Source organism: Urocampus carinirostris, chromosome 3, assembly GCF_059441175.1.
Source record: "Urocampus carinirostris isolate Australia breed hairy pipefish chromosome 3, RoL_Ucar_1.0, whole genome shotgun sequence".
NCBI lineage: Eukaryota > Metazoa > Chordata > Actinopteri > Syngnathiformes > Syngnathidae > Urocampus > Urocampus carinirostris.
This window is the reverse complement of record NC_142351.1, coordinates 44,692,419-44,980,776: the sequence shown is the minus strand read 5'-3', so window position 1 is coordinate 44,980,776 and position 288,358 is coordinate 44,692,419. Positions and strand designations below refer to the sequence as shown.

The 288,358-nt window shown below is 39.5% G+C and overlaps 2 protein-coding genes and 5 pseudogenes across 6 annotated transcripts in view; 3 read left to right on the top strand and 4 right to left on the bottom strand.

The window, feature by feature from the left end:
- The window catches only part of pex14 (peroxisomal biogenesis factor 14), a 114,123-nt gene extending 81,431 nt beyond the window's left edge, over positions 1-32,692 (top strand). For all 3 annotated transcript variants that reach the window (XM_088332027.1, XM_088332028.1, XM_088332026.1), the window contains 4 exons: positions 1,415-1,517; positions 10,304-10,401; positions 28,207-28,298; positions 32,170-32,692. In XM_088332027.1, coding sequence (XP_088188153.1) covers positions 1,415-1,517; positions 10,304-10,401; positions 28,207-28,298; positions 32,170-32,569 — 693 coding nt within the window. In that variant the 3' untranslated portion in view covers positions 32,570-32,692. The remainder of the gene's footprint in view (positions 1-1,414; positions 1,518-10,303; positions 10,402-28,206; positions 28,299-32,169) is intronic.
- Positions 32,693-79,365: 46,673 nt separating this feature from the next.
- Positions 79,366-232,201, bottom strand: casz1 (castor zinc finger 1). 3 transcript variants are annotated; one of them, XM_088332025.1, is made up of 19 exons: positions 232,012-232,201; positions 143,703-144,272; positions 135,424-136,324; positions 132,226-132,291; positions 124,179-124,275; positions 119,224-119,388; positions 114,947-115,119; positions 113,092-113,957; positions 103,511-103,634; positions 100,932-100,995; positions 98,251-98,414; positions 96,694-96,816; positions 95,258-95,578; positions 93,325-93,523; positions 90,874-91,045; positions 85,355-85,503; positions 83,721-83,958; positions 82,538-82,924; positions 79,366-80,918 (listed from the first exon to the last, which is right to left on the bottom strand). In XM_088332025.1, the coding sequence occupies exons 1-19, from the start codon at positions 232,058-232,060 to the stop codon at positions 79,720-79,722; spliced, it is 6,027 nt and encodes a 2,008-aa protein (XP_088188151.1). In that variant the 5' UTR covers positions 232,061-232,201; the 3' UTR covers positions 79,366-79,719. The 3 variants fall into 3 exon arrangements, with proteins under 3 accessions (XP_088188151.1, XP_088188149.1, XP_088188150.1); XM_088332023.1 differs by lacking the exon at positions 232,012-232,201 and adding an exon at positions 179,301-179,425; XM_088332024.1 differs by lacking the exon at positions 232,012-232,201 and adding an exon at positions 179,301-179,425 and having other exon boundaries at positions 124,185-124,275.
- LOC148369825 (U2 spliceosomal RNA) lies at positions 106,966-107,257 on the bottom strand (annotated as a pseudogene).
- Positions 107,494-107,610, bottom strand: LOC148369824 (U2 spliceosomal RNA; annotated as a pseudogene).
- LOC148369823 (U2 spliceosomal RNA) lies at positions 108,063-108,182 on the bottom strand (annotated as a pseudogene).
- LOC148369822 (U2 spliceosomal RNA) lies at positions 166,627-166,748 on the top strand (annotated as a pseudogene).
- Positions 232,202-264,076: 31,875 nt separating the features above from the next.
- Positions 264,077-264,168, top strand: LOC148369820 (U2 spliceosomal RNA; annotated as a pseudogene).
- Positions 264,169-288,358: the final 24,190 nt, after the last annotated feature.

Here is a 288,358-nt window from a genome sequence, read left to right as displayed (position 1 = left end):
AATCATAACCACCCGGCTGCTAGGATGGTTGTTCACAATTGCAAAACATTGGCTGTAACAAATATACCCAGATCGCGGTGGGGAGAGTGTTGAATCCTATCCACTTGATCACTCTGGAGAATGACGGCACACTACTACACATAAATAAATAAATAAATAAATAAATAAATAAATAAATAAATAAATACATAAATAAATAAATATATAGATATAGATAGATATAGATATATATAGATATATATATATATATATATATATATATAGAGAGAGAGAGAGAGAGAGAGAGAGAGAGAGAGAGAGAAAACGAACAGAAAGTGGTTAAAAATCGGTGTAAAAATCTTTCACTTTTTGTCAGCTCCAGACAGGCATTGTAAGTGAAATATGTCTAAAAATGGTGCGGCCATTTGTTTATTTATATGTTTCAGGATGACTTACCACAATGTCTTGCTCTTTATTAATTTCAGAATGACTGAAATACTTGCCATAATCCCTTTCTCTATTCAGTTCAGAATCTCGTGCGAGCAATTAAAACTTTGCGAGGAAGTGATCCGATACTGGATTTCAGTGGTACCTGGGACCGGTTTTAAATCACAATATTCTCGTGGCCCAGCCCAATAGTAAAATCAATAATTTGGAACCGTGACTAAAAATACTGCAATGATGAGATAAAACCAAATCCCTTTTCATGTTCTGTCTGTTTCCCTAGTTGTCTACTTGATAGAATCTGGCACGCACCCTGCAGAAATTTGGGTTTGATTCCCATTGCACCCAATGTTATGCAGTTATTGAGTCCAATTGATCAATTTATGCAAAAATACGGCATTTTTTTAACTTTTGTGCAACCCTAGCCATACTTTTGTTTCCATCGTCAGGTGCGCTGTATACATAAAAAAATGTCACTAGAAAATCTTTTTTGGGGTGAGCCTCATAATTTTGTGTGCCTTATAGTGCGTAGAATGTGGTACATTGTTACATTGGCTTTGACTTATTGTTACTATCATTATTATGGTAGCCTGATTAAAAATATGTATCTGATTATCATCTACCGAGTTGTTAAACCTCAAATAAAGTGGAATGAATCTAAATCTCAAGTAATTGACTACATTAAATCAAATCGTCTAACTTGAATATGTTAGCAGTTTGATAGATTACTAAAATGTTCAAGCAATCACAACAACAGCTGTGAAGCCATTTTCTAATCTACTAATGGCCTCAACACCTGATACTTGAATCACTTGCTTGGACACGGAAATGTGCACTTAATCAGCTCCAGTTTACACAATGATGCACTAGTCCAATAAAACAATGTCTTTGACCCTCCACGGCCACATCTTGGTGCCACTGCCTCCTCCTCATCTTTCTTCCACCTCCCACTAGAGAGAACTCTAATATTGCGGCACGCTTTTAATTGCAGAAATACATCCTTCCTCTCATTACGGACAGGCGAGAGGACAAGAAGCATCTGCAGAAGATGGAGAGCAACATCGCAGCAATGAGTGGCACGCTGACACAGACAGGTGAAGATTAATATCTTCATCACTTTCTCCCTCCTTAACATTTTCCCTCATTTATCTGTTGCCGAAATTGGGAGGCCCTGCGTGTTTTTAACAAATGATGCCGCTGTCATTTCGCTTTAATTTGAAATTGCTTGTTTACTGTCAGGCTCGAGCTCAATTAATTACGTTTCGCTGAAAAGCTCTTAACCTCAGAATATTAATGAGCAGTCGCGAAATGACAACTTTTCTTTACCCTCCCTCGCCCCTTTTCACTCATCCCCCACTTTCCATCCTGTTCCGACGCTGCGCCGACCCTATCCAGTGCCTTACTGTCATAGTTGTCAAAGTTCATTTTAATTCGGCGCAGGGGTGTCAAACATACAGCCTGCGGGATCGGATCAGGCCCATCAACAGATGTAATTCGGTGTTCTGCCGAAATGTCCTACTATAGTTTGACTTGAAAGCAGTTTTTTTTCTTTATAATCAAATGAACCCAGCAACAGTGAAACTTAGAACTGTTGCTTTTATTGATGATATAAAACAAGGGTTGGCATGCATACATACACTGCATGATTACTGTAGTCAACAAACACCATGCTAGAACGCTACTCGAGAAAAACACCCCAGGCTTAAAGTTACATCAGAAGACCGTATTTTGAAACAGTAAAAGAGTAAATGAGACGAAATAAAATCGAAAATCGTAAGTACTCCCCGCTTTTAACTGATGACATCATCGCTTCCAAAAGCGCACATTTCCCGGGAAATCGTTAAAAGCGCACCGTGCTTTGATAGGAAATCTCGATGGTATGAAGGAATTTCGGAACACCGGCCCAAAAGACAATGCAAAGACAAGCATAAGAGAAAAATTGAAGACCTGTGCGCCATCAGAGCATCACCCTGCATTGAGACGTGAATATGTTTTGGGTGGCATTCATGAGAATGGAAAGGCAAAAGAGTAATAGTCCTTACGTAGACTATGTTCCGGTCCGGAGCCTTCGCTTTAAAATTGCTGGTCTACTAGTGATCCCAAGAGCCAAGACGAGAACTGCAGGTTCAAGAGCGTTCTCCATTTGGGCCCCGGTGCTGTGGAATGCTCTTCCCCCTTCTGATCTGCAACCTCAGTGGAACTGTTTAATCCAAGGCTTAAAAAACACTTCTATAGTTTATGAATGACCTATATTTCATGTTGACAATATCTGTGTATTATTTGTTATTGCAACATCCATTGCAGCCTGGTCATCCTGGAAGGGGAATTACCTCATGTGCGGTTCCTTCTCAAGGTTTCTTCAGTTTCCTCATGTTGAGGTTTTTGAGTTTTTCCTTGTCCTCATGTATGTTTGAGATCAGGGGATGGTGTAATAATAGTCTGTGGTTTGCAATCATCTGTGGTCTGTGCAGCCCTTTGAGATTGGTTGTGATTGAGGGCTACACAAATAAACATGACTTGACTTGACCAGACTAAAAAAATGCTCTGTGAGCAAACCAAAAGTGCAAAGTCGACTTTCTTTTGGCCTTGTAACTGTCTTCAAGACATTATGTTGAAATTTAATGTTGTTCTGGTCAGCTGAGATTGACGTCACGTTTTAGTCCCCGGGACCGTGTATTGAAACCTCGACAGAGGTGGTACAAAAAACGGTGGTGCCAGGGATCAAAAACCAGGTACTTTTTCATAATGTAAACCTTAAAAAGGCGAGGGGAGGCTAGCTGGAACGGTGTAGTGGAAAAGTGCCATTGAGACGCTTGCAGACTGTTCCTTCCCCAAGGCCATCACCACCCTAAACAGGCACCCAAAACTGAAATTATAATTTTTTTTGATGCTGCTTAATGTTTTTTATTTCTAATGTAATGTAATCTAAATCTAAACTACTTCATAAATCTCGATGTGTGTGCATGGGTCTTGTGTGTGTGCGTGTGTTTGTATCAAATGTATAGGTACAGAAACAGCCTTACTTATTTTTGTGAAAATGTACAGTTGTACTTTAGACCCCTGCGACTGTCTTTACTTAGGTTTTGTGTCAATGCCCCCCCAATAAATACCACCAAAATCTATAAACATTTGCTTTTGTAAAGCAGCATGTGGCTCTTTGGTGTTCCCCATTGGCTCCGTGGCACTCTTTCAACAAACTGCAGCCCCATCAACCCTGCATAAGTAGAAGGGTCATTTTGCTTATATTTGCCTATTTATCCTGACATTTTTTGATTTTATTTTCTCTTTAAAGTTTTTATTACATGTTTACTCGAGGGTGCAAGGTCTAATCTCGTTGCATAGTATGGTTCAAAACATTGACATCGGTGATAAAACAAATCAATTCAATCCAATGTTTAAGGAAACACTCTTTCAATAGTTATTTGATTTTAAAGAAAAGTCACAGACAAGCTGATTAAGGCAATACGTTTGATGTCTTTCTCATCGCAAAATTTGCTACTGAATATGTTTTTACTTCCCATGATTGAAAATGATCAGTTATCACATGTGAAAATCAAACAAGTTCTCAAATTCAGGTCAACATTTTTGTCAAAAAAAATTAAAAGCAGAAAAGGACGTTAAAATTATTAAAACCATCATTTAAATCGTTTGTTTTTAAATTACTGTTTGTGGGCCATTTTAGTCACTTTCTCGTTTGCATGTGTTATACATTAAATAGACTAGATAGATGGATAGATAGATACTTTATTCATTCCCGTAGGGAAATTCACACTTCCAGCAGTGTAAACAAATTAAAGTTTTTCTGACAATTTTCTATACAGATAGATGTAAAGTTAATAAACACTGCAAAACATTGACCATGTTTTACTACTACGTAGCACCTAAGGTAAAATGAGTTTGACACCCCTGATTTGTTTTGCCCGCGCTTGTGGCGTTTGGCTGCAGCATGGCACTGTTTGGTGACTGGGCCTACTGTAGTGTGGTAGGTGATAAACCACACAGTGACAGGTGCAGCTCCCATATTGGACAGGTGAAGAATCTCAAGCTAGCTGTCAGACACATAGAGGGGAGATAGAGGGAAAGACACCCCCTTGCTCTTTGTCAACATCAATCTGAATCCTGCATGGTGTGATGAAAATTATCTTGGTTTCAAGCTCCTTTTACATTGATAGTATCTACTCATCATAAATTAAAATATAATGTTATACTATAAAATGTATTTACAGTGGTACCTCTTTATACGAGCACGTCTTAACAATAGAATGACGATATACGCGTTTCATTGGGAACAAAAATCTTGTTCCACACACAACAGAAAATACAAGTCGCCAGCATTCCCACAGGCTACCACTAGAGACCTCTTGAGACTGCTTACCACTGCTAAAGTCAAGTCATGTCTATTTGTATAGCCCTTCATCACAAGAAGTCAAGAAGAGGGCTGCACAGATAACCATTACAACATCCCGTGATATAAAACCAAAAGGCAAACGAAAACATTGTGTTGTGAAAAATGTTATTTGCGATCTGTTTAAAAGTTACAGTGAGTTCAAGTGACTATAAAAGCTGACACTCATCAACAGTCTCTTGATCTCTTAACTGTCCATCTAAGCCTATTCCTCCTGTTACAATGATTGCAATTCCCTTTATGAAATGAAATGATCTGCATTTATATAGCGCTTTTCAAGTCAAGACTTTCCAAAGCGCTTTACAGTGTGCTTCACATTTCCCAATAGCGGCCAAGCAGCCATGTAAGCCTAACCTACTTATTGGGGGTATTAGGGGTTCAGTGTCTTACCCAAGGACACTTCGACATGTAACACGGAGGAGCCGGGATTCAAACTGCGATCTCTTGATTCCAAGACGAGCGCTCTACCTCCTGAGCCACTGCCAGCCCAGCGATAATAAAAATGACAAACACTAACAGCTATTTACTTACTACATAGGGTACTGCGACATTAGTGGCAATCTACGATGACGTGGTTGTCTGCAACCAGTGACAGAGGGAAATATTAGAGCCGGAATGGGCAAGATAAGATCGGTCATCTATAAAACTTTTTTTAAATTTTTTGTTTTAAACTTCACGTTCAAAAGATGCTATACAGCATACACAATTTTAAATCTTTAAAAAAAAAAAACGGGGGAAAATGTAGAACTTGACATGTATGCGTTCTCAGTCATTGCAATGCAACAAGTAGATAGATAGATAGATAGATAGATAGATAGATAGATAGATACTTTATTCATCCCCGGAGGGAAATTCACATTTCCAGCAGCATCCCTGAGCTGAGAACAATACAATAATAACGCAAAAAGAATACAATATACAAATACCCAGTGTGACGTGCAAAGTACGCAAGTTTCATACCATTATACTGCGAGTGAACACTGTATTAATACTACTACTACTAATAATAATATTCAGTGAAATCTTTAAATATGAGGTTATTTAGACTTGCTCATGAAACAAGCTCATTTTTTTATTTTCAAACGATTAAATTGGGACTTGCTGATGCTGGCACTAAGCGGTCTTGGCCATCGAGTGACAGCCTCTGGTAATTCTTGTATCTTGGATTCTCCCTTGTGTGTTAAACAAGATCTTTGCTCCAAATACATCTCGTATCGAAATTCTTTTGTCTTGAGCAGTTTTACAAAGAAGTATGACTGTATTGTGCTATTTGAATATGATATGGATGACTAATGGTGTAAATTGTTACCAAAAAGACAACTAATCTTTAATTAAAGGTAGGGTAGCAACTAACGACTATTTCAATAGTCAACTAGTCACAAACTTTTGAAACGTTCAGTCGAATAATCGTATAATTAGCATATTTTTGTTAGATTAAGCATGAAGTTGATTCATCATAAGGCAAATTATAATAAATACAAAAAAGGTACTATGAAAAAAAATACATATCTTATTAAACATACTCTCATATACCCATAGATAAACCTGTGTACATTTTTTAGGGACAAGCAAATAAAAAATGCATTGAAACGTTTTTTTTCCCCAAAAAGCAAAAAGAGGAACATTAGAAGCAGTAGAACAGTAAAAAAACAAAGAAATACAATTTCCATTTTGTGAAGTACATTCAGCCAAGCGTAAAGTCTATAACAAGCATATTTCGCTATTCTCAACAGTTTGAAATCAAACGGTTTGACTAACCGATATTTTTAATTTTTAATATTTTAACAACTTGTGTTTCTTCTTCAGTCTGTGTGCATTTAATTACAAATATGTTTTTTAGGCACAGTCTAGCATAATGCTCTAGCTTTTTAATAGGGAACTATACGCGTATAAAATGTACAATGCATGTCATCAAAACCGTATTGGCTTGAATGTTACTTGAATCTTTTTGAGGTGAGTCAAACTCTGTTTTGTTCTACTGTCTGGTGTGCTCTTTAAATGTTGGTGCATCACTGATCTACTGCTACGATATGCAAGGTCTGATTTGCAAACTTTGCTAGTTGTCTTTTTATTTGCTGTATCCTGGCTAAATTGCTCCAAATATTATAAGTACGCATAGTTGATATTGAGAGTGCCATTTCTGTATCTTTGTTACTGCTTTGAACAGATGTTATTGCACATAAGCACCTCTAACTGGAGATCACATTCATGTAGAGATGCCTCACTCTGTTGGAAAAAACGTGACTGGCGACAATAGTCGATAAAGAAATTAATTATTGACTATTTTCACCATTGATTTTGTCAACAACGTTGCCTAACCATTACCCTAGCCCTAATTAAAAGAGAGATAAATACCCTATAACGTTTAACTCAGAAAATAAAAAAATATGTATTTTTTTCAATATGTTATTGATCATGCATTGGCCTTCCTCAAATTGCTCAGAAAAAGAATCAACCCAGTCGACTAGTACAAAAATCTAAATATAATGGCTGCACAATATTCATTAATTTACCTATTTTTGAGGAAATTACTTAAGGGCATCAAACCTCCGTCATAGACTTTCTAGACTGGTTTGCAGGCTGGGGGCGTCGTTGATGTCATGCACTTTCTGGACATTTTCAACATCTTACCTAATGTTTACTATTATGTGTACAGTAATGCTAATTGTAATTCACCCTGGTCAATCCTGTAAGGGGGATTGCCACATGTAGGGTCCTTTCTCAAGGTTTCTCTTTTCTCCTCACACTGAGGTCTTTGAGTTGTTCCTTGCCCGCGTGCTGGTTTAGGATCGGGTAATTGTGTAATTTTGTAATTGTAATCCTGTGCAGTCCTTTGAGACATTTTTGTGATTAAGGGCTATATAAATAAATGTGACTTGACTTGACTTGACTTAAGCAGGCCATAGTGTTCAACAGCCAGCCAGTTTGTCTTGCACAATTAATGTACACTACTCACACTGACTCCCTTCCTGAATGGTGTCTCGCTCTGGCCTGAACTGAACTGAATAATAGCGACCGGGCATCTCACAGCTGCCGACTGCTTGACCCTCACTTTTCATGAGAGTTCTTTTTTTTATCAAGTTCACCAAGTTGGTGCATCTACTTGACAGCTGAGGCCTTGAATCACATCATGATCTCCCTGCAACTTCACATTGACAATGAATGAATGGATCTTGGAACAACTTCAGTGCACCGAGGCTGTAATGGAATTGTGTGGCTGTTTGGGCACTGTGCGTCTTTGGGCACCATATTGGTGACCAGCTGGCCATTAAGAAATACAGGCCTGGACATATGTAGTGTACTTTATATTGAGGTATTTACTGAATAATTTACTGAATAGACAATATGAACCCACCACACACCAGCTGCAAGTCTCGCATATCATCGTGTCTCATCTTTCTGTTGCACGCAAACAGGAAAAAGCCACAGACAGAGACACATACACACACACGTCGAAGCCACAGCTGCCTTCTGATTCATGCTTTGCCAAAGTCATTGACTTCATTATATTTGGCTTGATATCTGTGATGACTGGGGATAAGAAGTTATGCATTTTTGTCGGTACAAAGGAGTCAAAGCTTGGATCTGTGACAGGTTGGCTCCAGTTGTTTAAAAACTGGGCCAATGGTAGTTCAGAAGTCAGCAACTCGGGCTGGTGGACTGACCTACTCATATGGAAAAGTCATTTTGAGGTTAGTTATCATTAGAAAGCAATTTTTAGTGACACATTTTATATAGATGACTGTCGTCTTTGGTCTTTATAGCAACCCTCGTTAAGTTTGGTCACATTCAGGTTCCCAAAATAAATGACCTATTTAATGATAGGTTTTCTGGCCCCGGCTCTCGTGCTCAAACTTTTGTCCCATTCTGCAAACATAGAAAGATCAAACATGCCTGTGAGCACTCCCTGTATATTAAAAGGGACCGCACCCATTTTAAATACAAGTGTTGCCTATTTGATAGCACAAATGTTGGGCTTTTGCCGGTTTTCAACCTCAGAAAATGAGTCAAGGTTTTGTCCACATGGTTTGTTCGGTTGCTTAAAATCTTTGAGAACACTTTAATTTTACTGTTGTGTTTACAAGGATTGATAAGTGCTTGAAACGTTGGTGAAGTGCTTGTAACTGTGTGAAATTGTTTATCACAAGTCAGCATAGAAATGAGTCTGACACTGCTCTCTGGTGGCTTTGCTTTGCCATTGTATTTCTTCCCTCTGGATTAGCAGTAGCTAGCATTAAATTGCATGGCATTGTTTCATGAAGCGTCATTCCCCCATGAAATCGTTTTGTCTCGAGCAGTTTTTATATGGCGGTATGACTCTATTGTGCTTTTAGAATATGATATTGATGACTAAAATGATGTAAATGCTTACCAAAAAACAACTAATCTTGAACTGGCCCAAGGGTACAGGTGCATGATATTCCAAAACAGGGCACTATGAGTAACAATGCAAGGATTACATATCAATTATCGATATCTATTATGGGCCGTAAAAAATGAACTTCCTGCAACTGAAAATACATGTTACTGTCATTTTTACAAAACAATAGACAGAGGAAGATTCGTCTCAAAACAAATATATTCACAACTTACTCAGTATCTAAAATTCATATGTCTTGATAAATACACACACACATACAATTGAAAATCGCATTTGTAAATTGCAGATATATTTGTGTCCCTGCAAAATATGATTCACACCGGATCTATTCTTTTGATAGTATTGAAGAAATTGGGAAAATTGGCTTTAAAGTCTTAAAAATTCCTCACTTTGGCTATGAAAAGGTGTACAAACCTTGTGTCCACGCTTGCATTTACATGTTGCTTTGCTTCCCATTCTGCCGGCTGCAGATCAGGCTTTTAAGCATTGGGCTGACAACCTCAGCGGAGGGCCGCCACAATAGCTGTTGATGTTAATCCCATTAGGCCTGATTTAACACTTTACACGCCCATGATTTATATGAATGTTTATTGGTTTTCTATAATATAATCAGCTCAGGGAAACTTAATGCATTGTTTGGTAATACATGCGTGACTGGAAGCAGGGGGCAACAAACTGCGCCCACTGTTATTTGAAATCATACACCCGCATCCAACACCGACACTTGGTCTAATTCGATCTTCAAAGTCAATGGAAAAAAGGGAAACAATATTTATTTGGATTAGGATGCACATTTTGTCTGTAAGCCTCTTCCTAAATGAGAGCCTTGTTTTTTTCCTTTGTTGATCGTTTGAGGATTCAAGATGAATTAGATGACAAGCGTCTGGGTGCATAATGGAAGGTTAGAGGCTCTTATTTGATTTAAGTTCAGACACTAGGATTAATATCTTCATCCCAAGTCCACCCGCTTCTCACCCGCTACCACTACTGTTTATTTTTCAAATAGCATTGGACTTTTGCCTTTAATTAAAACTCTTGGAAGACAGTTTTTATTTATCATCTATAATAAATATATTTATTCCTGTTTTTACCAGCTAATCATCTACAACAGACAATGACTTCTCTGCAAGAGCTCCTAGTCCAACAGCAGCAGAAATTCCATGAGCTCTCCAAGGAACTGTCTACAGCAGAGGTAGCTCTTGTTTTAATGTTGTCATCACCATCTGAGCATGTTTCAATTATCACTAACAATTAAAAATAAATGAATTCATTCATAATTAAATATAATTTAAACCTAGTTTTTTGCTCTTAATTATATTGTGATTAACTCACATATTTTTGCATGTGCCAACAGCAATGAAATTTCCTTTCCTATGATAACAATTATTTAATGTACTCTATTTTACGGAATATAGGGTGCACTTAAAAAACCCAGTTTGGCCAGAAAATGAACGTTTTCTCTTATAAACCTGTGCGTCCTGCATAGTGCATACAGATACGATTGAAAATGCATACAGTAGAAAAAGGTGTGCCTGGCCATACAAGGTTTTACATACAAGAATTTACTGTATCATACAGCATTCAAGCAATGATTGTGCAATGATTAATTTAATTGATAAACATCGCTGACGTAAATCGCAAAACATTTTATGCAATGGTTATCAAACCCGAGTAGTGGCGGTCAGAGTGCAAACAATTTCCCACTATACCAAGAGTGGTACAGATGACCTACGACAAGGTTTTCAAATTTATCTTATCACACTATTTTTACCTACGAAGACAGGAACCCTGATATGCAACTTCTTTACCATCATTGGGGCGGCAGTAGCTCAGGAGGTAGAGCGCTCGATCAAGGGATCCCAGTTCGAATCCCGGCTTGTCCGTGTTACATGTCGAAGTGTCCTTGGGTAAGACACTGAACCCCCAATACCCCCAATAAGCAGGTTAGCGTCTTATATGGCTGCAATACAAGGCTGCTATTGGGAAATGTGAAGCACACTGTAAAGCGCTTTGGGAAGTCATTGACTTGAAAAGCGCTATATAAATGCAGATCATTTCAGATCATTTCATTTCATCACAGGTCAAAAAAATGGATAAAACTATGTCTTTGAACAAAATACTATGCAAGCTCTTTTACGACCGTATACATATTGAACCGAGAGGTTATTGATGCAAGAAGAAATGGAAAGACTGTTTAACTTAGCAGAATGCACTATACAAATCAGTGTTGCTGGCACCAAGAGTACAAATAGTGCGAATAATGGATAAATAAATAAATAAAATAAATAAATAAAATAAATATTACTTTTTCGTAAGTCATTCATACCACTGTTAGTCTGGTCGTAGAGTGTCAGCACTTTCACCGCCACTACTCGGGTTTGATTCCCGTTGCATGCAATGGTTTGATTCCCGTTGCATGCAATGGTTTGTGATTTTGGGCGAGGCACCTTTCGACTAGATAATCATTGCATTAATATTTAGCGTAACTGCACATAGAGCACAATGTTATACACAGAGTAGCTCTTACTGTAGTCTTAATTTGATATGCCTTATAGCCTTGAGCACCTTATATATGAAAACAATATGACAAATGATTATTTTGGGGCGGCAGCGCAGTGGTTAGTGCGTGTGCGGCACAGTTCTGATGTCATGAGATCGAACCTCCTGTGTGGAGTTTGCATGTTCTCCCCGTGCTTGCGTGGGTTTCCTCCGGGCACTCCGTTTTCGCCCACATTCAAAAAACATGCATGTTTGGTTGATTGGCCGGTCCAAATTGACCCTAGGTGTGTATGAGCGAGCAAATAGTCTGTCCCTGTATGCCCTGCGACTGTCTGGCAACCAGTTTGGGGTGTCGCCTGCCCACTGCCCGAAGATGTCTGGGATGGGCTCCAGCACCCTCGCGACCCTACTGAGAATAAGCGGTCCAGATAATGGATGGATGGATGGATTATTTTGGGATGTGCCCTATAGTGCAGACATGGTATTTTTTATCAAGTAAAGGAAATCTTAACAAGTCCGAGACACGGTAAAAAAGCACACGACACTGGTTTTGCTGCTATCTCCAAATTACTTTGTGTAATGATTGTATGACAGGAAATGACTTTAAAATTGCAAAGGAGCCCAGTCAAGGTGGTCCAATGAACTCTTCGTCACATTTATGAGAACAAGGAGCGAACACATTCCTCTATGCTTCCCTGCACTAAATAGTCCTTTGCTGCCCTTTCTCATAACTGCCATAGACCGACAGACAGACAGCCTTATTATACTGTTTACCATCAGAACTAAAGCTCCGCAACACACGTAGGGTTCATCTCATTAAGGGGCCATAATGTTAAGCCATACTGTCGTTTGTCTTTGCCTTGATACTTATAGACAGTGTTGGTAATCTTTTTGGAATTTTAAGTGTTTAGATGAAGTGGCTGTGTTCTAAAAAGTGATTTGCTGGCATGAAATGTTGATCTGTTTTTATAACATGTCTCATAAATTAGTTTATGATCTCTGGGCTCTAAAAAGTGTCTTGGAAGTAGACAATCTTAGACAATGTTTTATGTCCACAGATTGGTAAGCACATGGCTAGCATCTGGATTTCGAGGAGAAACATATGGGGACACATCTGTTTTAGCTCAAATGAGAGGGAAAAAGTAGAAGTGCTCACTTTGTGCCATTTCATGTATTTTCGCTGTCATGAGAAAACACTTACCTCGGAAATATATTTTTTTCAGGATGATTACATAACACTATTTTTGTCAAAAAAATGTCGTTTTTAAAATATATATGTTTTGGTCTTGTACCCTGTGTCCCTTCGACCCCCTTCCATAAAATCTATAATTTTCATGTATGTGTACTGCGCTCAAGGAAAACATTCAGATAGCTTACTTACTATGTTTTTTTTTTATTGTGCATTTGTTTTATTTATCAAGATAATCATCATAATTCTTGAAAAATCTCTTTTGCATTTTCAGTTTTTTAATGTTGTGGTTAGAATAAGGCAAATAATCTATTACTTTTTTCATTCTGATTGTTTCAAAACTAATTGTATTTAATTCATTGATACATATAAAATCTAAAATTAAATATAACATCTACGTACATGTAGACTCGGTGCGGCGGATGGGTGGTTAGCGCGCAGCCCCATGGTGCGTAGGTCCAGAGTTCGATTTCAGCTACGGCCGCTCCCAGTGTAGAGTTTGCATGTTCTCCCCGTGCCTGCATGGGTTTCCTCTGGGCACTCTGGTTTCCACCCACATCCTAAAAACATGCATGTCAGGTAAACTGGCCAGTCTAAATTGTCCCTAGGTGTGAATGTGCGAGTGAGTGGTCTATCTCTGTGTGCCCTGTGACTGGCTGGCAACCAGTTCGGCGTGTCCCGTGCCCACTGCCTGAAGATAGCTGTGATGGGCTCCACCACCACCCGAGACCTTGGTGAGGATATTGGTGCAGAAGAAGGATGGATGGATGGATTTACATATAGATGTTTGCATGCATAGTTATACATAAATATAAATGAGAAAAATTGGGCTGGCATAAATTATCTTGTTTTCCCTCTATTAACTAGGTATAACATTTGGGACTATGATTCAATTTTTTTTAGCTGCCGAAACAACAAATCTTTTTTTTTTTCTTTCCTGGCCCAAATTGTCCAGTTCATTTGCTGCAACCACCTTGTTGGAGAGCTTGTAAAAAGTGCATTTTGCAGAAAAATACTGATTCAAAAACACTGTTTCCAATGTAAATCTAAAATTTGCCTTGCGATGGCATCGGTAGACTTGTTGGCCATGGAGAAAATTTGGTAATAGTTTTTTAGGTTTAGGACTTGAAGATGAGAAACACATGTTATTGTCTGTGAGCTATTTCTTATTCACCGTTTGTGGTTTTAAGGGTTTGCTTAACCATAGTGCTTAAAGTGCGCCACGCTTAGCAATTACACCTCTCAACACGGAAATGTGACGTTGAGCCAAAACACATGAAGCTTTCAGTTTCCTATGCTGCTAAGTAAAAATTTCTTGTAGTCTGGAAACCACTCATTTGTAGTGTAGTGACCCTAAACTGTAAGAGGAAAAAAGGGGGGAGTTGAAAACTCTTCTTCTGTACACATATGTTTCGGCCAGATTTAAATGATGTAGTGCAAGTGTTTAACTTCTATTTCAAATATGGGTCATAACAGAATAAAGAAATAACATAAATGCATGTAATGGAAATGGGGCCTATTTCAAATGTGGATTATAATCCAATATGGATTGAATGCCTGCCAATGTGCCTGCAGCACAGGCAAACATGTTGGATGGTGTGTTCACCCCAGCATGCACGTGTTTGTTTCATTCATTTTGACATCTGTTTCTCCAGTTTGTTATTAACTCATTAAATGCTGTAACATATAGATACTTTTTCAGAAGCTTTGACCCTGACAGTTAAAACCTTTTTGTTGTTGTTTTATTTTTAAAAAGCTATGATAAAAGGTTTGGCGCTGCTCAGGATGAATCAAGCCTCTGGCAATGATTTTAGTGTGATAATTCACCATTAGATGGCAGGAGTGGCTTTGATCATATTTTCGTCCACACATCAAGGAAGCCCTTACTTACTAGTGTTTACTTTTTCCGGCAAAATGAGTGTGTGTACGCGGCCACATATGCCGGATAGGTGTAATGAAGCGGTGTGGTGATATTCGCAAGATCTGAACAGATGGGCAACTGAGTTTCAACAAAGCTTTTTCCTTTCAACACCTCATGACTAAGTACCATTTTTAACGTCGAGTCACAGAGGGATGGCGTTTCGAGCACGCCTGAGGGAACGCGATCGCTATGTCGATCAAAATTGTCTGATTAATTCACAAGAAAAATCAGAGGATCAAAATTCCTTGCAAAGTTCATGCATAGTTCATGCTCATGCATCAGTTCAGTCTTTTTGCAATAAAATGTTATTTTGCAGGCAAAGTTTAAAGTATAAAGGGTTTGACACAGCTCACCAGTAAGTATCAAGCCTCTTGGAGTTATTTCAGTATGAAAAAAAAGTCACCATTAGATGGTAGGCATGGCTTTGATCAGCTTTTTGTCTACACATAAAGGAAGGCCCAGTTCTATGTGTTGCTTCCTGTATCCAGTGATTGAGAGTGTGTAGGCAGCCCACAGTAGGTGTAGTGAAGTAGTGTGATGAAATATATGGATGAATACAGACAGACGCTTCAACAGAGCTTCATCTTTTTGAAAAAGATGACAAAATCCCTTCGTCATTATCGGGGCACAGAGGGGTTATGTTTTTTTTTTTGGGGGGTGATAAGGTCACCGGAAACATTGGGGGATGAAACGTTCTTGTATCATAGATGCATAAGTTCAGTGTTCTTGCAGTTAAATGTTATTTTGCAAGCAAAGTGCCCTTGTGCTTATGGAAAGCCTTGATTTGCTATTAGAGGTATTGAAAATACAGTAAAAAGCGCCGAAGTGAAAGTCAAGTCAAGTCATTTTTATTTGTATAGCCCTAAATCACGAAGAGTCTCAAAGGGCTTCACAGATTATTACACTATATTACACAGACTATTTCTCAGCCGACGAGAAGAGTAGGTTATTCATATGCTATGGAGTACAAGTGAGTTTTAAGTTTAGAGTTAAACATTTCCACTGAGGTTGCAGATCGGATCTCAGGGGGAAGAGCATTCCACAGCACCGGTGCCCGGATGGAGAACGCTCTCGAACCAGCAGAACACTTTTTTGCTCTTGGGATCACCAGAAGACCGGCACTCTCAGATCGTAGGCTTCGGACCGTGACACAGGGGCAAATCAGATCTGAAAGATAAGAGGGAGCAAGTCCATGTATGATTTTGTATAATACTAAGAGAACCTTGAAATCACATCTATGGCTAACTGGGAGCCAATGCAGGTTAGCCAAAATCGGTGTTATGTGATCGTACTTTTTTGTCCTAGTTAAAAGCCTCGCTGCAGCATTTTGTACCAGCTGAAGAGACTTGATTCTAGACTTCGGGAGACCAGAGAGTAGTGCATTACAGTAATCGAGACGGGAGGTAACAAATGCATGAATTATAATTTCCGCATCAGACTGAGACAGTATTGAACGGATTTTAGCAATATTACGAAGATGGAAGAAAGCGATACTAGTAATTTTCTTTACATGCATTTCAAAGGATAGATCAGGGTCAAATATGACACCTAAATTTTTAACTGAGTCATTCTGTGTGATGTGACATTTGTCAATGTTCACAGCAGTTTTTGAGAATAAGTCACGGCATTTAGATGGACCAATGACTAACATTTCGGTCTTTTCAGAGTTAAGACGCAAGAAATTGAGTGACATCCACTCTTTTATCTCAATGAGGCAGGCCTCCAAATTTCCACAGTTTAGTGTGGGAGATTCCTCCAACGGAAGATATAGTTGAGTGTCGTCTGCGTAGCAGTGGAAGCTGATATTGTACTTGCGAATAATATCACCTAATGGAAGCATGTAAATGCTGAAAAGAAGGGGGCCAAGCACTGAACCCTGCGGAACACCGCAGGTAACATTAAAGGGCTCAGATGTCATTTCACCATATTTAACACAGTGCGTCCTATCTGAGAGGTAGGATCTGAACCACGAGAGGACGGTTCCTGAGAGACCAATCAATTTTTCCAACCGTTCTAGTAGGAAATTGTGGTGCACTGTGTCAAAAGCAACACTAAGATCCAGCAGCAGCAAAAGTGATGAAGCGCCAGAATCCATTGCCAGTAGGAGATCATTTGTTACCTTGATCAGAGCTGTCTCAGTAGAGTGGTTAGCCCTGAATCCTGATTGCATGGATTCAAAAAGGTTATTCTCGGATATGAAAACATTCAGCTGCTGTGCCACTACTTTTTCAAGTACTTTAGAGAGGAAAGGTAGGTTTGACACAGGTCTATGATTACTTAAGATTTCTGGATCAACGTTGGGTCGTTTCAGTGTGGGTTTAATAACGGCGGACTTAAAAGCTGCTGGAACTACACCTGAGGAGAGTGATATGTTTATAATATTTAGAACTGAAGGTCCAAGGACGCCAAAAAGACTTTTAATAAGTGAACCTGGAAGCGGGTCGACTGGCAAGTTGTCGGTTTGGCCGCATTCACTACCTGTTTGAGATCATCAAGTGACAGTTCACTAAAACCGGACAATTTCCCAGGACAGCCACCCTGTCGTGCATCTGTAGATTTCAGCCCTTTAATATGTGTGGTATTAATAATTTCTTTAGCAATTTCTTCCTGTATGCATTGAATCTTCTTAGTAAAGAAGACCATTAAGTCATGAGCAGAGTGCGTCGAACTATCTGCGATAGTCTGTTGCCTTGTAAGCGATGCTACAGTGTCAAAAAGGGCTTTGGGATTGTTCTTTTGAGACGCAATCACCTTCGAAAGGTAGGCCGATTTTGCAGAGGCAAGGGCCGCTTTATACTTTAACAAGCTGTCACACCAGGTTTGATGGAAAACCTCAAGCTTGGTAGCGCGCCATTTTCTTTCCAATTTCCTGCATTCTTGTTTAAGGGTTCTAGTTTCATCAGTAAACCAAGGCGTGCATCTTTTAGGACGTGATTTTAGCTTTATGGGCGCTATTGAATCCAGGACACTAGTCAGGGTGGTATTGAACTCATTCATGAGTGAGTCAATCGAGCCATTGTATGAAGGAAAGGACGCAACTGCTCCAGGAAGGAGTTCAAAGAGCTCAGAAACTGTGCCAGTGCTTATATTGCGTCCGCTAAATCCTTCAGCTTTTTTAACACTACATTTAGCTAGCACCTCAAATGTAACTAAATAATGATCCGAGATAACGGTAGTACACGGTAACACCATAATGTTTGAGGTTTAAACTCCTTGAGTCAGAATCAAGTCTAGCGTGTTCCCATCTTTATGGGTTGGCAAATCAACCAGTTGATTAAAACCAATTGCATCAATTAGAGACCTAAACGGAATAGTAAGTGAACTGAGTGGGGAGTTCATATGAATGTTAAAGTCCCCCATAATTATAATTTTGTCTGCATAGGTTACTAGTTCAGACAAAAGTTCAGCAAATTCGTCTAAGAAAGTTGTGTATGGCCCAGGTGCGCGATAGATAGTTATTACATAAATTGACAATAGAGAGGACCGCATCACAAGAGCCTCAAACGCCTTGTAATTATTAGAGGTACGAGGATTAAATTTGAGCGATTTTTCAGAAATGAGTGCGACACCGCCACCCTTTTTCAACGTGCGTGCTACATGGCTACTCGCGTAGTGAGGGGGTGAAGCATAATTTAGCGCTAAATACTCATCCTGGCGTAACCAAGTTTCACAAAGACCCATACAGTTAAGTTTATAATCACGAATAATGTTATCAACAAGTAAAGCTTTAGGAGCAAGCGATCTAATATTTAAAAGACCAAATTTTAGCTTTGCTGAATCATTTGACTTAGCTGAAGTCTTTGTAGTCTTTGTAGAGATCTTCAAAAGATGCCGCTGTTGTGGCTGTTCGTGTGCGCTGAGTGTAAAGCTTCGGTTGTCCGGCGAGGAAAGAATGGTGGAATTAGTTACATCCTCGCGTCCTTCTTGCCCCTTAGACTTCGCACGCTTCACACATCTACCTGCACGGCAACCACGCTTCTGTTTTCTGTCCTTACGGCGCCGTTGTTGTCGTTTATTAGGAGGAATAGCTGTCCACAAGGATGCCGGATCTCTTTGAAGTTCGCTCGGTATATCATAGGCGGTATAAAAAGTGCCCGAAAAGTCGAAATTTAGACGCCCACCCAACCGAATAAGTTTGTCCCTACTGTAAGTATTTTTGGCCACACATGTGTCCAAAAGTGAAAGTAAAAAAGACAAGTGAACGGCAATAAATAGAAGATTAGCTGGAGAGCAACTAGCCGCATGCATGCATCCATGCGCCGACAACTGCATACTTTCACAAAAAGCTGTTTTTCTTGGAAACGAGTGTTTTCAAGAACTTCAGCAATGGTCCACTGTTGTTTACTAAACAAAGGTAGAGCTAGAAACATACATTTTTTTTCCTAATGAAAGATGCGGGTTCAAATGTTCTTTTCATTATGCCCAATGCCTAATTGGCTACAAAACAAAATGTTATGTTGGCCTTCAAAAATTAGTTAAAATGCAAAAAATGGCTGCCACCCGCTCTCTCATTTGAGAGAAATGTCTGGCATTAAATGAGTTGATCGAGAAAATATTTGTTTTGCAACTTTTTGAGAACACCTCAAACAACGCACCCCACCTTTAATTACAAGGCAGGGTATTAAATTGAAATTGGTCAGTTAAAGCAGCAGTGCAAATTCAGCTTCTCTGTACATCACGGCATGGCATATTTTTGCTCTGTCTTGGTTCATTTTGGTTTATTCCAACATCCTAACTGGAAGTATAGACTTGCCTCTGGATAATTCATCCCCAATGCTAAACATACTGCTATATTTCTGCCCCATTATCATTACAAATCAGCCTGTTAACCATGTTTGCCCCGCTGTCTCAACTCACTGATCGCTCTCTTTATTAGTGGCCACAGCGTTGAAGATTAGTAACTGCCTCCTAGCTTCTGCCAGACTAACTGCCAGTGGGAAATAGCATAAATAAAATCAATTGATTTGTATCAGTGTTTCCACTCAAAAACTCTCCTCAATGGACTTCTTTCTGAAACTAATTCCATCATGAATATACATGCGTTGCTCGAAAATGTAGTGTCTGCCGGCAGAGAAACGCTGCATTCATTTGCTGTCAGACACTCTTAAATACAGCTTGTTAAGGATATTTTTGCTCATGGTCCATAGGCATTTATCTTCATTTAGTTAAATGAGCATTTATTGTCAAGTGCTGCTGCAGTTGATGTCTTATTTTGTGTGGAATACATTCCATTTAATCGACTCTCTAACTGTTCTGTATGGAGTAAAAACGTTGTTTTCAGAATCTTGGTTAATTATTAAATGTAGAACTTGAGGGATGGTAATCCGTTTTATATAGTGTTACATAGTACAGGCGTTTTTTATGTGTGTCTTCCTGCCCGTACAGTCACGAATGTCAATCTGGTATATCGGCCTTTCAGGGAGGATGGCTGGAATTCAAAAATCTAATTTGTTTATTGTCATCACTGTGATGAAGTCACAAATTGGTCAATTGCTTGTTTGTCTTGACCAGCGAAAACATGTGCAGGAGTTACAAAAAAGTTAATAATGTTATTGTTTATAAGTTTCTAATTTATACATTTTATATATATTTATATATATATATATATATATATATATATATATATGTGTGTGTATATTATATAATATAGGCGACATGGAGAGGATGGGTGGTTAGTCCCACTGTGTGGAGGTCCCAGGTTCAATTCCAGCTACCGCAGCCTTTTTCATAACTTCTGTCTAGGTGTTTTCACTAGTCAAGACAAACAAGCATTTAGCCAATTTGTGAATAGAATATGCAAATGAACTTTTTAAATTCCAGACATCTTCCTGGAACACAAAAGAAGGGCTTAGCGACTGTATGGGCAAATTTTTAGTAAACACACAAATGTTTTGAATACACGTGTCAATATGTATGACTGGGGGGGAGGGGGTTCAGTTGTGACCATGTTTAGGTCAACATCTTTTTGTATTATCCAGGTTTGTACTGGATGTGTCTGTAGGTCTAAGTTAATAAATGTGGAAACAATAGTTTTCCTAGTACATTAGTAGTCCAGGTCACCATCATTTTCAAAGTACATGTGCTCGTCATCCTGGAAAATTCGTGAATTTTAATGTTGTGTTTTTAGGAATTAAAAAAGCTTACATTTTAGGTGAAGTGCTTGTAAATGATTGAAATTGTTTTTCAACATGTCTTTTATTTGTGAGGACTCGGGAGCAGGAGCTTCTCTCTTGCTGATTTGACGGGTGGATACTTTTTTAAAAAAAGTCAGCAAGAGAGAAACACGGCCCATCTCGAACCCAGACGTAATGGTTGATATTTAAGGCTCGACCCGACCTGAAATTTGGCTCGGGCTTGATATTTTACATCTAGTGCAAGGTTTATTTAGCAATTATGGACATTTATTATAGGCCATGCAAAAAAAATAATGTCACGTTTCCCATTGGGAAGGTCTAATGGGAAATAATTCTTGCAACTGAAAAAGTAAGCTCCATATTACTGTCATTTTACCCAAGACCTACATGGGGAGAGATTTGTTTCAAAAATATTTACACATATATTGTTCAGATCCGCAAATATATTTGCGAATTACTCAAGATCTAAAAGTTGTATGTTTTAATAAATGCACACGCAAGGTCAAAAATTGCTTATGTAGATAGCACATTTATTTGTGGCTTGGCAAAATGTATGATTCACACTGGTTTTCTTTCAATGGTATTGGAGAAATTGGAAAATTGGCTTAGAAAGATTTTTAAAAAAGGGCTTGAATCTTTATGATCTGGAGTATTTCATTGTTGATGCCACAAAATGGATCGCTGATAATTATCTTGATCAGCAGTTTAAGTAAACATCAGATCTTATGGGCTTTTGCGGCGCATGAGAGATGTCAGCACTTGAGGTTTAGCTCACTTTCTATTTCGACGGACATTGATACGCCTAACACTTAGCCTGCAGCAAAGCACTTTACACGGAAGTTGCACACAATATGTGCGTATATATGCTAACATAATGTATCTCAAAGCTGAAATTCAGCACGGGCTCACCATTTGATTAGTTTTCTTTGGATTTAATAAGACATGTCAGAGATAATGTTGCTCGACGGCCTCGATGTAAGATAATACATGTTATGTATGTAACGAGATGTTAACGGTTTCATTGCGATGTGTATTTTTTTTTTATTTTTCATGCAACTTGATACAATACACATTGTTCATAGTTTGAGCATTTTTTTAATATGTAGATCACTCTGTGTTCTTCTACGCTGAAAACTAGCCAATTTCTTCTTTTTTAAAAATGGCAAAAGTGGTCCTAAGTCATCTGGCTGTATTTTAAATATTTACTCCAGGGGGACTCTGAAATTATTTTGTTTTATTCCTAATTAGCTAATTAGTTTTTGCTCCCTGTGCAACTTTAAGTCTTTCCCCCCATTCTCTCTGCTTATTATGAAAAGCTGAAAAGTAAAGGGGATCTAATCATAAGTTTTCTTAGTGCTGTCATCATTGGGGATGCTGTTGAGCTGTATTGTATTATTTTGTTATAACCAGGTGGGAATTATTAGGAGTGGGGTTAAAATAAACTCAATGAAGTATGTATTTATTTTAATTGTAAACATTTTATTGATTTTTTATTTATTTATGTTATGTGTGTATATATATATATATATATATATAATATACATTTTTTTTTAACGAAATGCAAAGTCCTTTACCGGACAAAAAGCTTTTAGGTGTTTAATCTTTCACAAAAGCAGAGGCTGTATTTGCCCAAGACACATGGCAAGTGGTGCCCCTAAAACCCTGGCAGTTAAGGGATCCGTGAAACCCTTAAATGTTTGCACAAATTGGTCTTAAAATGTAGTTTGACCTTCAAATATCAAGAGTCAACCAACAGGTTCACATGATTCAAACACCCTCTGCCCCAAATAGTCCAAAAAATTGACTTAATCCCGAGTTTGTAATTTAAGCTACCGCAGCAGAGAGATTAACTTATAAAAGTCTCTTCCCACACCAGCCACTACCCTTTTCACCTGTTGCCCTCTGCTAGGCGCTACAGGTCCCTTAAAACAAGGACTAAAAGGCTTGTACAGTTTCTTCCCTAGGTTCATCACCACCCTAAGCAAGCGCGCAAAACTGTGAAAATATGTCTTGCGGCTTATTTTTGTTACTGTTGAATGTTATTGCACTACTTTTCATTGTGCTACTGTTGAAATGCACTATTCTCTCAGGCTTATGTTATAACTTGGTCCAGTCTTTAAGCAGTAATTTGTAAATATTTTTGTCTTCTATTTATTCTGATAGTTTTATCTTATTTCTCTTGAAAGGTGCGGTGCGTCATTTAAGGTGGCGTTAAAAAGATGATAGTGTGATATGTTCCCTAAGAAGTATGTGTTAATTATGCCCAACTGAGTTCAAAGAGCCTTAACAAAATATTAGGACGCAAGAAAAGGGGCAGACGGATTTCCTGCTGGTTTCTATTTTTTTGTTAGTATACCCTGACAATGGTAAAATTAAGAAAATAACGGTTTCAAATAGAATCTATACACTTACCCAAGCCCCCAAAATGATAAAGAACAAAGAGTTAATTCGTTCTTAAGGAATGAGCTTACTGTGGCTGCGATTGTGACTTTAAGCCAAAAGATGGCGGCAGATATTAGCAAAATTTCATGTTGCGGAAACAATCTCTAAAGTCTTTGTTAAATGTTTACCCTGGAGTGCCATGTCTAATCTCGTTGCTCACAATATTTCACTATCTTGATGTTAATGACAATGAAGAAAATTTAATTCTATAGTGGCCAAAATCGAAGAAAAAAATTATTCTTTTGGAAACATATTTCATCCTTGTCTTGGACACATTTTTAGTGTTCACAATAGCAGCAAGGCCAAATTGCCTTAAAAATAAAATGTATCAAAACAATTGTCATATTGATCACCTAGCCCACTTTGGAAGTCATAACACAATTAGATGTTTCAATGAACAGTGCATTACCTACTGATACCTTTGGGATAAAAGGTGTTAGGATAGTTCTGATAAGGTGATGACTGTAATAAGAATGTTTTCACTTAACTCCCATTGCAACACTCTTAAAGCGTGTCACCTTATCTGCAAGGTTTTGTAGGTGATAACCAAAACCACTGAGAAAATCCCTCTAGGCTCCTCCTTTTCTTTGGCCCTTTCACTTTCCCACATCACGGCTCAGTAAATGAGTTCATGTGATCCCTTTCAGATGTGATTTAATTAATTTCTCTTAGATTAAATTACAAGAGATAGAATCCAAATTATCACTCTTCCTGATAGGAGGTCTGCAATTCCTAACAAGCGTCCTCTGGTGAGTTAGAAGGAGCTTAATTACGGTTGTAGTCCGGTTTTCCCCTGACTTTGCTCCTTCTCGCTCGATCAGTATGTAATCGCTTCTTGCTAACATGTAATTCTTTCTTGTTGGAACCAACCATGTGCAGTGAGGTTCATGTCTGGTGAGGCTGTCAGATTTCCATATAAATTAACATACAGTATAGTTTATTCATCATTGATTGGCAACCTTTAACATGTTTTGTTTAAAAAAACAGCATTTTCTTCCTAAACAATATACAAACTGTAGCATAGAGAAAATAAATCCGATTTTTATGATCTTACCTTCACTTATAAATGAAGTCAATAAGCCGCTCGTTTTCAATAAAGCACAGTTAACTATCTTGTCTCCTGCTTTGATTTAAAGTCCCATTTGTGAAAACTCGTAGGTTCAATTTGTAATGCATTTATTAGATAAAGGTCGAGCAACGTGTTGAAGATATCCAGATGCTGCACTTAAATTGGTGCTAGCTTGCGCCAAATCAAAATCACTGTTTGTGGTCCCACTGTCTCCTGACACAAGGCATGCAGTTCTCCTATTGCCTCTACTGGGGGTAGGATCTGTACAGGTGCTTGACATCTTTGTAAATGCTGGAATTGTAATGTTGTCTTTTCAAGGATTGAAATGTACATGATTTCGGGTGAAGTGCTTGTAAATGCTTGACATTGTTGCCTTGTTTCCGAACAAATCTGCTTAAAAATTACGCCAACACTACTCTCCGGTGGGTTCACTTTGCCATTACATTTCTTCTTCCTTCTGGATAAATGGCAGCTGGAGTTAGTTTGTTCACCTGCAGAATGGGTCCAGCTTAGACCTAAGATTTATGGCCCGAGCCCGAGCCCGAACCCGAACCCGAGGCAATTTCGGGCCGGGTCGGGCCTGAAATGTCAGTCATACGGTCGGGTCGGGTTCGGTCCTGCTTTTTTTTTTTTTTTTTTTTTTTTTTTTTTTTTTTTTTTTTTTTTTAATTAATTAATAATTTGAAATATATGTTCATTAAAAATATATACTTAAACTATGTATGGCCACTAGACCAAGGAATACTTGTTATAAAATAAATAATTTGGATAAAACGGAGAAGGAGCTGTAATTGCTATTTTTCCGACTCCTATGCAAATTCCTCCCCCCCTCCGATTTTAAATGAAAAAAACAACAATTTGTTTACACCGCGGGATCCAATGCAACCAGGGTTCCGTTCACAATAAAAAAGACATTACATACGGATATTATAGTAAATCAAATAAATATTATTTGTGTACAATTAGTTGTGATTGCGGAAATCATAGCGTACAGCAGACATGGGGACTTGAGACTTAGTGACTTGGACTCGAGTCGACTCGAGTCGCTGTTTTTATGACTTGTGACTTGACTTGGACTTGGCAATCTAAGACTCGGGACTTGACTTGTGACTTGACTTGCCCAAGAAAAAAATACTTGGGACTTACTTGGGACTTGAAGGTGAAGACTTGAGACTTACTTGAGACTTGCACATGTGTGACTTGGTCCCATGTCTGGCGTACAGTGACGTTGGTGACTTTTCCATCCGCATTAACAAACGCATTTTGTAAAATACGATCGCGCTTTATTGTTTAAATAAACGCGTTATATAGACTAGGATCTCCCAATTATTATAATTAGCTCACTTTATTTTGTTTTAAAGCGTATTATATAGAATACGATCGCTTTTGTCGGAAGCGTACATTGACGTTGGTGACATTTTCATCCGCGTTAAAAAACGCAATTTGTAGAATAAAATCACGCTTTATTGTTTAAATAAACGAAAGGATCTCCCAATTATTATAATTAGCTCGCTTTATTGTTTTAATAAGCGTTTTATATAGAATACGATCGGGGGGGGGGAGGAATTTGCATAGGAGTCGGAAAAGGGCACAACACGTCAACACCCCCCCTCAATGAAAGTGCCGCGCTAAAATCTTAAGGACGTACTGCTGCTGTGGATTATGGCCCAATGATCAAGTCGTCAAAATGACGGACGCCCTTAAACGTTTTCGCTACCTCTAAAAAAAAACCGTGAATGACAGATTGTCGCTTAATGTAACATCTGCAGTGCAGACACAGAAATATAAAAGATGTAAATGTTTATACAGTTTTATTTAACTTAGGCCTAGATGTTGTAACAAAAGGCAGAGTTTAATTTCTTATCATAAATCACCCCTCCTTATAAATAAAATATGTAATTTCGGCCCCATTCGGGCCGGGCCAGCAAATCCAGTTAATTAGTCGGGCTCGGTCCGGGTCGGGTTTAATACCCCTCGGGCCTGCGTCGGGCTCGGGTGCTTTTTTTTGGCCCGATCTTACCTCTAGTCCAGCTACAACATCTTGACAGCCGCAGGTACCTGGAACTGCCCTTAGGTCCTGTGTCTATCTCCAGGATAGCCCGCTGTACTTGTTTGGAGTCAAGTCCGATCTTCTACAGGAAAATGCGCATGGATGTGGCAGGGAGGCCCGTAGCGCCAACCTCAATTGGGCCGAGGATGGCATGCCACCCAATAATGATTGACTCATTTCCTAAAACTTAGCCTTTAATGCCCTGTGGTTGGAAGCGTGTGAGCTTTAGTGGCACTGGGGCCTGCTTGTTGGTGTGGCTTCTCTGTAGTTAGACCCACTTCGCGACGTCATGAAGTTTTTGTCGTGACTCCACCAGTAGCGCCTATCTGCCAGAGCTTTTGGGCAGCTGGTCAGAATGTGTTTCAATGTGCAGAGGCTATTTCCACACTAACTGCAGGGTGCCTCTTGCTCCTTGCCCCAGATCTTCAAATTGCTTAGTGTGGGTAGGAGATCAGCCACAGTACGCAATGGAAAGTTCAGTTTGCCTCGGTCACTGTTTCAGACCTCCTTCCAAGACACTGTCTCGAACCCCCAAACTTTTGCTTTTGCTGCCATTGACTTGGTGGCCTTGAATTCTTCTATGACATAGGAGCATGGTAACTGAAGTCCTGGTGACCTACTGTAGACGTTCACTGAGCAGAAGGTTGGCAGAGCAGTCAGCCTTTTGCAAACCTGCTAGAGACTCTCTCCATTGCTTCAACTCTGGTCATGGGGACTTAGTTGAGCAGAAATGGCCACTGAAGTAGCAGATTCCTGTTTACTCTCCAAGCCACTCCTTGAGCTGGCCTGTGGTGTCTTCAACGGTCCCCTAGCTCCTCCCCAGGCATCAGATTCACTCAACCTGAATGGTTTGACTCTTTGGCTCATGGATGCTGAAAGTGTTGTTTGACACATTTGGCTTAAATGGTGTTTCTGGATTTATCAGGCTGGAACTGGATGAACACCAGCTTGATGACCTCTGGTGGTACTTGCTAATGTCGCAATACCGTGTGGATAAATAAGCTGGTGTGGCACATTTGGGTACACCTTGGCGAGATCCAGCCAAACCACTGAGAGAGACGTATTGTTACTCTTTGCCTCCTTAGTTATCTGGCTGAATACTTCCATGTGCTCCAGGCAGCCAGAGTAACCAGGTATTCCTTTCTGGAAACTTTCATTGATGCCACCATTGACAAGTAAGTATGAGAAGCACCTTCTGGCAATGATTGCCCAGAAGACCTTTTCCCTCAATGTCCAATTGGGAAATCTCTCTAAACTGGTAAGGCCTGATGAAGCCTTATAAATGAAAAGTTCCTGCTTCATTTTCCACAGTGTGCGCAGGAGTGTGACCTTTTTCCTTAGCAACTGTGGGCAATTCTTATAACACTTCACAGATGGACCAGAGATCTAACGACTTTTAATCTATAAAATAACACAAAATAAAACCGTTGTGGGATTGTTTGTTCAAAGCCATGCTTTGGAATGGTTGCCAGGGTAACGGATGACCGACAGGACAATACGGTCACTGAGGACTTTTGTGTCTGCTATGTTTGTCTACCCAATAGCAGACATCTCTCGTTTTCTCTTTATTGTGTGTGATAAAAATTTGTTTTTGAAATAACTTCATATTGTACTGAGTGACAATGGCCTTCGGGCTTGTGTAAAGAGACATGTTGACTTTGGCTCTTTGTATTCTGTGTCGTATTTCCTACAGGCGGCGTCTGCAACCACTCGCATCCTGGACAACCAAACTGTTGGAGAGCTGAAAGCTGAAATTGTCTCTTTGAAGGCTTTACTTCTCAGCAGGTAACAAAGTTATTTTACCCTCTACACACAAACAGGACTGCACACGCAAACCATTAACATAAAAACTATAACATACAGTGCCATGCAAAAGTATTGGCCCCGCAAGAACATTTTGAAATATAAATGATTTTCTAAGAATCAACAACATGAAAGATACAATTGTGAAAAGAAACCAAATTTATTCAACATTTGATATTGTTCAAACAAAATCAACATTGAAAAGTAGGTGTTGCAAAATTATTGTAATCCTTTAAGTTAATACTTTGTACAACCTCCTTTTCATGCAATCACAACCACTAGTCTTTATGGGTTGGTCTCTATATAAGTTTTTCACATCTTGAAACTGAAATATTTGCCCATTCTTTCTTACAAAACAGCTCAAGTTCTTTAAGGGTTTATGGGGATTATTTGTGCACATCATTTTTCAGGGGTAGCACGGCGGGGCAGTGGTTAGCGCTTGTGCGGGGCACAGTCCTGAGGTCATGAGATCGAACCTCCTGTGTGGAGTTTGTATGTTCTCCCTGTGCTTGCGTAGGTTTCTTCTGGGCACTCTGGTTTCCTCCCACATTCCAAAAACATGCATGTCAGGTTAATTGGCCCATCCAAATTGTCCCTAGGTGAGAATGAGCAAGTGAGTTGTCCGTCTATGTATGCCCTGCGACTGGCTGGCAACCGGTTCAGGGGGTCCCCTGCCCACTGCCTGAAGATGGCTGGGATGGGCTCCAGCAACCCCACGATCCTACTGAGGATAAGTGGTGCAGATAATGAATGGATCATTTTTCAGGTCTTTCCACAAATGTTCAATAAAACTGAGGTCAGGACTTTTGTTTGACTATTCTAAAACCTATTGGTAGTGTTAAACCATTCAATTGTAGATTTTGTTTTATATTTTGGTCATTGTCCTGTTGGAAGGTGTGCCTGTGCCCTATTCTCAGGTCTCTTGCATACTCCAATAGATTTCCTGCAAAAATTGCCCTGTGTTTGGCTCCATCTGTCTTCCCATTAACTCTGACGATCTTCCCGGTCCCTGCTGAAGAAAAGCAACCCCAGAACATAATGCTGCCACCACTATGTTTGACAATTGGGATGGTGTTTTCAGGGCGATGTGCAGTGTTACTCTTATGCCAAACGTAACGCTTTGCATTCAACCCAAAAAGTAACTTTTGGTCCCATCTGACCAGAGCACCTTGTTCCATGTTGTCCATGTCCAAGCCTTTTTATGGTATTCTTTCAGAAACGGGTTTCCGTAAAGGGTAATTTTATGCCGAGTACGACTAATAGTTGTCTTATGCACTGGTTGTCCCACCTCAGCTGTGTATACCTGCAGGTAATCCAATATTTTTGTGACAGCTACTTTTCATTTTATTTCGTTGAAAATATTCATTTTTAAAATAATCTGTTTCCACTTCACAATAGTGTCTCACATGTCATTTATTCATGAAAAATATTTCACTTTTTAGCTTCAAGTTTGAATTCTGAAATGTGGCCATTTGACAAAAAGTTGGGGCCCCAATTCTTCCGCTAAGCACTGTATATCAGTATTATTTTCCTCAATAGTTTTTTGCAAGATGAAATAATTATTTTCTTATATCCTTGTGTGTGGTTTTGTTAATATCACTTGATTTACGGATCGTCATTTTGCAGCAATCCTTAGCTAGCTATTTTGCTGATCCAGGAATCGCACCAACATTTATGTTTAGGGATAAATTAATAAAAGACTATACGCTCTTTCGAATTACTTGCACACTTAGACAGCCATAAATGTCAAAAGTGTTTTTTCGGGTATCATCTCTGTGGCATTAGAGCTTATAGATTGCACCATTGCTTTTATTTCACGACTAGCCTTAAGCCATTAGCATACTGCAGCCATCAGCATTTCAGCACTGTCTTTTTTTATTTTCATACTTTTATGGGTAAACAAGACACCTAGTATGTCTTTGATGTTGCTTTTATTCTCACGTACTCTTTTTGAAAGAAAAAGTGAAGAACAGAAACTCAGTGTAACTTGAAAAAAAGCCTGTTTCCTGATCAGAAGTGGTATTTATTGAACTGTAGCGGCTACACAGAATCTAATTTGTGTGGTATAGGGTAGAATTGTCAAACTGATTTAGCTCAGGGCCTACATGGTAAAGAAACAATAGACTTCTAAATGTTAATGGTCTGCATTTATATCGTGCTTTTCAAGTCAATGAAGATCTCCCACAGAGCTTCACCATGTGCTTCACACTTTCCCATTCACACACACACTCATAACAAGTCTGCCTTATCTGGAGGGCAGGGAGTCTTTTCGGATGCTCAAAATGAAATTATGATTAACTTATCTAAGATTTGATTATAAAATGACAACTAAGGTTTTTTGTTCCTCCATATTTTGTCTTTACAAAGATGTAATCTCTTGTAGTGTTTTTCAACTTTAAATTTGTTCTTTTTTACAAACGTAAATTTATTTCCACGACAGATTATTTTAATTTGGGAAACTCATGCAGACTGAAAAGTGACAAAAATAACGAACAAACACTCGTTTAAATGATAGACTATTAAATCATGAATTCAATCTGCTATTTATTTTTTAATGTAAATATTTACCTGAATAGGGGAACTTGGCTGTTAGATTTCATATGGTTTATGGAAAGGATTTGCTTCTTTAAACTCCTGCAAAGACTTAAGAAAAGAGCAGAAGTTGATGAAAGAAACGTGACATTAGCAAAGGCAACAATTACCAAGGGACTTGATGGAAGGTCATAAAGAAAAATGACTGATAGTACTCAAGAAGAATACAAAAGCCAAGCTCAAATTTGCACACAAAAAAGAGATGGAAAACTAATCATGTAGCAAAATAGTGAAGCCAAAATGACAAAGGAGTTCATCAGGATGTGGAAGGTTGGAAAGTATGACTTTTAATAACTTTAAAATGAGACTGAAAATGGAAATTCCACTTTCAAAACAAATATTGACTGAGAACAATGGAAACAAATGAAAACCTGGCATATCGCAAAAGCTTATACAAGGCTTGCAATGTACTGATTGCATTTTTTTTAATAAAACAATTTTACTGTTAATTGGAACTTTGAGCCAAGTAAAAGTAATAGAGATATCCTGATACCAATTTTTTTCATTTCCAATTTTTCTATAAAAAAGTATATATATTACTGTAATCCCTTACTGCTTTGCAGCATAAGTGTATCTCAGGTTAAAAAAATATAAGTTTAAACAATTTAAAATACTTAAAAAAAAAAAAAATCAAGTATTGCTGTCTGTGTACTGGATAGATGGATGAGGATGGAGCGCTTTTTTTTTTGTCATCTGTGGTGGCATTTTGTTTTCCATTCTTTCCGCATAAAAGAAACTGCATTGGTCGCCTACTGCTTCAAGCGGAGGCCAGGAGAGTGCATTTTTGTTTGGGCCTGTGGCTTTTTTTTTCACTATTCCCTCCTTAAAATGAACTCCACTTGAGCAGCCACGTTCCCATATTGCTCTCAGCGAGAACTGGTAGATGCCAATTTTGTCAGGAGGCGTGTTGTTGGGACGCCTAAAATGAAATGCACGGTTGTGGACGCAAACCATTATCCCCAGTCGTCTATTGCTGAAGAAAGAGGCCAAGAAAACAAATTGGTTTCATATGTGTCGGATTTTTTCACCATATTTTTCTGCCAAATGGAATTGCACATTTGTGGCCATAATCCTTTATCCCCAATCGACTATTGCTTAGAACACTGGCTTACGTAGTGCATTTTTTCCAGTTTGGGGTGCTAAGGCACGCCATTGTGGCCCACCGAAAATAACTGCACTGTTTCGACAGCAATTCTTTAGCCCTTGTCGACGGGTGGCCCATCATTTATATTTTAATATATATATATGTTCTATCTTGCAGGAGACAATTTCCTTCCACTCCCTCAATTTCAAAAATCCCTTCGTGGCAGATTCCCTTGAAAGCGGCTTCAGCATCCAGCTCCCAGTCGGTCAACCACAGCAGCAGCGACATATCTCCTGTCAGTAATGAGTCAACCAACTCCTCCCCTGCCAAAGATGGTCGCCGCAGCCCATTCGATGCACTAGGCGGGACGCTCAACATCGATGTGCTACAAGACGATTCTGGCGTGGAGGTGCAGGAACAGAAAGATGCTAATGGTGAAGGTAACCAGGAAAAGCAAGAGGTGGCTTGTCCAAACACGCAGATCGAAAATGGTCAAGTTGGGAATGGAGCGAACCACAAAGAAGAGGACGAAGTGAAACGGCCGCAGGGTGTAGGAAATGAAAGTGAGGTGGATTAGATCACAAATGTATTCTCTTTTTGACATTAGGAATGTGATGTGACTAATTCTACTTACACGCCACAAAAATTAGTCTTTTTCCTCAATTCAGTTATCAAGGTTTATTAACTCTGTTTCCCTTGTTGGGACGCCTAAAATGAAATGCACGGTTGTGGACGCAAACCATTATCCCCAGTCGTCTATTGCTGAAGAAAGAGGCCAAGAAAACAAATTGGTTTCATATGTGTCGGCAGGGTGTAGGAAAAGAAAGTGAGGTGGATTAGATCACAAATGTATTCTCTTTTTGACATTAGGAATGTGATGTGACTAATTCTACTTACACGCCACAAAAATTAGTCTTTTTCCTCAATTCAGTTATCAAAGTTTATTAACTCTGTTTCCCTTGTAAAATAAGAAAATCCTATGTGACACAAGAAAAATCAGATGGTGTACCCCCTAAAAAAAAGTCTTGGTCATTGATTTTTATAAATAAGGCACACCGAACTATCTATCCATCTACCTTGGTCATATCCCTCAAGAGGGGTGACCGACAGCAAGACTAACACATACAATAACAAAGAAAATAAAAAAGGGGGAAAAATTGCAAAAACACACAAACATTTTTGGACCATGACCAACCCAAATGCCCAAACACCCAAACAAGTTAGGCACCTCAGCACCCAAGTTGGTCATGCTTTCGTCCCTCCAGATGAAACAGGACACAAGAAAGCGGCCATGTCACACGGGTCAGGGTGACACAACACACTCCTCTGTTCAATAGCAGGGCCCGACAGCTTTCACTGGTTTACCCCTGCCGCATCATACAGGTGCCCTGCCCATCCCTTAGGACGCGTCCATCACCCCACTATCCTTTTACAACAAAACACCGAACTAGAGAGCATATAATTTAGACAGTAAGATCCGGCGTGTGTAATAGTGTATCTAGGCTTTTTGTATGCTTCCGGTATTATTCAAAATGTGTGGCTGACCAAAATCACACTATTTTATGGAACGGGAATCAAGCCCAACTAGTGGCGGTGACACTTAACAGCTAGACAATGGTACATACAAAAAAGCATTAGATCCATAACGTTGCGGTTTAATATATGTATACGTACGTAAAAGAGCTTTAGTATTTTATTGTATTCTCCATCCTGTAACATTTGTTATTGAAGAAGTGGAGAGACGGTTTAATATTGCAGAATGCACTGTGCAAATTTGTGTTCCCTGCACCATGAGTAAAGTAGTATGATAATGAGATGAGGTCTAATACCTTTTGATATATCATCGATACCACTGATGGTCTAGTGACGAACTATCAGCCCTCTTACTGTTAATACTCAGGTTTGATTCCCGTTGCATTCAATGTTTCGCGATTTAGGCCAGCAATGGTTACTGATTAAACAGTCATTGTACAATCATCGCTCAAATACGTTAATGTACAGACGCTCCCCTACTTACGAACATTCGAGTTACGCACAGCGGTACATAACAATTTTTTGGGGATGTCGAAAAATATCTGGACATTGCTGTAAGTTGGATTTTGTATTGTGCACTTTTTTACGAGTACAGGACAGTACTGTTGTGCTGCTTTCCGCCGCTCCCGGCGTATGGCGCTGTGAGAGCTCACCCAGCATCCAGCCCGTAGAAGAAATCCGGCTTCCTCTTCCTAGTTCGCGTGTAAACATACTATACCGTATCTCCAGCGCACTGCATACCTCTTGCTTGCCATTAAATATGGGTGGTGTAAAGAAGAGGCGAGCCTTTTTTAAATGAAAGTGGAATAAGAAAGCTTGATGCGGTTGAGAAAATGGTTGGATCGCTTTTTTTCGGCCACTTTTTAACACAGAGGAGGAAGGTGCCTTACTCTTGAAGCCCACCTTCCAAAAATAAGTTAAACTTCTCTTTATCTTTTTAGAGCATATTATTTTATTAAATGTTTATTTTTTTAGTACAAAACAATACAGGTTACTTTTACAAGCCTTAAACATACAAAATATAGAACTGAAGCAATTTACAAACAAATTCAACTTACGTTCGATCGCCTGGAACGTATCTCGTTTGTAAGTAGTCGAGCGTCTGTACTGTGAAACCTTGTACTGTAATGCATAATTACTGTGTGCATTTACAACCTTTTCCACCTAATTCTGCAGTATTTAAGGTGCACCGGCTTATAAGGTCATTTTTATATGTGTGGCCGAATTGGGGTTTTAACGTGGGCTCTTTAGTCTGGAAAATATGGTAATTATTTTCTACCTAGACTAAATAACAATGTTCTCGGCCGGAGGATTGTGATTTGACTAATTCCGCCTACACGCTGCAAACAAAATGTTTTACAGCTAATTTCAGTAATCAAAATGTATTTACTATTTACTGATTAAATGAGCAAAATTATCAGATCAGATGTTAGAATTGTTTTCTGCCTGGAATAGTTATCAAAGCAACATGAGCTGCCACAGACATTTGTAATCGTTTTAAGTAAGTGTTTTCTCATGTGTTGAGAAAAAATGGATAAATGATTAAAAAAAAAAAAACCAAAAATTATAGTACGGTTGGTTGTTTTTGTGTGTTGCATTCTGTTTCCTCTTTCTTTTGCACAATTTTACAAAATAACTAGATCATGGTTCCTGGATCCCTTAACCGCATCGGTCACCGGGGCACCAGTGCGGACGCAAGTCTAGATAGCTTTCTCCACTGTTGACAGTTCTTGGCCTGTTCTTTGGGTCGTGGCAAAGATGGCACCAGTCCATTCCTTCCTGTTGTCGGGCTAGTTCTTTTTCGGTCTCCCTCTCCTCCTGCCCCTGAAAAATGTTCATGGTCAGTCCTTATGATCTTGTTACATGACCATACCATTGAAGTTTCCTTCCACGCACAGTTGACAACAGTTCTTCGTAGGGTCTAATGTGCCTTCTGATGGTTTGCGCACCATTTCCTTTGTCTTATGGGCTAAGTAGCTGATGCCTAGAAGTTTTCTGTAGCATTGCATCTCCATGGCCTGGATTTTTTTTCCCTTTTGCTGTAAGAGTCCATGTCTCGCAAGCATAGAGGAAGATGGAAGTAACCAGCGCTTGTATGAGTATGATCAATGATTTCACTGCTATGTTCTTGTCCCTCCACATCGGTTTAAGTTTGGCAAGTGTGGCTGTGGTTTGAGCTATCCTGGCCATGATTTATGCTTCCGGCACTTCTTCTGATATCGCAGCTCCAAAATATGAAAATTTGGTGACAGGTTCTATCTCTCTGTGGTTAATGTTTTGGTTATTTTGGGGATTGATCGTAATTACTTTTGTTTGTTTTTCCGTGCTGACTTTCATCCCATACCGGGTTGATGCTTTTTCCAGGCGATTGACCAGATCTCCGAGTTCGTTTGTCCCCTGACAATCTGGCAATATCATCCGAAAAACAGAGGTTAGTGACGTTGTGTCCCCCAATTCTGACTGTACCTTATTGTTGCTCCAGAGCTATGGACATGATCTTCTCCAGGAAGATGTTGAATAAAGTTGGAGAGATTATGCAGCCTTGTCTCACACCAACTGTGGTTTGAAACCAAGTAAAATGTTTTGAGCAACGGACAAGGCAATGCATCTTCCAGTGGTGCCCTGTTCATTTCACACCCAAGCTTTCAATTGATCCAACCCTCAATAACTATTTTTTTGTTATGAAACATATACTTCAGCTACAGCTATGGCATATATAAAAATGCATCAATAATAACCTCATTAAATTGCACTATTAGTGCACTCTTTACTTACCAAAAAGCCTTTTTATTTGGGCACAAACCCCCTTGTCTTTAAATTACTCTGTCCTACTGGTTATCTGCATGTTTAAGGTCCATCAGGAAGTTATTTTCTATCGCCATAGAAGCTAATGTTGAAAGTTAATGCTGTTGTCATATTTCTGGCATACGTTTGTATCCGACTTAGGGCTGAAAAAGTCTGTTCAACAGAAGCACTGGACACAGGGTTTTTTTCCTTCACATTTTTGTTGTGATACTTCTGTAAAAGCCCCCTAGCCAATCAAAGCTTTTGAAACCGCTGACTTTTCTGTACGCCTTATAGGTCATGATGTTGCCTACTTGAAATCTGTTTGCTTAACCAATAGGGTTATTAACACTTATGTCATGCCTCAGGGCCAGCAAAATTGATTATGAAGGCCTCCGAATAGATTTCTTACCCTTACAACAAGTAATGGCTGAGATGTGATTGGTTAAACACTTAAATATGAAAGCACACATCTGAAAGCAGTGCAACCAGGGGTAAAGCAACAAAAGGGAGCAGACAGACAATATGGAATTATTTAGTATTCATTGTCAAAATATAAATAATTCCTTGTCAGCCTACTTAAAACGGAAAAAACGGAAGATTGACGTCTAAAACTGTCAATGGCACCAAATTCAGAACAGATTTTTGACATCCTTAGTTGTCTTTGTTAGTGAAAGAGTTTACATCACATAAATCAGATATGTTTAGGCCAGCAGTGAAGGCATTGCAGGCCCACTCCTGGTAGCTTCTCAATTGAATGATTCAACAGACTCATTCATTGTTTTGTGTCTGCCACTGTTATAGTTCGCCAGTCATACAGTCTGTTAATTTGTACACTCTGGGTCGCTTGCATTAGCGGGTTCCCCTTTGCGGCAATTGTAAAGGACAATCGCGAACAGGGCCGAAGCTTTTAGCCTATTTTATTTGCGCTTCTGAGTTTGTTTCAGTCAATAATTCTCAAAGCCGGGCGAGGTGCCATTTGGGTGAAATAAAAGCCCTGAAATTCAACATTATTATGTTATGAGTAGCTTTGTTCCTCACAAGTGTCAGGATGCTCATAGGCAAGTGTTAGACCCTTTTTTTTCCACTAAGAACAGAATTGAGGGTGTCTTGTGTGGCAGGTGAGGTGGCGGCTTTATTCGGAGTAGAGGTAAAATAGGGCCTAAAAAAAAAATCCAGCATGACCTGACCCGCGAGTATGAAAGCCTGGTCCAACCCGACCCAGATAGTTACCTTGATATTAGGGGCTGAGCCTGAAGCAGACCTTTCTCAGTAAAGAAAACTATAACGTCTCATTCATAAAATTCCATTACTCAAATGCCATTACAACTTGGTGTGTTACTTTGCTACTTATTCCAAACAGTTCACGAGTTTCAACATCGTTTTATTCCTCTTTTGCTTAGGAAGTTTTATTTAATCCTAAATCTGCCAGAAACTAATTGCTTATAACATTGAAGAGGAGTTTGTATATTTTTATGGCCCTACAAAATACAATTCAATACAGTTACGGTGGCACCGTCCCAAGCACAGAATGAAGGTATTGCTCACTACTATAAATACTCGCATCCAAACTGTATTTACAACTAGAAAATATAATACTGAAATTGGGTCAGTTTATCTGCATGTATTTGGTTTTGTGTCACCAGTAGCAAATGGAAGGTAACCCTAACACTAACCGGTTAATACAGCGGCTTGTACAGGAGCAACAGATCAACAGGAAATCATCAAGGGGTACATGAGCGCAGAATTTATGGTAGAAAAATCCTGAATGTTTTTTTTTTTTTTTTTTCCCCAAATACACACTCCCTCGAAAAAAAGACTTGAGCAGTACGCAGAAATGGAGGTGTTTTTTTTACTATGTGGTTATTTTTAAGCGGTTTTAAATTGTCGGCTTTAATGTGAGTTAACGTGGTAATTTGTAATTTCATTGTTAATTTCAGAGTAACATGCAATTATTGGGTGTCAGTAATCCAGAGGGTAACGCCATTCAAGTACAGTGCTTAGCGGAAGAATTGTCCCTCTGAGAACTTCTTGTCACATTGCCACATTTCAAGCTCAAAAATGGAAAAGATGTTGAAAAAACATTGCTCCCCTTGTTCTCTCAGATCAGCCAACTGACTCCAGGAGTCATGACTCCTGAATGATCCAATGTCAACCTAAATGACCCAACTCCGACTCTCATCAGTTTAGTTGTACCTGCTCTGCGATGGTCTGCGGAATGAGTCAATGGAGAACAGACAGCATTATGAAGAGGAAATAACTCACCAGGCAGGTCCGAGATAATGTTATGGAAAAGTTTAAAACTAACCATATAAAGGGGAATGGCCAGGCTAAAGTCCAGACCTCAATCGTTTGGAGCATTTGTAGAAAGATCTGAGAAAAGATGTGCACGAAAGCTCACCATGAAACTTTAACTTGGGATATTTTGTATTTTGGTTAGTTCACTTTTGCAAGGCACTGTAACTAGAAATGTTAACTACATTTTTTGTAATGCGCATAACACTAGGTGGTAGTGTGTTTCTATGCTGTGCTTTCTCGTTATCTCCAGCAGAGCAGCTGATTTGGTTTATGAAGTATGCAAAGAATCAAATGATCAACAAATAACAAATGTATTAGTTGATGCAGCTTGAAATGTCAAGCAGGCAAAAGCACAAATCTAATACACAAAGCTCGGTTGCATTGTGTTATTTTCCGTAGCAAGCCCCCTGGTCCAAATTAGGAAGGCCCTCCCACGGTGACTAATCTTTAGTGAAAACATCGCCTGTATTTTGTTATTATCATGCAGTAAGAAATCAAAGGCTGACATAGATTCAGATTACAGAATTTGTGTCACTTGTTTTCTCAGTGTGTGCGGAACTTATAAAAACACCTGCGACTGAAAAGTAAAGTAATAAATGAATATTGAATTACTCACTGTTTCTGAGATCGGGGAGAAGACAGAGTACCGGTAAATGTCGATACGCCGCATTTGTCTCAAAGAAACATCTCAAAAACAATTCTCGTACACTTGGGGTAAACACCTAAAGTGTCAGCAATCATTTACTGTAACCAAAAATAGTTGCTTGTTTCAATCACCTGACTCTGTACTTAAAGCAAATAACAAAACCTCAAAATATTCTGTTATGTAATGTATAAACAAGTTAAATGTTTGAAAATACTGAACTAATAAAAATGGTTTTCATGGATATAATCTTTGAAATGTTTTGCTACTTTATAGAGGGGTGAGTAAACTACAGCCTGAATGCCACATATAATGCAAATGTTGAAATTATTATGTATAAAATAGTTAATTTGACAATTTGGTACCACTCTTGTCCCCAGTGTCCAAGCTCAGTTTGGCTCTTGGGCCAGATCCAGACTTTCTGTTCTCAGGCGGGCCTGACCAGTGCATTAATGTTAACTCCAAATGTTTAGCATTGTTTATCAGTATTTTGCTTTATCATCGAGTTAATTAATGGAATCTTAATGCAGACATAACAAAAACAAAACAAGTCCAAAAAAACATTGTTAACGTAACATGTCTAAAAAGGAGTAGGAAGAGGCATTTGCTTTTTTTTTATCCCACACCTTTGACTTTCTTAATAATTTGGTCTCACAGCTAGCTAGCTCTTCTGTTGTTTTACATATTACAAACATCTCACGAATATACATACTTACATAGGTTCATAATTCAAGACACTAGTGAAATAATTTAAAAAAAAGTAATAAACAATATTTTGTTTTTGTTTCTAATTCTGCTCTATACAAAAAGTATACCAAAAAAAATCACAAGATAGTACGATAGGGGAGTCGGTAGCACATGCTTAAATTTCATTCAGCCTACATTAGTAAACTTTCCCAAATATTATAATAAAGGATGACAAGAGATCTTTTCTAAGCACAGCACATTTATTCACAAACACTTGGATTAAAAAAAAAAATCATGACTAGCATTGAATGGGTTAGCTGGTTTATTTTAACAGTGGACACCTGAATCGCCTCACCACGCTATACAAACCAAACACTGCTCTCTAGCAAAGCAAGAGAGCATTTGGCTTGCATTTATTTTTAAAAACCATCACTTTCGAAAGAAATGACCCAGAGACTTAATTCGTTTTTGACTTGCTAAGAAAATCATGAGGAGTGGGCTGGATTAAATCACACAATGCAGGCTGAAATTTTGATATGCCTGCTTTCGTATGTTTCATCCTCAAAATTCATTCATGAAGCATTAAAGTGTACTGCGTTCAATGCCAAAATTCAAATAACTGGCTACATTTTCCCGTACTTCATATTATCTCTGTTATTTACTATTATTTATTATTATTTGTTTTAATATATTAAATAATATAATATATTAAAATTAATGCAACTCAAATCAAAATAACAATTCTGAGCTGGCCCTCGTTTGAGTTATTCAGTGCTTTAAAAAGGGACATTACTTTGCTTTCATTTTGAGAATTTCAAATCCAGATTAAGTGATCTACTTATAAAAGTCAAATTCTATCTCAAGTCACATGTACTTTCATAACCCTCAATTTCAAAGTGTCTCTCAAAATCCCCCTGATCTGAAAGAGTCATGCGGGCAAGGGAAATCTCAAAAACTTTAGCATGAAGAAAATGATAAAACCTTAAGAAGTCATGATATGTTACATGTCTGACTGTTTATTTATTAATAAATGCACATTGTTGCTGCTCTTCCTTAAAAGCAGTATCTTCCTTTTTGTCATATAGTTTTTGCATGATTGTTTAAAGTGAAAAAAGCCGCCCAAATCTGATCTGCTCAAAAAATAAAGCTTATAACATTGAAGAGGAGTTTGTATATTTTATACAATAGTAAAATCCAAACTAGAATGTCTTTAAAGTATCACCCTATAGTATTTTCCGCACTATAGGGCGCACCGGGTTATAGGGCGCACCCCCTAAAAATAGTTTTTGGTCCTATATCTTCCATAGATAAGGCGCACCGGATTATAAGGCGCTACAATGGGAACGTCGACAAAACAGTCAGATGATTCAGTCAAACTGATTACCCCCTTAACATTCCCAAAGCTTGCAAAGAAGCAAATGCGTGTCGTAGACACGTGCAGATGCGGTGTCCGTACGATGTCACTCAAATGCATCATTTCAAATATCATTCGGAAGGTTAAAGTCTTGGGATTCAAGAAATCCCAACCATTCCTTAGTTTCTATTTTCTTTTTCGCTCCCAACTTTACTGTGCATATGACAATAAACACTTGGAATTGAGTTTAATTCACTCAACTCATCACAGCAACGTCAAGATCGTTCTAAAGCAAGATACCGGGAAAATATAAAGCCGCATAGCTCACCTAAGTTGTCACGTTCAATCATGATACGCAATCATAGTCTTCTTACAACCGTGACTGTAGTAAATCCAGGAGAGTAAAATATTTACAAATACAGACTAATGAAACATGTTTCTTTATGGCGTAGTTTAGCAAGCTTGCTATTCAGTCATCTTTTTCGGCCAATTGCAGGGTTTGTTTCGGCCCTCTAGCCTATCCGAGGCTCCGAATAACTTCAGCCAATAGCGATCGAGTTAACGGATGATTGACACATCTTTTTCGGCCAATTGCAGGGTTTGTTTTGGCCCTCTAGCCAATCCGAGGCTCCGAATAACTTCAGCCAGTAGCGATCGATTTAATGGATGATTGACACATCTTTTTCGGCCAGTTGCAGGGTTTGTTTCGGCCCTCTAGCCTATCCGAGGCTCCGAATAACTTTAGCCAATAGCGATCGATTCAAATGATGATTGACACATTGGTTAGCCAATGAAACGCCGGTATATAAATCCAAGCATACACCACGGACTACTCCACGTTCGGGGGAAAATCGAGTCTGCGGCTGTTGCGTAAGTATTTAATATTGAGCTATATATAAGGCGCACTGTATTATAAGGCGCATGGTCAGCTTTTGAAAAAGATTAAGACTTTTAGGTGCGCCTTATAGTGCGGAAAATACGGTAAATCTTTTTGAAATAGCAGCAATTGAGACAAATTGAATAGGCCTCCATAATCTTTTTCCTCATGTATTGCCAAATTATCGGATGGACACTATGTACAGTATTGACAGATTACAAAAAACTAATGAGAAAGTTTGCCCACCCCTTTATTATAGGCTACCATACCTCCTATGTCCAATACCAATTTGTTTGATTTAGGTTTTGTAATTAAAAAAGAAAACAAAGCCGACTGAAACATTTGCTTTTTCCCATAAGATAAATCTAACTAACAGTGGATCCCGACAGTTTATCCAGGATAAAGACTGATTTCTATTAACTGCAATTAATGCACCAGTCTTATCATAAATTGTATATACAATGGTCCCCACTTCACAGTGCGCTTCTTGTGTTTTCATTTAATTGCATATTTTCATTTGGGGGCCCTAACATATTAAGTCAATAACTCCATACACTGAACAGCTATTGCTAATGAAAGTGCAATAAATGACATTTCGCAGAAAACTTCATGCAATTTGACAAATATATATATCAAAGAAGGAAAAAAGAAAGAAACATTCATGTTCAATATTTAGTACGTCAAGTAGGATTATTTAAATCAAAATAGACCAATTTATGCATTAAATCTTGTTTAATCACAATAATCTGCATAATGAAAACAGACCTGGCAGTGGGTTTTGTTTCCATATTTTCTGTGAAGGTGTACCCACACAATTACGCACAGACCGTTTTGTTTCCATCAAACACATTTCAAACTATCCGTTCAAAATAATGTTAAAAAACATGTCAAACGTTTTAAGTCGTATTAAATATTTAGTTTGTATATTTAGTAGACACTCAAAATAAGGAGGGAAGAAATCAATAGATTTTAACATTGCAAGGAGGACAGGGAGAGAAGCATTCAGATGAGAAAGTGCAACCTGTTCTAAAAGCCCTCCCCTGAGCCATTTCTTCGTTTCCGCCTTGGATCACATAAAACTGAAGGCAAACAAATTTAAAGAAATTGTGCAAGTGATTCTCTGCGTACACGTAGTGTAGAAAAACACCAAATTTGACCGAATGTTGTTATGACGAAACGTAATCTGATGGTCTGGGTGGAAACCACGTGATTTATCCTGCCGTCTAGTCTGACTCATACTATAACACCTGAGGGATTGAGGGACTAACTACTTTCATTCTATTGAACGTTTTTGGACTCATGTCTTGAACTAATAAACCAGGACATGACCTTAAAGGTAAAATAAATTGTCCATTGGCGTCTTGGTCAAGTTCCTTTTTTTATTTGGATAATTTTGTTTAGAATCTAATGAAAAAACTTCTTTTAGGTTTCATACACATTTTTAATGGTCAATTTTCAAACCCTTTTCTTTTTTGAGTATATTTTGTAATTGTCATAATCTCTTCAAGAGTTTGGGCTTTTCAATCATATGTGGCATGAAGTTTTTCAGTGACTGGTAACAATATACAGACGTGTATTGATTTATCAAAAGTCCAGCCTGTCGTCTGAACGTTAAGGTTTTAAGTTACATTAATAAAACTCTTCCTATTTACTGTCTCTTTCTCTAGAAATATCTCATGTTTCAATGTGGGCACATGTGTCTTATAGTCAGGTGCGGCTTATGTATGTATAAAATGTTTTTTCCTTTAAAAATGTACTGGGTGCGCCTTACAGTCTGAATTTTACGGTATATATAAATGTGTTTGTTTAGTTGTCTGTTTATGTGTCTGTTCGCCCAAGAAACATGGGAAGAAGAAAGGATATCACCACCTTTTACTGGCAGTGGGTTAGGTTACACTAGATGTAAAAAAAATGCTGACAAAAACACTGATTCCGTACTTTTGGTTTCATTGACTCAAAAAAATAAAAACAAAAGGATGACTGAACTGCTGCTTTTCAACTTCCAGTCTCTAGTTTCCTTTTGTTTTCTCCTTGGATTCTTTGCTTCTTGAGGTTATTCTTTTCCAAACAATATATTTGTAGATTATGAAATATTTTGGCTGTCTTTGTCCTCCCATTTGAGGATTTTAGTCTCCATCTGGACTCTGTCTTACGCTGAGTTTTCCATTCTCATGTGCCAGTGACACTGTAAAAAGGGGAACGCCACCCTAAAATGATTTTACGTCTCAACGCGGGTGATACTTTAAAGACATTCTAGTTTGGATTTAAATTGGTCTCATTCTCGATGCTCAAAAATCTTTCATGTATCGATGAGGTGTATACATTTTCGCTTGCTTTAATGTTGCATTCCTTTAAAATCCATGAACCTCTCCAATCCTGGAGATTTTCAAATACTTATGGTAATACATTTTGTTGTAGACTTCATGTCTTATAGGTTTTGGGATATTCTTGTCCATAAAGTGGCTTCCATTTGCATCACTTGACATCTCAATTTTGGATACTCAACCAATACTGTTAAAAAAAAAAAACACATAAAGTCATCTTTGCTCTCAGTTCTCACTCATTTGGGCTGTAGCTACTGTAACTTGGTTTTATTATTTTCCTGGCTGGCAGGAAGCATTAACCTCATCAATCATGCCGCTAAACGGAGAACACTCGATAGGATACCTTATTGACGTGCTGTGAACTCCATTGTTCCCGGGAACTGAACACTCAGCAGGTTAGGGAGATGAGTATCTCCTAGGATCAATCCCTTCCTGGGAAGCCTAAAACAGATTTGGTTTGGGTGATACCACACCGTGGTTCGGAAGCGTGTGGCTCGCAAGCCTGATATGGCTCTTTGCAGGAGTAGATCTGGCTCAGAGATGAATTGCATTCCAATTTTGGTACATGCGAAGCCGATGCATCACAATCTTTGCAAGTTTTGGTCAAGAACATATAGGCCAACTACTGTCAACAGTCAGAGTGTTACATCAAAAGACCCTGTTTTTGCTGCATGTCTCCAAGAAATCTTGGATTGCAATTACCCTTATCAAGCAATAATAAACTTTGCAAACACTATTAGGCACCTATTTACTCACAGCAAGACAGTCTGTATCAGGAATGTCCAAACTTTTCAGAAACCAGGTCGTCTATTCAACCTGGCATTCTTTGAACAGTCATCAATAAATTATCCCTTCGTGAAAGGTTTGCAGTGCCTGGCAACCAGCGGTGCACACCTTTGTAGCATTTTCACTTGACTCTGAGTGTTTTGCAGAAAAGTTCTGCTGTGTCGTTAAAACAATTTCCAGTTGCTTCACCGTTTCACGGCATGTTTTGGTTCAGCATGTTTTGTTTGGCACTGCCTCTTGATATTGTATTCTTTGAAAACAACCACAGTCCCTTGGCAAATAAGGCAAATTATGTTGTTTTGGATTTTGGTAGAAAAATACTTCAATTTCCACCGGAAGCTGTGGCCCTCACATTCAACTTTTCTTTTTTTATTGACAGTCGCCATGTCGGGAAACGGTTGGGCTAAAATGATCACAAAAAGCCAAAGTGCATGGTGGCCAAAAGGCTACTGCCATCATCTGGTGAAATGGACATTTTCTTCGTACGACTGTATTTTGTACTACGTCAACATTACTGGCCCGCCACATATTATTACTTTTATGACAGAGGCTGCAGGCCAGTAAAAATGTAATCACTGGCTGTAACTAGCTTCCGGGCCCGACCATGACATGCCTGGTCTTTCGAATAAAAAGAAAAACAATTTGTGTAAACAAGTTTTTTTCATATACCAGAAATAAACATCACAAAAGCAACTTTCTTAGTTTTATCCCCACCTGCAGTCAATTTGATGTTGCATATTATATGTAGCAGTGCAGGATTTTGCAGACCTTATGTGTTCTACGGATGGTTTCACTCACAACAGAAACGGTCACAATTTTGTTTCATTTGCAAAAAAAAATGTCAGTATCAGTTCCCATTTTATTCCTACTGTATACTCTCTTTATACTTTCTTCACTTATTTGAAAACTCTCATTTTTGGCAATAGAGTTAGGAAGGCAGAGCAATATGCGCAAAAATAAATGTTTGATCGAGGATAACATTTACTTGTGTTCTGCGACAATCCCAACCATCATAATGATATTGACATCTGCTACTAGTCACCAAGTCAATCTAAATTAGATGATTCTATAATTTTCATTGTTTTTCCCCCAATACAACATTTTTTATATCTCATCTCATTAGCTGCACCCATTTTTTATATGCGTACAAAATTTGAAATTCTGTAATTTTTCATCCACCGTGGTTGTTTATTTCCTCCTCCCTGATTGAAGACAGAATAGTGTCGTCTGCCGCCTATCGATGATTTGCACGTCGAATGAATGCACCTTGACCTTTCAGACAAAGGTCGCATTCCGAAATATAGGATATATATCGAGTTTCGTATTTCTCTAAGATTATTGTTGAACATAAGAATAATCCGAAATTTTTGTTTGACACAGTGGCGAAACTTACCAGACAACAACTTAACCCAAATGGTTGCACTTATTCTGCTAATGACATTATGGAATTTTTTAATAAAAAGATTCAACTAATCAGGAATGAAATTTTAAAAGAACGCTCTGTTTCCTCCTCCTATATCAAAGATGTGGAGGTGCTAGGTATGGACTGTGTCAGCGGTTGTTCAGAAACATTCTCCAGTTTCAATGATTTGTCCCTTGATAATCTAACACAGATGGTCATTAGGGCCAAACAAACTACGTGCCTGCTTGATCCGTTTCCAGCTTCACTGGTGAAGGATCTGTTTGGGATCTTAGGACCATCAGTTTTAAATATTATTAATATATCGCTATCCTCGGGTATTGTTCCTGTAGCCTTCAAGTCTGCCGTCATTAAACCCACGCTTAAGCGACCTAACCTTGACCCAGAAAGCCTAGGTAATTATAGGCCAGTGTCAAATCTGCCATTTTTTGCGAAAGTACTTGAAAAGGTCGTTGCACAGCAGCTAAATGACTTCATGTCAGAAAATAACCTTTTTGAAACTGTCCAGTCAGCATTTAGGGCAAATCATTCTACTGAGACAGCCCTTGCTAAAGTAACCAATGATCTCCTTTTAACAATAGATTCTGGTGCCTCATCAATGTTACTGCTGCTGGATCTCAGCGCTGCTTTTGATACGGTCGACCACAACATATTATTGGTTCGTCTAGAACGCATTGGTATCTCAGGAACTGTACTCTCGTGGTTTAGGTCCTACCTGTCAGACAGGATGCAATGTGTTAACTATGGCAATCTGACCTTTAAACAATCTAATGTCCCTTGTGGTGTTCCTCAAGGCTCTGTACTTGGCCCCCTTCTTTTTAGTATTTATATGATCCCGCTTGGTGACATTATCCGCAAGTATAATATTAGTTTCCATTGCTATGCAGATGACACTCAACTGTATGTGCCACTGGAAAAAACTGGACATTTAAGTTTTAGAAATCTGGAGGCTTGCCTTACTGAGATTCAAAGATGGATGTCAAATAATTTTTTACGCCTTAACCCAGAAAAAACTGAAATGTTGATTATTGGTCCAGCTCACTGTCGTCAGTTGTTTTCAAACACTACCCTGAACCTAGACAAATGTAATATCACCCATAGTGACTCGGTCAAAAATCTAGGTGTTATATTTGATCCTAATCTGTCGTTTCAGTTACACGTGAAAAATATTACTAGAATAGCTTTCTACCACCTCCGTAATATTGCGAAGATTCGTTCGATGCTGTCCCAATCAGATGCAGAGATTTTAATTCATGCGTTTATTACTTCTCGGCTTGATTACTGTAATGTATTGCTTTCTGGTCTCCCGATGTCTAGCATTAAAAGTTTGCAGTTGGTTCAGAATGCGGCAGCTAGACTTTTGACTAAGACCAAAAAGTTTGAGCATATTACTCCTGTATTGGCCAACTTGCACTGGCTCCCAGTCCACTTAAGATGTGACTTTAAGGTTCTCTTATTAACATATAAATGTTTGCATGGGCTTGCACCCTCTTATCTCTCCGATTTGATTTCCCCCTATGTTCCTGCACGGAGTCTGCGCTCGGAAAATGCCGGTCTACTTGCGACTCCGAGAGCCAAGAAGTCTGCGGGCTCGAGAGCGTTCTCCATCCGGGCCCCGGTGTTATGGAACGCCCTGCCTCTGGAGATAAGATCTGCAACCTCAACGGAAGTTTTTAAATCGAGGCTTAAGACACACTTCTATTCCAAAGCTTATGATTGATGCCCACCTCATATTCTGTATTGTCCTGTCTTTTTCCAACTGCCTGGCTGATACAAAGGAGAAGGACGATTTGAGATGAGTCAGCGGACCAGCGTCTGACCTGCAGCATGTCAACCCCTGCATTTACCGGCTGGCAGAGACTGGAGGCAGCGTCGTGGCCGTCATAGACTTTCTGGACTGGTTTGCAGGCTGGGGACGTCGTTGATGTCATGCACTTTCCGGACATTTTCAACATCTTACCTTATGTTTACTATTATGTGTACAGTAATGCTAATTGTAATTCACCCTGGTCAATCCTGGAAGGGGGATTACCACATGTGAGGTCCTTTCTCAAGGTTTCTCTTTTCTCCTCACACTGAGGTTTTTGAGTTTTCCTTGCCCGCATGCTGGTTTAAGATCAGGTAATTGTGTAATTTTGTAACTGTAATCCTGTGCAGTCCTTTGAGACATTTTTGTGATTAAGGGCTATATAAATAAATTTGACTTGACTTGACTTGGATGTGAAAAGGCTGATTGTGCCATTCTGACGGACTTTAACAGTTCGGATACAAGTCGCATCCGAGCAAAAAAATCTGATTTTTCTGCAGTGTGAACCTACCTGGCCTAAGTCATCTAGTAGTCATCATTACAACTTGACCCCAAAATATTGGCGAGCAAAGCTAATGCATAGCCTGTGCAGTGAGTGCCAACGCATCTTTCGAAGCCCCGGACCTGCCAGGAAATTTGCGGACACTCTTTCGTTCCTCAGAGCATCAAAAAGAAATACAGCAAGAGAGAAGCCCGGCCCAGCCTGAGCTATTTTATCATGATTCCAACTAGTGTTTGGTGACAGAATGAACTTAAAAAAAAAATCTGCATTTCATTAACTTCGAGAGATGACTGAGAGCGCGGTGGAAGGCGGCCTGGCTTCCCAAAATCGACAGACAACCGATTTATTATTATTTAAAAGATCAAAGCGGCGCCGCCACAGAGCGGCTGCCTTTTCCAGCAGCTGCCCTGTTATCTCTCACTTTTTGTGATTTATTGTTTTATTGTCTGCTCCTATCTTCGGTGTTTTCTTCCCGTTTAACAACTACACTTTGGATGACTTTCTATCCTATGGACATGGGTTTTAGCGCACAAAAATACGTTTATTCGAGGAATTAACTCCCTGCCCTGAAGAATTCTCGTGCCGGCGTGGTGGAAGAAGAGCCGGAGCTAGCTAAGCGGCTAGCGGCGTTATAAGTCTTCGGTACCATCCGTAATCATGGTAAATGTGAACTCACTACCAAATAAGACCAACGAGTGCTGGTGGAAAACATCAAAGCGCACAGGGAGCGCAGTTGCTGTGTTTTGCGGAAACGTGGCTCACGTTTGGCACTCCGGACGCTAACGTGTAGCCACCCGGAGCTACCCGGAGCTATTCCGGCTTCGGCGGCGCTACACAGAGAAAGAAAGCCTACGGGAATCGGAAAGGAGACGGACTCGCTAACACGAGGTGGTGTATCCCTGGATTTTCACAAAGAAAAGTTTTCCATCTGCCGCAGGGATGTCGAACTTTTTGGACTGGCGTGTGACATCATCCGCTCCGCTACAAGCACCCCTAGGGCATCATGTTAATCTGTTAATAAACAACAGGGTAGACTGCTGGAAGTGTGAATTTCCCTACGGGGATGAATAAAGTATCTATCTATCTATCTATTGCATCAAACGTATGCAAACCTTGTTCTCAAATGACCTGAACTTTGGCTCGTTTCATTTGGCAGCCTATGTTTTACACGTTAACTCATCGCTTGACATTCAAGGACATTTTGGGGGCAAGAACAAGCAAAGATTCTGCTCCGAAAAAGCAGAGTGACAGGTGTGCACTACATATGCAGTCACATGTTGCCTAGAAGGCAGATAAAGGGCCAAACAGATGAAGCGCTGCTTAATGGCAGCTTTTATTAAGTTCACAAAGCGTGGCAGGAGGGCGGTTGAGCGGTTAGGGCGGGCCGGTGCAAGAAAAGCAGGTGGCCGGCCCTATGCTCGCTCACGCACATATTGTATCCCCGAGTCAGACAAGATTTATGAAGATTTGTTCCTGCGGCGATCAGCGCAAGTGGACAAGGTGCCAGGGAACATATCAGAGTGTGGAATTGAAATAAAATACATGCAATATTTTACGTTTATTATTATTATTACCCCCTTTGGGCTCTGCATGCTCAATCTGGGCCTGGAAGCGCCAGGTCCTCATGGGGCCCCTTGAGTGTTTTTCCTTACATGGTTTCTCTGTGGTGAAACCATTTTTTCTATGGCATGCTTTTTCTTTAGTGTGACAATGCATGCCAGTGTATATAATTTGGACATCAACGTAAAAGTATGATATCTCAGCCATTTATTTTTGACTTCCAACCACTCCAAAAACGTGTCGTTTTGTATTTGTATGTTCCCCCGCCCCTCTTCGCCCCCTTTACATAATGATTATATCTATAATGTCCATCCATCCAATATCTGTACCGCTTATCCTCAGTAGGGTCGCGGGGCTGCTGGAGCCCATCTCAGCTGTCGTTGGCAGGGGAACCTTTAACTGGTTGCCAGCCAGTCACAGGGTATATCATTACATATTTTATTTAAATATGAATGACTAAATGAAACTTTTATTTTGAACATGACAAAACAAATTCAAAAATTCAAAAAAAAAAAAAAAAAAACACTGTCATGTTCCTAAGGGAGTAGAAGGAGGCATATGCTTTTTAAATCCTACCCTTTTGACCCATAGTTAGTAATTTAAAGCTAATTTATTTTTTTCCAAACATGTTTTAAGATTAATTAATTCACTATTTAATATTTGTCACTAGATTATAATAATTATTGTTGGGATAGAAAATGTTAGTGTCATTTGCAAATATGACTAATTTTCATAATTTTGCTATTTCAATTTTATTTGGAAATTTCCCTGTAGGTGTTTGTGTGTGTATATATATATATATATATATATATATATATATATATATATATATATATATATATATATATATATATATATATATATATATATATATATATATATATATATATATATATATATATATATATATATATATATATATATATATATATATATATATATATATAATTTGTTATAGGGCGGCAGTAGCTCAGGAGGTAGAGCGATCGTTTTAGGATTAAGGGATCCCAGTTCGAATCCCGGCTTGTCCGTGTTACATGGGTAAGACACTGAATCCCCAATACCCCCAATAAGCAGGTTAGCGCCTTACATGGCTGCACAGATCACGGCCGCTATTGGGAAATGTGAAGCACAATGTAAAGCGCTTTGGGAAGTCATTGACTTGAAAAGCGCTATATAAATGCAGATCATTTCATTTCATTATATTATTATATGCCTGCTAACCACCATTTTGGGGGGCTTTGGTGCCATCAACTGGTGTAGTAGTGTGCCTACGCAACAAAAATGTTTACTTTGCGCACAACTAACTTCACGGTACTACAAAGTACTGAAATCCTGGGACCAGGTTAACTATATATCAAAGATTATGACTTATGGAGGATGTCTACAAGTCCAAATAATGTTCATATCATGTTTTGTGTGCTGTAAGTGGTTGGCTCCCAAATGCAATAAGATATAAATCACAGCACAATGCCATTTTGAACATCTCCTTGTTTTCACCACCCAGGGGAAATTTGAGCTCCCGTGTGTTTACTTTTCAGTGCTCTCTCTTTAAAATACAAGAAACATGGAAATGTACATAATATGCACCTGTATGCCACGAGGGTTAAGCAATGTTTTGGGGCTATTTTAAGCTTTTGAGGATATGTGGGAGAGAGGTTTGTTTTTATGCTGAACCAGGGTGGTGTTCAATTGAAACATTTTCAAATTATTTTGTATGAAAAGCACTGTAATTCATTCTTTGCAATATGAAATATCTATCCTACACTCAGGTATTTCTTGAAAATTGTCTTTCTTTGTGCATTGCATGTAGATTTAATGTATAACAGGTCAATGTGGTATCTGTATTTTACATCAGGGTTTACAAGAGTATTCAAGTACCCTATTCACAAGTCACAGTTTCAAAAGTACGGATATAAAAAACATCTTCTAGTGTTTCACTCTTTTGATGCTCTTTTGAAATATTTATTTTTCCCGATACTAAGAATTATTTTTGTTAAAATAAGAAGAATTATTACAAATTACCACAGTGTTCTGCTTTCTGCCTCATTAGATTATTTATCTCATTTTAGTCCTTTTTTATTCTAAAGTGGTTGACTTGTACCATCGTTACTTATGTTTTAAAGTTGATAATCGTGGCCCTTTTTATAAGAGTAAGTAAAAAATGTGTATAGTAAATTGAAAAACAAGTATTGGCACTCAGTAAAACAGGTGGTTTTGGGGGTTGCTAACTTGCTATAAGATAATAATACATTTGATGTATTGAATGTTTAACGTATATCGCCCACCAAAAAGAGAGTGACGATCCGTCTCACTGCCAAAAATAATCTCCCCAGTCTGAGCAGTCTCTTGTTTTGTTGCTGTCAACAATGCAAGATTCATTTGCATAAAACGAACGCCAATGCTTTCATTCCGACTAACACTTGTGAATGACACGTTTTCCTTACTTGGAATTCTTCCTAATTCTGGCACCTTTTGCAATGAACAACCGCTTGGCACGTGTGCAGGCCAGTCACGAGCAGTTCTATTATGAGAGGTGAGGCCTCACCTGTCATAATGGAGACATGAAATAAAAATATATAATAAATGGTAACATTTATTCAATGGTAAAGTTCCATTCACTTCACAGTTTTGGGATTTTCACATAGAGATGTGAAAATTATAGACACTTTTCATATACTTTTACTACTTACAAATTTAATCCATTCCGGGAGTAGATTTGTAACCTGAAAAAATTGTAAGTAGAGGCAACTTTTTCATTGTAAATTTGCTAATCTTTTCCAAGAAATGCAAAAGTATGATTTTTTTTTTAATGTATCATAAAAAAAGCATCGAAACATGAACCAAATACATGTAAAAATTACAATACCACCCAAAAAACGAGAGTCACACGATGTAAAAAAATCAAATAATAAAGGAAAAATTCATACCTGTTTCATACCGTTCAATTATTTCCTGCTTTGTTGCAATGTCCAGCAAACTTGTTTCCCTTTCTCCTTGCTGCTCACTTTTCCGTTTCTTTTCTACTTGCTGCTCACTTTTCTGAATGTCGTTCTTGGGGTTCATCGTTAATGTTTCGTATCGCTAGCATATAGTAGAGTACAGTACTGTTTACAGAGCGGGAATGGGACAGGAAGTGAGCACAAAGAATAAGCGGTAGACAACAAGAGCATGCTGGCGCTCACGCATACAAATCGGGTTCCCAGGTACAATACTGCGGGGCGTCGAAAAGCAGCACCCACGTTACTGGTCTGTTTTTTCATATCCTGACAAAACAATCTTACCTCAAAGTCATTTTCCCTCTCAGTTTGCTTGTAACCTGAAAGATTTGTATGTAGAGACGTTCGTAAGTAGAGGTATGACTACAATATATTCCCGTGCTGAGCATCTGCTGATGCAGTGTAAGGCACGCAGTTCTCTTGCCTCATGGCAGAGGGCGATAGTGAGAAAAAAGATACAGATTTAGCGCACTCTTCAGCACCAAACAAAACAATTATTGATAGTATTAGCAAACTAACAGGAAGTCAAGCCATCCAGGACATTCCATGTGGACGATTATCTATACATTGATGCTTTTATTTAAAGAGAGAAGCACGAAGACTTCATTTAAAAGTTAAGGACGCACCATAAAAATGTCTATGCTACATTTTATATGCTGCTTTCTTGCTCTGCCAATCAAAGGATGAATAAGATGTAGGTTCATTTATTTGTTAAATCTGACTGTGCCTCACCGGACACACATTACTGTAACGTGGAATCTGTACATGGCGGGTTGACAAGACTTGAGTATTCATTCGAGTGCCCTATTTAGAAGTCACACTGCAAAACAAACAGTTATAAAATGTAAATGAACATAACATGAATTTTATGAACCATTAATGTAACATTTTGGTCTTTTGCTGCTGGTTTAAAATATAATTTTCCTGCTCACTAAAAAATGACTTAATATCCTTTATTTCATTTTAGGAATTCTTTTTGTATGAGAAATATAATGAAATGTCCACATTTGTCGGCCATCTGCCTCATTGTCAAGTGGATCAACACGGTCTCTTTTTGCGGGTAAATTAAAAATGTGTACTGTGCAGTGAAAAGAGTAATGTACCCACTATAATTATACTAATCTGCCAACAGAACAAACATGTTTGAGGGTGGAGCTCAATAAAATATAATTGCAGGAGGCCAAGACTAAGCGATGAAAAGATTTGTCAACCACTAACACAACCTGTCTAGTACAAGTTGAAGAACACCCATTCCTTAACCACCAGGGTTGTTGGAGCACCAGTGAGGACGCAACTCTGGACAGCGCTCTCGACTACTGACAGTTTCTGGCCCAAGTTTGGGTTGTGGCAAAATTGGCCCTTTGGAGAATATAAAATCAATTAATAGATTTTCATTGTACAGTATATTAATGTAAAACCAATGTCAGATCAGGAGGCTGCTCCTGCGACCAGTAACCATAGAAACCAGTGCTGTTTCATGTGGGGCAGCAAACCCTTACCAAAAAAACTCTCTGGAGAGGGATGGGCGCAGCCAAGCTGTACTCACCCAACACACAAGACCTGACGAACAACAAAAACCTTCAGCAGCGGAAGCTGTCCAGAGTTGGGTCCTCAATGGTACCCATGCAGCCCTAAAAAGAGTGTGACGATGCAAAAGTCATTTGCATAAAACACTGTTGCTTCGTTGCTTTCATTCCATTCAGCACTTGTGAATGGAATGTTTTCGTTGTTGGAACTTCCTCCAAAATCTTTCGCAGTACACTTGGGTTTAGCACGTGTGCAGGCTTATTTTGTGTCGAGCGCCGCTCATCCTTTGGTAGCAGCTGCATTTGCCAAAGCTCCTCAGAGGAAACAAAACGCCACATTCATCCAATTTGGCGTTAACGAGACCTTATTGGATGCGGCAGGAGCGCTTTTGCCTTATGTGGTCGTGTTTCGAAACACTGCTGCCTTTCGTCAACGTGCAAGAGCCAGCGCCTCGTCAACTTTAGAGTCAGAGTCCAATCTGTTCTCTTGCTTCAGATAACGCAGGGCTAACGTTAAGTTCAGAGATAAAAGCGAAATGTGGGCGGATCCAACCAAATTTCAATAATATCTATACTATACTTGGACAGATGCCCGTGTCCTGGTATCAATGCTTCACCCTTCCACCGATTTCCTCACAGCGCCACCTTTCTATGTAGATGGCACAGCCCGTCTCTCTCTCTCACCCAGCACCTTCAGCCACTTACTACGTTTATGCTTGTTTTTGTGACAGACTGCCACAATTTTAGTACCTCTCCCTACCTGGCCTATCCTGCAGCCTGCTTGCCAGGCAGCGGAGAGAGTCAAATGTACGCTGTTACCCCGACTAGAAGCTAAATATGACGGTGGCAAACAGGAAGCGCATCTTGGGTTGGACCTTTTTTTTTCAACAAAGTCAAGTCAAGTCATGTTTATTTGTATAGCCCTTAATCACAGAGTCTCAAACGGCTGCACGGATCAAAGACTATTGCAAACTATTATTACAGACTATTAACCTACATGAGGGCAAATGGTACACATTATATCAACATAAAGTATAGGTTATTCATATGCTACAGAGTAGAATTGTGTTTTAAGCTTGGATTCAAACATTTCCACTGAGGTTGCGAATCGAATCTCAGGGGGAAGAGCATTCCACAGCACCGGGGCCCGGATGGAGAACGCTCTTGAACCGGCGGATCTCTTCTTGGCTCTTGGGATCACTAGTAGACCAGCGTTTTCAGAGGGAAGGCTCCGGACTGGGACATAGGGGGAAATTCAATCTGAAAGATATGAGGGAGCAAGTCCATGCATGATTTTGTATTATACCAACGGAACCTTAAAATCATATCTTAAGCTAACAGGGAGCCAATGCAGGTTAGCTAAAATCGGGGTAATGTGATCAAACTTTCTTGTCTTAGTTAAAAGCCTTGCTGTAGCATTTTGTACCAGCTGAAGGCTCTTGATTTTGGACTTCGGGAGACCGGAGAGTAGTGCATTACAGTAATCGAGACGGGAGGTAAGAAACGTGTGAATTATAATCTTCGCATCCGACTGAGACAGCAAAGGGCGAATTAGCAATATTGTGAAGATGGAAGAAGGCTATTCTAGTAATATTCTTCTTGGTGTTTGAAAGGACAGATCGGGGTGAAATATGACACCTACATTTTTAACTGAGTCACTCTGGGTGATATTACATTTGTCAATGTTCAGAGCAGTAATTGAGAACAAGTCACGGCATTTAGAAGGACCATTTCGGTCTTTTCAGGATTAAGGCACAATTGCCAGGTGTCATTTGTGGTCCGCTAATGTGGCAAATTACATAAACCCATAAAATAAGTTCACCCTACAGAGAGCAATGAGCTACAAAGAAAACTTGTAACCGTTCTCACTTTGGCCTCAGACATTGCTGGTTTTTTGGTCTCACTCTCTTGACTTTTGCTCTGAAACAGTTGATGTGGTACAGGGGTTGGCCACCCAAAATGTTAAAAGAGCCATATAGGAGCTGCTTGTTGCTCACCCCCGTTGCAGTAGAAGTGTTTTATTTTTTACAACTGTTAAGGTTATTACATCATATTGTTTACACTATTTCCATTTTGACTTATTAATTTAATTCTGAAATATTATACAATGGAAAGTATGGACACACATCTACATTTGATAAGGAAAAAAGTGAAAAAAAAAATCCATCTCGTTCCTTTTCAATTGTGCACTTGTTGCATTCTTGGCTTCAGGCCGGGTGACATTTCTTTCTCAATTTTCCCGGAATCACCTCTTCCGTTCGCCTTAACCGTTCAGCATTTCTATCTTTTGAAAACAACAAGAAAAACAGTTGACTTTGCATCTCAGGTGTACAGACGACAAGGCATTCTTGACACCGGCGTGTTGGAACATTCCGTTAGCGAAACCAGACAACCATGTGGGTGAGAAAATGTTGAAAAGCTGAAAAAACTGGATTCGCTTCACTTTGCTGCCAAGATTGTGACATGGCCTTGCTCAACTCGTCAAATCGTGCCACCATTCTTTTAGCGTTCGTTTGAATATTTTGCAGGTCTGATAATGTCTGAAAATCTTGTTGGGATTTAGGACAGAGTATTGAGTAGGGGCGGGATGTACTGGAATTTTTGGTATCGATGCAATCCAAGTTTCAACAGGGAAGCATTGATCGATACAGATAAATACCGGTACTTTTTGTTTGGATGTGATCATCATTTAATAATTGAACCCTCATCCCTTTAAGTTGGTTTGACTTTACGATTATAAAAAGAACAAAGATTTCACGCACTAAAATAGTTTTTTATTATGAACTCATTCACTGCCAGCCTGGTTAATACAGACGCTGTCCTACTTACAAACAATCCGGGCGATCATTCGTAAGTTGCTTCAGTGCTATATTTTGTATGTTTAAGGTTTATATAAGTATGTTTAAGGCTTTCATAAAATAATATCCTCTATAAAGATAAATAAAGTGAAGTTTAACTTACTTTTGGAAGATGGGCTTCAAGAGTTAGGTGACTTTCTCCTCCGTGGTAGAGAGTGGACCAAAAAAAAGCGATCCAACCGTTTTCTCAACCGCATCAAGCTTTCTTATTCCACTTTTGTTTCAAAAGAAGCGGCTCACCTCTTCTTTACACTTTACACCAACCATATTGAATAGATGCGCGAGATATTAAACAATAAAAAACGTCAAAGTTCTTAACGTGCTGGAGATAGTATGGACATAGACAGTATTGAATGACGAAGAAGGAAGAGGACGCGGATTTCTTCTTTGGGGGGATGCAAAATATAACTCACAGCATCGTCCGGATATTTATTGACATCCCGAAAAAATGTTCATATCTACCGTTTTATGGAAATCGAATGGTCGTAAGCAGGGGAGCGTCTATACTTCAATGGGAAATATCAGTCAATTGCAGTGAAAATAAAATGGATCCTTGTCGTCTATAGCTGTCAGTGGCACGGGATGAGTCACCGTAGCAGTGACACCGTAGCAGAGCCATCCACATTGTCAAAGACACTTCCCACCCCGACCATTGCCTGTTTGACCTGTTGCCCTCTGGTCGGCGCTACAGGTCCCTCAAACCAAGGACAAACAGGCTCAGAGACAACTCCTTTCCCAGGGACATCACCACCCTAAACCATTGCACAAAACTGTCTCTTTTTTGTTGCTGCTAAATGAAACTGTGAAAATATTTACCTTGTGACTTATTTTGTTTCTTGTTTTGTTGCTGCTAAATTTTATTACACTTCTTTTCATTGCACTATTGTTAAGATGCACTCTTCTTTCTCATTCATGAATATTGGATAAGTATCATCTTTCAGGCCAGTCCAAGCACTATGCTGTAAATATTTGTTTCTGCTCTAATGCCACCTTTTATCTTGTTTTCTCTTGGATATCTTTATTACCCTGGGTTGAATGTCCAATCTTGTTGTATACAATGTTTCACAACGTCAATATGAATGAAAATAAATACAGTTCAATTCCACTGACCAATCTAATTCCTCCCAAAAATGAGCACAAATGATGGGATGACGTCTATAGCTGCCAATGGCATTGCCATTGAAATTGATCTCTGTGGTCTATGGACAAGGAATGGGTCAACAATTTTTACTTTTCTTTTCACCAAAAATGTGCACACATGGGGGATTAATGTCTATAGCTGTCTATGGCATTCATTTAAAAATAATACTTTCTGAGTACATATACATCAGTGGCACTGAATGAGTCATTGGTGAACAATATTTAATTTCCTAACAGAAAAATAAGCACAAATGGAGGATTGATGTCTATAGTCATCAATGACATTGAATATAAAAAGGATCCTTGACATCTATAGCTGTCAGTGGCATAGAATGAGCCACAACTGACAAATCTCCAATTTCCTCACAAAGATTAGGATAAATGAAGGCATTCAAAGGCATTGCATTTAAAATTGATCTCTGGTGTCTATGGGCAAAGAATGGGTCAACAATCTTAAATGTATTAAAAAAAATGAGAATGAATGGACGATTGAAATATATAGCCATTTAGGGCAATTCAATAAAAAATCATCTTGGGTGTTCGTATGCCCCAGTGGTAGAGTCAATGGGAAACAATCTCCCTAGAAAATTAAATACGAACAAATGGAGGTTTGACGTCCAAGCCGTCTTTGGCAGTCAATGAGTTCAATAATTATGACAAAAATGTTTTAAAGACTATGTATGGATATTCAACCTTACAATCAGGCATGCCTTGTAGAATAGAAAATATGGTACTTCTCTTTGCAAAGTATTTTTAAAATAAACAGTAGTGCAAATAATGTGCAACCACATTTGGATTGAATATGAAAGTTTTAATGTATTTATAATGTTGAGGCCCACAAACTACATTATTATAGTGATAGTTAAAATTGGAAGACAGTATTGATCCCAAGACAATACTATAAATCCGATCCAAGTACTCGCTCATTATGAATATTTCAATCGACAATCGACCCGCTTTTGATATTGAGTAGTAAGCAGCAAAATGTTTGGAGGTTCCTGTGTTTTTATTTGCAGTTTTTGTTGCAGTCAATGGAAACGTTCTATTGTGAGAAAAAGTGCTGCAATTATTGTTTGACTGCATGTTCCCTGTTAGCAGATTATCATCTGGGATAGGGAGCCTGCTCAACCGTGACCTTAATGAGGACTAGCACAATTAAATAAACAAAATAAAAAGTGGCTGGATTTCAATGAGCAAAAGCAAAGAAGAAAAAATACCAAAGTGAAAAAAATGTAAAAAGCTAAGAAATAAAAAAAAGAAAAAAAAGTAGATGAAAAATGAGAAAAATGAGAAAAGCAGGGAAATGTAAAAAAAAAGAAAGCAAGAAGAAGAAGGGAAAAAAAGGGCAAAACAAAAAAAGAAAGAAAATGACAAAAACAAAAAAGTAAAAAGCAAGGAAAAATGGAGAAAAAATAAAGAAAAAAATTAATTGAAAAAAGCAGGGAAAAGGAGAACAAGTCAAGAGAGACAGAATAGACGCTGTTTTTGATTGGGTCTCGTATTACTTTCAAATCATTTCCAAATATATCAAGTCAATCTTGTTGCCAACACTCCACTAAAAAGTCTAATTATATACAGTTCTCTATTGTGCAACTGACTAAATAAATACCCCCAAAATATAAGTATCTTATTACAAAAGGCAAGGTGGTTGGGTGTATCCCTAAACCACTAAACCCATAGGGGCCCCATTTCCCTAGTGTGTCTTGGGCAAGTACAGCCTGTCTGCGCCTATCCCTCTCCAGGCCAACAAATGTGTCTACTTTTTAAAAAAAATGGAAATCTCATGTAAAATGTGAACACTCATACCTGTGGACAATTACGGGAAACTTTGGTCTTGAGCCTCCTCTTAATAATATTAAGGGTCCCCTTAGACCTAATGTCCTCCAGCAGACTGTTCCCTAGGTGAAGACCAAGGTGGCTGAATGCTGTTTCACCACAGGTGTCACGAGACTGGACCAGATCGGAGGCAGGAAGGATGAACTCAATCGCGTAACGACCAGTTACTTTTATTTAGCAAAATAAAAGTTGTCCAACACTCAGAGACAAAACAAAACAAAAACAGGCTTACAGGCAAACAGGAACTCAGACTAGGAATACTCACAAAAAAGGCTTTTACTCAGAACGGGCAAACACAGGTTTCCTCAGGTCAAACAGAACAGATTAATGCATAACAGAAAACGCAATGAACCAGCAACCGGCAATCCCCAAAACCCGCCTTTAAGAAGCACACACGCAAATTAGACGATCTGCTACAGCCGGTGCCCAGGGGGCGGGGCCAGCCGGTCGTCACGGCGACCATGCTGGACATGACAATAGGTTCAGTTCAACACCAAAAGAGTTTTACGAGGTCGGCTTCCATGATAGTATATACGCTGATTCGTACCTGGATAGCTAGTTTTAGCGTAATGTGCTACTTTTGGTTGTCAGTATTCCAATGCTATTAATTTTTAAGGGAGGTTACTAGTAACAGTAATTATTTCCTTTCTTTTAGTAACGCCCCCAACACTGTAGCCAGGCCTTGCTTTCTGCCTGTCTGGCAAGCTGTGAAATTCTGAAGCTGTAAATTTGCTTAATCGGACACGAGAAATGGGATCTTTTTCTTGCAGTGGAATGAAAAAAAAAAATCTGGCAAGACATCTGACAAGGAGTCGGAGCGCTGCAAGGCGGCGGTTGTGCGGCAAGATGATGGCTGTAAGACGCAGCGGACGGTGTTTGACGGAGCTGTAAAACTGCGGCATTTTGGCAATGGACCACGATGACTCATTGCAATTGAAAAGGAGGAAAAGGAACTTTCCCATTCTTGAGGCCGGGGCAGGTCGAGCACTTATTGGAAAAAGCACTCTGTCTGTCATTGTCTACAGGAAATACCTTGTTGTATTCTCATCTAATTTACATAAAGACAGGTTTTCTTCTTAAAAGTCAAATGTCATAAGTAGTGTTAGGCACGTTGTAGTTAGTAATGTAATTAGTTACTGTTAATAGTTACTTTATTTAAAAGTAATTTTAAAAATAATCCCGTTACCCCCGAATATAACTGACAACCAAAAGTAGCGCATTACGATAATAGTAACCTTGCTTAAATTGCAGCCGACCCCCTGTAACTGCCTCAAAATAACCGCATAATCAAAGAAATAGAAAAATTCGTGTCCGGCTTTTATATTTCTCGTGATATCTTGCAAATGAAAGCTTAGCCAACACACTCAATACTGATTTTGTCTTGCGGTCAGACATGGTGCTGTGGTCTGTAGCCGGCAAGGCGGTCCTCCTGACGGAGCTCACTGTCCCTCGGGAGGAGGAAATAGTGGCTGTATATGAGAGGAAACGGGCAAACTAGGAAGATCGGGCAACCGAGTGCCTAGCTGGCTAGAGAAGCAGAATATGCCCAACTGAGGTGGGATGCAGCGGTTATGTGGGCTTGTCAACCTCTCGCCTGCGCAGATACCTTGGGTGCACAGGAGCAGACCACTGGAGAGCAACAAAGAAGCTGGCAGAAGAGGCAGAAAAAGGCAGCCTGTGGCTGTGGCTGCGGAGGAATGATAGGAGCTTGGGGCCTTCAAGCAACACCCAGAGCATCAATGGGTTTGTCAGAGAGACTTCCCAGCCATCGCTCCGCCACCAGTAGATGTCTTGGAGTTAAAGGAGCGCAACATCAATGACTGGTGGTCCTCAGCTGAGGACACAGTCGGGCCCAAAGATGCCAGAGGCGCATCAGGCAGACAGGCACAGCGGGAATACCACCATTCTGAATTTCCAATTGATTGTCTGTGGGGTTCAACCACTGGAGGACTTTCACCTCCGTTTGTGATAACTGTCCAGTTTGCTTTTTTTCCAGGCATGATGCATTGCAGAAATAGTTTTACAAATAGAAATACCTAAATTCATTACATGTGTACCATATATTCTGTGCTTACGTTTGCCCCATTGATTTCGTTGTTCCTGTTCAAGCTGTACCCCTCCCCATGTGCTGCCTACCATTCGCTACTGGTGCCGCACAATCAAATAAGCGCATATAATCTATCCTCCTGATTTCTGTAAAAACGTGTAAATCTGTAATAGAAGACCAGTGTTCTCATCTGCTGTGCCGTCTTAAGATCAGTTTAGTTGTCAGTCTACCGGACTACCAGTGATGTAGGTGAAATATAAAAAGGCCTTGTTTTTTTTTCTCATTGTCACACTATTTTTAGTCATGGTACCAGACAAAAATATGGTTTTGATTCCTTTCTATAGGTTGAAAAAAAAATATGTGTCAAAATGCTCTCTGGTATTCTTCAGGGGGCCGACCAAATGTGGAGGCGGGCCGTATCCGACCAGCAAGCCGTAGTTTGGGGTCCACTTGTATAAACTTTTAGTTTGTACTTGTGGAAATTGCCAGGCTTAATCCTCTGTCATTCCTTGAGTGCCGTGGTCTTTTTACCTGGTGCCAGAACAATAATTTATCTTACTTGGATTTTCTTTTAAAATCTCGAGCAGTCCTCTTATGTGTCATTCAAAAATGACTGCACATTTGATAGTTTTATAGTGACATTTACTGGTAAGGTATTAAGGGTATTTTCTATCGTCGAAGGATGAGACGAACTGTCATGATCTCAGCGTGAAAATATGCTCCATGTTAAGTCGACTCTTTTTTTTAACAAAGTGGAATGCACTGTAGATATCGCCACTAAGCGTTGTAGAATAGATTACTTGGAGATAAAGATCTTTATTTTCTCAGGCTTGTCCTGCTGTGACTTTATAACGTTCGTCTAAGCCTAAAAGAAAACATTGCAAACTGGAGGAGTCGTTTTTTTGGTAATCAAGATGTAGTATTAATATTAACATTATACGGCTAAATAAATACTTTGGATGAGTAGAGTTAAAGACAAATACTAAAAAGCTCTAAGGCAAATAAAGCAAAAATATACATAAAAATAAATGATTCTTAAAGGTCTCAAGCTTTACTTGAGTAAATAGCACCCTTTTTATTATGCTAGGTCAGTTTTTTCTCAACCGGTGTGCAGTGAGACTTTGTCTAATGTGCCGCAGAAATGTGCCCTATTTTATTTTGTAAAAAAAACACGCCATTGTTCAATATAGTTGCTTCCCTCCATTGATCAGCCGAGTACTGTAATTGTAACAGTCATCCATATCAGTAGGTGGCACCAGATTACTATTGTTTTTTTTCTGCATTTTTCTCTTGTCCTGATATTTCTCTAAACTCTTCAAAATGTATATCAAAATACATTAAATGGCCGCACGACGGTTGAGTGGTTAGCAAGTCGGCGGCACAGTTATGAGGCCATGGGATCGAATCCCCCTATGCGGAGTTTGCATGTTCTCCCTGTGCTTCCATCGGGTTCCTCCGGGCACTCTGGTTTCTTCCCACATTCCAAGAACATGCATGTCAGGTTAATTGGCCGGTCCAAATTGTCCCCAGGTGTGAATGACTGAGTCAGTTGTCCATCTCTGTGTGCCCTGCGACTGGCTGGCAACCAGTTGAGGGTCTCCCCTGCCCACTGCCCACTGAGGACAGCTGAGATTGGCAACAGCATTTCCGCTACCCTACTGAGGATAAGCGGTGCAGATAATGGATGGATGGAAATACATTAAATATTCACTGAAAGTGTTTCCAATCAATTAACCATAAATGAAATGCGTTTCAAATATTATTTTTTACAAAACTTTTTGGTTACATAAACGCTTAATTTTATTTTGTCTGCACCGAGATGTAATCAACTTTTTCGAGTTTTGTTGGCAAAAATGTTCTTAAATATCAATTTAGTAAACAAGACTAAACTAAATGTCATAATGTGTTTAAATATCATGAATTCATATATTTATTTGCTTTTTTGTTTAAATTCTGCATGTCCCAGTATTGAATGCCTGGATGCCTGGTGTCGGTACTCAACTATTTAAAGGGACAGTGTGTAATAGTGAGTGCCTCTAAAAATACATGAACTATCTTACCAATGTTATTTTTTTACCAAAAAAATCATAAAATGAGACATTTGTATTTAATATTCATAGTCACTATGTCATAGTGAAATCCCATCCTAGAGGTCGCCGCCATGTTTGTCCGGCAATTATGCTCTGCTCTGCGGCACAGTTTTTTATTCGCATTAGACAATACAGTGCCCTCTAGTGGTTACACACTGGGACCTTGAAGAAAAAAAGGAAAAAGGGGTGTTATATTTAACAGAGCTTTAGCTTGACAGTCAGCAAGCTATCTAAAAACCACACCTTAGAACTCCATAGAAGATCATTATCCTTAATAAAAGATTAAAAAAAAACGTAATTCCTGCCATCAGAAAGTGAATCAGGATTTTGTAAAGATGAGTTTTGATAGCTCAATCCCCTAGATTTTACTAAAATTTAAACAAAAAGAAGAATGAACAGCAGTATACATGTTCAATATCGGGGACAACAGCTTAGATAATGTAACAAATGCAAATGGATATTTTTGATTTAAATGCTTGTTGGGCCAGAAAAAACAATCAAGGGGAAATTTCAATTGATATTGGCCATCTTTATTCAAAACGAGTCTAATCCCGGAATTCTAGTCTAGACCTAAACCCAAACCCCATTCAACCCATACAATTGTAATGGAAGCCACAACTCACTTCTTTGTTTCAAAAATGATTTAGGAGGCACAGTCATGTAGAAGCGTGATTTGAAATATTTCCGGGAAATTTGACAAAAAGCCGACTTCTCCAGAGGCCGACTTAAAAAAGAACCATTTTAGAAGCACAGCTGCAACCTTCATAAAGAGAAGCAGGACAACAGGTGCAGATCTCATGAGCGCTAATCTTCCACATTCTGCTTATTGATAACAGACACTGCCCAGGCTGCAGTTAAAAACACGTAATTTAATATTGAAAACATCGGCAACGGGAATTTTGTGCAATAAAAGGTTGAGAAGATTCCGTCTACGCTAATTTTAGAAAAGCCGTCATTCATGGTGGGGTTCGGTTACTAGAAAGATTCTGTCAGTACTGCACAACCATTCAAACAGGACATTGCACAGTGTTTCTTAACCGATGGGCTCGAGACCCAAAAATGGGTGCCTGGGGAAAATAATTCTAAGACATCGATTACACTTCTTAACAGGAGATGGCGATAATGCCCTGCTCGATCCCTTCTTCCTGTTCAATCAATAGACATCGTCTCTAATGATGGGTACCTAAAAATGTGATAAGGAAAAGTAGAAAAACAGCGAGAAGTGAAAGTGGTAATTTACCACTTTACACTGGTAAAGTAATTATACTATTTGCATTTTGACTCCTTATTTGACTCTGTGCAATGGAAGGTATTACAGGTGTCATGTTGTCCATTTGTCAAATTGCTGCTAGGTTTTTGTTTGACTCTCTTGACTTTTGGTCTGAAACAGTAATATAAATACTGTAGTTATATTCATTTTAACAGCGTTTTTATTGTAAGTTATGTTATAGAAAAAAAAAACATTTTTAGTGTCTAAATCTTTTTGCCATTTTAATCTTAATTATAAACCAATTCAAGGTCAAAGGTTCAGTTATTTGACGATCATGACATTGCCGAGCAAAAAGTATGGGTATCATATTTACTTGGGTCGGATCCTGGTATCGCCCACCCTTAGTACAACTTCACTGGTGAAGGATCTGTTTGGGATCTTAGGACCATCAGTTTAAATTTTATTAATATATCGCTATCTTCGGGTATTGTTCCTGTAGCCTTCAAGTCTGCCGTCATTAAACCCACGCTTGAGAGACCTAGCCTTGACCCAGAAAGCCTAGGTAATTATAGGCCAGTGTCAAATCTGCCATTTTTTGAAAAATTACTTGAAAAGGTCGCTGCACAGCAGTTAAATGACTTCATGTCAGAAAATAACCTCTTTGAAACTGTCCAGTCAGCGTTTAGGGCAAATCACTCTACTGACACAGCCCTGGCTAAAGTAACCAATGATCTCCTTTTAGCAATAGATTTTGGTGCCTCATCAATGTTACTGCTGCTGGATCTCAGTGCTGCTTTTGATACTGTCGACCACAACATATTACTTGTTCGTCTGGAATGCATTGGTATCTCAGGAACTGTACTCTCGTGGTTTAGCTCCTACCTGTCAGACAGGATGCAATTTGTTAACTGTGGCAATCTGACCTTTAAACAATCTAATGTCCCCTGTGGTGTTCCACAGGGCTCTGTACTTGCCCCCCTTCTTTTTAGTACTTTATGATCCCGCTTGGTGACATTGACCGCAAGTATAATATTAGTTTCCATTGCTATGCAGATGACACTCAATTGTATGTGCCACTGGAGACAACTGGACAGTTAAGTTGTAGAAATCTGGAGGCTTGCCTTACTGAGATTCAAAGATGGATGTCACTTAATTTTTTGCGCCTTAATCCAGAAAAAACCGAAATGTTGATCATTGGTCCAGCTCACTGTCGTAAGTTGTTTTAACACACTACCCTGAACCTAAACAAATGTAATATCACCCATAGTGACTCGGTCAAAAATCTAGGTGTTATACTTGATCCTAATCTGTCGTTTCAGTCACACGTGAAAAATATTGCTAGAAAAGCTTTCTACCACCTCCGTAATATTGCGAAGATTCGTTCAATGCTGTCCCAATCAGATGCAGAGGTTTTAATTCATGCGTTTATTACTTCTCGGCTTGATTACTGTAATGTATTGCTCTCTGGTCTCCCGATGTCTAGCATCAAAAGTTTGCAGTTGGTACAGAACGCGGCAGCTAGACTTTTGACTAAGACCAAAAAGTTTGAGCATATTACTCCTGAATTGGCCAACTTGCACTGGCTCCCAGTCCACTTAAGATGTGACTTTAAGGTTCTCTTATAAATGTTTGCATGGACTTGAACCCTCTTATCCCTCTGATTTGATTTCCCCCTATGATCCTGCACGGAGTCTCCGCTCGGAAAATGCCGGTCTACTTGTGACTCAGAGAGCCAAGAAGTCTGCAGGCTTGTTCTCCATCCGGGCCCCGGTGCTATGGAATGCCCTGCCTCCGGGGATAAGATCTGCAACCTCATTGGAAGTTTTTAAATCAAGGCTTAAGACACACTTCTATTCCAAAGCTTATGATTGATGCCCACCTCATACTCTGTATTGTCCTGTCTTTTTCCGACTGCCTGCCTGGTGGTGATACGAGGAAGAAGGATGATTTGAGATGAGTCAGCAGACCAGCGTTTGACCTGAAGCATGTGAGCGCCTGCATGGACAAGCTGGCAGAGATGGGAAGCTGCGTCGTGGCCGTCATAGACTTTGTGGAGTAGTTTACAGGCTGGGGGCGTCGCTGCTGTCATGCACTTTCTGGACAAATTTTCAACATGTTACTTAGTGTTTACTATGTTTGGGTACTGTAATGCTAAATGTAATTCACCCTGGTCATCCTGAAAGGGGGATAGCACGTGTGAGGTCCCTTCTCAAGGTTTCTCATTTTCCTCACGCTGATGTTTTGAGTTGTTCCTTGCCCGCATGTTGGTTTAAGATCAGGTAATTGTGTCATTGTAATCCTGTGCAGTCCTTTGAGGCATTTTTTGTGATTAAGGGCTATATAGATAGATACATTTGACTTGAGTTGAGCAAAATGTATGTGTATTATATTTAATTGGATCGGATCCTGGTATCGCCCACCCATAGTACAATGCATTTTTGAGGAAGATTCTAAATACCTTAAAGGAAAACGTGTTAAAAAAGTATTTGACAAATTTCTGGTAGTGTGTTCACCCATTATGCTCAAACACACCTGTTGTTTTGGTGCTGCTTGCAGCTGCAGCCCAATACCCCCCCATGCTGACAGGCCTTTTCTCGGATAATTCAATCTACTCACAACAGCGTCTGTGATTTATACGCTACATGAGCTTGTTTTTTTTCATTTACAGTTTTTTTCACCTCAACTTCCCTTCAGTATCGTTGTTTATTAGCGTATTGCTGACAAAGCCGTGTTATTCTCTTAACTACGTACAGCGGTACTTCTTTATACTAGCACCCCTAAACATGAACATCTGTTATCTGAGTTTTTTTAGTCAAAACTCTTACTCCCTATACACAGCAAAATCCATTTCACGAGCAGTCCCAGAAGCTACCACTGGAGACCGCCCGAGGCCACTCAACGCTCGTGACTGCTCGTTGCTGTATCAGCTGGTTCCAGTTTTCGCATGCAATTTACTACAGCCAAAAACAATGAAAAAAAATTGTGCTGTAAATTTTTAATTGTGAACGTTCATTTAAAGTTTACGTTTAAGTGTATAGTAATTACTTACATATCAACAACAGTCTCTTGAGGACGACACTAGCTCAGGAGGTAACACGCTTGTCTTGGGATCAAGAGCTCGCAGGTTCGATATCCGTCTCCTCCGTGTCATCTGTTGACGTGTCCTTGGGCAAGACACCGAATCCCATATGCCCCGACAAGCAGGTAGTTGCCTTGCATGGCTGACACTGCTATCGGAATGTGAGTGTGTGTAAAAAGGGAAAGTGTGAAGCATATTGTAAAGCACTTTGGGAGCTCTTGATTGACTTGGAAAACGCTATATAAATGCAAAACATTTAAATCTCATATTTGTCAACTTCTTTTTGCTCCCCTTATTAATGATTGCAAATCCTCATTTTTAAACGATAATAAACCTCCCAAACGCAAAACAGGACCTATTCACTCACAGCAAGACATACCATCTACAATACAGTGACTATATTACAAATCCACAAAGACAATTTCTGTTACCTAGTGCCCGAGATCATCCAGATTAGAGCCGAAATGATCATACAAGATCGATCTTATACTTATTTTCCCCGTATAGGAATTGCTATACGGTGTACGTAATTTAAAATGATAAAAAAGGTATAAAATGCGGGGAAAACATATACTTTGAAACACGTACTAGAACTACGTGACTCCTTGCTTCACGTCACAAATTCGTTACGTTGCTTATAAAAAACCTCGCATTTTATTTTGTTGACCACATATTTTTTATCTTATGACTGTATTTTCTTCATGCTTAATTACTATTTCAATGTCTTTTTTATTAATCAGGAAGATGTGTTTTATAGCTATTTAGAGTTCACTTTTGGAAGACAGGAGTGGACCATTTCATTTTCATTTATTCCATATCGGGAACATTTTCTCCTTACATAAGAAATTCGAGCTACGGGCACCATTCTGTGGTACCACTACGCAAAGATTTTCTTATTATTTGTGGTCACTGTGAGGGAGGTGACAAGTATGTTCTGTTTTTAAATTGGACATCTGCAAAGAAGATTGCACAGAATGCGAGTTTGGTTTTTTTGACTATTATGCACTGCTTACATCATTGACACTCACAGCCAACATTGTTAATTATTTCATTCAGGGAAAATTCGCTCTTTACAAGAGGAATCCGTTAAACGAATGAAGCTGGTATGAGGGGGTCTCGTGGTTTTAGGGGAGTCAAGCTAACAGCGGCGATGTTAGCGTCATGACATGTAGCTCGCAAGAATCCATGAACCACATTTGGATTTGAAAATGTGCCAGAACAGAATCCAGTAATACAGGCCAGACAGAATATTGCGTTTGTATAGCAGGTGATGACAAAGTACGTCTCCACTTCTGGCGAAGTCCCTGCCCGACCTTGGTTTGTCAAATGTTGCCATTTTCACGAGTACAGAAGGTGCTTGTGTGGAGTTGCTTCGCAGCATTCATGGGACACCTTTAGTGACGCTCATCAAATGTTTTTAAAGGACTTTTTACTTCATTACTAAGGCACTTTTGAGGAAAGCCATCAGTCAGTCAATCCCAGCTTAGTTATAGAGCAAGAATGTCACCGGCTTAATACCTCCAAGGTTTCTGGTTCCACCACTGACGTATGTTTGCAGGGTAAATGGAAAAGGTGAAAGTTTACGCCATCGGGTGAAAGTTCACTGCACATTACTTCCCAAAACGATGGTGATTAAAATAAATTATATGGAACAGAGATGACGTTTGCATGCGGTTGGAAACAGAATATTGGATTTCTGGAGCAATCCGAATTAATAGTTTGTATGCCTTGTGACAAACGAATAGATAGCCCTTTGTACATGGGGAGTATTACAAGGGCCAAGCACTAAAGACTTCTTTAACCAAATAAACATTGTTTCCGCATTTAGATTTTGACATTAGAATATAAGATTTCGTGCAGATTGTTACAAGTTACATGTTACAAGATGTGCCCCTATGTGGCTGGCCAAAAGCATAGACTTACAGTATTTATGGAGGGATACAACTGTGGCATTACTATATAGTATCTCTCTGTCGCTCTCTCTCTCGCCATCTATCTATCTATATATCTATTTATATATCTATCTATATATCTATCTATCTATATCTATCTCTCTCTCTCTATATATATATATATATATATATATATATATTTGTGTGAATGCTCAGACCCTTGCAAGATTAGAGGGCCACAGCCATTCTCTTCTATTCTGTAGCGGTAAACAGTGGCGCCTCCAGATACGTTTCAAAGGGTGGCCAGATGGGACCACTTAAAATCTTGGGGAGGCACACCAAAATTAAAAGCCATCATTTCAGGGTTGAAAGAAGGTCTAGGGAAAACAATCAGAAAGATGTAAGGACACGGCTACTGGGATTCTTTGGTACGTTGTGTAAAATTTGATGTTACTCATGATTTCATCTTTATAGTCCACAACTGCCCAGTCAACATTTTGAGTTCTACAACAATTCTGTTTTATTGTGCTATGTATAAATTAGCCATAAGATGAACATTTAACTTAAAACAATTACTGGTTGGTGGCAGTTACAAATAAAAACAAAGTACAGAGTCAATCATATCTTCACTGGATATTTCCAAACAGAAAAATAATTATGACTGAACGAACCGAATACAACCAAACGAACTTTCCAACAGGGATCAACACATTACCAGGTTATACCGTATGTGCAATATATACTCGCATCATTACTATCGTTACTTATTGCCTGGCTGTGCATTTGGGACGAAATCTAGAACTGATCTAATAATTTACTGGCGATCGGGGTGGCCAACAAATTTATAGGGAGGGCCGTGGCCACCCCTGGCCACCCCCTGGTGGCGCCACTGGCGGTCAAATATACACAGAACAATGAATGAATATGTGTCAGGTACGATGGAAGGCTTAATTGTGGTAGGTGGAGCCAAAAAAAACAGAAAAAAAAGAATATGTCAAAAGAAGGACTCTTATCATTAATTTCACTCATCTTGCACTTTTTGCCTGTCATCTGTGTGTCCCCGTTATTGTGAGGTGTGCTACATGATTCGCACTGCCTTTACCGGGTCGTTCCTTTCAGTCTTAGTGAAAAAGAGCCGTCTCTCTCGGCTTCTAAATGCCTCTTCAGATTGTTTGTTGCTTTTATCCATATATTAAAATCATTATGTAACATTATGCACAAAATGACTTTGACAATAAAAAAATAAACAGAAAGAAAGAATAAATAGGCAAAAGGCAAAAAGAGAGAGAGAAAAAAAGAAAGAATAAATAATAGAGGAAAAAAGAAAGGTGTAAAAGGCTAGACGTATCGGAAGAATGCAAGGAAAATGAAAAAAGAAGAAAACAAAGAGGAAAACGCTTGAAAAAAAAAAGAAAAAAGCTTGGGAAAACAAACAAAATGAGAAAAAAGGAAAGAAAAAAAGAAGAAAAAAAAAAGATCCTCTCACAACAAAACCTCACAGATTCCTACCATGTCAATGGGCTGGCATAAAAATTCCTGTTGAGCATTTCCTATACTCAGGTTGAGTGTGAGTGGAGCTTCTCTGCTTAAAATGTAATATAATATCATTTTCAAGTTTTTGGCTAATTTCATTCTAAGTTTAGAACGATTGGCATGCCCTTATTGAGGTGATCTCATGATACAGTAATCCCTCGTTTATTGCGGTGTTATATTCCAGAATAATGTAATAATAATGTAAAAAATGGAATCTGTAAAGTAGAAACCATTCTTGTTTACTCTTTATTGTAAATAAATTCTTAAAATCAGAAAACAACCCACTTTTATAGGCTAAAGCATTTCTTTATTTAATAAAAGTTTTTAATTTGGTACCGTCAAATAATAATAAGCGGGGAGACTGTGGTAATCTTACACTTTGGTACACCTGGCCGTAACCTGCTAACCCTAACCCAAATCCTAACTTTAACATTTTTTATGAAACCGTTTACCAAAACGCCATTGCGTACCCTAATCAGATGAATATTGTGATCCAGGGACTCAACATAATACATTTATGCAACTTGCATCCAAAGAAGGCAGGTGAGGCTGTACCTCACCCGTCATCATAGAAATATATAATTAGAAATAGAAAAATGGTTATATTTAATCAGTGATAAATTTATTTCTCATTTAATGTCACAATTTTTTGTTGAATTTTTGCGTTATATTATGAATATTATTAATACAATTAGTGTGCTAGACATTACTCTGATGAGCATCTGCAGAATGAGGCATGCAATTCTTTTGCTTCACGGCAGAGGGCGCTACTGAAACCAAGGATGTTTATTTAGCCTACACATCAACCCCAGAGAATTAGTGATGGTATCAGCAGGTGAACAGCAAGTCAAGCCATCGAGTCATTTTTTCTCATCGCATTAATTTTTTACACAATGGATGATTCCCTATTTACTGATACTTTTTATCCAAAAGAAGCAGCATACAATCTTTTACTGTGCAGAGTGAGGCACGTGATTCTCTTGCTTCATGGCAGAGGGCGACAGTGAGACCAAGGAGTCTGGTTTGGTGCACATCTAAGCCCCAAACAATAGAATTAGCAAAAGTATTAGAAAGCCTTCAGCAATTCAAGCCATCTAGTCATTTTCTCTCGCGGCATGGTGTTCTTTTCACAATGGATGATTGATGTTTTAATTCAGAAGGGGCCCTGCATATACTTCATGTATTAGTTCAGATGATAGAAAGGTTTTTTTAATGCTTTAGTTTTTATTCTGCTTTTTTGCTTTGCCAATGAAATGATGGAGAAGACGTAGGTTCATTTATTCACAAATCTGACTGCCTCACCAGACACTCACCGTGTGGCATCAACTGCAAACTATTTTCTTTACAAAAGTGTGAAAGTACATGCCTTTATCCCATTTTTTTCCGAATATTTTTTCATTTTTTTTCGAGAATATGACACAGACAAAATTGTCCCAGATGGATTGATTGTAGAACAAAGCAGGCCACAAGGTCATGAAATATGAATCGAAGCTGGAGCAGCTGGAGAACTGCATGTGTGTTCTAACCCTGATACACACACAAGTGTGTGGGTGTACACGCTTCAATAGTGTCAGTGACATTAGAAAAAAGGCAGCAAGTGGACCGCTCTAACCTTTGGCCCCGGCTTTTATCCAGAACCCCCTGGAGGCCCCCGCCAGCTGAAACACCACATGTAACGCATGTAGTCATTATATATTTTCTTTATTTCCAACTTTTTACAAATCCAGCAATTTTACAGCCACACGCATACAAACGAAGGAACTAAATTCAAGTGATTATTGTCTCCCAGCTCCTACATTTGTCAGCAAAAAAATGGACAAAAACAAAAAACAAAAACAAACACACTCACACGAGAAAAAAAGCTGCAAAAACAAATCTATAGGAGGATCCCCTTGCTTTGCCGGAGAATCCTGGGAGACATTCTGTGAACATGGCATGCCCACAGCAAACTACAAATAGAAATAAAATACAAAAAAAGTTCAGTTAATGAGGGGAAACAAAGCACACATGACCAATGAACAAAACACGTTAAATTAAACAGACACATTCTAATCAGTGAGTTTCGAGCATCGAAAAAATGCTTCACAAAGAAATCTCGACCAGCCGTAATTGAAAAATGCCACACACACACAAGCAAACTATCACGTCATTTGTATTTTTATTATTCACTTTTTTCCCCGCCTTCTTATGCTTTTATGTTTAAAATTTCCTCAAAGAGCATTTCATTTTTTTTACAGAGGAAAATACTGTACAACCTCTTTTTTCTTCTTAAAACAAAGCTGGAGGAAAATCTAACACATATTATTCCCTATATGGTGGATACTTATTTCCAATGCCGAGCTCAGGAAATCATTTTTAACCAGTGTGTTCACTCCTCAGTCATACATATTTGCTCAATAGAAACCGGAGTGACAGTTTCACTATTTAGCACTACAATGAGAGCATCAAACTTACAGTGGCTAGCAAAGATATTGCCCACAACCCCAGGCCAACCCCCACAAGACTTCTTTGACATTTCAGGCTTCAAACCTATCGATAAAAACTCAAAATGTATTTTAAGAATTGATGTGACGTAAGACACCATCTTGAAAAGAAATGAAAATTTTATATTGTACTAACAAATGAAATCTTTGAAAAGTGGGCAAGGCCACAATATTGCCCCCCTTAGAATTAATACTTGGTACCACCTCACTTTGTTGCGATTACAACCACAAGTCTTTTTGCGTATATCTCTTTAAGTTTGAAATAGAAAATTGTGTCCATTTTTACTTGCAAAACAGATAGAGTTCCTTAAAGTTTAATGATGATCGTTTGTGAACAGAATTTTTCAGCTCTTTACACAAATGGTCTGTAGGTTTGAGGTCTAGACTTTGGCTTGGCCATTCTAACACTTTAATGTTATTAGTTTTTTTTATCATTGTAGTATTGGCTGCATCGGCTCGCTACAACGGGTCAGGTGCAATCGACATTTCGTTCTGTGTACATTGTTACACAGAATGACAATACAAGGAAATTATTATTACTATTATTATTATTATTTGCTTTATGTTAAGGGTCGTTCTTCTGTTGGAAGATAAACCTGTGCCCCATTCTCAAGTCTCTTGCAGACTCCCAAAAGATTTTCTGCCCAAAAGGCCCTCCATCCATCTTGCCTTCCACTCTAACAATCTTCCCAGTCCCTGATAAAGAAAAGCAACCCCAGAGCTTGATGCTGCCACCACTATTATTGACAGTAGGGATGGTGTTTTCAGGGTGAAGTGCAAGTGTTACCCTTAAGCCTAACGTAATACTGTGTATGCCCGCAAGACATCCAAAGTGATCACAGCCTTCTTGGCTTCTCTGACTAGTTTTCTCCTTGTTTGGGTCAAAAGCTTAGAGGGACGTCCAGGCTTTGGTTGGTTTGCAGTGGTTTTATACTCTCTCCTTTTTGATCTTATTGCTCGGAGAGTCCTCTGAGAGATGTGTAAATGTTGCGGAATCTTCTTTTAGCATACTCCTGCTTCGAACTTTACATAACTTTATCCTAAACCTGTCTAATGTGTTCTTTGGTCTTCATAATGCTCTCTGTTCTGTAGTTTCTCCTTTCGTAGACCTCTGAGCCCATCATTGAGCAGACCCATTTCAAATGAGACCTAACACACTCCGTTAGTTATTTAGCTGGACATTGGATCATTCCAAAGTCATCAGAAAACTTCCGGAGTCAGTTAGCTGAGCTAAAAGAATAGGGGGGCAACATTTTTTTTTGTAAACATAAAAGAAAATGCTGAAATAATTTGGTTCCACTCCAAGATTGTGTCTCACATGTTGTTGATACTTAAAAAAAAAAATATATATATATTTTTTGCTTAAAGTTTGGAGCCTGAAATGTGGCAAAATGGCATAAAGTTTCCGAGGGTGTAATATTTTCGCTAGGCAGTGTAAACTCACTGTCATAATAGTGTTTGTTGCACCCATGCCATTTATCCGGCACACGCTTTATTTGTCACCAAAATTTCCCATCCAAAAAACAAAATCAAAACAACTTGGTGTTCTTAAATAAATCACAAAACATTTTTCTCATCACACTAAAATCTATTTGTGCATGAAACCAAAGTGAACTAAAACATTTTAAAGCAAATTCCCTGTAAAGACATATTCATAATATATATAATAATTATTTAAATCCCCAGATTGTAAAATGAAACTAAAAGTGCAAGAAACACCCTACAAATTCTCATTTTTTGAAGTCCATATAAATATTAAATAAAAATGGTGCTCAACTGTGAGCTGACAGTGAGCAAAAAAAGAAAAGAAAACGGAAACGTCACGCCGTTTGAGGCAGTTTCGGTCTGTACATTTTTTTTACATTAAATACACAACCTGATTCTCCTCCCTCTTTTTATGAGAGGCTGTTGAGATATAAATCATACTTGCTCTGACATATAATATCATACCCTCACACATGAACAACTATACTCTTATACAGGAACAGTCATACCCATGTAAAAACACTACTGTACTCTCATAAATACTACTATACTCTCATACACACAACTATACTCTCCCACACATACTATTATACTCTCATGCACACACTACTATACACTCTTACACACACCAGTTTACTCTCATATAGACACAGTCATACCCTTGCACAGACCCTACTATACTCTCCTTCATACGACTGTACTCTCATACATACACTATACTCTCTTACACACCACTATACTCTCATTCACACACTACTATACTCTTACACACATATTACTATACTCTCATACACTGGCTACTATACAGTACTCTCTCTTACTCATGTTACTATACTGTCATACACACAACTACTATGCTGTCACACACATATTACGATACTCTCTCACATATATTACTATACTCTCTCGCACATACTACTATACTAGGAGGAACACACTGATAAGTGTGCATTGCCATGGTTACAAAAAGTATGCAAATCTAAACAATGCTAAGAGGTGAGGTGATTATTACACTAGGTGTTAAAGATCCCTTATAGTAATAACAATTTTAATAGCGTGTGAGAAAGAATAGGTGTGTGAGCGTCTATAGCAGTGCACTAGAGAGAGTATAATAGTGTCTGTAAGAGTCTATAATACTTTGTGTATGTGGGAGTATAGTGTTTGCGTGTGAAAGGATACTACTGTGGATGTGAGAGCATACTAGAATGTGTAAGAGTGCCTCAGTTTAAATGAGAGAGTATAGTAGTGTTTATGCATGACTGTGTCCGCATGAGGGTATAGTAGTGCAAGTATTGTGTCATATGTGAAAACACGTATGATTAACTTCTAAAACGGCCTCTCAAACTTTTGAGCTATCAATTGGACTCCAAAAACAAATCCCAATTCGGTGAATTGAGGTTACAAATTGATATGCTTCCCACAGACAGCAACAAAACAAAGCAACTAAAAAATAAAGCAGGGTCCTCCACTCCTTGCGTCATCGTGTTTGTATCAACGTAGAAACTGTTTCGTACATCGTGATGGCGCTTTTTATGGGCTTTTCAGTGTCACACGCTGCTTATTTGTTGCTTTCCCTTGTAAAACCCGGGTGAAACGGGGGAAAGTCCAACGTCTTGGAGAAAGCGCAAGAAATAAGCCTCCGCCATCCCCCGTCTCATTGTCATAATCCGACAAAATACAGGGAAACAAAACAAATCTGACGTTTGAACACGTCCTGTTCCCCCTTAGTGATTCACTTCCTTGTTTTTTTTTTTGTCATTTCAAACGTGTGCTCGGGCGTGCGGCCATGTGGGCCAAGTTCCTTGTCCTCTGTTCCACACTTGTTTATCTTTTCGTTCAGAGAGAAATTTTTTGCCAACACAAAAAATGCACCGTATTTTCCGGACTATAAGGTATACATAAAAACCCCAATTTGGCTAAAAAAATTGAAAGTGCGCCTTGTCACCCGGTTTGCCTTATATACTGCGGAATGCAGCGATCAAGATTTGAAATGCATACAGTAATTCTAGGTACGCATTACCATACGAGGTTTTACGGTAATACAGAATTTGAGCAATGGATGAGCAATAACTGATCTATTCAATAGTCATTACTGAGCTCATCGTGCAAAAAATTGTAGGCAAACCCGAGTAGTGGCACTTGACAACATTGAGAGTTGACAAGGCATTAGACCTTAACTCATTATCACACTATTTTAACTCCCCATGCAAGGAACTTAGATTTGCATAGTGCATTCTGATAGATTAAATAGTCTCTCTAATTCTTCGCAAAGAATGTTGAAGAACGAAGAAAAAAAGTCTAACACATAGATATTAAACAGCAAGGTTATTAAAGCACAGGTGAAGAAGTGGAGAGACTGCTTAACCTATCAGAATGCACTATGCCAATCAGTGTTTTGGCTCGGTGAGTAAAAATGCTGTGATAATTGGATAAGCTTGTCATCTGTATAGTCGGTGGTCTAGTAGATGTGTGTTGGCGCTCACACCACCATAACTCAGGTTTTATTCACATTGCATATATATATATATATATATGTATATATATATATATATATATATATATATATATATATATATATATATATATATATATATATATATATATATATATATATATATATATATTCATCGATTTAGGTCCAAGCCTATTTTCCGGTGCACCCTATGAGTGAAAAATATGTGAAAAAGGATTATTTATCCGGGGTGCTCCTTATATTGCAGAAAATACGGTAAGAAAATATGAAATAAATTAAAGTCAAACATGCACGCACACAAAACTTAAGTCAAATGCTTTACATCGCCAAGGCCCGATTTTACGCTTAATATTTTTGAACGCGAATAATATTGGTCTTCTTGTAAACATCGGATCATGTTTCATCTTCTTTTTCCTTCTGTCGTCCCGGCAGCTGTTTCTTGTCGCAGTGTCCGGCCGAGACCTTTTCCGTTTGTTTTCGTTCACTGGATGGCCTTGCTCCTCATGGGTTCTTGTCTTGTTTCTCCATTCGGAAAGCGTCAGCGTGATTGACGGAAGCACGGAAGCCGTCCCGGTCATCCTTTTCGTCTTCAGCAGCCGACTCGTCGTTGGAGTCTGTGTGAAGCTCCTCCTCTGGATCATCGTCGTCCTCGTCGTCGTCGTCTTCATCATCTTCGTCCTCGGCCCGGGCCTCTTCCTCGGGTGACAGGTCGTCCTCTGCCTCGCCGGACGTACCGGTCGTATCGTCCCGGGCTCGCCGACCCCCATCCTGGTGGATCTTCGTGCTGAGGTCCAGGGAGTCGTTGAGACCCAGACCGGCGGCGTTCTTGAGGAAGAACAGGGAGCTGCTGGTGTCCGTGCCCAGGTTGAGCGAACCGTCCAGGCTGATGGAGGACGGCGGGTACGGGTGGTTATACTCGGGTTGTACGCCGCCACCGTGGTAAAGCATGCAAGGTGGAGCGCTGTTGTTGACGGGGTGGACGAGCCCCTGGGCCTGGGTTCCAGCCGAGGCAACCAGGTGGTGAACGGCCTCGGGTTTGGGCGAGACGGACGGCAGCTCGCCCCGCTCTTGCTTCTCGTGTTTGCGCTTGTGGGAGTCCATCTGTGACATGCCCACCACCGTGTGCTTACATTCAGGAAAGGTGCAGTGGAAGTGCGAGCACTTGAGCTTGTATTTGCAGTCGGGGACTTCACAGTCCACGCTGGAGCTGAACTGACAGAAGCCGGCGGCGCTGATCACATCCTGCTTGCCGTGGTGCTTGCGATGGGCCGTCACCTTGGTGCTGTCGGTGCAGCGAAAGCCGCAACGAAGGCAGTGGAAGTGGGTGCTGTTGCCCGAGAACTGGCAATCCAGAAAGTTGCAGCTCAGCGTGGACTTGAACCTCTTGAAGTCATCCAGAACAAGGTTATCCACGCGGTCGTGATGCTGGGCGTGCTTGTACATGTGGGTGCGGCCACAGAACTTGTAGCCACAGTTCTCGCGGGTGCAGTGGTAGTGGGTCACCTTCAGTGAAAACTGACAGCCCGAGTCCTTGCAGTTCTCGTACAGGTCGTAGCGCCGGAAGCCCTCTAGCATCATTCCCTCATCCAGCATCTTGCGAGAAGACGCCGTTTTGCGGCGCTTGCCGAACGGGGACATGTCCTCGATGATCCAGAAGCGCTTCTTTGCCCCGGCGGCAGTGGGGATGGAGATGGTGTTTCCTGGAGACCGAACAAAAGGAAGTATGCACATTAAAAAATAATCAGTTCCTTTCAGAACGAAAGCCACAAACTGGATAATCGCGTTTGAGATCTCGTAACGTTAATGTCCGTACTTGGCCAGAAGTGGTTCTCGGCTGAGTCAGCACAGAGAGCCACAAATTGAGACTCCTAATTCCGATAATGATTCTAAGAGGGAAGGATGAAATCGATTGACTTTAGAACGTGACTTCAAATAGAGAGCGCGGACCCTCTCATCTGCAAGCCCACCTCTCTATGCTAAATCCCGGGGTCATGGCAAATTTTTGATACACGCTACGCTAAATAGTGTTTAACTGAAACGTTTAAAAGGACCAATATTTTTTTTCTCAAGATTCATCAAATTTAGTTTAGTGCATTAACTTAATGATTAACACACACGGTCATTATTTAGATAGATAGATAGATAGATAGATAGATAGATAGATAGATAGATAGATAGATAGATAGATAGATAGATAGATAGATAGATAGATAGATAGATAGATAGATAGATAGATAGATAGATAGATAGATAGATAGATGCCTTTTTGCATACATTGCAAATGTTTCTTTGTTTTCTAATTTTACTTTTGTCGGTTAAGATTCAGTTGTCTTTTATTAGATGTAGCCTTCCTTTCAAGGAAAAAAAACTGAAAAGGGGTCGGCCCTTAAAAACTTTAACTTCTGCCTACTCCTTTGGCCACATGTTTATGTACGAAACTATTTCATTGTACAGTTGTTTTTGTGTGCAAATCATTTGTTGTTTCCTTTTGTCAACTACCGTCTTAATTTCTTTACAACATGCACTCGTGTCAAAATCTGTGAGAGCGCCTTTCCTCACCAATATACTACCAGTGATATAGGGTACAGCAGTATACAAAAAGGCAGTAGTTTTTATCTCCTAATGACACCTTTTTAGTCACAGTACCAGAGACGGATGCTAATTTCATTGTGCATTTCATATGTTACAGTGCAACAAATTTGTCACTTACACTGCTCAGAATAGAATAAAAGAATAGAATAGAATGTTCTCTCATTGTAAGATGTGAAACACACCACAAAATTATCATTGGTCTCTTGTTTGTTCAGGGTTCACAGATTCCTTAAACACCAGGGTTGTTAGGGCAACACTGCCTGTGGGGTGTCTTGGGCAATTGCAGCCTGGTGGCACCCATCGCTCTTAAGGAAGTTCTTTATTTTGGGGGGTAGGGTTTTCCTCTCCTACATGAAAGAGATAGTATTGTACTAAGAAGAATGACAGGAAACCTATTGCCAATTCATCTGTCTTCTCCATCACAAATGTTCCAGCAGTAATGATTGAGCGCTCTCCTGCCTTGAACCAATTTCGATTCCTGTTGCACCTTATTTTGCTCAGCACTATATAGTAAAACTTTTTTTTTAAACTTTGAGGTATTTTTTCAGGTAGAAAATGTGCATTATACATGAATAAATACGGTGGTACTTGATGTAGTTTTTATTGTTACTCTACCTAAATAAAATGCCGCAAATAAACAAACAAACAAGTAAACTGACACACAAAATACAAAACTCAACAACAGCGAACGAAAGCCGCAGTGTCAGTTGGCTTCGGGGATAAGTACCTGCGGCGTCCTGCACTATGGGGACGTCATTTTTAACCGGCGATGGAGTGGCAATGATGGGGCTGTAAGCTGTTGTGTTGGTTGGCATGACAACACTCAGAGTGGCTCCCAGAGAGGCGCTGAGCAGAGAGTATGACAGACAGGATGGAGAAAGGAGGTATGGGAGCGAGGGCAAAGGAGAACGGAGCAGAGCAGGGGAAAGCGAGGTCGCCTGGCCCGGCGGACCGGCCGGCAGCACGGTAGAAGAAGGAGGTGGTAGTGGAGGCGGTGGAGCAAGAGGAGCAGGAGGAGGTGAGGAAGGAGGAACGCTTTGGCAAGTGTCAGCAGGGGTGGTAGGAGCAGAGGTGGTGGTGGTTGGGGTGGTGGTGGTGGTAGGGCACCCTTGTCCTGGAGAGACAGGTTGACCAAAGAGGGTGGAGGGAAGGGTGATAGGGTGAGGATTTTGGTACAAACACACACCACACACAAAGGGGACGGGAGGTAGAAAAGGAAGATAAAGATAAGAGAATGATTCAAAATGAGGCCCATTCCAGACAACCCAGAACTATAACGATGACAGAGGTGGAGCAAGGCGTGGGCAAACTACGGTCCATGTGGGGCTCATTTATCCCGACAGGCTTTGTAGTATAATTACAATAGCCTATTTTCCACACAGCACGTGCATTATAAGGCACACTCAAGAAAAATAGTCTTTTATCATATATATTTTTTTATTTCTTCAACTTGCTGCCCTCAAGGAAAACTCTGCGAGGTATCAGAGCCAGAACCAGCACGCTCAAGGACAACTTCTTCCATCAGGCTGGCAGGAATCTGAACTCTTCCCCTGCCTTACCCCCTCCAACCCCTATGCTTACTAACGAATATAAAACTGATCTACTTAGATTGCGGTATTGCTCTTAATTTTTTACTATAAATCTTATTTATTTCCATATATAATAAGCTTACCTTTTTTTACGTTTACAATCCATGCCTTATAGTGCGGAAAATATGGCATATACATTCATAAATGAGAAAAATAGAATAGTTTTTGCCCCTTGGCTAATTTTTTTAACCCAATGCGGCCCGTCGAATCCAAAGTTTGCCCACTCCTGATGTGTGAAAGTACAAGCAACAGTTTGGGAAAATAAACACCCAAAAGTTGTAGCGCTCATAATTAAACGTGACCTAAAAAATGATAACCTACCTGCCGGGGAGCCGTCGTTGCCCACGGGGGTGCTGGTGCAGCTGCGATCTGGATTGGACGACTCTGAGGAGATCCCCAAGGGGCTGGCCCCGCCCCCAATGTAGTCCATGTAGTCGTCGGTTTCGTCCAGGGTAGCGGACGAGTAACTAGAAGTCATGTCGGCGTGGGTCGCCATGGCACCCGGCATCATGGTGGAGCCATGGTGCATTTCGTCATGCCTCGCGCTCAGCGGCATCACCTGGAAATTACAAAAACAAATGGGTGGGCATGGAACGATGTCAGCGATCGGCATCATCAGTTTAAAAAATAAACAGGATTGGATAATGCTATACAAACTAATGGAAGCTACCGTTAATCACAAAGGAAAGAAGAAATACAATGGCAAAGCAAAGTCACCAGAGATCAGTGTTGGTGTCAACTTTTGAGTCACCACCTCTTTGACCTGTGGCCTTCTGGAAGGTGCTACAGGTCCTTTAAAATACAGACACAGTTTCCGCCTCAGGGCCATCACTACCCTAAACGAGCGCACAAACTGTAAAATGTCTTGTGACCTATTTTTTGTTGTTTTGTTTCTGCCATTCGTAATTGCAAAAAAACTGGAATAATATATCCATTGTGACTTTTTTTATTTTTCTATTATTACTGTAAAGTTAACATGTTTACTCACTGCACACTTTGCACACCTGTTCAGGTGCTCGGCTTGCACTTTTGCACTTTTTGTACAGTATCCTTTTCAAAGACTCCAATGTTTATTACATACTTGTTTTAACTTTATATGTACTATTTAGGGCAGCACGGCAGAGCAGAGGTTAGCGCATGTGCAGCACAGTTCTGAGGTCCTGGGATCAAACCCTCCTGTGTTGAGTTTGCATGCTCTCCCCGTGCTTGCGCGGGTTTCCTCCGGGCACTCTGGTTTCCTTCCACATTCCAAAAACATGCATGTCAGGTTCATTGAGCTGTCCAAATTGTCCCTAGGTGGTAAAGGGCGAGTGTCTGTGTGTGCCTTGCGATTGGCTAGCAATCAGTTCAGGGTGTCCCCTTCCCACTGCCTGAAGATAGCTGGGATGGGCTCCAGCACCCCCGCAACCCTACCAAGGATAAGCGGTGCAGATAATGGATGGATTGGTGAACTATTTATATATTTTCGGAAAATGCGGGTCCGATGTATTGACATTTCGTTCTGTATACACGTGAAAGAAAATGACAAATAAAGTAGATCTATCTTATTTTAAGGTTTTGTTGCTGCTAAATGTTTGTACACTTAATTGTACTATTGTTTCATTATATTTTAACTTGGGCCAGTCTCTAAGGGCTATGTTGTAAATATTTTTGCCTATTGATGCTCACAGTCTTATCTTGTTTCTCTTTAAAGGCTTTAGTACATGTTTGTCCTAAAGTGCCATGTCTAATCTCTTTGCATAAAATTGTTCACAATATTGATGTCAATGACAAAAAAGACAATTCAATTTTATCATGATTTGTTAAGATGTGTTCGTATATTTGAACATTTGGTTCAAACACATTTAAAGTATACTCAAAAATGGAATATAAGCTTTGTGCATGGTTTAAACTCGTCTAATTGCTTGAGGAGAGTTGAATGCAACACCATATTGTGGGACGGTCCGATTCATCACCTGTGATGGGACGCGATCAAAGTTCTTCCCCAGCATCCTTCTCATGTGCTTGCGTGCGTGCGACGTCATCTGATGCTTGAGCAGAAAAGAGAACTGGCAACCTTCGCGGATGCAGTGAAAGTGGCTGTTGACTTGGTTGTATTTGCATCCTGTAACAAAGACACACAAAAATAAGTCAAGAGCTGCTCTCCTTCTACACGATTAGATAAAAAAAAGGCAATATTTTCCCTTTTTTAATTCTAACAACAACGACACGTAGGAGGAATATTAGATCAGTGTGGCTTCACACTGAGCAAGTCAAGACTTTTGTGCACCAAACCTGTGGAGCTCTTTTATTACACTGACATGCTTGATTCAATTAGGAATTTACATAAATAAATTCTCATTTTGCGTAGGCCAATAATGCAAACACACCCCTGCGAGCCAAAGTAAACACACAATTATAGCCCTATTAAATTCATTTTTTCGAGCGTCTCATTTGCCATTTTGTTCCCTTTCTCTGAAACCTCTCCTGCTTCTTTCCGCTTGTTTTGAAAGATACTTTATGACAGGGTTCCTACAGCCTAAGGCAGGTTAAATTCAAGACTTTTTAATGCCTTTTAAAATCAAATTCAAGACCAAGTCGACAAAAAAACACACAAAACAAAAAACAAAAAATTCTCTGAAAGGCCCGACTGAAATTACATCACCGTTTTGATAGTTCCGTTATTGTGGTCACGAGATCTTGCCACATAAGTAAATTGGTGAATTATTAAAACATTCAAAACATTTTAATACCGTATTTAAGGCCATATTTATGGAATCACAAATTCAATGCCTTTTAAGACTTTTCAAAGATCTAGAACCCCGTATGATGTCAAATGGGGTTCCAACGTTTAGTTGACGTTGTCGAGGATAAGCGATAACAGAAATAGTCAAAAATGAATTGTCAACTATTGTTACCTGTTTTTCCAACAAAGTGAGACATCTCTTAGGCATATGAATTTCATATCTGCTGAGTTTCTCAAGCATTACGGCTAATATACAGAAATGGCGGCTTCAACATTATGTACATGTACAAAAACTTCTAAAGTTTGGGAGAATTTTAGCCCGGATACAGCGATTAAAAAGACTACTTGCAAAGTTTGCAAAGCAGATCATGGCGGCAGCTCAGTGACGTGCAAACATTTCAAGACAGCGTTTAAGACAGTTGAACGATGAGTCTGACCCACTTTGGTGAGATTCAAGTAACATTTAAGCCGAGGTATTTTCATTGAACCTATTTTACTTGTGTTTATTATAATTTTCCACATAAGTAAATAAACGCAATGCTAGGTTTAAGAAAATGTAAGATATATAACGATCCGATTAGTCGACAAATTGTTTGAATAGTTGGTGAATATTCCATTAAATTCAAATATTCATTTGTTGTAGCCATAATGTCAAATGAAACAAACTTTGTTTTTCTTTGCCACTTAATCAAATGATTTTATATGAAGACAGGCAAAAATAATTGACTTACATGCTGGGCGGTTGCTAGCATGTCAGTAAGTATGGTACCGGGGTTCAGGAGCACAATGCATGTGTGTTGTCATCAAATTCTGTATATTAAATATAATCCTTGCTGGTATTTGCTCATGACACAATAATGTCTCTGTCTTGAGCAGTAACATAAACTTACAGGTGGCGTCAACATTGGGTATGTGTACAAAAACTTTTAAAGTTCAAGAGCATATTAGCCTAGATACGTCACATTAAAAGAATACTAGCAAAGCAGACCTTTGCCTTATGGCAGGAGCTCGGTGACGTACAAACAATCAAAGAGAACAGTAGGACAGTTGAATGATTGGATTATTTGAAAAGTCGGTGACTAGTCGATAGATATTTTTGTGACAATTTACACAGTTGTACTTCAGGCCTTGGTGAGTGTCTTTAGTTTATTTTAAGGCACCCCCAATGAATACCCCACAAATTGATAAACATCTGCTTTTGTGGGGTATATTTCATGGGGTGTCTAAATTGGGTGCTGCGGCCATTGACCACTACGAGCATCAGAATCAACTCTTCTATCGGCGAGGCAAGGCCGGGGCATTTTGCTTGAGTCAAATATTACGAATGTTCTTTTTTGTGCCGCTTAATCAAATAATCTAATATAAAAGCAGGCGGAAATAATTGAGTATTATCCTGGGCAGGTGCTAGCATGTGAGTAACCATGGCACCAGGGTTCAGGAGCACCATGCATGTGTGTTGTCATCAAATAACTCACATACAGTACATGCGGGGCAGGTTTTTCAAAGCAGGCTAGGTTAAGCAAATAAGAGTAACCTTCGTGACACGGTACGCCTTTTGTCTCCAACAAACCAGGTAACATCATCTGCGGTGTTCAGTTTAACGTCGCTGCCATGGATACTGGCAAGCCATCAATTCTTTATGACTGGAGTTTTAGCCATGTTAATCCTCTCTGTTGCGATCCCCTGCAGCACCCTGCCGCCCCCGCTCAAACAATACACTTGGCAGATCCGACTGGGGAGGAAAAACAGCTGTTTCGGGCCTGTTTTTGTTTGCTTTGTCTAAGCGGTATGAAAAGCTTGTGTAACTGCCTGGGAAAAAAACAAAACAACAGAAAACAACAAAAAACCCGGATCGCTTTTAATTCATTTGCACGTAGCGGCATTGGCAGAGGGCTCAACCAGACAAGCCGGTTAATTAACTGACACAAACCTAATTGTTCGATTCTGACAGGGGGAAAAAGCTGGGTAACAACCGATTTTATTGCTGCAATAGGAAGTTCTTAGGGACCTTAGGTGATAAAGTGGCTGTACATGCTAACCTTTTGACATGAAAAAGCAGTAGTATCACAAATGACGCAATGTGTATTGTACAATGTGATACTCTACATTTCGGAATAAAACAATTTTTCCCAGAGATTTAGGATCCAATAACAGTAACGCCGCTGCCAGTCATTGCCGAGGTCCAGCTCATCTCTGAAGCCAGATGATGAAAGCGCTGTATCTGAGTCAAATAGGAGGCGTCTCCTGCTACTGATAACCATGGAAACCAGCATTATCTGTTTCATGTGGGGGAGAAAACCCCCACCCCCCCAAAAAAATGGCCTGGAGAGAGATGGGCGCCGCCAGGCTGTATTTCCCCAAGAGACAGCACAGGAAGTGGTGCCACTACGACCCTGGTGGTCCTGGGAGTAGTGATAATAGTAATAGTAATGTAATGGTGCTTTGTGGAAAATACAAACCACGGAGACTCAAAGTGACCAAAAAGCACCATTTTACCTTTCATTTATTGCCCAGTCTTTCAAAAGATTTTGGGTTTTTAGGGGTAGCCGTAGCAGCAAGATTTCGGACTGTCACGTCAACTCTTTCTAGTTGAGGCTCGTGATCGGTTCAAACTTAAAAAAAGTACACTTTTGTTCTAATATATTCCGGCTTAGCATTTTTGTTTTTCTCTTCTAAAGAACACTGTAAAGTCAGTTTTGTTAGACGTAATATTTGGGTCACATCGATGAAAAAAAAAATCCCTAGCTGTGTAGAGGTAGCGGAAATAACATGCGTGGGCGGTAAGAAAAAAACAAAACGTAGGTAATAAGGAAGTTGTTATGTGTTTGTATGTCTGTCTCTCCCTTTGGCTTGAGGCCAGCAGATGCCATCGTCACGATGAACTGGGTAAATCCCTCATTAGCCAACATGAGCACCGCTTATTGCGCCACACTAAACGATAAATAATAATCCAAAATTAATTTGGAGCCCATTTTAAATGTAACTCATTCACTGGTCGGATAAAGACGTCAATGGCACTGAATGAGTTAAGGTGATTTTAAAGTGCAATTAATAATAAATGTGACATTGACGTCAGTTACATGCAAATCCATCCATCCATTATCTGGACCGCTTATCCTCAGTAGGGTCGCGGGGGCACTGGAGCCCATCCCAGCCATCTTCAGGAAGTTGGCAGGGGACATTCTGAAATGGTTGCCAGCCAGTCGCAGGGCACACAGGGACAGATGACTCACTCGCTCATTCACACCTAGGGACAATTTGGACCGGCCATTTAACCTTACATGGATGTTTTGGGAAAGTGAGAGGAAATCGGAGTGCCCGCAGGAATCCCACGCAAGCAAGGGGAGAACACGCAAACTCCACACAGGAAGAAATACTTTTGCCTACTGCACAATTTACACAAGACTGGCTTTTGCACCGCAAGCTAAAGTTAGCATGTGATTAATTACAGGTATATATTCTCTATTTTGACTGTAAAACTGCCCGATTAGAAGTTTAGAGTAATAGAAATCATTAGTTTAATATTAACATTTGGTTAATTGCAACAAGGAGTCTGTGTGGTTCGCATGGGGAAGCAATGAGTGCATATTACAAAGTCGCACAAGTCACTCCTTCTGCTACTACCGCACCATGCATAAACTTCTTTACAACGACTCTCTCCATGCTAAGTGCTCATGAACTCGCATTTTATTTTGTATATTATATATATTATATATATATATATATATATATATATATATATATATATATATATATATATATATATATATGTGTGTGTGTGTGTGTGTGTGTGTGTGTGTGTGTGTGTTTTGGAATAAATATTTTACATAGTTGGATTCTATGGATTGTCCTTGATGTAACGAAGCCATTTTCATGAATATTATTACCTTGGCTTTATAGTTTTCGGGTATCTTGTATCAGACAGACTGTGATGTTGGTATATTTTGAAATTGTCATTTTATCTTGAATCCCAAAGGTTTAAATGTCATGAGGAAATATTTTTAACTTGTTTAAATGAGATTTCTATACAAGGTGCAAATGCTTTGTGCTTTAATGTTCTCGAACATTCCGCAAAAAATGAGATTTGTCATATTAGTGACTTTTGCGCTAGTGACCAATGCGCAGTCCTGCTAGGTTGGACATTTCAGCACGACACCGGTATCCTATAAAAAATAACTGAACAAACATGGCAACAAAAGAAAATTAGATTTACAAACTGCAAATTGTAAAATATGCAGCCGGAAAGCAGAAAGAACATTTAGTAGCGAAATACTTTTAGTGGACTAGCGAAAAGCGCTTATGACGGTAAGTGTGATGTAAATGTGACGTAAATGACGTCGACAGAGGATGCAAATGTCAATGAATTTTGTGATTTGGAGTGAAACTGATAGTTTGGTAAGCACGTTCTTTAAGCCTGAATTATATGAATAACTCTTAATATATTACGTTGTTACTGAAATGAGTTAATCATCTGACGTTCGTATACCGTGCAAACTTGTTGAGCCTGTTTTCCAGTTTACTTTAAAGTGCCTTTCAAGATGACATGTAAGTTTCTGGTGTTGGATTTTATAAAAAATGTGACTTATACTCTAGTGCGGCTTACATAAGTTTTATTTTCTTCTTAATTATGCATTTTTGGCTGGTGGAACTTATACTCTGGAGCGACTTATAGTCTGGATTTTACAGTAGTCACTTTCACATTCATTTGAGTAAAGTCGTAAAATTTCCGGTACGAGGAATGTCTCTTACCCATGCGTCCGCACTCTTCTCTCTTGGTGAAATACTTGAAGCCGTTGGCGGCACGGCGTTCTGCCTTCTCGTGTTTCTTGATGTGCCAGGGCAGTTTAGTAGTGATGTTGGTGACGAAGTAGCAGCCGGGCCGCAGACAGTGGTAGTGGCCCCTCATTCGGAACTCGCAGTGCTGCACAAACGATCGCATGTGATGTTCAAAGTTGTGTGTAGTGTTATCATCAAATGGCATTGAGTGGTGATGATGTCATTCCATTGCTCGAAGATTGTATGAATTTTGTGCTATTGACATGTTCACATACCTGTCAACCTCCACGGCTCCATGCCCTTACAAACTGTCGTATCTTACACCATATTTTTTTTCAAACGTGTTTATTTATGTAGTTTAACATTTTATATTGTACATGTGTTTCGTTATATCATATATATTGTTAATTAACATTTTGTCGTGAGAACTGAGTTGCTCGACATGAATGAGGTTTATTAAAAAACAAGTTCAAAAATGAAGTAGCTTGGACGTTCACTGTAGAAGGAAAAAATACATGCAAATATATTTAAGTAGAATAATACATTTTCTTATTCAAATTATGAATTCATTTTCTGCATTAAATTATTGTTGGTAGTATACTGATTAAAGGGACAACCACAAACCTGTCTTTTTTCATTTTCTCTTTTTATACTTCTTTTTTTTCTTAACTTCTTTATACAACATAATAATTCGTACTATAATGCAAAGCAAGGGAGCCGTTTGAGAGCCGGCTGTCTTTAATGAGTTGAGCCAAAAAAGCCGGTTCTCTAAAAAGAGACGGACTTCCTTTCATTACACAACTCGAACTCCTTTGACTTGATTGATTTGTCGTTTTGTGATAGTCGTTGTATACCGGATGGTACCCATAATTGACAAATTTGCGTTTTTCCGTACAGATTTTCTTGTACGTCTTAAAATTTATAATAAACGTACTTTGTACGGCAAAAACGTACAGGTTGACAGGTATGTGTTTATTCTGTCCACTTGTTTTCTATTGATGATCTTTAACTCATAACCTGCTCCGTTTCTGTTTAAACTTTTAAACTTGTTCTACACTGAAAATATGGTGAGGAGACACTTGCAAGGAGAAACAGGATTAGGAAAATTCCATTCCCTGCTTCCGGCATGCCTTACTGGGTTCTTGGCCCTTTTTCAAAAATGTTTAATACATATATGGTTTCTGTGAAAGATCAAACAGGACACATGTGTGTGTGTGTTGCCTTATTTAAAGCTTTTTATTTTTAGCGGCCTCAAACATGTTTTTTGGTCCAATATGGGCCTTTCAGTGTTTTTTGTTGCCAACCCCTGCCCTTACTCTTATACATTGATTTCTTGCTCGAATAAATAAAGTTAATTTATTTGTGACTGTGCCTTCCTAGACACGAACTTCACCGCAACTCACTGCTTGCACTGAATACAGGCGACTTTTTATGAACAAATGCTGCGCAGTATTCTAAATCCAACCTTGTTGTGTTTACTGCTGCTGCTATGACAGTTTTAAACAAGGGACGATGAATAAATTCAAAGTCAGTAGTACCTATGTAAAAAAACAGGGAGAAGAATGGTAGTTTTATGTACATAAAGTACTTGCGATCCTTGCGTGGGTCATGGAAACACACCCATTGACAGATGTAGTCAAACATCTATCTTAACAAAACAAGTTCATTTACATCTGCTCACCATCTTCAGGGGGAATATTTACATATCTTGTGATTGCTATGAGATCCCGTGATGAAATTAACGCCCGCGATAGTGCCGACTTCCTTGATTGGCATTTTAATCGTCTTGGCGGAGGATCAACAACAACATTTCTGATTTCAGTTCCTCCACCATTTGCACTCTCTTGGAACGGGGCCACCTCGTAAGACGAAAGAAGGAGTCACCCCTCCTCCGGAACATGTCTACACACCGCCATCTGTTTGTGAGACCCGCGTCCCAGAGGACGGAGCCAAATAAGATCTGCCGGGTTCAGGAGATGGAAGCCGGGAGGGGGGGAGGGCCGGACGAGGCAGGGGCCGCTTTTGTGAAAGGGGGTGATTTTCGACACATTAATGAATTCATTTAAAGGTTTTTTTCTCCATGAGAGCGGGCAGGGGCTGCCATTTAGATTTCATTTGCAAAGCATCGCGCTGAATTTTGCCCTATTCCAGACAGCCTTGTTTACTGTGCCACTGACAATGATTTATTGGGTAATATCAGCTAAATTGGCCTTTTCTGAGAGGAGAATGCGGCAGTCAAAATGACATTATTGACATATAAACAGGCATTACTGGGGTGACTCGACTGTCTTTTTCAGGCAGAGATGGAAGACGGCGAGCGGCGCTTGTGAAAGCCTTGAGTCCAATCACCTCAAATAGCGCCGTAATGGGCGGCATATTTCATGCTTCGGGAGTAGCGCCGACAAAAGGTGCAAGCACACTCACCTGGTTGGGACACAGACACTGGAGGGAGTAGTAAGAAAATTGGTCGCGGACGTTGACCAGGTTGTTGTTGGGGTTGATGTGGTCCAAACAGTGTGACTCTGCCTTTCCAGACGTCTTGCAAACGTATTTGCAGTTCCCAAACAAGCAGTGGAAGTGGAACTTGTTGGAATATTTGCAGTCCGTTGCTAAACAGGGATCACTGGATAAAAGAAAAAGAAGATGATTTAAAAGTATAATATATTCTGTATTGAGTATGTGTTAACAGTGCCCAACTGAGTTCAAAGAAACCTAATCATTTTGTTCTGGCGCGCCTATCTGTTTTTAATATTACCACTAGCAAATCTGCTCTTGTGTTCGGGTGTGGGGTGGAGAGGAAAATCGATGCTTGTTCACCCGGTTTCGTTTTTGTTTCGATTTGTTAGTGTCGTATGAATATGGTGAAAGTAAGAAAAGGCCTTCTTCAAGTAGAGTCCAAATGCCAGCCCGAACGCCAAGTTAGATGAAAAAAGAGTTTATTTAAGTGTGCCTAAACAATGCACATACATAATATAGAAAGATATTTTGAAAGTTAAAAAAGGGACTTGAAGTAAAATGAATAATTTAAAATTGAGATGGTTTCGGAATACAAACAAATGTGGAAATTAGAAATAAAGTGGAAAATTTAGATAAATATTCTGTTTTGTTTGACATTCAAAAAGCAGCGACTGTTTCAATTGGTAAAAAGCCAAAATTGCAAGGGCAAAACAACACCTGTTTTTTTCAATGGAATGAGTTGAGGGAGGGATCAATTGAACTGACAAACGTTAGAAAAACGTTTTCTGGACAAAGAAATATATATTTTCAAATTAAAAAGATTGTCGGTATTGAAAGCGTACATTTTTTATTGGAAACAAATAAACAGTGATAGAATTGGAATTCCAAATGGGGATAATAAAACTACCAAGGGAACCGACATAATTGTCCACCATCCTGCAGCAACGGGTACCGAAAAAACCAAAACTTCGTGCAGGGCTGGGTTACAAAAAAAAAGAAAAAAAAACAAAAAGAAAAAACATTGTGCTTTTTGGGTCACGAGTCTGCAGTTTATGTTCTTCCTTGTTCTTTTTAACACTTGTTTTCAGTTGCAAAGCACAAAACACATCTGGTGGTTAAGAAATACACACTGTTTAGGAAATGATAATTTTAGCATTTGTCAAATATCTCGATGAAAAAAAAAACAAGTGATAAATGTCAGTTTTTTATGTGTGAATTTCTTTAATTAGATATGGGTAAAAAAGTTGGCAGAAATTTGTTGATGGCTTAAAAAAGTGCAATTTGTGGCAACATTTTGGAACACAGAGATATTCTGAATAAATAGCCTTAACACATAGACATATTAATTATACGGTTGGCCAGTTTACAAGAAAATTGTGTATTATTTGACCACTAGATGCTGCTTTATTGTGTAGTGCTACTGCAAACGAGTGCTACAATGCACAAGAAGGAATCCCGACTCAAGGGACTCAAAGTGACCAAACTGCACCATTGTTTTTCTCATATTTTTCTCAGCCTTTGACAAAGTTTTTGTTTTTGGGGGATACCCTTAGCAGTAAGATCAACTGCTTATAGATGAGTCTCATATTATGAAAAACATACACATTTGTTTCATCTAGAAGTACCCTTATCCCAGGTTTGCGTATTGTAACAGGTTGTTACCCCTTCACACAATTTTCCAGACAAATGTGTATTTTCCGATTGGAGCATCAGATTGTGTTGCTGCAGGCCATGGTATTGTTTGAGAGCACTTTGAGCGTGTTGTTTGTGAAAGAGCGTGCAAATTGCAGCTCTTGCACGGAATGTATTCGTAGTCCCTCAAAGGTAGTCGAGCTATGCGCGGAATCTACTTTTAATGCGTCCCACTCGTTTGTAACGTGTCAACAAAGGTTTGTCATACTTTTCCTGGAACTGCAGGAAACCGGGTTTGACTTGTGGCTTGGCATTCTCCAGCGAGGTGGTGGCCAGGGGCGAGTTTGCCGGCAGGGTGGGCATGGAGGCCGGCATCTGGGGGATGCTGCCCGTCAGCTGCTTCCAGGCTAGCAGCGATGGAGGGGGGGATCTGTACCCGCCGCCTGGCGGGAGATGAGCCGACTCCGCCGACGGGTTGTTGGCCATGGAAACGGGCGCTGCGGGACGCAGAGGACCGCCCTCGCCGGGGAACTTGCCTTCACCGAACGGAGGCTCCGACTTGACTTTCAGATTAGCTCGCAAGTGGAAACTTAAAACACACAAATAGGTTTGTTATTCTAAAGCGGATTTTCCTATTTCAGAACTAGAGTGCTGCAACGATAAGTCGGCTTTATCAACTAAAATGAATAATAGAATGGAATTTGTTATCTATTGATACTAGACACGTTTTTCCAACAAGTAATATCGCTACGTGAATATATTCTCTGCTGAGAGTTGCGCAAGCACGATTGCAGTGGGGGGCCATAAGGTCCTTCAAGGTCTTCTCTGCTGGCCTGAATCATGTGATTATATTATGTTCATCAATACTTAGCAAATAATTCCAAATTGTCTGTCAGCTTCCTTTCAATGCTTCTCTTTCGGTTACGCTGCCTCCATATTTAAGCATTTAACCAATCACATTTCAACTATTTGTTGTTGCTAGGCTCAGAAATCTATCTGGAATCTACCTGAAGGCCCTGAGGCATAATATCAGTCTTCAAGAAAGCCGATTGGTTTAGCCAGGTTCCAAGTTGGCGTTTGAGAGCCCTCTATGGGGCCTTAAGAAACGTTTTTGCAAAGTATGATTGGCCATGGGGTTGGTCATCCAACAAAGCGATCTCGCCAACAGCTGATAGAGCAGCTCAAGGAAAAATACTGTTGTGTTGTGATATCTAAAGGTCGGACAACTCTAAAGTGAGCAATATTTTGTCAGCCTGTCGGCCTAAAACGTCAATCATTACGTTCGGGTTGGGTCGAGGTTCTCTCTCGCTCCCTTTTTTTGTATTATCCACCCGTCATTTTTCTTTGTTTCTCTGTTTTAATTTAGAATTTGTTACAAAAGACAATCTCTGTGTATCATGCATCTGTGCGGCGTGGGGTCTGTTGCACCACATTCCCCCCGATTATTTACTTGCCTGACCCTGAAAAATAGAGGTTTCATTGTGTTTTTTTTGTCCCTACTGATACTCATACAAATCTGCAGTATATCATTTTACTCGTTCTTCTTGTGTTTGTTATCATTTTCCACATAATTAAACAATTAAATCCGCTTCATGATAAATTTAAGTAGAAAACAATAATCATCCGATTATTCGACTAATCAATAGTCGGTGACTAGTCGACCATTAATCGTTAGTTGCAGCCATGAGCTAAATGGAGGCATACTTTGCGTGTTTCATGGCTCCATCCACAGTACTGAAGAGAGCGCCGCAGTCCTCCACCAGACAGTGAAAGTGCACTTTCTGCAGGAAGACACACTGAGCCTCGCAGAAGTCGTCTGTATCGAACCTTTAAGGTTGCAGAGAGAGAGAGAGAGAGAGAGAGAGAGAGAGAGAGAGAGAGAGAGAGAGAGAGAGAGAGAGAGAGAGAGAGAGAGAGAGAGAGAGAGAGAGAGAGAGAGAGAGAGAGAGAGAGAGAGAGAGAGAGAGAGAGAGAAAGAGAGAGAGAGAGAGAATATAATACAAATTTACCATGTTTTCAACACTGTAAGGTGCACTGGATTTTAAGGTGCAACCCCAAAAATTGTCTTTCTTCAGACTTTTGACATCTAAATGATCAATCAAATTCTTTGAGGGTGATTTTCTGTTTTACCCATTTTCCAACATTTTTTTCTGGCACCGATAAAGTAGTGTGATAATGTGATAAAAAAAAAAATCAAATGCCTTTTCGATTTTGATATCTGTATTACTAGTGGTCTAGTGGTTAGGTTTCAGCGTTCTCACTGCCGCGACCCGGGTTCGATTGCTGTTGCACCCAATGTTTTGCGATTTTGATCAATGATATTTTTCGACTGATCGATCATTGCAACTATGTATACTCTTAGTGAAAACACGGATAAATAGCTCTTACTGTAGTTGAATTCCATGCGAGTTCGCCTCATATGTGAACATATATAACAATAAATTATTTTAGGCGGGTGCACCTCTGGTACGTTTTATCTGTTTTTAATATTTGACGAATGCAAAGAAGATTTCATAGGATGCCGGTACCTTATTCGGACTGTTCGTTGTTTCGATTATTACGTCATTGTCGCTATTGGACAATCATGATGTGATTCTTTTAGGGCTGATCTGTTTGTGTAATCTTGAAGATGTAATAAAAAAAGAAGGAACCTGAGGAGTTCTTTAAGTTGGGATGGAATTGTCATATCTAAAAACTTCTCTCAAGTTCACAATCCAAAGATGTCTTGTCTTCTTATTTTAATTGTCTACTAAAGTTTAAACTGAGCTCCCTTATAATACTTGTGCGCGTTATACTGCAGAAAATAAGGTATTTAGTTTTTGGTTTTACAAAGTTAGGATGGAAAATAAATAAATAATCGCATTATTAAAAACAAACAATCAAGCCAACAGTAATAATAATATAGGTGGGTGATATTCTGTAGAAATTTGAAATATATTGATTGAGTACAGCAAACGTTGATGGATATTTACTGCTGAGAATTGGAAATTCAAATAATCTTCAATCAAATTATTTGATGAGAAAAACTGTTTGGAAATTGTTTTGGAAATGCGTTTGTAATAAACTACCAATAATAAAAATGTGACAAACTAAAAGGCACATAAAGTGATAATGTGTGACAAGTGACATTAAAATCAATCACAAATTGAATGAAAATGAATTTAGTCAAGAACAGAGGTAAGATATTTAGGCCCAATCTTACAAGTCAAAAAACTGTTAGAAAGTGAGCGCGAGTTGTGTCCCAACATTTATTTTGCTTACCTACGGAGGTAAGTCCTCCACATCTCGCTGGGTTTCTCCACATGGGGCCTCTTGAGAACTTGGCTCAGGTAGTGAGGGACTTCGTGGTTTTCGCCGCCCTGGCCGATCTCCAGCTCGGTTTTCAGGTGCATGGCGTTGAAAAGCGCCGGGTTCACCTGCGACATCTGCAACCAAACGCGCAGTGTGAAACTAATGAGCGCCGGGCACTTCAATTTGTCCTCTGCGGCGAGGGGGGGGGTTTGGGTCGATTTGGCGAGGGGAGAAAGAGCGCAAACAGATTTACAAATGTTTGGATTTTTCGCCTGAGAGCGCGCCAGGAACGTTTGCCAAGCGTCCTCCGGGAAACACTGTTAACCCTTTAATGTGACGCAGGGGCTCCAATAAAGGGCCCGGAAGGATACCAACAAGCATTTTGGGCTTGGCGGCTTCATTGGGAAACGAGGACAAGTCCGTCTCAGTGTAGGTGTAATTTAGACCAGTATTTCTCAACCGTTTGTTGAGCCGAGGCAAAGTCGCTCTGTCCATTAAAATGTTAAAGAAAAAAATCAAGCAATCCAACAATTTTTATGTATTGTTTTTTTTAAACATTAATTCAGGGGTGTTAAACTGATTTGAGCTTAGTGGCCACCTAAGAAAACAAAACAATCTCACTAGGGCTGGACAATAAGATAAAAGAAACAGAGAAAATACAGAGACAAGGAGACACAGACAGTAAGACAGAAAGAAAGACAGAAAGAGAGGAAAAGGGGAGATAGAGACAAAGAAATATATTAAGAAAGAAAGAAATCACAAAAGAGAGAAAGAAAGATAGAAAGATATAAAAAAGGAAGCAAGAAAGAAAGATACAACAAAAGAAAGAAATATATAACGAAAGAAAGAGGGAGGGAAGGAAAGAGAGAGAGAGAGAGAAAAAGAGAAGGAAAAAGCAAAGCTACAAAGTATAGAAAGGAAGCAAGAAAGAAAGCAAGAAAAAAAGCAAGCAAGAAAGAAAGAAAGAAAGAACGAAAGAAAGAAAAGAGCAAGCAACAAAGAAAGCAATAATTCATTTGAAGTAGAGATAAAAAAAGATTTAGTCAACAACTAAAAGAAATATTTTTACTAGAAAATCACAATGACCCTGCATTGCTGAAGTATTTTCAGAACAGGTCCGCGGGCACTTCAGCTGGCCTAAGCACACTCTGCTACACCAGGTTAGGGACCCTTTCCTTGGAAAACTTGACTTACCCACCCACCTTAAATACATCTTTAGTGTTGGTGGCCTCAATAATAAAAAGGGTAACGACAATAAATCTTTAATCGCCATTAACAATTTGATAATGAATTATTTCGACCGGAAACATTGGAAAATTGACTTTGAAAGTCCTTAGAAGTGCATCAGCAGCAATTTTTTGCAAAAAAAAATAAAAAAAAAAAATTGAATAATAATTTTTCTATAAATGGGCAAAATTTGTTTTTAAAGCTTGGTGTAATAATAGTCTGTGGTTTGCAATAATATGTGGTATGTGCAGCCCTTTGAGACTCTTGGTGTTTATTGCCTATACAAAGAAACATGACTTGACTTGACTTGGTGTACTATTTCAAACCAACAAAACATTTTGGAAAGATAAGTATTTAACCTCACAACATCTTTTCTTAACAGACCCTTTAAAAAAGACAGAAAAATCAAAAATATAATTTATAATTACATTGCATGCCGTTTTATTTCCAGTCAAAGGTACAAGTCAAGTCAAGTTTATTCGTATAGGCCTTAAACACAAAGAGTCTCAAAGGGCTGCACCGACCGCAGATTATTGCAAACCACAGACTATTATGACACTATCCCCTGATCTAAAAGCTACATGAGGGCAAGGAAAAACTCAAAAACTTCAACATGAGGAAAATGAAGAAACCTTGATAAGGGACCGCACATGAGGTAATCCCCCTTCCAGGATGACCACAGAGTATTATTTAGCGCCTCCTAGTAGCTAAAAAAAACAATCACACATTCACATAATTGGATAAAAAAAAATAGAAAAAAAAATATATGAATTAGATATAAACTAAACTAAAAAATATATAGGTTGAAAAATGTGCATTTCGTTTACATGTCCTTGGGCAAGGCACTGAACCCCAGATGCCCCCAGTAAACAAGTAGGCTGCTTGCATGGCTGACGCCGCTCTCGGTGTGTGAGTGTGTGTGTGAATGGCTAAGTGTGAAGCACGTTGTAAAGAGTATTGGGAGGTCTTCAGTAACTTGAAAAGCGGTCTATAAATAAAGACCATTTACCATTTGAATTTGACCCCAAAATCAGCATCCATTTTAATCTTCACAACACACGCATTTACCTTCCCATAGCCCCAAAAAGAACCAAACATCACCTCCCTCTTCTTTTCTTGGTGTTAATCACATCATTTCAAAGGTGTGCATAAATGCATCGCCGGGCAAGGCAATGGAAAGAAACATAAAGCCCCGGGTTCAAAACAGCTCATCAGAAAACAAACACGGCGATCGATCTGCCGTAGCAGCCAGCAACTACTTCATTACATTAATTTGTGCGAGGTGCGATGGAAATTACGGCGTGTGAAAAATGGCTGGAAAATTTAAATGATACAAACTCATCTTATTAGCGGTGAAACATTCAAAAACAAACAGGCCCCCTAATTTGTCTGGGGATGAAAGGCCTTTGATGGATGGATCTTACCTTATTCATAAGCGAGGATAAAAGAGATGCATTCCCCGGTACGGCGTGTCCGTTTGATTCATTACTGGAACAAGGAAAATGAACAATGTTGAGCAAAGATTTGCATGAGAACGGTAAATATTACTATTTATCACGCGCGCTGTGCCACTGTAATGAAGATGAAAACACTGTCTTGTGTGTTGAAGTTGAGAGCTCATGCAAACATTCCTCTCAGGAAACGAATAAAAACGACATGAGAGCATCGGAATAAACCGCCGGGTTCTGAAAACCTATCTAATCAGTCAGTTTTTTTTGCATAGTCCGCATTTGCGGCCCACGGGGAGGAGAGATTGAGGCCCCCTGCCCTGACGTGAAAGTTAAAGGGACAGTGTGTACTATATTACCACAAGATGCTGCTGTATTCTGCCGAGCCACCGAAAACGAGTGCTAAAAGCACAGTGGAAGAAGAGCAAATAGGGTGACTCAAAGTGACTGAAACACACCTTATTACTTTTGAAAAGAAGAGAAATGAAGAAATTAATAAGAAAAAAGAATGAGAAATCAAAAAAAAGACAAAAGAAAAGAGAAAAATAAAAAAAGAAGTAAAATGAGAAGTAAAACTAACAAAAGAAAAAAAAAGATAAAAAAAAGAAAAAGAAAAAAGGAGAGTTTTTTTGTTTTTGTCTTTTTTCTCTCATTCCTTTCCTTTTACTTGTTCTCCATTTTCCTTTTTTTCTTACTTTTCCCGTTTCCCGTTTTCCATTTTTCTCCTTCTCTATCGTTTTCCTTTCAAAAAATATTTTCCCTTCTTTTTGTCTTTCTTTGAGAAAGGGTGGGGAAAACCAAGAAGTAAAAGGGTGCTTCTTGCTCACTTTCCATAGTCTCCATAGTTTGTAGTCTTCCTTGGAATCATTTTTGGTTGTGCTACACATTACGGCAACATCTCGTGGACAAATATCAAACACTATCCTATTAAGAACAGTCGGATGTTTTAATCATCAGCCTGTATTTTTTGTGGAAAGCCCCATTCAGCCTAACCTCACCCAGATCCTCCCTTCAGAGGCGCCCAACTTAATCGAAGCTGGGGGCAAAACAATACTCGCAACTTACAATTAATGACGAATAAATACAATTTGAAAATGAATAAGTAAATACATGAACAATTAAATGTATTTAATGAATAAATTGAAGAATATGCCCAATGATTGGTAGCAATGCGTGTCTGTTTTTATTTTCGACCCACACAATGTTTACAAGGCTACCGTTGGTGTTTAGGCTACACGCTGTTAGCCGAAGCTAAGAAGCTAACCCGATACTTTGCTCGTATAATAAGGACTGGATAGCAATAATCCTAAACGTTTAATTTCTCTTACTTGATATAAACTGTGCTCTGCAACACAAATATTTTGATGAGTGTCTTTGTGCAATGTTTTTGCTTTAATACCCTACTTTTATTTTTTCTTTGATCAGGAGTGTCCCCTGGATCCTGTAAAAATTCAATTTACTATCAATAAGGTATTTTCCTCCTAGCACACACAACATGACGACAATTAGCAGCTACGACAGCGATATTTTCCTCTGTCTCCTGATCAGCGCAAGTATTTTTTTTGCCTCCTTGTTTACAAACGAATGAAAGGGTCTGTCTTGTTTTATAGCAACAAACCCAAACAATAAAGATCTTTTTTTTAAAGAATGAAATGAAAGAATGAAAAAGAGTGGGTGGTTGTAAAAAAAAGAGGGTGGGATGGGGTTTGTAATTTCAATGTATGAAGTCATTTCATACAAAATGAGCACATTTTAAAGGGACAGTATATACTATTTAACACTCCCTAGTGGTAAAAAAAACATAATTTAAAAAAAAACCCAACAATGTTGGTATCCTTTTAGTAGGGGGGTATTTTAAAGCAGTTTTGTGGGATGGCTTATATGCTAAGTAGTCTTACATACATATATAGTAGAGAGTAAGGTATCTGAAGTCATATTGGTTTTATTTCTATTTTTATCTTTTTAAAGGAGACTATAAAGAATTTCTGCTTTAAACTGCACAATACTTTCATTAAAATAATTTGAGACGCCGATTTATTTTTATTTGGGTCACGGCTTCTAATTTCTTTTTTACAGACATGTTTGTCTGTCATTTTTGGTAGTCTTTGTTTTTTATTTTCAGCCAATTTAGGAACAGTTTAGGTTCACAGTTTTAGTTAATACAGGCAATTGACCCGAATAAAAATACATTTTTTTTTTTCACTGGTCAACCACTTAGCAGTAGTTTCTTCAGTCGTTTATATATCCTGTATTATTTTTTACTTTATCTATCTATTCCCAATTGATTGATTTCCATATTATTTTCTTATCCTATTTTGTGTTAAGAAAGAGATTTTCAAGACAACGGAAGGTATTAATCAGAGCTTTTCTTGTGAAAAACCTAATACGGCCTAGCTTCACCCAGATTCTGTTTCCAGCGGCCCCCAGGTAAATGAAGTTTGAGACCCCTGATTTTGCCCATTCATGCGGGTTCACTTGTGATAAACAACACAAAGTTGGGTCGACATGACACCATTTGGGTTCATTTGATGTATTTATGCATCGTACCCACGTACCTGTTGTCTTTCTTGCTCAGATCCAAACTGTGCTCTTGCGCGGATTCGTGCGAGGGTCCGTCCGCTGGCTCTTGCTTCACTTGAGCCAGATGAAACTGTCCCACTGAGACGGGCTGAACGCTCCCTGAGCGCCGAGAACAAACAACAACGTTATTGTGGGTCAGCGCTATTACGCCCAGACGAGATCCAATCTGACTTCTGTCCCGGCCCCAAAAGAGAACTGGGAGTGATAATTATTGTGAAATGATGTCAGGCCGTCAAGCCCTTTAAATGGTGATTGAGGGGCGGGCGATATGAGGGAAAAAGACTCCTTTTTCCTCAGCACTTGTCACAACTCATTTGCCGGCCTGCCTCTTAACTGGTCATTAAGCGAGATGCTAATGCTGAGGGAAAGTGGCAGCCTCAGATTTCCCCCCCCACCCACACACACACATACGCCAGCACCCGCTCCCTCGTACCGCTGAGCGTACCCACGAGGAACGGGGGTGGGGTAGGAAAGTGGGGTGCCATGCCACTCAGATTGGAGATGACAGCCAATCAGATCGGTTCAAACAAATGGGACCTCGTGCTTGCAATCTGATCCAAATAGGTTATTTGCAACATTCTACAAAAGAGGAGTACAATGGATATAGACCTAAATGTGCGTCTTGTATACCGCAGAAGATCGTGGGTAACATTGGGAATGCATACAGTAATTATAAATATATAAAGTTCTATGGTATGTTACCATATTTGAGCAATGATTGTGTAATGATGGATCAAATCAAACATCACTGACATAAATTACAAAACATTGTACGCAACGGGAATCCATCCTAATTAGAGACAGTGAGAGGGAAGACACTCCACCACAAGTTGTATGAGACCATATTTCATTATCACACTATTCTCACTCACGGTGCCAGGAACAATGATTTGCATAGTGCATTCTTCACCAGTGAATGTTCGAGAATGGAGAGAACAGAGTCTTGCAACAAGCTCTTTTACGTACATATTTATATTAGAGAGGTCCTTCAATCCGCCAATTTCCACACTATAGCTCTAGCTAAGCATTTATAAGACATATCACGCTAATGACAGTTCACGCATTCGTACCACGGAATACGGTGGATACGATAAAAATGCAAATGCTTCCTTTTCTCTTTTTCCCCTAGCCTTTTCTCTTCTTTCTTGCCTCTTATTTCCCCTTTTTCTTTTGTATTTTCTATTGTCTTTTCTTATCTCATCTCATCTCATTAGCTGCACCGCTTATCCACAGTAGGGTCGCAGGGATGCTGGAGCCCATCCCAGCAATCATCGGGCAGTGGGCAGGGGACACCCTGAACTGGTAGCCAGCAAATCGCAGGGCACACAGGGTCATTCACACCTAGGGACATTTTGGACCGGCCAATCCACCTGAAATGCATGTCTTTGGAATGTGTGAGGAAACCCACGCAAGCACGGGGAGAACATACAAACTCCACACAGGAAGTTCGGTAGCTGGATTTGAACCCAGACAGGAGGTTCCCAAGACCTTAGAACTGTGCCGCACACACGCTAACCACTGCTCCGCCGTGCAGCTCTTTTGTCTTTTGTCTTTTCTTTTGTTCTATTCATATCTGTTTTTTTCCCTTGATTTTTCCCATTTTTATGTCATTTGGTTACTAATGTAACATGGATGAAAGCAACCAAAAAAATCTGAAGCGCCGTTTGGGAGCCGAAAGAGAAGGCTCTTCTCAGTGGGCCGAGCGCGCCGATTCACTTTAGAAAACTTTGATACAGGCATGTAGGTAAGAAAGGTACGAAGTCTAACGGCGCAGGCAATAATTAAAGTAAACCAAACTTGTTTCTCTACATTCTAATGTTTTAGTGATATAAAAAAAAAACAATACAATATATATATTTTTTTTTTTAAAGGCAAACTACTCCATCGACCACCGCTAACCCGCCCCCTCTCTCTTGCAATAACTAGCTCACATGCACGCTTACTTTTATTTACTCAATCTTGTGCTAACATTGATTTAAAAATATCGCGCTTAAAACACTGCAGAGGGAACATGTGTTGTTTTTCCCTGCATGCACCGTAATTCTGGCCGAACTAGCTTGTTAAATAATTTTGCAATGACGAGCCTTGATTTTCTTGTGCGCTGAGAGGGTCTGGCCAGTGCGTAATTGTGCACACGCGCAGCTTAAGGGGAACATTGGTTATAGTAATTTGATCACATGATTTAATTCATGGAAAAAGTCTTTGGATTGTCAAGGCGACAGGAACAAGATAATAACAGGCTTTTTCCTGTCAGCCCTATTTTTCTTTCTGTGTTGTCAATTGTTCATAAATGTTGTTAATTTTAAATTCAGTGTAACTTTTTATTTGATGATCAGAGGACAAAAAAAAAGTCAAATAACCCCATCAGGAAGATAAAACCTCCTTGGTAGTAACAAACAATAAAGCAGAAGAAGAACATGAGGCAGAATGCTGACAGGCAGATGAACCCTCTCCCCAAATCCCAAGGGACTGAAATATTAATTTGTCCTGGGGCCATGCGGGGAAGCTGAGGCTTTCACAAGACAATAAGTGGTGTTTTATCTGCAGAAAAATGGGACCACATAATTCACGGGGCCTACCCCCTCAGTGTGCAGCCCCCAAGACATCACACCACCGGCAGGGTTTTGGAATCTGGTAAGGAATCGAAGAGAGGGAACCTCACGTTGAGGCATTGTGACAGGCAAGGTCACTGGCAGCCAAGTGTGCGCCCTTGGCCTCATCCTGGTGAGGACAGTCTCCCTTTCCTTTACCGCCGGGGAGAAAACAAGAACAAACATACGTGAGGTGGGTCGGATGGCGGACGTGATCATGATCAGCCTACCCCCTCCTTTCCGCAAAATGACCCAGAGACATATCAGGCCGAATCCGAGTGGAAAGGCCGGTCTTGGGCCTTGTCAGCGAAAGCTCGGAGACGGGCGAGTGTCAACGTCAGTTTTTGACGACGGCTGTGCTCGGAGGGGATTTACGCCGTTTGCGTTGAGGTCTGACGGCCTCTTCGAGGTCAAAGTCCAGCCGTTACTACCCAGACCCAGATCACAGCGTGCACAAAATGAACGAGTCGGCCTCGTACCTGACAATTACTGTATTTTCTGCACTATACTGCACTCTAGATTGTAAGGCGAACCCACCCAAAATAATATAATGTTATATATATTTTATACATAACACAACACGCTATGAGGTGAAAAATTGCATTCAACGTTTTTTTTTTGTTTTTTTTGGTTTGAACAATTTTATTGACACTATTAACAGCAAATAAACAATGTGAGGGAGGGATTTTTTAAGGGGTATTGATCTATTTTCTTTATTACTTATCCATTATTCGTTATCGGTCAGTTCATAATACGCTACAAAGCCAAGGTGCCGGGACACTTACTCTCAGCCAAAAGGCCGAGCTAAGGTTCTAGCCTCAAAGCCTTGCTGCGATCATTGCGAATGCACCGCTCCCGGAAGTACTGCAATACCGGGCAGATGCGTGGAGTGGACAGAGCAAGCTCTTATTCCATCTCCGGATTGCAAAAATCGTAAGGCGCACATTTGTGACTACATAGATTCGTCCAGGCCAAAGTCGTAGACTAATTCAGAACCATATGGGGTTTTGGGGTTTTTAAGGGTTATTGATCTATCTTCGTTATTCATTATCCGTTATCGGTCAGTTCATAATACGCTACAAAGCCTAGGAGCCGGGACACTTACTCTCAGCCAAAAGGCCAAGCTAAGGTCCTAGCCCTAAAGCCTTGCTGCGATCATTGCGAATGCAGTCTCGGCCAAAAGGCCAAGTTAAGGTCCATATGGGGTTTTGGGGTTTTTAAGGGTTATTGTTCTATCTTCGTTATTCATTATCCATTATCCGTTATCGGTCAGTTCATAATACGCTACAAAGCCTAGGAGCCGGGACACTTACTCTCAGCCAAAAGGCCAAGCTAAGGTCCTATCCCTAAAGCCTTGCTGCGATCATTGCGAATGCACCGTTCCCGGAGGTACTGCAATACCGGGCCGATGCGTGGAGTGGACAGAGCAAGCTCTTATTCCATCTCTGGATTGCAAAAATCAACTTAGCCAAAGGCCAAGCTTTTTTTTTTTTTTTTTTTGGTTTGAACAAATTTATTGACACTAAAAACAGAAAACAATCATGACAATCTCAACAGCAATTAAGCACATTCACAATATTATATTCCAATATTACGTTTTTAACAGCAAACACAAAGTGAGGTTTGAACAAACCTTCTCGAAAATCAAACATATTCACAATTTCATTATATAACATCTTTGTTAGTGTCAATAGATCCGTCCAGGCCAAAGTCGATTGTCCTCGGTCTGAACAAATCCACTGACACCAACAGCAGCAAAACACAGCCATCTGGGGGTTTGGGGTTTTTAAGGGTTATTGATCTATCTTCGTTATTCATTATCCATTATCCGTTATCGGTCAGTTCATTATACGCTACAAAGCCTAGGAGCCGGGACACTTACTCTCAGCCAAAAGGCTAAGCTAAGGTCCTAGCCCTATAGCCTTGTTGCGATCATTGCGAATGCACCGTTCCCGGAGGTACTGCAATACCGGGCCGATGCGTGGAGTGGACAGAGCAAGCTCTTATTCCATCTCCGGATTGCAAAAATCAAAGGTCATGGCAAAGGCCAAGCTAAGGACTGACATAGCATCAAAGCCACAGTCCAAAAACAAGGCCAAGCTAAGGGCCTAGCATCAAAGGCGTCAAATCCTGTGAGGTTTGAACAACCACCTACACTTTACTACCACTGGTAGAGATGGCGTTTGCACTTATTCCATAATCCCACTATTTTTACTCATGGTGCCTTAACACTGATTTGCACAGTGCATTCTGATAGATTTTTCACCTGTGTGTCAAATAATCTCTTAATATATTATGTATATTTACCTGAAAGGTGGTAGAGTATTTTGCTGAAAGTCTTTCTGTTTTTTTCTATTCTTGAACATCTTTGATGAAGAAGGGAAGGGATTGTTTAACCTATCAGAATGCACTATGCAAATCAGTGTTCTTGGCAACATAAATATTTTGTGATGATGAGATAAGGTCTAACGCATTCCTATATGTCAATTGTACCACTGGTGGTTTAGTGGTAAAGTGTTGGCAATTTCGCAGCCACTGCTCAGGTATGATTCCTGTTGCATACAATGTTTTCCCTATTTAGATTATGGATATGATAAATCATTACTAAATCCTTGCTCCAATGCGTTAATAAACAGTAAAACCATACCTATAATTACAGTATACTTCATACCTTTAGTTATTGAATGCATTTCGAATCGTATCCGTCGTATTTTCTGGTATGTAAGGCGCATTTTTAAATTTCGGGCCAAAGTGGGGTTTTTAGGTTCAGGTTCTAGTGCAGAAAATTAGGTAAAATGAGGGACTGCGTTTGCTATGTGAACCCAGAATGATCGCCAAGAAAATTATAGAATTCTTTCAAAATCTCACAGGATGAATTGCCCGTTTAAGCCAGATAAAAGTGCAAACATTGTTTGTTCTGTTTCAAATCACTGTTCTTTTTTGTTCTCCCCTCCAAAGAGGGATGACAAATGAGTTTGACTCAAAGCGGCTTCTTTCTGGAAATTATCCAGGAATAATGCGGCTTCGTGTAATTGCATTGGATAAGATACAGAGCTTGCGAAAGATCATTTGTACAGTGTGTCTAATTAGTCAAGCGTTCATATGCGCGAATCTTTGTGCAAAACACGCAGGGCTAAATTAAAGAAGAACATTAATTAAAAACAGTGAAACTGAAAGAAAAAAACATCTCAGTGATTAGTGGAAATAGTCAGATGAAGATCAGAATATAGCTGATATTCTGTTGTTTTTAAAGGTGGGGTGCGTCTTTTAAAATCACCTTAAAAGTTGAAATTAAAATATTTTCTCTATTAAACATGTGTTACAAGGCCCAAATGAGTTCAAAGAGCCCTCATGCTTTATTTGACACTGCACCTATCTTCTTTTATCTTAGAGTGGCATTTAACAGGAGAGTGATTTCATGCTTGTCCTCGCAAGAGTTTTAATTTTTTAATGTAGCATCAAAATGGTGAAAGTAAGAAAAGGTCTGCTTCGAGTACTGTCCAAATGAAATGAAACGAAATGATCTGGCTTTACATAGCGCTTTTCAAGTCAACGAAGACTTCCAAAGGCGCTTTACAACCTGCTTATTAGGGGCATTAGGGGTTCAGTGTCTTACCCAAGGACACTTCGACATATAACAGGAGCCGGGATTCGAACTGCGATCTCTCGATCCCAAGACGAGCGCTTTACCTCCTGAGCTACTGCCGCCCCACAAAAAGATTTAAAAAAAGAGGAAGTGCAGGTATTTGCACGAGCATCATAAACAAGCTGACATAAGGCAAGAGATGGCAACAGCCAGTCAAAAAGTTCCAAATTGCGTACAGCTCTGCAAATAGTGCTATTTTGAACTCGAGGCCCGCAAACCAAATTTCACAACATTGATATCAATGACAATAGAGACAATTCAATTCAAAAATTGGCCCACGAGACAATATTGAGAGAAGCCCATGAGAAAAATGAGCTCCAGTGACCTCCAGTTTTAAATATGTCGACTGGATGCCGCAAAAGCCAGGCTCCACCTGCGAAAGGTTCACCTTAACTTCATCCTGGTTCTTTTATCTTAAATGCTAGCTATAATAGAAATAAGAACAAAGAGACATTCTCTTTTAGCTGTTTTATGGATTTTAGAACGATCGACTTGAACGCAGATTTAAGAAGGAAATTGAATGTTTTTGAAATGAAGTGTTTGAGGAGCATGTTAGGGGTACCATGATTGGATAGATTGAGAAATGAAATTGTGAGAGACAGAACTGGAGTAGTCGTGGAACTGAGCAAGCGTGTTGATAAGAGAGTACTCGGTTGGTTTGGACACATGGAGAGGATGGATGAGGAGCGAATGTTGAAGAGGATCTACAGAGCAGAAGTCAATGGAAGGAGACCAAGAGGAAGGCCGCAATTGACGTGGATGGATGGTGTTATGAGTGCACTGCAGGAAAGTGGTCTAAATATAATAGAAGCTAGAGCTCTTGTTGGTGATAGGAATGAGTGGAGAGGTGTTGTGAAAGGATAGTGGGATTGTGGACGCGTTCTTAAGGATGGGCTGGGCACCCGTATGATGCGGCAGGGGTAAACCAGTGAAAGCTGTCGGGCCCTGCTGTTGAACAAAAGAGTGTGTTGTGTCACCCTGACACGAGTGACACGGCCGCTTCCTTGTGTCCCGTTTCATCTGGAGGGACGAAAGCATGACCAACTTAGGTGCCGAGGTGCCTAACTTGTTTGGGTGTTTGGGCAATTGGGTTAGCCATGGTCCAAACATTTTTGTGTGTGTTTTAGCTATTTTTTTCCCCTTTTATTTTCTTTGTTATTGTATGTGTTTGTCTTGCTGTCGGTCACCCCTCTTGAGGGATATGACCAAGGTAGATAGTATTATTTGCCCTCATGTAGGTTTTAGATTAGGGGATGGTGTCATAATAGTCTGTAATAATGGTTTGCAATAGTCTTTGATCTGGCAGCCCTTTGAGACTCTTTGTGATTAAGTGCTATACAAATAAACATGACTTGACTTGACTTGGTAAAAACTACCAGTTGTTTTATACTGAAATCTCACATTTCTGAATCCTAATTTGTTTGTGAGCCACCGAAAAGACTCCCAGCTGTCTAGCCAAGGCACACTTTTTATGCCAATAACTTACTTGACTTTTTAAATTTTTGCAAATGCACAGTTGAAATTCCATCTTAAAGAAAAAAAACCTTAATAATCGTCTCAATATTGAATATTTCTGAAGCATAATTTAATTGTGAGCCTCTAAAAAGAACCCCAGCCCTCCACCTTTTTCCCCATATAAAACAATTTGAAATGACCAGAAAACGTATAAAACATGGTGGAAACGTATACGTTGAAAGCCTAGGCCCAGTTTGGCCTTCTAATAGCAGGCGCTCCAATGATCTCCCTATGAGCACCACTAGGATTCACAATCCTTACCCAATTTCAAGATAAAGATGCGGTCTCCCCCGATGCGTCCCCGTCTGTACTGGGACAGCGCAGGAAGTCCCACTGGGGCAACATTTCAGACCGCGGATCTTTATAAATTGAAACTCTTTAACTCCGTTTTGGTTTTGATGGGCTTAGCCAAGCACGATGTGATGAATACAAACACGTCAATTACGGCTCATGGCGTTCATGTATGTTGTTTATGCAAAATAGATATTGACATGTTTTTGTGGGAATTTCAAAAAGCACGATTTTACTGATGCGTGCAAGTGTGTGTGATCTCGTATTAATGAAAGGAAGAAAATGTATCAGCTGTCATTTCTGCTTCAATGATCCCAACAACCCCCCCCCCCCTTTAATTTTGGTTTGCACGGAGCTCACAGAAAATAAAACGTATTTTTGTTCCGGGTGTTTTTTCCACCACTTAATTTGATTCCACCTCCATTTGGTTGGAACGGGCGCAGACAGACTCAGATAAGAGGGTTGATGATGAGGATACAAACCCCACTCCCTCGCACCCCATCCCACTCGCATCATAAAAGACCCCACTCAGCTCTGTCAACGCATTTATCTCCAAATGCATTATGGATATCTCATGAAGCATCATTAACCCACCAACAAGCACAAAGCAAAGGTGCATGCTTCCAGTATGCCCCTTTAAGACTGCTTGACCTTAGTGTGAAGGTTGCTGAGGCCACTGGTTTTATAGTACCGGCCTGGGGGAAATTTAAGGCCCTCAATGTTATGCTTTCGATAGGCACCAGATTCCCAATCATTGTCCTGGAACGATTTACTTAAAAGTCCTTTACGGAATTTTAATTTTTTGTTATTCACTGACGCCATCTTCTTACACATACTCGAATAAACTCTTTTTTTTTATCTTTTGGGGGGTTTGGGTTGGCATTTGAAATGTACTAAAAACACGTCTTTTCTTACTTTTACCATTTTCAAGGTACCAAAAACTGTGGTGACCACCATAAAGTCACTTCCCCCTCCTCTAAAATAACGTGTTCTGCGGCCAAAACAGCTTTGCTAAAAGTTAAATAGATAGGTGCAGTGCAAAAAAGATATAAGGGCTCTTTGAACACAGTCAGGCACAGCTTCCCTCTGGAATTAAAACATGGACAAACAGGTTCAGAGACAGCTTCTTCCCCAGGGCCAACGCCACCCTAAACAAGCGCACAAAACTCTGAAAACAAATATCTTGCAACTCTTTTTGCTGCTTAATGTTATTGCACAAAACTGTGGAATGTATATAACCTTTTTACTTGTTCGGGTATTTTTGTTGCTGCTAAGTGTTATTGCAATTTCACTATTGTTAAAATGCACTATTCATTTTCATTGCACTATTATTATAACTAAGGGAAGTCTCAAAGCACTGCGTATATAATATTTTTGCCTATTTATCTTGACAGTCTTTTCTCTCTTTGAAGTCTTTATTACATGTTTACCCTGGAGTGCCATGTCTAATCTATGTTTCACAACGTTGATATCAATGACAAATCAATTCAATTTCAAATAAGTCAAGACTGACCTGCGTCTGGCCCGTTAGAAGGCTTCAGGGCAGCTGCAGCAAGCCTGGCCATCATTGGCGATATCAGACCCTTACTGGCTGAGATCTTCTCCATGATGGACGTGCTGGAAAAGGAGTTTGGTGTTGTCGCCATGGCGCCGTTTGTCCCCACCATAGAGCAGCCTTGGGCGGGCGTTTCGGTGGTCATGGAATGGGCCCCGGATGAGACGGCTGACAACAAGCTAGCCGCATGCGGAGGGGGCTGCAGGGGCAACCGGGGTATGAGTGGGTAGAAGGGACTGGAAGCAGCCATGTTGCTGTTGGACAGAGACAAGGCCACTGGCATGTTGCTGGGTAGGGCCTGGGACAGCAGGCTGGACATTCGTTGGCCCACATCGGCTAGTGAGGGTGTCGGTTTGAGTGCAGCGCCCACCGACGAAGTGACGGCAGTAGTGGGTGTAGTAGCCATGAGGTGAGATACAGTGGTGGACTGCTGGGTGGTAGGCGAGGCACTGAGACTGGAGTTCTTGCTGCTGATGGCCGAGAAGTCCATCAGGTCGTCGTTGCTGGAGTCTTCCTGTTCGTCTTTGGGGGCCAAAAAAGTGGAAGTGAGACCCATGACGCCCGAGGATCGGATGTGACGGCGCTCGTGTTTGCGCTTGTGAGAGGTCATCTGGCTGGTGGAGGTGAAGGTAAACCCGCAGCCGGTACGGATGCAGTGAAAGTGGTTGGTTGCTTTGCTGTACACGCAGCCCTCGTACTTGCACTCTTCGTATTTGTAGAACTTCTTGAAGCCGTCTTTGGCATAGGCGTCGTCCTTGATGTGGTAGCTCTTGTGCTTCTCGATATCGCACTTGTTCTTAAAGGTGAACGTGCAGCCGGCACGCCTAACAAAAAGAAGAACGTCATCGCACATTCAGAAATCACATACGTCCGCATTGGGTAATCCCTCCGCTATCACCGTTTACTTTCTGTGGTTTCCTACTTTTCATCGTGCATTGAGATACGCTTTCTTTTTTTGGACGCGTTTTCTATAAATCATTAAAATGATCATATATTGCATCATTATAACAATAATAGTTCATTTAGAAATTATCACATTTTTTGAATCATGATACATACACTATAAGACCGTTTCTGAGTGTTCTCCTCTTATCTTCTATAGTTCTCCTCCTTACATCAATACGTGTAAAACCTGAGACAAATAGGCCTTTTCTTACGTAAATTTTGAAATGAAGTTCGACGTGAACTCAAGAGTGAATTACAAGAGCCCAATGAGACCAAGTGAGAGCCCGTAAACACAGCCACCCATTTCCTTCATGTGCTTTTTTTCCTTTTTTCCTGTGTCTGCCCGTGCCCCGATAACGTTGCGGTCAAAGTTGTACTCATAGGTAAAACGGCTTGAAGAACCTAAGCGCAAATCTTTAGTTTCTTTAGCATTTTTACGGCACAACTTTGTTTTTCCATTAACTGCAGCTAGGTTATTTTTTAATTATAATTTGACAGTTCGGTTAAACCTTATTCGTAAAAAGTTGATAAAGTACAGTACCGGTACGGTTAATCGTTAAATTAAAGCTAGAGAGTGTAAATTGGTTTTGTTCTTTGTTTGTTTTTGTTTTTTTAAGAGAGTATCTATAGATAAATAAAAGTTTCTACTTCATGAGGTTTGACTATTGCGGGTTCTTTTTGATACCAATGTTGAACTCCAGTCCAGTAAATGATGAGGATGTCGTGACTCTGGCTAAAAACTGAAACAGAAAATGACTTTTGGCCCCAAATGTACTGCATGCACACCGTTTTGTCAATATATGTATGGAGGTTCATTGCATTTATTTGTTATTCAGTAAATGAAGGGATTTGTTTCACCAAGGTTTACCTGCAGTGGAAATGAGTGGTCTTCTGCCCGTAAAACTGACAGCCCACCGTGCCGCAATCCTCAGTGGCGCGGAACCTCTGGAAGCCGTCGTTGATCAGCTGAGCGTTCTTCTTATGGAAGTTTTCGTGTGTCATGACATCAGAAGTGCTGGTGTACACCTTGCTGCAGCCCACCTGAAGAGCACAGACAAAGCCCAGGTCAACGGATTTCCGGTTGTGAGCCGATTCAAAAAAGAAAGCCATCTATGTAGTTTTAGAAAATGGTTCCCACGTTTGTCATTTAATTTGTGGTTTCCTATGAAAGCGATGCGGCTTACCTGAAACTATGCAACTTTCCTATCACTGAGGTCCCCACAAATTTACTGTAACTCTATCTGGGTGAGGTGTTTATCATGACAGCCTCAAGTCTAAACATTGAGATGAATGGCTATGTTTGAATTCAAAGCAGCAAACATGCAATAGATCAGGGATGTCAAACTCAGTTTGGATCTGGGGCCAGATCAAGGCTTTCTGTTCGGAGGCAGGCCAGATCAACTTCAAATTTTTGCTTTTGGTTTTCAGTGTTATGCTTTATCATTAAGCCCTACATATTGTAATCACGGATGACCAGAGATCTTCTCTAAACACAACACATTTGGTCAAAAACAATAGGGAACTACGATTTACATGGTTTGCATTTAATGTGGTCAGTGGTTTATTTTACGAGATGAAAAAATACAGTTTTACACCTGAGCCCACTCACCACGCTTTTCAAACTCAATACTGCCCTCTAGCACCAGGAGGGAGCATTTGGTTTGCATTCATTTAATTAAAATCATAGCATTTGACAGAATTGACTTAGAGATTCCCTTCTCTATTTCACATACTCAGAAATCATTCAGCAGGCCAGATCCAGCCCACAGGCCGTAGGTGTGACATGGCTGTAATAAATCATCCTTGGAGTTCTTTGCCCACCCAACTTCTGGCAAAATTCTCCGTATTTAGTAAACAACAACAGCTACAACCGCCTCCATTTGCAGTTTGTCAGCACTGTTAAGACAATTGCTGAAATGTCTTAACGACAAACAAAATTTAACTCAAGGATACCTTCCACCAGCAACAAACTGAAAAGACACTTCGAAATTCAGCAGATGCAGTTAAAAACACTGAAATTACACAAATCTACACCAGTAGAATATTTAACAGTCTTGGAAGGTACCAAAACATGTAAATTGTGTCTATCTACATGAACAGCAAACAGAATTTCATCCACTCCAATTAAGGAGTGAGGGAACAAAGCCTACGTCAATTCTAATCTTCCATTTTAGATTTGTACACGGAATACACATACTTAGGGTTTTGTTTCTACGGTGAGTGACTGAATGCTTTCATTAGACACGTATTCACTTTCCTCCCATATATTAATTGCGTTAGATGTTTTCTTCCATATTTTTAGGGTCTAAAGCAGGCATGTCAAAAAATGGATCCAGTCCATTGGATGATTTGATCCGGCTCGCCGTAAAATTCTGAGCATGTAAAAAAGCAAGTCTGTAGCTCAAAAGTTAGGATTTTATTTTAATAAATCCAAACCAAATGCTCTTTCTCGCAGCTCGAGGGCAGTAAAAGGGATCGTGTCCGGTCCGTGCGGTATTTTCTCAGCTTCAGTCAGCCCAGCCTAGTAGTTTGATCAGATGTTTTCGCCCGCTCACTGCTAAAACTCTCATTTTGTATTTCTTTTATTTATCTATTTCAAAGCAGTAGGATAATTGAGGAAAGCATATTTGTATTCATGGCTCCAACTCTAGTTTCTTTATGTTGTGAACTGTGTGGTGAGTTAGTTGAGATGTAAAGCTGCATTAACTCAATTGTTAAAATAAACGACACATTCAATGCTAAACATGAAAAACATTCCCATCCATTGTTTGGGAAAAATGTGTTGTGCTTAGAAAAGAACCCTTATCATATTTGACTATAATTTATAGGGTAGTTTAGAGCATTCAACTGAAAACCAGAGCTAAATATTTTTGCGTTAACCTTTTTTTTTTTACTTATCTGCCCTTCCTCAGAACATAAAGCCTGGATCCGGCCTAGAGCCATACTGAGTTCGACATGCTAGACCGTTTTTCATGGCATGCACTCTCAACAAAGAAAAAAAAATGGGTTTGTACATGCTTAACTAATAAAAGCACATTGTTGTGGAAGAACTACATTTAACTGCACAATATACACTGCAAATCTGTGTTCCTTTTTGTACATCTAAAGGTGTTTTTTTGTGACAGTCATATTATATACCTTCAGTCGGTAAAGACGTCATCTTGAGGAATGTTTGCCCCTTGAGGATTCTTATAAAGGGGCTCGCTACTTCATTGATTTTAAATTTTTTGCGGGGGGTTCTGGTCCAATCTACCGCAATAACTGAGGGATCTATGTTTTGCTTAATAGTTCTGCCAATCAAATTATGAATAATATGAAGGTTAATTAATTTGTAAATCTGATTATATGATACGTAATAAAGTCAAAAGGGTGGGAAATGTGAACTAGAAATCAGAAAATAATAACGTTAAAATCACGAAAAATCAAGGAAAAAGCAAAGCAGGAAAATGTTTTGAGGTAATTGTTACACAGAGGAGCTTTGTAGTAAAATCTAGATATTTTCCTCCTCTTGTATAATTGTGTAACTCAATTTGCTTGTTCTGTGATTTTTGTAATATGAATATCTAAAGCATACCAATAAAGTGCTTTAAATCCGGACAGAAAACGTTTTTTTTACACATGCTTTGCTATACACTCTTTCAGCAATGTCTGATACCCTTACCGTGTTTCGAACTGCTTTTAAACGTACATTCAATGAAAATGTGTAAGACATGTTTATTCACGCTGTGCACAAAATGCACTCAGTGATTCTATTATTTTCTTTTACAACGTTTTGGTACTGCCGAGTTAACCATCCAACCAATGTGAAACTCTTTTCATTTTCTCAATAAACTATACTACCTCCACTGGATGTTTTTATAGAGTTCACCTTCTAAAATGCTGAGGAAGTAAGAATTTTATTTGATTGCATAAAATCTGATAATGAAGTCACCATTTTTTAATCATGATATAATCTTGACTCGAAAGTTACATGTTTGAACCTATTCTTTTCCTGCAAAGGTAACGGGATTGTTTATGGTGCCGCAAACTCGTTAAACCTCGTGCGCAAAAAGCATTACCGACAATAATTGGTTTTCGAGAAAAGGGTAAAAAACTGTTACATATTGAATACAATAGTTGAACTTAATTAGTCTTGTTTCTTAAAAGCACCAATGAAATTGTATTCAAAAACACGATGAGTTTGTTAAAACTATAGCTAATTTGCAATAACCAATTTTTCAGTGCGATAGTCGCCTTGGTAAAGATTTCTCATGCGATAATGGCTTTAGCAACACCTGATTAAATTGAAAGAAACATTAACTATAAAAAACTGGATTTCCAAGTAATATCATATTCAGTAATGGCCTTAAAGTACGTGAGTTCGTCCATTATTGTATATTCGGTATGTAAGTAGTTAAGGACATTATCTCCTGCCTACAGTTAAACTATGGAATTTGGAATATTAATAACACCGGTATCAAAAATTGAATGAAAATATGAATAACTTAGACAATGTTCTGAAAATCCTTCCTACCCATTGAGATGTCCTACCAATGTGCACAATGCTAAAAACGATTTCCAGGAAAATGTGTAAGGTCTTGTCCAACCTATCGAAAGTACCTTTGAATGTGATATGTTCATTTGAATGCCGTGAGTACTTATGGTTATATTTTAATGTAGTTTTTTTTTTTAATTTTTTACAGCTAAAAGAATGGAGGTAACTTGTAAGCCTTCGTGTTTTTCTTTGGTAGTTTTTTAGCAGGGTGTTTGTTGAATACAGTTATATGTATATCAAGTATAAATGTCAACCCTCGTTTGATATCATCAGTAAACATACTGTTCAAAATTGCTGTCATATCAGCCTTTGATATGACGTCTCAACAGGTTAGTAGGTTTTGGGAGAAATTTTCGGTCTTCCTACTTCCCATGCATAAAAGAAAACACCGGAAAAAAACAAAACAATATTTGCATGAGGTTAACATAATTATGGTATGGTATGAATCATTTCTTGCTTTCTTATTTTCTCCTGTCATTTACGGATAAAAGCGACTCAGTCAACAAACAACTGTTGACTCTTGGATCAGGTTCGGATAATATTGGCTTAACTGGGACTGTCAATCCAAACGTGTCTAGTGTGTTTGCAAGTGTTTTTATGTGAAATTGTACCTGCATGCAGTGGTAATGAGTGCTTTTGCCATTGAGGTGGCAGCCGTGGTAGTAGACACTGCAGTCATCCAGCGGGCTGAAGCGCATGAACCCGTGCTGCAGGGAGTTATCTCGCTTCTTGTGCATGTTGTAGTGCCTGATCACATCCTGCTTACTGGTGAACCTCTGCAATAGAAATGAAAAAGGGGAAGACGTAAAGCAACAGGTTAGCCTTATTTCAGGAACCGTGGAATCAGCGTCATTTATCTCAAGTGCAAGGAGCAGCTGCAGCACTGGGCGGCCAGTTGCCATTTGACCGTTGGGGGCTGGGAGGTGACATTGGCCGAGAGGCCTCAAAAGAGTTTTTATTTCTCTACAAGTTATCTGAAATAATCGGGGGCGGGGGGTTTGTAAGGTTTATTGTTATATATTCTTTATTAATTATCCATTATCCATTATCGGCCAAAAGCCCATATCATGCTAGGACACGATTCCATTGAATGTTGATGAATGAGTGAATGAAGTATAACATACAGTGGAACCTCGCTAGTTCGCGGTCCCACTTTTGCGGGTTCAGAGCTTCGCGGGTCTAAAAAATATACCTTACCTCCTCAATAAAAGCATTTATTGACTTGAGCATGCGCGAGCTTATGTCAACTGAGGACACGGTGTGGACACTCTTATTGTGAAGGGGAGGGGGAGGCCCTGACACAATGCTTAGTCATGGTGAGTTACCGCTTCGCTCACCCCCCCTTCTTCAACTCCTCCCACCTCACCCCCTTCTTCTGTGGCGCTGTTTATCATGAAGGAACTAGGCAACGCGAGTAAGTATATTCTCTTCTGTCACATTTCATCTTAAGTTTGACTTTATTATACCATAAGCGAGCGGTTGTTTGTACTACCTAAACACGACTAATTGTGTGTGGTTTCGTGTATTTGTTGTAAAAGCCGTTCGATGCCACTAGTTAAGTATGTTGTTATTGTCAGAAGGTAGCTCTTTCACTTTAATAATTTGTACTCATTCAAATACTTTATTTCGTCATCAATTTAATTCATTCTTTACAATTTATGTGATTTTAAGAAAGAATATGATAATTTTTTTAATAGATGTTTAAAGGGGTATGGAAAATTAGAGTAGGGGTAGGCACTCCCTTATAATTATCCCTATGGGAGCTTGTTTAAGTATTTATGTTTAATTCTATATGTTTTTAATATACGAGTTATTTTTAGAGCAGGGTTATTGAATGCATTTTCTGAATCAATATCTGGCATATCATCAATAATCCCTCAAAAATTGATGATAAAAAATGTGATCAGCTGTCAAATTATTGATTACTTGTGCCACGTCTAATTTCAACATGTTAATTTTTTTTATAAAGGCCTTCATACCTAATTAACATGTATTAAGGAAAAGCAATAATTGGATTTTGTGCTATTCATAACAGATTCGTAGCAACGAAACTTTGAAACCAATCTTTCAGGTTTGAAACTCCACTAAAAAGCAGTAGAGAGTAAAAAAGGACACAAATGCACAAACCAATTCACAAAAAAGGTCATTTTCCCTTTTAATTAGTCAAGATAAGGTTTCCCATTCATCTGCAGAAAGTGCAATTTCAATTCACTAACACTTGCGATCTGTCGTTTGCGATGAGTGCTAAGAGACCTCGCATCAAAAACGACTAAATAAAGGATTCCTCCAGCGTTCGGCGGTCGGAAAGCAGAAAAGTGACTCCTCGGAGACTCGCAGCAATGAAATCTGCTGTAATTGGCCTTAAGCTGATGTAACAGAAACTGTAACAGGAGACGTGCAAATCAATGAGACACTTCTGTCTTTAATCCATATTCATCTCCAGTTGAGGGCGAAAAAACATCAGAAAGAAGTGTTTGGAAAAACGGCTAATTGCTCTACAAAGTAGGCTAATTGCTTTGTGTTGCGTTCTTTGCTCACGAACAAAATCTAAAAAAAGCGTCTCTTTGTCGCCGCTCCTGGCCCATTTCCCACCGCCTAACCCCCCCGCACCCCCCTTTTTTTAAACTCTTCATTTGAATCACGAGTATAGTAATCCCTTGCTGTATCGCATTATTGCTATTCTCGGATTTTTCTCGTGCATTGTGTTCTGCATTCTGATTGGCTAAACAGTTATCCTACCCCTCTTTTGCTTGTGACAGTGCCCAAAAAAGCTTGACGAAACTATATTACATGTGCTCAAATCTGTTTTTCGATTTCAAGTTTCCCTAAAAGCCATCATTTCAACAAAACAACAGAGGATGATCTATTGCCAACAAAGTTTATCATGTAGCAGTTATGATTCACAAATTCAAAATAAATGACACAAAAAACACAATTTAAAATGATTCAAGTCCACAAATATAACTTTTCTTTTCATTAGCCTGTCGGTAGGTATATACCGAAAAACTTTGAAGTGTTTTGACACTCAAAAAAAACGGTGACGAGATGATGTAGGCAATCAGGTTTCATGTGGGGGGAGCAAACACATACCCTCATTTATCTTCTTGGGTAAAAGGCTCTGAACCCACTGAAATTAGCTCTGCCACCCACTTTGGAGTCCCAACCGACCATTTGAGAAACACTATGATAGAGCATTTAGACGGATAGATGTATGAATAAAGGTTTCTACTTTTCGTGGGTTGCCTATCGCGGTACCTGTTAGGAACGCAACCCCCACCAAAAACGAGGGATATTTCACGCTCAGAATTTTCCAAGGCATAAAAACTAAAAAAAAAAAAAAGCCTCGCATATATCTGAGCCTCGGTCGAACGGGGACCAGAAGACGAGTGGAAATGGGGCCCGTGTACATTCGATCCATCAAGGCGTCCAAAATAAGCCGCGGAGAGAGCTGACGGGGAAAAAGATCTCATTTTCAGTGGAGTGGCGACGAAGGTTCCGAGCCACTTGCTACAATTTATTTTAGGATTCCCACTAGTGTGGCAAGTTGTGCACGCCGTTCCTCACGTACAAGCCCATGAAAGGAGAATGTTAAGACTCAGCCAATGGGCCCGAGGCTGGCAGCGGGAGAATATTCCAGGACTGTGTGTCATGTAACATTTCGTGAGTTATCACTTCGAAAGGGACTGCTCATCGTGTGCTTTTTTTTTCCTTTTCAGGGAATTGACACCCGCGGTGCCTTGAAGGGAGAATATCTACGCGGGAGGCGAGCACCGAGCGTTGAAATTGCCATGATAACCAGAAACAATACTATAAATGATGACATGAAAGGATTTTCCTATGTAGGGTGCGTCTCATCAGTCTGTGCAGATGCTCCTAAATAGTTCCCGCCACTTAAACGTTCTTTATTGAGAGCTAATCTGTCTTGAAAACTGGTCAACAGAAAGAAATAACACAGAAAGTGGAAATGCAAGGATGTACATTATTAGACAAATCCGTAAACTGCAGAAAAGCCCATTGGATTTACCGTATTTTCCGCACTATAAGGCGCACTGGGTTAAAAGGCACCAAAAATGTTTTATAAAAGGTGCACATGACTCTAAAGTGCATGGCATTAAAACTATTGTAAGGGCTAGGTTTGAAGAAAAAAAAGAGCCTAATTTGCATATTAATTGATAATTCGGAGTATATTACTGATCACAATTGCATACTATTGCAAAACTTTGAATGCAACAGGAATCTAACCTAGATTACGGCGGGCAGTGCACCAGTTCCCGTCCACTAAACCCCTAGGGATGCAGCTGACTTATTTCATAATCACAGTTTTTAATGTTATTATTGGGCCGGGCCGCAAGAATGGTGTCAAGACATTCAGCTGGTCAGGGGGACAGCCAACTTGCAGTCTTTACGAAGCGCACTGGATTCTGAAACGAATGACAGTAAAGGCATTGTGGGAAGTAATTTGGTCGTACTAAACTGAATGAAGAGAACAGCAATGTGGAAAGTAATTCGATCGTCCTGAAATCCATGAAAAAAAACAAGGGCAGCATGTAGTCAGAAAGTTTGTCACTTAAAATGATTAGTTTGAGCTAACAAAAAGTGAAACAACATATCTGGTACAGTAACTGAAAATAGTGTAAACATAAGGTAAGACCTAATGCATTGTCATGTGTCGTACATATCCCTAGGGATCTAGTAGATGGTAACTGGCACACTCCATATCACGATCTGAGTTCGATTCCCTGATTTGTGCAATAGTTAACAACAACCCATGTCCTTTGGGAATCGGTGCTGTTATCATTGCTATCCGGTTCGATCTCTGTTGCCACTATTTCTAAGTAATTGTGTAACTATATGTGTATGGATACGTCTGCTGCCACTGAAGACTTTGTGTGATTGCAAGTCAACAAATATTCATAAATGGCCCTCAATAATACCCTACTGTAAACATTTGTATTGTATATATATATATATATATATATATATATATATATATATATATATATATATATATATATATATATATATATATATATAAATGTGTGTGTGTGTGTATAAATATATGTATATACATAATACATATATATATAATACATGTAATTAATGCACCAACACACCGTCCTACCTAATGTTAAAATGCAAAAAGTAACAATGGCTTAAGAAAACAAGTCTTGCCCTGTGGTACGATTATAAATTCAGCATATTACTAAATAAACAAGAGAAGAATATTTCAAACACAGACCAGCAATAGCCAGAGGACGCTTGCAAACGAAACAAAGCTCTGTTTGGAAAACCACAGGCTAGCAAACTTATTAATAGTGCAAATTTGGCAGGATGTTACGAATCGTGAAAAAAAATTACGCATCACACTGTTTGTCCAACCACATCTCATTGTTTCCTTACGTGACAAATTCATTTTCTTTGTGTTTTTTGATAGAGAGAGTACTTTGTTCTAGGCGGGGGTTCGGCAATGGCACTTTCTAAAATGTGGCGAGCTGGTGACTTGGATCAAGAGAGAGCGTGGCGTCGCACATTAAAGGTGTCATTAGAAAAGTGATAAATTACTCACGCTCACCTGGTAGTTACACTCAGGGTCCATGCAGTGGTAGTGCTCCCTGTATTGGTAGGCGCAGTGCACGTGGCCGCAGTGCTGACTTCCGGAAAACCTGGACAATTACAAATGACAACAAAAGTTGATTATTTTTTTAGAGTTTAACGCAACAATATTTTATGTCGCAATAAAACTCAACTTAGACGTATTAGAAGCTCTTTGATTACATAGAAATCAACCAATGTGCCTTTTTTCCATGTTTTGCTTTCTTCCAGCTAAGTAACTGCAACATTTATCCATATCTGTAGGTGGCAGCAGATTACATTTTTTCTTCCTTTTATAAACCAATATACAGTTATGAGGTAGTACAGAAACATCTATTTTATGACTTATTTTGCTTCAATAAGTGGTATAAGATTGCACTGCATAGAAATAGTAAAATGAATCAAATAAACTGAAAAAATATTCCACTTGGTTTCGCATGTTTTTCCAGGAGCGTAAATATTATATGTATGTTGTCTTTTATTTGATCTGAAACTATTTGAATTCATGTTCCCTGTGTTTTTTATATATAAAGGCTAATCTTGGATTTCATAGTTTTTTTGTTGTTGCACTGAAAAGTAAATCATTTTAATCAACAATTTGTTAGAGATTCCATGTAGCTTGACCTTAAAGTCTCTTAATATGAAAAAAAATTGAAAATGTAAATGAGTTAAAAGTTGACTGTAGAGTGAAAAAAATGCTATTAAATTTTGGTAAAATAATAGATGTGAGATCTTGCATTGCCTACCCCGAGCTGATTCTTACGCCTGCAAGACAACCTTGATGTTGCCAACTTGAAATCTGATTGGTTTATCGACGCTTAATTCGTGCTACAGGGCCTCGGTATGGCTGAAATGTGATTGGTCAATTGATTAAGTATTAAAGAGCACACCTAGAATCAGCCAGGGGTAAAGCAATAAAAGGAGGCCGACAGCCTATTTAAAATAATCTAATACGTATCCATGGACAAAATCTAAATACATCAAATGATTCAGATCATTTTTAGGCCAGCAGAAAAGGCCTCACACGACCCGATGGCCCACCTCTGGTTAATTGTTTGTTTCCGAACTTTGCGCTTTGACCCCCCGACACGTTATTTTCTTTTCGCGTCCTCCCACCTGAGCCATCCGGGAGCTCGCGGAGGAGGGGGCTTTCGATTCAGGACAGATGTGTGACAATAAAGACTATCAAAGAGCCTGTCAACAGTGAAAGCGGGCGCCATAAAACAGGTGAGCGACTTTTCAAAGGCATGACGCTCGTCTCACCTTCAAAGTGCCGGCGCTCCTGCAAACGGCTCGTGTGCCGCTGCCACAATTTAGCAGCCTGTCACACCAATTTCTGCCAAATTATCTCCATTTACAGCCTCCGCCGCCACAAGATATGCGTATTACACACACTTCAGCCCCCCCGATGCTCGCCGCAAAAATCCTTGTCAAATCCGTGACATTATTTGGAAGGAAAGGCTTTTGAGAAGTACAAACGACCCTGTGTTTTTCTTTTTCATTTCGTGAACGGAAAGAAAAAGGCTGCCACCGCCTGCTACAGTACGGTGACTTTATTGTGCTGATTATAAGCCAGATGATGATGACTGTTAAAATCCTCCAATTACCAGTTAAAACACACAAATAAACATTGCGCCGCCGCTGCCAAGAACTCCATCTGCTAGTGCAAGGGGAGCGAAGGGTGAGTTTGTGTGCAATTGTGTGTGTGTGTGTGTGTGTGTGTGTGTGCTTAGGGGGAGTGAAGGGGACTAAGTAATATTTTTTCCCCTATCTCGCTTTACTATGTTCATATTATCCCAGGGCTGCGTTTACAGATCACTTTGCAGAGTTCATTAGGCTAATTGAACTCCGTATCCACTTTATTCTTTTTAGCCTGAAAGTGGGTTTGCATCGGCAAAACGTGCAAGTGCAGCGGTACCTCTTTATACGAGCAACTCTAATTGCCCGGATTGCCATATACGCGTTTTATTTGCAACAAAATTCTTGCTAAAGACAAATCCAGGTCACGAGCAGTCCCAGTGGCTACCACTAGAGATCGCTCCACACCACTCACTTCTCACGACTGCTCACTGCCAGCATGCATGAGAACTAGTACAGGTAAAAAAGTACTGTATATTTTACTTGTGTGTAAGTTCATTTCAAGTTACAGTAACAGTCTAGATCTCATACCTGTCAACCTCAGTCAATTGCTCTCTATATTAATATTGCATTAGCTCAGGAGGTAGAGCGCCCGTCTTGGGATCAAGAGGTTCTATTTCCGGCTCCTCCTTGGACAAGGCACTGAATCCCTAATGCCACCAATAAGCGGGTAGGCAGCTTGCATGGCTGACTCCCTATTGGTGTGTGAGTGTAATGGGTAGGTGTGAAGCACATTGTAACGCGCTTTGGGAGGTCTTCATTGATATGAAAAGCGCTGTATGTAAATGCAGACCATTTACTATTTATTGCAATTTCCCTTATTAACCGATAATAAACCTTACAAACACCACATGGCCCCTATTTACTCACATCAAGACAGACTATGTCAAATAAAGCTACAATATTAGTGGTCAATAGTGACATTTTCCTATGCTACCAGTTACCGAAAAGATCCCAATTAGAGCCAAAATGTTAGTGTCTGGCGCGCCTCCCGTCCCCATTAGCCTGACTCTTCATAAGGACATTTGGACACCACCCAGTGTCACGTGATTCATTTTCCACTGCCATTTTCCACCAATACCGTTTTCCAGATCATCCTGGTTTCTGAGGTTTGTTTTTGTTTGTTTTTTGTTCGGACAGTTTTACTGTTGTTTTTGATCGTTTGTTACTTTATTGATGAGTTTTTGATTAAATACCATCATTTTTAAGAACCTTGCCTTTTCCTCCTTCCTGTTTTTGGGTCAACAACACATTCACAAGATAATAATCCGACCTTGGGTGCTGTCCAAACTGTCCCTATGAAGTGTCAGGCTAATTAGGGACAGGTGTAGGGTGATTGGATTCACCTGTCCAAATCACAATCTGATTAGGCACCGTCTTGTGGACAGAGGTGCACCAAACTCAACAATAAAGTTATTGTTTAAAAATTGTTATACGGCGCACTGAATTCAAAATGAATTATGTATGAAATACAGTGAAAACAGGTTTGCGATCTTCGTCACTCGTCCTTGATCAAAACCCCCTCCCCCTTCCGACACACCATGCGCACACCTCTGTTATGGCCTCCAGGTTAAGTGCTCATAATAAACTTGCATTTCATTAATATGACCTTATTTATCTTATTACTGTTTTTTTTTCATGTTTAAATACTATTCTAATGTGTTTTAACGCATCAGGAATACGTGTTTTACAGCTACATAGTGTTCACTTTCGGAAAAATTTGCTCATTACACAAGAAATTCTAGGTACGAGCACAATCATGGAATAAATTAAGCTTGTGAGAAAAGGTACCAGTGTAATATTTTCCCGCCCTTTCTCGCTTTACTATGTTCAGATTATCCCAGGGCTGCGTTTACAGGTCACATTGCAGAGTTCATTTAGCAAATTAGACTAGTAGTAGTACGATCGGTGTTGGGGGGGTCTGAAAAGCAATAAAGCAAACAAAGGTCCCAAACATTTGCCTTTTCTGTACTCCTCTTTGACATCCTTATGAAGACGCACTCCTCCTCCCTCCCCTCGAAGAATACGCCTTCACTCGCTGCCCAGCTGTATCACTTTGCCTCTGGACAATTCCCACTTGCCGCGTCAGGGGGCCTAATGGGCCGCTGCTATTCAGCTGCATATTAAATATTAATATGGCGGCAACGTCGAGATTGCAGCGTATCTCCAGTTACAATAGAAAGACAGATCAAAGTGGCCTGGCCATTGGGAGGTGCACGAAAGAAGGGTGGGGGGAAAACTGTGACTAAATGCTAACTGAGATGCGTCATATGTGTTGCGGTGGGGAGATTAGATACTGTCAATTCTGGACTCGGTTCGTACACCATTTTCACGACCAGATTCAATTACTTTTAAAGGACTTTCAAAGCCATTATTTTTAAATTGTCCAGTATCATAAAAAGAATATATCAGGTGCGAATCATGTATTTTGCACATTCAGACTCGATATGTATTATATGGAAAATGTTGGCAAAAACATAAAACGATTTTTCTCTAAGAAATATTTCCTTTTGTATGCTTCCCGTTTTTTTAAGAATTTACACAAAAATATATCACTGTGGGGTTTTTTCTGGTCCGCATCAGTTCTGAGCCAGCTGCTGCGCGCCAGCCTAGGCGACGCGCTGGCAATGCTAGTCTGGGAGGGGACGGGGAGCTTCTTACAAATTTTTCTTTTTTTTTTTTAAAGAACAAGCCGCACCGCATTTGAAGCCTCAGTGTTGAAAATGTAAGAAAAAATTTGCGTCTTTTAGTTTGGAATTTCCATTTTTTGGGGGGATGAAAACAAAGGCGAAAATCAGGTTATAGCACTCGCGTGTGGTCAATAGATCCCACCTCCCGCTCCGTGCCACATTTGCCGTTTTATGAGTTCCCTCTCCCGTTTTTTCATCCCTCTTTTCTTTTTCCTTCCAACCCAACCCAACGCGGAAATTGAAACTGTATCCGAGCTTATCTGCAGCCGCCCCGTGCATCAACTGCCGAGATGTTTAGACAAATTTTATGCATTATGCAGCGCAAATATCAAAACAGTTCTTGGCAGTGCCAGCAGAAGCCTCATTAAAAATTCCTTAATTAAATCTTCGTGCAAAATGTAATCAGTCCAAGGAAGAGGTTTTGTGCGTGCGTTTGCGCAAGTGTGTCGGTGCCAAGGCTTTGATTTGTGCCCTTCATGTTATGGCTTCGAGAAGTAATCATTAACGCCAAAGCCACTTCGGCCTTTCAAATGATGCTTTTCTTTCTTTTTTTGGATGGAATAAACAAACAAGTGATAATCACCTTTGAGCATCAGTCCTAAATTAATCCAGAAAAGATGTAGAGAGGGGGGGATCGGCCTATTGGCAGTAATGCATTGTTCCCTGGCTATCAAGAGACGTCTCCCCTATTTTCTAATATACATATATCAATAAAAAAATAATTTTTAAAAGAATCAAAGGACAAATGGCAAATCTAAAAAAACCTTACAGTTCATGTTCTCTCCACCAACAACAAAATCTTAGCTCAGATGTTAGTTTATGATAGTCTTAATTGTCACATCCATGGGTGTAACAATAAGCTAAAGTCATTTCAGAATTTTTGGGGGAGGATTTCCTGTTATAAAGATGAAACGAATCGCACCGAAAAAAATCTATGCCCTGAAATATATTGAGATACCCATTGAATCAGCACTGATCTTGGAAACATGAATTTGAAAGTAGTGGTGTATTCACAGGAACGGCAAGTTCTTTCACATACATGTAAATAGGTAAAACAAAAGAGGAGCTATATCAGACAGTATCTGTTAATCTTACCGGCTCTATCGTATTGTTTTTTTTCCCTCATGAATGTTGAGCCAGGGCAAAGCCTTTCCAGCTAAATCTGGGTTATTCTTGACCTTTTAGGAAAATAAATCATCATTTTGATCATTGAAAGATACAGAATTCAAATCATAACTTTTTGTTGATGTAAGACATCACACATCTAACCAGAACTGTAACACTTCTCTATTGGAGGTCAGAGTAATTTTGAACAAAGTTCTAAAATTATTGATTAATTGATCAAACTCGAACAATTCTCCTATGAAAAGACAGCAATTTTATTGGCCAGTGACATTGGGTTTTTCCCAAGGGCTATCACCATCCTAAACAAGAGCACAAAACTCTGAAAAAGAATCTTGCGACTTATGTATCTTTTTAGTTTGTTGCTGCCAAATGTTATTTCACTTCGTTTCATTTAATTATTGTTACGATGCACTATTCTTTTTTATTCACTAACATTGCTTTATTATAGTAACTCGGGCCAGTCACTAAGCACTATGTTGTAAATATCTTTTTTTCCTGCTTTAAGGTTGTTATTAATGGTATTCTTATACAATTTGTATAATATATATACTAATTTATACAAGAATTCACATTGATGCATCATGCTGTGCAGATGACAATAAAGAAAATTCAATTCAATCCATTTCAAATACAAATGCATATTGATTATAATTCCTACACTTTTGGGCTCATGTATTTCCAAGTCTTTACATAATTAAAAACATTTTGCAGTTTCCCGTATATCGGATTTCAAATAACGAAGGCGATTCGATTTATAATGCTAGTTAAATAATCCTATTGGCATCAGTATGAAAAAAAAAAATCAAAAGTTCAAGCGTAAGTAGTTAATGATTAGCTTAACTCTGAGGATGTGTAGAATGTAAACCGTGTTTCAGCACATCTTGTAAACACATGCTCCGAAGGTGTTAAAACCTTTACAGTCTCAGGCACAATCAAGCCGTTTCTTTTTCATTACCTTTCATCCCGCTAGCAACATAAATTGAAGTCTTTTCTTAATCAATTGACTGCGCGTGGAGCATCTTCACGGCAGAAATAAGAGTTACGTTGTTGTATAAAACACCATAGGCGGGAGGAGGAAACTCCTCCGTTTGTCCTTACAGTGCCTAGCGAAAGTATTGCCCCAGCTAGAACTTTTTGTCATAGGCTTTAAACTAATAGCTGAAAAAACTGAAAATATTTTTTCACTATTCAACGACACGTGAGACACAATCAAGACGTAGAACCAAATTATTTCAACATCTTATATTTACAACAAAAATGATCCAATGTCGACCTAAATGACAAACAATGACAAACAGTGTGCACCTGAATGTCATTAAGTCATATATAAAATTAAGCATCAGTTTGGAATAAAAGCGCTTTGGAGAACTGAAAACATTTAGAAGACCAAAGAACATGTGAGGCATGTCTGTGAGAAAGCAAAAATGGGATAGAAGACAATTTTGCAACATTTTAACATCTCCTGGAGCAGTGTGCGAGCAATAATTTCAAAATAGAGAGAGCCTAAAACCAGTGAAAACCTACCATCCCTCTAAACAATTAGCCCCAACAAGGAGAAAACTAATCAGAGAAGCAACCAAGTGCCATTATCATGCTGGATGACCTACAGGCATACACAGCTGAGGTGGGACAATCTGTGCATAAGACAAATATTAGTCACACTCTGCATAAATCTGTCCTTAATCTAAGAGTGTCAAAAGAAAGTCCTCTCTCAAAGAATACAACAGAAAAGGCCCGTTTGACATCTGCAGAAGACACGAATAGCATGTGGAACAAGGTGCTCTGGTCAGCTGAGACCAAAATTAAACTTTTTGTGCTGAATGCAAATTGTTACGTTTGGCGTAAGAGTAACACTATATTATCTTGGAAAAAACAGCCCCACTGTCCAACATGGTGGTAGTGGCATCATGCTTTGGGGTTGCTTTTTTGTCAGCAGGCACTGGGAAGATCGTTCAGATTGTTGGGAAGATGGATAGAGCCAAATACAGGGTGATTCTGGCAGAAAATCTGTTGGAATCTGCAAAAGATCTGAGAGTGGGGCGCAAGTTCACCTTCCAACAGGACAACGACCCTAAACATAGAGCAAAATTTACAATGTACTGGTTTAAAACTAACAATATAAAGGTAGTAGAATGGCCAAAGTCTGGACTTCAATCCTTTAGAAGATTTTGGAAAGATCTGAAAATGGCTGTGCACAAAAACTCACCATCAAACCTTAAGGAACTATTTTGTAGGATAGAATAAGTATATAGTTCTTTTTTAAGATGTGCAAAACTTGTAGAGGCATACCCCAAAAGACTTGTGTCTGTGATTGTGTTAAAGGGAGCTTGTACAGAGTATCATCTCCAAAAAGGGGGACAATATTTTGCGACATCTACTTTTCATTTCTATTATTTGTTAGCACAATATAAAATATTGAACCCATTTGGTTTCTATTCTCGATTGTGTCTCACGTGGTGTTGAATCTTATAAAAACATATATCAGAAATTTCTTGGGGGCCAATACTTTCGCAAGGCACATTATTGCTTCATGGGTTATTTGCGCGACCTGTCGGGGAATTTGGATACCTGGCAATGTATTTCTGGTAGAGGTTGACGTCGTCGTTGGCAGGTTTATCTGGCGGCAGGCCATTCCTAACGTCGCAGGAAAAACAGAAAAAAGGGACAGGATTAATGGAGGTTCGGTGCTGCCTGTTGTTAATAAACACAAAGTGACAAAATATTTACTTGCAGAAACTCCGGACCATCAATTCACAATTTGTGGCGGCAGAGCAGTGTATTTCCTGCGCTGTATGAATCAGAGATGGAAGGGGCGCACATTTGATGCATGGCCTTTCAGCCAATGGAAAGAGAAATGCAGGCGCAAAAAAAGGGACATTAATCTTTTATGCGGGTGTTTTGGTGAGTGCTTATATGCAAAACTGGATAATAGCGTAGTGCGGGTAAATTCCACCCTCTTTATGGGACTGTAAAGTCAATTCAACTCAAAATGGATTTAAATGGATACTTTTGTGTATTCCACCGGATATAAAATTCCCATTGTAAAGGAGGCAGTACAATTCCAAGCAGAGGTAAGAGACAGACCCGGATGCGGGCCCGGGTCGGGCCTAAAATGTCAGTAAGGGCTGCAAATAATGAGTATTTTAAAAATAATTGAATTTTTCTTATTAACTGATAAATCGGTAAAAAAATATATTGTTATCGTGCTCCCCTTTATTGAGTCATATGGAGTTTTAGGACAGAGAGAAAAACTGGGTGTAAAACAACAAAATATTCTATAATATAAATCAAAAAGATAGTTGTTGCCCCCAAAAAACATGCATGTCAGGTTAATTGGCCAGTTCAAATTGTCCCTAGGAGTGAATGAGCTAGTGATTTTGTCTCTGTGTGCCCTGCGACTGGCTGGCAACCAGTTCATGGTATCCCCTGCCCACGGCCCGAAGACAGCTGGGAAGGGCTCCAGCACCCCCGCAACCCTCCTGAGGATGAGTGGTGCACATAATGGATGGATGGTAGATAGTTCTAGTGTCGATATGACACAGAGCTAAACCACCAAAGAAGGACCGTGACCACAGAGGACGTGTAATTGAAGCTTTAATTCCTTCTCCGGATGGTGAAAAACCTTGATAAGCTCACGAAAACAAAAGGCAAGTTTACATTTGTCTGAAAGTTTACGATATATGTAATAGTTCATAGATCGTATAACTTCTTTTGGAAACATATGGCATTGCATTGTTTGTCCTTCAACATGGATGGAAATGGATTGGACAAGCAACTACTCTGTCAGCCATTGTGTGAGACTACTGAAGACAACCAGATATCAGAACTGGAAGTGATGCAGAAAACCCGTAGTAATATTATTTCACAATATTTTTCATCTTAAAGCTCAAATAAAGATAACATATCTATGTAGAACACCTTTTAATGAACTTATATCCATTTGTATCACATTCTAAACACAATATCTTATTTCCTCCAAAAACAACAGTTGCCCTTAGTCCAACGCAAGTGTTTAACAAACAGATTAAAAATACATGCAAATGAATACTATAACCCTCCAATAAGTAAGATACATTTTGTTTAAAAACAGTGTCAAGGTGCCCTCTGCTGGACCAAAATGATACTACAAGTTTGTCGACAGATAAGGACGTCATCGCACAACAAAATGTGGTCGCGAGTGGCCTCCTGCGTGATCGATGATGAAAGAGATTTATAGGATTCGTTGTTGCAGCCTAAATGTCTTGCTTGCTGAATTAAAAAAAAAAATTCATTTATGTTTATAAAAATGCATACTAAAATGATGTGTGGATACTCTGTGAATCTCTTTTTTAGAGTGCTGCACTAGATCCTAAAAAATTGGTACTGCTGCTGCTGTTTATGGCTCAATTTTCAACCCATTAAAAATGACAGTCATCGTTAAAATATTCCTGTCAACTTTTTGAAAAATTTGTTAACGCCAGAAAATTGTCAGTGAATATAACCTCTGCAGACACAGAAATATGAAATATGTAAATGTTAATACAGTTTTGTTTAAAGTTGCCACACAGAATTTGACATTACTTACCAATAAGTTGCGTCAAACTCTTCATAATAGTTAAAAATACGAGTACGTTTTCATTTTGACACACAGGGACAATGCTTCTAAAACTCATTTTTTATGCAAAAACATTAAATGAGTTATTATCCACGAGCCTAGGTCAGGTTGGTTTAAAATTTGTAGGCCCGATCTTACCTCTGATGCGAAGTACGATATTATGAATACGGCTTTGCTCACCCCTCGGCAGGGGCATTTGGTTCAATGTGAAGCTCCACATGGGGAATGACCTGAGGTTAATCTGGCCCGGAGGGGGAAGACGTCCCGCCACACTATGTCTCACACTAAACGGGTCAGTTATCCAAGCCCGAAGTTGCAGCGAGCCGCGATCCAACCCTGGGGAACGCGCCTGAGGGCTCTCCAACCCCGCTTTTGATAGCCTTCACCTAACCAGAAACCAGATTAAAACTAATCAAACAGCCATTTGCTAGTGATAGCGCACGCAGGCCCACCTTTCCCCGCTGCGGCTCGCCGCTAGGTCTGCCATGACCCCAAAGTAATTAAAGGGAGGGTTGTTACACACTAGCCTAAATAAAGAAAGTCAGTCACTTTGCGTTGACTGTGCTAAATCGGCCTCTGAGGGGCCTCGGCAGCAAATAAACACTTCATGGGGCTTCTATTGAGCCCCGTGCACGATTTCACACTACAATGCCGAAGTAGCAATTATCTTTACGTCGGACAAACTGAGGCAGTTGCACGAGTGTGAGCTCACGACTGCTTCCGCGCTGCTCCTTAGAGAAGGAAAAACTCTTTGTTATAAAATTTGCTCATCTCATTTTACTTAGTCAAATGTTGAAAATTTGCATAGCCCGCAAAGGTCCTAAAATCCAGCTGAAGCTTTTCCAAATAGGGTGTTTCGGGTCTCACAACATTGGACAGTGTACACCCTCACTCAGGTTATATATTTATTCGTAATTACATATAATAAAAAGAAGATATCTATTTCCCCCATGCGTTGCTTAGGTATAAGATCAAGACTCTGTATTGGTATGTACTAAAAAGTTATTCAATTGGTCTTTTTCTTTGTCTTAGGCTCAAATGTTTAAACTCAACAGGGCCTGCGACTCAAAAAGTTTGCCACCCCTAAATCCAAACGATAAAGAAGCAAAAAGGAAATAATGGTAAATGAAAGTAATAGAGAGGAATGGAGGAACATTTTTAAAAGGACTCACTTGACAGAGGACACAGTGCCAGTGGTGATGGAGTCAGTTTTGGAAAAGCTGGACTTCAGGTAGTCAGGTGTGGTGAAGCTTATATGACCTGTTTGGTCCACAGTAAGACCTGGTGCAATGCTTGCTCCCGCTGCGCCAATGGTGGGGACGCCAGGAGCTCCAGGGTTCCCTGGAGCAGTTGCCAAGATGTTGGGCATCAACGATCCATCGGGATTTCCTGGCATCAGTTTCTGGATTGTTCTAATGTCATACTTGGAAGGGCGACCTCCCTTGCCTGTCTTGAAGGCAATGGCCCCGCCCATGTCGGGGCTAGCGTCACCCGGTTTGAAGAGGTTCAGGAACTTGACGTTGTCCAGGTCATATTTAGAGGGCCTTTTAAAAGCGTTGCCGTTAGGCTGGATGCTTTCACCCATTTTGAGTTTCTGAATGAAAAAGTCATATTTGGAGGCTCGGGAGGCCATGTTCTGCAGGTGCGAGGGATTAGAAGGCTGTGCGGGGGGATGCAATTGAGCTACTCCTTGCTGCTTGTGCTCCAAGCTGCTTGGGTAGATCTGAGCTTCGGATATAGGGAGGCTTCCGGAGGTCTGGAGCATGGTTGGGCTTTTTTCTTGAGACAGTTTTGAGTTGAGGTCATCTTGTTTGGGTGGGGATGCGTGCATGGGCCAAGGTAGGGCCTCGCCGGATTTTAGCTTCCGGATGTACTCTTCATACTTGGAGTAGCGGGCTCTCCGAGAGGCCTCGTCGCTGCTGAGGGTTGACAGGTCTGAGGTAGCGGACTTCAGTTTCTCGAAGGTGAGCTTCTTGTTAAGCTCATCTCGCATGTGGTGGTCATCATAGCCAAACATGCCCAGGAACTCATTCATGGTGTTGGCTGCGTAGTCTCTGAGGGCAGATGCTTCTCCTGTAACAAAGTCAGGTGATCACAAGAGTGTTTTAACCAGCGTTTCTCAACCGGTGGGTCGGGAGGGACCCCATCTCATTTTATTGTGATTTTGTTGGCTATATTTACTTTTTCTGACCATAATAATGAGTCCCAAGAAAGTTAGTGATAATGGAAATGAAAAAGTTTCAAAGAGTAACAAGAATGATCAAGTCAAAGAAGAAAACGATTATGAAACACAAAAATAGTACAAATAGGATTTTGTATAATGAATTATTTGTATTTCTTATATAATAAAAACAGATCAGTCTGGGGGACAACAACATTTTACTTTCAGAGATGATTATTTTATACTTTTTCTTCTTCATATTCCCTCTTTTTAATCAAAGGACATTTTAAAACCCATCTCCCCCAAAGTCAAGTTTGACTACCTGAAATACAATTCTTATGGAATTTTATGTTTTAATATTTTTCTGGTTATTATTTAAAAAGTAATAATACTAAATTTTGAAATTGATTTTATAGGGAAAATGTTAAATGTATCAAATCTTCTGACAATAATCCTCTTATAAATCATATTTTTTCAGCATTTTAAATTAAATAATATTATTTATACAACTAAAATCATACTTATAATTTGATTTTATTTTGAAAGATGAATATTTTACAAAATATTTTTACATTTATTGCAGTTATCTCCCAATTTTTTAAAGGACATTTTGAAATTCAACTCTTCCCTAAAGCAAATTTGACTTCTATCTTACTTTATTCTGTAACTTTCTTCTTTTTATTTTTTTTTGTACTAGAATTTAAATGCGATTTTCTGGGAACAAAATACTTAAAATGGACCAAATTATCTGACAATTGTCTCTGTTATGATAAATCATTTTGATTTTTGTAAATAAAAAATACTTAATATGAGGAACAAAAAAACATGATCAGTCAAGGGAAACTTACATTTTAGGTTAAAAGATGAACAATTTAAAAATTTATATCAGTTTTCACATTTCCTACTTTTTGAAATCCAACAGTCCCCTAAAATCCCTCACAAATTTTGGTTGCCTAAAAAATATAACCAATAATCATTGTATTCCCCCAGCTCCACTACATGCAACAATGCTTCAATAATAATATAATAATGCAATAATTATTCCCCCGCAAAAGCTAATACTACAAAGTTCTCGCGACTAACAGTTAACTCATGGAAAAAAACAAATGTGATCACTTTTTAGGCAGCAGAGCGCACTTAAGATGGTCAAAGGTAAAACCGCCTACCACTCGTGTAATTAATACCCAAATATTTCAGCTCCTATCTCCGATTTCTCAGTTATTGCTAAATGAGCTGCCGTGCTCTGCTTTTCGCATCTCCTGCACGCACAACGTGTAAAATAATCCTCAAATTTCCACCCGCCGCTTTGGGGTCGCTCTTCTGCGTGGTGAATCCGTGTGAAATAGAATCCGGTGGATCGAAAAGGGCATGAAACATTTAAGGGGAATGGACACATGAATGAGCCGACAAGGGATCGTTTCATCGAATGTTTTCACATAAGATGAAACTGGAAGTACCTCATGAAGCCCCCCCTGTCCTTCTTTTTTATTAGCATTACTGGGCTGAAAGCATTTGAATGTTCTTTATTGCAGTGTTCTACAACTGGTGGGCCATGTGCCCATTTTCAGTAGTGTGCACAAAATAAGGCAAAGAAAATTTAAATAACAGTCATTAACAAGTCAACATCAGCCATTTTGCACCAGACAGCTAAAGTTTGTTTACACATGTTGAGCATAGCCGAAATGCAGATACAGCAGAGAATAGATACGATATGATTTTTATTCTATAAAAGACAAAAATACTGAAGTAAAATGTTTTGGGTTTCATTAACAATGTGTCTCATTTGACTACTAGGTGGAGCGGTATTGCATAGAGCAACCAAAAATGAGTGTTAAAATGTACAAAAAAAGACTACAAACTTTGGTGACTCAAAAGTGCTCAAAAATAAATAATTATTTTCTTCATTATGACCCCCCCAGCCATTTGTAGAGAAAAAAAAGGAAGAACAAAGAAAATAAAAGAAAAAGAAGGGGAAAACAGACAGAGAAAAAACAAAACAAGAAAAAAATGACAAAAAAATAAAACAGAGAAAAAAGAAACATGAAAAAAGAGAGAAAACACAAAAGAAGGAAGAAAATAAAGAAAAAGAAAGAAACATGTGAAAGAGAAACAAAAACGATTAGAAAAATTCAGAAAAAGGAAACAAAAAGAAAACAAGCAAAAATTAAGAAGAATAAAAAAGGAAGAAATAAAAACAAGAAAAAAGAGAAACAAATAACAAAAAAGCCAGAAAAAAGTAACGAGAAAGAAACAGGTTTTTGTGTACCCGTAGCAGCAAATGTCTGAAAATTATGTCAGCGTTTCAGTCAATACATTTAAGAAGTGAAATTTCTTTCTTGAATTGGGTGCCAGTTTGTAATGAGGGTGGAGTGGTGGGTCCTCAAGTCAGACCCAGCTGAGAACTACTGCTTTAACGCACAGAATGAAAATTCACAACCGGTGTGACCAACTTGAGAACGTTCAAACGGACTTTGGTATTGCTGATTTTTTTTTCAGGTCATCTGAGGCCGCAGTGGATCATATATCTCTAAAGTTAAGGGTAGATCGGAAGAAACCGGTTATACAGCATGCCACTCCCTTGGACAACTTGAAAAGTAATGAAAAAGTTTGAATCTCTATCTACGAATATAATTTCTTATCGCCAAATCACCTGTTTGATGATTACACATACACTACAGTGTATGATAATCTCTTAACATTGTTCATTTCTGAATTTTAAATTCAATGATCATTGCAGAAAAATGTACCGTATTTTCTACCTCGTAATGCAAAAATAGATTTTTCATACATAAGGTGCATGGAATTGAGAGTACTGAAAGAGCTGCCATATGTACGGGCACATTTTAATTTAATGCAAAATTTGTTGATCGGAATCAGAAAACTTTGTATAAAATGAGACTCAAACCTGAGTTGTGCTATATACATATATACACACACACATACAGGGGAAGCCCTGTGACCAAGCTATCAGTAAAGGCAAATGATGTTGGCTTGCAAGGATTAAGGCTAACAAACACAGTTAAATGACTTTCTCAGCTTAAGCCCTATCAGGCTCTTTACCGCTAACAATTCATGTTCTATTGATCCCTCTTAAAGTGAACATGACGCAAATCTCGATCCGATCATTTTCTTTTCCCGGCTGCATGTTCTCGCTGGAAAAATCTTTATCTTTTACACTTGAAAATACGGCAAGACGCCGAACAGCCTTGTCTATATTGGAGGCTATTAGGCCAGCTTTTTCCTGGCAGATATGATAACAGATGGGTATTATATCTCCAAATATGGGCTTCAGTGTGGCATAGCGGGCCTGCAAACGGGACAAGAGGCAGGGGTGTCGCTGATGATAAAGGTGCACGGCGGTGGCTATATATGGACTAATCTAGAGTCGGAACATTCACAAGCTTGTCACTTTGGAATCGTACCTGCGCAACGTAAACCACTTGCTCCAAACACGATTGGAAAAATGTGACTGAGTTGCATCAGGTTTTGACAGTTTTTGTGGTAGTACAAAGTCTCATCTTTTTTCTCTATTTTGTCTACAAAAGTGGTCGACCAAGTCTAGACACTTCTTGATGCTAGCTACAGAGCTAACTATTGTGTAGGGAGACATTTGGGAGACAAGGTTTTGTACACTAACGGCTAAATCCAAGCACTTTTTGAGGACTTTAGAGCCAATTTCCCAATTTCTCCAGTACCGATAAAAGAAGAAATCCGTCGTGAATCATGTATTTTACAGAGACACAACTATATCTGCAATTTACATATGTGATTTTTTTTTTAAATCTTTCGTGAGCATTTATCAAGACATATGATTTTTAGATCTTGAGTAAATCGCAAATATATTTGGGGATATGAACAATACATCTGTAAACATTTTTTTGGACAAATCTCTCCTTATACCAGTATAGCTGTTGGGTAAAAATGGCGGTAATATGTTATATACGTTATTGTTATTCCCATTACAATTTACCACTGGAAAACGCTACCTTAATTTTTTGCATGGCCCATTTTAAATATCCATAACCCTTGCACTAATACACATTTCCTAGTGCTCTGGTCGATGCCACTTCATAGGACAATGCCGTACAAACTAATACCAGCTGCTGTTAATTATGAAGAAAGAGGAAATACAATGGCAAAGCGAAGCCACCAGAGTAGTGTTGGCATTATTTCTAAGCAGACTTGTTTGATTTTTCTTCATTTAATGTGCTGTCTATCGAGTCTGACTGCCCGTAAACATGGCAACAATTTCAAGCATTTACAGGCACTTCAACCAAAATTCGAGCACTCTGCAAAACTTGAAAACACAGCATTAAAATTCAAGCATTTTTAAGGATTAAAAACAACCGTATGAACCCATGGATACTAGATGGATGGATGGATGCAAGGTTGGGAAGGTTATTTTAAATAACGTAATGAATCACGTTATCCGAATACCATAATATTGCAGTCATGTAAGTTGATCATCTCAATGATTTTTTTGATTTCTCCAAAACAGAATAAGCTAATAAAAACAAAACAAACATAATATTAATGATGTTTAAGATAAATGAACAATTTAACCTTGAAAAGGAATGCTCACATTTTAACCATGTAGTATAGTTTTTAAAGCACAAATAAAACTTTTTCTTTCACAGTGCATACACGAGACACTCTGTTTTAGTTTACTTTAGGAGGACATTAAGAACGCAGTTTTGTTTTAAACACACCAAGTGTTCTAAATTTCCTACAAACTCTAACGCTTTCTAAACGCTTTTACTGGAGTAGCCATGCTATACTGTGTGTCTATGATGGAATATGAGCTAGCTCTTACTGAATTATGATGGACACAATCCATCTATCGGCTCATAATGTATATGTATATATATTTTTAAATAAAATATAATACTGCAAAGTAATCCTTATTTTTACTAAATATAGCTGTCATTCGATGATGTCTTTTTTGGTAAGTGTAACGGAATTAAATGGCATTTTTCGGGTATCCTAATGACAAAACGTAATTACAGTACATGTATTCCAATACTTCTCAAGCCTGAATAGATGGATAGGCGGATGCTGTTAATTTTTGAACCGGGGGACAGAAATGTGTGGCTTTAGAGCCACATGTGGCTCTTTAGCGCTTCCCTAGTAGGTCCCTGGAGCTGTTCATAAATGTTTGTAAATGGAAAAAGATGGCAGAGGTCAATGTATCTATGTTAATTGTAAAGGTTTTGTATAGGAGGACAAACATGACACTGACATTCTTATCGTTTTTTAATGCTATAAATTTATTCAGAATAATATTGTTAATATTAAATATTTAACGACACATTTTTATTAATGAATCCCGTTTTTTCCTTTGATTTGAAAATGGGTTTATATAAGGCATTGGATTTTCTTGTGGCTCCAGGCGTATTTTGTTTTTTGGTTGGTCCTCTATGGCTCTTTCAACATTTTGGGTTTCCAGCACTTGTTTTAAAATACTTCTAATGGTCTCTGTATACTATTTGACAAGAAAACCTTTGTTGGGCAGATAACTTTTTTTCTTTTAAAAATTTTGATTTTAATTATTTTTCTTAATTTATTTTATTGTATTTGATGACAGCGTTTAAAAGACCAAAAACATGTATACAAGTTTTATAGATGACCCAAAATTGCAAATGGAACAGTTTGGTGTCCGATTGAGTGTTTTTCATTGAGGCGTTTATTCTGTTTTAAGTATTGGGCAAAGGAGATTGCATAGGATAGAAATTTGTTAGTTCGACTATTCTACCTCACTGTTTTTCATTACTTTGACTAGTATACATTGTTTACATCATCGTCACTGTCGGACAACTATTTTGCTGTGCTTTGACAGACACACCCTTTAGGGTGGATTTGCATGTTGTAACCTGAGGGAGGGCTTTTGGAACTTTTTTTGAATTTGGCATTGTGAGGTATTTTTTGTACAGTATTGTCCTTTTGTCCTTGCAAATTCAACATTCATTGATGTCTTTCCTCCTTATTTTGTGTGTCTACTCATTTTTAAATGCATCGCTCAATTTTTCGCTGTTCACAGACGGGGATTTTCATTCGAAATCCAAATTATCATGAGGAGTATTTTGAGATTTCGCATTGATAGTAAATCCTGCACGAGGAGTTAAATGTTTTGAAGGTCGTAGTTTCTCTCATTGATCTTGCAATGTTTGTTAATTACATTGTCACTGATGTTGTGAGAGATAATTAAGCCACTATATTTATATGCATAATTATGTGCACTGCGCATCAGCCTTTGATCGACAGTGGAGAGGGAGAGAACGAAAGAGAAAGACAAATCTTTTAATTGTGTGCTAGGCAGAAACACACAAGTCTAGGCACGAAAAGAAGAGTTCCATTTTTTTTTCAATGCATTGTAGCGATAGGATTTTCCATTTGGCATTTTTAGGCGGGGATCTCTCTATTACAGCTAAGGTTATGAATGATTTTTTTCTGGATACATTTACTTTACATTGACTTTACGTTTTTCAAATGTATTGTATTTCAATTATTTAAATCGCTTGCTTACACTGACAGGAGAAGTCCTCCGATTCTGTTGTACTTTTGTATAATGACAATAAATAGCATTCATTCAACTGCAATTCTCTGTTCTCTATTGTTATCTGTAGATCTATAGTTGTTATTTTGTTACAGTTGTACACTCTCATTCGGAATAGACCTCATCTCGAGGTAAATTTGCCCCTTGGGACTTTAATCAAAGCTACTTCCCGAATTTTCACGTTTTGCAGGGGGTTCTTGTCCCCATGAACCTTGATAGATGATAAATTACTGCATATAATTTCTTGGATGTCTAAACCTGAAAAATTTCAAGTGTGGCGACATTGACGACAATACTCTGGTCGAGGAGAAGCTGATGGTGCAGCAGGGGCTAACTTTAGTGAGCTTAGGGACAATCAAAGACTCAATATGTAATCCTGAGTGTAATATGAAGCTTAGCCCAGCCCCGCCATGTGCTCTTGACCACGCGCAGCTGCTACAACCGCCTGCTGTTGTAAGCCTACTCCATTTATGAAGTTCTTCATACAGTTTAGGACACACTGACAAGTTTCTATGTTTGCCCTCCAGCACGCCGCTTGAATCCGCCTTTAGGGTAATAATGTCACCGACTATTCATAATGCAACTCTAGAGTGTCTCTCTCCAATAATGGGCACACTTAAGCTTATGCTCATGTGGCAATGTCGCTCTCCCTTACCCGGAGCTGGAGCCTTTGCCCCTTAATACTCTAAAGTGGAACGTTTTAAAGGGTAAAGTGAGGTTGTTCAGCTCAAATGTACCTGGAGAGGACAAGGGAGCTTGGCGGCCGGGGGCCTGGCTCGGAGACGCGTACGTTTCGGGCTTGGAAGACCCGTCGTCAGCATCTTTGTCTTCGTGGTAACTGCCGTCCCTGGAGGCGGGCAGGGCCTCCGCCTCCTCCCCATCGCGGTCCTCGTCGTCACTGCAGCCCTTGGGTTGGACCATGTAGACGCCCTCGGGAGGGGCGTCCTCATCGTCTATGTCCTGGAGATGGTGCTCTTGCTCGTCACTGGCATTGAGCGCCGGCGGCTCGTCACCGTACTCGCCATTTACCCATTTCTCGATGGCCTCGCGCCTCTTCTGGTCCTCCTCCAGGCTTTGACTCAAACTCAGGCTTTCCGGATAGTTGCTTTCGCTGTCATCGTAGTGTGAACTGCCGCGCTCGCTGTTTTCGGCTACGCTCTGGTCGCCCTCTGCGTTTTGTGAGCTGCTGTCGAACACCACCTGGCGGCTCAGTTTGGCGCAGATCGCGTTGAGTTTTAGGCCACCTTTCCTCTTGGCGGCCATCTTGGATTTTCCTGAGGTCGTTTCAGTGCATAAACTCCTTTCAGCTGAGGGAGGAGAAAGTAAACAAAAATCAGTCAATTAAAACACATTCAATTGGCAAAAACAACAGGGAAATGTCAAAGGAAAATAACACTAAGTTGCAGTCGCAACTGTCAGTTTCAATCAACTAGCGCAGCCGAAAATATTCATTGACTGCGCTTCATTGAAATTCGGCAACACGACCAGCAGGCGCTCGCGGTACTTTGTTTCAATTAAATAATTTTATTCCTCTCGTCCGCGCCAGTTCCAAGCCAGCTGCTCAGAAAAAAAAAAGGAGTTGTATTGTAAGCCGCAGAGTTTAAAATACAGAAAGAACGTAGCTTTGAGGGTTGAAGTGTGCTAAGCAGGGAAATTGTGAGATTTGGTCATAAGCAACACAAAATTTCAAAGATCACAATGGAAAAACCACTGCTGTTAAATGGTAACTGTCGCTATGAATAACTCCCCGAAGCACTCAAAAGAGCACAAGAGTGAGGACACAGAGATACTGTACATATCTTTCTGAAGTGCCACCATCACTGGCAGCTAAGGGTGGTGGAAAAAAAACGAGGAGAAAAGAGCAGTGGCAGCTGAAACTACAGACAGATATGTATCACCTCTAAACACACACGCACAAACACATACTGCAACCCTTTAACTCGCTATAGTACTACAGAACAAGCAGGCGACATAATCCCTCACATGACAGTGCTATAGAAACACTGAAACTGAAGCTTCCTCAAGAGGATAGAGTTAAGTCCTGACGCTAACATTTTTTTAAAAACTTGACATGTGGAGCGACTAAAATAAAACCCGTTTTCGGTGTCAGAAAAAAAACCCATTGCAGACTGGAAAAAGTACAGTTAAAAAATAAGTAGGAGTATTTTTACTTAACTCGCAAATGGCCTGGCAACGCACACACACATCTTCTATTTCTGCTTTAAACCGCACAATCCTTTCATTCGATACATTTGATAAGTGGACATTTTTTCTTGATTTGGGTTGCAGCTTGTCATTAGGGTGGACAGACCAGTTGAGAACCATTGCACTACACAATACAGTGACATCTAGTAGTAAAACAATACACAATGTCCCTTTAAATTCATTGTTATTTCACTATATCAATAGTGTAGTTGACAAATATTGGTTCTGCGTGGATTCAAAAAGTAATTAAAAAATTATAATCTCTCAGCTAAGGACACAGATTTAAATTGCAATAATTCGTAATCTAATATTGCAATAGTGAAAGACCATGATTCTGGGACCTATCGTTACAAAATTGACAAGGGTTGTGGAGTAATAAATACATGTAACGGCAAGAAGTAATCAGAATAAAGTTATATTCAGTTACACTAACAGAAAAAAAAGACATAATCTAAATACACATACATTTAAACTATTTAAAACTATATTTATATGTAAATAGTGCCGATAGACTCATAGTGTCAATCATAATTTGAACCACTGACTCTCGATAGACAGAGAGAGATGCGTGCTAGTAATGTCCAGATCTGTCGCACAAATTGTACAGACGGCCAACTCATACACTGTGTTGCAGGTAAAAGCCTTTTTATGTTTGTCTTTATTTTATTTCTCCTTTAATGTAGCACTCATTTTGTTAAATTGGCGAGGGTCTGCAGTTTTGTAAGAGCAGCCCAGTTGCACGCTAGTCATCCTTTTAGTAAACATGATTGATTGTCTTTTTGGTATTTTGCAGTGAATTGGTGTTCAAAATCCCTATACAATCCTTCTGTTGTTATATTGTGAAAATAGTTTACTTATCCTAGTAAATGTGAGTATTGTCAAGAGGTTTGGCATCCCCACTTTAAACAAGTAAAACACAAGAAATCCGAGAGTTTGTTGGAAATATAGACAGTGAGCACTTGGTGTGTTTGAAACAATACTTGTTTTTTAATTTTCTGTAATGTAAACTAAAACAGAGCATATCTTGCCTGCTAAGTGAAAGAGAACACTTTATTTTGGCTTAATTTACTTTACAACATTCTTAAAACGTAAGCACTTTTTGTAGGACTGTAAGCAACTACCTTACCTTGGTTTCCTCTAATTCCTTGTCAAGGATACATTGTTAATTTATCTTAGACAAAATTTAGTAAATTTATTTGTATTGCAGATGACACTCAACTCTATCTCCCGATGGAGAAATCTACCACACTAAACTGTGGAACTTTGGAGGCCTGCCTCACTGAGATAAAAGAGTGGATGTCACTCAATTTCCTGCGTCTTAACCCTGAAAAGACTGAAATGTTAGTAATTGGTCCTTCTAAGTCCCGTGACTTATTCTCTAAAACCGCAGTGAACTTGGACAATTGCCACATCACACAGAGTGACTCACTTAAAAATTTAGGTGTCATTTTCGACCCTGATCTGTCCTTTCAAACACATGTGAAGAAAATTACTAGAACCGCTTTCTTCCATCTCCGTAACATTGCTAAAATTCGTCCTATACTTTCTCAGTCGGATGCGGAAATCATAATTCATGCGTTTGTTACCTCCCGTCTCGACTACTGTAATGCACTACTTTCCGGTCTTCCGATGACCAGACTCAAGAGTCTTCAGCTGGTACAAAATGCTGCAGCGAGGCTTTTAACAAGGACAAAAAAGTATGATCACATCACCCCAGTTTTGGCTAACCTGCATTGGCTCCCTGTTGGCCTAAGATGTGATTTTAAGGTTCTCCTACTACTATACAAAATCATACATGGACTTTCCCCCTCGTATCTTTCAGATCTGATCTGCCCTTATGTCCCGGCCCGAAGCCTTCGTTCCGAGAGCGCCGGTCTCCTGGTGATCCCAAGAGCCAAGAAGTGTTCCGCTGGTTCGAGAGCGTTCTCCATCCGGGCACCGGTGTTGTGGAATGCTCTTCCCCCTGATATCCGATCTGCAACCTCGGTGGAAATGTTTAAATCTAGGCTTAAAACTCACTTCTACTCTATAGCATACGAGTAACCTAATCTTCTTATATGTAATAACTTGTGAAGCCCTTAGAGACTAATTGTGATTAAGGGCTATACAAATAAAAATGACTTGACTTGACTTGACTTGACTTGTATTATGTTTATGTTGTCCTTTTTTTTTGGCACATTTGGTATTGGAGCAGTAATAAAGTTACATTACTGCAATTTTAAGGTATTCGGATTACATTACTGATGACATTTTAGGCCAGTCAATAGTAACTGTATACATTTTGAAAGTGACCCTCCCAACCTTCCCAGTGTGGCATAACGTAACATAAAAGTATCGACACGGATGCAAGAACAGACCACCCCATTCTTCGGCCTTTCCGAACAATGGTACACGGAGCAGTGTGCTTTGGGGCGGGAACGGGTGGCATTATTTCACCCCAAGTGTAGCTATCTTTATAACATGTCCTGTGATGAGGCCCGAACAGCTGCACGTGGCATTCCACATCCCCAGCTGCCTTTTTAGGGCAGAAAGTGCACTCTGTTACCTTTCGCTTTATTTCCAGAGCCACCAAAGTTCACCTTGCGACGGCATTTTGCAGACTCTGACTCAAGGCCAGATTTTTATCGAGGCCGTAAATAACGACGCGGGCGACGCGGTGTTTTTAAAACTTGCGATCTGTTTTTTTCATTTCGCGTTAAGCTCCGGCGGCCGGGCCGAAGACGAAATTTATTCCGCTTACGTTTGGCCCTAACATAATGTGCGCGCAATTTCGCCAGAGAGGGATGCGGGATATCATAGGTTGCAAAGTTCTATCTTTAAGACGCAATTGACTTTCTATAACAAGTGCGAGCCACTTCATTTTCCCAGGGCCATAAAACGCAACACAATCACGCGTGAGCCCTTGCCAGCATTATGTAAATCACGCTAGCGCAACATAAAGTCCTGTTTTCATTTTCTTTCGCACAGAATCATTAGAGAATATACCATTGGAGGGAGCGTACAAATCAATGTGGGCGCAGAGCTCACGCATGCATTCTCCGTTTCTGTATTTACATTGCACGCTTCCTCAGTGAAACAATGACTTTAGGAATGATGTGGTCTTGACGGTCGGGGGTTGAAATACTAACAGTGCATTACACCAACAAATTAGTGTAAGGCAATCGTAAATGCTGGGTAAAATCTTTCAGCAGTGGTTCTCAACTTCTCTGAATTGAGAACCCATAGTTACACTCCAATGACAAGCTGCGACCGAAATCAAGAAAAAAAATGCTCTTCTCAATTGTGTCAAATGAAAGGATTGTGAGGTTTAAAGCAAAGACAGTAAAACATATTTGACTTTATTCAAAAAAACAAATTGACCAGCAAAACCAAAGCGACTTCAAGTACCGTATATATTACCTATAAACTAACATCGCATGTAAGCGACACCCTAAGACTTCTTTAAAATAGCCACATACTAAGAGATGAAAAAAATGTTTACCTAACCAACAATAATTACTTAACTGTTTGAATAATAAATATCAATGTACTGGTAAAAAAGCTATAAATTTAATATCTTTAGACCAATTACTGTACCTTCAAGCAGTGCTTAAATGGCAGACAATCTTCCTATTTCGCAATTTTTTTCTTGCTTCAACTCAATCGTTTTTTGTCACTGATTTCCACTTTTTCTTCTCCTTATTACTAACTTTCTTTGGACCCAGAATTATAGGCAGAAAAAGGAAATAAAACAAAAAAAATCACATTATAATTGGATGTCATCCCTCTCAAACACAATTGGGATGGGGTCAATTGGCTAAAGAGAAAGTAGAGATCAAGAAGGGCATTATTGCTATCTATTGGGTAATTGACTCTCTGTTTTTTCTTCTTTTTAGTATTATGTTCCAGGGCAAAGGCATGCAACGCATTGAAAACAGGTCCGCGACCAACTTTTGGGTCCCGGACCACCAGTTGAGAAACACTGTTTTACAGGACAGCAATTTTTTGAAGGGCAGAGAAACAAAATCAGCTGGAAAAACTATTAGGAAGTGGAAGACATAAATTTCCAACATTTTTTTACAAGTACTCCAAGGAAGATTGAGGTCATTTGGGTGTTGCAGTGGAGGTCTTTATTTTTTTCCCGGCTTCTTTTACTGTGTTCAGTATTTCAAGCTTTAACTACCTATTCCTTTGCATCCTCATAGAAAATGACCCCTGCTCGGTTGTTTCTCTCCGTGAGAGACTATTTATGAGAGATTTTTTTTTTTACCAACAAAGAAGGTGAGCTGAAGTTACTTAAAAGTCCCCAAGGAGGACTCTGTTAAGGTTGGATGGTTTACAGAAGCTGTCTTTACCGTTATTTATACTGAGCTTTCTATCCACAGCGGCTTCTTTTTCCCCTTTGCTTACATTCTAGTGGTATGGTAACGCTAATGCTGTTTACATCGAGTCGTTTGTGCGCATGATAGCGTACGATTGTTATCAAATCTAAAGGGACCTAAATGAAAGAAACAGATTTTCCTCCGGGAGAGACTTCTCGCACCTCCTGGCAAGTCCACTAAGCATTCTGCCTTATTAATGACAATCAGAAAGAAAAACAAGGCTGTCATGCCGAATGGACGTATTTACACTTAGCTTCACTTCTGTGTGCTGATCGTCAATGAACTGACAGCTCAGTAGGGATAGTGGGGTTGTGAAAAAAAAATGGAAGTTTGAAGTTAAACACAACGTATAAAGCTAATTTCTCTAACTGCTTATGTTAAGACTGACAGTCTTTTTACTGGTAACAGTTCAGAGCAATGAACAAGCGTTCCTTGTCTGTATAAGGCCAAAACTGAAGCAAAAGAGAGGAAACAATTCAAAATGCTTGCAAGGGAGTCGGTTTATATTTGAGTTGAGTCACAAAGTTCTTTAAAGGAGATTATTCTCAACAAACAATGCTCCATTAGTCTATTTTGGGCTGGTATTTACAGTGCCTGGCCCCCTTAAGAACTTTTAGTAATATTGCAGCAAGGATAAAGTAATTTCTGAAAGAATACCATAAAAAGGTATTTTGGACATTTGAAATAAGCCACATGGGAAACACAAATAAGATGAGGAACAAGGTGCCCTGGTCAGATGAGACTAAAATTCAACTTTATGGGCTGAATGCACAGTGTTTGGGGTAAGAGTAACACTGCACATCACCCTGAAAACACCAGCCCTGTCAAATATGCTGGTGGCAGCAATTTGAAGGGTTTATTTTCCTCAGCAGGGACTGGGGAGATTGTTAGAGTTAATGGAAAGATAGACAAAGCCAAATACAGGGCGATTCTGGCAAAAAATGTGTTGGAGTCTGCAAAAAACCTGAAAATGGGTGTTGGTTCATATTACAACAGGACAAGGATCCTAAACATAAAGCAAAATCAACAATGGGATGGTTTAAAACTCACAATATAAACATGTTAGAATTGCCAAGTCAAAGTCCAGACCTCAATCTTATAGATCATTTTGAAAAGATATGAAAAAATACTCTGCACAAACGATCCCTATCAAGCCTTAAGGAACTTGAACTGTTTAAGGAAGAATGGACAAATATTTTGATTCCAAGCTGTGCAAAACGTAGGGACACACCTGAAAAGACTCGGCCGTTATCGCAGTAAAAAGAAGTATTAACTCTACGGCTATTTTTATTTTTTTATGTTCAAGCACAATATAAAATGTTGAATAAATGTGTTTTTCCCCCCACTTTTCAGTATCACATGTTGTTGATTCTTGGAATTTTTTTTGTTTGAAAAAATTGCAGCCAATATGGACACAAAGTTCTTGTGGGGCCAATACTTATGCAAGGCACTTTAGGTTATATGTTTGTGCGCAGGAACAATATCACACCCGATCAAGTGGTGTTTCAAATCCTAATAACGCCGTTGGAAGAGCATTATCTGTGTGAACGTGCTCAGACTTTAATCAAAGGTGGCTTTCGAGTAAAAGATGCGCAAATTTAAACGACAGTTGTGATGAAGCGAGTCACGGTTTTACTCCAGTCTGACTTTGTGCGGGGTTCGATTTTTGGGGCATTTATAAAGAGACAATTACACGTTTTTTTAAATATATGACTGTATTTGTTTAATAATCGATCAGTCCAAAATATCGCTGACCAATTTAAGGGGACTCAAACCTTGGTCTCAGTGGTGAGAGCAGAATACTAACCACTAGACCATCGGTTAAAAATACGACATCTGAAAAGGCATTCCATTTTATCTAATTATCTCACAAAGTTTAGTGATGGTACAAGAGACGACAATTAAAGAATGTAGAAAGCAAAGTCCTTCCTGAAAGTCTGCCAAGGGAAACAATTCTTTAGTGTATCTGATGAATCGAACTGTCAACAGTATAAAATAAATAGATTACACATTTAATTAATGTTTTTAATCATGGCCACACATATTTAGCAATATTTGTCACTTACTCTGCTTAGATTGCGCTGAGAACCCCCCCCCCACATTTGTATACACATTTTTAAGACAATTTTAGGGGTGTTCGTTATACACAACAGTGCGTTATACACAAATAAACACAAAGATACGGTGTCTGGATTTATAAATAAAATTGGATAGGAAACAGTCAAATACAATTTGTTAAATTTTCCATTATTCTGATTTATAGTACTTGGTTGTGATATTGCCCACCAAAATGCCGGCTAACTTGCTACAGGTGCAAGTACTGATACCAAGAAATAAGCATGTGTATGAGCGCAGTATCGATACCTGCTTTCAGACTTTGATTGTTCCTACTATTTCTCTTTGCAAACATTTACCGCTAGCATTTATTGCGCAGAGCTACGATAGCTACTGTGCAGAAAGTAAATCTATAGTGTTGTTTGTTTGTGCAACAGATTAGCTTCATGGTCTGAAAAAAGGTTTTAGATGTTGATGAACACCCCGAATGCGCCCACTGCATTTACCTCATAAAACCATGTTTGTTGAAGAATCCTGCTGAGGTTTAATATGAATTTTACAGAGGCAAATAAGTAAGCAATATCTGGACTTAATTAATACAAACAGGGTCTGCGAGATGAAGATTATTTTACATGGTACAACTGAGATTTGCTTTAGCTTACAACTTTATGAACCTTGGGCGGACAAATCAATCAGCGCGTACCCCCTTGAACTCGGGCCTTGTCTTTGATGCGCCTGTTTTCCAAACCGCGGGGCTCATCACGGCAAAACGTTTGAAATTTTTCTCCTCCGTGAGCAAGTCAAGCGGAAAAAGCCACTGATGGACGTGCGCCGCAGTTCCCGGACCCAAGCATCTGGCCCCGTTTCTCATTTTTATTACACGGAAATAACAATAAGCGGGGTCGTCAACCCCCATGTGAGATTTTGCTACACTTTTTTCAAGAGTGCGCGAAGCTGATGCTTGGAAATTTCCATTTTTCCGCATCCATATTTAATTGAGTTTTGTCCCAGTGGTGCGGAAATGATTTGTTTTTTGCTCTCTGTTCACTTGACTCCTCTTCGGAGTCGCTAACCCTGATTAAGACGTTCCCGTTAATTTCCCAGCGCACACCTTTTTTTTGTGCATTAATGGTTCTGATCGTCTAATTAAAACTTCTCGGCTCGGCTGCTGATCACCGCTCGTTGTGCTTCTGACCTGAAGTTTTAATTGCCGCATCAGAAGCGATAATAATTTTGAGGTTCTGATGATTAAAAACAATGCCATTGCCAACAAGATGATAGATGAAGATTTGGGGGTGTGCACATCAGAAGGGGAGTTTATGTGAAGAAAGGATTTAGAGAGGAGGCTGTAAAGAAGGAAGGTAGCATAGGTTGTTTTGAAGGTGAAAGCCCAACTGGAGGTAGAAGGGCTGGCAGAGCATTTTGAGTCCAGCCAGCCCACCTGAGCCTCGGAGTCTTCCACAAGGAAGCACTTTAGTTGGTGCTTGGACAGCGTTCCCCAACTCATATGTAAATCTGCTCATTTTGGAGCTCCCCGGCCGCCAGCGCCTTTCTGGTTGGTTTTATGAAAGACGGTAACTGCCGAGTAAACACATTGATGGTTCATATGACGGAGCAGAAAACACAAGAGGTGGGAGAGTGCGTGTGTGCATCTGTGGAAATCTTCTATCGCTATCAATTTGTACATTATTTTCCGCTTTTTTAACAGCTGTATATCAAATTGATTTTTGGGGGTGGATCTGCTGTGAGATTGACACGTGCTCGCTGGCGCACAGTGACACGCTCATGGGTAAACAAAAAAATATTACTAATGAAATGAATTTCTAAGCTTTCTTTTGATATATCCTATTCCTAGTATATAGCTACAGAACAGAATTTACTATAGGCCTTCAAAAATGAGTCGAAATGGCAATCATTTGCAGTCACCTAATCTTCCCATTTGAGGGAAACGTCTGGCATTGAATGACTTAATACCAAAACTAGTAACAAAGTAACAAACAAACAAATGGTGAAAAACAACAAAACCATTTGAACTACAAGCAAGAACTTCACATTGCAGTGGCAAACAGAGCTTAAATAACAACCAGAAAGAAAAAAGGGTGCCAATGGTAATAATGACCAGACCCGAGGGTGCTGTCTGAGCAGTCATTATAAAGAAAGGCCTTTGATAGTTAGGCAAAGGTGTGAGAAAATTGGGTTTTTGCTCATCAGTTGGTGCCTTCTGGGGGAAGGTGGCATGCTGTATCCTAAAATATTGTTTCCTATGAAGAAAGTACTTTTTGTTTCTGGACCAGAATAGGACTATGCTCATTGCGTGCCATGTTTCCAAAAGGGTCCATTTGAACTATTTTTCATCATCATATTGTCTCTGGAGCAAGATTCAGACTTCCTGTTCTGGGCCGGATCAGTAAATGAAAGTTGACTCCAAATGTTTAGCCTTGTACATTAGTGACGGAAATTGGGGAAAACGAGTTTTAATACTTGGCATTGAATATGTTAACTGGCTTATTTTAACAACCAATTCACCACACTATGCAAACTGAACAATGAACTCTAGCGGCTGGAGGGAGCTCTTGGTTGGCATTTATTTGAAAAAAAAAATCATTACTTTTGATAGAAAATGAAGTAGATACTCGCTTCTGTTTTTTGGGCATAGTCAGAATTTTATGGCGGGTCAGATTAAATCATCCAAGAGGACAGCTACAACCTTTCGGCCGCACGTTTGGCATTTTTGCCATAAAAGGTAAAGTCAGACACACAATGAAACCATGCAGAAGATGAGAATATACAGTGTAATTGAAAAGAAGGACAAAGAGGAAACGGCATTGAACTTGAGGGCTAATCTAAGGACGAATGCTTCTTGTGGCCTCAACACAAACAGTGTAATTACGGTCTTTTCCCGAGCGGAGGACAAGCAGCCAAAAGTGGTTTCAGGGCGAAGAAAGGAACTGACACCAGTGACGAGAGCCAGTTTGACAGCTACACACAAAAAGAGCCAAGTTTTAGTCTCTTTGCCGCTTTGGGTAATTCACAGGACACATGGCTAACTTGTGAATATTGTACGGTAAATCTGGATGAGCAGCTGGAAGCACGATGATGACCACCTCACTTAAAAGCAGCGTTACCTTGGAAGAATACTTAATGTATTTCAGTGTTTTTTAACCATTGGGGCTCACTACTTTGCCATGAGACATTGTCTACAGTGTTGCAAGAAGCCAGAAAACCTACGATTGTTCAGTATATTTGCTTTCTTTCGGGGATTAGCTGAGTAACTAACATTCATCCGTGTCAGTAGGTGGCAGCACTTTACTTATAACTTGCTCATGAGGTAGCACATTATACTTGATAACTTTTCCTTTTTTTTGTTGTTTAAAATTACATAAATCTAAAAAAGTAAGAATCTTGCACAGCATTTTTCTGATTTAAATTATTTTCTTATTACCGGAACAAAAAGGAAAAAAGTAATAACATTTTTGTTCCACCGGCAGAGCATTTTTGCTCATTTTGAGTTCTTATTTTTCTAGAAAAACGAGAAGAAAAGTACGAAATCTCTAAAACCGGTTAAATATACTAAAATCTGAAATAAATTCAAAATGATTAACCACAATGAATAACCCGTGTTAAGGTATGTGCCAAGCTAACAACAAACAATAAAACACACTTTACACTGTCAATTTAGGACACTTAACAATTAGGCTTTAAAAAAAAAGACACGGAATTCATTCGTAAAGATTGTTAACATTTTCAGCAGACAGTGTGCCTCTATATTTTTTGTTGAATCTTCCTGAATTAAAATTGTGCCACTGTGTTACAGAGCAGGAGTTAGTTAGGTCATGGGAAATCAAAAGAGCATGGGAAATAGTAGCCACGGCTATCAAATACATAGTTTAATTAAGTTTCTCCAATTATTTTTCACAGCAACATTCTTAATTGGCAACTGCCAACAAAGGCTTAAGGTAGAACAAGTTTCTCCCACTATCGTTCTATGTCTGGGAGGAAGTTTAGTTAGAAGGTTGTTCCTCAAAAATGTGCAATTCTTTTTAAAGAAACATGTATTTCCCCACTGTAAGGCACATTGAATTATAAGGCACAGCACCCTAAATATGTATAAAAGTATTTTGTCATTTTTCATACGTAAGGCGCCAGTAATATTTATGTAGAACCGGTAGGCTCTTTATATACTTGTGGTATATTTTAGTGTAATGATTGATAAGTGTCACTGACCAAAATTGCATGCAACGGGAATCAAACCCGGGACGCGGTGGTGGGCGCGTCGCCACACATTACCATACCACCAGTTATACACACGAAAAAGTGTTCAATTTTATTTCACTAGCTCACTATTTTTACTCACAGAGCAGGAAACACTGATTTGCATAGTGCATTTGTTCTGCAATATAATAGGTGAAGCAATTGCTCCACTTCTTCTCCTTTGTGTCAAAAACGTTGCGGTTTAATACATGTAAGGTATTTTGTGGAATGGCTTTCCTTTTTCTCCATTTTCTAGCATTCTTTGGCGAAAAAGTGGAGGGAAAGTTTAACCAGAATGTATGAAAAAATGCACTCTGCAGATCAGTCTTTCTGGCACTGTGGAAATACTGTGATAATGAGACGGGGTCTAATGCCTTTTGGTATGGAAGTTGTCCCACTGGTGTAGTGATAAAGTTCCTGCACTTTTACCACCATGACACTGGTTCAAATCCCGTTGCATGCAATTTTATGTGATTTTTTTCAGCGATGTTTATGAATTGATCAATTGTTGCACTCATGCGGTAGTATACCGTAAAACCTTGTGATGTAACAGAAACATATACATGATGCGGGTTACAAGGCGCACTTTCAAATTTCTGGCCAAGTTGGGGATTTTAGCTGAGCCTTATGTCCAAAATCAATGCATCAATGCTTTGTGTCAATTTCAAGAGTTCAGGCCTGGGCTAAATCCACAAAAGGCCCTCACACTTCAAAGGCTTTTGTAGAGAATAGCAAGGGAAATGTATTCCTGTATCTTTGTTTTGGGCCTCAGCTTCCACCTTGGCTTTCAAGACATGGGCAGGGGTGCAATTTGATAAAGCGAGCGCCACGGTAAATGAGCAAACAATTCCTGCATGCGTCCGCTAGTGTGCATTTGCGTCCCAGGGCTACAGCTTGTGGCGCGGCTCACGACATCGTGGGTAGGACAGTGGAGAAGCGGCCTCTCGTGGGCCCTTCAGCTAATATGTGTACAGATTAACTGCTTCACTTGTAGTTTGGTCACGGGGATCTTGCTTAGGGCTTGTTGAGAGTGCGATGATGTATGTGTTCATTTGTGTTTTGGGGTAAAGGGATGAGATTGTTTTCACACTTTGTACTGAATTTAAAAAAAAGTTACTGTGTTTACAGGAATATAAGGTGCACGTAAAACTCCAAAATACAGATTGTGAATGACATTTTTTGAGGCTTTCCTGGTGGCAACAAATCTGAGACAAAAATGAGACGAAGCAGCAGGGCGAGGGTATGGGGTGAAAAAACACACCAAAAAAGAACTATAATGTATTACACTGGTTATCGCAGTTATTGGGGGGCAGAACCCCCCGCAAAGCGTGCATTTTTTTTTTTAACAAGATTTGAATTACTCAAGAACAAACCCAAATTATAGGCTCAATTGTTACTGTACTTTATAAACATTTGTTTTACAAATAATTTCTGTTATGTTGAATTATGATTTTAAGAAAAATGTTGCTGTTTTATTGCACAACTTTATGAATTAAGGAACTGACCACTTTACTTTACATGATACTTAGCCGCTGTTATGTGGACATTATGGAACACTGTAGTTAACTTCTGGTTCTGTTCTACAGAAACCAAATACTGCATCTTTTTATTATCAAACATATGTTAGAGTGCGCTAGTGAGTGCCAAAAACCCGCTTGTGGCTCCTGAGCAGGTTTATCAGGTGGAGAGGTCTAACTATGTTGGTGATGGAAAGCATCTTTCTCTGCCAAGCCAATCAGAATGCAGACCAATGCATGGTGAAAATCTGTAAAGCAGCAACAACCAAAAGCACAAAGTGGAGAGGTGTCTCTTTACCTATATCCCTTAACTGTAATTGTTTAATGTAATTTTGAGTGTGATTATGTCTAATGAAATGGTGTGGTAAAACATTATAATTCCTCAATTATTATTGGATTGTCCTGATGTTCATTAATATTTCCTTTTCTTTTGTGTGATGAGGAGATGCGATTCATATTACATATAATATCTTGTTATAATCAGGTTAAATAATTTGATTGAGGTGAAAAGTATTTAGACTGTCAAGGGGACGAGACCAAGAAAAGCATTTTCCTGTCAGCCCTTTTTATCTTACTGTTTTGTGAATTGTTTTTTCATTGGAAACAAATAAAATAAAAAATCAATAAAAACTATTTGGCCGAATGGACTATTTTTCAATCAATCAATGAATCAATCAATCAAAATTGATTTGAAAGACAATATTCAGCCAATGAATTGCCACTCAAAGTGTTGTATCAAATCATTACATGTACAACAAGAAAATAAAATACTCTTGATTTTCACCAATATAAATAAAATTCTCCTCTTTTTACACACCTAACAACCCAAAGCACCAAATCCATACAAAATGTTTCAAATAAAAACCAAATAAATAAAAATACAAATACAATTTCAAAAATTAATACCATCATGGCAACACGCAGACTAAAAATACGGTAAATCAAATTGGAAATGCATACGGTACTGATAATTGTGCTTTAGTACTGAAGGTTTTACGGTATACGGCCGCATTTGTACAATGATTGATCAATCGAAAAACATCTAAAATTGCGACACATTCTATGCAGCAGGAATCAAACCAAGGTCATAGTGGCAAGAGCGCCAGCTCCAAACCACTAGAGCACCTGTGATGCCTGCAGATCACAAACAAAAAGGCATTTGATTTTATCTCATTTTTTACAGTATTATTTATACTCACAGTGCCAGACATAAACGTTATAGAAGAAGACGGTAAAAAGTTGTCCTGAATGATATAAATAAATGCAAAGTCCGATTGATCAGCAGATGCATTAAAGAGTTGCTTCCCTTGTCGTGCTTTTTCACATTTATTCATTTCTTGCACCATAGAAATGGTGATATAAGTTGATAGAATCAAATGCCTTTTATTTGCTTTATCACTCGTGGTCTAGTGGTTAGGTGTCCGCACTCTCTCTGATGCAATCCAGGTTCGAAGCCCATATTTCAATATTTCGGTCAGCAACATTGTTCTATTGATCAATCATTTCACCAAAAAATACCATCTGTATATAAAATGCTAAATGTTTGCAACAGATCATACGATGAAAATATGGTAGCTCTTAATGTAGTTTAAGTCTATGAACCTCATAGTGCAGAATATACGGTACTAAGAGGTCTGGTGACCTAGACTGCTATGTCTAAGCGCATGCCGTAAGCTTCTGGGGGGGTCATATTTAATTCACCACAATCCGGAGATTCACTGCTGAGTAAGGCAAACTACACACAAAAGGCAGATACACACAAATGCACATGAGTTGCAATTCCCCAGGGTAAACTCAGCACACACCGCTCCATTAGTTATCAATTAGGTCTTGAAATCTCCACCTGGTATCAAGCTCACAACAATAGAGATGCATACGAGTACCTCAAAATACAAACATGTCACTATACAGACGCTCCCCAACTTACGACCGTTCGACCTGCGAAAAACGGTAGATCCGAAAAATTTTTTCGGGAGGTCGAAAAATATCCGGACATTGCTGTGAGTTAGATTTTGTATTGTGTGTACCTTTTTGCGAGTAGAGGACAGCACTGTAGTGCTTCTTTCTGCCGCTAAAGGCGTGTGGTGGCGCTGTGAGACGTCACCCAGCATCCACCCCGAGGAAGGGTCTGTTTCCTCTTCCTAGTTTGTGTGTAAATATTCTATACTGTATCTCCAGTGCAAATGTTGACGTTTTTACTGTTTGATATCTTGTGCACACATTCAATATGGTTGGTGTAAAGTGTAGAGAAGAGGCGAGCCGTATCTTTTCAAGTAAAAGTGGAATAAGAAAGCTTAATGCGGTTGAGAAAATTGTTGGATCACTTTTTTTCGGCCACTTTCTACCCAGGACGAGGAAGTCGCCTAACTGTTGAAGCTCATCTTCCAAAAGTTAAACTTAACTTTATTTAACTTTATAAAGCAAAATATTTTATAAAATGTTTATTTTTCAGTACAAAACAATACAGGTTACTTATATAAACCTTAAACATACAAAAAAATAGCACTGAAGCAACTTACCAACAAATTCAACTTACTAACGATCGTCCCGAATTGTTCGTAAGTAGGGCAGAGTCTGTATAAGTTATTTTTGAACAAGACTTTTGCTCGCTACGGAAAGGAAAATGCAGTTTATGAGCAGTACCATCAGCTCGTCTAGTTTGCGCATGCAAACTACTAGAAGCAAATAAACAAAACAATTCTACTGTTAACATTTTCGTGTACTTTAATTTAAAGTTCCGGTAAGTGCTTACATGTCATCAATAGTCTTTCAATCTAAACCTCTGTCAATTGCTACCCTTATTAATTATTGCTGATCATTCTTATTAATAAATCATACACCAAGCACAGTGCGGCATATATTTGCTCAAGGCAATACAGACTTTGTAAAATACAGTAACAATATTAGCAATTTAAGATGACTTTGTCGTCTTCTACCAGTGACTGAGACAATTCGAGTTACAGCCGAAATGGGCAAGACAAGATGGGTCTTTTTAAATGTTTTCCCAAAGAGAAATTGTTATATGCGTACACAATGTAAAATGATCAAAAAACGTAAAAAAAACGTTGTCAGGTTTGCGATCTCTGTGACACCTACTTGCAGACCCCCAATTCCGACACACACGTTCGTTACCACAGTATTACCATCTTCATTGTTAAGGATCTCAACAGGAGTTAAGGGTCAAAAACATCTTTTGTGACACCATCTTACTGATACGGAGGGCGGGTCGATCTAAATATCAATATTATCGATAGTGAGGGAGCACTTCGATCAGATGTATGCCATTGTATTTGATACTGTCTTCCCATTTTAACTATCACTATAATAATGTTGTACAACATTGTCGGCAATGGGAATTAAACTGTTGTATGTTGTAAGTGTTTTGTGATAAATTATAACTTACAAATTTGATCCAATAGTGGTTTCACATTATTTGCACAATTGATTTTATTTTCGAAATATATTTAAAGAGCTGTATTCCCCGGTATAAGTCTCACCTTATTATAAGACCTTCAGATATACCCTCTTTTGAACCATTTTTTCATATATGTGGCACATCAAACTTTAAGGTACAGGCAAGGTAAGATACAACATGTATTTTATAGAACATAACTATTAGATAATCTAATTTCACAACTAAAATGAATCGATTCATTCATAAAGAGTTACCGAATGCATGAGCAGTCCGGCAATGGATCTACCATGTATTTACTTGCATCGGAATGACACAAAAAATCCCAGTATAGCCCACCCCTAGTTACTAAGCGAGCGAGTGCGTTTGGTGTGTATAAATGTGTTTGAGTGCGGGCGGCGCTTTTGTCCGTGAGGTTAACCTTGATGTTTCTGCCCTGTCAGTCCGAATAATGTCAATCAATGACACACGCGTCCTAATGTGGGGCCTAAAAAGCCGTCTGTTTAGATATTTAGACATGCCCTCTTTCAGCAGCATGTGAATGGCATTACGAGGAAATAAGCTATGGCATTCCTCTAATAAGAATCTTGAGACATTTTGACAGCAAATATGTCGGTCCGGCGTTAAAACAAAAAGAAAATAACGACATCCCAGATGACTAAGGACCGGAAAGGACTTTGCAGCTGTTAACGTATTTATACACGTGATATAAAGTTTGGGTTACACGTAATAGACAAGGTTTTACAGTAGTATATTTTGGTATTTGTGAAATGATTGATCTGCCAAAAATGTATTGTTGACCACAATTACAAAATATCGGATGCAACAGGAATCAAACTCGGGTCACGAGTAAGGTAAGATTGCTAAATCTTAACCACTAGACCATCAGTGATATAAATGACATATGAAAAGGCATTAGATTTGATCTCATGATCACACGAATGTTAGAGTGGAGGAAACAGAAGGTCACCCTGAAATATATTAATAAACGTGAAAAAACATTACGGAGGAAATAACACTTTGGGGTATACAATGATGAATTGGACTTTTAAACATTTATTTTAATCATGGCCACATGTATTCAACAACATATTCACTTACCATGCTTAGTTAAAGCTGAGAAAAAGTGAAAAAAAAAACATTATACACTTTTAATCCAAATTTAGGGGTGCGCGTTATACTCAAGTGTGCGCTATACATGAATATATACAAAAAATTCAGAGTATGAGGAGGCTAAAGGGCAAAAATATCATGATTTTTTTTTTTTTTTTTAAACTGAAACCCCAACATTGATTTAAGGATGATTTTCTTTTGAAAATCATGTTAAACTAATTCACCATATTGTTAAAGGCACAGTGTGTAATGTCTAGCGCCTCGTAGTGGTAAAAAAAATCACTTCTTTGACAAAACTCAATACTGATTTAAATAACATGCAAAAAAACTTGAACTATCAAACACATGTGCATTTTCAAAAATAATTGAGGTTGAGAAATTAGCATTTATTTTAACATGAGGCTCACCTTAAAGGTGGGGTGAGTTGTTTATGGTGTCCTTAAAAAGTTGGGTTGAATATTTTTTCTTTTAAAAATATACTTTAATAATGCCCATCTGAGTTTACAGAGCCCTTATTCTTTATTTTTCACTGTGCCTTTCTGCTTGTATCTTATTTTTAGCAAAGCTGTTCGGGGTGGATCACATAATGTAGGAGGAACAAGTCCCCCTATTTTGAAGCATGAAAATTGTCTTTTGAGGCCTTCAAGTACAGTCAAAAACATGATCAAAACCCCAAGAAAGATGAAAAAGAAGAGTTTATTTGAGCACGTCTATGAAATGTATGTTCTTGCGTGTGCAACATAAGGAGCTTGAAAGATGATGACACAAGCCAAGAAATGGCGGCGGTCAGAACAAAAAGTTCCAAATTCTGTACAGCTCATTTAAGGGAGCTGACATATTTGTTCATTAACTTGATGCCACAAGTACCCCTGAACCTTAAAAAGAATGTCCAAAAAAAGAGAAGTGATATGGTGTGTTTTGGTCACTTTGAGTCTAGAGGCAGTTTGTTTTCAGTTGCACTACACAATTCAGTGACATATTACACAGTGTCTCTTTCACAAAACATATCTAAAATATATGTGTTCCTCTTTTAAAAGAAATGTACCGTACGCAGTACTGTTTTACTGATTGTTGCAACAACCTATTCTCTGCTAAAGAAACATAAACAAATAATCTACTACAAAGAGTATGTCGACTGATTTTCACCAATGTAAACTTCCTTTAATTTGTATCGCTAGTATGGTAATGATTGTGACTTGGCTCACATTACTTTTTTTATTCCAGGCTGTAAAATCAAAACTATTGAAAAGGTCCATAGACAATATACCAATCCTTCATATATTTTAGACCAACGTTTTTTTTTTTTTTTTAGATATTAACAAATCCAATTTAATCATGTGGTCCACCATTATTTTAAAACAATTGTTTTATTAATTTTTTTCTACACAATTTGTTGATTCTACTTTAAATCTGGTTGGCCTCAATTAGTGAAATCAAAGCACAATTTTCTTTATCTTCCTGCTGTCTAATGCAACATTAAAGTTTGATGAAACCTTTTGATTTGTAGGACTAAAGCAGGAAGTGAAAAGAATAAGTCTTCCCACTTGTGGGATTTGTTAGGCCTTGTGTCTATGAGCCCTTGATAGAGACCTCATTTTTTATGATCTCGTGCAAACACAGCTCAATTGTCGAAAAGAAATGACTGTCAAGAGCAAATGGGTGGTTGGCCACTAGTCTACAACATATTGCATTTTCGACTGAGGTGCATCGAATGGTCCGAGTTCTGGGATTTATGAGTTTAACCATACGCTTAATAACCTGGTTCGACTTTTGATAGAATTAAACCTGCAAACTGCATTATAAACTCATCCACATCACCTTAAAATTGTTTTGCCGTCACGCTCAGTCAAAGCTGGAATCAAACGCAGCCTTTTTCACCTGAAACTGGAACAATGTGGTTTGTAAGAGTTCAGTGGAATGAGGGCTATGCGGTGGCACCGTTTGAAGGTGTGATAAAACAATCCTTTCAAAGGGAGTTAGGGGGGAATCAAAATAAAAGAACCAACGGAAAAAAAGAGCGATGCCTATTTTGGTTCACAGTAAACTGAGGGAACGACTCTTATGTTGACTCAAACAATAAATGAACAACAACTTTTGTGTTCTCCACCAAACCGACTTTGTTTTCTGCATATTGATCGCCACAACACGCATGATAGAAATAGTCGACGTGTCATTTCATTGTCGATTATTGTTGCTCGGCAGAGATGCATCTCTACATGAATATAATCTATGCTGAGAATCACTCATGCGGATACCCAATAACGTCTCTGTCGGGCACCGTAACATAAAATACAGCAGTGGAAGCGTCAACATCAAGTACTCAGACCAAAACTTCTAAAATTTTGGTGCATTTTAGCCTGGATACAGCCAATAAAAAGACTACTTGCAAAGTAGACCCTGTGTATCATGGCAGTAGCTTGGTGACGCATGAACATTTAAAAAGCATGTCGGACAGCCTCAGTAAGATTCAAGCAACATTCGAGCCAATATGGTTTTAACGACATGCGTTGTACATTTTATATGCGTATATTTCGCAATAAAAAAGACTTTGGGCTTTGTTATTGACTGTGCCTGACAAACCAATTTGAAATTGAATGCAAGCATTCCGAAGAAAAAATATCAGTTGTTAAAACGTTAAAAACGACAAGTGTCACTTGTTAAAACCGTTTGATATCAAATTGTTGAGAATCGTTGAGTACCACTAAAAGTACTTCACAAAATAGATATCAGATTTTTGTTTTTGTTTTACTGTTCTACTGCTGCTAATGTGCCTCTTCCAGGTTTGATGGGATTGATTTTTCCTTATTATTAATACGCTTGTCCCTAAAAATGGGCAGTGGTTTATTCCCGGACATATGTCTTTACTGACAGAGCAGAGTGCATCGGTGGTTTGGGTGCATTTTTATTGAACTTGTATACAAAAAACCCTAATTATACCCTCTAAATCTTAATAGTAAACAAATGATGAAGTACCTAAGCATTCCCATCCACCCATATAAGGTGGTTAGCATATTGATTCCACACAGAGTGTCATTATATAAAGACACATACATTTTCACTTCAAGAAAGTATGATGCACACTACTGTAAATCCAGTTCCCCCAACCTAATAAGAGCATGGTAAGAATTAAGTATATATATATATATATATATATATATATATATATCATCTCATCAGCCGTACCGCTTATCCTCATTAGGGTCGCGGGGGGGCTGGAGCCCATCCCAGCCATCTCCGGGCAGTGGGCAGGGGACACCCTGAACTGGTTGCCAGCTAATCGCAGGGCACACAGGGACAGACAACTCATTCGCTCATTCACACCTAGGGACAATTTGGATCGGCCAATTCACCTGAAATGCATGTTTTTGGAACGTGGGAGGAAACCGGAATGCCCGGAGGAAACCCACGCAACCACGGGGAGAACATACAAACTCCGCACAATAAGTCCTGTAGCTGGATTTGAACTCAGACAGGAGGTTCCCAAGACCTTAGAACTGTGCCGCACAGGCGCTAACCAATATATATATATATAGTGGTTAGCGCCTGTGCGGCACAGTTCTGAGGTCATGAGATCGGACCTGTGTAGAGTTTGCAGGTTCTCCCCATGCTTGCGTGGGTTTCCTCCAGGCACTCCGGTTTCCTCCCAAATTCCAAAAACATGCATGTCAGGTGAATTGGCCGGTCCAAATTGTGAATGACCGAGTGAGTTGTCTGTCTCAGTGAGCCCTGCAATTGGCTGTATTATGTATTTATTATTGATAATTAAATCAACTTTGTGCTAAATTTAAGGAAAACGTGATAATCATCCGATTATTCGACTCACGTTTTCAGTCGGCGGTGACTAGTGGACTATTATAATAGTCGTTAGTTGCAGCCCTGGCTTAAAATCTAGTTGTAATTCAACTAGTGAAAAAAAACAAGGAATGCCGGGTGCCAGCTCGCTCGCTAATACCTGGTATCCAGCTGCCCGTTTTACGTTTCTGCAACATTCATATTCCGCTTATGATTATTTTAAAGTGAAAACGGATACTCGGTTGAAGTGCAAATCTGATGAATTACAGGAGCAGATTGCTGCAATTAATTATTAAAACGTATTTTATAAATATTCAGGTCTGTCATGCATCTAATAATGAACGCTTTAGAGGAGGTTACTTCCCGTGTGCATCCTAATGTGTCAGAAAGATCACTTTTAATCACGTTTGTGTCAGCGAGCGATGTTTTGGGTGGGGGGTGGAAGGGTTTGGGGGGCAATCCAAATCAAGGAAACTAAACTGCTTTTTTTCACTTTCATTAAAATAGACGCTCTCTTTTTTTGCACAGCCAAGTTTTAGGCGACCGCCTCAACCGAGAAGGTAGAGAACACCTTTCAGCTTTTCTCCTCTCATTTGCATGGAGAATAATGCATCGGCGGCACTCTACCTTCTGGACACACCTAGTCCCCATGCACCTGCTGCCATATGCTGCGTTGATGCATATTCATTACACTTTCTCCCATGTTGCTTCGCCATGATGCTTAAACGGGAGTGTCTTACAACTTCAAATGGAAAGAGGGAAGGTGCCGCACATCGAAAGTTTGACTCCTTCCCTCCCGTCACGGTTTCCTTCACTCTTCCTCTCTTCCGACAAGACAGCGCACACTCAAGTCTTGATCGGAATGAAACCGGTAGTTAGAGTGGGATGCATTGTGCATTTGAATCAAACAAAAGTACCAGTGGCGGGTTGTGCCTTTTACACCTAGGCTTTTAGTAGTGCAATCTCGGCCTTTTGGCTAAGATCAAGTGTAGAATCCGGAGATGGAATAAGAGCTTGCTCTGTCCACTCCACTCATCGGCCCGGTATTGCAGTACCTCTGGGAACGGTGCATTCGCAATGATCGCAGCAAGGCTTTAGGGCTAGGACCTTAGCTTGGCCTTTTGGCTGAGAGTAAGTGTCCCGGCTCCTAGGCTTTGTAGCGTATTATGAATTGATCGATAACGGATAATGGATAATGAATAACGAAGATAGATCAATAACCCTTAAAAACCCCACATGTGAATCAATCCAGCCCCCAATAATGATTTTTTTTGGGCTATAAATCATCAATAATAATTATCCACATAGACTTGCAAAATTATGTAAAAATATACTATTTTACTCATCAAAAACTATTTCTATTGTCTTCCCTCAACTAGATTTGAATTACTCTGTCGTACAGTCTATACGTGCGTTCCAGTTCAATCAAAAAGTCGAGCCTACCCTGTCTTATTTTTGGCATACATTTTTATTTGACTAAGGCCTGAAAAAGTCCATTCGACAGAAGCAGCGGACACGTGGATATTTTTTTTAACCTTTCGTCAATGAAACTTCCTTCACCGCCCCCTGAGCCAATTAGTTTATAAAACTGCTGACGTTTCCCTTTACCTGCTAGAAGGCCCTGAATCCACCTACTCGAAATCTGATAGGCTCAGCCAACAGCGTTCTCAACACTTTTTTTTTTTGGCTTCAGGGCCTGCAGTATTGTTTATGGAGGCCTCAAAGTATATTTCTGACCCTGACAACAAGGAATGGCTAAAATGTGATTGGTTAAATTCTTAGATATGAAAGCGAACATCTGCATACACATTGGGGGATGGGATTTAATATGTGTTCCTCCCTTTCTCTTTAAAGCATTCTGTTATAACTGAAGTTATATTAACAAGGAATGTAACTGCCTGAATGGAATAAAAAATAAAATAAAATGGACTATATGGTGGGGCAGCATGGCGGCGCAGTGGTTAGCGCGTGTGCGGCACAGTTCTAAGGTCTTGGGAACCTCCTGTGTGGGTTCAAATCCAGCTACCGGACTTACTGTGCGGAGTTTGTATGTTCTGCCCGTGCTTGCGTGGGTTTCCTCCAGGCACTCCGGTGTACTCCCACATTCCAAAGACATGCATTTCAGGTAGATTGGCCGGTCCAAATTATCCCTAGGTGTGAAAGCAAGCGAATTGTCTGTCCCTGTGTGCCCTGCGATTGGCTGGCAACCAGTTCAGGGTTTCCCCTACCCACTGCTCGATGATTGCTGGGATGGGCTCCAGCACCCCCGCGACCCTACTGAGGATAAGCGGTGCAGCTAATGAGATGAGACTATATTGTAGCAGCACAATCAAGGAAAAAGCATTGAAAGGAAGCTTGGAGACAGATTGGAAATACTTAGAGAATTCATAGACAAAATATAACATCAAATGATTCAGATCTTTTTTGCTAGAATCATTTATATGTGGGCTCAGGAGAAAAACAAACCTCGAGTCTTAGAGGAAGAATTATACATTTACAACACCAAGTCATAACCTGTACCACTTTATACTTCAGGTGGGGTATAAAACCGAGTATTCCACTCCCTTCTTGGAAAAGTCAATACAGCTAAAAAAAAGTGTGATTTCAAATTAGGTGATAATTTTCTTTTCTTTTTAATTCTGGAAACCTGCTAAATATATTGCGTATAATACTAGTTTGTTATTTTAACTATTATTATCTCACTGTAGTTCATCATTTGACTACTATACCTTACTGCTGTTTGTTAATTTAAACATTATGCTGTGTTTACATCATTGACACTATCTGCCAATCATAATGTTGATTTTTGATATCAGCAACCTTTAGGGTGAATCTGCCTTAGGTAAAATTGGAGATTTAATAAACAGAAAGGGATCGGGATAGGGTTTTTAGAACATATATTGAATCTAGCATTATGAGGGTTTTTTTTGTACAGGCAGTACTGACTATTTCTGAAAATCCCCTAAAACTCGACAGATACTATTGATACAGATCTCCTAAAATTCCCTTTACCATCTCAACCAGTCTAGGAAACATACTCAATGGCCGACATAAAGCTCATAAACTGTAGGTCGCGGCCCATTTAAGAACATATACTGGTCATATATTACAAAAGAAGACAAAGGAAAAGGTAAGGGAGAAAAACAATACAATACTTAAAGCGTGCTCCCAAATGGCAGACTAGTATGTGACTCTGATTTTCTCTAACCGCCTTCAAATAAAGCACTGTAATGTAGTGGCAAATCAAGTTTCATTCAAATTCAATTTTTTCTCAGACACACAAACCCAACCCACTAATAAGCCACAAAACACACTCGGTTTGATTTAATTGAAGTATTCGCTTTTCCTTTATTCTCTCGAGGGCTATAGGTGTGTTTGAGACTTATGACTTTGGGCACGGGATTGGGAAAAACCGGAATAAGTCAACTAGTCATTCTCAGCATCTAATTATTTCTCATTTCTAAGAACCTAAATGTTATTCAACACCGATTGAAAAAGTCAACAACTACAAATGACCTTAGCTAGTCTATTTCCAACCCTAGTTAGAGGGTACAGTTTTGGTTGTCATAAGATCATATGTGTCTGCGCTATGAACCAAAGCACTATATCTAAAGGCTGCAAGCAGCGGAAAGGCACATTCATACATACTCGCACGCACATACACACATGTAAGTATGGATGCGAGTGTGGCGCTCCAAGATTAACACAGCCAGAGCAACAATGATACCCCGTCATTATCTGTGCACGGCGCCCTCCTTCGTGGCGCGCTCGTCTCTCTGTCGTTTCAACTGCGTCTCTGTGGAGGTAGTAATTACTTAAAAGTTAACATTTCTCGTTTCTCCGGTCTTCCGGAAGAAGATCCACTAGAATATTTATTTTCGTTTGAATACAGGTATAAGAGTTGATAGGATGGCAGCACCTGTTAGCATGGAAGTGCGTGTGCGCACAATGTCATTATATCATTATGAGATTACTTGGTGGCCAGCTGGTGTGCAATAAAATACACTGTGTGCTATCCCAGGTCCCAGATAAGTCCTGTGGGCAGACAAGAGTGGACCTTGATGCACAGAGCAGTGTTAGGAGTAACGCGTTACAAAGGAACACATTTACTGTAATGCGTTATTGATAACATTTTGTAACTCAAATGTCGTTACAACATGATGCATTACTCTGCTACTGTTTGAATAGCAGACCGTGAATCACAATGTCTACAACAAATTTGCAGTTTCTTTTACTCATGATGTGACATTCAACCCTCCTTTTCGCCAGCAATACACACTGAATACAACTAACGTGTAAGTCATTTACAAAATACGATTTAATACAGTTTTTGAGCACTCAGAATACGAGGTCATGTAATTTCCTCCTACTGATATTCTTCCTACTAGTTGTACTGGCATCTAAGTCAGATTTACAACTATTAGATAAAATAAGATAAGGGGGAGGGGGCGTGGCTTATACAGGAACAACAATATCAATAGGGCAAACGTGGGCACAGATTTTAGATAGATAGATAGATAGATAGATACTTTGTTCATCCCCGAAGGGAAATTCACATTTCCAGCAGCATCCCTGAGCTGAGAACAATCGAGAACAAGCTAAAAGAGTAATATTTTTTATTTGTAACATTTTTTTTTGCAATACACCTTGACTGGAGAAGAAAAGAAAACAGCTTGGAAGCTACCCAGAAATGGAGGAGGATATATTTCAGTGATTTGAAGGGAAAAGAAAAAATGCATGTGGATTGTCTCGGCTGTGTTAGTTTGCATGCTCTCAAGGTTGCACAAGCCAAGAAACATAAAGAGTTCTCGCTATTTCCTTTATTACGTGTCTTTCTTTAAGCAGTTTTAGGTGGGTCGGCTTCAATGTGAGTAAATACAGTAATTAGTAACTAGACAGTTCCTTTTAGAGTAAAGGGCTACTAATAGGTACTAAGATTCAGCGAATCTCTGAAGATTGGGGTGACGGTTTTCACCCAAATACAACAGCGACCAGGTGATGAAGGGGCTGTATCAAGTCAGATCAGGCCTTTCCTGCTACTGGCAACTATAGAAACCGGTATTATTTGTTTCATGTGGGAGAGCAAACCCCAACCCAAAAAATAGTGGTGTGTCGAGGGATGGGCGCCGCCAGGCTGTACTTGCCCAAGACACATTGATTGGTTAAGGGATCTGTAGACATGACAACTTGGGCGTTAAAAAAAAAAAAAAAAAACAACGTTTTAAATAAAGTAACTAGTAAATACCTAATTTATTTAAGTAACATGCCCAATGCTGGTGCTGAGACAGTATGTTTTTTTTTTCTACTGTCATTTTCACCCATGTGCGATCACAGCGATGCTCCCTCCTGAAAGGCATTTTTATCACTCTCAACAATTCTTCCACCGGTTGCCTTTCTTCTTCTCTCCCGCCGGAACTTTTGGCGTTATCAAAGGTGATAGCTTGCTAACTCGCATTTTCTCAAACGTCTTCTTACAGCAGCATTTCCCCCGCCGCTCTCGGGTAAGTGTCACTCAGAAAACACAAGGCAAGATTTGAGAGAGAGATCAAAAAGGAAGGAAGGACAGCAAGGAGAGTGGAGGGGAGGGGGAAAAAAGCCAAACGCGATCTCCTCCTCTATCCACCAACAAGTGCTGAGGGTAATTTCTTCAAGCAGAGACTGTGTTTTCAAACGCAAATACAACAAACTGCCACGAGACATCAAAATGGGCGATTTTGACTTCAGAGGGTCTTCAGATGCTTCAGGAGACATCAGAGTGGGGCCCTCGGGACAGAGCAGTGAGAGCAGAAGGCCCCGGAAGGCGCTTAACAACCATTACAGGAACCCGACCAGAAGAAAAGAAAGTCTCCTCTCAGCCCCGTTTGCACTGCAGTTTGCTGCATGCGCTATTGTTTTCTCTAGTCAGAAGTTGTTAAGGGGATCGTCAAAAACAATGTTACCAGTTGTTTTTTTTAAGGTTTATCGGGGGCTGGGTTCCAAAAAAGTAGAGCCCTTTATTTAACTATAAGTTATTTTTTACCATATTATGTTCAGTAAAAATGTATTTGTTGTACACTTTTTTTGTGTTTATTATGTGTTTATTATTGTTAATCAAATCAACTTTAATCATCCGATTATTCGACACATGTTTTCAATCGGCGGTGACTAGTGGACGATTACAACTTTTTTACAAATAATTTCTGTACTGTCAAATTACAATTTAAGAAATATTCTTTCCATTATATTCCCCAACTGAATGGATTAAGGACAAAATCCACTTCCCTTGGCGTTAAGGCTCCCACAGACACGCGACACATAAAGCCTGTGTTTTGTAACGAGATTTAAGCTAAACAAGATTGTATAAACATTTACATGGTCTATATTTCTGTGTATGTACAAGTTACAATGACCAAAAATGTTACATCATTTTCAGATTTTTAAAGGGTTGACAGGAAAGATGTACATTCGTCTGTCATTTTGATGGGTTGAGAATTGGACCAAAAACCACAGCAGCAGTATAGAAAAACAGTGCAACAATTTAGGAGACGGAAAAACAAGAAAGACAAAACCGGTGTGATAATAATTTAAAAAAAAAATCAGCGAGAGATAAGCCTGGCCCGAATGTAATGATTGACATTTCAGCCCCAGTCCATATTTTGGGTCACGCTCAGTCTTTAGATCTTACAAGATGTAAGACAATCATACGATGATGTTGTCGTCTGCTACCAGTGACGGAGACAATCCGGATTCGAGCCGAAATGGGCAAAACAAGATCTGTCTCTTTTTGTTTTCACGGATAAAAATTGTTATTCGCCGTACGATCGCCGTCACTTCTCCTTACACAGTCCCCTGACCCCCCTTCCACCACCCACACACATCCGTTACAGCAACTCAACAATGGTAAGTACTCAAAATAATCTCACATTTTATTTCATCAATTTTGTATTCATCGTTTTACTGCAATCGATTATTACACGAGCAATTTGATCCACGAGCACGATACCTTGAACGAGTTAAGCTCGTATAAAGAGGTACCACTGAATTTTACTTCGAAAACAGGTATCGGGTGGTCCCATTTTGAAGAGGATTAGGCTGGCTTATTTTCAAATAGCCATTTCTTCCAAAACCGACCAAACAGATCGGCATGGCCGCCCGGTGAGGTAGCAGTCATGAGAGATTGTGTCCCGTGTAAATCAGTTTAAGGGAAGAAAAAGAGAGCGAGAGACGGCGGTAAAAAGACAAGCGAGCATTGGCTCTGCTATATGAGTTTAGTTAGCCGGAGAGTTAGCACGTGAGTTATGGCAAGCAAAAGGCTGAGGGACGCTATATTTATGAGGGGACTGAGTGAGTGTTAAATCCCCAGTATGAAATAAAGTTGTCCCTGGGCGAACAGGGGAAACATTTCACTTACTCACTGAGTAGCAGCTTTAAAGAGAAGAAAAAAAGGTATCGTCCCTCTCTACCCAAGAAGTCTTTCTTATTTCCCAAATTCGTTCACTTGCCTATAAATGCCATCGATCACATGCAAGTGAATTGAATTCCAAAATTGGAATAGAGATAATGTCCCCTCTGTGGGTAATAATTCGAGAAGACGTAAGCCAAGAAAGAGAAAAATGAATCAAAAATGGCAAATAGAGCCTTACTGAGAAATTGCGCTAAGTGGGCCAGCCAAAACACACAGCGCACTTGTTATAGTGCAAGGTCGTCCAAGAAAAATTTACGCTTCTGGTTTTGTCACGAAAATATATGTTTTTCATACATCTTAAATATTTAAACATGTATTATTTAAACATACCCTTTGCAGGCGGATGACAGTTTGAGGCCCCCTTCTTAAAATGGAAGTTTTAAGGGACAGTGTGTAATATTATGAGCCTTCTGGTGGTAAAACAATAGTCATTCAAAATATAATACAGTGGAACCTTGGTTTTCGAACTCCTCTCGGTTCGAACAAATCAGAGTCCGATCAAAAATTTCGAGAAATTCTTGCTTCGCTGTTCGGTCAAAAAATCGGAGTTCGAACGCTGGTAATGCGTGAGTGCGTACGCTAGGGTGCAATGATGAGCGGCGTACGAGTGTAGATCGCTCTTTTCGTGACCAACTGTTATCGCGTGCGGACGTGCTTCGTTTTGCTTTCGCTTTTAATATAGGTGTAGCAAGTGTTTTAGCACCTAATTATGCCTCCGAAGAAAGTCAGTGCAAGCAGCTAAGTTGCTACAGGTGAAAAAAGAAAAGTAGTGCGTACAACTATTGCATTTAAGAAAGAAATAATAGCAAAATATGAAGGAAGTGTGCGAGTGTCTGATCTTGCTAGGGAATACCCCACTGTCCACCTGTGCCTTCTGCTGACCATCACAAAGGTAAGAAATCCTATTCATAATACTTTTCTTTATCCTTTTTATTTTTTTTACATGTTCATGTTAGCGTAATCTTTCGTACAGAATATTACGATGACGCGAACGTACGATTAGTCTGGGTTAGCTTTAGTTTACGTTAAACATTCAACGTAAACATTCAGGGTGTTGGAACCGATTAAAACGATTTACATTATTTTTAATGGGAAAAATGATTTTGGTGATCGAACAAATCGGTTTTCGAACAGGGTTCTGGAACGGATTATGGTCGAGAACCGAGGTTCCACTGTATTGATTTAAAAAAATAAGCAAAAATACATGAATTATGATATAAAAACGCGCGTTTTTAAGTACTCGTATGTCGAGAAATTTACAATTTACATGACGTGCGATAAATATCCGCCATCTGTCTGCTGAGGGTACCCCATGAAACCTAGCAGCCGCAATATGGACTTTCTCTCCAAGCGCACACAGGCTGTGAAACTCGGCGGCCATGTCTTTTCCATCCTGAGACCTAGTACCGGATCCTCCTAACAACTGTTTATCATGTTTACCTTGGACTGTTCATCGACCCACCCAAAAAACCCGATTGTGAAGTTCGCTGATCGGGATGAGATGACATACAGGAAGGAGGTGGAGATGCGGCGTGGTGTTCCCAAAAAATCTTTTTTGCCCTCCTTTTGCACTATTTTGATGCACTATTCCTTTTTCAGTCACGGACATTGCACGATTATACAAAGTTGTTTCTGCCTTTTATCTTGATAATATTTGATCCTTTTTCTCTTTAACGCCTTTATTATATGTTTACCCTAGAGTGCCATGTCCAATCTTGTTACAATGTTTCATCGACGATAAAGACGATTCAGTTAAATTATTCTTTTTTTTCTTCTTTTTGTAGAACTTTTTCTCTTCTTTCAATTTTCTCTCCTTTTTCCCATTTTTCTACCTCTCTTTCTTTTCTATTTTTTAACTTTCTTTTTTCTCTTTTTCCTTTTTCTTCGAGAAAGGCCGGGAAAAAAGCAGAATAGAAACTTTGCGTTTTGGTCACTTTAAGTCTCCGTAGTTTTATGTTCTTGTTTATGTTTTTAAGCAGTCATTTTGGGTTGCACCACACAGCAACATTCAGTGGTCAAATAAAACACACAGTCACTTTAATGTAAGAGCCGCACACCTACATTGAGGATTCATTTTGTATAGATTTTCACATTTATTATTGATATTATTTTTCAATTTTAGATCTTGATTCGTGTAAAAAAAAGTGGGAATTTTTCCCGTCAGTAAAATCCGATTTGGCCCCACCTCATGCAGACCCCTTTTCTAGCAGCCCCCAAAGAAATTAAGTGTGAGATGCTTTTTTATTATCTATTATTTCCATAAATAGTACTTCCACACTCTTGCTTTGAAGTGGAGTTGAAAAAACATCAGACGGACGTGTCCAACGAAAAAAAAAGGGAAGGTCCTCTCTTTGCACTTGGTGCACATCTCGACTCTTGCAGACCCTGCAGCCGTAATAACAATTATGACTTAAAAAGGCTGTATTTTAACATTAACTGAAAAGGCTATATCTTTTTTTTCTTCCTTTCCCCTTCAGCCTGTGCGGCCTCACTTACCCTAAGTATCTTCATAAATCACTTGTTACTGTTAACATGTACTCCACAATTCAGTCATCAATCTCCAAGCAGGTCTGAGTGAAAACAGAGGGGGGAAATGTCTGCTTAGTACGACGACTCTCTGGTGAATGAAGCTACCACCACCCACTGCTCGAACACGCATGCAAAGTTAAATAACAAACACTCGCTTGCGTTAGTGTGGGGCAACCGGAGCGGCCCCCGGGACACGGTTTCAGGATCGTCCTGGTAACACAATCCAAATTCAATTCTGACTTCAGCCCTGTCTCAGGAAGTCGCCTTCTCATTCATCCATCTATTTCTTTATCTGCCTCATTATTCAGTAAGAAAGCTCCAAAAAGTTGACCCCCTACTCACTTGGGCCTGCAAAGACCACCAACCCGCTTGGAAATCTGCATTTACGCTCAGGGATGTCCTGTTTATCCAAGCCGGGTATTTCAAACTGTGTTTAGCTCTCGGGCCGGATCTAAACTTTACGTTTTGAGGCAGCCCGGATCAATAAAAGAATATCAACTCTAAATTTTTAGATTTGTTTTTCAAAATAATGTTTTATCATCAAGTTCATATTAGTAATCCACCTCCATATTAATTCCGGATAACAAGGGATCTTTTCTATACACAATTTATTTATTCACAACCAATGGTTAAAAATATATTCATCTCTGGCATTGAATGCGTTAACTTGTTTGTTTTAACAGTTGAGTGAATGATATTTTACACCTGAACCAACTCACCACGCTATACAGGGAGGAGCATTTGGCCCGCTTTTTTTTTTTAAATGTCAAACAATAAATATGTAAATGACCCAGATTCGCTTCTTTTTTTATCATACTCAAAAATTTAAGGCAGGCCGGACTAAATCCCCAAATGGGCTATGCCGTATATTTGACATCCCTGAACTCAAGACTTTTTACAATTAAACATTAAGGGAACCAAATTCTTACATGTAAAAATAAATCACATCTTATTATTGAACGCAACACTGCCTTCTAGCGGCCGGAGAAAGCATACAGAAATGACCTAGAGCAGACATCAGAACTCCAGTCCTAGAGGGCCGCACGTCTTGCATGATTTTGGAGGTTTCTCTTCTTCAACTCAAGCGTTACAAATCCTCAGCTCGTGAGCAAGCTGGCATAAGTTTGTATCCAATTCCAGGCATTTGATTTACCTATATTGAAACTAAGAAACCTCCAAAATCATGAAGGAGCTCTCGAGGACCGCAGTACCCAGGTCTGATATAAATAATGGGTTGTATGACAAAATCAGAAATGTTTTGGCGCCCGGGTTATAACATTTAAGGGGGCGAATCCAGGCCGCGGGCCGTATGTTTGTCACGACTGATTCAAGTGAAAGAAAACAGAATAGAAAGTAAGGGGGTCCCGTTTCTGACGCTCGGGAGCCTTCGAGACACTTCCGAGGTAAAATCCCTCAGACGACAAACATCTGTGTCCCGACCGCCAAATCAATCTCCACACTGCAAATTATGTCAATGTCTGAAAAAAAAACACAACATCTGCACTTGACATTAGGGCAGCGGGATTTAAGGTGCGTTTGAATCATTTCCCGTTTTAGCTTGTGTACTTAGAGCTTGTCTTTAATCACTGCTTGCGTATGGGGCTTCATAAAATATCAATAAAGTCAAAATCATATATAATTAGTGGCTGTCAGGGCTGAGCTGAAACCAGCATGTTCAAATCTACATTTGAGGGGAAACTCTGAAAATAAAGGTAAGCCGCTTTGCAGGATGTGAACAATTTCTCTGAACTGTTTCCTTGATGTTGTTCTTTGTTTCTATATTTATTCATAACAAAGTACTTGTCACTTTTGTCATCTTTTAATTGCCTGCGTACAGGTGACTCATAATAAATGGATTCAAATACCATAAACGATCACGCGTACCCAATTTTGGACGGAAAATTGGTATGATTTTTGTCCTCTCAGTTTTTCTCAGCACAAACTTAGCTTGTAGGTCACAAATGCTGTTGCGGAAATGATTGGAGCAGAAATCAAACCAGGGTCGTGGCAGTGAGAGCAGCTGAATCTTAAGCATTAGAGCAAAACGATTATAGATGATTAAAAAGGCATTCTCTTTGATCTCATTATCACAATATTTTTACAATATCATGCTGAATATGTGGGGCCATGATTAAAATCATTTGTTGACACTTGAATCGGACTTTGAAAGACATTATATAAATCCGTTAAAACATTTTTTCAAGAAATACTGTAAATGAAAACCAAAGCGCTATGAAAGTTTTCTTAACGAATTTGGAAGTGCAAAATGTTCTTCAGAAAGTTTGTTTTGATCTAATTCACAAACTCTTGGCCTGAGGGTAAAATGTGCCCTGACAGAACTTAAAGGTGCTGTCCGGAATCTGAAACTTTATTCCTCTCTTCCGCCATCTCCTGGCGTAAAGACATGATTGCAGTGTTCCTTAGACGTGCTCCAATAAACAGCTAACAGCTAAAAGTGAGCCAAAATCAGACAAGCACGGTGGAGAAAAATAAATAAATAAAGGCTCTTTGAACTCAGCTGGGGTTTGTTAACACATACTTACGTAGAGAAAGTTTTCTACCTTTTTAGCACACCTTAAACGACGCACCACACCTTTGAAACATCACTTCTAAATAATAAATGGGTCAAAAGAGTCCAACATTTCCCACAATTCCTGTCGATGACAATATCTGCAAAGGGGCGGCATAGTTCCACTGCATACAGCTGTATTTCTGTATCAATGCCTATGACTTCACTTCAGGAAATATCACCAAAAAGATGAATGTGTAATACTGGTTATATTTAGTGTATAACATATTACATGCTTGTATGTGTAGCTCCATTTTTTTTTCAATGCAAAAGTCATGTTCCTGACTTGAAGTAATATATTTAGAGTTTTTTTTAAATAAAGAAGTTACATGTATTTAAAATACCATTCGATTAAATTTAGTTACATTAAACAGAAATGTCCGAGGAGATTTTGAAATTTTTGTTATATTTATTGTATAACATATTATAAACCTCCATTTCTAACAAAAACAGACTAGAAGTAATAACATCAGAATTATTTTCATCAAATAATAATTTGTAATGTTTGTTATATTTAGTGTATAACATTGTACATACCTGATAGACCAATTTTTCAATGAAAATGAAATGTTTTTTACTTGAAGTAATACATTTTACATGAAAGATAAGTTACAATCATTTTAGATACTATTCAATTCCATCCAGAAATGTCCAATAAGGTTTTGTAATATTTAGTGTATAACATATGAACTACCTCTATGTCTAACATTTTTTCAATGCTAATATTATGTTCTTGACTTGAAGTAATACAATATTTGACATAAAGTAAAAGTTACATGTGTTTTAGAGACCATTCAATTACAATTAGTTACATTTCAAAAGGCCTTTAAGGACAGCAATTACAAGGTTGTGGCCCTTTAGGAAAAACAAACTTGACAGCCTGCATTTTTTAAACCGTCAGGAAAAAGTTTTTAAAACTTTTCTGAAAGTTGCAAGTGCCTGACGGGGAAGTCCGACTTCATCATCATGAAGAAAAGCCCAACGACAAAGCAGCATCACACACATTTCCTCTCCAGCTGCAACTCTTAGCACTGTGCCTGTAAGCTGAAGGGGCGGGGGAGCGAAAGGAGGTGCGTTGAAGCCTTACCTGCAAGGAGACGGCCCTGCACGCTCTGCCTCACCTCTCCCTCCTGCCCCGGAAGGATTCTCTCCACAAAACAAGGCATTTTTCTCTTCAAGTGTTAGGCGCCGGGGCTCCGCTGTCTCTCTCCCTCCCTCTTTCCTCCACACTCTTCTCTCTGACTCTGTGGTCCTCGTCCTCCTCCTCTCTCGCCTCCTGACTGCACTCACCTCCAACCGCCCTCCCACCTCCTCCTCCGAGCACAGATGTGGAAGCTGTGCAAGTTTACCCACTTTACCGGTAGGGGTCCTACATCAGTTTTATCCCGCCCCACAGACACGAGAAGTGTACAACGCATAACAACACACACACACACAGGAAAACAGAGCCACCTCACGATTGCTACGTTAGCACGTGTCAGGCTGCAACTAAACACTATTCGAATAAGCGACTCCTCCCCTGTTTAAATCAGGGGTACTCACGCTATTTCAGTATGTGAGCTACTTACAAAATGACTAAGTCGAAATGTTCTCCCACCTCAAATAACGGAGATTCAAGAGAAGTGTATCATTAAAAAAAGCATCCCGCTTTGTGGAATTCAATGCTCACAATATTTCTCAATGCATGGTTCAATAAATCAAATATGTTTAATCAAAATCAAAATTAAAAAAATCATACAATAGTGAAATTGTATAAAGTATCAACTCCATGACTCAATCAGTCTTTTTTTTTATTGCCACTGTTTGGTCCAAGGGGCAAACATAATGGATGGATGGATGGATATTTGGTCAAATGCTACTCTTGCGAGAAATAGGTAGCATCCTACTGCTGTAGTGCAGATCGATCAATCAGGAAAGATTAAATACCTTTTACTCAATTTATGTTACTGCACGTTTTTGTTACCGCTCAGTAATTAAATTTGTGGTCTTAATCAAAATTCCAACATATACTTAAATAGTCAATTCATTAACATGATTTTTTTCTTTGACATCATTTGAGTTCTCCAATTTGCTACTGCAGCATGAGCAACATTGGCATTCATGCTCACATGCTGCATTTGACCACTAGTTGGCAGCGTATCCTACCAAATACAAATCACAAAAAAAAAAAAAAATACTTTCCTATGATCTACCAGCATTACTTTTGCAATCCACCAGTAGATTGTGATTAACTCAATGAGAAACCCTGATTTCAACAATTAGTCAACTAATGAGTTTGTTTTTCAGACTGCAGGCATTCATTTTCAAATACATTTGTTGGGCACAGTGTGGCATAAGGCTCAAGATCACATGTAAAGTCAAGTTATGTTTATTTGTAAAGCCCTTTATCACAAGAATTCTCAAAGGGCTGCACTGAACATTATAGCAGACTACAGCTTATTATTACAGCATCTCCTGATCTAAAACCTACATAAAGGCAAGGAAAAACTCAAAACCTAAGGTAATCCCCCTTCAGGGATGAGCAAGCTGCAATGTTTTTAAAGCAAAATATACACCTTACAATGTACAATTCATGTCCTCATAACCATAATGGCCTGAACATTACTTCAATCTTACCAAGACGAGTCAGACATCCGTTCAGTTCAACTGTTTGACTGTTCTTTTTGAATTTCCGTGTGTCTTTGAGCTACTGCTATGATACGCAGGGCCTGCTTGGCAAACCTTGCAAGTACGTTTTTATCCGCCAAATCCAGGCTAAAATGCTTCCAAACGTAAAGGCTTTGTATGCTTAATTGATAATGACGCTGCCATTTCTGCACATATATGTCACTGCTCGAGACAGAGACGCTGCTGCGCAACAGCGACCCTCAGTCAAGATTTTATTCTTGTAGAGATGACTCACTCTGTTAATAAAATGTGTCTGACGACACGTGTCAAGAATTCATAATAGACTATTTCTATTAGCAATTTTTGTCAACCCGTCGACTAAATGTTGCAGGCCTATGTGTGTGTGTGTCTCAGTGTGTAAGAAAGAGACAGGTGGAAAGTGGATGTTTCCGGAGCTATCCCTCAGCTGAATCCAGTCCTTTTGGACCCGAGTCCTGGCCCACAAATGTCCCTAAATACACACACACTCATGCATTCACACACCAAGGGTGAGTTACAACAGCTGTTGAAGGTGGTGGTGGTGGGTTTTGGACACACACGTTTCCACTCGGACACAACACAAGCTATCAACTGTTTTGTGCTGCCGTTAACAGTGATAACACATGCTTTTGTGCAAGTGTGTGAGCACAAACACACCATAGGCGCCTGCTGGCTCTCATATTTCAGCACTAAAAGGAGATTTTTTTTTAAATTGAAAAACGACAAGAGAGAGAAGGCAGTTCTCATTGACGCCAGCGTGTTAGATTTGAAGGCTCTCGGCTAGGCTGCGGTGGGGAATTTCTAGTTTCTCTCCTACTTGAGGGTTACTTTTCACGGCTGAATATCAACAGGGGAGCATATGAGCTGCCCCCGCTGACGAGTGTCATCTTTCGGCTAAGTCTTGGGATAAGGACGCAATCCCTAGAGCAAAAAATGTGGCCCGTCATACCGTTTTATGTAGCCTGCAACACGATGCTGAGAGAAGCACAAGAGAAAAATGGGTCAACAACACTGCAGTTTTAAATATGTTTGCTGGGTGTCAGTAAGACAGGCACCACTCGCAAAGTTCAAACTTGGCAGTATTTGCTGACTCATGAATCAACCAGAGAACATTAAGTAATCCCACGCCAATGTTATTTTACTTAAAAGTCACAGACACACTGAGAAATGCAAAATTTTAAATAGCGCCTAGGTTTCTTTTCAGAAGCTCCTTTCTATAACAGATATGAAATCTAACAGCAACGTTCTTATATTTTGGGAAAACAATCTTATATTAAAAAAATGTTTTCATTTATTAAATCAATATTTTAAGGTCGTGTTTGTAAGCAGTCTTTATCACTTTCCAGTCTGCCCGAGTAAACTGTAATGGTAATGAATTCAATTGTTGTTGTTTTTTATAGACTAAATCTTAATAAAGAAAATAATATTGAGGACACACAAAAACTTCAATAATCATTCTATAGTCCAATCATACACCCCTGAATCATAAATCAATCGTAAGCCTCCGAAAAGACTCCTGGCCCTCCAGCTAAGGAACACTTTTTTGAATAATTCAATTACAAGTCTGGCCCACGTGAGAGAGGCGGGGCACTTCATATTAAAACTATGACTGCAACTGATAGAAAAAACAAAGGTCATATCTTATATGACTGGGAAAGGGATACAAACGGTTGCTAGGACTTAAATAATACAATCTGGGACATTAGCTTTATTATTAGATTTTATTAAATCCCCAAACTCCACACCAAACAAATAAAAACACAAAAATAGAACGTAGCGTTAAAACAACTTAGCAAACAAATGTGGAATGATTGCCACATATTATTTTAATTCATTGTGAAATTGAATACAAAAAAATATAAGGTGGATTATTTATTATGGATTTTATTTATTTAATAAAATTAGGTTTGTAAGTAATTTAAACAAATATTTCTATATTTTAAATTGTAAATATGTTGTAAAAGTCAGTGTTTGTTTGTGAAAAAGAACAGTAAAGAACCGAAAAAAATGCACCACAGTCCCTGGTGTATGATACAATAACGAATCAAGATTTTCTCTGGGGCTAAAGAAAACCTTCTTGAGGGCCCGGAAGTACTTAAAAGGTTAAGAGTTGACAAAAGGGTGCTATTTCTCATTAGCAGTTGAATGGCACAGCTTATTTGGTGGATTCTCCCTCAAAGATAACAAAGTTTTACTGTAATTATTTATCCGATCAAATAATGCTTAGCGTGTTTATAATACAGAAAACGCTGATGGCATCAGGTTGCTATGTCATTAAAATATCAAAAGTGTGATTATCAGGTCAAAGTTTGTGTGAGGACTTGTTTTTTTCTATTTATTGCTACCAGGAACAGGATAAGATATCTGCGGAACAGATGCAAGATCCTGGAGCGGTTCGCATTTGAACAAAGGGAGGATCACCTTTATTTTGATCAAACAAAGCACTAGAATGACAGAAAAATCGCGACTGCGAGTTGACAGTTGGGGCTCGACGCCCTGTCGGACGACTTTTTTAAGGGTGGCAAAGTGTCAAGACTCCGACGCGACATAAAGGATGTGAAAACAGCACCATGCGGATGTTGAACTAAGCGCCGGTTGAGAACTCGGCGCTCGCAAACAAACCCCTTTTTGGTCCGATGACAGAAAATAATTGCTATTTACATGAAAACAGCGAGCGCCGGGGAAGCGGATGAGGAACGGCGCTAGGACGAGTAAAACATCCCTTAAATAGACTACAAATAAAGTCACTTAACACCCACTCGCCTGCCTCTGCTCTGCGTGTCTTCAACAGAAAAAGTCTGTTTGACTCTCTGGCACTCGGGTTTGTGCTTGTCTTCCACTTTTTTTTTTAGCTGGCTCGCCTGTCACAGCGCAGGAACGAGCGTATTCCCCTCAAATTGCTCCTTTTGACAAGCGATCTGTAAATAAAGACGATCGTCAAGTTGCTGCCTTCTGTCGCCATGCTTTCACTCCCCCCCCAATACTGCACGCTCCAGACATGAAGGTCTCTCTGTGACCCATCCCCCCTGTGCATACGCTCACACACAAACAATCATAGGCGCACATTTACCCCGTGAACCCTCCCCAACCCCCCCAACTCCATTCCCCATGCCTCTATAAAAACACAAATATGCTATAACTCAGCCGGCGCTGCCACATAGCCTCTATCGTGCCCCGCGCCGAAGTGCAGAGAGAGGGGCGGGGGGTTGTGGGTGATGCCGGGCCTTTCGGGAAGGTCACCAACAAATGGTTTTCCGATTCACTGCCCCTGAAATAATTTTGTGTATTAAAACCTGAATCTGCACTTTCTGGCCTGAAAGCTTTTCTAATTATTGCCGTGTCCTTGGGACGGACACGGATCCTTCACACGCCGGGGGAAAACAAGCAATGGGGAGGGACAAGAGCCTCAAACACTAGGGGTGGGCAATACTGGGAGTTTTGGTATCTATCCAATTTAAAGTAATACAGCATATTATAAGTAGATACCGATCTGATACCTATCACATACTTTTTGCTTGGAAATCTTATGATCATTAAATAAATGAACCCCTCCCCCTCTTAAGTTTATAATTACGATAAAAAAAAGCCAAAAATTGTCAATTTTTATGAAAAAAATATACTCCCAACCTTCACAGTATAAATAATTATAAATATAAATATTTCTATTATGAAAGAGCCAAACGAAAAAAGCAAAAATATAACGATAATATCAATTTTAAAAAGTCGACATGGCAAATGTAATGCATTAAATTGAATTGCCTTATTCCCATTGATATCAACGGATTGTGCATTGCGTTCTGAGCAGACAGCACACAGCAAATGCTCTTCCAAAGGCAAGTTAGGAGGAATGTGTGTTGGGTGGGCGTGACTTCCGCTAATGTGATAAGCTGGTGTATGCTGTTGGTACAACAGTTGGCAGGCGCACAAGTCAATGCGTTTACACGAAACAAGCTAAGAAGCATGGCGACAGCTAGTCTTTACCGGCTTGTTTATTGAAAATAAATTGATCAATAAAATCGGACTCTGAGGGGAGTCAGAAAAGCGCAAAGAAATGGTGATCACCAGCGGATGCTCCATGAAACGGATTCCCTGGAGCTACAACCAGTGGTAAATCACTTTTTTCGTATTTTAATCATCAAAAGTCAAGGTTTGAAGGTTACTCAATGCTAGCATAAAGCTAGCCAGCCAACCTCTAAATCGCTTTCTTGCACTAAAAGAAGAATCCCTCCAATCTCTTTTCACTTTTGTCTAATATCAATATAGACCATTCGGTGTTATGTGTTTAAATTTGTAGATCTATTGTTGTTACTTTGTTAAAGTCATATGCTCTCAGTCGGGAAGGACCTTATCTAAAGGTAAGTTTCACCCTAGCGGGCCTTTATGCGCCTCTGAAGATTTCCACTTTTCGCGGGGGATTTTGGTCCTCATTCACCCCAATATCCAAGGGATTACTGTACTGTAAATTTCATTCAAAAGGCTGCCACCAGGGAAAAGTCTGAAGAGTTTCTGATCCAGAACCAGTAGGCTTAAGGACATGTTCTCCCATCTGGCCCAAGCGCTCCCAGCCCTCTGCCTTCTGCCAAATCAATGCAAAACTGCTCCATTTAGATTCCGTCTTATACTTTGCACATTTTTTATTGTAAACCTTACATATTTTCACATGATTTTATCTTTTTTGCCTAGTTGTTACTTGCTATTTGAATTTGTGTCATATTTATTGCAAGTTTGTGCAAGGCAACGAGACAATAGTTTTATTTGTGCTGTATTTTGTTATTATAACTCATTTGAACATAAAATTACATGTTGAAATGGTGACTGAATTAATGCGTTTGAATAAAAAGGAGGAAATTATGTGTTTTAAAGGGACAATGCATATTATTTAGCGCCGCCTGGTGGTGAAACATTATCGTTCATTTAAAAGAAAACCATATGATTTGAATCATAAGCAAAATACCTAAATTATCAAATGCATGTGTATTTCCTAAATATTTTTAGGTGGAGAATTTTTTAACATAAGATTAGGATCACCTACAGGGGGCTGACACATTTGCCTGCCATCTTGTTGCCAAGTGTACTCTTCAAAAAAGAAAAAAAACTGTCTTTTCTTCTTTTCGTTCTTGTTTCCCCCTTTTCTTATTGTTTTTCTTTTGTTTTCTTTAGTTTTTCGTCTTCAATTTCACTCTTCATTTAACTGACATTATCTTTTGTTTAATTTTTGCTGTAACTATTTTCTTCTCTCTTCTTCCTCTTTCTTTGATTATTTCTTTCTTTGATGATCTTTATTCCTTTTTTTCCTTTTTGTTTTTTCCCTTTCCTTCTTTTTCTCCTTCTTCTTTCTCTTTTCTCTTTTTGCTTTCCTGTTTTTCCTGTTTTCCTCTTTTTTCTTTCTTTGGTTTTTGAGTTTCAATAAAAAAATACTGGGGAAAAAAAACAAGAACGCAGGTGTATTTTGGTCAATTTGAGACACCAAAGTTGTTTTTTTTCCCTCGTGTTTTTAGCACTTGCTTCTTTATGATTCACTGCTGTCAAATATTTAACACTGTCCCTTTAAATATTCAGATTCGTTGAATAATCGGAAAACTAATTGACTCATTGATCGATTATGAAAATAACCGCTAGTTGCAGCCCTGAGTGATAATTAACATTGATCATGATCTGATCCAAGTACTCTCTCAGTATCGATAATCTCGATATTTGGATCAAACCGCCCACCATTATCAAACACCCTTACACTCCCCAAGACCCCACCCCCTTTCCCTCCATCTCTTTCCGCCCCCCCCCCCCCCTCTCCTCACTTTACCGCCACCGCCCCCTTCCCCAATCTGTTTTCAAAGCGTGTCTGTCCTTTATTAAATTGTTTTCTTTTCCACATTATCAGTTGCCATGGAGACCCCATCTCCGGGATTATTTGAATTTCATTATATCTATTGATTTGGGAGCATTTCATCTTTTTTATTGTTTTTCTGTCAATTTTCGAAAGGAATAACCATCTAATTTGCGTCAGCGCTGATTACGTTCGTCCCTCAATAGAGGTCGGCAGCTGCGCCGGGGAAACAAATCAATGAGAAAACATCATAAAACTCCAAAGTACAATCTAGCGGGATATGGGTGACATTCCCCCGTTGCTGAAACCTAGTCATCAAAAAATAGATACTATTTTTTTCCCTCCTCTCTCTCTGCCCTCGTAGGAAGGGGACACATAGGCGCCAGGGTGGGTATACCGTCTTTTTTCGTTTATTACCTGCATCCCTACGTTTTTATGAAAAATCGGAATCAAATATTCAGGGTTTATTCACCTCTAAATTCAAGCTGATTTTTTACAGCTCAAGACAAGTTAGATTTAAAACTTTTGAATCATTTTTAACGCTTTTTTGAATCAAATTTAAGACCAAGTCAACAACAACAAAAAAAACAGAACTGAATGGAACAAAAAAAAAAAACACCAATATTTCGCGGACACAACACATTGTGCCTCTGACACATTACCAGGCACAGCTTTAAGATATGGCAAAAAACATAAAATAACTTAATAATAATTACTTCTATACTAGGTCCAAAGTAAACATCTCTGTCATAAGTTGCTAAGTGTCACGACCAGAACCGAATCAGGACCCAAATGCGTAACGTTACCCACAAGTTTTATTGATAGAAAGAGGAAGGGCAGCGCCTGCGATCCGGTGCTCGCTGGACGCGGGAAGCAAGCCGCTAACACAATCGGATCGTGATCCGAATACGGATGTTGATCTTCCGGAGCGGGGATGGCAGTGTCGAGGACGAAAAAAACAGGTCGATAGCCGGGACAGGAGAGCAAAAACATGGTGGGGATCAAAAACGGGTCGTAAGCCAGGACAGGAGAACAAACGTGGTCAGGGTCAAAAAAGGGTCGAGGCCGGAGACAATCGGGGCGATCAAATAAGGCAATTAGAATAATAAATTCAATGCCTTTCAAGACTTTTCAAGGATCTGCAGGAACCCTGTTTTAAAGACCTCAAAGCCAAATTCCCACTTTTTACATTACAAGAAAGATTAAAAAATCTGGTGTGAATCATGTTTTTTGCAGAGCCACACATGTATTTCAGTTTTACTTATACGATCTTCATCTTCCGTGCGCATTTAGAAAGACTAAATCATAAATGTATTTGCTTTTAAGACAAATATCTCCCCTTTAGTGTTGGGTAAAAATTATACTAATATGTTAAGGTTATTTTCAGTTGCAGGAAAGTTCTTCCGTTACAATTTACCACTGGAAAACCCTACTTTAATTTTAGATTTGATAAGTAATCCCCCTGTAATTGGCTGGCAACCAGTTCAGGGTGTTCCCTGTCCACTGCCCGATGATTGCTGGGATGGGCTCCAGCACCCCCGCGACCCTACTGAGGATAAGCGGTGCAGCTAATGAGATGAGCTGAGATAAGTAATCCTTGCACTACTACACATTTCATAGTGCCCCATTAAGGTGTAGCATGCACTTGTCCTTTTGGGCATGACCCTTCTTAGGACAGTGCCCTACAAACAAATGATAGCTGCAGTTAACCACGAAGGAAGAAGAAATGCAATGGCAAGTTGCAAGTGAAGCCACCAGAGAGCAGTCTTCGTAATTTTTAAGCAGAAGTGTTGAGAAATATGACAACAATTTCAGTATTTAATATGCAAGCACTTTCCAATCCTTGAATGCACAACATTAAAATTAATGCATTTTCAAGGATTGCAAGCAACCGTAAAAACCCTGAATTTTGCTTGTCAGTTGTGTAAAAAATGGTCACAACAGGAATCCCCTGGATCGTGGCAGTGAGAATCCGGAATCGTATCCACTAAAACACTAGAGTTATAGATGACAAAGTAAAAGGCATTCCATTTGATCTCATCATCACACTATTAATGAATATTTGGGGACATAATTAAAATAATTTCTCGACAATGCATCACACTTTGGACATTATAAAATGTAAATACATTAAATAAACACATTGGAAATTTCATTTTTGTATTGTGTACATCGTTTGCATTGTCAATAAATAGCGTGATGATGAGATCAAATCAAAAGCCTTTTCTTATGTTATCTTTAAACTTAGCGATCTCGTAGTTAAGAATCGGCGCTCTCACCGCTACGATCTGTGTCTGAATCCCGCTGCATCTCATTTTGTTCGGATTGTTTTCAGCAATGTTTTTCTGTTGATCAACCGAAATTTGAGATTTTTTGGGGTACAAATAAATGTGCATTATACACAAATAGATACAGTGCTTTTTTTAACTTTCTCTGCCCTCGTATTTAGAGGACACATAAGCGCCTGGGTGAATATACCGTATTTATTTGTGTATCAAGTGCACTCATATATAAGGCGCATCCCTGATTTTTGATGAAGAATCGGTGTACATTGTTCTCAGCTAAAATCATCCATTGCAGTTCACAACATTGTGTCGGAAATGATGACAGTGAGAATAAAACCAGGATCCTGGGGATCCTGGTTACCACTATACTGTTAGTTATAGATGAGATGAGATAGGAAAAGGCATTTTTAAAATTGAATCAACGCACTATTTTATAGTACAACGTTGCATAGATTGTGGGGCCATAATTAAAATTGTGACTTCGATAGGCTTTAAATGAATACATTCAAATTTGTAACTCATAAATAACTAAAAATAATTGAATGGCATGTAAAATAAGTGTAGCTAGTCCTTCATTTAAAATGACTCTGAATTGTTTATGAATTGATTAAGACAAAAACACAACAAACACATTGAAAAACATTTTACACGCATATATTACATTTCATAAACTAAGTATAACGAAATCTTCTTGAGACATTTTCAGGGATTGTTGGTCCAAGAGCACTTTCGATTTTTAGACCCTCATAAAGTGAAAGCTTTTGCTGGCCACATAAAAGTATATGGCAGGCCACATTTGGCCCATGGTCTATAAGTTTGACACATGTGGTTGATGTTGTCAATACATGATTTTAATCATGACCTCACGTATAAGACGTGGTAGTGAAAAAATAGTGCAATGATGAGAAAACATGTATTGTCTCACTCTCACTGGTACTCTCGCCGCCGAGATCCAGGTTCAAATCCCATCGTGTCCAATGTTGTGCAAATGTGTTCAGCGATCAATCATTGCTCAAGTAACACAGTAATATAATACCATCACATTGGGGTACAGAAAAATGTGCGTTATATACAATTAAATACAGTGTTTTTTTTTCCTCTCTGCCCTCTCCTGAAGCGTATGCGCCTGGGTGAATATATTATTATATGGGACCACCGTATATTTCCATACTGATAGCAGCCCCTCCCGGCCAGACTAAAACTACAAAAAAATGCTTACTGTATCTAAATAATTTATGCAATTTTAGCATTCCTATATAAATTTTTTAATAAGCCGCTTGGAGCAAAGTGGCCATTAACAAAACACACAGCTGTCCAATGGGCTAAGCCCAGCAGATCAATTGCGCTTTTTATGACATGATAAAATGCTTTTAAAGCAATTTAGGCAAATATGGAAAAAAAATGACTTCATGCGCTTCATTTATTCATAAGAACTCGGATCGGAATGGAAAAGTAAAAAAAAAAGAGTCTTACAATGGCGAGACAGGAGTGATGGTCCCGGTCCTAACTGGAACGGACTTGCTGCCCTCTGCGCAAGGACATAAAGTTTCATTACTGATGCACGCAGTCAAAGGCAATTTAGAAAACGCAGTGTGCAAAACAAAACATCAGCATATTGCAAGTGTTCTTGTATTAAGCGGAGCTTGCATGTTGCGTCCCGATTTTTATTCATTTTTGTGGCCCGATGGATTTTTTCCTCCCCCTTGCCCGGTGTCACCCTGACCCAAAGCCAAGGGGAAGAGGAGGAGGAGGACGAGGAGAAAGAGGAGGAAGAAGAGGCCACAGGGACAGAAACGTTCTTCCACTTTGACCACGTGCCAAACTTGAGGGTCTCGGCACAGATCAAGACAGGAGGCCCGTGCCACGTTTTACTTGATTCCATTGTTTAGCTTGTTGATGTGGATGCATTCAACTCATTCGGTGCCATGACATAGAAATACGTTTTCAGAAGCATTATCCCTGAGTGCCAAAACGCAACAAATACGATTTTTTTCCCCCTCTTGTTTTATTTAAATATATATATATATATATATATATATATATATATATATATATATATGTATGGAAACATAAGAGTATTATTTCAAATACTATCTAAATGCTCAGGAATATTGATGGGGCAGAGTAAAGGGGGATGGGGGGTTTGCCAGGCCGTTTGGAGGCTAATCTTGTTTCAAAGCATCCTCTCTTCATGTGCCAACAATGCGCCGCAGCAGCCCCGGCAAACGCTGCTGCAGCCGCTGCCGAAGGCCCCATGTTTGCAACACATGTCACCGTTTCACAAAGCAACAGCCCCCCCACCCCTGAAAGGCCCCAAACCCTCCGCTTTGAAAAAGATGTGCCAGCAAATGAGCTTTTTGTTGAGATTTTGTGATGATTTGTGCTCAAGTTTGTCAGAAGCGCATAGTTTCTTTTATCGGGCTGTCGTTCTCAACTTGAAACAAGGAGACACAACATGAAGATTTAGGGCAGGATTGGGCAGAGGTTTTGACTCATGGGCCACATTTGGTTTTAAAATGTTACAAAAGGGCCAGGAGGGAAAATCATGATTTTGAAATGTAGGCAAAATGTCATTACCTTGTCTCCGGCATAAGGTAAAGATGAATCTGGTGTGAACTCTGATTGGTTACATGAGCTCTGAGCAAACACAATGCCATTTTCGGGGAACAACAGGAAGCAAGATGGCCGCCACCCTAGTATGGATTAAAAATCATGTGACTTTTTCTTCTTAACGCAAATTCTAAAAACACGATACTAAATAAAATGAGGGTTGGAGAAAAGTAAGTTGTAGTTGACCTTTGCTTTAAGTTAACATGGTTTTAAAATGAGACTATCCTGCTACCTTTTTAAGGACATTTGCAACATAAACAATAAGTTTGGTGCCAGTTTTTTGTACGGCAGATAATCTGTCTGTCCGAGCAAGAACTGATACCAGGAATTGGAATCTGGTGGATAACACACCTTATTTCAAGACATGTGGCCATTTTTATCTGTTCTAGTGACTACTTAACAGTTGAACACTGTTATTCTCAGAAAGAAAAAAACATGATATTGAAGGTCAACAGAGTAAACGCTACTCTCGGTTTGGAGGACTAGGAGCCTTTAAGTTTCCGGTAGCTTATTTTGGAAGGACTTTTTCCCAAAATTTGGAAGTTCCCCTTCTTATCTATTGCAATTTTTACTTACTCTTTTATTTTACTTAAATACTTAGATTGTGTGTTGTTTTGTTTTTAAAAATTAAGATTAATTTATTGTTATTTTTGAAGAAAAAGGCCAACATTCAATGGTCGTTTCCGGTTAAAATATGACACCAATAAAGCGATGGATAAAAAATAAAAGTCAAACAATAAATACTTCAAAAATATTGCACTGGCAACGAAAAGATGTATAATATGTCATCATTTAGAAGCATTGGGAATGCTGTTGGTGGTTTCATGAAATTAACTTGAGTAGGGCACAGGTTTAGTGAAAGTTTGGTTGATTGTGTTCTTTTCGCTTCTATTCTTGCAGTTTGGGTTAGTCACTAATCGAGGTGCAAAGGTAACACGCCCATGTTCCAAACAAAACATTCCTCCAGCCATGTTTGTGGCTGGCAATCGGGTTTAAGAGTGTTGACAAGATGTCAACTTGTCAGTAAAGCGATTTATTCCTCTGTAAGGACGACCTGAGTGAAAACGGGCACAGGGTTTGTACACCTTATTCATGGGCAAATTCAAGCACTTTTCAAGGACTTTCAAAGCCAATCTTTCATTTTCTCCAATACAATTAAAATTTAAAAAATCCATATTGGATCATATATTTTGCAGATCCAAAAACATATCTGTAATTGACATATGCGATGTTTAGTCTTGCGTGTGCATTCATTAAGACACCTGATATTTAGATCTTCAGTAAATCACAAATATATTTGTGGATCTAGACAATATGTGTGTAAATATTTTCGAGACAAATCTCTCTCCAAATAGGTGTTCTGTGAAAATAAATAAGTTTACAATTTGGGTTGCAGGAAGTTTTTCCCATTACAATTTACCACTGGGAAACACTACCTTTAATTTTTGCATGGCTCATAATAAATGTCAATAATTTCACTAATGGTGCGATGACACCCCATAAGACAATGCAATACAAACTGATGCCAGCTTCTGGTAATCCACTGGAAGAAACGCAATGGCAAAGCAAAATGTGGCAATAACTTCAAGAACTTCCAAGCCTTTCACCCAAAATTCGAGCTTTTTTTCGATCCTTTAAAAAACATTATTAAAATGCAAACATTTTCAAGGATTTTAAGCCTGTATGCAAGAGCCTAGAATATTTAAAAAATAAAAACAAAACTGATCAAAACATCTGATCAGGTCTGGCTTAAACAAGTTGATGTCGGACCATCTAAAAAGGACAATTACAGAGGAATTGAATTGAATAATTTAGTGAGTATAACTATTGACCTCTAATCGTAATTCTTCTGAAAGCTACATTAAGATATAGAAAAGCATCGCAGGCGGAAGTAGAAGTGAGGGGAAGTGTGTCTCCCCAGGCCTCCCTAATGCACTCTCCTGCTGCACTCCGACTTCCTGTGGACCCCTAATGTGCTGTCCTGATGAAGACTGCAGTTAATGAGGCCCTTGTTTCTCGAATGAAGAATCGCTAAAACCATCAACGTGCATTACTATCACGCCATCAGACCCCCTAAAAAAATGTGCGATTTTCATATCCATAAACACATGCAAACCAGAAACGACTGTCAGATGCTGTAACTAATGATTACAATATTTTACTGACTTTAAGGCGCACCCAAAACCCCAGATTGGTCAAAAATTTGAATGTGCGCCATATGTATATAAGGACAAATTGAAACTGTGTTAACCTATTCACGCAATTATTGATCAGTTGGTTTCTGATCACATTTCCATAGCAAGGGTGGCTACAGGGATCGAACGGGATATCAGCGATAAGAGCACCTGATCCTAACTACTGGGTCGCAAGGGACATGGATGAATGTTCAAATTTGCATCACATTGGATGCAAAGGGAATCAAACCCAGATCGGAGCGGGGATAGCGCCGTATCCAATCCACTGGACCACTAATTTTCAGACGACACATGAAAAGGCATCACATTTTATATTATCATCAATATATTTTTAGTCACGGAACAAGATTAGTAGAGAGGATGTTGTTTCACTTTATTCAGAACAACCAAATTAGTTCCCACATTGCTGTTGTCTTCATTCAGTTCAGAACGACCTAATTACTTCCGACAATGCCTATCTCATGATTTATTCAGAATATTGCGTGCTTCGTAAAGACTTCATTACTTGATAACTGAAGTTTAATGTTTAATCGTGATTCACCCAAAAAGCATTGGTCCTTACTGATGAAACACAATAGAAATAAGTACAAATTTAGGATTAAGCCCCTGAGTTTATATCATGAGCATTTCGACAATTACTAATCGAAAATATATTCAAATTATTATCTTAGTCGTTAATTTGTTCATCATCAACAGTTTTTAGCGTATATATTTCCCATCTTGCACCCACTTCCAAAATGTAATGAGGAAAGAGAGTTTTGATGGACTGTCCTTAGCCTTCCTCTTAAGGACTGTTGCAAGAGGGGGTTGGTATTCTTATACTTTTTGGGTGGGGGTGCGTGAGGGTTAACTGTCCCTTAGGGGGCTATCAGTGAGCCGGACAGCCGTCGCTGCTGGTGTCCTCGCTTTGGAATTGACAACCCGGCCCTGACAGATTAACAGCCAGTCAAGATGAATACTTGGCCCAGGATACAATTAAAATAATCTCTATTCTGAAATTTGCCTGAATGCGCGTGGAGGGTATGGATAAAGTACAAACATTGAGAACGCAGATGAGGGTATGTGTGTACTGGGATGGGGGGGGGGGGGGGGGGGGGTTCTTTGAGAGCAGCTCTAGACTTGGGAGGATATAGCGAGATGAGACCTTTTTAATTAAAAGAAAATATTTGTGTTTGCATACTATCAGGGTTAGATCCTGGGGCAATTCGGAGAAAAGTTGTCGTTTGGATAGCTTGATTTCGAGTATTGCTCGTCCCGGTTGCGTATATGCATTTTTAATATCTCAATTAAGAGGGGGTTGTAAAAATTCCCATTTTTTTCATTAATTCAGTGACAGACGTTTCTCTCCAATGGGAATGGGGACGATGGACCATTTTTACCATTTTGACTCACTTTTGATGACCTACAGAAAAATTAATTCAATAACCATGTTTGCATACGACATCTCAAAAGAAAGTTAGAAGCCTCATTTTTCATTAGACAAAAAATAATTGTCTAGCTTTCACCATTGTCTGGTAATCAACAGTTAAACATTGTTAAGTTTCTCGTTTAGTGTTGTTTTCAAGAAAACTTCTGAAAAATAACAGCTTTAAACTGGGAGCTCCTTGATGTGTGGACAAAGATCTGAGCAATAGCATTCCTGTCGTCTAATGGTGATTTACCATACTGGAATCATTCCAAGAGGCTTGATACTTAGTAATCAGCAGCGTTAAAGCCTTTAGAGAAGTTTTTGAAAATAAAACAAAACGAAAAAACCTCGTCGGGCACTTCTCATTAAATTTACCTCTTCCCATCATCCAAAGTAAACGTATCTGTCCAAAGTTGCTGTGTATTGTGGGTGGACCTAAGAAATACATCTGTTTTGAAAAGCCTGACTGAAACCACATCACCATTTTGATAGTTCCGTTATTGTGGTCGCGCCATGTTGCCAAGAAAGTGTACGGGTGAATTGTAAACAAGACAAATGATAAATATTACTATTTGTTTTAGTTCAAACAAATATAAATCTTATTAATGTGTTAACATTTTTAAGACTTTTGAAAATTGGATTTGAGACATTTTAATGTCAATTAAAAACTCTTATTTATAGAATAATTAATGTCTCTCAAGACCTTTCAGGAACCCTATTTTGCCACTCAAGGACAATGCTTTTGAAAACAGATATATATATGTTATGTCACTGAATGAGTTAAACAGTAACTCAATCAGGGGTTTCCATAGTCTTTGTGTGAGGAAGGCCCTGAAATAATTAGGCGACTTCTGTGCCATCCCGAATGCCAAGGACAGGTGGATTAAAGTATTAAAACAATCGCATTTCGCTCTTAAAATAGTCCTGCGCGCGACTCAGCAGCATGCAGGTCCTTTCGAGGGAGCGGAGGGACGGAGGAAAAAAACAAAAAACAAAAACAAAAAAACAATCCCATTAGCTGCGTACGTCTCAACATCTCAGCAGACCTGCAAGAAATCTGAGCAAATATCTGAGATTATGATCCCTCGTCCGCCTTACCGACATTCAACAACACATTCGAGTCCGACTGCGGCCTGATTTGGTGTTAACTGTCATCCAATCGGGAGAACACCATAACCGAGGTTTGAGACAAATGTTGACAGTCAACTTAAACTAAACGGCAACTGGAAAGTAATGAACGAGGAAGAGGCGCTTCATCAGGAATTGACAATTCTAAGTAGTGTAAATTTCTCCAAAAAGGCAATTTGAACAGTGTTAAACACATGGAGTAAGAAACAGTCCGAGGATGGTGTGGTGGGTGAAAAGAACTATCCGATTTACACTGAATTTCAATAATTGAAATACACATTATGAATATCCTAAGTTGCAATACTTTACCTATGAAGTTTAAATTCTAAAAACATACATATTGGTCAAACCATTGTTGCCAACTGTGAACCTTTTCTTTGTGCTTAAACATGCTGTGCTTTTAAGAGACAACTTGATGATGTCACTAATGTTCCTCCAAACCAGGGGTGTCAAACTCATTTTAACTCGGGGGCCACACGATAGAACAAACATTCCGTCGGGGGCCGGACTAGTAGATTAAAGAGAAAGAAAAAGAGAGGTAAAAAAATAAGAGAAAGAGGGAGGGAACGTGAGAAACAAAAGAGATAAAAAGAGAAGCCGTGAGAGAGGGGGAAAGAAAGGGAGCGGAAGAAAGAAATCCAAAGAGAAATAGAAAGACCTAAGGAGAGAAAAGAGAATATAAAGTGCGAAGGGAAGGACGAGAGAAAGAGAAAAGAGAGAAAAGGAAAAAAGGAAGTTAGAGCAAAAGAAGTTAAAAAGACACAGAGAGAGAAAGAGACAAAGAGCAACCAAGGAAGAGAAAAAGAGAGACACAGAGAGTGAAAGAGACAGAGACAGAGACAGAGAGTGTGAGAAAAGGGGTGAAAAAGAGGGAGAGAGACAGAGAGAGAGAGAGAGAGAGAGAGAGAGAGAGAGAGAGAGAGAGAGAGAGAGAGAGAGAGAGAGAGAGAGAGAGAGAGAGAGAGAGACACCCTTTTTGGGGTAAAAATCAAAAATTTAAAATTTTGGTCACCTACGGTTGACACATATTAATAAAGCAAAAAAGAGCCTATTATTACATTATTTTATTACATTTGGGGTAAAAACATATGAAAATGATAGAATGATCAGCTTTAGATAACAAGATCTATTTGATATTATTATTTAAAAAAATAAAAAAATTAATAAATAAATATATATATATATATATATATATATATATATATATATATATATATATATATATATAGTATGGAACAATCTCCAATAGATGGTACTCTGTTTATAGTGATTTTATATAGTGCCTCTTTATATGTGTACCTCGAATCACATGAATTTCGTTATATGAGTTTAATTAGCAAAAAAAAAAAAATGGAGACAAATCTGGTTCATGAGCAGGCCCAGAAGCTAATACAAGAACCTGCTCACAAGTCATGTCTGCTCAAAGCCAGCATCTGCTTGTCCAGTTTGCCAAGGCAAACTACTACAGTGCAGGCAAAAAACAAAAACTTTCGTTCATTTAAAATTACAGTAACTCTGATTTTAAGTGTATGCAATGAGTACATACGTATCATCAATAGTCTCTTGATCTCATTCCTGTCAATCCTCATCTCATCTCATCTCATTAGCTGCACCGCTTATTCTCAGTAGAGTCGCGGGGGTGCTGGAGCCCATCCCAGCAATCATCGGGCAGTGGGCAGGGTACACCCTGAACTGTTTGCCCTTAATAATAATTGCAAAACAATATTTGACAATTGACTTTATAAACTTAATATGGCAGCTACTTACTCACACCAAGACTGACCTTGTAGAATACAGTGACAATCCAGATTAGAGACGAAATGGGCAAGACATGATCAGTCTTTTTTTCTTTGTTTCTCGGCTAAAAATTGTTGTACGATGTACACAAATTGAAATGATAAAAAAATAACAGGTATTGACAGGTATGCGATCTCTCTCGCTATTCTTTGCAAAATGTGTTTACTTGGGTTTTTGGCCCTGAATGAGGTCTGAGTGCCCATGAAAACCCCTTTGATAGCTTTAGCAACCTAGCTAAACACAAACTGCTAACAGGCAGGAGCAAAGGATTCTTTTTTCGTACTTCATTTTCTAGAGAGTCATCTTTACCAGCTTGCGGAATCATTAAGAACACTGTTAACGAGCTAATTTTGACATTCTGAATTTGTATTTAAATGTTGACAAGAAAATAAACTACCTATATTATCCTATTGATGGGGTACGCTCATTGATTGATGATGATTGATGGTGACGCCCAACTCTTGACGTTTCTTGGGACGGAACGGAGTTCATCGCGGTCGTTGCACTGCCTTTACAAGTGAAAAGGAAGGCGAGCGTCTGTACTACGAGTGGAAAAACCAGAAATCGATGATTCTGCTGTCTTGACAAATGCCTCGGGCTGACACATTGTTGGCAAATCGGGCCGACTTCAAGGAAAAGCAGCTCGAGTTTTGCGAAGACGTTCAGGGACCATCGCATCCTAGGAATTAATTAAAGAAACAAGGCCATATTTTCCCTGGAAGACTGCATTGAAAATAGGTCTAAAACAGTGGTTCACAACCTGTTCTTGACATGGACCAGTTTACAGGGTTCAAGGCCAAATTTAGTGACTTTTAATTTTTAGAAAACCTGCATTGGCTCTATGTTAGCTTACAATGTAATTTTAGGGTTCTGTTGGTATTATACAAAAGCATGCATGGACTTTCAGATTTAATATCCCCCTACGTTCCAGTCCGATGCCTTCACTCGGAAAATGCTGGTCTACTAATGATCCCTAATGATTGTTGAGGTATCTCACCCGGGGGGACATTTTTCCGCACAACACGGTCAAAATCATAAACACTGGCCTAGAGCGCTCTTTTGCGGATTAGTGTGAAAATATGGATAAAACTGCAACGTATATTCTAAAAAATACCGTGTCTTTCTACGGTTAAGGGCCACGTCACCCCACCTTAAAATCTGCCGGTTTGACTTTTCTAGTGTTTGACTTTTTCTCAAAAAGTGTTGTAGCTTTGCATGAAAACAACCTTGTCTCGGTCTCACCTCTAATTTGTCGCACCTTGGAACGTGTTCTCCCCAATAGCGCAATACCTTTCCACGCGAGCCGCCTCGCCGCCCGACCCTCTTCCAACACGTATTTTCAGCGCTCTAATTGTCGTTTAATCACATATCAACCTGTCACTTAAAGACCCCGTTCGCAAGGGGAGACATTTGCATATGTTGTAAAACTAATTTCTATTGAAAGCTCCACTGCTTGTGAAAGTGGGCTCTGCGGCTCTCTGTCTCTCTCTCCTTCGCTCTTTGACTACCCTTCCTTACTTTCACACCCGTGCAGACCCGTTAGATTACGAGAAAGAGACAAAAACAGTTTGGGAAAAGTCAAAGGCGTCTCACCTTTATATACGCCAAATCTGATCATCTCAATCCGGGTGTTTATTTCGCACGTTTGGTAACAAAGCGCCTTGACACGTAACGTGTTACCTAAGGCAAAAGTTATTCGGCTTTTGTTTTACTTAGACACGGAAGAAAAGTACAGTTAATATTGAATCATTTTCGCAACCCGTGATAAAAAAAACAACCTTACATTTATATTATCGCCTGTGTATTGTATATCGAGCATGCACTATTCACCTTAGTAGTTGACTCCAATGGCTGGGAGTTGATCGGGAGCAGTGTTGGAAGTAACTTGTAACTTTGTAATGTGTTCCTGGAACGCAAATACTTTTAAACAAAAGATTGTAACTCAAACGTCGTTACAACCCGGTGTGTTACGCCGCTTCTTATTAAAAACAGTTTCCTGTTCTCTCCTCGAAACAAACCCTTAGTCTGCCAGCATCGCACAGCTACTCATGTGAATCAAGTGGAGTTGGCATGTGTATGCGGCCTTACAAAGCGCAGCTCAATAAAATTAAATAATTTCTCCCTACTGATGTTCTCCCTACAATACATGCTCATATCTAATCTCTATTCACATAAAATAAAATACTAAAATCATGAGGTCAGCTTAAATCCAAAAATTTGGTTGTGTTTCACCAGGGCGAATGCTAGGCAGCGCGTGGGGAGGGGGGTGTGGCTTACACAGGAACAATGAGCCATTGAGAGTATAATGGGAAAAATGTAAGCACATAATTCAGAGTAAAGGTGATTCGAGTTTTAGTCTTTTTTTTCTTAGGTTTTAATATGGAACCATGTGAGGAAAGCAGGTGGTACCCACCTCTTCAGACGTGCCTATCCATATATAATTGTCTCACACCCCCTGCCCCTTTTTTAACTGTACTTTGCTTTTACTTTTGTATGCATTGCTTGTTTGTTTTATTGATGTTTTATGTTATGTACAGTGACTTTGGGTGTCCTGAAAGGCGCTTAGAAATAAAATGTATTAATATTGTTATTATAAATATTATTTTAGACAAACTAGAAATAAGGACCAAAACTGGGAATGGAAAATGCCGGGAATAAAGTAACAAAGTAACAAGTGGGCACTAAACCACTAACAAAATGTCCAAACAAGAAACCAGAAAAAAACAAAAGTAGACCTGGCATAGCGGTGGAATGAAAAATGACCTTGTGACATGTACTGTCCAAAATATCCTTATAAAGAGTGGTGCATGGATAATGGACAGACCTGTGCCCAGTTCCAAACTCCCTACTGCTGAAAGGAGGCGAATCAGACTTTAAAATGTTTATTTGTACAATGAATTTTTCAATACACAATGCCTGTAAAAAAAGTAAGGGTCTTGGACTGTACTTAGCAATGGAGGAGTAAATGTTTGAGTGGTTTGAACCTCATAAGCAAAATAGATATGGATCGTCTCAGCTGAAAGTTGTCCAGAGTTGTGTCCTTAGTGGTGCCCTGATGACCGAGGCGGTTAAGGGATCCGTGAACTGTGAAGTAACTTTTTAACTTAAGTAACTAGTATCTAATTACCTTTTTTCCCCAGTAACACGCCCAACACCAATCGGGACAGAAAATCAATCGTGTTTTGAGGGCCCAAGGATCACCGGGTCTCGGGAGATCGACTCCTCTAATTACAGAGCCCTGTAAAGAAAGCTCTTTGTTCCGCCTTTTATTATATTAATTGATAAAACAGGGCTGGGCTTGGAGGAAGGGTTGGGGGATGGGGGCGAAAACGGGGGTGGGGTATGCAGAAGGGGCTTTCCTAATCCTGTTACCGGCCCTGATGGTGGCGCTTCGCTTTCCCACCAGCAACAGAGTCCAATAGGAGGACAACAGTGCAGTCCCAGCAGTGTTGTCTGGGCTAGACCTTAATTAACTGTCTCCTCGGGGGGCCCTGAGGGCCACACTGAGAATCGGAGCCACAAACGCCAACAAACAGAAGCTTTAAGAGGAAGTGGCATCTCACCCACCGCGGAAACGTGGGGAGCCCCGCGGACCTTTAATACGGGCCCCATACAGCTCCGAGCCATATAGATGTCGCAGGACATTAGCAAGGCTATTTTATGGCTGCTTATTAGTTTAGCAAATATTGCACGTGGGGGCTGATATCTTGAAACGCCACTGAGTTATGTTTTTAGAAGGTATATGCAGAAAAGAAACTATCATTTCAATAATGTATCCATGTTTTATGGAGGGGATTGAAGACATTGATTAACTCATTCAATGCCAGACATTTTTCTCAAATGGGAAGAGCCTGTGCCAGCCATTTTTTGCCAGTTTCATCCATTTTTGAAGGCTTACGGAAATCTATGTTCTTTAGCTATATCGACATAAGACACATCAAAAGAAAGTTTCGACCCTCTTCTTTCATGAGAAAAACAAATAAAAAAACATCCTTTTTGTATTTTACCATTGTTTAATAGACAACAGTTGAACATTGCTAGGTTTCTTTAAAAATCTTGTTTCCAAGAAAACTTCTGAAAAAACGTAAAAGGAAGCATATCAAGCAGAACTTTCATTTTGATGATTTTTTTTCTCCATTTTGATACCTCTATAATCGAAACAATGCTTTCTATAAACAAAAAGGGCACTTTGCTTGCAAGTACGCAAGAACTTATGGATGAACGAATAATTTTGCAAGAACTTTTCAGCGCCATATTTTTTTCTGCAAAGTGATCACATGATTTCGGTCACCATGGCAGTCACGGACATGCAAGAAACATCATCCCTCTCTGGCCTGATGATGACAAAGGGACTCATTTTTTTTTTGAAAGAATAAAGCTTTGAAGTGTTAACTTTATGTACTTATAGGTGGCTTTTAGCACCCCACTGCTTCAATGTGCCTACTCGTCTTATGGGCTGCTTATACACTCTCATTCGCTGGATAAAGGAAGCAACACAAGGGAGTGGGGGATTTGTGGGAATATATTTGATGTAAGCCACTCCTGCGATCTAATGGTGACGATTCCTTGAGGCTTAGTACTTAGTACAAATTTCCTAGAAAATCACAATGACTTGTGCTCTCAGGGGTCTACCTGGCTGATCCCTCCTTTTAATGGAGAAAAAAACACATATTTGCCAATAAAATGTTGTTGATTTGCGGACAAAATTTGAATTCCCCATTGTGAGAGGTTTATTTTATACAGTCACCTCCTGTTCGCCTTGAATGTTTAAAATTCATCGATGTCTTCTCTCCCTGTGTTGAGTGCCTACTAAATTAGAACGTTCAGCTTTACAAAATAAAACATTGGGTGAAAATGGATTATAAAAGAAAAAAATGTATTAGAACAATTTTTAATACTATAATCAATATCTGTGTGTGGTCGTTTTTTAACAAATATAAAAAAATAAGGAATAATATAATTGATTGCTGTCTATTTATTAAATAACCTGTTGCACCGCCAATTTAGAACATCTAAAAATGTTTCCCAAAGCTGCAAAAAATAGGACTAGAGTTACATTGGCACAGGATTGTCCAATCTTATTTGTCCGTGGTTAAGTAGCAGTAACAGGCTTTGTCATGGCCGTAATCTGCTTCTGCTTGTTTGGGGCCAACTTGCAGTCGCTTGCAAAAGCAGCCCCATTTATAAGTATACACTGGCATCTCTTTCTTATGACTTTAATTTGTTCCATGAATGTGTTCGTAGCTCGAATCGTTCTAGTTAAAGCAGGTTTCCCTATATGAAATAATTAAAAATGAATCGGTCTGCTCCGGTCCTCACAAAAACATCCAAGTGAACCCTCAATTAATATAAAACACATCTTCCTGATCACGAGTAACACATTCATGAAGTAGCTCAACAAGAAAAATACAGTAATAAGTCAAACAAGGTGATATTAACGAAATAAAATGTGAGTCTATTATGAGCGCCGTAACGAATGTGTGCATATGAAGGGGGGTCTTTTAACCTTCAGATATTCTCTATCATTTTGAAACCTTTTGATCACTTCAAATTCAAATTGTGTATGCTGCATAATCATTTTACACTTGCTCATTCATTTCAGCTCTAATTTGGATCGCCCTGTTCACTGGGAGCAGACGACAAACTTATTGCAGATAGCTCAGAGTATTGGCGTATTCGACAGAGTCTGTCTTTTTGTGAATGAATGAGTGCCGCGTTGTGTATGTAAGGTTTACTCTCACTTCATAAGGGGATTCGCAATCATTATAAAGGGAACGATTGGCGTAGGTTAACAGGTGACTGTTGACTATACGTGAACGTTTAGTGTACAACTAAAAATCAAGTAAAATAGGATAAACAAACAAGACATGTTGGACGATTTTTCATGTTTTTGCCTGAAGTAATTTGCATGTGCAAACTGCACCAGATGATGCTGGCAGTAAGCAGTTACGGGCGGTAAGCGGAAAGAAGCGAGTGGTCACTGGCGGTAGCCTCGGCTCATGAACTGGATGTTCCTTTTTATAACGAGGTATATTTTTGTAAAATAAAATCATACCAAAATCCTCATGTTTGAGATGCCGCCTTTTTTTTCAACTACAGAAAAGGACAATGCCAGGTGTAATGTGTGTGGTGAAGCTACTGTGGCAACGCCACAAATTTACATTAATAAATGAAAAAAGCTCATCCTGCATAGATAAACATTCTGCAACCAAACATTTAAACGTGTTACTGTTCCTGGACAAAAAGCTGTCGCCAACAGAGCCAATTGAAGATTCTAGTTTTTCAGTTGACAATGTTGCACAGTATTCATATTTAAAGCTCACTTTTTTCGGTTTGACGCTTTCAGCTTTTCTTCTTAAAACAGTTGTTGACTATTTCATTATTGATTTTTATACGCCATGTCGGTTAATCGTTGCGGGCCGACACTGTACCTCACGGGGAATTACGTGTCCGTGCGGAAATGCACAGGCCGGTGTGAGAGGTGTAAAACTAAGGCCAAACACACATCGTTGAAACGTCCGTCTCAACACCACCTAAGTAACTCCCGACGTCCACCCCCCCTGACCGAGTTGCTTTCAGGACTGTCAAAAGCATTTTCCGCAAAGCCGAGGGCCGGACGAGAAAAATATAAATATATAAAAAAGAAGGACCAGCCACTGTCACATATTTGCGCGTGCACCCACTCGGCAGGCTGTCAGGTAAATGAGATGTGAAAGCTGACAATTTCTGACCATATTTCCTTGATTATTTCGAACAAATGCACACCAGCCGCTCTAAGGAGATTAAAGTGACATAAAAGTCCCGAGCGGGAGGAGGAGGGAGGGCATGGAATCCAGGTCACCCCCATTCGTCCCCCCCGTGCCTGACAGCAGCTATATCGCTAACCAATCCAATAAAAGTCCCCTCAACCACACCACCACCCCATCCTCCTTTTGCTTTAATTAATTTTACAGCTAGCTTGCTTAATTACTTTCAATCAAAATCCTCTTGCCATCACAAAATTAGAAATGGTTCAACTCCATTAGTCTAAATTCTTCATTTACATACATAAAGACTGTCAGCTCTTGCTAAGCAAACGGCCTCCCGCTTGATGAGATTGTTTTTTATTTCTTTTTTTCCGCACACTCTTGTTCGCATATGAGCGCCCACAACAACTGTGTTAATTCCTTTCTTTTTTGAGAGAAGGGGGTGGTGATCCCCTTAGCGAGGACAGCCTCCGCCTAATCAAGCTGCCAGGTAAGCCATCGAAAAGGGGTGGGCGATACCGGTCATTTTGGTATCGATCCGAGTAACTGCATAACGCTATACCCATACTTTTGGCTTGAATATGTCATTAGCTTTGAATAATTGCACCCGCCCAATAATAAACTAACTCGGGGTTAGTTTATAATTACAATGAACACAGTACACAGATTTTAGGTATTAAAAAAAATCTTTTTTAATTTCTTAGTTTTTAATATAATTTTTGAAACTGATAAAAAGATCAATTCTATGATATCTGTTTTTAGAAGAAAGGCCAAGAGCGTCAAACCGAAAAAGAGAATGGAAATACAAATACCGTGTAACAATTTAAAATAGAAAACTAAAGTATATTCCAATGCATCTTTCGAAAAAAAGGGGGTGTCATCCTATGATTTGATCCCTTCGCAAGGACAGCCTCCACCCAATCAGGGTGCCAGGTAAGCCACCAAAAAGGGTTGAGCGATACTAGTCATTTTGGGTCCAATCCGATCCAAGTAAATGCATGGTCGTATTAATCGATACCGATTTGAGAGATACTTATATTCATAATGTTACAATTTTTTAATTGAGAATTTGGGGTGCGTGCTATACACTATAAAAGATGTTAGTCGTAAAACAAAAGGTAGGATATCTCTAAAATAAATGTAGTCAAATCATAGTCGTAGTCATCAAATCATTAGATCTGCAAATAATTAAAAGTACCAATCAATGGTTACATGTTTGTGAAATTGTCAATATTTTTCCTCGGAATTTAAATACTTGCAATTCCTCAGAACTTCAGATTATATGAGATAGAGATTTTTGCAATCCTCCATGACGAAATCTGGACTGTGTCCTTGTTGTTGCAACCAAAGTGGAAAAAAAAACATTTTACCAATTTTCTAAGTAAGTTTCAGCTATTTTATTTTGTAATAATTGCATTTTCAGAAATTTGGAACTTATTATTTTATCTAATTATCAACTAATGAGAAGATTATTGACATATACAATATTTTCCTTTTGAGAGGGTTAAAAAATGTTTGATTCTTTGAAAAATGAAAACTCAATTCATTAATTAGTTTATTCCTAAAAGTAAGTGCAACACAATATTTGGGAATATTTAGGAGAAAACTAAAAGGAGTTGGACGATTATACAATATTAGTCTTCGAATAGTTGACAATTTTATAACACAACATGTTGATAAATTGTTTATTTTCAACACCTTTATTTGACTTTCAAATCACAACCACAAACCAATGACAGTAAATTGATTTGCAAACGGTGTCGTTTACAACGAAGCCTGCTTTAGCTGGGATGCATTTCGCAGTGGCAAGTACATTTTACCAGTTTAATGCCCTCATCCTGACAATCTAATTATGGCGGTCGCACTGTGTGTGAAATGCAACGTGTATATTCGTGTTTGTGTGGACAAAAAGGCCCAAAGAGGCTCACGAGCGCATCCGCATTCTCATTGCGGTTGCGTCTCGAACGCTATCTGCATGTCCTTAATTCCAGTTGATGTGCAGGCCCGAAGTGGCACTCGTGATGGAGAGGTGCTCCCGCGTGCAGGGGGAGAGGGGTAGGGGGGGTTGGTTACCATCCCGTCACTGCTCGGCCTCCGTGTGAAAACCGGCGAGTCGGGGCCCGCAAAAGACTCGGATTTATGGGCACGGCGCGGGGGCAATCTGCAGCCGGGAAATAATGGCTAATCCTGGTTTGCTTCATTTACATGACGCCGGCTGTCGCCCTCATAATTCTGCACCTTCATTACACGTTTTTGCCGCATTGTTTGAGGTCGGTCGTTTCTCTTTGGCTCGGTTTGCAAATGCGGAGTTTGGTAGTAGGGGTGGGCGGACCGATCCATAAATCGTTATTATACATAATAAACAGGTACTCGGATCAGTGTCCTGGGTTTGATACTTTCTTTGCTTCTCCGTAAATTTACTTAAAGCGCCACCTCTTTATGTATAGTGCAGCCCTTCTCTATCCTTCCCTGCGCAAGTGTCCACTCAAGATTCATGCCTGAATGTTAAATAACAGACACACCTTTAGCACCTCTCCCTACTTGGCCTGCTGCTGCATCCTGACTGCAAGGTAAAATCTGCAAGGCCGAATCTGTGCACACTACCCTACCAGATCCGAAACATGACAGAGGCAAATAGAAAGTGCAGCGCGGTTCTGCCTTTTTTAGTCCAACTACAGAAAAGGACAATGCCAGGTATAATTTGGAGGCTGAAGCTCCTATAGCAACACCACAAATTGGCATGAACAGTATGAAAAGCTGAACCTGCGGAGAGCAAATGATCTGCAACCAAAAATGTAATTATGTTCCTATTCCTGTACTACCAATGCTATAAATAATATACGAAACAGCAGTATATCTATTTTTGGTCACAGTACCAAAGATGAATGTCAAATTTGTTGCACATTTCACATAATAATACATTCTGTAATTGAAATATGTAAAATGCGCAACGAAATGAACCTTCCTCTCTGGTACATGACTAAAAGCAGTCTGATAATGAGATACAACATGATGCATTTTTGACCATCACTTATACCCCTGGTGGTCCAGTCGTAAGGACTCAGTGTTTCCACCACCGCAACCCGGATTCTATTCCTGGTGCATCCAATGATTTGCACGTCTGTAATGCGCACCCAAGCTTTAAGTTTTTTTCTTGGGTATGAAAAAAGTACGTTATCCACAAATAAATATGGTAAAAGCAATTGTTTCATCCAATAATCAATTAAACATTAAATGGTAAAAATATTTGATGCCAACCGGTGCCTCCGCCAGGAAATGTTTGAAAGACAACTGGCGACAAGCGACCTGGCCCTCGGAACTTGCAATCACCGGTTTTCTTTGCCCTCTTTAACTAGTCCTGACACTCCCATCGCCGGGACTTTTCTCAGTTGGATGCTGCTGGAAATGTGAATTTCCCTTCGGGGATTAACAAAGTATCTATCTATCTATCTATCTATCTATCTATCTATCTATCTATCTATCTATCTATCTATCTATCTATCTAATTCCTGTTGCGTCCAATGGTTTGCTAGTCGGTAAAACCCTGTGTGTATGCAAACCCAGCTTTGAGTTATGTTTTAGCAAAAAAGAGCCTTATACAGGAATAAATACGGTACATGTAATGATTTCAGTGTAATCCATTTAATAATCAATGGTAAGAATATTTGACGGAAACAATTGGCGACGGGCGACCTAGCCCTTGGAGCCTGCAATCACCGGTTTCCTTTTGCCCTCTTTAACCAGTCTCCATTAACACTGTTAATTAGCCAAATCCATCATTATTGGCCGAAACCAAGACTGCCTCTTTAATTCAATTTAATAGGATCATTTCCCTACTCACGTTCACTTTAGCCCCAGCTGCCCACCCACTTGTCCCCCAACTGCGTCCCACCCCTCCTCAATGCCCTGGCTGCGGTATCTAGGGTTTGCCCCCATTGCAAACCCATACTGGATCCCCCCATTTTTTGGTGGCGAGGGTGATGATGAATGCTTAATGAGAGCGACGGGCTCACTCCCCGTTGATCTTTCGTGTCTTGTCTTGGCTCGGCTGGTGGCGAGCAGCAGTTCTGGGTTACCGTTCCGCTCCACACACACATATCTCACATACACTCTCACACACAAGCAGTACCAGCTCTGCTCACCGGGGCTTAGCTAATCTTGTCACATCAGGACACAAGAGCCTAGTTGAGGCCTTTAGTGACTCCCCCTATCCCCCCTTGCAAACCCATGTTATGCACTACCTCTGCACACCTCACTAGATCAGTGCACCATCACCGACTTCAATGACTTTTCCACTTTTTTTCTGAGTCCCAAGGTCGCGGATCGCGAGTGCCGTCAGATTTCACGAACACAGCACCAGACGTAAGATCGGGTTTAAAATCCAGCCAGAGCCGACCCATGCCCATGGATATTAGATCCGTACCCGTTTCATTTATCTTGATTTGAAGGACAGAGCAGACCCAAAATTTCATTTTTCTAGGTAGGACTCGGGAAAAGCGAGTTATGAAGTAAAGCCTGTCGTTTGTATTGTAATCCAATGGAAGCTAAACAAGACTGCATAAACATTTAAATCTTTTGTATTTCTATGTTTGGAGAGTCGACATTAACTTACAATTTAACATGATTTTCAAATAGTTTCAAAAGTTGACGGGAACATTTTTAAGGCAGTACATCGTTTTGACTGGTTGAAAATTGGGCCATAAACCATAGTACGTGCTTAAGAATTTAGCGTTACACTTTAAGAGAGATACAGAGTGACAAAGAAGAACAATGAAAAAATGAAAAAAGTGAGCGCGAGAGAAGCTCGGCCCAACACGAACATAATGATTGACATCTTAGGCCCTGTCCAACATGAAATTTGGGTTAGGTCGTACTCAGCCTCGGGCCAAGGATCTTACCTCTTGGCACGTCTTTTGACAAGGACACTTGTAAAATACTTTAATCTTTATTTAGCATTCCCCCTCTTTTCGAAAGGACCGAAATAACTATCCATTCATTGATCCATTCGAAATTTAGAACTAGAATCTACAATAATTCATATTATTGAAACAACTATTTCAAAAAACGTGCAATGTTTAACTGTTGTTTACTAAACAACGGTAAAAGCTAGGAACATACTTTTTCTTCTTATCAAGCTTTCTTTTGAAATGCCCTATGCTTCTAAAGCTACAGAACATATTCTGTAGGCTTTCAAAAATGTACTTGTATTAAGAGTACGATAAGTATGTTGCTGGTGAGGTGCAATACATATTACAAGGTTCCAAAACGCGACTACTTGTCTATTCTTCTCTCGACTCAAATTCTGCTAAGAAAATGTCCAATTTTTTGACATACAACAACTTTTTTATAAAAGAAACCGAAATAGTTATTTTCCTTTGTAACTACTTACTTTTACTTTAGAGTAATTCAGTTACAAACTAAGTTACGTTTTAGAAGAAGTAGTGAGTAACTTATGCCTATTTAGCTTCACAACCTAATTTTCTAATGAGTCAAACTGGCAAAATATTACCTGGCACCCGCACATACTATTCGTCTGGCATTGAATAAAAGAAGGGCCTTTATATACCATGAGAGTAAATTTGGCCCAAATTCGCTATAATGAACCCCCCAAAAAACAAAACCCACACCCGTTCACATCTCCCTCCAAAATGTTCCCAGCCTTTTCATTGTTTAGTCATTTGAGAGAGACTCTGAGCGACTTTCACATGATTTTAACCGTGATTGAATGCGTTTGGTGAACGGGCAATGTCAGCACAATAGGAGGCAAGCCTCTAAATCCACGACATTCACCCCAAACGCGCAGATGAGATAATCACTGCTGGCGTCTACGAAAACACTTATTATATTTGCCCATCGGCCGGCTCAAGCTGTTAAAACTCATCAGCGTTATTCTGCTTTTTTTTTCTTTTTTTTGTCTCTGGGAACGCGAGCAATAAAATAGCTCGACTTCTCGTGAAAACTGTCACTATGTCGAACGTGACAGTGCCTCATTGTAGTGGCACAGTGCAGAATTTAGAAATGGAAAAAGTTGCAGCGGACGCCTATCGAGTGTTTATTCAATAGTCATTGTCCTCGCAACCAATACTAATTAAATAAAACACGCACGACTTTCTAACGAGCAAGGATAGCGTGCGGTCCACGTTTTTACGTCTATCACAAAGTAATTACAAGCAAAAAAGGTTCTTTAATGATTGTAGATGATTGCTTGTTTAAAGGCATTACAACAGCAAATGTGATATTTTCTATATTGAAATAAGTCAAAAATGTTAATAATTTAACATTTAAAAGGTAAAAAGTTTTTTTACGGTATAATGATCCATTTATATTGTATAATTAAATATTGAAGTTACCATGGAAAGCAATAAGTTTGTAGAGAATAAATGTTACTTTTTAAAAGCACTTGCTACTTCTATAAAAATACATTCATAAAAAATTCATTGATTCCTTTAAATTTTCAAGAAATTTGAAAATGCGCCTTTTACTCCAGGATGCCTTATATACCAGGAAATTAGGAATAAAAATGGAAATGCTTACAATTACATTACAAATAAATTATAAATTAAATAAAAAGCATTAAATGAAATATACAATTATGGCTATGTCAACTTTCATTGCAAGATATTTTTTAGGTCAGAGAGTGTAAATAGTGCAAACAATACAATCTAAAAACCTTTAATAATATAAAAATAAAATACTTCTATTACAACAACTGTTACAGAGCGGAAGTCAAGAGAGTGAAACCAGAAAATCAACAAACCAGGTAGGGAAAGGTGCTGAAAGTGTGCCTATCAGTCACACAAACAGGCATAAACTTAAAGATGGCGCTGTGTGAGAGAGGGCTGTGCTATCTACATATAGAAGCTGCACTTTGAGGAAATTAGTAGAGGGGTGAAGTATCGATCCCAGGGTGATTGTATCAATCCGATTCAAGTACATCGGATCGATATTATCAATATTTGTGTTGATCTGCCCACGTCCACCCTGAACGTCGGGTAGGGGCCAAGCCCACCGATGTACAGGTGCAGCAGTGCAACATGCAAACCATTCACCTCCCTGCAGGATCTCCTCATGTCTCAGCAGCGGTTCCCGCTTTGACCCGCCCTTTTATTAAATAGGCTAATCTGTTCAACGTGTCAATGTTAGCACTTTTAGCCGCGATTAATAAAAGAAGACCCCGGGAGTGCTGCGTATGCTTTCTGGCTGCCTCTGGTTGTTTCTCCTGTCTTTGTGTTTTTACTACCTTTCGCCATTCCGTTCTTCAACATTCCTCCTTCTCATTTGCATAAAAGTGTGAATTATTAACTATGTTGAAAGAACTGTATTCAGTCTCTTATGCCTGGGTGCACTGGGGTTTTTTATGTAGTTAATTGTAGTTATCGTGAAAATCAATGTCAAGTTAGAGCCAATGAATATGAAGGTAGTGCAAGCACTTTTGCTGTTTTTGCCTTGCAATTGTGGCCTGCTGCGATGCAAAAACTCAAATTAGAAAATTGAGTGTCTGAGATAAGTGAAATAATGTGTTTTTTCAATTTTGTTTTGCCGATATTTTCTTTATTCGGATAAAAGTAATTTGGTAACTAAATCGGATCACCGAAAAACATTGTATCATATTATTTTTATTATTGGTAAAATGAGAAATCTATCTGCGTTGGGGCAATGAACATTTATTTGGAAATATAATTATTTTATCTCATAATAAAAAAATGCTCAAACATATCGTAAAAAAAAACAATAACATTTTTATTTTTATAATGTTTTTGTAAAATTGTTGTTTTGATAATAAAACAAAAAGTTAATTTAAAATGTGTGATATGCTAATGGAGCAAGGTCATTTTGCTTGTAAAAAATGATCTTATTTATCTTATAATAAAATAATTATCATCAGAATCCATTTAAAACCAGACATAATAAATTGGCATTCTTTTGTATGGTATATTTGTAAAAAAAAGAAATATAAGGTAACAACTAAATAAAATAAGCAATGTTATCTTCCGGTAGAAGAGTTTTACTTGAAAAGACAATTATTCAACTACGTTGTTTACCTCAAATTTGCCACCGGAAACTTTGCTGTTTTAAGGGCTGCTGATGAGAACAATAGATTATAATTGATTTAAGTAAAAAAAAAAAAATACTTAGAATAAGCAAATTAGTTTTATATAGCAAATCACGGGCAGCACGGCGGGGCAGTTGTTAGCGCGTTAGCACAGTACTAAGGTCTTGGGAACCTCCTGTGTGGGTTCAAATCCAGCTACCAGACTTCCTGTGCGGAGTTTGTATGTTCTCCCCGTGCTTGCGTGGGTTTCCTTCGGGCACTCCGGTTTCCTCCCACATTCCAGAGACATGCATTCCAGGTGGATTGGCCGGTCCAAATTGTCCCTAGGTGTGAATGAGCGAGCGAGTTGTCTGTCCCTGTGTGCCCTGCGATTGGCTGGCAACCAGTTCATCGTGTCCCCTGCCCACTACCCGATGATTGCTGGGTTGGGCTCCAGCACCCCCGCGACCCTACTGAGGATAAGCGGTGCAGCTAATGAGATGAGATAGCAAATCACTGATATTTTTGCAATTTTAAATGTCACTTTGCTTAATATACAATAAAACATTGAAAGACATTTGATTTCAAACTGTTGAACATCTTAAGTAATTTTGTTGCTGACTTTGAAGTTGACAACTGAATGCACTTCACAACCTAGACATCGTCTTCTTGTTGTATTTACCGTTCTACAGCTTTTAGTGTTCTTGTTTTTGGTTTACAGGGATTATTTGTATTTATTTGAATTTTTTTTTATTTGTCTATCCCTAACATAGTAAACATAGTAAATGGGGAAAATAAATAATACTTGCAATTTTGATGATTTAATGTTTTATTTTCTTAATTTACATCCGTCCATTATCTGCACCGTTTATTCTCAGTAGGGTCACGGGGGTGCTGGAGCCCATCCCAGCTATCTCCGGGCAGTGGGCAGGGGTCACCCTGAACTGGTTGTCTTAATTTACAATCAAGTCTAAAATGTTTTGAGTTAAAGTATTATTTTTTAGTTAGCAACGCATGATTACATACACTATACTCTCTATATGTTATAGGCTCAGAGACAGTTTCTCCCCCTGAGCCATCACCACAGTAATCAAGTGTGCAAAACAGTAAAAATACATATTTTGCAACTTATTTAGGAACTGTTTTTTTGTTGCTGCAAAATGTTATTGTACTACTGTTACGATGCACTATTTTAACTTGGGCCAGTCTCTAAGCACTTCTTGTATCTTACTCTGCTCTCTAATATCTTTGTATACAACTGTCTAATCTCATTGCATACAACGTTCCACAACGTTTATTTCAATATCAATAACGATGTTTCAATTCAATATGCATCATATACTCTGAAAATAAGCAAAAAATGATAGGAAAAGGGAGAAAATCAATCTGCCGTAGAAATAGAATGTACTTTATGCTGTGTGGCCTTCACATGCTCTGCAACAGACTTGCCGTCTAAGTGCCTGCTGCTGTGTCTTAATTTGTAATCTAGTCAAAGCAATTGTCCGCTAGCTAAAAAGGTCAACCAGACAATAGACTACACGGCCTCCCCAAAGCAAGGGGTGCCTTGGCTAGCTTTTGTAGCAAAGATGTAATTAGGACACCTTCATCTTCGGAGGGTGAAAGGGCAGCAGCGAGGCTCTCTGCAACACGAGAGGCGCTTCACGAGACGTTTCGCTGTTCGCGAGATGCGAAAATGAAATTTTACGTGTTTGGTGAAGGAGACGGCGCGGAAGGCAAATGCGAGCTCTGCAAAGCAAGGCAAGGAGAGGCGAGGGTGGGGAGCGTTGGTGGGGGGGGACCTAAAGGACGTGATTTATCTGGGCTTGATTGCGTGTTAATCGAGGTTACGTGAATTAAGTGGAATCTAATTGGAACAGACACTGGCAGTCTGACAGATCGACATGATGCAGATGGATTGGGGGGGTGATGGGGGACGTGAGGAGAGAGGAAATAAAAACGGCGGCAAGTGAGAGAAAAATGACATTTTAGTATTTGGGATTTAGTATCTGAGCACAAAGACCAAACAATAACGGAAAGGTCATGCTCACTAAGCCGGTGCGATTTTTGATCGCGGCTGATGAAGAAGACACAGCTGGTTGACATTGTGGAAAGGGCTGCAGCGAACAGTCGACAATAATCGATAACGATGGATTTCGTGGTCGACTCTTGTCGCCAGACATGTTTTTCCAACAGGGTTAGGGATCTCTATAGTATTATAATATCTGCTGAGAGTTGCGCCTGCACAAGAACATCTCTATCTCGAGTGGTAACATAAACATACAGAAATTCTGGCATTAAACGTTTTAAGTTTGGGAACATTTTAGCCAGGATAGGGGCCAATAAAAAGACTACTTGCAAAGTTTGCAGAGCAGACCTTATGTATCATGGCGGTAGCTCGTTAACTCACAGACATTTCATGGAACTGTCAGAACTGTCAGAGGGGGTAGAGGGGGGATAAGTGAAATGAAATGAAATGATCTGCATTTATATAGCGCTTTGCAAGTCAATGACTTCTCAAAGCGCTTCACAATGTGCTCCACATTTCTCAATAGCGGCCTTGTATTGCAGCCATGTAAGACGCTAACCAGCTTTTTGGAGGTATTAGTGGTTCAGTGTCTTACCCAAGGACACTTTGACATGTAACACGGACGAGCCGGAATTCGAACTGGGATCCCTTGATCCCAAAACGAGCGCTCTACCTCCTGAGCTACTGCCGCCCCAACAATAAGTATGTATTGGGATGTGGTTAATATTTTTAACCACATCCTAGTTGGACAAAAAACATAGCATACCAATATTGATTTAAATAATGAGCGTGACCATGTAAACATGCATTTTATAATACTAAAACGGTCAAAACTTTTTTTAATTGTTTTGCATATGAGCCTCACCTAGAGGGGAAAGACATTGTTGTGCTGCATCTTGCTGCAACAGGTAGTCAAAAACAAAAAGAAAATGGCTAGGTATAAACATGAGAAGTAAATTGGTGATTTTGGGTCTCCAAGATTCCATAGTTTGTATTCATCTTTGTGTTTTTCAGCACTCGTTTTGAGTCGCACAATACAATCTACCAACGTCTAGTGGTCAAATAATACATAATCACTTTTAAGCAGACAATCAGTAAAGTAACACAACTAATATATATATATATATATATATATATATATATATATATATATAAATATATATGCATCCATCCATCCATCCAGAGAAGCCCTTCATTTATGTTATACTTGTATGACAATAAAGGCCACCCATTAATAAATTAATTCATTCATTCATCCAACAATCATTGTCATTAAAATAAATGCGGACTTTATTATTGTTTAAAAGAAGTTGATTTGTAAGTGTAGGCTCGTTGCATTATGCATTTTAATGGGTTGTGATTATTTTTGCATTTAATTGATTAAAAAAAAATCGGACTTGATTAATGCATTAATGATTTCTATTCGTGAATGTCGGGCTACTTCAAAAAGTTTTTAGTTGCGGCCCTAATTGTGAGAAACAGGGCAACCACAACCGTTTACCCCCTCCCCCATCCAGTTGCCACAAACGCTCGTTTCTGCTTTATTAGAATCGAGGGGAAAGGGGGAAAAATGCTCGAAGAGGCCTAGTGGCAGCTGCAGGAAAATTTCCCACCCTGATGAGTGGACGACCAACTGCTCCACCGCCAATCCCTTCGGCGGCAAATGTTTCTAAGCCCGTCTCCCCAAATCTGAAGAATTTGGCCAGAGGATCTGAATGAGCCGTTGAAATGTTAGAAGAGAAAAACACCGGCACCTGTTGCGCCATGTCAAGAGGCTCCTGAGAGAGGTTTGGATTCAGGTTTGCACAAACAAAAATCGGCTCCAAACTTTAGCCTGGGCTTTCGAAAGCAAGCCCAGAAGGACAGCGTGAATGACAGGAAGCGCTGCAAATAACCCGGGCAGGAGTAGATTGTGGCTTGTCAGGGTGCTGTTATCTAAATGTGAAAATGTAGGTTTTAGACTATGTTTACCGGGATCCTTTGGAATTTTAGGCTGTTGTGAAAAATGTCAAACAACAAAACTAAAGTAACATAATCCTCTTTCTAAACACAAAGCATATAATCGAGAAAATAGGAAAGACAGAACAAGCATCAATCGGCGTGTCGGATTCTACCGCATACTAAACTTCCCTCGTCAAGTGGAAATGGCCAAATTGTTGCTGACATGATCTCGTCACGGCGCAGAGACAGAGGAGAAGATTCGGTCATCCGTTGATTTGATCCACACTGACTGTTACACTAATGGCATTAATAAGGGCAAAATGACTATTTTCAAACACTCTTCTATTAAAAATGTCGTTCCTGTTCACTTATATATATGCGTATAAGGGCTGCAATGATTAGTCGATGTTGTCTACAAAAAAACGATGATGGAGACGAAAGTGAATTTCATTGTCATAGACTATTGTCACCAGACACGTTTTTTAAACAAAAAGAGGCATCTCTACACGAATGTAACTTCTGCAGTGAGTCGTTCATGCACAATAATGTCTTTGTCTCATGCGGGTAACATAAACATATTGACATTTCAAAAGTTTTGGAGCATTTTGACCTGGATATGGCTGTCAAAATGAATACTTGAGAAGTTTGCAAAGCAGACTTTGTGTATCATGGCAGTAGCTCGGTGACACACAAAACATAGTCTGACACGCCTCGGTAAAGCCAAAATGCTTTCGATAGCATGCATTGTGCATTTTATACGCATGTATTTCGCTATAAAAGAGAGCTTGAGCGATATGCAAGACTTTGGCAAACTTATTTGAAATCAAATGCATGCAGTCTGAAGAATAATTTTTAGTGGGACGGGCGATACTGGGTGATTCTGGTATTGATCCTATCCAAGTAAATACAGGATAGTATTGTTTGATAATTGAATAGTTAAACGCATCTTCTCTTGATCAAGTTTTTAATTGCAATAAACATGGCACAGCGATTGTAGGCAGTTAAAATGTTTTATTTTTCCAATTAATTAACTATAATGCAAATTTTAACAGTATGGACATAACTATTTCTATGTTTCAGAACAGAAGTCAAGAGAGTCAAACCACAAACAAAAATACAAATACTGTTTAACAACAGCAACCAAACAACTAACCAGTCTCATAAACTTGCACTATAAGTTTTAGATTTCTACTTATATGAATTCTCACAAATGGCCTTATCAATTGAGTGTAAAAATGCGACGCTGCCATTGTGAGCAATAAGAAAAGCTCGCTCAGAGCAGAAAAATGCTTTGGTGGACACAGGCCCGATTTGTAGCTGGTAAGCTGCACGTTACAATAACACCATGAAAACCGTCAAAGAGGAACCAGCATCCTGTCATAGCAGCAATCACAAAAGCAGTGGTACTGATATTTAGTACTTTAATATATCAAATCACAGATATAAGTTTTACATTTAGTTTAATTTGAAAGTTATATAGGTGATTTGGTATGTTTACTTGCCCAGACGATACATTAAAATTATACAGCAGGCGTGGCGAACACGTGGCTATAGAGCCGCATTAGGCTCTTGGCCAATAAGAATGCAGCTCTTTGCCTCATCATATCTTCTATATACTGTTTCATGTTTCGTTTTTTTGTGTGTGTATTGAGGGTGGACACTTTCCTTGAAATCAACACAAGAACAATACTTGTTGTAAGGAGAGGAGTGTGTTCTGGGAAATAATGTTTTTAATTGTGTGTGTTTGTGTGTGTCTGTCTGTCATGGCAGGTCAGTGCGTGGTGTGGCTCTTTGACTCTCACAGTTAAAAATTTTGGCTCTTTGTGTCAAACTTGTTCGCCACCCCTGTAATACAGCATCAGCATCGGAACAGTATTTTTAGTTTAATTAAATGACAAGCAGTTTTTTTTGCATTAATGTCGAGTTTACAATACTTTGTGGGTGTGGTTTGTTTGCTGTGTCATTGCTTTTCATAACTAGTGTATTCATGATTTAATATTTTGCAAGGTCACACATTCAACATAGATCTAGCTTCTTGATTTTGGTTCAAAGATGGACCAGATCAATGCATTTGAATTTAAAATGTACACAATTTTCTTCAGGGGGGATATGCCCCTGGATTCTCACAGAATTCTATGGGGCACAATGGTGTATATATGTGTGTGAGTGTGCACTACTTTGCTATCCTGGTGTACAATGTCCTTGGATTGCATCATTTTGCAGAGTTTAAAAACAACACTTGACTGGAAACACGACACTGCTATGTTGTGTAGAACATTTTACGTACCAGTTGTCCTTTCCAAAATACCCATCAACACCATCTCAAAATATACGAAAAGGCAATGTGGCGAATTTGCGCCGAATAAACAGCGAGCACCACATCAGCTGCCTCATGGAAACGGATGACACTGACTGTGATCAAGGACATGAATTGCTCATTGATTTTTAGGGGCCAGCTTAACTATCCATTCCAATTGATTTTTGAGCTTTCCTGGCTGTGCGAGTTATGGCACTTTTAATGTATCGTCTCTATGTGTACTCATCGCCCGCCGTCCCTACCGTTTACAATAGTCTGCGCGGGAGCCTTCGAGGACTAGGGGGAAACGTTTCGCTACATAATCCGAGAGCAAGGTGACATAAAATTGTAATTTCTTTCATAACAGTTCAAAAGAAGAACCATCTTTAACATCCTTTTTTATACCCGAGACATAATGTACGTATGAACTAGATAAATGCTCCGTTGGGACTAAACTACATCGTTTTATGTCTTGAGTCATTCGTGTGGATGTCAGAGTCTTTTTCATGAATGGGCCATGATAATGTTTCATGTTAAGGAGCGTTTATCCGCCATATGCTGTGACTAAAGATGCACCAATCAGTGTTTCAAAATTGGAAAAAAAGTATATTCATTAGGAGGTTTCGGCACCAAACATTGGCCGAGAATTACAAAAAGTGCATTTTTGGTTTTAGGGAGAAAATGGGGGGAAAAAACGCCGCAAGAAATGGAATATTGTAATGTTGTCCAGAAGTAAGATCTTAAGTCTAGGGTTTGTACACCTTTTCCATTAACAAATTCAAGACTTTTCGGTGGACTTTAAAGCCAATTTTTCAATGTCTCCAGTGTCATTAAAAGAATAAATCAGGTGTGTATTTTATAGATCCAAAAATGTATCTGTTATTCACATATTCAATTTTTAATCGTCCGTGTGCATTTATCAAGACATATGATTTTTAGATTTTGAGTAAATCACAGCTATAATCACAAGGAAAAAATTGCAATGGAAAAGCAAAGCTGCAAGAGAGACGTGTTGGCTTCATTTTTAAGAAAACGTGTGAAACATGGCAACAACTTGAAGCATTTACAAGCACTTCACCCAAAATTCGAGCACTTTTCAATCTCTGAAAACACAACATTAAAATTCAAGCATTGTCAGGGATGTTAAGCATCCATACGAACACCGTAAGCCTAAACCCAAATCTGAGCCTGGATTTTTATTTTTTTTTTCCCTCAAAGTTTGGATTTTGTAATATCCCAGTCAGTTATTTATCATCCTATATTTTGATTTTTGGGAAAATCTAAAAAAAATATACTTTTGAAATGATTATCATTAGTTTTTTGGGGTAACTTATTTTGCTGTTTTCAGATGTTTGGTTTTTGGTGTAAAACTACATTTTTTTATATCAGTTCATCCCTTAATAGACTTCAATAAATTAATTGATTCTAATAACACATTGGTTAAACACTTACACATTTAGTCAAAGTACATTGTACAAGAGTCAGTAAACGGGTAAAAATTGTTGATTTATATCATAATAAATATTAAATTGTCAGTGTCCGTTAGGAGAGGGAAAAAAAACAACTTTCAAGAATAGAGCCCAAAAAGATTCACATACTAACTCGTACTTTTTTCATAGTCCACAAAACACCCACATGTGGCAGCCGAACAGTGTATTTTGTATTTATTTATTCTGACAAGAGACTCTTTTTCGTGGTTTGCCTGTACATCCGGCGCACCTTATAGTGTGGAATATACAGTAATTTTCTTCTTATTATATCAGGTCTTCTATTACAGGGGACAATAAAAAAAATGTATATCATGTGGTTCACATTTATATATGTAAATATTTACAGTTTATTATTTACATTTTAGATTTTCAAACCAAAGAGTATCAAAAATTGTATTGATCATAAGAAAAACATTTGGCGATTAATTTGAAAATTGATGGGTGGTTGATTAGTCGATTACTCATTGAGACTGTACCTGTAGCCCTGGGATTGTAACTAGGGATCCAAAGCTTAGAGTTTCAGAGGAAAATAATCTTTTTAGAATGGCGAGGATGACGGTAGAACAACAGCCAGATTAGTTGTCAATTCAATTATTAATAATCAATGATTTTCTATGTCAGAGCAATGTGATACAAAAGGCATCAGTCAGGTAGAAAGGCAATAAAATAGAGGCTCATTCTCTTTGAGCCAGCTTAAGTTTCACTAAGGCCGGGATGCATTTCAATTCTCCCGCAAAAGGCTAAGCGCTCACATGATATCGTCCTCTCAGCGGTGTCGCTTTCATGTTTGCAACAATTCTAATAGATTTTTTTTTTGAATTCCCAACCATTTAGGTCTTGCGAAGTAACTGGGGAAAAGAGGCTGTGTTAAGCACACTTCCTAATTAAAGTTTTACAAGTGCTGCTGTATTCTGACTATAAGAAAGGGGGATGGTGCGTAAATTAGGCGCAGATTAAAATTGCTAATTGAAAGTCAGAATTTGCAGGTAAATATTTTTCTCTTCTTCTTTCGCTTACAATAAAAGTGAGCATTTTGTAGTTCATTAAAAACTAATAAAATTGTTTTTTTTTATGTTCACGCTCTATTGGTTGGTAAATGAGACAGCTTAACGAAGCAGTATATGCTTTGGGAAGAAAGTCCACCTGTCTGTGAGTGTGCGAGTTTGTGTTGTGATTTTGCCCGTGGTAGCCCGTCAGGAACTGCAAGGCCTTCTCTGCTGGCCTAAAAATATCTGAATCATGTGATGTTCTTATATTTTGTCCATAAGTACTTATAAAATGTTGTAATTCCAAATGGTCTCTTTGCTCCCCTTCATTGCTTTCCCTCTTGTTGCACATGGCTGATTTCATATTTATAACATTTAACCAATCACTTTTCAGGCATTACTTGTTGTCTGCCCATAGGCCCTCACAATAAGTTCTGAACGCTGTAAGACGTAACAACTGTGTTCAATAAAGCCGTTGGTTAGGCCAATCACATTCAGAGTTGGGGTCCGACAGCCTCATGGAAAACTGTCATGGGCTAGAGGGCAGTCATGGGGTTTTCTCAACGAAAACGTGAAGAAAAAATGTCCATGTCCAATGCTTCTGTTAGACAGACATTTTTAGCCCTAAATCAAATACAATCTCATGGATACTGTATATAACAAGACAGGCTCAACTTTCAGCAGTCGTTTCAATGGCGATAGAAAATAACTTTTTAATGGAAATTAACCGAGTACAAGTACGACCAAGTAACTGAATGCTTCATGAGAAAAGAAAGTAGGATGGATTTGTGCACAAATAAAAGTGAGCATGAAAAATCTTCCAAAATGCACCCTCAGTAGAGGGTCCAGAGAGACCCTTCTGCAAAACAGTCAAGTCATTTCCTGCATAATGAAATGATCTGCATTTATATAGCGCTTTTCAAGTCAAGACTTCCCAAAGCGCTTTACAGTGTGCTCCACATTTTCCAATAGCGGCCTCGTATTGCAGCCATGTAAGACGCTAACCTGCTTATTGGGGGTATTAGGGGTTCAGTGTCTTACCCAAGGACACTTCGACATGTAACACGGACAAGCCGGGATTCGAACTGCGATCCCTTGATCCCAAGACGAGCGCTCTACCTCCTGAGCTTCTGCCGCCCCCTTTCCTGCAAAAATCCAAGAGATGAAGCCACATAACTGATCCAACTTGTTAATGTCCGGGATGTGGCTGTTTTTCATGGAGGGATGCCAATGCTGGTGCCACTTATGGGTGGTGCCTGCTTGAACTCATGCACCACCATCACTTAGTGCCTTCTTGCTTGGAAAAAAGCCACATGGCCCTCAACCTATCCCAAGTTACAAATCCCACCAGTATCCCAAATTTGGCCTTAAAAATTGGAGAGCTCACTTTCGCAAGGGGACGGGAGAAGTGAGCTACTGAGCCCTTTTCCCCCTTTTCCACTGGCAGAAGGGAGTATTTCATCCCAATACCGGGACACTATCGCTCAAAACTGAAAAGCACTTATGCATTATTGATGTTTTAATTTGTGCAAATGCCCAAGTCTTTGTTAAGTGATTATAGTGCTGGGGAGATAACAGGGGAGGTACTTTTCTATGAAACAAGAGCTTGCTTGCCGGCCGCACTGGGAGGCCATTGAACTAAATCTAACAAGCTCCCACTCAACTCAACGAGACAGAGCTGGCGAGCCTGCGGGAGGGTAACAGAGAGAGTCGACTCCAAATATCAAACGATAAGGAAAGAATCAACCATTGATCTTTCCTCCGGATTTCAGTTACACCCTTTCCGTTTATGATGCGTGTTTTATAGGGCTTTTACATCCCTTATCAAAAATTAGTTGATGTAAATACAATAGAACTGACCTGAAAAGCCCTGAGTACAAATATGCCTCGTGGCGCCCTGGGAACTGACCTTGGGGGTCACAAGTTGTATTGCTTGCAAAACAAGCCAATAAAATAATGTCCTATTGAAAGAACGAAGTTTGGATAAATATAAAAGAGAAGAAATGATTAACTCGGAGCAAAGGTTACGAAGGATGACATTTTTGAAAACATGCTCATTCCTGTGGCCGCTGCTGTCACCCTGACTGACTGCGATCAGATATTTATTGCTGTGGTTGATCCAATCTTCGACTTCTTATCAAAGGCTGGATGTTCTGTTCCAGGAGTCTCATTTATGTCTTTGGTATTTTTATGACCGGCTTTTTTGGGGCTTTTTTGAAGTGCCCACCCAAGAAGTATTGACATTCCTGAATCCCGTTTCCTCTCATTCTTAAAAAAAGCCGTTTCTTTGCGATCCCCGGATGTAAAACAATAGCAAAATCCAGTGGCCAGCTGTGCATTTCACACCTAGGCCTTCAAAAAGGTTAAATCAATCCAACTCTCAATGACTGTTTTATGGATATAAAACATTTACCCAAGCTATAGCTGTGACACATACACAATTGTTCAAAAGTTTGGGATTACCCAGACAACAATATGTTTTCCATAAGAAGCCACACTTTTTTTAGTATTCAAATGTGTTGCAAAATAGATAGAAAATATACTCAAGACCTGGCTGGCAACCAATTCAGGGTGTCCCCTGCCCACTGCCCGCAGATAGCTGGGATGGGCTCCAGAATCCCCGCGGCCCCACTGAGGATAAGCGGTGCAGATAATGGATGGATGGATAGTCAAAACATTGAGAAGGTTAGGAATAATGACTTTATTTGAAAAAACATATCCTTCACATTTTACTTTCGTCAAAGGGTGGACATTTATAAGTGATCATAAACATTTCAACGGTAGAGGATAAAATACGCACAATAATAACCGGTTCTTGATACGTTGATACTATCAATATCCGAGCCACAATGTCTACAAATATTCAAATGAATGAATTGCCTTTATTGTCATTTCATGTTACGAAATTAGAGAGCTTCTCCTTTCAGTACAAGTAAAACAAATTAAAATGGTAAAAAGGAAGGATTAAAAAAATGGAAAAAAAAAGTTAATGGAGCGCTTGCTATTTCCAAGCTTGAAGTCAAGATTGGGGCCTTAGCTCATTCATAATGCATGCGCAAGTACGTGCATTTCTCCTTTTTTAAATCTTTCTTGGGGTTTGGGTTGAGGTTTGGACTGTACTTGAGGCAAGCCTTTTCTCAGTTTCACAATTTTCATGCTTCACTGACAAATAAATATAGGGACGAGCATGACGTCACTCTTCAGCACTCGTCAGCCCCCATTCCTCACACCAAATGTATTCCGCCCCGAACGCCTCTGATAAAAGATAAATGCAGATGAGTGCAGTAGAAAAAAGCACAAGGGCTCTTTGAACTCAGTTGGGCATTGATAGCACACACCTAATAGTGAAAAGAATTAACTTTCAACACCTGATACATATATAAAAATATATTGCATGTTCACAGTGGCAGTTGTACAGTACATTGAGCTCATGAACGCTGTCAATGGGAGTTCAGGGTAGTCACAACTCTTTTCTTCAGTAACATAGAACTGATTAGGAAATGATTTTTGTGCGGCTTGGCCCATAATGGGAATGCAGAAGGTCAACACAGGAACCCGACCTTGTATCTTTTGCCACCTCGATTATGCTTCCGTTATCATTTTTGCTCACTTGAGCTGATTGAAAGTTTTTTTGTGCAGACTACCGGTGAGGTCAGACATTTGTAAATCCGGACCGGCGCCGCAGCAACACCAGCAGAGGGCAAGCCACCCTATACAGATGGCCTCAAGGACAATTAGCAGTAATGATTGGGTGCCACATTAAAAGGAGGTTTCTATTTGCTGATGATTGGGCACCAAATGCCACTGACAACAACATGATTTAAACAAGCACGCACGCACGAGGGAAGCAAAAATGTGTCATTTGCAAGGGATGAAGGTGGAACTTTAAATCATAAACGATCACCAGATGTTTAGGATGTATGAAGTGGGGAGACGAATTGTGAGGCCATCTTAAACATTATCTCTTCAATCAAGTCCAAGATGTCTTCGGCCCCTCCCCTACTTGAACGAGACTGGCAAACAATCCCCTTGTTAGCAAACTGTTAAGATAGCCGCTCGGTACACAAATTGCGCTCGACCAAGCGAATTTGTTTTGCAAGGGTGACCTGTTTAATCATCTCATTTTCTTTGGCGGACATTTATTCATCTGGTTTCCACGGTTACAGGGAACATTAAGGGGCTACAGTAATAAGGCTGGAGAGTCAAACAGGTAATAAAAAAATTAACGCCATTTTCCAGCAGCCGAGGACAGTGGGTGAAATGAATCAAGGGAGAGGGGAGCGAAGCAGCGGGGGGAGTTGGGGCGTTGGGGGCGGAGGGGTTCCAATATTGTCCAAACAATAAGCCTTAGCGGTTATTTTACTCTGTAGATCAGGTGGTGCTGTTATGGACATGACACTTTGAGCGCAGAGCAGCAGAGATAACGCTTTTAAAGTGGCCGTCCTCCTTTTTTTTATTGTCATGTAGCGATTACATATCAGAACAATTAAAAGTTAGCCCGAGATACGTATTAACTTTGCTCTTTTATTTTCTTTATTTCTCCCGTGCTTCAGAAAGGAGATCATTTGCGGCCGCGGCGTGCTAATATCATACATGACATTTAGATGCCCCGTTGAGAAATATTTTGTCCTCTCGGGGTGAATCATGTTGTCTAATATTGTCTGCTGAACAACTGCGGCAGAAAAAAACACAAAAATAGACTTGGGAATATCATGTTAAGGCCTCTCAAACTAGCACAAACTGTGACCTGAGCGCCGATCCAAGGTGTCCCCACTTCTGGCCAAATATAGAAAATTCCGGCACAATGGGCCGAACAGGTGCCGAGGGCCTCTACCAGAAAGTAGAGGGGACGCCAAGGGCCAAATAAGGCAGCGGGGGAACGTCGCGCCCGGGTGCCAAATGAACTGAAAAGCGATTTTTCTGATAACAGTCACAGCGAGACAACAATCCCCCACTGTTTTGCTCTTCAATAATACAGGAACAAGAGAAAACAAGCAAGACATTTTATGCATTACTCATTTCTCCACTCCTTCCAAAAGTATTTTTGATTGACAACAGGTCTTTGGCACTCCTAAAATATGCACAAATGTTCTCAACCTAACCCTTAATCATTTAAATGGTCTGGTTTAACCAGTATTTGGGCATTTTACAGCTCTGCCAACACCTGTCCCCAACCTGCACAGAAAAAAAGACCAAAACTGAATTCTGTGTGTCGCTTAGACATTCTCACCACTGAGGTCAGGGAGGATAGCGACACGGAAGAGAGAGAACGAGTCTCGGGAGAGGGGAGGGCAGACTGCAGGTTGCGCGCACCAACACAGGATACGCACTTGAACACATTTTCGCGTTCGGCGTCGGGTGCGTTATTGATAGTAATCCGTTACCGTGATAAGTTACTTCCTTTAAAAAGTAATTCAGTTGGACCTCCTCCGATTACTCATTCCGAAAAGGAATGCGTTACTCTGAAAGTAATTATATAGTAACAAATTACTGTGTTTACTCACATTAAAGCCAACACTGCCGAAAGCTGCTTAAAAATAGAAATCCAAGAAGGAGTGTTCAAACCTGTGTGAAGCCTTCATATTTTGTGTGTAAATCTGAGAGCTTACAAAAAACCTCAAGCCGACACACTCCATATCCATTTTGTCAATGGACTTCAAACCAGTCCAAGATTTCCTCCTCTGCTGGGGAGTACTGTCCAATAACTCTTCTTCCCAGGCATGGTGAATTGAACAAATAATTTTATGAATAAAAATTCAGAACAAGTTTACCGTAAATTTTGTGTTCACGTTTGCCCCATTGCCTCCCTGTTGGTTTATTGTTCCTCTATGAGAAAAGCCCCCTCCCTATGCGCTGCTGACCATTTGGACCTGGTGACACGCAACAAAATGACCTACTGATTTCAGTATTTCGTTTTATAGTGGTAAAATTATCTTAGGTGCGAGTATATATGGTAGGGAGAATATCAGTAGGGAGAAATTATTGTACTCTGTGCTTGAGACGATGCAACCAAAACTGTACTGAGTACTTTGTAGCACCATATAAACATGCCAACTCGACTTGAATGATGTGGTTAGTGGCGTGAAGCCAGCAGACTAAGGGTTCATTAATCTGTGCTGGGCAAGAGGGGAACAGATACTGACTAATGACGTTGAATTTCATAAAATGTTTTTATTTAATAAGTAACGAAGTAACGCACCTTGTTGTAATGACGTTTGAATTATAATTATTTATTAATAAGACATTACAATACTCATTAGCGAGAAAAGTTGTTGAGTTGTTCCCAACACTGGTAGCGTGTCACAGGGAGCGCTAGGCCCTCCATGAAATGAACTCCCCGAGTAAATGTCGGGTAAAATCCCCACAGAACAGACTGCACATAGAAAAAAAAAACAGGACTGCCAACTGTTCTTCTAACAGCCTCTTAACAGGTGCAAGTTCCAAAACCATGTAATCCTATCAAGTTACTGACTAAAAAAGGAAAGAAATACAGCAAACCCCGCCTAGGTCCCTTCTCTTTCAGTTGGCATGAACATAAAAAAAAGAACAGTTGGCCTTAGTGTCACCGCCGAGAAGAAACCAGAGGTGAAGGCTGAAGTGTGAGCGGTGTTTCTACGTCCGTGTTTGCCATCAATTACGGATGAGGACGGGACTACTGACTCGGTACCTCGGCAGAACAAATATTTCCTCAGTCCCGACGCAACAGAGGGAAGGGGGGGTGAAGTCGCCCTGCTCCGTGTGTTTTATCAGGAGTAAAAGACACACAGAGTCGGGCAAAAGTGAAACACAACACCTGTCACGGGGGAACGGAATTAGTAAAAAAATGTGTGTTCTGAGATCCCGTTCTTCTCCGCATTCGTCGTCACATTCCGACGAGTGCGCGGGACGCCCGGTTTGCGGCAAAAGACCCGCTGCCACATTTAAAAGGATTAGTCACCACATTTTGCGCCGGCTTAATCTCTCTTTCAGCCCGCCTAATAAGTGCGCCTCGATAAGCCAAGCATGCAAATTCATTCATGGCCGGTGGAGACCGCGCTTTCAGACAAACACGCCAAAGTCTTCCACTCTGCTAATTACCTCTTCATTTTCCATTTTGCCCTCTTATACGGCATATCAATGACTGGAGATTATCTCGCTCCCCCTTTCTCCCTGTGAAATTTTCATTTTGTGTGCAAGATTAGAAGAATGATACAAGTTACTGGGAAGCTGTTTCAGAGTGCAATTTATCTTGATAAAAGCACACAATGAAATGATATTCTGAGAAGTCTGTTCAGAAATTAAGTTTTTTGATTTCCATAGAATTCTATAAAGGGGCTGCATGTTTATGATTCAGTAATATTTCTACCCAGAGTATTAATTAGACCATTACTCCCATATTGGTGATGCGCGTCTTTGAGGTTTTAATTAGTTGCTGGCCTATGCATGAGCGCACAGCCGTGAAGAAAGGGGGTGTTGATGCCACTTGCCTTACTCGTGGCCCATATCAAGTAGCCGCCAATACTTTGCCTACCACGGTAAGACGCGGGACAGCCCACGTGGATGTGGACTCGACGCTGCCGTTTGATCTCACTTTATTGCATCAAAAATGTTCAAAAGCCACACGATTACCGGGCACCGGCTGAATCGGGGCACGACTGTCCCGCTCACTCCGTAAACGTTCAAAACACACACAACGTAAAAGTCAAGCACGTGCAAACACACACACGTCCCTCCCCTTGTTTCCTATCCCCTCTTTTCTACTCCGGCTGCACTAACCAGGCAACACACACACGCACACGAAAGCCATCAATCACACAGCGCGAGCGGACCATAAAACTCCACAAATATATAAGCAGCATTTAACTGCTGCATTTTACAACGCTGTTTCTTAAATTATCTAAAATTAAAAACATTTTATTTAAAAAAAATGGGAAAAAAGGCAAATCTGAAATCCTAAAAATATGTATATTTTTGTGGTGTGTTTAGCTTTAATTTTGTACTGTTTTACTCAATTAATTCATACATTTCTTTTTAATCCAAATAAATCAATTAGGTTTTATTTAATTTGTTAAAAAATCCTATCTTCAAAACGAACACCCTTTTCTCAGCTTGTTATTTTTTTTATTTTAATTTTTTCAAAACTGCCCTAATCTTCCCTACGCTACATTCTTAATAGCATATTGAAAACAAATCTGGCTAGTTTAATTAAAAAAAGTACATTTAATGTCATCTGAAGAGCAGGAGAAATGAGGGCACAACAGCATATTTTATTGCTTGGACATCAAAATGATTCAGGTTACGGCTAAATTGTGATATAAGGTTATTGAGGCCCTGCAGACCACGGAGTGTTTTCCTCCCTTGTTTCATTCCTGATTTGGTGGAAGGCCGTAAAAGACGGGACCTGCCACAAAGGGTTAATGAGACAACTCCGTGAGGGCGAAAGCAATCACGGTTATGACTCATAAGAGGGGAGAAAACGTCTTTCCGGCTGGCACAAAGTTTGAATTTAGGGTGTGCTGTGGTAGGACTCTGTTTTAACTCCGTTTTTTTTTCTCACTTAACGTGCAGAGCGACAGTGGACACGCGTGATAGGCGAGCCCAAAAGCCGACTTGCATGAGTTTCTCGGTAACATTTACTAAACGTGAACTCTCCTTCATTATGTCATCGCACTTTCATTGCGCTACTCTTACGCTGCACTAATGTTTTTGATTCACATTGCACTTTTAAATATAACTTAGGCCAGTCTAGTTTTTAAGAACTGTGTTGTAAAAATAATTTCATGCCGTTGTATATATTTTTCTCATCATATGTTTATCCTAGACTGTCATGTCCAATCTCATCGCATACAATGTTTCACAACGTTAATGTCAAGGACAATAAAGACAATTCAATTCTAAATAGAAGCTCTTGTGGCAATAAGATGGCTTAAAAAACTGCTAACTGAAGGAGTTCAAAAATATCATACAAACTTGATAAAAATAACACCCTGAAGCAAAAGCTGACGAGAGTGAATTAAGAGTTGAGGAGAAAAAGTGAATATGAATCCTGCAGCAATGTTGTATTTGTAAAATCATATATTATTTAGAACCGAGCAGCAGGACATAAAATGTTGTAACTTGATCAAACGATCCTAAATATGTACTTTTAATAGAAAACCTAACGTCGGGAGTTATCTAAAAAGCGACACGGAAAAAAAATGTGAAGAAAGTACTCATACACACACAAGCATGCCCAAAACAGGAACAGAAAACACACCCTTATAAACATAACACACTCACACACTCAAACAAAACAGAAAGAACTAAATGTTTCTGCGATGTAGTAATTATCAAAATAAAAGCGAACCCTTCGCAGACGGAGGGAATACAATGACAATGAAGCCGTCATTCAGATGACAGCAGAGCCGGCTCATCCTCCAAAGTACCAAGGTGAGAAAGAAATAAGGAGCGCTTGTGCAACAAAACAAGTGTACACTGTATTTTAACTTCCTTCTCAGGTCACCGATATTGCACGGCACATACGTCATTTTTCCTCACACCTGAAAAGGTGGCAAGAGTGACTGCCCACCGCCATTTACATGTGTGACAACAAAACAGTTTGTTTGCTTTGTCCCCTAGGCAACAAATCCTCAGGCCATTCATTCTATCCCGATGGCAATTGTAAGACCCTTTGAGGAGAAAACCAACACCTGTATTTGTACAGTCAAAAAAATGATTAAAAAAAGATAAATAAAAAAAAATCATGTTTCACATCCAATGTCTATTTGTCTCAGGTTTTACACATAATTGTTAAAGAAGAGAAAATAATAACATATAACATATAATATAAATAACACTCAGAAAGTGTAAAATAGATATTGTGATTCAAACAATGTGATCACAAATGGACCGGCAAATGATTGTCCTGATGGTATGAAATACAATTTGTTTTTATTAGTAAAAGAAGCGTTTAAAGTAATTTTGGGCACAGATCTCCTGTAAGCGTTTGGCTTCAACCTGTCATCCCTTTTTCTTTTCAGGTGTTGAGTTCATTTTGCGGCAACATGATTGAAAAGAACCCATGAAGAAGAAAAATAAAAAATACAATACAAAAAGTGTAAAGCGAGATAAAAAGAAAATGTGAACTTTTCTGCACGAGCACTTTATAATGTCAACACTGAGCGATCGAGTGTGATATTGCAGTCACCTTTGGGCACTCTGTAAAGTGCTATAAATAAGGGTGTTGAAACACTTGGGTATACTGTATACAGTATGCCGTCCTTGCTGGCACATAGTTTAATCATGAACAACTTCCCCCTTTGTGTGTGCATGTGTACGCAGGTGAGAGTGAGATAAAGGCACACCTTTAACTGTCTACCTAAAAAAAAACATACCTGGGAAAAGAGTGGGAAAAAAGGAGGAGTACTCACCATATTCAGGGAAGTCGAAGTTAAATCCTCTCAGACATGTAACTTTCATAATACTGCTCAACTCTGGAGGGAAGTCATTGAAACGTTGCTCGGTGGAGTGGGCAGATCAAGCGGAAAAGTGAGTAGAAGAAAAAAAGGGGCTTCCTTCAATCATGCACTAAACTCCTTGACATGTAATCTGTCAATAGTTTGTTGCTGCAATAATGCCGGCTGCCACAAGCAGATTTGATTGGCAGTTTTGGCTCAGGCCCCTCCTCTATGTGGCTCGGGGGAGGTAGGTGAGAGAATCTGGAGCCTCCCCCTTTCCCCTCCTCTCTCGCAAGCTCTCTCTTTTCCTCTCTCGTCTGCCTCTCTCTCACCCTCTGCTTTGCCTCTATGCACACAAGCACAGACCAAGCTGCTGGTGATGTCGTCTCAATAGGCTGATAGGAAATTATGGCAGAGGAGCCCCTGTGTTCTTTTTTTTTTTTAACTCCCTCCCTTAGTGGGCTGGCCTTTTCCATCTTTGTGCTCCTGTAGCCTTTCAACTCTCTCTGGGAGGAGCTTCTGCTGCTTCAATTTAAATTATGGGAGGGTTTTTGTCTACTTTAAAAACAAACTTATATTTTTTACTTATCTGCTATTTCTGTAATCAGTGTTGGACGCGTGACTGAAAAACCAGACATGGGACCAAGTCACACATGTGCAAGTCTCAAGTAAGTCTCAAGTCTTCACCTTCAAGTCCCAAGTAAGTCCCAAGTATTTTTTTCTTGGGCAAGTCAAGTCACAAGTCAAGTCCCGAGTCTTAGATTGCCAAGTCCAAGTCAAGTCACAAGTCATAAAAACAGCGACTCGAGTCGACTCGAGTCCAAGTCACTAAGTCTCAAGTCCCCATGTCTGTGAAAAACAGTAATTAGTCCATCCAGGTCACTGACACCCACAAGTAGCGCGTTACTCCAGAAGTAACTATCTAGTTACACATTGCAGTTCATAATCGCATAGATGACTCCCTAAAACTACTTTAAAAAGCCACCTAATAAAATACAGAAAAATAATATGTTCACCAACCTACAGTATTTATTGGCTTGTGAGCCTGCAAACTAACTTTTAGCAGTGTCTGAAATAACGTCTGCCCGGACGCCCGGGTCGTGCATCTTTTACGTCGGGCGTACAACTTACATAACATCTTCGCCCGGGTGGTCGAAAACTTTTTCAAGATTTTTTTTTTTTTATGTTTTAAATCAAATGTTTGCTCTATTCCGATTCCTTCGTTTGATTTGGAAATTTGCATATTCTGCAGCCAATCAGAAGCCTGCATCGAAAACTTTCCCGAGCATTATTGGGTCGTGCATTTGCATTTAATTTTCCAAAGTAGACACACAGAGAACACAAGAAAAATGGAGAAGTGGTTAGGAATCAGTAACACGGCGGCGCAGTGGTTAGCGCGTATGCGGCACAGTTCTGCGGTCATGAGATTGAACCTCCTGTGTGGAGTTTGCATGTTCTCCCCGAGCTTTCGTTGGTTTCCTCTGGGCACTCCGGTTTCCTACCACATTCCAAAAACATGCATATCAGGTTAATTGGCCAGTTTGAATTGTCCCTAGGTGTGAATGTGCTAGCGAATTGTCTGTCCCTGTGTGCCATGCGACTGGCAGGCAACCAGTTCAGGGTGTCCCCTGCCCACTGCCTGAGGATGCCTGGGATGGGCTCCAGCACCCCCACAACCTTACTGAGGATAAACATTGCAGATAATGGATGGATGGATGGTTATGAATCAAGCCAAAACTTCAGCCCCAAAAGAAAGATTCCAAAGAAGCTAACAACATTTATGACGCTACAAAACGTAAACGTACATTAAAAGCATCGTGGAAACTTTTTGTCATGAGTTTCAGACACTGCCTTTAGCCAATTCCATGTTTTTTCTCTGGGATTCAAACCACTCTCATGTTCCATTTATGGGTGCCGTCTAAGACGTTTTTCGTTTCTCTCCGGGTGTAAAGTATAGCAAAAATAATTTGACACATAAAACCAACACTTTTTTCCCATAAAATCTGTGCTCACGTTTGCCTCATTTGATATCTGGTTGGTTTGTTGTTTCTGTTTAAGCCTTCTCCGTACGCTGCCTACCGTTCGCTAAAAGAGACACAACCATATATGTGCATATAAACTGACCCCCTGATGTGAGTTTTTTTATTTATACAGGGAGTGCAGAATTATTAGGCAAGTTGTATTTTTGAGGATTAATTTTATTATTGAACAACAACCATGTTCTTAATGAACCCAAAAGTCTCATTAATATCAAAGCTGAATATTTTGGAAGTTGGAGTGGGGCTTTTTTAGTTTTAGCTATTTTAGGAGGATATCTGTGTGTGCAGGTGACTATTACTGTGCATAATTATTAGGCAACTTAACAAAAAACAAATGTATACCCATTTCAATTATTTATTTTCATCAGGGAAACCAATATAACAGCTCAACATTCACAAATATACATTTCTGACATTCAAAAACAAAACAAAAACAAATCAGTGACCAATATAGCCACCTTTCTTTGCAAGGACACTCAAAAGCCTGCCATCCATGGATTCTGTCAGTGCTTTGATCTGTTCACGATCAACATTGCGTGCAGCAGCAACCACAGCCTCCCAGACACTGTTCAGAGAGGTGTACTGTTTTCCCTCCTTGTAAATCTCACATTTGATGAGGGACCACAGGTTCTCTATGGGGTTCAGATCAGGTGAACAAGGAGGCCATGTCATTAGTTTTTCTTCTTTTAGACCCTTTCTTGCCAGCCACGCTGTGGAGTACTTGGATGCGTGTGATGGAGCGTTGTCCTGCATGAAAATCATGTTTTTCTTGAAGGATGCGGACTTCTTCCTGTACCACTGCTTGAAGAAGGTGTCTTCCAGAAACTGGCAGTAGGACTGGGAGTTGAGCTTGAGTCCATCCTCAACCCGAAAAGGCCCCACAAGCTCATCTTTGATGATACCAGCCCATACCAGTACCCCACCTCCACCTTGCTGGCGTCTGAGGCGGACTGGAGCTCTCTGCCCTTTACCGATCCAGCCACGGGCCCATCCATCTGGCCCATCAAGACTCACTCTCATTTCATCAGTCCATAAAACCTTAGAAAAATCCGTCTTGAGATTTTTCTTGGCCCAGTCTTGACGTTTCAGCTTGTGTGTCTTGTTCAGTGGTGGTCGTTTTTCAGCCTTTCTTACCTTGGCCATGTCTCTGAGTATTGCACACCTTGTGCTTTTGGGCACTCCAGAGATGTTGCAGCTCTGAAATATGGCAAAACTGGTGGCAAGTGGCATCTTGGCAGCTGTACGCTTGACTTTTCTCAGTTCACGGGCAGTTATTTTGCGCCTTGGTTTTTCTACACGCTTCTTGCGACCCTGTTGACTATTTTGAATGTAACGCTTGATTGTTCGATGATCACGCTTCAGAAGCTTGGCAATTTTAAGAGTGCTGCATCCCTCTGCAAGATATCTCACTATTTTTGACTTTTCAGAGCCTGTCAAGTCCCTCTTCTGACCCATTTTGCCAAAGGAAAGGAAGTTGCCTAATAATTATGCACACCTGATATAGGGTGTTGATGTCATTAGACCACACCCCTTCTCATTACAGAGATGCACATCACCTGATATGATAATTGGTAGTAGGCTTTCGAGCCTATACAGCTTGGAGTAAGACAACATGCATAAAGAGGATGATGTGGTCAAAATACTCATTTGCCTAATAATTCTGCACTCCCTGTAGTTGGATATCTACCTTAGATGCGAGTATACCTGATAGGAAGAATATCTTTGTGACGAGAAATTCTGCGTCCTCCCTCATACTGTGCGCTTGAGAAGGCGCCACCATAACTGTATTCAGTGTTATTTTGCATGTAAATATAAACAAGCTTACCAATCAAAAAAAGGTGCGAGCAAATAAAGGGTTGTATGTGACAACGTGGGAGATGCAGCAGAATACATTGTAATACACAATTTGCATTTTATGAGTAGCAGAGTAATGCAGTAAAGCACAGTACCACGTAGTAACAAGAGTAGAATTACAAAATGTTATTGATAACATATAATAGTACTTGTTGCTGAGAAAGTAATTTAAGTAACTTTCCATGAGCCTTTTCCTTTGTAATTCGTTATTCCCATCACTGTTTATTTCACACTTGTATACATGGTTTAACGCTGAAATTCAGCATTATGTGGATGGATGAACTACTAATCAAAAAGACATGGTACAATAAGTCGTATGTGTAATTCATTGCTTTATCGCAATTATTCATTGTTAGTATTGTAATTTTATGTCAAGCTTTGAGAGTGTAAAAGTAACAGAAAAATGTACTACATTATTCAACAATTACTATTACAGCTGTACCTCTTTATACGAGCACATCTAAACACAAGAATTTTAATATTTGACATTTATTTGCAACAAAAATCGTTCGCCATACAAATGAAAATGCAGGTTACAAGCTACCTCTATAGACCGCTCAAGGGTTCACTTGGATACTTTTGGAAGGACAGTTTGTTTATTAACATTTTGGGGCGGCATTGGCTCGGGAGGTAAAGCGCTCGTCCTGGGATCAAGAGGTCGCAGGTTCGATTCCGGTAAAAGGGAAAAGTGTGAAGCAAATTGTAAAGCGCTTTAGGTCTGCATTGACTTGAAAATGCTATACAAATGCAGATCATTCATTCATACATTTTATAGTGGGACAATGTGCTTGTTGCATGAGCAATTTGAGCTACAAGCTCGCTCCTGGAAATAATCAAGCTCCTATGAAGATACCCATGTATTGATATTTTCATCGTTTTCATTATTGTTCCAGTCATCCTTTTTTTTTGTAGGTTTGTGGCCTTGAAACTGGATTCTAGATGTTATTCTAGTTTGCGGCCTGGTCTTTTGGCATGAATTGGACGCTAGAAGTAGCCGTAAAATGTACAGAATCTGAATTGGCAGATCAGAAATAGGACAGGTTGCATGCCAAAAAGGGACCACAGTATCGACTTCCAGGCCAGGCCTGGCTGACCCCATCTCAGAAAACATAATTGTTGCCATGTTGGACTTTAGCACAATTTCAGTTTGACATTCATTTTTTTAAATAAAAACTGTATACCGTAAATTCCAGACTATAAGGCGCACCTGATTATAAGCCGCACCCCCCACATTTCGGGGGAAAACCGATTTAGTACATACACAAGCCGCACTGGTATATTAGCCGCATGCACCCACATTAATAAATTGAGTTCTTATTGATCGAATAATTTTAATGGGGGAATTTGTATAGATTTATTGTTTCTTTATTATTTTAACATCATTCATTATCAGTTATATCATAGTACACTAAATTGCTATTAGGCCGAGACACTTGTTTCCAGCGAAGAGGCTGAGTCAAGGTCCTGGCCTTACCGACACTTACCGACACAGTCCAAAACCCACAGCCGGCAGATTGAATGGCAAATGATACCGGTCGTTATCATTTGAGGCAGACCTGCAAAGTCCGGGTACCCGTTTAAAGTAAAAAAAAGTGTATATTTCCAAAGATAAGGGTGGGAAAAATATATATCCACCTTTGTCTACCGTGTCCACAAACACTCACCTTTATCGGTCCCCACTTCCCAGAAACCCCCGCGTCTGTTACGCCCCTTCTTTTTAATTGGTCAGTGCAAGACTTATCAGAACAAGTGTCCAAAATAAATACAAATAAATACATTCCAAAAGTATACAGTTGCAAATACATATTATACATGGTTACATATATTTACAAAGAAAGACGGTACACCGAGAGAGTTTTCAAATCTTATTATAATAATAATAATAATATAACTTTCATCCCAAACCGTGCCTGTGAAAAGTACCACCACGCTACTCCTAACACGCTCGCAGCACTCAAAGCGTAGCTGTTAAAAAAAAACGTACCGCGATTATGAAATTCACGATGAACCGTCCTCATCTTACTCCTCACATTTGTCGCCACCAAGAGCGTCTTCCTCATAATTGAAACGAACCTCTATCATAGACTCAGTGGATGCAGTCTACCTCGGCGCACAATGCCACCGGTCTAAATTTTACTTTTCGTACTCGAGTACCGCTGGTGGTCGTTAGAAAAATTACATAAATTGGCCGCTTCACTGAATAAGACGCGGGGCTGAACATTTGGGAAAAAAGTAGCGTCTTATAGTCCGGAATTTACGGTACATATTTACAATATAACTTTTCTTATCAATATTGCTGCAGCCGGTGCAGAGTCCAGACCCTTCACTCATTTGACACTGAGTAGCCCTTACAGACATCTCACATTTATGTCCACATTGACAACTGCCATCATCCATTGACCGGGATTGTGTTCAATGAAGCAATGGCTACTTAGAAGCATGTTCTGTGTTGTGGGTTCATATCCCTACTTTTTTGTATTTAATTTCCAGTCAACCACCGCGTCTGTGCAGCAATCTTTGAATTTTATGAAGTAAAAAGTCAATACAGTACAAAACAAATGTCTTGCATTAAAAAAAATACTAGTATATCTCAAAATATGTAATATGTATTATATTACCTGGCTGGGGTTGGGTCTTCACCAGGCAAATCTCATGCAATAAAAGCATTTGGTGTAAGAATTGTGGGTTTCTGTGTACCGTAAAATTCTGACTTTAAGCAGTGACCTTTTTCCCAAGCTTTCAACCAATGGGACTAATTTATGTAATTTTTTTTTTTTAACGGCCGCCGGGGGCTCAGAGCGGTAAGGGTAAAAGTGAAACACGTGGAACAAATGTGTCGAGGAATACGAAAGTTTTATGAAACTTTGAGCTTTGTGCGCGCATAAAACTGGCATGAACAGAACCTTATCATAAAAAGGGGTGTGCTAACTATAATATTGGGTATCACTTTACGAATCTGTTTATTTGCAAATGGAAATAATGTGGTGAAACGACCGGATTACAAGAAGCAACATCCAACAAAGCAGTTTAAGGTGGACCCCTTTTCCATTTGTTGGCATTATTGTGTGTTTTGGAGTAAATAATTTACAAGGTTTGATTCTATGGATTGTCCTTGATGTAACAAAGCCATTTTTTTGGACATTCAAAGAAGTTGAAGACCGCGTGGGGACGTAATGGTGAGTTATGCCGGCTTTATAGTTTTCGGTCATCTTGATTCAGACTGATCGTGATGTTTCGCTAATGAGTATATTTTGAAATGGGGCCCAAGAATCTAAGCAAGAGTTTAAGCTTTTCAATGATAGGTGGAATCACATATTTAAGTGAGTGGTCAGTGACTGGTGACATCGTACAGACACGTATTTGTCCGTCAAAAGTTTGGCTGGGCCCAGCGGGGGGCTGGCGGAACGTTAAGGGGTTAAGGTACCATATATTATTTAAACTGTTTCTGTGTATTGTATTTCTTTGCAAATATCTCATGTTTCAATGTGGTCAAATACGGCTTATTCTCGGGTGCGGCTTATGTAAGTACAAACTGTTTAGTATTTTTTTTTCAATGTATTGGGTGCGGCTTGTAATCAGATGCACATTTTAGTCCAAATTTAATTTAATTCGGGTTTTGCACTATCCAAATTATATCCTCTTCAGAGGGCATAATTGGCTTGATATGTATGTTGTTGTTGCATTTATTTGGGTAAAATTCGCTTTGCCTAAGAAATAACTTCAAGTTTGGATGCATGTACGAGGTTTTACGTATAATACTGTAAATATGCAATGATTGATCAGTCGAACAATATTGCTGACAACAATCGCAAAACATTGGATGCAGCGGGAATCGAACCGTGGTCGCAGCAGTAAGAGTGCCAAAAGTTAACCTCTAGATCTCTAGTGATACAAATGACATACAAAAAGGCATTTACTTTTATCTCATTGGCACAATTTTTTCACTCCTGAAATGAATGTTAGAGAATGGAAAAAACAAGCACAAGGGAAACAACTCATTTATTGATAATGAATCGGACTTTGAAGTATTTCTCTCACTATGAGGTGCATCCTCTTATCAGGCGCAGCCCCCCAAAATATAGCCTTTTGTCTTGTATTTTTATATTTAAGACTACTGCACTTTTAAAGCATGGAATTCAAACTACAGTACAAGCTACTGGTGTATAACTGCTGTAGATTTTATATACTTACAGTATTTATCATCGCAGTGATTGATCAGTAGTGAATTTTGCGGACCTAAATCGCAAAAGATTGGATCTAACGGGAAACGAACGCAAATTGCGCCAGAAAGATCAACCTAACGACTGGACCTCTAGTGATGCAAATTACATTTGAAAAGGCATTGTATGTTAACTCATTATCATACTATTTTTACCTACAGTGTAAGAAACAAACGTTAAAGAATAGAGGGACCAGAAATATGTCCTGAAAGATATGAATTCGCGCAAAAAAGCACATCAAGGGAAATAACTTTGTCGTATGTAATGATGAAGCAGACTTGAAAGGAAATGAAATACAGTAAAGACATTGTACATTTTAGCTAGGTAATGTGTTTAAAGTTTACGTTGTCAATAAATAATTTTATTCATGGTTGCACGTATTGAACAACGTTTGTCACTTACGATGCCTAGTTTGAGCTGAAAAAAAAGTGAAAACAATTGGATAGAGATTTTTGATCAAAAATTAGGGGTGGACGTTTTTCCTAAAAAAATGCGTTATTTCCTCCAAACCCTTCTCACCTTTTTAACCCCTGACCTACTTTCATGCCCAAGTAAAATTTTCATAGCTGTCACTTAAAGCCCCAGTGTGTAATAATTGACCACTTGGTGGCACTGTTGTCTGATATATATGAAAACAGTGACCACAGAGCACAGCATAGCAGCAAGATCCCAGACAAATATGATGGCACCTCTATGTAGGGATTTCACAATGCAATAGTTGCTCGACCGGTGCTTTTTTATGAATCTTACCATTCATATGATAGTTCATGTATTTGTATTTCATGTAAGTTTTTTTACTGATTGAAAGTTTTTTCTAAGACTTGGAGGCACTCAATATTACACACTGTCCTCTTTATATCAGTTCGATAAATGATTCCACACATTTATTCTAAATATGAAAGACTTATTCTCAAGCAAAACAACTCTTAAGCCTCATCCACCACCTTGCTTTCCAGCACTAAAAAAAGGAAATTGCAGTCCAGTAATTGTCTTTTGCAGAGTTTGAGAATGCAAAAAACTTCAAAAAAACGTGATTGTACTTCAGGAAATATAACAAAGATTGCTTGAATTACAAGATAGGTGTGTTCTAAAATTATCAAATGTCAATAAAACATAAAAAAGAGGTTTTATCACTTTTTGCTTGAAGCAAATAAGTTTTATCTCATACACACAAAAAATGGTTCCCACGTCATATAATACTTTCTCTCCGTGCCTTTCTCTGATAAGATATCAGTTTTCGTTGTAATTTCAGGTGACATGAAAAAGGGCGGCCGTTACCAGGTGACAATGAATACCTCATATTTGCCTGGCAGTTTTTTTCTGCATTGGCATGCAAAGTGCCTCTAGACCATTTGGACATAATACGCCAGGACTGTCAATATGACCTGGTGTAAAGAATGCAGAGTTTACAAAAGAGCACAGCATTGGAAGAAGGTGGTGCCCAACTTGTGTTTACTGGAGTAAGAGAGAGGGAGAGAAAAGAGGAATTGAACAGGTTTATGGCTGTGAACTAGCATCCAACGATACATCACATACAGTATAACACAGGTTTTGAGTCATTTCTAAAATTTGATATCATAACCAGAAGACTGTCCTTGAGTAGCAATAAATACTGCTTATGCAGTTGATAATCGTTATGAACCTGCTCTGCTTTGAATGAGGCCACACGGCGGCTCAGTGCTTAGTAAGTCAGCCCCACAGTTCAGAGGTTAGGGGTTCAATTCCAGCTACTGTTCTACCTGTGGAGAGTTTGCATGTTCTCACTCTGTGGGTTTTTTCATTGGGCACTCCAGTTTCCCACATTCTTAAAGCATGCAGGTTAATTGGCAGGTTCAAAGTGGTGTGAAATGAAATGATCTGCATTTATACGGAGCTTTTCAAGTCAAGACTTCCCAAAGCGCTTCACATTTCCCAATAGCGGCCGTGCAGCCTGGTAAGGCCCTAACCTGCTTATTGGGGGCATTGGGGGTTCAGTGTCTTACCCAAGGACACTTCGACATGTAACATGGAGGAGCCGGGATTCGAACTGCGATCTCTTGATCCCAAGACAAGCGCTCTACCTCCTGAGCCACTGCAAATTCAAAGCAGATTAAAAAATAATTGTCATAAACTCGAATTTGCAGGTTGTTTATTTACCGTGATAGTTTTTTCTTTATGCTGGTGTGAATGAATGACTGAATTATATGTCTCTGTGTGCAGCCAATTCAAGATGTCCCATGCCGACTGCCCAAATTTAACTGGGATGGACTCCAGCACTTCTGCTACCCAATTGAATGTTTTGGATGAAACAACGCACGACCGCCTACAAAATTCTAAAAAAAAACCTCTCCTTTAATTCTCTGTTACAGTGATGCGCTGTTTAATTGCGGGGCTTATGTTCCAAATTTAACCTGTGCCAGGCAAAATCTGTGAAGTAGAGTCCTTTATTTTTTACAATTATTATACAATTAAATAATCTTGTTATGAACTGAAACCATTTTGCCAATCAGAATACAGAACATAATGCATGATGTAAATGTGTGAAGTAACAAACCCATGAAAGGTAAACCACCTTATAGGGAGGGATTACTGCAAAAGTGAGTTAATAATTCAGTAATCCAAGTCCCAAACACGGAACATGGAGGTTTACTTGAAAAGTATAATCCAATATCCATTATCTGCACCGCTTATCCTCAGTAGGGTCGCGGGGGTGATGGAGCCCATCCCAGCTATCCTCGAGCAGTGGACAAGGGGACACCCTGAACTGGTTGCCAGCCAGTCGCTAGGCACACAGAGACAGAAAATTAACCCAACATGCATGGTTTTGGAATGTGGGAGGAAACCGGAGTATGAATAACCTATATTTTTTGTTGACAATATCTGTATATTATTTGTTATTGCAACATCCATTGCAGCCTGGTCATCCTGGAAGGGGGATTCCCACATGTGCGGTCCCCCCTCAAGGTTTCTTCATTTTCCTCATGTTGAAGTTTTTGAGTTTTTCCTTGCCCTCATGTAGGTTTTAGGTCAGGGGATGGAGTAATAATAGTCTGTAATAATAGTCTGTGGTTTGCATTAAACTGTGCAGCCCTTTGAGACTATTTGTGATTAAGGGCTATACAAATAAAAATGACTTGACTTGATCTATTTCAAAGTAGGAGGGAGGAGGGAAGGCAGTTCAGTTAGCAGGGAAAATTGAAGGAAGAAAGGAAGGAAGAAAGGAAGGAAGGAAGGACAGAAGGAATGAAGGGAAGCCTGACTGACACTGTTTTGTAAAAGACAACTTCATCCTTATTTCCAAAGATAAGGGTGGGAAATATATATATCCACCTTTGTCTGGTGGATATTCGTTTCCAATTGCCATTGTTCAGAAAAGTGTTGCAAAAAACAACAGGTTTATTGAGGATAACAAAACGTGCAGCAGACATCACCTCACAAGAGTGGAATTTGCAAACCAGGTGCACCGACGGCAATGACACCACAAATGATGACTATCCGTTGGATTTGCCAGATTCCAAACCAAACAAGTTTTAGGGTAGATATAATCGATACATTTTTTTGATATAATTCTAACAACATTATTTTTGCGTGTAATTAGGTCATCAAGAAAGTGTTTCCACGGGGATCGTAATATGAAAACCAGGTAACATTTGACTAGTCTTTGGATAAAATCGAGCCCCAAAATGATGTTAAAATAAGTAACTAAAGTGAGTTATTTCATAAATATAGCGTAGTTAGTTTTACTGAATATAAACATCACACACCAAAGACACGTTATAGCTAATGTACGGTTTGTGACTAATTGCGTTTCGAAGATGCTAAAGACACAAACCAACTTCTGTCAAAAGGATCTTTACTACTAACATTTTTGCACATTGTTGGCAACCATATCATTCTCTTATATTGTCAGTCTAGCTCCATTAAAAACCAACATGTGATTTCAGCACAACATAATTAGCATCTTAGCATATTGGGGAAGGTATCTGTTAAGTGTTTCAAATAAGAAATGTCCATATGAGTGTGTGTTTTTTTTTAACATAAAAAGGCATTACGTAATAGATACACCTATTTGGTAAAGCTGGCAGGATGATATATACAGGGTGGCATTAGCTCAGGAGGTAGAGCACTGGGATCAAGAGGTCACAGGTTTGATTCCTCCGTGTTAAATGTAGAAGTGTCCTTGGGCAAGACACTGAATCCCTAATGCCCCCGATAGCAGATAGTTGCCTTGCATGGCTGACGCTGCAATAGATAGTTGCCTTGCATGGCTGACGCTGCAATCGGTTAGTTAGTGTGTAAAAGGGAAAAGTGTGAAGCACATTGTAAAGCGCTTTGGGAGGTCTTCATTGGCTTGAAAAGTGCTATAGGTAGGTAGGTAGGTAGGCACATATACATTTATTAGCTGATAACTAAATTTGTTATTCTTACCGTATTTTCCGCACTATATGGCGCACCTTCAATGAATGATATATTTTAAAACTTATGCCATACATAAGACGCACCCCATTATAAGGCGCTATGAGTGCATGCTGGTTTAAGATCAGGTAATTGTGCAATTTTGTAATTGTAATCCTGTGCAGTCCTTCGAGACATTTTTGGGATTAAGGGCTATTTACGGTAAATAAATGTGACGACTTGACTACAGTAGAGAATGTAGTTACTTTATGCAACCTCTAGATGTTGCCACGCTCAAGGGAATGTCAACAAAATATTCAAAAAGGTCAAACTTTATTAACAAACAAGCTTTCCACAACTCCATTCACTCCCAAAATAAATAAACAGCCGTTTTATTATTTTCTCTGAGGTAAAGCATTTTCGTGACACATCTTTGACATCTTTGAACAACATCGACATATCATTTTATTTTTTGTCCATTTAGTCAACACGCAAAGAAAAAAACGTCTGATACTGTTATTTTAAATGAAACGTTAGTGCAATCGCAATAAAGTGACACTCGTAATGTGCAAAAACAACGAGTGCAAAGCAATAACATAATAACTGTAAAATGTAAAACGTAAACACACAAAAGAAAAACAAAGATCACTCTATAAGCTCCTCATCGGCGAATCCCTCGAATTCTTCTTCTGCTGTGTTCGAATTGACCATATCTCAGTGAATGGGCCATCCAACACGTCCGGTGTTTTTGTGCCAGCGCTGTTGCCTTCATACGTATAGTTATCGTACTGACACTTCTGCTTGCCGCTCTTTGTTGAACAACCCACTGTTCAAGTGTCTCCTCTAACTCTGGCCATCTTGCTTTATTGCCACGGAAACTTTGTTGAGTTTTCCTTACTTGGCGGAGCTTATCTTCATCCTTTCTCCACTTCCGTACCATCGATTCATTTAAGTTTAACTCTCTCGCTGCCGCTCTATTGCCGTGTTGTGCTGCGTGACTGATCGCTTTGAGTTTAAACTCGGCGTTGTACGCGTGTCTCTTAACAGGAGCCATTTTCTTATACAAATGCACGTATGAAAGAGAATCTCGCTCTCTCTCTCTCTCTCGCTCTCTCTCTCTCTCAAACGTGACATTCTGAATAATTCTGCGTTTGTTTAAGGTAAATTGTGCTTTACATCTTCACCAGTCATACCCTGGATTCAGACAAATACTGTATTTGTTGAATATGAATTAAGCAGTTTAATGGGGTAGCCATTTTGCCACTTAGTAAACAAATACAACACGAGCCCCGGCAACTACCAATCGTTTAATATTTCCCAGTATGCACAGCGCGAAAAATGGAGTCGGCGGCTGTTTCTCGTAGTTGCGAGACCTTGCGAATTTAATATTGAGCCATATATAAGGCGCACTGTGTTATAAGGCGCATGGTCAGCTTTTGAAAAAAAAACAAGACTTTTAGGTGCGCCTTATAGTGCGGAAAATACGGTACTTTATAGACAGACCCCATTGGACCAAGAGATGACATCCAGACTTGACTTTGAAGAAAAGAAATGCATTCTAAGATGCTACTGGAAGTATGAAAGTATGATTCCTGGTAAATAAACATGGTGGTCACCATAACATGTGGATTCTCAGGTCCCCAGTCGGTGCGATTGTGATTATTAATCGAACCATTCGATTTGAAAGTGGAAAACAAAGATAGGTTTGAAGTTATACTTATTCTATATTAATGTCCTCTCAGTGTGAATGTTTATCCTGTATGACTACAGGGCGATCTAAGTGTGAGGACAAAGATTTGATTTGTATGATTATCTACAAATATAGACAGCCAGATGTAATCAAATGCAAAACATGTGAGGCCATATGAGAAGTAAATCCCACTTGATCTAACATTTTACTCTCACACATGCGCTGCTATACGCCCATACGGACACAGTCATACCCATGCACAGACACTAGTATACTCTCTCACATATACAGTTACTATCATACACACCACTTTACTTTCTCACAAACAACTCTAAAATATCATACACACACTAATAGACTGTCATGATTACTGATGTGAGGCACCTGTGCCCGTTCCTTGGCGCCAACAGCCCTGGGTGCTGATTGGCTCCCTGCTACTTTTTAAACCCCCCGGTTCCGGGTTACCAGCGTCAGACCGTCTGCGACCCTCAGCTCCTGCTAGGCCAGCCCTCCAACTCTGACTCCTTCCTGTTTTTGTCTCTCGTATGTTTCCCGGCTTCGACCCGTTTCTGTTTGCCCGCGCCTCTGCTCCTCTGTCCCGGCAACCGACCTATTTTCCCCGTCTTCGACATCGCCATAGCTCGCCACAGAAGTGCAACTTCCGTGTTCCGAGCGATCCACTCCCCACGACCGACGATCACCAGATCATGGGTTCCAGCCTTTGCCTCCTTCTCAATAAAACTAAGAGAAACAAACGCAATTGGGTCCTGTCTCCGATTCTGGTTCCTAACATTGACGTTCTCACACATATTACCTTAGTTTTATGCACACACTACTATAGTATCTCACTTATACTCACTCCTAAGCTCTCTCACACATACTACTACACTGGGAGAAACTCAAGTTTGAAGTTGACGTGCACAACATGTACACACAGATCAGTGTGCGTTGCCTTAGTTGCTAAAAATAACCCACACATCACAACACTGAGAAGTGAGGTAATCAATACACAAGGTGTGAAAAATCCCGTGTGAGAAAGGTAAAGCAATGTGTGTATGACAGTATAAAAGTATGTATGCGAGAGTATGGTTGTGTGTATGAGAGTATAGCAGTGAATCTACACGGGCGTGACTGTGTCTGTATAATAGTATGGTTGGGCATGTGTGAGAGTATGATGCTATATGTGAATGCAAGTATGACTTACTTCTCAAAAAACCCTTCTGTAAAAACAAAAATCACACACAACTACATGCAAATCTATCCATAACTACATACTTTGGTAAAATGAGAGCTCAAAGAGCCTAAAAAATAATTTATCAATGGCCGCATGCATAATAATGCCCGTGTTCCGTGGGGAACAGTCAGTTCTAAGCAAACTGCCTGCTTTGTCATCATGTTTGTTGTCTTTACGTCACTGCTCTCATTCTCCAAAGCGTTTGCCTCTATCCATGTCCCAACGTGTAGCCATTTTCTGCTTTTTGGAGACGTGCAAATACGGGTTGTTTCTGGTATTAAGTAAATGTCAGCAAGTATCAGATCAGGGTCATATGGGTGCAATGTAGAATATTGTTCAAAATAGAGAAAAACAGGTTTATAAGATAAAAGTACCAGGATTTTGAAAAAGAACAAACACATTGTCTTAGCTCAACTATTTTTTCATATAAATGCATCTTTGCATTTCTAATTGAAATATACAGAATGCGACATCAGGACTTGCAATCAATCAAAGCCACAGGTCTAAAACTTCCTGCCCGGGATCATTTGCGGCCCTCGGGATAGTAGTTTTAGGCTAACGCCTCATGAAGAAAGTTAAAGGCAAAATGTTTACTATTTAACCAATACTCTGTTCTGCAACCAAAAACAAATGCTTTGTGTCACTAGATCCCATACAAGTCAGTTTCTACATTTTAGACACATTTTATACATCTTTTTGATCATTTAAAATGTGGACAGCATGTAACAATAATTTTTTAAAAGAAATGTAAAAAACGATCATCTTGCCCATTTTGGCTCTAATCCAAATTGTCATCGTATATTGCTAAAATTGTTGAAGTATTCCATATAGTCTTGCTGTAAATGAATAGGTGTCGTGTTGTGTTTCTAAGGTTTATTATCGCTTAATTTTGCAGTACCATTATCAATAAAGGGTTTGTACACATTTTTCAAGGCCAAATTTAAGCGCTTTCTAGGGACTTTCAAAGCCAATTTTGATTTTTTTCCAGTATAATTAAAAGTCATACTCTGTTTAAATCATGTATTTTGCTGATCCACAAATATAGCTTCAATTTACATGTGCAATTTTTGATATTGCATGTGCATTTATCAAGACATACACTTTTCAGATCTTGAGTAAATCGTGAATATATTTGTAGTTCCGAACGATACGTGTGTACATAGTTTTGAGATAAATCTGTTCCGATATAGGTGGTTGGCCTAAGTGACGGTACTATGTAGCATACATTTTCACTTGCACTAGTTTTTCCCATTACAACCTACTAAGCAGAGAAACGCTTAATTATTTTGCAGGGCACATAATCAATACCCATAATTGACATGTAATCCTTTAACTAATACATGAATGAATGAAAACTTTTATTTCGAACATTAAAATAAAAACAGGACAAAACCAATGAGTCAACAACAAAATAATGTCACATAACATGTTCGAAAAGGGGTAGTCAGAAGCAGATGCTTATTTTTCCTACCCCTTTATCTTCCCCACTAAATCCATTCCACAAATCCTCCTTTCCTCTTATGTCTAATATAACAAAATCTCGTGGATATACTTATTCCATTGGTCAGATATCAATAATTATAATAATTACAATAATCACATATTTTATACACTAATCTTCGCAATACCCATCCCTCAACGTCATAATACATATTTAATAGAGCCCTGTTTTGATGAAGCATGCATCTATACTTTTGGGTGCTACCCTTAGGAGGCAATAACTTCAAAGGACAATGCCATACAAACAAATGTAATTTGCCGTTACACAGGATGGAAGAATGCAATGGCAGAGCAAAGCCACCAGAAAGCATTGTCTGTGTCATTTTTAAGCAGACTTTTTGTGAAACATGGCAAGAATTTACAAGCACTTCTCCCAAAATTCAAGCACTTTCCAATCCTTCAAAATACAACATTAAAATTCAAACATTTGCAGGGATTTCAAACACCTTATGATACGTGTTAATAAGGGTAGCAATTGGTGGAGGCTGACAGGTATGTGGTTGAGAGACTGCTGCGGGTGTCTAAGCACTTATTGTAAACTTAAAATTAAAGTCAATGTATATTTTAATGAATCTACATAACTGAAACATTCACAGAAATATTTTTATTTATTAGCATATAGAAGTTTGTAAGCGCAAACTGGAACCATCTTATGCTGGCAGTGAGCAGTCACGTGAGGTAAGCAGTCTCAAGTTGTAGCCTCTGAAATTTCCTTCGTATAGCGAGCAATATTTTTGTAATAGTGAACTGTTGGCATATTTGTTGTGAAACTCTTCTTCGCGGAATAAGTTGTGCCAAAACTGTTTCAAAGTTGAATTACAAATGGAGAGAATAGATCAGGTTGATGGACAAGGATGTATTCTATTGGCAACGTCCTCACTAATCTTGGGGGCGGGGTGTGTGTGCAAACCCTGACTTTTCAAAAAAAAAAAAAAAAAAACAGTGGGGACTTTTTGTTTGATGTAGCCCCAGTCTATTGTTTGCTCCATACAGGAGAATGTAGGTGGAGCGTGCATTTGTGTGAATGTGTGCACGTGCTGCCGTGCACGTGACATGGTAGGGGCACATCAGTCAAAAGGCCGATGGGGCCAGACGCCCGGCGGCCCCTCGCAGCGTCTCCCGGGAGGGGCCGGTCTGGTGCAGGGCCGACTCACCAGCCTGGCTTTCCCGGGACAAAGGCCACGGTCCAGTTGAAAGATGTGAATTCGCTGGCTTTTGTGCCCAAAGTCGAGACATGCCGAGTGAGAAATCTGACCTTTGGCGGGAGCCCAATTGTGTTTCTCAAACGCTCTTTGCTGGGTTTGGCGCCTAGCCCTGACAGGTTGTTCGGTTTGGGAATACTTCACTTAAAACAAAACGAATGAAAAGTTTATATTCCCAGCAGGTGGAATACATGTTTTTTGGCATATCCTTATCCAGTTGGAAAAGGAATTGAAGGTGTGAAACAGGGATGTCAAACTCAGTTTGGCTCTGGGGGCGAATGCAAACTTACTGTTTTCAGACGAGCCGGATCAGTAAAAGAATGTCAACTAAGAGGCCGGTCACACAGCCGTTAGCGGCTGAATCACGGCTAAAAGTTTGCGTTTTTTTTTTTGCCCGTGGTTGCCCGCGATGGAAAATGCGCAAAATTGGCCAACCCGCTGTTCATCGGTGGTATGCCCGCAAAACAGACGCCGGCGACTGTTCCGCTTCCTCATCGTGTCATTTTCTCGTGTGGACCACGGGTATAAAAGCTCCCGAGCCGGTGTTGTGCCCAAATCCGACTCCTACGCAAACCCCCCCCCCCTCTCGCGTGAACGCGCATTCTGCTGCGATCGCTTTTGTTGGAAGCGTGCATTGACGTTGGTGACTTTTTCAAACGCATTTAGTAGAATACGATCGCACTTTATTGTTTAAATAAACGCGTTATATAAACTAGGATCTCCCAATTGTTATAATTAGCTCGCTTTATTGTTTTAATAAGCGTTTTATATAGAATACGATCGCTTTTGTTGGAAGTGCAGCAGAATGCGCGTTCACGCGAGGGGGGGAGGATTTTATATACGGTGTGCATTACCGTTCGATGACGTTCACAACAAAAACAAAGACGGAATGGTTTAAGTTGTATTACATTCCCGACAAATGCAAGACGAAGTGGTTTTGGTTATATGTTCGCCATTACATTCCCTAAAAGTGATATAAAAGTGAGATAAAACGAGGTAAAAGTGGTTGTAGTAGCGAGGGGATGCAAATCTCGGCAGGGATGCATTTCTCGGATAACACCGGGCTGTAGAAATCATAACCGCTCAAGACACAGTCCCGTGAAGATCAAGATTTCAAGCTATGGCACCGAAGAAGCCAATATGTTATTATTGGAATAGTTTTTCATTTTGATTTTATGATCTTGTTATGAAATGAATATAAATGTCAAGAAATAAAAATGGATTAAGACGAGGTCACTACGGTGACGGGGATCCATGTTCACCCCCTTGACGTCTCGAGCACAACTAACGTGTGCTCGGCAAATCGCGCTGCATATACGCGGAGAAAGGCGTTTGACCGTCACACGCGTAACACGCTAATTTCACGTAATAACACCGCGATACAGGCGCAGAACATGCTATTACCGTGCTCCACCCACGATTACCCGCTGAAATTTGCCGTCCTACCCATGTGTAACCACGCCCTGGCCGCGGCCAGAGCACGTCGTTCCGCGTCATTTCCGCATCATTACCTCGTGTGCCGCCCGCGGTTAACACGTGCTCAAAGTTTTGAGCAGCTCAAAACTTTTTCGCGCGGCCAACCGCGTGTGAATTTCCGACCGCGAGTAAAGCACTGCTGTATCTCGTCTATATGGCGATCTCAAAGCGTCCAACAGCGCCCAACATGGCCGTGATTCAGCCTCGATACGCCCGTGAAAGGCTGTGTACCCGTGCTCTAAAGTTTTGAGCAGCTCAAAACTTTTTCGCGCTGCCAACCGCGCGTGAATTTCCGACCGCGTGTTAAGCACTGCTGTATCTCGTCTGTATGGCGATCTCAAAGCGTCCAATAGCGTCCGCCTCACAGGCAGAAATTTCTGGCGGTGATTCAGCCGCAAACGTCTGTGTGACCGGCCCCTAAAAAGGTTTAGCTTTGTTTTTCATCATCCAGCATACTTTAGAAGCCTACACTACTTATTATAATCACAATATACAATCATTCAAATATGATTTTCTTAAATGGTACTGGATGCATTATCTGTTTTTTTTTAACAGTTGATTGAAGACAGTTTGACACCTGTACCAACTCACCACGCAATACAAACTCAAATGCAAAAAAAGAATAAAAATGTTTCCTTAGATGCCGTACTGGTTTGAAATAGAAAAGAAAAACAAAATAAAGGAGCTGGGCCTACTAAAGCTAGGATTATATTGTTCATGTCCCGCTCCGTCAGAGTGGGGAGGGGGCAAGCGCACAGGTCGTGGTCGCCCGGCAGAATTGAAGCCAAGTCGTCACTGACAGAGGTTGGCAGGGGCTTGTGGTTTTGCGTTTCGGCCCCTGTCCCTTCATGTGACCTAGCAGCGCTTCCCAGGTTGCCTTGGATTGACCCCTTTCTTCCCCGACCCCAATAGCAACCATGTCCCATTTTAATCGACAGCCTGTCCCTCTTCGGTGCCATCAGTGTCTGAACATTGCCAAGGCTTTAGAAACCGCACCATATTTTTAGATGGACAAATCCCGTTGTGAATGTTTATTTCCCGGATACTAACTTGTTTAGGTCGCTTGCTGGATGTCATCCCTTTTTCATATGCTTTTTCCTCTAGTGGCCAGAGGGAGCATTTTGTTTTCATTGACTAAAAATAAAATAATAACTTTTGATCAAAATGACTTAGAGACTTGCTTTTTCTTTGACATACTCAGAAATGTATGGGGGCCGGATTTAATCATCCAACACCCCAGGTCAAAAGACGAATTTGTGTTTCCAGCAGGTGTCCATATTTCTGGGCATGTTTGCTGACACGTTCCCATCCAATTGGAAAGGAAATTGAAGGTGTAAATGCTTAATTTTAAAGCGAGGGCTTTTAAAGCAAGACTCAATGAGAGTTCAGCCTGGTGTTATTTAAGGCCGCCTGTGATATTATTCCTTCTCACGTCTGTTTAGAATGCATTTTATATTTATTTTTTTAGGCAGTGGCTGAGCTGAATAATAAACTCGAAGCCAGCTCGATGGTGATGATAATGAGGATGATGATGATGGCGACGCAACGGCACCTCTTCATGATTGCCAATCGCGTCGCTCCTGAGAATGATTCTTCACAATGCTGTTTGATTTTTTTATAATTGCTTTATATACATCGACTTATACACACAGTGAACATAACAGAAGAATCTCATTACGGTTACACACTTGGAAGCAATTATCACAAAGTTTGTGTGGTGCATAAGTCATATTATAACATGCTGCAACGGACTTCCTTTTATTTGCCCACTGTTTATACAAGTGCATGAATTATGACACAGTATGTTATTTGGCAGCCTTGTGCTGAGAGCAGAGATTTTGTAGATAGAATAGGCCAATGTTTTAGAGTAATATATTTTTCTTGACATAGCTTTCATCCCCCGGCCGTAATCATCATATCTCCCCCCATTGCTCTCCCGGATGCAGACATCCATAATGCAATCTTCCTAATTTTGATCCCTCGCAATCTGGTTTTTAAAAGGGAGGAGGGGGGGTGTTGTGGAGGGAGCGGGCATATTTTCTGAAGGCTTGCTCGGTAATCATTTTAGACAGATAGCCTTTCCCATCGCAGATGAGCAAATATTTGTAAACCAGCTATCTAATGGAAAATTATAGTGAAATTAGAGTGAAATTCATGACAGTGAAATCCGATTAGGTGTAATTCTATTATGCCATCTTAGCCCACGCGGCATATTTTTGTCCAGTTTTTTTCCATAAATACCTATGCCAGGGGTCCTGCTGATCAAATCAAAATGAAATTCATCCCCACCATTAAATTCAATTAAGTGCAATTTCTAAAGCTTAACAAAGATTTTAATTACTAAATTATGAAATTCTCCCTTGGTCGAAACGGGTTGAGAAAATAGTGCATCCCCAGCATCTGAAAAACAATCCTATGAAAGGAAATTGTTGATCAAAAATGATATGCGGGGGAAAATAACATTAGGGAGAGCACTGGGGCCCTTATTCAGCGAGTCTGGGTGGGGGGTGACGTTTGCCAAGCGCTCGGCTCTTGGGCCGAAGGAAATGAACTTAGCTGTGATTCTCTCTGTCTCTAAATGTCTGCCCTCAGAGTTATTACGCTGTAATTGACTAATTGACACCTTAATTTCATTTATGGGGCTCCTGTCTTCATAAAGCAAAAGCCTGTGTGGGGCAGTGGTCTTGTCGGCATCCAGGACACCAGGTAGGTCCCGGGGCTTTCCCTCATGTCCTTCTCAGAAGCTGATTATTCATGTGATAATGAATTGGTTAGGAGCAACAAAGAGACCTACCCGCACGTAGCATCATTTTTTTATTTTATTTTTTTATGATTATATAGCCACTCATTTGTAAAAACCATCCCTTTTTCAGTTTTTAGTGAGTAGCGCTGTTACTAACTACTACTTCAATAGTCGACAATCAATGACTGAGAATAAACACAAGAACATTGGGTACAATGAAAAATGCATATTTTATTGAAAATACTGCTGATTTGTAGAAAAAAAAAAAATCTAAAACCAATTAGGCGGAGTGCTCGGTCAGTAGAGACACATATCCAAAAACAAACTATTGTCCATTATTTTAGGGATGGACAAAAAAACAGTAATAATGATTAAGTAAATATTTGTTATCCCTGTAAACCAAGAACAGGCTCATAGGCAGCAGTAAAACGCTAAAGGAAACAAATATTATGTTAACGTTTTAAAAACTGAAGTTAGTTCTTTAATCACAAACAAATTAGTCCAGTAACCTTTGGTATGGCACGCAAACTATCTAAAAATGTACAACGCATGTCGTTAAAATCGTATTGGCTTGAATGTTACAGAAAAGCGTAAGAACCTTTTCGTTCAACTGTTCCCTTTACATGTTTTTGCGTCACCCAAGGTTGTGTCAAGATAAGCAAGGTCTGCTTAACAAACTTTGCAACAAGTCTTTTTATTCACCATATTCAGGCTAAAATGCCTCCAAACTTTATATGTTTTGGTACGCGTGTTGGATGTTGATGCCGCCATTTCGGTATGTTTATGTTACTGTTTGAGACAGAGCCACTTTTGCGAGTTATTCATAAAAATGGCACAGAATACTGTAAACATTAAGAATACAGATGTATTCAATGGTATGCGCTAAGTGAGCAGAAATCTGCCCAGCCCTTCTGCTCACCCAATAAAATTGCTATTGGCTGACGTTTTTGAGTGACAGTTTCTACAGTTTTTATCAGAAAGTGTCTTAACAGTGAATATAGATTCTTTAATGACATCCATATAAAGGATTCATTTGAGACATACAGCCAAAACAGGATCTGTTGGTGTTACACCGTGTGCGTAAACTGTTGTTGAAACTGTGCCCCATATATTTCGGAACAAACCAATGGCTATTTGAGTTGCTTCGGCGTTGCATAAGCTAAAATTGAAAAGTCACAGAGAGGATTACCGTGGCCATTACTTTATTCCCGGGCAAGATGTGGTCACGAAGAAATCTATAAATTACTCTTGAGCAATAGCATCCCGATCCTTGTACTAAAGTTTCACTGTTATTGTAAAATGTTGTTGGGGATTGTAAAATCTGTCGATGAGTACTGTGCTTCAAAAACTTCTGTTGAGAAGCAACCGAAATGAAGTCCTACTATATAAACATTTGTCTGTGTGAATTTATCAAACCGTTTAGCCTTCCTTCAGTTTCCCTTTAGGCTAGCACCAATATTCTTTTTATATCAACGTAAGTGGCCAAGCATTGTGCAACTAACACAGGAGGTCCCAGGTCAGCAACCAAGTTCAATTCCCCACCACCCTCTATTCCTCACCAGTGGGCTGCTAAAATAACAGCCCAGCAACCTCTGCAGAGTACAAACTTTCATTTGAAAAGGCACCTGCTGCTTTTACTCACTTTAGGCCTCTTTGGCAGCTAACTGTGTCTGTTTAAAGACACACGGAGGAGGAAGCCCAACTGGAAAATTCTGAATTATTTAGGTATGCTGTCTAATTGGTTCAAGGCAGACATCTTGTTTCTGCGAGGTATGGACTGGGATTGTGAAAATGTGTGTGAGATCAGGGGGGTCCACTATGTGAGGAGCATTGTTGAGAGTAGCGCGTTATTGGAACGCAATTACCTTCCTCTCTAAGGGCCCGGTCACACAGCCGTTTGCGTCTGTATCGCGGGTAAAATTTTGCGGGTTTTTTTTGCCCGTGGTTGCCCGCGATGGAAAATGCGCAAAATTGGCCAACCCGCTGTTCATCGATGGTATGCCCGCAAAACAGACGCCGGCGACTGTTCCGCTTCCTCATCGCGTCATTTTCTCGTGTGGACCAAAATTGGCCAACCCGCTGTTCATTAAAGTATGCCCGCAAAACAGACGCCGGCGACTGTTTCGCTTCCTCATCGCGTCATTTCCGCGTCATTTTCTCGTGTGGACCACGGTATAAAAGCTCCCGAGCCGGTGTTGTGCCCAAATCCGACTCCTACGCAACACCCCCACCCTCGAGTGAACGCGCATTCTGCTGCGATCGCTTTTGTTGTAAGCGTGCATTGACGTTGGTGACTTTTTCATCCGCGTTAACAAACGCATTTTGTAGAATACGTTCGCACTTTATTGTTTAAATAAACGCGTTATATAGACTAGGATCTCCCAATTGTTATAATTAGCTCGCTTTATTGTTTTAATAAGCGTTTTATATAGAATACGATCGCTTTTGTTGGAAGCGCAGCAGAATGCGCGTTCACGCGAGGGGGGGAGGATTTTATATACGTGTGCATTACCGTTCGATGACGTTCACAACAAAAACAAAGACGGAATGGTTTAAGTTGTATTACATTCCCAACAAATGCAAGACGAAGTGGTTTTGCTTATATGTTCCCCATAACATTCCCTAAAAGTGATACAAAAGTGAGATAAAACGAGGTAAAAGTGGTTGTAGTAGCGAGGGGATGCAAATCTCGGCAGGGATGCATTTCTCGGCATAACACCGGGCTGTAGAAATCATAACCGCTCAAGACACAGTCCCGTGAAGATCAAGATTTCAAGCTATGGCACCGAAGAAGCCAATATGTTATTATTGTAATAGTTTTTAATTTTGATTTTATTATCTTGTTATGAAATGAAAATTAATGTCAAGAAATAAAAATGGATTAAGACGAGGTCACTACGGTGACGGGGATCCATTTCCACCCCTTGACGTCTTGAGCACAACTGACGTGTGCTCGGCAAATCGCGCTGTATATACGCGGAGAAAGGCGTTTGACCGTCACACGCGTAACACGCTAAAATTTCACGTAATAACACCGCGATACAGGCGCAGAACATGCTATTACCATGCTCCACCCACGATTACCCGCTGAAATTTCTCGTCCTACCCATGTGTAACCACGCCCTGGCCGCGGCCAGAGCACGTCGTTCCGCGTCATTTCCGCGTCATTACCTCGTGTGCCGCCTGCGGTTAACACGTGCTCAAAGTTTTGAGCAGCGCAAAACTTTTTCACGCGCCCAACCGCGTGTGAATTTCCGACCGCGAGTAAAGCACTGGTGTATCTCGTCTATATGGCGGTCTCAAAGCGTCCAACAGCGCCCAACAGCGTCTGCTTCACGGCCAGAAATTTCTGACCGTGATTCAGCCTCGATACACCCGTGAAAGGCTATGTACCCGTGCTCTAAAGTATTGAGCAGCGCAAAACTATTTTGCGCTGCCACCCGCGCGTGAATTTCCGACCGCGTGTTAAGCACTGCTGTATCTCGTCTGTATGGCGATCTCAAAGCGTCCAATAGCGTCCGCCTCACAGGCAGAAATTTCTGGCCGTGGTTCAGCCGCAAACGGCTGTGTGACCGGGCCCTATGGAGTACTGTAAGAGTTTCAACATGGTGCGAAACTCTGCTACTTATTAAAAAGAGTTCATGATTTTCAATGTCATCTAATCGGTTTCCGACCCAATTTGCTACTGCGGCATAAGGAACGTTGACGTCCATGCTCACATACTACATTTGACCACTCAAAGGCAGGCGTATCCCAAAAAATACATAGCACTGAATACACGTTCCAGTAATCTACCAATACTACATCTGCGATCCACCAGTAGATCGGGATCTACCTAATGAACACCCCTGGTGTGCACGTTTTTTTCTATATTTTATTATGAGGCCATTTTTAAGCAGTTTTAAGTAGTCGGCTTCAATGCGAGAATATCTGGTAATTTGTAACTAGAATGTTACTTTAAGAGTAGAACGATAGTTTTTGGTGTCAGTATTCCTGGGTTGTGATTACTCTGGATAACTACAGTATTTATTCTTTTTCAGTAAGGCACCCTATACTGTACTGGTGAAGAGGTCTGTCTTCTGTATATGGCAGACTATGAGTGTCTGGGTAAATATGACCAAACTGAAATTTTAATCTGCTTTTTCCACAGCCAAGCTGGCCGGGTATTACAGATAATCTTTTTGGTGTGTCATATGGTGGGAGATATAGATGGAGCTAATTTTTTAAGAGACAAATCTGATATTTGTCAACTGGTTGAAAAAAACCTAGGGATTTTCTCCTAATCCTCCCTCGGATGCGGAGGCGCGTTAACAGCAAAATGCAGATGGTGTTCTGCGCGCCGAGACTACCCGGCGCAGCACATACGGAGAGGCGCACCCTACCCTTGCCTCGCCGGGGCTCAGCTCAACCTGCAGATAGCGAACTCCCCTCACATTTAATTAACAAGACACTTGTGGAAAGTGACTTGAGTTGACTCCAAAGCGCAAACTTGGCAGAAGGAATTTCTCTCCTGTTTCTCTTTGCTTTTCATTGCTGACATCACCTCCTCCCTTTAGGGGCTATTGTACATCAAATATTCACTTGCAACGGCACTCCAATGAGGAAAAGAAAACAAATGATAAATAAAAAGGAGGCATGAATCTTTAAGAATGGTAATTTTGAACGTCGCTTCCAGTGTTTTGAGTTTTCTTTTGTCGGATTAAGCAGTTTTAATTTCCGATGCTATTGTTGGCCTGCACGAATAAATTAAAGGCTTAAGTCATTGGTAGAAACTGTTGCATTTTTTTCCTTATTTCATAGCCTTTTAGCTTCAGCCATGCAAGTGGGTCAGTCGTTATAAAGGTGAGATGGGTGTATAGGAGATATGTTCCAGTACACTATACAACCCAACAAATTATTGATATGTTTATCATATTGGCAAAATTCATCCTCAAGTCGGTTGCATGAAAGTAGGTTAAAGCTTGGTGTGGTGATTTACTCTTCACAGCAGTGGTCGGAACCTTAGTAAAATATTCTGCCTATATTTTACCACACCATATGTTTTAAGAGCTTATCCAACAGAACCGCCAAACCCGCTCTCGAGACCAAAATTAATTCTTCAGAGGGTTTTATTACGTGCTGTCATGCTTACTGATGTGACTCAGCTGTGCTCGCTCATTTGGCGCCAACCGCCGCGGGTTCTGATTGGCTCCCTGTCGTTATTTGAACTCAGTAATGTCAATCCCCTGTTGTCAGTCCGTCTGCGAAGCTCATTGTATACTAAGCAAGCCTTTTTCGACCCTGACTCCCACCAGTCCTATTTTAGCTCCCGTCTGTCTCCGGCTACGACCCGTTTTGATCCGGACCACGTCTGCTCCCCTGTCCCAGTTTACTACCCATTTCTGACCCAGAACACGTGTTTGCTCTCCTGTCCCGGCTATCAACCTGTTTTTCCGTCCTTGACACCACCATAGCTTGCTACGGAAGATCCACTTCTGTGTTCCAATCACAAACAGTGTACGAGAGCGACTTGCTACCTGTGACTAGCGAACGCCGGATAGTGGGCCCAGCCCTTCCTCTTTCCTTTATTAAAACTTGTGAGAAACGTAACGCAATTTGGTCCTGTTTCCGTTCTGGTCTTGACATGTGTGACGTCTGATGATTTGATCAAATTTTTGATGATATAATAATCCCAAATCAATATTAATATACAACTTAAAATTTGTCACTCTACTGCAGTTACTTAAAGCCCAATTGAGTAAGATTTGATGACTAGATGGCATTTTTGTCTAATGCTGCTATGCGGTGCTCTGTGTAACTGGATTTAGTTTGCAGGACACCAGACAAACATGGTGGCAACTAAAGGTATGGATTCAGCTATGTAAAAGAAACACAAATTTCTGAGCCTATGACCATTTATAAAAATGAACCTTGGTATGATAGTTCATGTATTTTTTCTTAATATTCAAATCAACGGAACGCAAGTTTTTGTACCTCTAAGAGGCACTATATATGATACACTGTCCCTTGAGGCTCATTTTGAATTTCATTTTTGTCCTCAATAGAATTTTTATAAAAAGGAGCGAGTGAAGTTCTTTTGTAAAAAAATGTCACAAAATACTGCAAACAAGAAAGATATTGACGTATTTCGATAGAGAAGAGAGCTTGCACTATATGAACATAGCTCTTCACATCTCTATCGCTCACCCAATCAAATTGCTCTGGGTGCTTTGCTGACGTTCATGGCTGTTTACAGTTCGTTCTGGGGGTTTTCATTATAAAGTGCCTTATATATACTGGACTGGACATTTTCCAATTTAAATGTTGTACAGCGTTGCGTTGGCTTCGTGAGTAGTATAGAAGTCTGCATGATTCTGGGTATGTGATACAATAGGGTAAAATTTCTGTTGTATCTCCTAACCAGACGTACTCGTCTGGCTCGCAAGCCATAGGTTCCCGACCATTGTTCTTCAGTTAGCCAGCTCCTAACCAGGGTAACAACCAGATTAAGATTATTCTCACAGATACATCTGCCACTTCTATTGTCTATCATGTGAAAATGAATGGGTTTTACAGAATTCCCATTGACTTTCTTGATATGCTGCATGATTTTAACTTGTCTGCATTACAATTCTACTGTATAATTGCATCTTATAATCATTCATGTAGTAAATTTACTACTGACATGACATGCTTGTCAAATGGCCATAGGAGCTTTGATGAATACATATTATTATAGCCGTTTTTGAGATTCTAAAAAGTGTCTTAAAAACTTGAAAACATTGGTATCAATGAAGTTTTTGACAAGGGTAATATAGTTTATAGAGGTGCCGTTTATCTGTTTCAAAATCAAAGAGAGTGTTGTCTTTATGACAGAGCAATGAAATAAAAGCAAAGGAAAAAAAAAAACAAGAACTGCAATTTAAATCTGCAAACAAACAACCGATTACCGTATTTTCCGCGCTATAAGGCGCACCTAAAAGCCTTTATTTTTTATTAATATTAAGTCGCAAAGTCTTGCAACTAAGGCAAGCAGCCGCCGACTAGATTTTCCCCCGAAGGCGAAGTCGTCCGCGGTGTATGCTGGGATACATATGCCGGTGTTTCATTTTACAGCCAATGTGTCAATCATCATTTGAATCGATCACTATTGGCTAAAGTTATTCGGAGGTAAAGGAGGCGGATCCTTTTTATCATTTACAGGCTCGCATAGGCTAAAGGGGCAAAACAAAGCCTGCAATTGGCCGAAAAAGATGAATGTGAATAGCAAGTTTGGTTGTCTATGGCATAGATAAAACATGTTTTACTATTCTGTATTTGTAAATATTTTACTCTCCTGGATTTACTACACTCACGGTTATAAGAGGACCATGGTTGCACATTATTATTGAACACAACGACTCCGGTGATCAACTCCGGCTATATATTTTCCCAGTATCTTGTTTCAGAGTGATATCGATGTTTCTGTTTAAACTGATTCAATTGTTTGTTTGTTTGTACATGATTCAAATTGAATCTTTTCTTCCGGCGCTGTTACGAATGGCAGCCACTCCAGCAGCTCCCGTGTTATTTTCGATTGTTCTCGATTGTTCTCAGCTCAGGGATGCTGCTGGAAATGTGAATTTCCCTTCGGGGATGAACAAAGTATCTATCTATCTATCTATCTATCTAAATTCCAAGTGTTTATTGTCATATGCACAGTAAAGTTGCGAGCGAAAAGGAAAATAGAAACTTAGGAATGGTTGGCATTTCTTGAATCCCAAGACTTTAACCTTCCGAATGATATTGGGAACGATGCATTTGAGTGACATTGTACGGACACCGCATCCGCACGTGTCTACGACACATATTTGCTTCTTTGCAAGCTTTCGGAATGTTAAGGGGGTAATAAGTTTGACTGAACTATCTGACTGTTTTGTCGACGTTCCCATTGTAGCGCCTTATAATCCGGTGCGCCTTATCTATGGAAGATGTAGGACCAAAAACTATTTTTTGGGGATGCGCCCTCTAACCCGGTGCGTCTATAGTGCGGAAAATACGGTAAGCTAAAATGTACCGGTCAGACTAGTTCAAGCTGCAGTTAATCAGTTAGCCTGGATTTCTATATTCTACTTTTCTGCGATACCCCACTATGCACTAACTCTCTGCAACACTCTAGTAACTACTGTAGAGTCTAGTTGCGACTGTAACTTCTTCACTTTGATCCTCAAACCACAGAGTTAAAAAGACAAACTCACCAAATAAATCAATAAAGGTTGTTGGCATTGTAATTCTTAAAGTGAGTATTTTCTTTAAACTGCTATGATTGATTGTAGGAATTAGCATATTTCTAGGTTGTTTACTATATAATTTATGTATTATCACGTATGGGCTGAAGTGGACCCTTCTACGCCCTGATTGGCTAAAAACTCAGAAATTTGGTTTGATTCATCCGTTGCCGTATCGTCCACAGGCAGTAATCCTCACTTTGAATGAAAGTGTTGCACGGCCCACAAGAAAACTACTCCTACCTGAACTAACGCACCGCTTTAAACGCCTATTTCAGTCTCTGCGAAAAAGCAGATAGATAGTAGTGGATTTTTTATAAAAGCTCTTTGAACTCAGTTGAGAATTGTTAACATGAGCTTAAGAGATACATTATTCTACTTTGAACTTTAAAGGACACATAAAACGATGAATCCCACCTTTAAATAAAAACAAAATTCTATGTAATAATTATAAAGGATTGATAAGGATTTTTTTTCTTGCATCGTGAAATAAACTAATTTAAAGTGTAGTCAAATGGGAGCAGTAAAAACAAATGTCAAGTCAAGTCACATTTATTTATATAGCCCTTAATCACAAAATGTCTCAAAGGACTGCACAGTATTACAATGACACAATTACCTGATCTTAAACCAACATGTATGTACAATGTACAACAATGTATTTATATTGTTGTATAATATCTTTTTCTAATTTTCCTAGAAAGAAACGATACAACTATAATAAAATAACATCACTAATACTTGAATGGACTAGAATAGTCTTTGTTATATTTTATATCAATTCGGGGGATATTGTATGAAACAAGATTAGACATGGGAGTCCAGGGTAAACATGCGCTACTTTAAAAAGAATGTTAGGATAAAAAGGCAAAAATATTTACAACAGAGTGCTTAGAGACTGTCTGTAGTTTTAATAACAGCATCGTAACCATATTGCAATAAAAAGTAGTGAAATAACATAAGCAGCGACAATTTCCTAATAAGTTTTAAAATATATATTTTCACAGTTTTGTGGTGGTGATTATTTGAGAATGTAGTTTTTGTGGTGTAAGTATAGCTCTTCTTTCGGAACACTCCAGTAGGGCAAAAAGCCCAAGATCCCCACCTTTTCCAAAGAGCAAAACGGACAGTTGTGTCATGCTAATCTTTTTAAGATATTGGCATTTTCGCACCAGAATGCAACATGTCAGAGCTCTTTGGATGCATTCCTCAAGTACTTTGTGGCACTGCATTACATTTGACATTGTATTGATAGGGTTTTTTTGCTCTACTCAAGCACCATTCCAGGCATATTGTGTCACGAGTTATACTGAACTCCGCCACTCAACACAGTTCTACCAAATGATATTTGTCTTTATGTTTAAGGCAGTGGTTCTTAACCTAATATCGGCTACACTATCAAATGTAAAACTCCATCAAGCCAATTGTGAGAATCTAGATGTGTCGTCGTGACGGTCAGGACCTTGATTTTTGCAATCCGAAGATGGAATAAGAGCTTGCTCTGTCCACTCCACGCATCGGCCCGGTATTGCAGTACCTCCGGGAACGGTGCATTCGCAATGATCGCAGCAAGGCTTTAAGGCTAGGACCTTAGCTTGGCCTTTTGACTGAGAGTAAGAGTCCCGGCTCCTAGGCTTTGTAGCGTATTATGAACTGACCAATAACGGATAATGGATAATGAATAAAGATGATAAACCCTTAAAAAATCCCCCCCATCAAGTATTGATTTGCGAGACGGCCGTTCTCTCTTGATATTGAGGCAAAAGAAGTTAATGATAAATACATTGACAAAATCATTGAAATTCAGCAGAACTGCATTCAAACTCTTCAGAACAACAACACGCTCAACGTTTTGGCGTCAAAAAATGGAAAAGTATCTAGTCATTACCAAAAATGCCACGTAGTGTTTCATACCATTTGTCGCAACGAATATTTGCAATCATTCTTTTCAAGGATGCAGGACATAAAATCCAGGAAAAAGAACATTACATGAGAGTAGGACTTGCAAAAGTGAAACTGTCCCATATATCTGAACAGGTGTCTCAATGGCAACAGGAGAAGTCACACTGATTTGCATTTCTGCAATACACTGTGAGTTCCGGCACTATGCTTGTTATGTTCTGCAAGGTTCTTTTTTTACAGAAAAACTTTATATGTTTTAAATTTGATAGGAAATCCGATTTTTTTTTACACTAAAGTATCGTTTGGTGAATGCACATGTTAAACTGGTGGGGTTCAGTAGCCCCAACAGGGTTAAGAATCACTGGTTTATGGTAATATATATAAACCGAATTATTGGGTCTTGGGTAATTGATGAAAAAAATGACACACATCATTTGTTAGTTTACCTTTGAAACCCATCCCTTCCATATTAAAGTTAAGCATCAGACATGTTGATTTTGTGTTCTGGACAGTACGGTAACATGTTGATGGGACTCTGCTACTTGCATTCTGTGGCAGTGGTGTTGACGTTTGACCTAAACCATTCCAATGACTTCCTTCTGTGACATTCTTTTATTTTTGAGGCCCAATTTTAACAGGGTTTATTTAAAGCACGTGTGCAATGATTGAATTGAAATCAGCTGTAATTTTTGTTCGTCTTGAACCCCATCAACATTGGTCAGAACTTTGTGACACCGTATTTTTGTACTGCATCCTTTCTGCTTTACTAAGCTTTTGAGTTAAACTGGTCAATTTACAGGCTGCTGGATCCCTGGTCAAAATTCAGAGTAATGCCGTCTGCAAGAAGTAAGCAATGTTTTTCTGGACAAAAGAAATCGCATAAATGTTTATTACTTAAATATATTTTTGTGTTTTTCTAATGAGTATTTCAGTATTAGTGGCTTAGAATCAAACACTTTTTCATCTAAATGTTCTCTTCTATATCTATCTAATCTCCTCTAAATTACTTTGCAAAAACCCTTTTCGTACGCGTGTGTGTGAACGTGTGCGTGTGTTTTTGACAAAATGTACACGGTTGTACTTTAGGCCTCTGCGAGAGTCTTTAGCCAGCTTTTCTGTCAAGGCACCCCCAATAAATACAAACAAAATCAATAAACATCTGCTTTCATGGGTACTGCAGCTCCAGACCACCGACTACTCTGAGCAGATGAATGCAAAATAGCAAAACAGTTTTACTAATATTTACTTATTAGAAAGTCAAATGACTGTAATACCTCATTTCATGAGTGTAATTGGGACCGGGAGATCCTGTGAAAGTAACCCTAATTTAGCAATATGGGATCAAGGATAATGGATCGTGGCTCTACGAGTTCAGTTCATATTAGGCAGGAATACAGTTACGACCTACAAAGTGTGCCCTGTTGATGCCCACATGCAGTAATATGCAATCGGAGATAATGGATTGCGGCCACACAAGTGCTGTCACTTTTATGGTAGACAGAATGGCAAAAAGAGCTGCAGGGCCGGCCATGCCCCATTAGCAGTAATATGTGATCGGGGATAAGGAATTGCAGAATATTTTTCAACCCGTTATGCACTAAGACTGTGAAGTATGAAGCGCAAAGTTGAAAGGGATTTAGGTACATGGTTGGTTGGATCCCTTAACCGCATAGATTGTAGGGGCACCAATTCCTGTGTTTTGGGTAAGTACAGCCTGGTGGCACCCATGCCTCTTCAGGGCACATAGTTTTCCATCAGGTCTTGAACCACTGCACTACTTCAATTTCTTGAGTAACAGGAAAATTGTTTTGGTTGTTGCATATGAGCGTTGAATACACAGACATGAGTACATAATCAAATCGAATGAGATTTGGCGCGTAACGAGTGGAGCCGAGTGGAGCCGAGATGCACTCGGCGGCGCGAGTTAGCCTTGCTTTAGCGCCACTTCTATCCGGATCGTCAATGAGTGAAGGGGTACATCCTTTTCAAAGTTATTTTTTTCCTGGTTTGTGCTTTTGCGTTGCTTTTGAACATGGATCCCAAGAACAACAGCGATAAAGGGAAGGATAAGAGGAAAACAGTGATGCAAACTTTTGGACTGAACAAGGAAATGATCGCGAAGTATGAAAGGATGTTTCGAGTGAAGCGTTGAATGAGATGTGTGCGAAGTGGAATGAGCTGCAGGCTTTTGTTGAAAAATATCACCCGGATACAGCTGAACCAAACCGTCCAGTGAACATTTTTAATGACAATGGCATGTCGCACTTTAGAAAAATAGTGCAAAAGAGGAAGAAGCAGCTGACAATGAACAGGTTTCTTATTCAACAGTGACCTTCCCCATTCCTGTATGCCATCACACCAGTGTTCAAAGGTATGTAACTCAATTAAATGAAAATGAAATGAAATGAAATGATCTGCATTTATATAGCGCTTTTCAAGTCAATGACTTCCCAAAGCGCTTTACAATGTGCTCCACATTTCCCAATAGCGGCCTTGCAGCCATGTAAGGCGCTAACCTGCTTATTGGGGGTATTAGGGGTTCAGTGTCTTACCCAAGGACACTTCGACATGTAACACGGACGAGGCGGGATTCGAACTGGGATCCCTTGATCCCAAGACGAGCGCTCTACCTCCTGAGCCACTGACCTCCCAAAGTGCTTTACAATGTGCTTCAGACTTACCCAGACTTACCCATTCACAGACACTCACACAACGACACAGCGCTTCACTTTTTCCACATTTTGTTATGTTACAGCCTCATTCCAAATTGTATTAATTTAATCTCTTATCTCAAAATTCTACACAAAATACTCCATTATGACAATGTGAAAACGTTTTTTTTTCCTTTTTTGAATTTATTAAACATAGAAAACTAAGAAATCACATTTACATAAGTATTCACAGCCTTTGCCATGAAGCTCAAAATTGAGCTCAGGTGCATCTTTTTTCCACTGATCATCCTTGAGATCTTTCTACAGCTTAATTTGAGTACACCTGCAGTAAATTCAGTTGATTGGACATGATTTGGAAAGGCACACACCTGTCTATATAAGGTCCCTCAGTTGAGTGTGCATGTCAGAGCACAAACACCAAGCATGAAGTCAAAAGAACTGTCTGTAGACCTGCGAGACAGGATTGTCTTAAGGCACAAATCTGGGGAAGGACACAGAAAAATTTCTGCTGCTTTGAAGGTCCCAATGAGCACAGTGGCCTCCATTATTCGTAAATGGAAGACATTTGGAACCACCAGGACTTTTCCTAGAGCTGGCCGGCCTTCTAAACTGAGCGATCGGAGAAGAGGGGCCTTAGTCAGGGAGGTGACCAAGAACCCGATGGTCACTCTGTCAGAGCTCCAGCGTTCCTTTGTGGAGAGAGGAGAGCCTTCCAGAAGGACAACCAACTCTGCAGCAATCCACCAATCAGGCCTGTATGGTAGAGTGGCCAGACGAAAGCCACTCCTTAGTAAAAGGAAGATGGAAGCCCGTCTGGAATTTGCCAAAAAGCACCTGAATGACTCTCAGACCATGAGAAACAAAATTCTCTTGTCTGATGAGACAAAGATTGAACTCTTTGGTGTGAATGCTAGGCGCCATGTTTGGAGGAAACCAGGCACCGCTCATCACCAGGCCAATACCATCCCTACAGTGAAGCATGGTGGTGGCAGCATCATGCTGTGGGGATGTTTTTCAGCAGCAGGAACTGGCAGACTAGTCAGGATAGAAGGAAAAATGAATGCAGCAATATATAGAGATATCCTGGATGAAAACCTGCTCCAGTGCGCTCTTGACCTCAGGCTGGGGCGAAGGTTCATTTTTCAGCAGGACAACGACCCAAAGCACACAGCCAAGATCTCAAAAGATTGGCCTCAGAACCACTCCGTGAATGTCCTGGAGTGGCCCAGCCAGAGTCCAGACTTGAATCCGATCGAACATCTCTGGAGAGATCTGAAAATGGCTGTGCACAAACTTCTCCCATCCAACCTGATTGAGCTTGAGACTTATTGCAAAGAAGAATGGGCAAAACTGCCTAAAGAAAGGTGTGCTAAACTTGTGGGATCATATTCAAAAAGACTTGAGGCTGTATTTGCTGCCAAAGGTGGATCAACAAAGTATTAAGCAAAGGCTGTGAATACTTATGTAAATGTGATTTCTTAGTTTTCTATTTTTAATAAATTCAAAAAAAGTAAAAAATAAATAAATAAAACTTTTTCACATTGTCATAATGGAGTATTTTGTGTAGAACTTTGAGATACGAGATAAAATTAATACAATTTGGAATGAGGCCGTAACATAACAAAATGTGGAAAAAGTGAAGCGCTGTGAATACTTTCCGGAAGCACTGTACAGAGTAAGTAAGTAAGTAAGTAAAATAGTTTATATTTCTTCTTTTTTATGTTCATTATATATTATGTAGGGCAGCACGGCGGCGCAGTGGTTAGCGCTTGTGCGGCACAGTTCATGTATTGGGAACCTCCTGCGTGGGTTCAAATCCAGCTTCAGACTTCCTGTGCGGAGTTTGTATGTTCTCCCCGTGCTTGCTTGGGTTTCCTCCGGGCACTCCGGTTTCCTCCCACATTCCAAAAACATGCATTTCATTTGAATTGGCCGGTCCAAATTGTCCCTAGGTGTGAATGAGCGAGTGAGTTGTCTGTCCCCGTGTGCCCTGCGATTGGCTGGCAACCAGTTCAGGGTGTCCCCTGCCCACTGCCCGGATATGGCTGGAATGGGCTCCAGCCCCCCCGCGACCCTAATGAGGATAAGCGGTACGGCTAATGAGATGAGATATATTATGTACACATTTATGGTCTTTAATGTTATTTAAATACACGTTTTTCTCATATTTTATGTAGTTTTATGCGTGGAACGGATTAAAATACTTACCATTGTTTCCAAAGGGGGGAAAAAAATCGGTACTCAACCAACATGCAGGAACGCATTATAGTTGAGGACTGAGGTACCACTGTATTTTAAATACTTAACTCCCCGTATAAAATAGGAACACTTTAGGAACATGCTCATGAAAACGTTTTTGATAACGCATGGTATCCAAAGATGGATCCTGAATAAAGATGTTAGGTACAATAAAGTCCGGACAACATAACGCACCAAGTTAAAATCTTCATGAGCAAAGTTGAATACTTAAATTGTGAAACCATATAATGCAATACTAGCAGAAGTAGGGGAATTATTCCAAACATGTTTTCACACACGTACTCCCTGAAAATGTGAATCATTTGCTCCCCAGACAAAACAATTAATTTCAATTTTGATGCCACAAAAAATTCAAGTTCAAAGACCATTGTAAATATTCATAGAGATTACAACATAAAGTAACAGTAAATTTCTCTTTAAGCTTTAAAATTAGACGTGTGTTACATATGTAGCAGGGAGAAGAGAAGGTGGAGAAAATACTCAAGATAAAATGGCTTAAGCTGTTGCGTGGTACTTGGCTGAAATGCAATGGCAGCAGAGAACATGCAGCCAGATAACAGTGTGGACCGATATTACTGATACTGAGGAAGTACTAAGATCGGAATAATAATATTCACTTCACCCCTGTACCAATTACCACAAGAGGAAACTTCTATATGTTGATATTAAGTCCTCCTCTCTCTCATCTAGCACAACTGGCCACTGTCTGCATGCTTGTGACTGGCTGGCACACGTTTAGCAATTCTCCCTACCTGTCCTGCTGCTGCATCTTGCATGCCGGGCGGAAGAGAGGTAAACGCTAAATATAACAGAATCAAGCGGGAAGCGCAGCGCGGTGTAGACTCATTGTCTTTAAACAACAGAAAAGGACAATGACAGGTGCCATTTATGTCGTAAAGTAGTCCGGTACTGTGGTAAATTTTCAATAACTCATGAAAAAGGCTCACAACGAGCTGCAACCAAATATGTAAACACATTACTGTTCCTGAGCAAAAAAAACTGTAAATCCTTTCTCACTATGACCTCAAAGCCAACACAGGTTGTGCGTTACATTGCTATTTTGGTTTGACTCGCTTGCATTTTGCTCACTAACAGCTGTTGTAGTACAGTATTATTATTTTTTTTCAAACTTTGAAAGTTTTTTCAGATTGTATTGTTTACACGATTTGCACTTTCCAACTTATTTTCAATGTATTGAGAAATGGAATGTACAGTTGACATGTTGACATTTTTACATTCCTATGATAGTTGCGTTGCAGATTTCTTATTGAACTCCATTGACGTTTGTTCTGAAACAGTTGTTATAGAACTATTTCTATCTAGTTTTTTTAGAGTGTTAAAGTTTGCTAAATGAAACTTTTTTGTCCCTGAAATATTTTTGCTGTGTGTATCACTAATATAAAGTCACTAGTGTTCAATGATTCATTAATCATGACATTTTAAAGCAAAACGTATCGGTATCGATACTACCATATATTTACTTGGATTGGACCAAAACTAAAATTGCCAGTGCCGCCCACCCCTACTGTTCTGCCGCATTTTAACTTGCATGAACACTAGTCCTAACCCAGACGTGGCAGTAAGTTGTAGATCACAGTCCGTTTTGCGGACAAGTTAAGTAAATAACCTAAGCAAGCATGCAAAGACAGTGTCGGGTAAAGAGAAATCCCCCAAAGTCACAGTGGTGACACTCTAATAAATCCAATCAAACTGAAGGAGGGGGAGGAGAAGAGGGAGAAAAGGAGGAAGATATCCTCTTTGCTGCCCGAGAGTGTCCAACAGCATTGATGCAATAACACCTCATTCAGTGTTTAGCCCTTCTCAAAGGACAGGCGGGGATAACACTTTAAACCCTGTGGCTTTATCTCCTGCAGATTTTCCATAAAATGACAAGCTGGGGAGTTGGGGCCATGTGACTACCATGTAGGTCAGGGCAGATGGGGAGGGAGGCGGGATGGAGGTAGGAGAGCGGGGGGTGGGAGGATTTTCTAATGTAACTGTGGAAAATAGCAAGCGCTAACCAGATTAGATCAATTAAGATTCGGAGTTTTCTCTGATGCTCAATGCATCGGAGATGACAAAGACACAAGGGTCGACAAATGCGACGCTGGCAAAATGTTTCACAAAAAAAAATGTATGTAGACTATGTCAATTTAATTTATTTTGACTTGTTAACTCACTCAGTTCCATAACAATAAATATGTTTTCAGAAAAATTGTTTTTGTTTCATTTTTAAAATAAATTCTAAAGGCTTTGGCATTACTGATCAGTAAGTATCAAGCTTAGGGAAATGGTTTCCCTATTATATAATAGCATTAAATGTACCAATTACCACAAGAGGAAACTTCTATATGTTGATATTAAGTCCTCCTCTCTCTCATCTAGCACAACTGGCCACTGTTTGCATGATTGTGAGTGGCTGGCACACTTTTAGCATTAAATGGCATGAATGGCTTTGATCGAAACTTTGTCCACACATTGAGAAAGCCCCCACTTCCTTGTGCTGCTTTGCTTCCTGTATCCAGTATTTGAGTATGTGGGTGGCCCTTGAGTGAAATTTTGGGATCAAGTCACTGCTAAAATGCTCTTGTAAAGTTTACTGTTTTTGCAATAAAATGTTATTTTGCAAGCAAAGTGCCATCAATATGCATCCTTTCACAAAAAGCCATTTTTCTCAGAGGTTTTCTTGGGAACGACTATTTACAATAAACACAACAAAGTTAAAATGTCGACTACTATTCGCTTTAAGATCATTGGCAGCCTTTTCAGCAGCTCCGTGTTATTTCGCAGTTTTTGTGATTTATTGTTTTAAGTGTCTGCTTCTATCTTCTGTGTTTTTTGTCCCGTTAGACAACTACACTTTTGATTTTTTTTCTATCCTATCATTATGGGTTTTAACGCACAAAAAAGCATTTATTCGAGAAATCAACTCTTTGCTCAGAAGAATTATCGTGCCGGTGTGACGAGGGGCCCTATCGTGGATGGAGAGCCGGGGCTAGCTAAGCGGCTAGCGGCGTTATAAGTCTTCGGTACCATCCGTCATATGGTAAATGTGAACTCTCTACCAAATAAGACCGAAAAACTGGCTGTGCTGGTGAAAAACATCAAAGCGTACACGGAGTGCAGTTTGCTTTTTTTATGGAAGCGTGGCTCATGTCCAGCATCCCGGATGCTAACGTCGAGCTACCCAGAGCTACCCGGAGTTACCCGGAGCTACCCGGAGCTACCCGGCTTCAGCGCTGTTAGACAGACACACAAAAGCTTGCGGGAAGCGGAGAGGAGGTGGACTCGCTATCTATGTGTACACGAGGTGGTGTAACCCTGGGGCCAAAGAGTTCCATCTGCTGCAGGGACGTCGAACTTTTGGACTAGCGTGTGAAGTCATCTACTCTGCTGCTGCTAAACCACAACACAGCACCTCGAGGCCATCCTATCTATCTGTCTATCTATCTACTAAACAATGGTAAGCATACTTTGTTTTCTAATTAAAGGTGAGGATTAAAACTTTCTTTTGATATGTCCAATCCTTATTTAGCTAAAGAATGTAACTTTCTGAAGGATTTCAGAAATGAGTCCAAGCAGCAAAAACTTCCCATTTGAAAGAAATGTCTGGTTTTGAATGAGTTAATTAGCCCTAAATTGATTGTCAATATCTCTCTCATCTCTCATCAGCCGTACCGCTTATCCTCATTAGGGTCGCGGGGGGGCTGGAGCCCATCCCAGCCATCTCCGGGCAGTGGGCAGGGGACACCCTGAACTGGTTGCCAGCCATGATTGTCAATATGTATGATGGAAAACCCCAACATTTGCTTATAAACAAATAACACACCAAAAAAAGTAATGCCTCAGTGTTATCTTGTTGGGGCCATGTTTTCTTAAATGTGTGTATAAAAAAGAATTGCATGAATCACGGTGTTAGTTCCGATAAAGGATAGTATTCGGCTGCTTGGAGCAGTCGGTGTTTGGCAGCTGCAGTACCCAATTTGGCCGCTATAAAACGTTAGAGCCCCCACAAAAGCAGAGCACACGAAAGTAGATTGTTATCTATTTTGTTGGTATTAAAAGGGGGGAGTGATTTCATGCTTGTCCGCACCTTATTTTGTGTAGCACAATGCCTTTCCTTTCATTCAGTTAAAAATCTTGAGCGCTTTATTAAGACTTTTGGAGTCGACGATACAATACCTCTGCGATTGGCTGGCAACCAGTTCAGGGTGTCACTGCCCGAAGATGGCTGGGATGGGCTCCAGCCCCCCCCCCGCGACCCTAGTGAGGATAAGCGGTACAGCTGATGAGATGAGAGATGAGATGAGATACAATACTGTATTTTAGTGGTAGAGAGAATGCATTTTAGCTCAAACCAAACATTCTGAGTGACAAATGTTTTGAATTTGTGCGGCCATGTGTTTCTTTATATTTTTCAGGACGACCAAATTACTTCCCACAAGGATGTTCTTATAATCCTTGTCAAAATGACCGAACGACTTCCCACAATATCCTTGTCGTGTTTCGGTTCAGAATCTGGTGCGTTTGGTAAAAACTTCCCAAGTTGGCTGTACTACGGACTGGTATAATGTCTGACATTGTTCTTGCGGCCCGGCCCACTATTAACATCAACAATTTGGTACCTTGATTAAAAAAAAGGTAATGATGAGATATGACGCCTTTACATGTGTGGTTTGAATCCCTAGTGGTCTAAAAGATAAGATCAAGGGCTTTCCGGTTGCAATCTAATGTTATGTAATTGTGATCAGTTACATATTCTGACTGATCAATCAATACACAAATGCAGTATTTTTCTATTGTTGTGCAACCTTATCCCTGATTGTACTTTCAATTCCATGCCCCTCATAGTCAGGTGAGCCCTCTATATGGGGGGTCTCATAATCCAGTGTGCCTTTAAGTGCAGAAAATACAGTACAAATGTCTGTAAGACAGGCAGTCACTTTTATGGTAGTTATCAAAATCCTTTCCTTGGGTGGGAAGATAATCCACCAAACATAAAAAAACTTGACAATTCTCATACATCGGCATCAGTTTAGAAAAGTTTAGAAAATGAGATTTTTGACAACAGTAGGGTATTCTTGATCTTTCTCCTTAAAATACTGACAAATTTCAATATTGAAAGGCCCTTGGCCTTGTATAATTGGATTTAAGATCCTTGTTTTCCATATGCCGACAATGCTGATGCTCCCAGTGGAATGCTAGGGATGCTTAATGGAAGACAAAAGAGGACAGAGTTAAAGCTCTGTGCTTGTGCCTGACCTTGACCTGGTTTCTGACCTGTCACCTCAGTCAATAAGTTGATTCTCTTACGATCCAAAAAAAGCAAATTGGCCGAAATATGCCCAAATCTGACTGCAACCAATCAATATTCGTATACAAGCTTAAAGCCTCACCGCGTGGCTTTGAGTGACCCGTCTTAAATCAAACTCAAAGGCACTATCCCGATGAACAACGCAGAGATCAATAAAGGCCTCTATCCATGCATAAGAGCTTGTTGCAATTGATTTTTGTCCTTCTTTGCAGTGAAAAAATAATAGAGCTGATATGAATTACAGGGTATCGTGACTCAATTCATCAAAGCAACACAGATAATGCCAGCCGTTGCCAAGGAAACAATAATGGTTTTTGTCAGTTTTTCAACAATCAATTATTTTAATGCGTTAAAGGGCTGTGTTTACACAGTCCGTGTAAATTGCCAATGTACATGCAGGTAGTTCATGGAATCCATACAAATATAAGAGCTTCACAAGTGGATTGCAGACAATAATCTCTGCTTTCAATTTCACGTTTGCAAAAGCGAAAGGGGCTGCTTACTTCAACATTCCCAGTAATATTATAAACTGGACTTAATATAACATTGGGTGTCTTGTTTTTTTTGTCCTTGATATCAACGTTGCGAAACATTAGATGCAAATAGATTAGACATGGCACTCTAAGGTAAACATGTTAAAAACACTTTAAAAAGAAAAATAAGATCCGTCATGATTTAAGTGTGAATGTACTTTATTTATACAGCCCTTTAAAACAAGCAAAAAACAAACAAAAATAATAATGGACAATTAAGACAATGAAATACAACAGGATTGAATAAGATGAAATCCGATAAATAGGTAAAATATTTACAATGTAGTGCTGAGACTGGTAAGAAAGCGATTTGGAGAGTAGCAGGCAAGCTGCACGCTAACATCGGGTATCTTGGGGTTTGAGCCAGGTCTCCACGATGAAAAATACAACTGTCCTGAACGTAGTGGTTTCCTATGAGTTGTATCTCCAGGTTATCGGTTTATGGGTAATGGATCTAGTGTTGGTGAGATACAGGCACTTTAGGGTAGTTTGTGAGGGATTTTCATGATCGTTAATGGCTTAGTCGTAGCAGGAGGCCGGACCTAAAGCATTGCTACTGCCTTCTCTCCCAACGCCGCCTCAGTCCCTTCCCGGACCCGATAACAGTCACTGGTGATACCATTTCCTGCCGTAACCTATATGCGAAGATCTATGATAAATCAGATCCTTGTTGGAATCCTGGTCTGGGTAGCTCGCCACTAGGATCACAAAGATTTCCAATCGTCCAAGGAATTAAGACATTTCCTGGGGAGGGAAAAAAAACCTGGCCAAAATTCGTCTAGTCTTGGCTTTTCGTCCTTTGTGAATTTCACCATCACCAGAAAAGGAGAGATTTGGTTTTCGAATTCCAAGCTTCTGTCTGTCTTACTTAATGTTTGCTATAATAATCGTGATCCTACGCTGCAATGAGCAAAACTTTATTGAAACAGTGAATAATGAATCACTGTTTGTTAATTAAAATAATTTCATTTGGTAATTTACTTGTAGAGTCAAACATGTACTACAATGTTATTCCTATGGAATTGTACTCAAATGTGGGATAATCCTTTGATTTATTCATTTATATCTCACTTTTCAACAGGGGTTAAAATACTCTATACTTGTGTTTTGTTTTTTTGACAGATGGACAAAAAAGGTCATATTCTTAACTAAGTTTCTTGAAGCGCAACATTTCTAGCCAATCCACATCTTTGTGCTGAAAATAATACGATGCTCCATCTTTGAAAGATGTACGTTTCCTAAAGCATTGTTGATTGCCCTGTGTCCATTACTTGGAAGGATTATGATAATATTCCACATTGTGCTCGGCGTGATGCACAGGAAATTCAATACTCAAAAGGTTAATGCAATCAATTAGGATGACAAAGGAGTAAAGTAAAACCCTCCTGCTCGTGGAAAAAAGAGACAGGAGAGAAGAGGGGGAGAAAAGGTATTGAAAGCTTGAATGGATGATCTGGGAAAGGGGCCTCTTGAAATGACGACAAAATGGTCTTTATTCACTGTGTATTATCCAAAGGAAAATACTTGAAACATACAGATGGTTAGAAAAAAGAAATTTAAGCCAATTATACAGTGAATTGTATAGTTCGGAGCTCAACTAGTTTTAATGGATCAATCCTGGATCTGCAGTTTTGTTTGAGGTCATCTGATATCTGCTCCTGGGTCCAATGTTCATCACGCATGATCAACTTTTGAGTCAGGTTGGATATCATACCTCCCATGCATGAGCTGAGTATTAACATAATGATGATTATGTTCATCAATTTAACCTTTGTTATTTAGATGTTGTATATTGCTAACGACAGGAGCATCATCAGAGCAAATTGAAAGGGAACTCTGAATATTAACTTTTTCCTTCTGTGGTTGTAATCCACATCTTAATTTGAAGCGTATGAAAAAAAACAAGTATCCATTCACATGTTAACACATTCAGTGCCATAACGTATAATATGTTTGCAGAAACATGGTCTCTGAGTGCAAAAAAAGCAAAAAAATGTTTTTATTTTGTTTTTTTTTTTGTTTAAAAAAAAACTATCATAAAGGATTGGACGCAGCTCATGAGTGAGTATCAAGCCTCGGAGAAAGGTTTCAGAATGATAAATGACCATTAGATGGCAGGAATGGCTTTGATCATATCTTTTGTCCAGACATCGAGGAAGCCCCCATTTCCCAGTCTTGCTTCCAGTAACCAGCGATCATAGTGTACTTTTTTATAGTTTTGTTTTATTTTTTTAAAAAGATGGGCTAGTCCCGTCGTCATTGTGCAGTGAGATGGCATCACGTGTACTTCGGCAGGAACGGAAGCGTGTGAAATCATATGATAGCATTACCAGAAAGATAGTGTTCTTGCAATAAAATGTTAGTTTGCAAAGTGCCTTGTGTTTATGGAAAGTATTGTTTAAAATTGGGGGTATCACGTAGGTAAAAAAAAAACAAGCACCGAAGTGAAAGTGCTGCTTGAAATGCATTATTTCACATAAAGACATTTTTTTTCAGACATTTTCTTAAAAAATTAGCATTTTCAAGAAACGTATCAAGGTTCAACTGTTCTTTACTAAACAATGTTAAAGCTAAAAAAAAGATGAAAGATGGCGGTTTAAGCTATCTTTTAATATGTCCAATGTTTGTATAGCTACAGAACAAAAGGCGCTGCGGGCTTTCAAAAATGAGTCAAAATGGTAAAAACTAACTTCCCATATACTGTATGAAAAAACGTCAGTCATTAAATGGGTCAACAGGACTCACTCCACTAATAATAATATTAACAGAGGAATGATATTTAGCAAACGTCTGCAACACCTGTTTTCTGCCAATATGTTGTGCAAGGAGAAAAGCCTAAAACCTTGTAATCCACTTAGGCAAGGCAGTAGACTTACCTACTTCTGCAAACACACAACTTTATAAATCCACTTTACCTTAGTGTTCACATGTACTGCCAACATTTATCAACAAGCCAAGCCTAAATCCGTTTCAATCTTTAAAAATACAATTTTGAACCAAAGTATAAGCACTAAAAACATATAACATTGGATAATCACAAAATTATAGAGAGGGAGATTTCAAAATATTATATTTACCCTGCTTTCCTTAATTTAAAGAGAACCTAAAACCCCCAAATTGGCCAGCAATTTGAACATGCGCCTTACAAACTGGTGCGCGTTAAATTAAACAAATTACTCTTTGTGCAATTTCTAATCATTTAATAAATTTTACCGTGAAGCAGGATCGAACCAGATAGCAATGGTAACAGCACTGATTCCAAACCAATAAGCCGTTTGGGAGATGGATGGTTGTTCAAGGTTGCATAACTTTCAATGCAAAGAGAATTGAACCCAGACAGCGGGATAGAATGTGCCGGTAATCATCTACAAAAATATAAATACACGGGTACAAACAGCACGGGAGGGAAACACCTTTTTTTTTGTATCTGATGATGAATCGGAATTTGAAGGACATGAAAAACATATATTGTAAATTCTATGTTGGTATTGTATTCATCGTTAAAGTGTCAATAAATGATTTCTATCATGGCTGAACATATTACACTTACAATGTTACAATGTTTGAGCTTGAAATAATGAAACATAACTTTACTAATCACTTTCCGTTTTCTCTAACATTTGTATCTGGTAAGGAGTAAAAAAAGTGTGAGAATGAGACAAGAACTAATGCCTTTTCTCACACAATACATGTCCCTATTGGCCTGCTGGTTCGGATTCAGTGCTTGCTCTGTTTCCATCCGCATTCAAGCCCCGTTGCTTGAATCGTTACATAATTGTAGATGGCGATATTTTCGACAGATTAAGAATTGCATTTCAAGAGCATGTCTGAATGTGAAGAAAAGGAGTCTGACTCGCCTCGGTAGAGTAAGTAACATTGAAGTCAACATGCTTTTGATAACAAGCTTTGTACAAGGTATATGTGTATATTTCACTATAAAAGAGAGCTTTAGCGCTATGCCAGACTACATGAAAACATATTTGAAATTAAATGTATGCAGTCCAAAGTTAAAAAACGACAAATGACAGTTGTAAAATCAGTTGTTTTTAAAATGTTGAGAAATGTGAAGTACTTTGGTTACAGACTTTGCGGTTGACCACTAAATGTATTTATCAAAAAAATATGTGTATTTTTTTACTGTTGTACTGCTGCTAATGTGCCCCTTCCAGGTTTACAGGGATACAAAGTATTAACTTGATTTCAATGTATAATTTATTTTCCTGTCCCTAAAAAATGGATACAGCAGTGTGTGAAATAACGTCTCCCCGGACGCCCAGGTCGTGCATCTTTTACGTCAGGCGTACAACTTACAAAACGTCTCTGCCCGGGTGGCCGACAACTTTTTCAAGAAATGCATTTATTTAATTATTTATTTTTTAAACAAATCAAACGTTTTATTCCGTAATCTTCGTTCTTTTGGAAGTTTTGGAATTTTGGCTCGTTTGGAAATTTCGGATGTTTGGCAATTTGCATACTCGGCAGCCAATCAGAAGCCTGCATCAAATAACTTCGTTCTTGCAGACTTTTCTGAATGTTATAATGTCGCGCATTTGCATATCATTTTCCATAGTAGACGCACAGAGAACACAAGGAAATGGATAAGTGGTTAGGAATTGTTCAAATTTGTCAATTCAATAGCACTCTTACTCGTGGTATTGCGGTAAGACGTTTTCATTTGTGTGACGTCATTACGCATGCACCATTTTTCGTTTTGCTAATTGTTGTATGTTGTATTGAATGGAGCGGTGTTGTTGTTTTCTTGCTGACGAGGAATAAATATGCTTAAAGGCTGAACCACAATGTCCTGCTTATCTTCTCATGCATGAGGAAACTGCACACTCTGACATATCCTGACTAAGAATCAAGCCAAAAACTCAGTCCCAGAAGAAAGATTAAAAAGAAGCTAACAAAATGTATGACTCTACAAAACGTAAACGTACATTAAGAGCATCGTGGAAAGAGGAGTTCACGTGGCTCGTAGCAGACGACGCAGCGCAAACATTGCATGAATGAAGATGAGTAAATACAGGAACATCTGATGGCAGACGGAAAACAGCGATGTCATATACATGCAATTAATGTTATAAGTAGATTTATAATAAACTTAAATTTAAATTGTTGTTCTGTTATATATTCTGATTATCAATCCTTTATACTTTGCAACAACTGTTTTTTGGGGGGTCAATTAGTCTTGTTGTGTTGCAAGTTGTGAAAAATGGGGCAGGGAACTTTATGGCTGGGCAGGCAACTTTTTGTCACGAGTTTCAGACACTGGATATAGGTTTCTTTAAGGATTTTTGTCTCTACTGACTGAGCAGAGGGCCTAGTTGGTTTTAGATAAGGCATTTTTAGGAATTTTAACGAGTCTAGAGTATGTTCAATAAAATGTGTATTTTTTATTGTACTCATTATTTGCCTGTATTATTATGTGCCACATAATTAGATCAGCTTCACGCTAAAGTTGAGAAAATAATAATAATTATCCCATTATTTAATCTTTTCAATAGTCAGTGACTAATCAATCAATTAAATACTCTTTAGTTGCAGTCCTATTGGCCAGTAGATGTTTCAACTTTTTAGGACAAAGCTGAAAAGATTGAGAAAAAAAGCTAAAAATACAGGTCGTGATTGAAGAAGAGATAAGCTGGTTACCAGGACTCCAAGAACTGTAGTTTTTCATGTGTTGCTAGAACTTGACCTAGATCAAATGTCTCTATTTGGGGATTTTCAGGTCCCGGAGCGCCGCCAACGAAACAATGGCGCAAAATAAGCTTTGAAGTTAAATAAAAACGGTAAGGCTGACACATGAAATGCCCTCACAGCTGGACCCAAAGAAAAACAAATACTTTGAGAGAGGGGGACACGCCAGTCCTGTCTCAGCTCCATAGGACCGGGAGGAGGGCTTTCACTATGTGCCCGTAATGATGGATGGATTCAGAGGAAAGTCTATTCACATGGAGATGTTACATCATAAATATTTACACAGGACTGCCGTATCCATGTAGCTTTCACTTGTTTTGACACAGTGGAAAATATTTAAAGGACAAAAACCGCTATAGAGACGTGGAAGGGGGATACAAGACTGACTTTATTATTATTATCTGGAGTGACTCAGTAATGCAGATTATGTTTAATAGTTTTATTTTTGTTTGGTTGGTTTGATTTTAGGTGAAGGTATGGAGAGTTATTTATTATTAGCATTATTAGTATTAAATTAGTGATGGATGACTCAACGGCTTGCAACTAACGACTATTTTAAGCGTCGAATGTCACCGACTACTGAAACTATTCGTCAAAAACATCAGTTCATTGTTATGTTTTTCCTAAATTTAGCGTGAAGTTGAGTTAACTATGTGTAAAAGGATAATAATCACAAGAAAACCTAAAAATAAGAATTATTTAATTGAACATACTGTGGATTTGTAATAAAAATGAATACACATCTAAAACAGATTAGGCACAGTAAACCTCTGCCCATTTTCTAGGGACGGGCAAACAAATTATAAAACAAAATCAAGTAAACATTTTGTGTATCCCTATAAACCAAGAACAGGCATATTAGCATTAGTAGAACAGTAAAAAAACAAATAGATTGTGCATTTTGTGAAGTAGTAGTCAGTTGTCAATTGCAAAGTCTAACAAACGTGCCGGTACTCGATGATTCACTGACGTTTGTCGTTTTCAACATTTTAACAACTGACTTCTTTGCACTGCATGCATTTCATTTCAAATAGGTTTGTCAGGCAAAGTGTGGTATTGTCATAATTAGCGATGTGAATCACCTGTGCCCGCTCATTTGGCGCCAACCGCTGCGGGCTCTGATTGGCTCCCTGTCCCTATTTAAACCCAGACCTGTCACTCTCCTGTTGTCAGTCCGTCTGCGAACCTCTGTTGATACAAGGTAAGCCTTTTTTGACCCTGACTGTCCCGTTTTTGCTCCCGTTTGTCTCCGACGACGACCTGTTTTGATCCCGACCACGTCTGCTCCCCCGTCCCTGCTTACGACCCATTTTTGACCCGACTAAGTCTATTCTCCCGTCCTGGCTTACAACTCGTTTCCGACGCCAACCACGTTTTTGCTCTCCCTGTCCCGGCTACCGACCTATTTTTCCATCCCTGACAACTACATTGCTCGCTACGGAAGATCCACTTCCAAATTCGGATGACAATCCGAGTGCGAGAGCGACATGCTTCCCACATCCAGCGAACACCGGATCGTGGGGGCAGCCCTTCCTCTTTCTTTCAATAAAACTTGTGGTAACCGTTACGCAATTGGGTCCTGATTCCGTTCTGGTCCTGACAGGTATTGCAATTAAGCTCTATTTTATATTGAAACACACACGTGCAATGTGTACAAAGTGTGTCATCAGAAGCGTATTGACTAAAATGTAACTTGATTTTTGTCGAGTCAGTCCATTTCATTAAACTATTCGACATGGTCTTTAAATGTTCTTGCGTCACAGAAGTACTGACATGATACGCAAGGTCTTTTTTTGCGCCGTATCCAAACTAAACTTTAGAAGTTATGTACACGTAGTTGATTTTGACGCTGCCATTTCTGTATAGTTATGTCACCGCCTCAGACGCTGTTGTACATGTGTGACTCTCAGCAGAGATTACATTTATGTAGAGATTCCACTGTTGAAAAAACGTGTCCGGCGACAAAACAATGGATTTCCCTGCTGACTATTTCTATGATTAACTTTAGTTGAAAACGTTGACTAATCGTTGCAGCCTGAATGGTTATGTTTACATGCAGGGAATATACAGATTGAGATAATCACTTATTTTTTTGGGCAAATACGAAAATGTGTTTGCATGACTGAGGACCAGAATTAACAATGTATTTTAGGTATTACCCATTGGGAAGAGACGAAAAACGAGCGGTTTCAGGGTGTAAATAAAGGTTGTTTCAGCACTTTGGATATTATAATAAACATGTTTTTGTTCATGTCACTCACCAGAATCGATGTAGGACCATGAGTGTTTCCTCCTCTTTCCAAAAGTGTTCGTACACCTTTTCCATGGTCAAATTCAAGCACCTGGTACCTTTAAAGCCAATTTTTCAAGAAGAAATATGATGTGAATGGAGTATTTTGTAGATCCACAAATCTATATCTATATATATATATATATATATATATATATATATATATATATATATATATATATATATATATATATATATATATATATATATATATATGTGTGTGTGTGTGTGTATGTGATTTACTAACGCAATTTTTCATCTTTTGATGCATTTAGCAAAACATGATTTTTAGATCTTCACTAAATTTGAGGATCTCAACAATACAGTACATATGTGAATATATTTGAGCCAAATCCCTCCACATATAGGTCTTGGGTAAAATGACCCTAATATGTAGCTTACATTTTCAGTTGCAGGAAGTTCTTCCAAATTAATTTTCCAATAGGAATCGCATCCTTATTTTTTTTGCATAAATGTCAATAATTGACACATAATCCTTGCACTAATACACATTTTATACTACCTTGCTCACAGGTAGCATGCACCTGTCCTCTTGAATGAGGCAATGACGATTCATAAGACAATACCATATCAACTGATATCAGCTGCCGTTAATCACAAGGGAAGAAAAAAATAAATGTCAAAGTGAAGTGTAAATTTTACACCTACCTGTTCCGAAACTTGGCAACAAATTCAAGTGGTTACAAGCATTTCATCCAAAATTAAATCACTTGAGAATCCTTGAAAACTCAACATTTACGAACAAGTAATTTCAAGAAATTCAAGCACCTGTATGAACTCTGAGTCATGCTTGTGTGTTAGTTGCTAGAAGCATGGATTTACACTATATATATATATATATATATATATATATATATATATATATATATATATATATATATATATATATATATATATATATATATATATATATATATATATATATATATATATATTTCCATTTGTGTAATCTTTGTCAAAATGACAGAAAATTAAATTATTTAGTGGATATATCAACTATTTCATGTGAGGGCGTTTATAACGTGTTATCCGGAGTTAGCGAGTATAATTTGTTTCTGTACTTAAAGCCCATGGATCATTTGGGCACCAATGAAGAAGAAAAAGAGTCAAACGCGAAATTGAGCAGGCGTGAAAGGCATAGGATAAGCTGAATAGGTTTATATGATCTAGGATTTCATTAACGGAAGTAGTAACTCAACCTTCTAGGTTATTAGCAGTACAAATATTTGATTTTTCTGTGCATGTTTATAGGGCCATAAAACACCTGAATATCAAACTTGATTTTAATCCAACTTTCCCCTGCATGTACAATAAATATATTAAATTTATTCACACAAAAATGGTAAAACCAATGAAGCAAAACAGAGTGTTTGTACACCTTTTTATGGTCAAGTTTAAGCACTTTTTAAGGATTTTCCAAGTCAGTTTCTCCAGTACCATTAAAAGAAGAAATCTGGTGTGAATCGTGTATTTTGCAGAGCCATTAAATAGTTAAAAGGAAAAAAATACATAATAATTTGTTTCAAATTCAATTTGATACGGTGGCTTGCGAAACTGTTTGGCCCCTCTTGAATGGTTCATCAAAAAACATATCAAAGTGTTAGAATGGCCAAGTCAAAGTCCAGAACTCAATCCAATTGAGAATCTGTGGAAAGAACTGAAAACTGCTGTTCACAAACGCTTTCCATCCAACCTCACTGAGTTCGAGCTGTTTTGCAAGGAGGAATGGGCAAAAATATCAGTTTCTCTATGTGCAAAACTGATAGAGACATACCCCAAAGCGACTTGCAGCTGTAATCGCAGCAAGAGGTGGCGCTACAAAGTATTAACTCAATGGGGCTGAATAATTTCCACGCATACAGAGACTAGATTACACACAGGTGGATTCCATTTATCATTGTTAGTCGTCTAGATTAACATTGAATCATTCAGAGATCCTCACTGAACTTCTGGACAGAGTGCTGCACTGAAAGTAAAGGGGCTGAATAATTTTGCACACGCACTTTTTCGTTTTTTTATTTGTTAAAAACGTTTAAAATATCCAATAAAGTGTGTTCCACTTCATGATTGTGTCCCACTTATTGTTGATGCTTCACAAGAAATTACAGTTTTATGTCTTGATGTTTGAAGTCTGAAATGTGGCAAAAGGTCACAAAGTTCAAGGGGACCAAATAGTTTTGTAAGCAACTGTAATATTGTTGATAATAATTATTGCTGAATTGTTCTTATAATTCTTATTATTATTACCACCAACACAAATAATGCATGACTGCCAACATAAGCGGTTTTCGCGTTAGATAACCGCTTTTCTTCCCTCAAAAATTTACTTGTTTAGCTGTATCATGTTGCGGTTAACAGAAAAATAATATGTAAGCTAGTCATCTCCGTGAATTACCTTTTATATGACTGGAACGATCTGACTCTCCCATTATGAAGAGTTAGATCTGTTCTTTTTTTTCATAGTTTGTATCAGGCTCTGCGTGGATTTGTCTGATGTTTTAGGCATGGTTTGTGTTTTCAGTTTTTAGCCATTGTTCCTTATTTTCTTGGTCTGATGCACCTGTACCCTTGGACTCGACTTATAAGGGCTGAAGACGACTAACATGAAAATAATGTCAGCTGCCGTTAATCACAAGGCAAAAAGAAATGCAATGGCAAAGCGAAGCCACCAGGCATGTTGACGCTGATCTTAAGCATATTTGTTTTATTTTTTCCTCATTTAAAGCATAATCCAGCAAGTCAAACATGGCAACAATTTCAAGCAATCACAAGCAATTCATCTGAAATTCCATCCATGCAATTTTCAACCCTTGAAAACAAAACGTTAAAATGAAGCCTGAAAACAAAGAAAACAAAAAGAAATTATCTAAAAAATTCAGTTTACAAAATTATTTACTGTATGGTCAAGTCTGCATTGGGTTTTCTAATTGAAGGCACCAGCAGAGAAAGTGTCAGCTACAGTAGGTACTTACGCAAGGTTCCTACAGCTTAAGGTGAGTTAAAGTCAAGACTTTTAAATACTTTTTATTTAATGCTTTTTGGAATCAAGAATAAGTAGACAAAAACAGAATTGAAACAAACAAAACAAAACAAAACAAAAACAACTATTTCTCGCACGAAATACATCATGCCTCGGCCACATTACCTGGCACAGGTTTATTAAAAAAGATATCGATAAATGTTACAAAAATGTAAATCCATACATGTGTTCACATTTTCAAGACTTTGGATTTAATACATCTTAATGCCTGTTCAGGCTTCATTTTAAGAATAATGAATTGAATGCCTTTTAAGAGTTTTCAAGCATCCGCGGGAACCCTGTAAAGTAACAATGTGCCGGAGCCAAACGAGGAAGAAAGGGGAGAGGTCACTGTTGGTAAGCAGCCCTATACATTTCTGCTCACTGAGCTCAATTAAAAGCCCAAACGTCCCCCGAGAGGGTCCTCGGGACCAATGAAAACAAATTTGGCAGTTTAATTTCCCTTCTTCTCGCGCTGCTCCAGGAGCGTTCCCTGGGCCTAATGCACGTCCACGAGAGCCACAAGCGGTAAAGGGGATGTCACGCCAACATTGCATTAAAGCCAGTTGCTCTTTAAAAGTTGCATTAACATTTATCAGAAGCCAATTAAACTAACGATGTTGCTGCTATGTGGTTACACACCAGGGAAGCCTTTAGATACTATACGCACTTTGACAGTCATACTGCACTTGGATAGCAACTTCTTCATAAATAAGGCTGTGCATTTAACATAAACAATCTCCACTTTAAGGTATTCCTAAACAGATTTTTTTTTTTCAAATAGGCAGAGAATGAGTAGTGTTCCTCCCCACAGTTGTCAAGTCGAGTCAAGTCAAGTCATGTTGATTTATCCATCCATTAGCTGCACCGCTTATCCTCAGTAGGGTCGCAGGGGTGCTGGAGCCCATCCCAGCCATCTCCGGGCAGTTGGCAGTGGACACCCTGAACTGGTTGCCAGCCAGTCGCAGGGCACACAGGGACAGACAATTTGCTCGCTCATTCACACCTAAGAACAATTTTTGACCGGCCAATTGACCTGATGTTTTTGGAATGTGGGAGGAGACCGGAGAACCCGGAGGAAAGCCACACAAGCACGGGGAGAACATGCAAACTCCGCACAGGAAGGTTGGTAGCTGGATTTGAACCCATAGCCTCAGAATAGTGCCGCACACGCGCTAAGCACCGCCCCACCGTGCTGCTCATGTTGATTCATATTACACTAAAACAAAAAGTATTGTGAAGTCATGCAAAAATACTCCACGACTCGAAAAGTTTAATCTCAAAGTCTCAAATCTTTCAAAATGGCAAATCCCATTAAGACAACATTTAGGCCAGCTCCGAAACAGATGGCGGTTGTAGTGAACAGCGATTGCATACTGCTCATTTCTGCTTGGAAGTGGTGATTGTGGCTTTCCGTTTTGTGTTTTTCACCACGTGTTTCGCTGTTGGGATAATTTTGTCCGGCTAGCTCCCTGTTAGTGTGTGGGTTGCCAAGGGCTTTCCTGTTTTGTCTGCTCCCGGTTGGCGTTAATTGGCTGCCGACTGTGTGTTGTCTGGCCCGCTAACCCCGCACGTCCCTGGGTTTGTTCCCAGACGGCTTTATGTTTCTCACCCTAGCCGTTACCGCCTTCCATTGTTGGTATGCATGGATGCTCACCATGTTTATTGCCTGGCTAGCCTGGCATTGGCGCCAGTTTTACCAGGCCCACTGAATTATTCACGACTGTCTTTGTTTTATCCTCGTAGCTGTTGCAGCTTTTTTTTACTGGTTCGGGGTTATCCTGGCTGCAGAATCCATGTTTTTTGATCGGCAAGCCTGGCGTTAGGGCTGGTTTTGTCGTGTCCCTTGGTTTATTCATGGCAGACTTCATGTTTATTGCTACTGACACGTTTAGTTGTTGGTTCCCGGTTAGTCTAGCTGCCCACCACATGGTTTTTAGTCAGCCAGCATTATGTTTTTCCACCAAAATTGTGGCCGCCTTTCGTTGATTGCTACCTGTTAGCCCCTGATAACTCACGTGTTTTATTTTTG

Bases quoted from the DNA above. Each gene is read 5' to 3' on its own strand.
- casz1 (XM_088332023.1), bottom strand. From the start codon at position 179,379: ATGCCTTGTTTTGTGGAGAGAATCCTTCCGGGGCAGGAGGGAGAGGTG. The intron at 132,292-135,423 runs GTGAGTCCTTTT...CTGCGACGTTAG, and splicing joins GGCACTGTGTCCTCTGTCAA to GAATGGCCTGCCGCCAGATA. The intron at 83,959-85,354 runs GTGATGAATCGG...TGTAATTTCCAG, and splicing joins TTGATCGCGTCCCATCACAG to GTGATGCCGCTGAGCGCGAG.